Source organism: Orcinus orca, chromosome 8 (assembly GCF_937001465.1).
Source record: "Orcinus orca chromosome 8, mOrcOrc1.1, whole genome shotgun sequence".
Lineage (NCBI taxonomy): Eukaryota > Metazoa > Chordata > Mammalia > Artiodactyla > Delphinidae > Orcinus > Orcinus orca.
In genome coordinates, this window is record NC_064566.1 from 10,604,048 (window position 1) to 10,888,486 (window position 284,439).

At 41.9% G+C, this 284,439-nt stretch overlaps 8 protein-coding genes, 2 long non-coding RNA genes, 1 other non-coding gene and 2 pseudogenes across 30 annotated transcripts; 5 read left to right on the forward strand and 8 right to left on the reverse strand.

The window, feature by feature from the left end:
* Positions 1 to 274: 274 nt before the first annotated feature.
* MS4A2 (membrane spanning 4-domains A2) lies at positions 275 to 10,300 on the reverse strand. Its single transcript, XM_004264167.4, has 7 exons — positions 10,147 to 10,300; positions 8,654 to 8,777; positions 7,983 to 8,117; positions 6,125 to 6,181; positions 5,443 to 5,598; positions 4,984 to 5,082; positions 275 to 4,115 (listed from the first exon to the last, which is right to left on the reverse strand). The coding sequence occupies exons 1-7, from the start codon at positions 10,206 to 10,208 to the stop codon at positions 4,017 to 4,019; spliced, it is 732 nt and encodes a 243-aa protein (XP_004264215.1). The 5' UTR covers positions 10,209 to 10,300; the 3' UTR covers positions 275 to 4,016.
* A 5,577-nt stretch (positions 10,301 to 15,877) lies between these two features.
* Positions 15,878 to 24,552, reverse strand: LOC125965216 (uncharacterized). The gene is made up of 2 exons (XR_007478867.1): positions 24,222 to 24,552; positions 15,878 to 17,587 (listed from the first exon to the last, which is right to left on the reverse strand). It is a non-coding gene; the product is annotated as an uncharacterized LOC125965216 (long non-coding RNA).
* Positions 24,553 to 34,397: 9,845 nt separating this feature from the next.
* Positions 34,398 to 45,399, reverse strand: LOC101274077 (oocyte-secreted protein 2). Its single transcript, XM_004264440.3, has 4 exons — positions 44,878 to 45,399; positions 39,340 to 39,518; positions 38,201 to 38,304; positions 34,398 to 36,477 (listed from the first exon to the last, which is right to left on the reverse strand). Exons 1-4 carry the CDS (start codon positions 44,951 to 44,953, stop codon positions 36,273 to 36,275), a joined length of 564 nt encoding a protein of 187 aa, XP_004264488.2. The 5' UTR covers positions 44,954 to 45,399; the 3' UTR covers positions 34,398 to 36,272.
* A 22,408-nt stretch (positions 45,400 to 67,807) lies between these two features.
* On the reverse strand, positions 67,808 to 216,165 carry STX3 (syntaxin 3). Of its 20 annotated transcripts, XR_007478862.1 has the most exons (13): positions 215,759 to 216,162; positions 198,911 to 198,994; positions 188,318 to 188,417; positions 187,657 to 187,731; positions 186,460 to 186,527; positions 182,513 to 182,621; positions 181,357 to 181,430; positions 181,092 to 181,226; positions 179,208 to 179,318; positions 177,582 to 177,695; positions 175,330 to 175,722; positions 173,176 to 173,273; positions 170,931 to 172,645 (listed from the first exon to the last, which is right to left on the reverse strand). XR_007478862.1 is itself a non-coding variant. In XM_033413536.2 (11 exons), exons 1-10 carry the CDS (start codon positions 215,786 to 215,788, stop codon positions 177,612 to 177,614), a joined length of 870 nt encoding a protein of 289 aa, XP_033269427.1. In that variant the 5' UTR covers positions 215,789 to 216,165; the 3' UTR covers positions 170,931 to 173,273; positions 177,582 to 177,611. The 20 variants fall into 20 exon arrangements, 16 of the variants coding, with proteins under 16 accessions (XP_033269454.1, XP_033269427.1, XP_049569726.1 ...); XR_007478863.1 differs by lacking the exon at positions 175,330 to 175,722 and having other exon boundaries at positions 215,759 to 216,165; XR_004479226.2 differs by having other exon boundaries at positions 170,931 to 173,273.
* Positions 89,835 to 114,453, reverse strand: OOSP3 (oocyte secreted protein family member 3). Its single transcript, XM_049714410.1, has 6 exons — positions 114,445 to 114,453; positions 106,358 to 106,454; positions 98,850 to 99,025; positions 92,826 to 92,832; positions 90,386 to 90,564; positions 89,835 to 89,909 (listed from the first exon to the last, which is right to left on the reverse strand). The coding sequence occupies exons 1-6, from the start codon at positions 114,451 to 114,453 to the stop codon at positions 89,835 to 89,837; spliced, it is 543 nt and encodes a 180-aa protein (XP_049570367.1).
* TCN1 (transcobalamin 1) lies at positions 115,867 to 129,250 on the forward strand. The gene is made up of 9 exons (XM_004264439.4): positions 115,867 to 116,048; positions 118,620 to 118,799; positions 119,822 to 119,962; positions 121,328 to 121,483; positions 122,853 to 123,040; positions 125,177 to 125,363; positions 126,659 to 126,845; positions 128,733 to 128,851; positions 129,024 to 129,250. Exons 1-9 carry the CDS (start codon positions 115,937 to 115,939, stop codon positions 129,083 to 129,085), a joined length of 1,332 nt encoding a protein of 443 aa, XP_004264487.2. The 5' UTR covers positions 115,867 to 115,936; the 3' UTR covers positions 129,086 to 129,250.
* On the forward strand, positions 141,300 to 156,357 carry CBLIF (cobalamin binding intrinsic factor). The gene is made up of 9 exons (XM_004264166.4): positions 141,300 to 141,417; positions 142,115 to 142,291; positions 143,035 to 143,148; positions 143,564 to 143,704; positions 145,621 to 145,802; positions 149,837 to 150,014; positions 151,388 to 151,589; positions 153,737 to 153,855; positions 156,135 to 156,357. The coding sequence occupies exons 1-9, from the start codon at positions 141,339 to 141,341 to the stop codon at positions 156,194 to 156,196; spliced, it is 1,254 nt and encodes a 417-aa protein (XP_004264214.1). The 5' UTR covers positions 141,300 to 141,338; the 3' UTR covers positions 156,197 to 156,357.
* On the forward strand, positions 166,697 to 170,664 carry MRPL16 (mitochondrial ribosomal protein L16). The gene is made up of 4 exons (XM_004264165.4): positions 166,697 to 166,886; positions 167,244 to 167,309; positions 168,987 to 169,135; positions 169,982 to 170,664. The coding sequence occupies exons 1-4, from the start codon at positions 166,832 to 166,834 to the stop codon at positions 170,465 to 170,467; spliced, it is 756 nt and encodes a 251-aa protein (XP_004264213.2). The 5' UTR covers positions 166,697 to 166,831; the 3' UTR covers positions 170,468 to 170,664.
* Positions 202,514 to 215,013, reverse strand: LOC125965215 (uncharacterized). Its single transcript, XR_007478866.1, has 2 exons — positions 214,225 to 215,013; positions 202,514 to 203,115 (listed from the first exon to the last, which is right to left on the reverse strand). It is a non-coding gene; the product is annotated as an uncharacterized LOC125965215 (long non-coding RNA).
* Positions 216,166 to 218,512: 2,347 nt separating the features above from the next.
* LOC101273588 (olfactory receptor 10V1-like) lies at positions 218,513 to 227,021 on the reverse strand (annotated as a pseudogene).
* Positions 227,022 to 242,015: 14,994 nt separating this feature from the next.
* On the reverse strand, positions 242,016 to 243,428 carry LOC101273334 (olfactory receptor 10V1-like; annotated as a pseudogene).
* A 14,296-nt stretch (positions 243,429 to 257,724) lies between these two features.
* On the forward strand, positions 257,725 to 259,204 carry LOC101273073 (olfactory receptor 10V1). The gene has a single exon (XM_012537046.3). It carries the CDS (start codon positions 257,818 to 257,820, stop codon positions 258,517 to 258,519), a length of 702 nt encoding a protein of 233 aa, XP_012392500.3. The 5' UTR covers positions 257,725 to 257,817; the 3' UTR covers positions 258,520 to 259,204.
* A 2,371-nt stretch (positions 259,205 to 261,575) lies between these two features.
* On the forward strand, positions 261,576 to 261,681 carry LOC117199047 (U6 spliceosomal RNA). The gene has a single exon (XR_004480234.2). It is a non-coding gene; the product is annotated as a U6 spliceosomal RNA (small nuclear RNA).
* The last annotated feature ends 22,758 nt before the right edge of the window (positions 261,682 to 284,439 follow it).

A 284,439-nucleotide genomic window follows, 5' to 3' on the forward strand; every position in this document is an offset into this window, starting at 1 on the left:
ATCAGAGTCAGGGCTAACTTGTAAAATGTGACTTACGGTCCAGGTTCCTTTCAACTTTATCCTACCATTTATTGACGAGATGGCTGATGATTCTTTTTACAATCTCTTTTCTGTCTATGGGGCTGTTTATAGATTATCCCATTTGATAAAGCATTGTTTAAAAGGAGGACTCCAGAAACTGTTCTTGGTTCTTAGCATCACTGAATTGATGCTTTGATTCCCAATTATCCTTGATCAGTCCCCCACCCTCATGTACACACACACAGAGAAGAAATCAAGTTAAATGATTCTGATTTATTGAACAAATACCAGTGATTGAGGATACATCAAGGAGGTCATAAGTATACTAACAATACACGATAATACATTGGGGTAAAGTGATTATGAAGCAGGATCTTATGGCTGGATGAATATGTGTGCATGAGGCAGTCTTCATGGAGAAGATAACCTTTAGGTTGACATTTTTAAAAAGATAATTTGGGGCACTATCTATGTGAAGAGCATGCTGTTTGTGTCCTCAGTGTGTGCCTGAAGTGAGCATGGGATAGAAAGCAGGCAGGGGCAGAACAATCATCAGAATGATCTTGAGGCAAAAAATGTGTGATGTATATAGAAATACAGTCAAAGATGTGGTTAAAACATTAATTGAGTCGGGGAAAGAATGGTGTAAAATATTACACAGTATGAAGATAGACTGGATTCACTTCTAGAGGTCCTGGTGGGCCAGGTTTAGGAGTTTGGATTCGAGTACATATGCCATGAAAGGGATGTGATTGTAGATGATCAAGTATGGTGATACAGCTGTGCAGTGAAAGGGTATATTTTTATGCTGCTGTCAAGTTTGGAGAAGCAAAATTTTAATTTCAGAAAAATGAAAGTAGAAAACCTAGGGTCCTGAGGTCAGAAAAACATGACAATTCACTTAAGTCATTGGTTGTGTGGTTAGGTGATCACTTTCATAATCTGGGGAAATTAACATCTACTTATCACTTTTTAATTTTGGCATCCCAAATAAATTAAATGTACTTAATTATTTTAGTAATTAATCTGTGAATACTACCCCCAGCTGATTTTCTTCAGTCCCTCCACAGGACTCTTTTACATAGGCTAAAGGTATGAACTACTCTTTCCTTCTCTTAAAAATAAAAATAACAACAACAAAATCATTTGGCTCAACTTAACTTTTCTTCGTTATCTTCTATTCACAGTCTCCTCTCTTTATGTCTTACATCACATATACCACCATGCTCTCTCTCTAAATACCTCTGCAAATATTTTATTCATTCACTCATCACCATAACCCTGTTTTGAATTTCTCTGCACCTTTTGCATTCATTCACTGCTATTTCTTTGCCCAGTTTCTACATCTTAACTGGATTTGATTTATCACTGTAGACTTTTCTCTTACCCAAGTCAGCAGATACCGTCTCTGATGATTATTCATTCTCTGTTGTCTAACCTCTCTCTACTTTGGGCTACCTGCTATCTACCGTTTCACAGTGCATTTTTCTGCCTAATTCCCTTATATTCTACCTTAGATATTTTCTCTCCTTTTCCCCTCTGATTACAGGCATGTACAGGTTAACTTTGCTTTGCTTTTATCTCAAAATAATTCTCTTAGAATGTTAATCTGCTTCATTTAATAATGCTCTCTCTTATAACAACACTAAATCTCTATTACCAAATTCCATCTTTACCAGCACTCTACACTGGATACCGCCAGGCACTCTTTAGTTGCATTTGTCTTTGGTCTGCTAAAAATGACAGTCTAAAACTGAACCTAATCTGGGTCTGTCTGTACTCCTCACTTATTAATTCATATTTCTCACTTCCTATCATTTCTTTCAGCATTACCCGTTGTTCTCTGATCAACTTAAACACATAATGTGTTAATCAACCAGTTGCTTCTCTAACTTTATCCTTTAATTCAACTTGTTAGCAAGAAGACCAAATACTCTTTCTCTCCATGTTTTAGACACAATCATTTCTCTCCATTTCCACTGACTTCATTTTAGCTCATGTCTTCATTCATTTATTCTTCTTTCAAGTTCTTCATTAAGTGATCTCTCCATTACGGTTTCCATCTCCAGATACTGAGTAACTTAATAAAACTCCCTGCTGCTTATTCATCAATCTGCAAACACTACTGAACAATATTGTGTCCGTGAATGTGTTGGTGATTCATGCAACATACAGATTTTTATGAGACTTTTTGCCTTTGAAAAAATATATTATCATTGAGGGGACATAAAATATTTGCATACAGAAGGTTTAATATAGAGTATAAGAGGTGTGTGTATTCGATTCGAAAAACTTATCTTCTAGAGAGAGGAGCAATCAACTAGAAAAACTTAAAGAATCAGGTGAGATTTAAGATAAGCATTACAGAAAGAAGAAATTCAAGCAAGCACAAAAGGGAAGGCAGAACATTTGAAGCTAGGATGTTGACATGAGGGGGTCAAGCACAAAGCATATTAAAGAGAAAGTGAAGTGGGTTTAGAAAGTGGAGACTTTAGGACAGGTTATGGTTACCAGCGGGGAAGGGTGGGGGAGAAGTATAGATTGGGAGTTTGGGATTGACCTGTACACACTGCTATATTTAAAATAGATAACCAACAAGGACCTATTGTAAATAATAATAATAATAACATATGGAGGACACAATTATTTCAAAGGTAATGACATACTTTTTTCCATATAGAATGGGTTAAATTTTTGTTGTCCTTTAACACAGCTGATTTCATTGAGCAAATGTGGCTTTGTTTTCACTGACTACTCTTGACATATTTGGCTCTTAGGATTAAATTTTTGTTTAAAAAAAGAGTGGAGCCTTTCAGATCAAATGGACTTAAATTTTATATCATTAGCGAGTACTAAGATTTGTAGATTGCTTTATGTATATAAGAATTAATTTATTAATAATTTCTTTCTCTTCTAGAGCACTTTTAATTTATACTGTGTGTGTGTGTGTGTGTGTGTGTGTGTGTGTTTCCACACACACTTTTAGCACTGGCAGGTAAATTATTCCTAATATGTTAATTTTACTGATGAGAAAACCCAGATTAAGTAAAAGGTTAAATGATTTGCCACAACTCACTCAACTAATAAGCAATAGGCCTGGGATTCCAGTGCAGACTCCCTGCGCTTTATAAGATCAGTGATCCTTCTAACATACCACGTTGTTTTGTCCATATAAGACCAAACACAAGCAGGAAGCAGCCATTGCTAACCTGATGCGGCTGCACCAAAATGTTTCATACATACCTGAAGAATCTCTGTTCAAACCGCCATCTGACTGTCCTCCTAACTCTATTCCTAATATATGTCAATTTGGTCTTCTTATCACCTCCAAATTCCCTTCAGAATCATTTCTTTCTCCTTTTCTACCCTACCTCTGTCTTGACCTGGTGATATACCCTCCCTGAATATTCACCCCTACACTCCATAAATTCACACTGAGTACCCACTATGGATAAAATACTGGGATACACAAAGTGAGAGAGACAGACGTGAAAAACTTTACTTAGTTGGTTCTCAGTTTATGTTTGCTGAGTGGACTTTGCCCTCAAGGTGCTTATAATCCCGTAGGGGTGGGGGGCATCTATCACATACATCTGCAGCTCTTGTAAACTCTAAAAGGGGCTAAGAGACAAATATTACCAAACTGTTAAGTTTAACTCAACGCTCAACCAGCCTTCCTCTTGTTTTCTCTATTTGCACAGTTCTAGGCACAGAGTAAATGCTTATTTTTCTTGTTTTCTGTTGACGTCCCAGAAGGGATGGGTGTGAAACAGCCACAGAAAACAAGAAAAATAGGAGTCTTTCGTATTTACAAATGGAGGGGGATTTAAGTGAATGGAAACAACAAAAATAGAATTTTGTCATCTGGAGAATAAGTCATAATGTAAAGTTGGCAGGTCACAGAAAGAATTGAAAGTTTGCCAGGAGTCCCTTAAACAAAGATCTTGGCTTCCTAGATCCTTTGCTATGATCAGAATGTTCTGGACTCATGATTCTTACGAATCAGTGGGAGAAGTTGCCTCCCCTCCATCTTCCAACTCACTGTAAATTGGTGCATAGATGTTTACTTCTTCATAAAGACGATCTTCTGGAATCTGATGAGGGAAAAAATCATTCAGTATCAATCACCAAGAATTTCCTGCCACGAGAAGACTTTCTTAAGAGGCATATCTCATCTCCTTTTGCCTTTCTGAATGTGACCATCTGCCATTACACTGTAATTAGTACCTCCGTCTCTAACAAACCAAGCCAGATTGTCTGGCCAAGTGGGCTCAGAAGAAATCGTCAGTCATTGAGAAGTTGCTGAGATGATTCTGTGTCTGAACTTTGGTATATCTCTTGTCTTATCTCTGGAGGAAAGAGATCAGAAAAGGCAGCCAGACTTGAATGCTTCAGGCAAGTGGACAGATGGAGAGAGCATGTTTTATCTGGAAGATCTGAGTAAATGTATGTGCATCAGGTATTGGTAATTCTTTTTCATACATCAAAGGTGTAAAATGCGTAAGACAAGTGGAAATGCAGTTGGTAGTCATGGATTAGGGAGGAGACAAGCTTGAGGTTTCAGAGCAAGTGGGAAGGTGAAAGCCAAGAAAAAAAGAGAGCAGGAACAAATAGAACAGAACTATTCTGGGAAAGCAAATGAGCCCAGATACCTGAGTGTCTCCACCACTTGCTACCTGTATATTCATCTCTCATGCTCATCAACTTCAAAGCATCTGCATTTTCTAAAATGATGAAGATCCGATTTTCCTAAACTTCTCAGTCACAGGAATATACCGTGAGATTTGTGAGTGGAAAACTTGATTCAAAACTTGAGATTTGGAAATCAAAGTGCTGAAACTTGGAGAAATGGAATGCTGAAACTGGAAGAAATGTTGCAGGAAACCCAGGCCATACTTTTAAGCAACAAAGCTCGAATTCTTTATCTTATTGTTTAGGATTTAATCTCAGGCCTCCGCCTACCTTATTTCCTTCAATTACTTCTCCAATCCCATAGACGGTGAGTGACACAGCACTGCAAAACCCCAGAATGGTGAGAAACAGGATCATTGCCACAATTTCCTGTTGAATAACAACCAACAACAACCAGAAAGACAAGTAGAGTGACAAGGTAGGTGTCCCAGAAGTACATTCCCTTACAGCAACCCTTGTTTTCATGACCGCCCACCCTCAAGACCAGTTCCTATAAGATGACACGTGGGAAAACCAGGAGATGGTTACTCAAAGCAGATGACTCCACCCTTGCAGAATTCAGCTGGGGGGGCAGGGGAAGGAGGCCGGCACATCTCTGGGTATGAGCCTCCAGAACACTGCATTATGTGATTGAGGTTGCAAGAAAGGATTGTGTTCATGGAAAGGAAGAGAAGGCGTCTTACTGAGATTAAGACCCAGAATCTTAGTCTTCCCACAAGAAATACATACAGCGGAAACAGAAGCCACAAAGCAGATGTCGTTCTCATAAATATCCCGGCAACGGTAGATATAAGCTGAGCTCTTCTTTAGGTTAATGATCAGGATGATGATTCCTATTCCTCCAGCTATGCTGCTGACAGTGTTCGCTCCCAGACTTCCTCGTATCTGATGACAAAGAACAACATTTAGACTTGGTCCTGCACCTGCCACAGTATTCGATAAACCTGTCTGCATTTCAGGGCTGGATATATCCAATAAACTCTGCATTTACTTAAAATATAGGTGAAAAAGGGAAATCTTGAAAATGTACTTGTGTAATAAGGACCTATAACTTTCTTGCTAGGACTGCATTCAGGAAAAGCCAGTGGATACTCATAGCCTCTCCTCAAATAGACTCCTTCATTGGAAACGAGTCATTTATTTGATCATAGGACTAGAGTATGAGGACAGAGAAGGTGTGAGGTTATTTTTTCAACAAGTGTCAGAGTAGTTACATTTATTGTTTTTAAATGATACAATTGGTATTTTAATGCTTTTATTTTTAGTGATTACATTAAATACAAAGTAGATTGGAAAAATATCACATATCCACATTTGCTCATAAGAGATGACGACGTACCTTTTTCAAGACTCTCAACATTAGATTTTTCTTACCTTCTCAAGGATGGACAAAGACAGAATGCAAACTCACCAGATATGGTGCATGTTTCCTTTCAGACATAACTGACACAAATCCAGAAATAGCAAACTGTTCAAAAGGGAGGAGGAAAAAAAAAAGAGCACAGTGAGTCTCTGTTCTTCTCTGTGTCCCTTTCACCCCCGTCCTCCAAATAGAAGGTAAAGTTGTGGGTATTCTATAAAGCTCTCCTTTACTTTTAAATTTTATTATTTTATTTTTTATTTCCTATAGAGAGCTTCTCAAAATTAAATGTACATATGAATTATATGAGAGTCTTGTTAAAATGCAAATTCTTACTCAGTAAGTCCTAGATGAGGCCTGAGATTCTTTATTTCTAGCAGGATCCCAGGTGATGCCAACCCTGACAGTCCATGGGTTACTATTAAATATCGTAAGTTCCAGCAGCCCTGGTACGTGATTATAACACTACTCTAATTTTTTGGTAATCATTTGCTTTCATGAGCAACTTGTGTGTTATAGTTGGTCAACTCCTTTGGGCCAGAAACGTGTGTCTGTCTCCAGAGTCTGCCATGTATCGTACAGACATATAGTCATTACGAGAATGCATACGGTGAAAGGTCTAGTGAAGATATCAACCAATAGCACAAATTAAAGACAAAATTCCAAAGATTCAGATTGTATGATGAGTTGAGACATCTAATAAGCTGTTTGAAGTGAAGAGACAGTAAGGAAGTTTCAAATAAAATATGGCAAAGGTCCAAGGAGAGTCTTGAACGAGTGACCAGAGACCTAAGTATTTGGCAGAGTGCCAAGCCAATGTGATTAGGGTTAAAATAATATATCCTTGTGAATGAAGTGTTGATCCAGAAAACAGCATGGATTGATTGAAAGTAATTATGCAAATGCAAGAAGCCAGACAGTAGACAGAACATGGTGTATAGCTCCGTTTATATAAAACTCTAGGGGATGCAAACTAATCTGTAGTGACAGAAACAAGTGATCGCCTAAGGATGGGAAGATAGGGGCCGAGGAAGGGAAGGGTTACCAAGGGAGACAAGGAAACTTCTGGCAGTTATGAGTATGTTCATTATATGGACGTGGTAAGGTTTTCACGTGTGTCTACATGTGTCAAAATTTATCAAATTGTACACCTTAAAATGTGCCATTTATGGCATGTCAGTTAGACTTCAATAAAGCTGTATGTTTTGGTGAGCTCATTCAGCCATCTAGTTTCTAAATAGTACAATGACTAAAAAGGATGCACTGAGAAAGCACCTAAAAGAGTTTCTAAGGGGCTTCCCTGGTGGCGCAGCGGTTGAGAGTCCGCCTGCCGATGCAGGGGACAGGGGTTCGTGCCCCGGTCCAGGAAAATCCCACATGCCGCGGAGCGGCTGGGCCCGTGGGCCATGGCCTCTGAGCCTGCGCGTCCGGAGCCTGTGCTCCGCAACGGGAGAGGCCACAACAGTGAGAGGCCCGCGTACCACAAAAAAAAAAAAAGAGTTTCTAGGGCACAGTAGAAGTTCCTCAGATGTCAGTCTTGTTCTCCTCACCTCAGCAATCTCTTCCCCCCTCCCTTCACTAAGATAACTTTATTGATGGACAGTGTTAGGGAAATTTTTCTGAAGTTGAGTTCTGAAAGTTTAGTTTCAATTTTTATTAGCTAAATGCCTCTTGGGTAATATGTTTAACTTTTATGAATCCCAGGTTTCTCATCTGATAAACGTGTGTTAGCATATTCAACCCAAAGTGCTTCGTAAACTGCAAATATGTATGTATATTTACATATCTACATATTAGAATATATTCATATATTCTAAATACTAGAATAAACAATTGGTCAGATCTGATCTAAATAAAAGAAAAGCCATGTACAGTGTTATTTCAGAGACAATTGTAGACATATACTCACAAATACTGTTCCCCAGAATGGGTAGCCTGCTTTAAATGATGAAAAAAATTCTTCTTTAAATTCTGAATTATTGAACACGGAGCAGACGATTATTCCAAAATAAAAGCATATCAAACTAATCAGAATTTGTGTTACCTGTAGAAAAATGCATAAGTTTTGTGAAATAAGAAGACGTTTTCCTAAGATTACATCAATTTCCTTATAATCAAGGCAAAATGTAAGAAATTGCTTTGGTGTCTTAGGCAGTCCTGAGAAAGTATCCAAATGCAATATTTTCCACTATCATCTGGCCACTCGAAGGATTTATGTAGGCATGACTTAAGGCAGGAATAGCCAGTACATTTCTCCTGTGTCTTTATTTACATTCTCATGGTAGACATCAATAATGGCTCTTTCCATCTAAGAGAAGATGAAGATTCTAAATCCTTCACAGGATGATATTAATCACCTGGCAACTGACCAGAGTTGACAGATCCTATTTGCTATTCTTATCCGGGTCTTCATGAGGAAATGCTTCTTTTTACCCAACAGGGTGCGGTAAGTGTCAAGTTTTCGTCTACCAGGTATTTCACTCCTCTTGAGTCTGAGTGGGGAAACTATGTGGATGCCAACAAATACACTTCCTTAGAGCCAGTCTTTACTCTGGTTGTGATTAGAGGAGGCTCACTCACCCCCAGGAATTCCAGCTCCTTCTTCAAAAGAGTCAGCCACGTTTGGCGTGGTGGGGATAGGGCAGCTTTCTCCAGTAAGTTCTTATCATGGAGAGATACTACTGAAAGTTCAATTTCAGGCACACTATGAAGTTTAAACAGAAATGCAGCCATGAGAAAATTCTCTAACTCGCTGTGCAAAGCTCTCAACTGACAGGGGCATTGTGCTTGTTTATGTTTCAAAACAATCCTGCAATGAAAATCTTCACTGTAAAGTACAAGAAATTCTGAGGCTCAGAGGGTCCAAGTTAGTGGCCAAGATTACTGTCTCATCAATGATTAGATGGAACAAAAGGGAAAAAAAAACAAAAACAAAAAAGCCCCAGGCCAAGTCTTATTCTTTTTTTTTTTTTTTTGCGCTGCGCGGGCCTCTCACTGTTGTGGTCTCTCCCGTTGCGGAGCACAGGCTCCGGACACGCAGGCTCAGCGGCCATGGCTCACGGGCGCAGCTGCTCCGCGGCATGTGGGATCTTCCCAGACCGGGGCACGAACCCACGTCCCCTGCATCGGCAGGCAGACCCTCAACCACTGCGCCACCAGGGAAGCCCCCAAGTTTTATTCTTAATCTAGAATTATTACCAGGTTCTTTCTCATTAATCTGTATTGATGCGTACAACTAAAAACAATCCAACAGACATGTTTACCTATGCATCTCTCAGTCTTTTTAACATAGAAATGTATCTGCAAATATTTTGTCAATGACACACTCAATTTCATGTGCATAAGGGAATGGTTTTGAAGGATTTGTTGATCTCTATTCCTGTTTTCATCCTCAGAGGAAGCTAACTGGAAATACTGTGTCTTCAGAGTCTACTCAATATTTTGCAATGATATTCAATCCAATATTGATTCCCAAAGCTCTGTCTTTAGTTTCTCCTAAAACCTTTAAGAAGAAAGTCTTAACATGTGTTAATTTTGGGTGTTCGAAGGACAACTAGACTATGCACATCTCCACCAGATTTCACTCTGGGAACATTTCCCCTCTAAACAGTGGGGCAGGATCCCACAGCTTGAGATTCACAAAGACTAACCAGAAAGAAGCCCGAGGTCATTTCGAAAACCTTCTGTCCCTTAACACACATCAGACACATAGGCAAGAGATCTCTACTGATAGTATGGGCTGGCCAAAAAGTTCATTCGATTTTTTTCCCATAACGTCGTACAGAAAATTGGCCAAACCAACACAAACTCCCCTACCCCATACCCAGAATATGCACCTCTTTTGTTAGAAAACTTAAGTTGTTCCCAATTTAAAAGCTAAGTGAAAACCTTCTTCCCCATCAACCAGAGAGAACTAGTGAAAAAGTATAGCAAATAACTTCTTTATACCCTGTATTTTAGTTAAACCTGATGGGTCCATGCCTATGTTCATGATTTGGCATCTCCCCAGCACTGTGACTATCTCTGGTTCACTAAATGACTGGAAATAGAAGAAAATAATAACCTGTACCTACCTGGTGGGCTCTTGTGGGTTTGGGAGAGCAAGATCTGTTCTTCTCCCAATTTCTGTGTCCATTTTTTCATTAACTGAGCTATACGGTTGTGAAGAGCAGTGTTACAATGAGCCTTGGTGGGGTCCCTCTCACAGAGTCTCCGGATGGTCAGTTAAGATGGGTTGACTCATGACACTGATAACTATCTTCATGCTTAAGACATTGGTCAGAAAGATAATCTTCCTGGCTAAGATCAATAGGGCTTTTCTTGTTATAAGGAAGAGCAGAATTGAGTGGGCTACTGAATAGGGATGAGAGTGAAATGGGGAAATTTGAGACTCCTGGAAGATAATTCTGCCTGAAACCAGCAGGATTTACAGAACCTAAAAATGAGTCGGTTTAGTGGGGACTGAGAAGGTGAGAGAGAACCGCAGGACATAAAGAGATTGGCTTCTCTCCTGGTGCTTTCTCTGCTTGTGACCTGGTTCAGCCATTCCTACGCCAGAAGTTCTCCAATTGTCCTTGGAAGACTTGGCTTCACACGTAATCTAAGGCTGAAGCACAGTTTGCAAGTATGAGTGTGTCTTAGTCTCTGAATCTCTGGATTTGTCCTTGACTTCAATATTTATTGTCTTTCTCCTTCTTCCTGTCTTTTGGACAGTGCTTATATATGGCTGTTTGTAGCAGATGGTCTCAGAAACTGGACAGGCAGAGTTCTAAGGCCTGGGAACCATTCCTGATAGTGTGAAAGCTAAGAAGTTTTCACACTGAAGACTCCGTTGTCTACTAAAAGGTTAGGTTGACTCTCTGCTGCCTTGGTTTTTGTGATGGCAAGGATGGGCCTATGGAAACACTGAGGAGCATGAACTTCATAACAAATTCTATGAGTAGATCTAAGCAGCCTTGGCCTCAGCAGTATGCCTAAATTAGGGTCGGAGCTAAACTGACGTGCTTATTTTAATAGCAAATCTAGCTAGACCATAGCAAAATGAATATACAGGTGAGATTCACAGAGTTGGGACTCTTTTATTTCAGTTTGATTATAGACATAATCTTGAATGGCTCTTCATTAAACTATAAAGATACTACAAAGTTTACCTCTGTGCATCTGTACTGTCTCTCTGGTTTGTGATACAAATTTCTTCTCTTTTTCCAAGAAACGTAAGATGTTTGTGTGAACAGGGGACACTAAAACATACATTAGCACACCTTTCATAACAAAAATGTATTAACCCACATGCCGTCCTCCCACTGTGTCTTCCAGAATCGGTGGACCTGACCAGTATGTTGTTGGAGTTAATGAAACTCATTCACTTACACATTCCTCCAAAAGGGACTTAATGCTTCATGTCAGGCACTGCTCTTATCTCTGAGCCTGCAGAGATGAACACCATGGTCCCCGCCTTTGTCTGGCTCACCATCTGGCAGAGTAGAACAAAGATAAATAATATATTACCAACATGTCAGAGGCTGCTGGAACACACAGGAGGATGTACAGTTCAACCTCTTAGAGGGTATGTAGAAGTCAAGTAAGAGATTCCCAGAGAAAGTTCACATTTCAGCCAAGACTTCAGATGGTAACCTCAGGAGTTTTCGTTCATTTGCCTCTCCCTCAGTGGAATTAACACCACATCTGCTAAAACAGGGCCTGAAAAAATGCCTGTTTGTGGTGTTTTCTGGGAGTAGTCTATAATAGTTCATTATGTTTGCAGAGAATAATTAGAAATTAAACTTGAGTTGTAGACAGGGGACATTGAGGATGGTCTTTGGTGTTTGGACACAATGCTATTTTGTGAGAATTTTCAACAGAAACTTGCAGCATGCAAATCTGTAACTGAGATGTATCTCGTGATCTTCAACTTGTTTCATATCTCAGTTTTCACCAGCATCTTCTTCTTACCCCCTTCTGAGATGCTTATCATCTCTGTGCCCTCACTTTTGGTCCTTATAGACATACTCTTTCATCTTTCACAATAGTAAACATTGAAGCCTACGACAAAATGTCTTTTTTTTTTTTTGGTGGGGGCAATATTATCAAGATGAGTTTTAACCATGCCTCTGACTGAAAGGAAGAGATAATGGCACTAACACTTCCCTCCCACAGCTTATATTTCCTCTTGTTGACAGCACATCTGTCCATGCTTTTCACCCAGTCATCATCTGGCTTCCTCTTTCACAAGCAAAGTTTCTTCTCTCAGATATACACTGGGTTTACTTCCCCAAACTCAAAAGAAATTTGCTTTGAGATCCCATCTGAACAATTGTTTTCTCAAACTGAATGCTCAATTCACTTAAACGTGCACGAATTTACATGTTGCAAATTGAAAGTTGCTATGTCTTCGAGGTATTTTCTGATACTCCCAAAGGAATTCCAGTCTCTCTCTCTCTCTCTCTCTCTCTCTCTCTCTCTCTCTCTCTCTCATTTCTACATCCCAGAGCCAAGTATGGCTTCAATAAATATGGTTCACAGGTGAGAGAGGCTGAGACTGATACAAGCTCCCAGTGTTCCGTGGGAAACGTGGTTATTAAAATGAAGGAAATGAGAAAATATTGTTTATGAAACAAGATGAGTGTTTCTAAAAGGCCTAGAGCTGAGTTCAAACTTGAAGAGAAAACCTCTGTCTCTTCATTTATATGACTTCGGAAATATTCATGTAGACTATCCAAGGGCTTAAAATCTTTTTGATCTCTTTCTAAAATTGGAGTTGAACTGCTGTCTCAGCCTCTAGGCCACTTAACTGCCAAGGTCCAGCCCATGTTAATTCCTTATTAGCTCACACTCCTTCTATTCTCCAAAATGACACTTTTCAACAAGGAAAATTATAGGTGTGAACTGTGTTTGTCCACTTGTGACGAAGAACATCTGCTCAGAGAGGAAAATGATGAGACCTCTAGCATCACAGACAAGGTGTGGACATCAACTGTTCTATTCTTTATTACGGATCACTAGCATGTTAGCTTTCTTAAACCCATTCTTCCTTTCTACCTATCCTTCTCACATAATTATATCTGAATGTTTGCTCAAATTCATTTTTACTATTTTCAGTATTATTTCACAACTTTTAGTGACTTCCTATTCTTTATTGGCTTATTTTCTAAACATAATTTCATCTTCTAATACCTTACACATGTTGCATAAAGTGGCTATCCGTCCTCATTTTGCTAACCCTGGAGAGTGATGTATCACACGTTTCTTTTCCTGGAGTCCCCTGTGTCACCTCATGCTTCAATCTGGACTGGTTGCCAGTAAACATGCCACTCAGGAATGATCCTAGGACTTCCCATTGCCCTGTTTTATACTGGATTTCCTATTTCCTGACCCCACCTTTGAAGCCAAATCCAGCCTCTGTACCCCGACACGGAATTAAATCTCAGAGACAGAGTTTTGGGTGAAGTAGCAAAGAACAGCTTTATTGCTTTGCCAGGCAGAGGAGGCAACAGCCGGCTAAGGCTCTCAAAACTGTGTGTTCCAACCTGGAGGGGGGTAGTGAGGAGTTTTATCGTAATGGTTCAAAGAGGGTGTGATCAGCCTGTGGACGTTCTTCTGATTGGATGGTGGGGAGGTAAGTGGGAGTCAACATCATCAACCTTCTGGTTCCAACCCATCTGGGGTCTCCGAGCTAGTGGGCAGCACACTGTTAACTTCTACCACCTAGTGGGGGTTTCAGTATCTGCAAAACAGCTCAAAGATATTGTTGTGTGTGTGTGTGTGTGTGTGTGTGTGTGTGTGTGTGTGTGTGTGTGTGTCCCTTGAGGGGAATCAGGACCCTGCCCCAAGGCTGCACTGTTGTTTCTCTTGACTGTTCCTCCCTTGTCCTGCATCCCCTCCCTTCTAATTAACAGCTGTTTGAACCTGCCCAGCTGGAACTCAGGGAAGGTCTTGGACGCTGAATGAAGTCTATTTCCTAATCAAAGAAATGGGGGACACAGAAAGGCTTTTGTGCTCAGAAGCCCCACAGGGTCCTGTTCCATACCACCTTTTACTCTTTCTTAGTATGCTATTGCATGTTGATAGAATATATTGCCTGGTCACATGCTGAGAAACAGTATCTGGGTGGGGTTTTTTTGTTTGTTTTTTTTGTTTTTTTTTTTGCGGTACACGGGCCTGTGACTGTTATGGCCTCTCCCGTTGCGGAGCACAGGCTCAGCGGCCATGGCTCACGGGCCCAGCCGCTCCACGGCATGTGGGATCTTCCCGGACCGGGGCACAAATCCGTGTCCTCTGCATCGGCAGGCAGACTCTCAACCACTGCGCCACCAGGGAAGCCCTGGGTGATATTTTTGAGTCTTTGTTGGCCTGAACATTTCCTTTCTTTAATACCCTTAGACTTAATTGAATTCTAAAGACATATAGAGTTTGAACCAGAAAATGTTTTTTACCCAGAATCATTCACTCCATTTTCTTCCAGCATCTAGATTTCATTTTGAGAATTTCACCCTAATTTTTAATTCCAGATATTTGTATGTGCCATGCATTTTCTCTCTGAAAACTTTTATAATGCCTTTTAATCCATAGAGGTAAGACATACCTAATGTTAAGATTTACTGTAAATCTTATGCATTAATTTTACTGGATGGCCAGTAACCATTTTCAAACTAGAGAGCCATGTGCTTTGTTTTAAAAAATGTTCCCATGGCAGTGAAATAAGTCAAAGACAAATACTGTATGATACCACTTACATGTGGAATCTACAAACTACAACAAATTAGTGAATAAAACAAAAAAGAAGCAGACACAGATGTAGACAACAAACTAGTGGCTACCAGTATGGGGAGGGGGGCAATGCAGTGGGGGGAGAGTGGAAGGTACAAACTACTGGGTGTAAGACAGGCTCAAGAATGTATTGTACACCATGGGAAATACAGCCAATATTTTGTAATAACTGTAAGTAACCTTTAAAAATTTTATAAAATATTTAAAACTTTTAAAAAATAAATTTATTTCTTAATTTAATTTTAAAAAGAAACAATTGGAAAAAAATTCCCATGTTTTCTTTTTGGATAAGTTCCTCATAAACTTTTGTTTAATTTTTGTGAACATCTTATTAGGGAGATGGCAGGCATCCAGAATTTGCCTCTTCCATGTTCTTCTTGCATTCAGAATATACCCGTCCATCCCAATAGCCTTAATTTGTTTCAGGACTAAGTCCAAAGTCTCATCTAAATATCCTCAGAATCAGATATGGTTGAGACAATTCATTCTGAGGCAAATGCCTAAATTAATGACTCAAATTCTTCTTTAATCAGTATCAAATTGTTGCCATTTACATAACCCCTTATTTGGTTGGGGTTTTATTTTAAACACTTGACTAAATGCATTATCGTTCAATGAAAATAGGAACAAAATAATTCTACAACTTATAATTTTATTTCTGAATTTTTAGCACAATGACAAAGCACATGGTAGGAACACTGTATTTATTGAATGAGTTAATGAATGAGTGATAACCAAACATGGATCAATCAATCACTTCTCCCATGTCCCCAGCTTACTGGTAAACTTGGAGGAAAATGCCTGGACTCAGTACACAAATTACAGATTGTAAACTCCAAGGTCTTCTCAAACTGCTAATTCATCAGAGACAATAGGTCTTCATAGAGATTTTTCAGAGGATTCTCTTTGGAGAAAGGTTCACCAGGAGCATTCAAAGAGCAATAAAAAATGTTATATTTTTTAAATATCAAGGCATCATTCTCTGTCTCTCTCAGTGACCCCTTAAGTGTTCCAGTTGCTCGCTTTAGCATTCTCTGATTTTATTTTTTCCTCTGTATTTTTTTAGCTCTTACATTTTTGTCACAATCAGATTATGAGTAATGTATTTTTTTTTCTTTCTGAGATATTTCTAAAATATCCCCTCCCTAAGCAATGTCAAAATATTGATTTCAGGATTCCAACTATTCTAAACCACACTATACTGCTTCCCTGTCCGCAGCCTACCCAAGATAAAACCTGGGCTTGACAGAAGGACTTTGGTAAGACTCAATGAAGGAAAGATAAGTAGAAGCACATTGCAACCTATAAAATAATCATTTTAAAAATTGGAGTTTTAGGGCTTCCCTGGTGGCGCAGTGGTTGAGAGTCCGCCTGCCGATGCAGGGGACACGGGTTCGTGCCCCGGTCCGGGAAGATCCCACATGCCGCGGAGCGGCTGGGCCCGTGAGCCATGGCCCCTGAGCCTGTGCGTCCGGAGCCTGTGCTCCGCAGCGGGAGAGGCCACAACAGTGAGAGGCTCACGTACCGCAAAAAAAAAAAAGAAAAGAAAAGGATCTAGGAAAGGAGATTGAGAAGGAGGAAAGAAGAAGACAGGAGGAAAAGCGGCTAATCAAGTTTTCCTGGAATCCAAGTGAAGAAATTATTGGAAGGAGGAGCGAGAGACCAGTGCTGCTAATGGGTCAATTAGATGAAGACTGAGAATTGAGCTCTGTGTTACCAACGTGGAAGTGTTCAGTGATCTTAAAGGGAGCAGTTACAGAAGTGTGATGGGGAAGAAAATGAAGCCTTATTGCAGTGGGTTTAGTTGAAACTGGGTAGATAGGAATTGGAGATAGAGTGTAGAGCATTCCTTTAAGGAGTTTAGCTACAGGAGGGAAAATGAATTGTGACTGTAGCTTGCAGCAGAAAATAAGGTCAAGATTTTTTTTTTTCTTAGCAGTTATTGGATGCTTATGGGCTGATTAAAAAGATCTAGTAGGAAGAGAATTGGAGTGATGCACTTGCATGGAGAAAAAGAAACAGAATCTAGTATTCCAGAAGGGGTGGGGGTTTGAAGAAAATCATAGAGGAATCACCTACGGTAAGAGGTTAGAATGAAAAAAATATATCGGTACAGATCTGGCCCATGAAGTAGTTATAGTGGGGGTCTGAAATATCTCCTCCAATGGCTTGAGTTTCTCGGAATAGGAAGCAAGGGAATCAACAGAGAGTAGAGATGAGAAAAAAGGCATTGGCATTTGAGGATAGAGTAGAAATGTGAATGAGCTAGAAAAGTAGTATAAATGGGCAGGTGGTTGAGTGGGAACACGTAATAGAGACTTACTAAGTGTTTAATGAGCACTAAAAATATAGACTACTTAGCTTTCAGCTGTGAAACTAATGGCAGGAGAGTGCCCCCTCAAAATAATTAGAATTAGTTAACTTTAAGAACACACAAATATCAAAAAGCCTTTTTCTAAGCTTCAGATTCACCAGATAATCGTAGTAATCATCCCAGTAATCATATTCACAATCTATATGACTTTCTGAAGATCTACCACCTGAATGCCTTAGGAAAAGAAAATTAATTTTCTTGCACATTAAATGACACTCAGGGTCTCAGCTGGATTCACCAACCTCAACTCTCTTACTGTTAATGGATGACTTATTTCTACTCCTGTGACCATAGAAAAAGAAGAACTTCCACTTACCAGTGTTTTTATGGGTTTTTTTCCCAACTACGACAGATAAGGTTCCTGAAACAATAAACTGCTTGAAAATAGGAAGTGAAGCAGATAAAGGAATGTTAAGTCTCAACCATCTTTTCTTGATCTTTCCTTGGTTAGCAGATACCTAGCGGTACTTGTACAAACTTCCTTTTCAAATTCACATTCTAGAACACAAAATTATACTTGACTTTGCTCATCATTTTATACAAATAAAATTTTAAATGAGTCTAAATTTTGAATAAATGTATAAGATTTTCATTTTGTTTTGTTCTTGGCCTTTTACAGGTTTATATGGGTGTGCATACTTTATCATATAATAAACACACATATTCAATGTAATTAATTATCGTTATGCTTATGTTTATATTAAAAGTAAATAATATTTATTTACATACATAAGCATATTGAATACCATTCTCATATTCTCACCCAAGCTCCAGATATGGGTTTGATTTATTGGACTAGGTGTTCTAAAAGACCTTTTATACATCTAAGTATCTCTCTGGACATATCCACTAATTTTTTTTGCAAGTTATTTAAAACTTCGTTTTTTTTAAATTTTTGAATTTTATTTTATTTTTTTTATACAGCAGGTTTTTATTAGTCATCAGTTTTATACACATCAGTGTATACATGTCAATCCCAATCACCCAATTCATCACACCACCACCACCACCACCCCCTGCCACTTTTCCTCCTTGGTGTCCATACGCTAGTTCTCTACATCTGTGTCTCACTTTCTGCCCTGCAAACCGGTTCATCTACCATTTTTCTAGGTTCCACATATATGTGTTAATATACGATATTTGTTTTTCTCTTTCTGACTTACTTCACTCTGTATGACAGTCTCTAGATCCATCCACGTATCAACAAATGACCCAATTTCGTTCCTTTCTATGGCTGAGTAATAGTCCATTGTATATATGTACCACATCTTCTTTATCCATTCGTCTGTCAGTGGGCATGTAGGTTGCTTCCATGACCTGGCTATTGTAAATAGTGCTGCAATGAACATTGGGGTGCATATGTCTTTTGGAATTATGGTTTTCTCTGGGTATATGCCCAGTAGTGGGATTGCTGGATCAGGTGGTAATTTTATTTTTAGTTTTTTAAGGAACCCCCGTACTGTTCTCCATAGTGGCTGTATCAATTTACATTCCCACCAACAGTGCAAGAGGGTTCCCTTTTCTCCACACCCTCTCCAGCATTTGTTGTTTGTAGATTTTCTGATGACGCCTGTTCTAACTGCTGAGAGGTGGTACCTCACTGTAGTTTTGATTTTCATTTCTCTAATAATTAGTGATGTTGAGCAGTTTTTCATGTGCTTCTTGGCCATCTGTATGTCTTCTTTGGAAAATGTCTACTTAGGTCTTCTGCCCATATTTGAATTGGGTTGTTTGCTTTTTAATATTGAGGTGCATGAGCTGTTTATATATTTTGGAGATTAATTCTTTGTCCATTGATTTCTTTGCAAATATTTTCTCCCATTCTGAAGGTTGTCTTTTCGTCTTGTTTATGGTTTCCTTTGCTGTGCAAAAGCTTTGAAGTTTCATTAGGTCCCATTTGTTTATATTTGTTTTTATTTCCATTACTCTAGGAGGTGGATCAAAAAAGATCTTGCTGTGATTTATGTCAAAGAGTGTTCTTCTTATGTTTTCCTCTAAGAGTTTTATAGTGTCCGGTCTTACAATTTGGTTTCTAATCCATTTTGAGTTTATTTTTGTGTATGGTGTTAGGGAGTGTTCTAATTTCATTCTTTTACATGCAGCTGTCCAGTTTTCCCATCACCACTTACTGAAGAGACTGTCTTTTCTCCATTGTATATCTTTGCCTCCTTTGTCATAGATTAGTTGACCATAGGTGCGTGGGTTTATCTCTGGGCTTTCTATCCTGTTCCATTGATCTATATTTCTGTTTTTGTGCCAGTACTATAGTGTCTTGATTACTGTAGCTTTGTAGTATAGTCTGAAGTCACAGAGTCTGATTCCTCCAGCTCCATTTATTTCCCTCAAGACTGCTTTGGCTATTCAGGGTTTTTTGTGTCTCCATACAAATTTTAAGATTTTCTGTTCTAGTTCCGTAAAAAATGCCATTGGTAATTTGATAGGGATTGCATTGAATCTGTAGATTGCTTTAGGTAGTATAGTCATGTTTACAATATTGATTCTTCCAATCCAAGAACATGGTATATCTCTCCATCTGTTGGTATCATCTTTAATTTCTTTCATCAGTGTCTTTTAGTTTTCTGCATACAGGTCTTTTGTCTCCCTAGGTAGGTTTATTCTTAGGTACTTTAGTCTTTGTGTTGCCATGGTAAATGGGAGCGTTTCCTTAATTTCTCTTTCAGAATTTTCATCATTAGTGTATAGGAATAAAGAGTTTCCTGTGCATTAATTTTGTATCCTGCAACTTTACCAAATTCATTGATTAGCTCTAGTAGTTTTCTGGTGGCATCTTTAGGATTCTCTGTGTATAGCATCATGTTTTCTGCAAACAGTGACAGTTTTAATTCTTCTTTTCTGATTTGGATTCCTCTTATTTCTTTTTCTTCCTTGATTGCCATGGCTAGGACTTCCAAAACTATGTTGAATAATAGTGGTGAGAGTGGACATCCTTGTCTTGTTCCTGATCTTAGAGGAAATGCTTTCAGTTTTTCCCCATTGAGAATGATGTTTGCTATGGGTTTGTCATATATGGCCTTTATTATGTTGAGGTAGGTTCCCTCTATGCCCACTTTCTGGAGATTTTTTTTATCATAAATGGGTGTTGAATTTTGTCAAAAGCTTTTTCTGCATCTATTGAGATGATCATATGGTTTTTCTTCTTCAATTTGTTAATATGGTGTATCACATTGACTGATTTGCGTATATTGAAGAATCCTTGCATCCCCGGGATAAATCCCACTTGATCATGGTGTATGATCCTTCTAATGTGTTGTTGGGTTCTGTTTGCTAGTATTTTGTTGAGAATTTTTGCATCTATATTCATTCAAGTGATATTGGTCTGTAATTTTTCTTTTTTTGTAGTATCTTTGTCTGGTTTTGGTATAAGGGTGATGGTGGCCTCATACAATGAGTTTGGGAGTGTTCCTTCCTCTGCAATTATTTAGAAGAGTTTGAGAAGGATGGGTGTTAGCTCTTCTCTAAATGTTTGATAGCATTCACCTGTGAAGCCATCTGGTCCTGGACTTCTGTTTGTTGGAAGATTTTTCATCTCAATTTCATTACTTGTGATTGGTCTGTTCATATTTTCTATTTCTTCTTGGTTCAGTCTTGGTAGGTTATACCTTTCTAAGATTTTGTCCATTTCTTCCAGGTTGTCCAATTTATTGGCATAGAGTTGCTTGTAGTAGTCTCTTAGGATGCTTTGTATTTCTATGGTGTCGGTTGTAACTTCTCCTTTTTCATTTCTAATTTTATCAATTTGAGTCCTCTCTCTTTTTTTTTTGATGAGTCTGGCTAATGGATTATCAATTTTGTATATCTTCTCAAAGAACCAGCTCGTAGTTTTACTGATCTTTGCTATTGTTTTCTTTGTTTCTATTTCATTTATTTCTGCTCTAATCTTTATGATTTCTTTCCTTCTGCTAACTTTGGGTTTTGTTTGTTCTTCTTTCTCTAGTTCCTTTAAGTGTGAGGTTAGATTGTTTATTTGAGATTTTTCTTGTTTCTTGAGGTAGGCTTGCATAGCTATAAACTTCCCTCTTAGAACTGCTTTTGCTGCAACCCATAGGTTTTGAATCGTCATGTTTTCATTGTCATTTGTCTCTAGGTATTTTTGATTTCCTCTTTGATTTCTTCAGTGATCTCTTGGTTACTTAGTAATGTATTGTTTAGCCTCCATGTGTTTGTGTTTTTTACCTCTTTTTCCTGTAATTCATTTCTAATCTCATAGCGTTGTGGTCAGAAAAGATGCTTGATATGATTTCAATTTTCTTAAATTTACTGAGGCTTGATTTGTGACCCAAGATGTGATCTATCCTGGAGAATGTTCCGTGCGCACTTGAGAAGAAAGTGTAACCTTCTGTTTTTGGATGGAATGTCCTATAAATATCAATTACATCTATCTGGTCTACTGTGTCATTTAAAGCTTGTGTTTCCTTATTAATTTTCTGTTTGGATGATATGTCCATTGGTGTAAGTGAGGTGTTAAAGTCCCCCACTATTATTGTGTTATTGTTGATTTCCTCTTTTAGAGCTGTTAGCAGTTGCCTTATGTATTGAGGTGCTTCTATGTTGGGTATATATATATTTATAATTGTTATATCTTCTTCTTGGATCGATCCCTTGATCATTATGTAGTGTCCTTCCTTGTCTCTTGTAACATTCTTTATTTTAAAGTCTATTTTATCTGATATGAGTATTGCTATTCCAGCTTTCTTTTGATTTCCATTTGCATGGGATAACTTTTTCCATCCCCTCACTTTCAGTCTGTATGTGTCCCTATGTCTGAAGTGGGTCTCTTGTAGACAGCATATATATGGGTCTTTTTCTTGTATCCATTCAGCAAGCCTGTGTCTTTTGCTTGGTGCATTTAATCCATTGACGTTTCAGGTAATTATCAATATGTATGTTCCTATGGCCATTTTCTTAATTGTTTTGGGTTTGTTTTTGTTAGGTCTTCTTTCTTCTCTTGTGTTTCCCACTTAGAGAAATTCCTTTGGCATTTGTTGTAGAGCTGGTTTGGTGGTGATGAATTCTCTTAGATTTTGCTTGTCTGTAAAGGTTTTGATTTCTCCATCAAATCTGAATGAGATCCTTGCTGGGTTAGAGTAATCTTGGTTGTACGTTCTTCCCTTTCATCACTTTAAGTATATCATGCCACTCCCTTCTGGCTTGTAGAGTTTCTGCTGAGAAATCAGCTGTTAACCTTATGGTTTTTCCCTTGCTGCTTTCAATAATTTTTCTTTGTCTTTAAATTTTGCCAGTTTGATTACTGTGTGTCTCGGCATGTTTCTCCTTGGGTTTATCCTGTATGGGACTCTGTGCTTCCTGGACTTGAGTGGCTATTTCCTTTCCCTTGTTAGGGAAGTTTTCGACTATAATCTCTTCAAATATTTTCTCGGGTCCTTTCTCTCTCTCTTCTCCTTCTGGGACCCCTATAATGCGAATGTTGTTGCGTTTAATGTTGCCCCAGAGGTCTCTTAGGCTGTCTTCATTTCTTTTCATTCTTTTTTCTTTATTCTGTTCCGCAGCAGTGAATTCCACCATTCTGTCTTCCAGGTCACTTATCCATTCTTCTGCCTCAGTTATTGTTATTGATTCCTTCTAGTGTAGTTTTCATTTCAGTTATTGTATTGTTCATCTCGTTTGTTTGTTCTTTAATTCTTCTAGGTCTTTGTTCAACATTTCTTGCATCTTCTCAATCTTTGCCTCCATTCGTTTTCCAAGGTCCTGGATCACCTTCACTATCATTATTCTGAATTCTTTTTCTGGAGGGTTGCCTATCTCCACTTCATTTAGTTGTTTTTCTGGGGTTTTATCTTGTTCCTTCATCTGGTACATAGCCCTCTGCCTTTTCATCTTGTCTATCTTTCTGTGAATGTGGTTTTTGTTCCACAGGCTGCAGGATTGTAATTCTTCTTGCTTCTGCTGTCTGCCCTCTGGTGGATGCGGCTCTCTAAGGGTGCAAACTTGTGCAAGTTTCTTGATGGGAGGGACTGGTGGTGGGTAGAGCTGGGTGTTGCTCTGGTGGGCAGAGCTCAGTAAAACTTTAATCCGCTTGACTGCTGATGGGTGGGGCTGGGTTCCCTCCCTGTTGGTTGTTTGGCCTGAGGCGACCCAACACTGGAGCCTACCTGGGCTCTTTGGTGGGGCTAATGGCAGACTCTGAGAGGGCTCACACCATGAGTACTTCCCAGAACTTCTGCTGCCAGTGTCCTTGTCCCCACGGTGAGCCACATACACCCCCCGCCTCTGCAGTAGACCCTCCAACACTAGCAGGTAGGTCTGGTGCAGTCTCCTATGGGGTCACTGCTCCTTCCCCTGGGTCCCGATGCACACACTACTTTGTGTGTGCCCTCCAAGAGTGGAGTCTCTGTTTTCCCCAGTCCTGTTGACATCCTGCAATCAAATACCACTAGCCTTCAAGGTCTGATTCTCTAGGAATTCCTCCTCCCATTGCTGGACCCCCAGGTTGGGAAGCCTGATGTGGGGCTCAGAACTTTCTCTCCAGTGGGTGGACATCTGTGGTATAAGTGTTCTCCAGTCTGTGAGTCACCCACCCAGCAGTTATGGGATTTGATTTTACTGTGATTGAGCCCCTCTTACCATTTCATTGTGGTTTCTCCTTTCTCTTTGGATGTGGGGTATCTTTTTTGGTGAGTTCCAGTGTCCTCCTGTCTTTGATTGTCCAGCAGCTAGTTGTGATTCTGGTTTTCTTGCAAGAGGGAATGAGAGCACGTCCTTCTCCTCCGCCCTCTTGGTTCAGTATACATATCCACTAATTTCTAATTTATTATTTTGACCTGCTATTAGTTCCATGACTCTAATTTTGATAAATGGAACTCTCTACATGTTCATGGCTCTCTCAAAACTTCATTCTACTTTTTAATTCATAAGTCTCACAATCGTTTACCAAGCCACCCCTAAAATTTGAGAGAAAATTTGCCAAAATACATTTCTAGCAGTGGTATCTAAGAAATTACCTACGGTCAGTGAAATTTGAATACTCACAGATATAGCGCTCCATATCTGATAGCCTGTATAAACGATCAAGAAAAATATGTAATTGGATGGATGGGGCAGGTTTTGTAAGGAACCCATAAAAACACCCAGAGACAGAATTATTGCTCCATTCAGGATCTGGATAGCCTGTAAGAAGCAAAAAAAGAGAATGCATAAATGGTCCGATACTAGTGTACATTGAGAAGAGACCATTTTATTTATGTATTTTTCTTTGCCTTTATGGTTTTATTACAGGATGTTGACTATAGTTCCCTGTGTTGTACAGTGGGACCTTGTTGTTTATCCATTCTATATATGATAGTTTGTATCTGCTAATCCCAAACTCCCAATCCAACCCGCCCCTACCGCCCTCCCCCTTGGCAACCACAAATCTATTCTCTAAGTCTGTGAGTCTGTTTCTCTTTCGTAGATAAGTTCATTTGTGTCATGTTTTAGATTCTACATATAAGTGATATCATATGGTATTTGGAGAAGAGATCATTTTAATTTTCCTCAGAAAGGAGATATCAGTGCTTGAAATAGTCAAAAAAACGAAGCCTAAATTAACTGGGCAAAAGCCTACTCTGGGAGGTTTCTGTTCCCTGGATTCCCACCGATTCCAGTGGCAACATTTCATCCTCCCCTTTCCCCCCTACTTCTGCTCATTCTCACAAACTCCTTTCAGAAAGTGGCAGGAGAGTGAAGGAGTTACGGCTGATAACGTAGACTGGGTGGAACTGTCTTCCCAGCATACTTTGGGGCCATAATATGATGAAGACCATTCTCCAGTGTTGATAGGATGTCTCCCACGGTGAGATTATGCCTCTGAACTTCTACTCCTCAGGTCTAAAATATGCCCCAGTCTTTTCTTAAAGGAACAGCATTATTGATTCAGTGATGAGTAACTCGAGACGTATTCTTTAAGGTCCAATATTTTTTAAGTCATTATATTATATAGTACTATATGGAAGATACCTTTCTGGATAGCAATACAGCACAATGGAAAAAGTTTAAGAACCATGGAGGAGCCAGTTGCAAATCCAAATCTGACCAGTTACTAGTTAGTTGTATGACCTAGTAGTGGGGATCTCAGTTTTCACATGTGTAAAATGGAAATAATTTTAATTTCATATTAACATTGCAAAGTCCAGGCTGAAAAACTATCCCTTGGGAAATAGGTATATATTTTAGATAGAATATCTAATATGCTAAAAGGTATGTAATGTGGGGAGCATTGCTCCTTCATCATCAGAGAATTACTTGGTTCTGTCTCCAGCTTCTTTCCTCACCACTCCCTAGCTCAGAGCTCAGTCCAGCCTTTTTTTCTTTCAATCCTCCCAAACTCTCAGAAGTCTTGAATCTTCATCAGTACTATTCCCATCTCCCTGAAACACATTTCCCCTCAAGCTCCACCTGAATAATTTCTGCTTTTCGTCCAGCCTGAATCTCAGCGCACAGGTCATACTTTGATAAAGGAAGACTTTTTTGATCCTGGCCAAGTCTGGATGAAGCACCCCTTTTAGACACTCTCAGAATTTTCCCTTGTCATACACTTATCAGTCTGAGCCTCAACTGACTGGATACTTAACTGTATCTCTCTGTCTTCTCAGCGTTGAAATACCAGTCTGTCATGGGGTGGGCACTCAGTTAGTACACGTCAAGTAAATAATAAATAAACTTTTGGTCCAGCCTGATGTAGTCACGTCTTATGGATGAGAATAGAAAATATGTTTGCAAGGATTGGAACCCCTCATACAGAGAAACTCCAGAGCAGTTCTGGAGGGAGAAAATCTATTCTAAGCCCTTTTTTTTTTAATTGAAGTATAGTTGATTTACAATGTTGTGTTAGTTTCATGTGAACAGCAAAGTGAGTCAGTTATATACACGTATACAACTATTTTTTTCAGATTCTTTTCCCTTATAGGTTATTACAAAATATTCAGTAGAGTTCCCTGTGCTATACAATAGGTCCTTGTTGGTTAGCTATTTATTCTAACCACATTATTTAGTCTGACTTTCTAAAATAACCATAAATATCAGGGAGAATTTTCAGCCTCCAGGTAAAATCAACTGTGTTCTACAATTTGGTCAATTTAGCTTTCTTTCTTTTTTTTTTTTTTTAAATGAGAGAAGTGTGGGTTTCCTAAGAACCCCTCAGGCAAGTTCACCCATCTGGCTTTTAGCGTGTTTCAGACATTGTTCTAAGTGTTACTCACGTTCACCAATTTACCTCTCACAATATCCATATGAAAGGGGCTACTGTTATGATCCTTTCATTTTACAGACAAGGAAGCTGAACATCAGAGGAGTTAAGTACCTTGCCCAAGGCCACACAGCCAGAAATTTGAGGAGCTAGGGATCAGAAACTGTAATCCGGCTCGAGTATCATTTCTGTCCCTCTGAGCTTGTGCAGAAATTCACTCACCAAATCCCACACCTCAGGTATATGAAGACCATACCTCATCACTAGAGCTGGCGGCCAAATTTGGGCGCAGCCATTTGGATTTAATATATCTAAGGGGGGTGTATCTGTGTATCCATGCCCACATTCTCCAAAGCAATAACTACGTAATTATGTCTAGCATTTTTTTACTATGGCATCAGAGTAACATCAAATTCTAAGGAGAAGCCATCCTCATACTAAATGTTCCAAATCTCTAGTCAACAACCAAACAAAAAAGTCTGCAGACATTCTCAGTGGCCCACGAGGTGGCACCTTTGACAGACAATAAGGAAAGGGGGCTTTCTGTGAAGAGAGAATCTCGAGGATTTATCTTGGAGGCTTCAGGCATTGGCCAAATTCTATCCTCTCAAACCCATTTGGTTGCAAGCAGGAGCCACTCAGTAAGGATCACTTATGGTGTCTTTTCTGGAAGACAGCAGCCTCTTTTGGCTCAGGCTTGATGTATCTTTGCCTTAGAGGCGTCAGTGAAAATGTTTTCTTGGTGGCCTGCAGAGCGTGCTAACCACATCTGGGTCTGCGGCCTCTCGAGTTCACTGTGCTCTCCCAAAGGTTGAGTGTCGATTAGGAAACTGGTGTCAGGAGTAACTGTCTTCTGGCTTTGAGATGTTGCTTAATACATTGTTAGGACAAGAAATACAAGCGGAAATATGGGGAGATGGGTGGGAAAGGGTTGAGGAATGGAGGTAGTTATTTGCGCGGTAAGAAGAGACAAAGTCGGATTATAAGAGTAGCGTCTGGAGGAGGGAGGGTGGTTAGGTTCATTATCGCATTCAATTCACACAGTCTTAGAAAGGCTAATTAATTCGCCAACAACATAAAGATGATGCAAATTGTAGTTTAAATGCATTTAATGATTACTACGTACGAGTCACCATTGTAAATGCTTCCCATGTATTCACTCCTTTCTTTCTCGTAATACCTAGCTCTTCTAGGTATAACCATTAACCCAATTTTATATAGAAAGTATGGCATAGAAATGTTAACCAGCTTTCCCAACATCACACGGTAAACAGTCAAGCTGCGTGCAAAACTCAGGTTCTGGGTCAGGTGAAGTGACAGTCAGGCCTGTTCCCCCAGTGGGACTTTAATTACGCCTCCTTTCGCTTTCAGAAGTGTCGCTGTTTAGAAGATAAATGGTACAGTCATCCTAAATAAATAAGGTCCTGAAATAGGTGATGGAAAAATCAGAGGAAAGAGGCAGGGAGTAAGGAAGGAGATAACAGGTGAAGATTCAAACCACAATCCTTAGAGAGGTCCCAGGCAGGACCTGAGGGGGAGGCCTAGAACTGGGGCGCAGTCCCTGATCCGCATGTCAGGTTGGGAAAGTCTATGAGAAAAAGAAGAGTGTTCACAGCAAACTAGGCGAAGTTCTAGTTCTAGAAACTGGAGCATAAGTGGAGACTTGGTCACAGGAAAGAGAAAGAAGGCCAGATGCCATAACCGAGAGCCAGCTTGGGAAGGGGGATTGTGAAGTCTGGGGCACCGAATATAAAGCGAGCAGGGGCCCAGCGACCAAGAAAACATAACGTACAGGAGCTCTGTGAACAGGGCTGGCAGCGGAGCCTGGAGCAGGGCCTCTGAAGGAACTATCTGGGAGTGAAAGAAGGGACTGAATACAGAGAAGACCAAATGGAAATCATAAAGAAATAGCTAAAACGATGGCAGGAAAACTATGACCCTCCCCGCCTCGTGTTAGCCAGAGCCATTACAAATAGAATATTGAAGAAGAAAGGAAGGGCAAAAAGTGCTGAAAGGGAAGGAAAGGAAGAAATATGAGGAAGTAAATCCCCCAAAAGCAGTTCCTTTCAACATACTTGTTTAAATCTAGAGCTGTAGAAAGAAAGAGCTTAGAAAGGAAGTTGCTTAAATAAGGCTTCAGTTATCTCATTTGTAAATTTCAGATCCTAGACCCCACCTCAGGGAACAGTATCAAGGTTAAAGACAGAATGCACGTTGAGGTCTTAGCAACTACGGTCTTCACGTGAACTCAAAATAAATAAATGAAAATGAGAAGCTTCTTCAGTTCTTTAGAGAGAGAATGATTATGAGAAAGTGCTTCCAAAAGAAGATTCGTAGGGATTTCTTCCACTTGCGTGCAATATCCCCTAATTACAAGAGGAAATGTTTTCAAGGAGGCGGGCTAGCTTTTGGTGCTGAAATATCATAATAAATAATCAAGTTCAAAATTTGAGTTGCTGATTTCCAAAAGGAAAAAATAAATCTTTATGTGAGTGGAGTCAACGTTCTAGCTGTTCATTCACAAGGGACCCATCAGACAATTTGAAAACTGATGTATTTCTCAAGACTTACTTGTCTTAATCCAGTTACTAAATAGCAATGCTTGCATTGTTGGTTTTACCCCTATACCCACGCATGCTGACATATACACATACTTACTAAAATTATGCTCTTCTAAGGTAATACCTTTATATGTCTTAATAAGTATATAAACTCTAGTTGAGAAAAAACCATCAGCCCTAGCATATTTTTTATGTCAGGTTCATTGAAATATAATTTACATGCAGTAGATTTCCTCCTTTTTCAAGTGTACAGTCCTGTGAGTTTTGACTGATGTATAAAGAAATGTAGGGCTTCCCTGGTGGTGCAGTGGTTGGGAGTGCGCCTGCCCATGCTAGGGGACACGGGTTCGTGCCCCGGTCCGGGAAGATCCCACATGCCACGGAGCAGCTGGGCCCGTGAGCCATGGCCGCTGAGCCTGCGCGTCCAGAGCCTGTGCTCCGCAATGGGAGAGGCCACAACAGTGAGGCCCGCGTACCGCAAAAAAAAAAAAAAAAGAAATGTAAACAGAACCATAATCAAGCTAAGAGCCACTACCAATTCTTGGAATGTTGAACTTTTCTTTTTTTTTTTTTTTTTTGCTTTATAATTGAACTCTAACTCCACGATGTCACTAAAACTTACTTCCGAAGAAAAAGAATTCCTACTCTCACCTGTCCCGCTCTCCACTTCTCAAGGAAAACAGGTGTTTTCGAGAAGAAAATAAATCAGCATTTAAGCATATGTATGACTTAATACTAACTCTTTGATGAGTTTTAATTATACCAAGACAGGCTTTGCCTCTAGCAAAACTGCAAGCAATGTGTTGATTACTTGTGTGATTATATTGGGTTTTGTAAGTGTTCTTGGTGTTTATTCCTTAATCACTTACATATAATGAAACAGACAATGAACATATAAACAAAGGCTGATACTTCTATGGAGAATCTGGCCAAGCTACCACCTACAAACTTACACAGAATATTTAACAACAGAGACATTCTTGCAATTTTATTCATTGTTTATTTCCATTAAGAACTGGAAATGATTTATGTGACACCTTAACCAAAATAATTATGTTGAAGCTCTGAAATCTTTGCATATTTGATTTTTAACCCTACCAGCTCTCATCATTTATTGCCCAACTCACAGGAGCCAACAAGACATTTTATATGCATTTTCTTTTCCTGGGTGATGGTGGAAGCATTAGGGGATAGGAAGGTTTCATAAAATATCTGTAGATTGAAATATTGAGCTCCTACTGCCTGGGAGGTTGTTAAGACTCATGGCTGACTTTACCTGAGTGAGAAATAAACTTGTGTCCTTTTAAGCCACTGATATTCGAGGCAGTATTATTGTAGCAGAACCTAATCAACACTGTTTGATGCAGGTGAAGAAACAGGTTTATGCTGCTTTATACAACTGGCACAATGAGACTCAAATCTGAGCTCATTTACTCCTAGATTCCAGCTGTTCCAACACAGTCAAGTTACCCTAAACTATTATTCAAGAACAGGCCAAAGACCATCATTTCCTCAACTTAAAAGAAAAAAGCACACAAGTTTCCGTGAGAAAATAAGAAAAGAAAAAAGCAGTGTGTGGAAGGGAGAGGAACAAAGGGCGTACTCATATATTTTTGAATTAATTATAAAACTGAAGACTTAATTTAAATTCTTATATAGTTTCCATATATTTGAATGAGAGTGAAAAACATTAAATTTAATTCAGTCAAAAAGTAGATCCCATAGTCATATCCCACCCCTTGCTTTCATTTTCTCAAATGCTTTTTAAGGTGGTCTTTGATTAATTATCTAGTTACCTTGACATCTCAGCTTATCATGGGCAATGTCCTAGCCTCAATCTTCTCAATTTTAGTAAAATTATTACTATCCATACAATTGCCTGAGCCAGACACCAGGGTGTCATGCTTGATCGTGATTTATTTCTTACCCTACTTTAAATCCATTTGGAAATTCTTTCTTCCATCTCCAAAGCATATAGAAAATTGGTCTACATATTTTCTATCTTCTCTACCACAAGCTCCGGCCATGATAACATCATCACTTGCCTTAATGTCAAATTAAATTCTTACAATGCCTCCTAATTACTGCTCTAATCCGTGTTCATAGGGTAATGAGTGATTTTAAAATATAAATCAAATCATGTCTCTCCCTGCTTACAATGCCTGCAATAGCTTCTCATTTCACTGAGATAAAAACTATATATTCCTTCTGGTGGCCTTAAGAGGTTCCCCGTAATGATATAAGTTTTTGTGGACATGGACATTCTCTTTCTTCTTTTGGTAAATGATTAATAAATTCGTTAAAAGATAATGCATAAAGCCCAGTCACAATTAATGGGTACTTTTAGTTTTTGTGAAGGTAAAGTTAGAAGTTGTAAAATTAAAAGTTAACAAAATTTAAGAGTAATTAATGTTTAACCACTGATGTGTTTTCCTCTTAAATAAATTATATTTATATAAATTATATTCCCTGTTGTACTCTCTGAGGAAGAGAGGGAAACTAAACTGAACTCTGATTGAACCCCATGAAACTGACATTTTTATCCATCAAAATAAGCACTTCCAAATGTTTTAAAGTAATACATACAAATAATACAGAGAAAAGAGAAATAACTGAATTCATGATATTTAAGGAAGATGGGAGAGTTTGTGAAATGAAAAATGGGGCTGGAGTTGTTCTAGCTTCTATTATTAAATGTTCACATGAATTTAAGACAAACTGCTTCCCCTTTCTAAGCCTACCTGACATTGCCTATGTAATGGAGTGGCAGGATGAGGGCTCAGGGCCACCCTGCACACTCTTCATATTTTAGCACAAGAATATTGAAGAAACTTGTTACCTCACGCCCAATCATTTCCTTTGCCTTGAGCAATCACTCACCCTACTCTATATCCTCCCAAATCTGTTGGCATAAAGTAATTTTAGTTCCAGATTCAGAAAAAAGCACTCTCTGTCCATAGCTAAACTTCTTAAGTTTTATTGAGGGCTGTGGAGCTGCTTTAATAGCAATTGTTTTCTAGAAACTAAAGTTCAGCAACTTAAAGCGATGGAGGCAGTAGAGTGGAGTGGTTAATGGCAGACAGATCTGGATCCACATCACCCAGTTTTGTCTTTTTTTTTCCAGCTTTTTTAGAGGTATAATTGACAAATACAAATTATATATATTTAAGATGTACAATGTGATGTTTTGATATACTTATCCATTGGGAAATGATTACCATGATCAAGCTAATTACATCTATCATCTCACATAGTTAACATTTTGTGTGTGTATGTGTTGAGACTATATAAGATCTATTAGCAAATTTCAAGTGTACATTATTATTTATCATAGTCACCATGCTGTACATTAGGTCTCCAGGCTTTACTTATCTTATAACTGAAAATCACACTTTGACCAACATCTCTCCATTTCTTCCACTCCGCCCCCCAACCCTGACCACCACCCTTCTACTCTGTTTCCATGAGTTCAACTATTTTAGAGTCCACATCTAAGTGAGATCATGCAGCACTTTTCTGACTCTGTCTGGCTTTCTTCACTTAGCATATTATGCTTCAGGTTCATCCATGTTGTCACAGATGGCAGGATTTCCTTCTTTTTATGGCTGAATAATATTCCACTTTCTAAAGATGTAGATATATAGATATATCACATCTTTATCCATTCATCCACTGATGGACAGTTAGGTTGTTTCCATATCTTGACTCTTGTGAATAATGCTGCAATAAACTTGGAAGTGCAGATATGTCTTTGATATCCTGTTTTCATTTCCTTTGGTTATATATCTGGAAGTGGGATTGTTGGCTCATATGGTAATTCTATTTTTAATTATTTGAGGAACATTCATACTGTTTTCCATAGTGGCTGAAGCAATTTACATTCCTTCCAATATTGTACTACGGTTCCCTTTTCTCCACAGCCTACTCAACACTTGTCTTCTTGAGGATAGCCATTCTAACAGGTGTAAGGTGATAGCTCATTATGATTTTGATTTGCATTTCCCTGATTAGTGATGTTGAACACCTTTTCATGAACCTGTTGGCCATTTGTATGTCTTCTTTGGAGAAAAGTCTGTTCAGATTCTTTGCCCATTTTTATATCTGGTTATTTGGGGTTTTTTGCCATTGAGTTGCAGGAGTTCCTTAGATCTTTTGGATGTTAATCCCTTATCAGATGTATGGTTTTTGCAAATACAGTCTCGCATTCTGTAGTTTGCCTTTTCATCTTGTGGTTTCCTTTACTGTGCAGAAGCTTTTTAGTTTGATGTAGTCTCACTTGTTTACTTTTACTTTTGTTGCCTGTACATACAGTGCTGTAAGCAAAAAATCGTTGCCAAAACCAATGTCGTGGGGCTTTCTGCCTGTTTTCTTCTAGAGTTTTAAAGTTTCAGGTCTTCTGTTTAAGTCTTTAATCCATTTGGAGTTGATTTTTGTATATAGTGTAAGGTAAGAATCCAATTTCTTTCTTTTTTTTTTTTGTATGTGGGAATCCAGTTTTCCCAACATCATTTACTGAAGAGACAATTCTTTCCCCATTGTATATTTTAGGCATCTTTATTTTTTTATTTTTATTTTTTTTTAGTAATTTATTTTTGGCTGTGTTGGGTCTTCGTTTCTGTGCAAGGGCTTTCTCTAGTTGTGGCAAGTGGGGGCCACTCTTCATCGCGGTGCGCGGGCCTCTGACTATCGCGGCCTCTCTGGTTGCGGAGCACAGGCTCCAGACGCGCAGGCTCAGTAGTTGTGGCTCACGGGCCTAGTTGCTCTGCGGCACATGGGATCCTCCCAGATCAGGGCTCGAACCCGTGTCCCCTGCATTAGCAGGCAGATTCTCAACCACTGAGCCACCAGGGAAGCCCCTTGGCATCTTTATTGAATATTAGTTAAAGGTATATATGTGGGTTTATACCTGGACTCTCTATTCTGTTCCATTGTTCTTTGTATCCATTTTTATTCTAGTACCATAATGTGTTGATTACCTTAGCTTTGTAATAAAATTTGAAATCAGGACGTGTGATGCCTCCAGCTTTGTTTTTCTTTCTCAAGATTAGCTTAGGCTCTGCAGTCTTTTGTTGTTCCATACAAATTTTGGATTTTTTTTAGGATTGTTTTTTCTTCTTTCTGTGAAAAATACCATTGGGATTTTGATAGGGATTGCATTGAATCTATAGATCACTTTAGGGGTAGGGACATTTTGACAATTCCAATACATGAACATGAGATATTGTTTCATTTATTTGTATCTTCTTCAATTTCTTTCATCCATGTCCTATACTTTTCAGTATACAGATCTTTTCCCTCCTTGGTTAAATTTATTCCTAAGTATTTTATTTATTTTGCTACTATTGTAAATGCAATTTTCTTAATTTCTTTTTCAGATAGTTCATTTTTAGTGTACAGAAACAACTAGTTTTTGTGTGTTGATTTTGTATTCTGCAACTCTACTGAATTTGTTATTAGTTCTAACAGTTCTTTGATGGAATCTTTAGGGTTTTACATATGTTACATCATGTCATCTGCAAACAGAGACAATTTTACTTCTTCCTTTCTGATGGATGCCTTTTGTTTTTCTTGCCTAATTACTCCGGCTAGGACTCTCAGTATTATATTGGACAGAAGTGGTTAGATCTGACAAAATTCAACAATCTTTCAAGATAAAAACTCAACAATTAGGTATAGAAGGAATGCACCTTCACACAAGCGACAAGCCCACAGTGAACATCATAGACAACGGTTGAAAAGCTGAAAGCTTTCTCTCTAAGATTAGGAACAGATCACCAATAGAGGCCAGTTGTGTGTTGCAGGCAAATTATTTAATCTATGTTTGTTTTCTTATCTGTGAAATTGGAATAGTAATACATAAGTCTTTGGGTTATTAGGATTAAGTAAATTGTTGCAACATGCTTGAAACATTGCCTGACACACATTAAGCCTTACAAAACGATTACCTCTTCGTTGTATATACATATATACCAAAGACAGATGCCCATTATGACAATTTAAATTCATGTAGACAACTTTAAGAAGCATTTTATTGGCAATAAGATAGCAGCACTTTAAATTTTAAAAAAACTAAAAAAAAAATATGTTGGCAAAATTTATTTCCAAAAGGACATAGCATCCAAAATGTACATTCGATAAGCAAGTGACACACAGGGAACTTTACTCAATACTCTGTAATGACCTATATGGGAAAAGAATCTAAAAAAGAGTGGATATATGTATATGTATAACTGATTCACTTTGCTGTACAGCAGAAAGTAACAAAACATTGTAAATCAACTCTACTCCAATAAAAAGTAAATAAAAATTAAAAAATAAAAAAAATTAAAAGTTTTTATTGAATAACAAATGGCACACTTCAATTTTCATAATTGTTGTAAGAACTTTCCCCCAAATCAGGGTGCTCTTTGGTGTATTACATGGGTAGACTCCCCCCTTTAGGGAAAAGAGGATAGCATAATAGCTGGTGATAAGTGACCATCCAGTAGATTGCTCTAAAGTGACAGGATGATTCCATGTCGACCTCTTCAGTTAATTATTTCAAGTGTGAAAGAATCACATCAGAGATAAAGGAAACCCTGACCTCTAATTCCAGTTAAGGAAGTGGTTACTTAGGTTCTAGACTATAAATCTGATTTCCTTTTTTTTTTCCGTACGCGGGCGTCTCACTGCTGCGGCCTCTCCCGTTGCGGAGCACAGGCTCCGGACGCGCAGGCTCAGCGGCCATGGCTCACGGGCCCAGCCGCTCCGCGGCACGTGGGATCCTCCCGGACCGGGGCACGAACCCGCGTCCCCTGCATCAGCAGGCGGACTCTCAACCACTGCGCCACCAGGGAAGCCCCTAATTTCCTTCTTTAATAATCAAATATGAAGTATATTCAATTACTTTTAAGACTCAACTTTACTAATTAATTAGGAAAACCCACACAAGTTAAACTATCTTCATTATAAAAGGACTTTGGCTTTCCTGGGAGTTAGTATGTTAAATTTTAGTCTCTAGCACATTTACATACCTATCTCTATTTTTCTATTCTTCAAAAAACTGTATTTAGAAAATATTTATTGGAGGTTTGTATCAATTAAATCCTGTTGTCATTGAAGACCTATTTCTGAATCTACTCTGTAGAACTAAAAATAAAATTTAATGGGTAATAGGATTATCTGATAGTCAACATTAAATTAATAAGACATATCCCTAATAAATAAAAGTATCTAAAAATTCACCTTCACTGAATCAGGACCTTCACTGAATTAGGGGTTTTAGGGATCAGATACCTAAAGAAAGGTTTATAGCAATTATTTTTGTATAAAACCATTGTTTTTCCAACAAAATTCATGAGCCCAATTTCCAAGTTTCAATTTCTCTGTAAATATGGAGTCAGTTTGACTAGAATTTAATAATCCTAACTCTTCTGCTGTTGTCTCAAAATCAGGAATAAAGGGACTGGGATCCAATTTTATTTCATTATCTGTAGAAACTGGTGTAAGCCACACTGATTTCCTGAAGAGAAGAGAAACAAAAAGCAGATAGGGTTGGCATGCTTGTTACCAGGTCTTTCTGAATCTAAATTTGGGGCCAAGCTATTTTATTTTTTACCACTGTTAAACATCATGATCATTTTCAATATGGTTATTTAGGGGTACCTGCACCCTCTGGATAATAGATGATTTGTAATACTTGTCTTAGTAGAGTACCAAAGCACCCAGTAAAACAGACTTAGACAAATGGATCCTAAGAACAGTAAAAGTTGTCAAAAGCTTAATTACTGGTGACAGAGGTGTGTTGTGTGTGTGTGTTTGTGTGTGTGTGTGTGTGTACAGCAGTAAAGCTCATGGACCAAAAACTTAATCATATACCTTTGTTGGCCTAGTCTTCATTTTTAAGAAAGATAGCTGCAAATAATATAATAATATTACAATCAAAATAGAAATGCCTTAGTTATCACTCTTAATCTGGTAGCCTATGGAGAAGCAATAGCCCCAGGGGATTAGGTTAGAACTTTTTACATTACTCTAAGCACTGGCCAGTATATAGGAATGAAAGTGTATGTGTGAGTGAGTATGTGTGTGTGTGTGTGTGTGTGTGTGTGTGTGTGTGTGTGTGTATGTGTCTCTGTGTGTATCTCTGTGTGTGTGTATGTGAGTATGTGTGTGTGTATGTGTGTGTGTGTGTACACAGAATCAACTGTTAATTTCTATTTAGGGGTCAGCTACTCCCCAGAATATCACTGAGTCTCTCAGCCTTGGTCTTTCCTTAAAATAAGTTGAAGGGAAGGTCAAGAGTATTCAACAATGTGGTTGTACTTGATGCCACTGAATTATTCCCTTAAAAATGGTAAATTTTCTCTTATGTATATTTTACAACAATTAAAAATACCAATTCTCCCTCACCCCCCAAAAAGGGACTCTGATGATGTTAAAAGATACTGCACATTGGCTCTGAGCTCAAAATTCTTTTTTCATGTCAGCTATTTCCATATATTAAACAGGGATAAAATTTTTCCTTGTGGTTTTCAGGTGGTTTCTAAGATTTTTCACTCCGATTTATAACACTCAGGGTAAATATTTCAGTGTCATGGTAGAAGTGTATCAGGATATACTATTCCACTTGGTGTCACAGTTCATGTGGAGTCCTTTTGGGATTCAGCTTCTCGGTTCCACAGAACTGCAAACAAACTGCATTTAATGATAGGCTGATAAGCCTGTCCTTTCCTGTATGTCCATGAATTAGTATTAAAATGAAGCCTTTCCTTTCCTGTATGTCCATGAGTTAGTATTAAAATGAAGCCTTTCCTTTCCTGTATGTCCATGAGTTAGTATTAAAATGAAGAATTGGTTTTCTCTTAACTTTTTAGTCATTTACTCTAACATGGAATTGAACCATAAAATATATTAGAAAAAGAGTATTACGAAGGAGAAAACACTGAAAGGTAATATCATGTTTGATTCTTCCACTTACTAAGGTGACTGAGGATTTGCTTTAAAGTTCAGTTACTGTAAAATAACCTAGTGACACAAGATTATATAATGTTTTTATTCTAAAATGAATATTTTAAAATTAAAAAGTACTCAACATATTTTTAAATGCTAATTTGGTGTTCATTTGGACTTATGCTTATGAGCGAGTCATGTTATAGTCTCTAACATCTACACTTCTGTAGAAGCACATGGTAAGTAAAGGTGAAACTAACATATTCAGAAGGAGTATGGTCTATTGGACTCACCTAGAGGCAGAACATTCCACAGGGATTTTCTGATGGTCACAATGTATATTCCTAGGGTTAAAGTACACCTCTGTTTGAAAAAGGAGAGTATCCTCTGAAACAACCTAGGAGAGCACAAAGGTTAAGTAGAAGATATTTCTAGTAACAAAGGGGGCATGTACACATTTGAATAGGAAGTAGAAAACATTCAAGGTCTCAGAAATGGCTACTGTCACTTTCAGGTACATACAAAGATCTGACAACCCACTGGGACAGAAGAGGAGTGTTATCTGTAAGAGTGAACTTAAAGTACCTGGAAAAAAATCTTAGCAGTACATAGGAGCAAACTGAAACTGTCACTCAGAGCTATGTTTATCATGCGTTAACAAAAGGTTTTCAGTAGTTCTTCTGAGAAAGATCATTTGGAGATCAAATAACAGAGTGGTTTAAAACATAAGCTTTGGAGGGGAATCCTCCTGTTTGGGCATCTAAACTACCACCAACTGGCTGTGCATCCCTGGGCAAATTATTAAAGCACCTTCTGAAGTTCTAGCTCCCTCATTTCTAAAATAAAGACAACATCTAATTCATAGGTGACAGTTTTAAATAGGCATTGACCCCAAATACTTTTATAGTATAAATATAAATTGTTTAAATTTGGGGATCTATGAAAAGATAACACCCCAAGATAACAACACAGTTTTAAGATTTGTGCCTGGCAAAATAACTGACAGAGATTTTATTCCAGTAAAAATCTAGTCCCCACAGAGGCACACATCCTGAAAGATGTGTTGAATATATAATACCTTCCCAGAATTGGTGACCTCTCACATTAGGAACATTGAATGGAATTTAAAACTATCTCCTGAGCTTTAGTGAAATACGACAGAAGCCTAAAGACAACTTAAAATCAGTTCACTAACGAGTCTGGAAATCTGTGCTTTAAGTCTTATGCACAAAGAGGGCTCAATATTCAGTGACCGAGTATGGAACTGTATTGTCGTCTATCCATAAATTACTCTAACTAGAAGCAAAATTTGTTCTTAAACAACAAAAAACACCAGGACAATAATTTTAGCACCAGGCATAAAATTGGGAAAAAATATCTAGGTTTGTTTTTCGGTTTTGTTTTTTTTTTAACAGATAATCATTATTCTTACCTTTGTCCTGATCCCACAGTCATGCACAGGGTATATAAAGTCATAGGCATATGTTTGTATCCGAGTCACAGGGCAGCCCGATCCCAGATATAATTCATCAGCAAATATATACAAATTGCTGCTGTTTGCACATGGGCTTACAGAGACCATCAGCCAGTCCATAGAACAACTTATTTTCACTGCAGAAAGAATCATGAGAAAAGGTCAGATGTGTATTTATCTTAAGCGGGAGCTCAAAGAACATCCAGCTACACCCTTTGTGATAAAAGATGTTCCTTTCTCTGGCAAAGGTTATCACAGCTTAAAGAACAGCATATGGGGGTTTTCATATTACCACTACTTTCCAAAATATCTGCATAATTATAGCCTCAAATAAGTAAATTTCAGTTCTTTCACAGGGAAAAAATTCAATACACAAGAACATCATTATCTTTTAGCCCCCTGCCTCCTCTTAAAGAAATTAGATTCCAAAGAGCGTGATATAGTTAGGACTACACAGAAGGGACAGAAGTAAATTGCAGTACATTAGAAGAGTGATGTATTCTCTGTAATACTTTTCAAAGAGGGAAAAGGAGGAAAGTTGGTATGGTAGAATTCATATCTAGAGCAACCAGAACCAGAAACAATCATAGCCACAAGAGGAAATAGTCTGAAGAGAGAAAATCTACTGTCTGGGATGGAAGTTTTATGAAAATTTTAACGTAAAACCCATTCTGTCCTTTACACTGAGCATCTTCAGTAAGTCATAATAGTCACTATTTCTAATTGAGTCATTTTCCCTTTGGAAATGAAGTGTACTGGATTCTGACTTAGTGTGCTAGACAGTCATTAACCAGAGGTTCTCAGGGGATGACCAGAGTTAAATTTCATAGGTCCTTCTGTTGTTCAGAAGGAAAGTAAAGATTTATTAGCTTTAGTATTTAAAGATGCATGATAAGTAGTCGGGGGGGGGGGGGGTTGTGGAACCTAATAAACTAGATGGTAAAACTTCCAAATTGGAGAAGAACAAAATAGAATGAAGGACAAAAATAAGCAAATTTCAAACAACATAGAAGGAGGCAAAAAAGGAAAAGGTAAAAAGACAAAAAAACAAATCAAAAAAGACAAAAGCAGTAAGATGGTTGCAATAAATTACAAAGTATAGGACTCCCCTGGTGGTGCAGTCTTTAAGAATCCGCCTGCCAATGCAGGGGACACGGGTTCAAGCCCTGGTCTGGGAGGATCCTACATGCAGCGGAGCAATTAAGCCCGTGTGCCACAACTACTGAGCCTGCGCTCGAGAGCCAGCGAACCACAGCTACTGGAGCCCGCGTGCCTAGAGCCCGTGCTCCACAGCAAGAGAAGCCCCAGCAATGAGAAGTCCGTGCACCACAGCAAAAAGTAGCCCCCGCTCGCCGCAGCTAGAGGGGGCCCGTGCACAGCAATGAAGACCCAACGCAGCCAAAAATAAATAAAATCTAAATAAATAAATTACAAGTATACTAGCAATAATAATGTAAATGAACAAATGTTCAAATGTAAATGAAACATATTGTTAAAAAAAATGAACAAAATACTCCAGGCCAAATCACCAACAGAAGAATGATGAAATAAATTGAAATGCATTTATATAATCAAATTCCATACAACGTGGAAAATAAATTATAGTTATACCTATAGACATATAAATCTAAAAATTATGAGAAAGAAGTCACAATATACACCTTATATATCTATTGACACAAATGAGAAATAAACACTTTTCAAAAGCTTTTTTTCCAAGCAAACAGACTATTCTTAGATATCCAGTATATATCCTACATTTATTAAGGTATTAGAATCATAACCCAAAACATGATTCTTGACCTCATCTGATACAGCCTCCTCGTGTTTTACAAAAGCTAGAGTAACAGGGTTTAAAGCTTATCTTATTTTGACATTAATATAAGCAACGGTAATACAACCTATCATCAAAGCTAGAATACATACTTTGAACGTGGATTTTATTTCTTAATTTTCTTTATATTCCCAGTGAAACAGAACACAGATACATATATATATTTGAATCACAGCCCTTGCCGATGGTAGTACCCGCACGCAGGACTTCTAGATGAACAGAAATTGCAGAATTTCTACTTTAAGAAAGGAAGGACAGGAGAGTGACAGCCTGGCTGGTAATCTCCCCTTTAGGAAGACAGAGTTCTTGCTGCTGGCCGGACGGGGTTTGAATTCTGCAGACACACCTTTATTAGCTTAAAAGAAACTGGTAGACTGCAATACAATATATTCATGAGTCAGTGGAGGCCACCAAAAGCAAAGATTTACAGTCAGCTTGAATATAAGTTCTGCCAATTAGACTGATTGTATTTGGAGCCTCAGATCAAGATGTAAACCGGGCTGAAATGGTTAAGTTCACTCCAGGGGGCAATTCTACCGGGTAACTGGAACTTAAGCTACAATGGGTTGGGTTGACATTTAAGACAAATTTCCTAGACTCTCATTGGTCTCCTTAGTTACTACATATGTTCTGAATATAGCCACAACCAAAGCATTTGCACATCAATTCTCTTTGGAACCTAACAAAACCCAGAAAGTAAACAAAGGTAGTATCCTCTTGTTCCACAAATAAGTAGTTCAGTCACTGCCGAAGTCTGATCAATGCCTCCAGTCCCCCACCAGCATGTCTTTAAAGGCAGAAGGAAAAAATGAAACAGCAAAGCAGCAATAGGAGTTTGACTCAGGTACGATGATAACTAGTTATTATCTCCTACAGGAAGAATATAAGGTGAGGAGTAAATCGGTAAGGGGTTCCAAGTCTAAAGCCTTACTTAACAGCTGCATTTACAGGATATCTGGTGAATGAGTATGTGGTCAGAAAAATTATTAGGAGGCAAGATTTTCTTCCTAATGCAATTTAGATAACTTGTCACTGATGCCAGTCTTGATAGTACATTATGTGCCAAACATTATAATTGGAGTTTATATCTCATCTAAAAATTAATTATTGGTACATGTGCTCTAAGACACAAATCATAATAATTGACTTTGACCGTATACTCTTCACAGATTTACTTAGTAAACTCTTCCTCTATGGTAACTATAGAAATGCTAAGATAATTTTTCCACAGCAAGAACTCATTAAATTCTTTCCCTATAGATGAATCTTAGTTTAGGAATTGACAACAGGTGGTCATTGGAAGAAATAAACAAGTGTCTTTTAAAATGACCATCTGATATATGTAGCTGAAAGAAACAAAGACACGAATATGAAAAGCTACGTGCACCTCAATGTTCACGGTAGCATTATTTACAATTGCCAGAATAAGGAAGCAACCTAAGCATCCATCAGCAGATGAATGGATACAGAAGATGTGGGGTATATATATATATATATATATACACACAGTAGAACACCACTCAGCCAGAAAAAAGAATGAAATCTTGCCATTTGCAGCAACATGGATGGACTTGGAGGGCACTATGCTAAGTGAGATAAGTCAGACAGAGAAAGACAAATACTGCATGATATCACTTATGTGGAAGCCAAAAAATACAATGGACTATAGTGAGTATAACAAAAAAGAAACAGACCCACAGATATAGAGAACAAGTTAGTGATTACTGGTGGGGAGGGGGGCATATAGGGGTGAGCAAGTGGAAGGTACAAACTATTGGGTGTAAGATAGGCTACAAGGATGTATTGTACAATATGGGGAATACAGCCAACATTTTGTAATAACTATAAATGGAGTATAACCTTTTAAAATTATAAAAAAATAAAACTTTTAAAAATAACCATCTGCCATCAGTAGTTTAGTATCTCAAACTTCTCACAAATAAGCCTAACGTGACTGTAAGTCAGCTGGTCATGTGTCAGATAGTCATTTACTGTCTTCTTTTCTATGTGACAGTGCTCATGTACATATCCATTGCAAAGTAGTAAAGTAAGATCACACAGCGAAAATAGCTAGTCATTCAAATCTTGACGAGGAAAGTTCCCAAACCAGTCACAGAGACCTAGTAGGCCTTGGAGGACATCCAGGATTCTCTTAAACACTTTGGAAAATCTGAATCCTCCCAGCACGAAGAAATAGTTCTACGATTAATGAGCGAGATACCTCCAGCACATTTGAGCCTGGAAGTTCTTGGTTTTTAAGGATAAATCATCAAGAAAGAAAGAAAATACAGGGAGATGTTTAAGAAAAAAGTAGGCTTTGGAGAAGGCAGGTGTTCTACATCAGTGATTGTAACCTCCAGATCACCTCTCTCCACGTGTTCAAAATATTGTTCTAACATCAGCTAGATAAGATTACCAGGGAAATCCTTCCTAAATGAATAAAGGTTCCAACAACTGGATTAAGATAGATTCAAAAGGGTAAGTGGATATGGACATACAGGAAGCCCATGCTTCTGGCTTCACTACTTTTTGTTCATACTAGTTTTAGGGTCAAGTTTCAGTTTGACATTCTGAGCTTGTGTCTCAAGTAGCTGAGAAATTGTTTGAGAAAAAGCCTGAGGAACATGCACAGCTGTGCGTACACTAACTGCGGTAGAACCTTCCTTACACCCAAGCATCATGTACCATAGCCAGGCCTGAACACCCTACTCCCCCCTCCCAGATAACTGGAATTCTTCTCCGACTCACAGGTCACTGCCCTTTCTCCACATGTATGGAATTAAATGATTGAAATCACTGAAATGCCAATAATTAACTGCCGCAGGGTGAGCTGCAGTAACCTAGGCATTCTGAAAGATTCATCTTAGGTAAAATGGAAAGATCAGAAACTAAATGTGGTTCTTGTTCAGAAAGGGCTTATAGGCCAAATGGGTAAGAAATTCACATATCATTTCCCCAAAAAAGACCCCACTTCAAGCAGAAGGAAACAGGAACGTCAAGTGACTTTTAAAAAAACTTAGAGAACACAAAAAGTAATATTGAAATGCTGCCTTAGACTAGTTGAAATTTAGTCTGGGCTTGAAGCTGGGAAGCATCTGGATAACACAAAAAAAGTGGAGAATACTCCAGGTATCATAGAAAAGATATTGAATCAATTTATAGACAGACCAGACACTGATTTAGCTTTATCTTATTGGCTTTGCAGAACTGCTGATGAATTTAACATGAGTGAAGGCCAGATAGAATTTTAAAAAGAACAAAAGAGCAGTATCATCATCAAGGGGAAATACGAAGGGCCTGGAAGGAGGAAGGTCAGTAAAGATACAATCAAATATCTTACAATACCACCAAGTACTGGTAATTGGCAGTGAGTTCAAAAGGGCAGCCTAAGACAGAGAGCCGAGGACTATTTCTGAAGAATCTCTACAAATGAGGATTCAGATAGAAGATCATAACATAGAAGAAAGAAACATCTCAGACATTTAGGCAGAAAGTTAAAATGTGTCCTCGATATAAAGACTCAAGTCCAGTTGGCCTGAAAGTCCTTCTTTTCTAGCAAATGGTAAGATCAGATCTCTATAGGGGGTAGAGCACCTGCTTGGAAGGATGAATAGCAGTCATTCTGAGGAACCCTGCAAGGAAGCATTCTCTAATTCATTTACCGTTGATGTTCTCAGCGCAAGGCCAAATCAAGGCAGCAAGGAGAATCAAGATTTCTGAAGCCATAGAGACCTCCATGTGAGCACACCCCCAGCCCAGGACTCCTTGGGACACAGGAAGCGGTTACAGCTTAAGTGATTTTATAATGGCATCCCATGCTCAGCTGCCTTCATTTTGCTACTTAGTTAGATCCCCCACGGGGTGGTTTCCACAGTGTCAACCAGCTAAAACCTGAGGCTCTCCTGATTACCCCAACCCCGATGCTCAAAGAGGCCCATCAGGTGAAAAGTGCTAATTGATGACTGTGTGTGCCTGAGGCCTGTTAAAATCATCTGAGAAGCTGGCAAGGCACACACTTCCAAAAACACTAAAGCATAGAAAACTCTTTTCACTAGGTAATTTTCAGGTGTCATCTAATATGCTGAATAACCTAAATCGTACATATTTGAAATCAAAAGACTATTATTTCTTAATTTCTACGGGTTTGGCTGTGGAAGAATCAGCAGCAGAGATGATAAAGTGACTTGAATCCCTGAGACAGAGACCTAAAGAAAAACCATCTTTCTTGACCTCAAGAAAATCCACAAATTCATCTCTGTTAATTCTTCCATAAATTGTTCTAGTTACTCTAGTCGGGTCAAGCCTTGAAATTATTTGCTTATAACACAAGATATACACACACACAATATCATAAGGGTAAATATATATATATATATTTGTCCTCATGTCTTATATACATATGTATATATAATTTTATATATAATCAACATAAATTCATTTTAATAGTTGGAATAAAAGTTCCAGCTAAAGGTTTTTCTTGTTTTTGCTAAAATGTCAATCGTGACATTTTTAGTTTTAAAGTGAACTTGGAAATCAAGTCTCACAGTAAATAAACTTCAAAGAATCAGAGTCGAAGGCCTATCGTTGTTTTTAGTGACATCTGAATGATATTTTCAATGTTACAATCTGCTTTGAAATAAGCACGTGCACAGGGCTTCTTCCCTACATGTCACAAAAAGGACTTTCGTTTCCAACATCACGTCCTCTAACGGAGAGTGAAACCCCAGAGCGGGGACTCACACAGTTCCTGCATCTGGAAGGCCTGGAGAACCCAGTCACCAACTACAAAGACAAAAGAGAGCTGAAGAAAGACAAAGATAAGTCCACATTATTATTTTGTCTTTCATTTTCTTTTTTTAAAAAACTTTCTCCTGATGCTATTAACATTTCTTTCATCTAAAATTCATAAACTTTACATTTAACTTTCAAATCATTCCAATATAGGCATCTAATATTTTTTTCCTAAAGGCACCTGTGTCTACTAGTTAAGAGCTTAATTAGAACCATAGACTAATTTCTCCACTCTCAGTTTATATAAATTTGGGAAAGTTAAGGCTCACGTTCATACTCTGTAAAAAGGAGATAATGATACTACCTACCTTATAAGTTTGTTTTGAATATTAAAAGAGATAAAGGTAAACAGTCTAGCCAAAATTAATAGCGTACAAAAAAAACATATAACACATGACTGTTTTCCTCAAACTTGAGCACAGTTAATTCCAGGGTTTTATGCAGTGTTCCTGGGACTACTCAAAGCCACAGAATGAGCAAAGTCCATTTTTCTGAAATTCCAATTTTAATTCCAAATTTTGTTGTGAAAGGATAATGGAATTTCAATATAACTTTAATGTAAAATGGATAGAGATAAGGCAGAGATAATATATAAATCTTATTTTTAAGCAATTTCTAACTTAGAGAAATGTTGCAAATATACATAACTTATTTTTTCCTGAACATTTTGGGAATAATTTGCTAATACGATACTCCCTCATTCCTAAATATTTTAGAGTATGTTTCCTGCAAATAAGGACATTCTCCCACTGCAATGATTCTCAATACGTTGTCCTTGGATGCTGTGGGCCCACAGGATCAAAACTATTTTCATAATAATGCTAAGACATAATATGCCCTTTTCACCATGTTGACCTTTGCACAGATGTATAAAAACAATGGGGGTCAAACCACTGCCTAAGCAAGAAAGGCAGCGCCACCAAGCTGTGTTAGTCAACGTTGTATTCTTCACCCCCACATACTCACAGTAGAAGCCAGTTTCACTTAAGAATCAAAGCAGTAGGGCTTCCCTGGTGGTGCAGTGGTTGAGAGTCCGCCTGCCGATGTAGGGGACACGGGTTCGTGCCCCGGTCCGCGAAGGTCCCACATGCCGTGGAATAGCTGGGCCCATGAGCCATGGCCGCTGAGCCTGCGCGTCCGGAGCCTGTGCTCCGCGACGGGAGAGACCCCAATAGTGAGAGGCGCGTGTACCGCAAAAAAAAAAAAAAATCAAAGCAGTAAAAATCATTCATTTTATTAAATGTTGATTGACCCTTGAGTACATGTCTTTTTAATATTCTGCATTATAAAATGGAAAGTATGAACGAAGCACTTCTGCTGTGTATCAAAGCGTGGAGATTATGCAATTATTGTTTGATTTGTGAGCTGAACACAACCTTTTTTCATAGAACATCATATTTACCTGCAAGAACGACTGTCAGACAAACATTGACTATTTGCACTTGGGTTTTTGACAGATATTTTTAAAAACAGAATGAAATATTGGCTGTCACTTCAAAGAAAACAACTGACAGTTTTCGTATCCAGAAATAAAATTCAAGTTTACAAGCAAAATTTAGAAAACCTGCATTCCCCACATTCAGAGTGCAACTGTGAGTTTTCTTTTTTGTATTGCATAATGAAACATGTTAACATTTGGAAGTTCTGCGTAACTGAGTGAACCAATATTTTCCAAATAACCAATGCATACTGTGATACAAGCATGCGTGTGTAAACGTTTCATTCAAAATACAAGAAAGATCAATGGACTTTAATATAACTGAGTATGAAATGTTCATTGATATATTTTCTGTTTCCACACTGCAACTAACCTTGAAGAACTACCTTTTGTAGAGAATTAGTGGTATCAAACAACAGCCACAATTATTTGAAGAGTATTAAAATACTCCTCCCTTTTCCAAATACATATTTGTGTGAGGCAAAGTTCTTTTCACATACTTTAACCAAAGTAACATATCACAAAGCCTTAATGTAGAAGGACATATGAGAATCTAGCGGTCTTCTATTAAACTGGACTGGAGACTTGCAAACATGTAAAACAATGTTCCTCTTCCATTTTTTGTGAAAATAATTATTTTTTATAAAATGCTTATTACTTATGTTAACACATGACAGGTTTATTGCAGCTATTTAATAAAGATTTAAAATTTTTACTTTAATTTTTAATATGGTAATTTGCATAGAGTAAACCCACATAAACAAATTTCTTTGGAATTCTCAATATCTTAAAGACTATTTGGTGTCAGAGGTCCTGACACCAAAAGTTTGAGTATCATCAAAATCAAAAACTTAATATTAACATCTTTCAAATTTCTCCAGTTGTCTCATTAATGGCCTTTATAGCAAAAAATAATGATAAAATAAAACCCAGTTCAGGCTCACATGTTGTGGTGCACGTAGCTGTCATATCTCTTTATTCTCCAACGTTTCTTCAATCTTTCCTTGATTTTTCATGACCTCGACATTTGTATGTTGTGCATCGCACGCAATTTGTGTTTGATATTTCTTCACCATTAGGTTTGCAGGATTATCACAGCAGTGGCGTCCGGTTCTTACTGCATCCTACCAAGTGGTACTCAACTTCAGTTTTTCCCATTACTGATGATGCAAATTTGGTCGCTTGATGAAGGTACTTTCGTCCAGGCTTCTTTACTGTAAAGTTCCTCCTTCTCACTTTGTAATTGATTTATATTTTATGGGGAGATACTCTGAAACTGTAAATATCCTGTTCCTCATTAATCTTTCAACTTACTTGCTTATATTAGTATACACTTGTGATTTCCTATTTTATTATGTAGATTATAACTCATTACTATCATTATTTACATTTATGCTCAAATTATTTCAGATTTGACCAGGAGGAGCCCCTTGAAATAGTTCCAATATAATTTTGACATTTCTGCAGCATTCTTTGAGCACTTTCCCCATTTTTCGCACCAAAAGTTGTTCCCGGTTTAACTTGTACTTCTCCTGCCCCAGCCCTGGTGCTGGCTGTTACTCCATGGAACTCTGGTTTAAGTAGAACATGGTATTTAGGAACTGAGATGTGTGTGCTAGGTGTGAGCATTGTTACGGAGGGTCACTATTCCCATGGCCTGTCTGTGGATAAAACTACAAAAACAGACGTATGTTTATACGAATGCTTAGGGAGACACCTGCTCAGGTGGGGATGATTGGCGTCTCTGGCGTTTGAAGCTAATGCTCAACACTCGAGCTCCACGCAGTAGCAACAGGAGGTGGCTATGAAGTTATCACAGGACTAGGGGAAATCATCTTGGGGATCTTATGAAGAACTTATGCCGTGTGGCTGACGGGGTCTTGGTGCTCCAGCCGGGTGTCAGGCCTGAGCCTCTGGGGTGGGAGAGGAGAGTTCAGGACATTGCACCACCAGAGTCCTCCCAGCTCCACGTAATATCAATCGGCGAGAGTTCTCCCAGAGATCTCCATCTCAACGCTAAGACCCAGCTCCGCCCAACGGCCAGCAGACTCCAGCGCTGGTTGCCCCATGCCAAACAGCTAGCAAGATAGGAACACAGCCCCACCCATTAGCAGAGAGGCTGCCTAAAATCATACTAAATTCACAGACACCCCAAAACATGCCACCGGACGCGGCCCTGCCCACCAGAAAGACAAGATCCAGCCCCACCCACCAGAACACAGACGCCAGTCCCCTCCACCAGGAAGCCTACACAGCCCGCTGAACCAACCTCACCCACTGGGGGCAGACACCAAAAACAACAGGAACTACGAACCTGCAGCCTGCGAAAAGGAGACCCCAAACACAGTAAGTTAAACAAAATAAGAAGAGAAACACACAGCAGATGAAGGAGCAAGGTATGTACATGCTTAGATTTACATGATTTCTATATCTGTTTCTATAACTTGAAAACCATGAGTTCAAATTCACATCTCCTATTTGAATTCAAACCTATATGGTTCATTTCAGGTTTTTTTCTATATTTTGTTCTATATTTTTAATTCCCTTCTCTAATAGTGAGAAGTCTGACTTCCATTATCTTTAATAAATGAGCTTTTCAGAATGTTTGAATGTGTGTAGATAAATAGATAGATAGATGCCTTTGTAGAATTCACACCAAACTGTTGAGAGAGTTTTATCTAGGGGAGAAAAATAGAGGAATTTGAAGGTAAAGAGTAATTTTTTACCATATCTTATCACTTACATGTGGAAGCTAAAACATGACACAAATGAACTCCTTTACAAAACAGAAACGGACTCACAGACACAGAAAACAAACTCACGTAGCAAGTGGGCTGGGAATACTAACAAGCTTGGCACATCAATTCAGGGCAACATCATGTAATTCCAAAGCTCACCTTGAAGTTTGCATTGCATTTTGTCATTCCTTTTATTTTTTTAATTAAAAACGTTTTTTTACTTGAAGTATAGTTGATTTTCAATGTTGTGTTAGCTTATTCCCAGCCCAGTTGCTATATAAACAATGTTACCTCCTGTCTTGTGATTCTGGTATTATTAACTAAAAATGTGTGGGCTGTCTTGAATGGATTATAATAAAGGAAAAAATGACCTATATAAAAAAAGAAACTCATGGGTACCAGAGGGGAAAGGGGGTTTGGGGGAGGGATAAATTAGGAGTTTGGGATTAGCAGATACAAACTACTATATATAATATAGATAAACAACAAGGTCCTACTGTAGAGCATAGGGAACTAGACTAATGTCTTCTAATAATTCATGAGGGGAGAGAATATGAAAAAGAATATGTACATACATGTATAACTGAATCACTTTGCTGTACACCAGAAACTAACACAACACTGTAAATCAACTATACTTCCATAAAAAGAAGAGTGATTTTATATCTTGTTTTGTATATTTCTTCATTGTTTGCATGTTTTACAATAAGGATGTGGTTGTGTCATATTTGTGAAAACATATTTTTATTTCAAAAAAAGACAAAAACATTTTAGGCAATAAAGATAGTTTTAACAAACCCCCCCAAAAATAAATGAAATTTTCAGATCAAAATCTCTGTATGAAACAATCTACTATCACCCCCCATCCCCACCATGTATAAACTATACTCCCCTCACTCAGGCCCCAACACTGCCCCCCCATGCTGTGACCATCCCTCCCCATGTGGATAACCTCTTCACATCCCACCAGTGCTCTGAAACCCAAGGTTATGTTGCCCCTCCAAGCAAATGTCCTTTTCACTCAACTAGGAAGTGGCTTGAGTTTTACAACCCTGAACCAAGCCCCTTCACCTATACCCCTGTGTGAACACTATCGTAATACCAGTGGAGCTTCAACCCCCAACTTGGGGTCACAGAAGTTACTTCAAACTCCCGGCACAGAGGCCTGCCTTGCTCAAACCTATCTATTGGCATTTGGACTAATTTGTGAGGAAGGAAAGAGAAGAGAAAGGAATCACCTAGGACTTGGTGTTAGGTCTCATAGAGTAATAGTAAAGAAGCTGGTCTATGTATTAAGGGCCGGGGGAGGAGGCATATAATAGAGCAGTTAAAACCTGAATAGGAGAAAAATATCAAATAAACACAAATATGATATAGGGTTGGGAGCATATGATGGATATATTGACTCACCCTCTGGAGCAGCTAAATTTGCTTATGGAAAATGAGCACACATGATTTAAGATTTGTTCAAGTGTATCCACAGTTATGCAGCTCTGAGGGTTATCAGAAGGAGGAAGTCCTTAGCTTTTAGTTTTAATCAGTCAAGATGATGTGAAAGCCTGGGGAATGATGCTATAGCACTGGTTTTAATGATGTCAAAGGTGCAATCTCTCTATAGATTCCTAGGGGGGGAAAAAAGCCATCTTGAACACATTCACTGATGTTCTTCTTTGCAGAATTAAAACATTCTATCGAGTTGGCCAAAAAGTTCATTAGGCTTATGGAAAAACCCGAACAAACTTTTTGGCCAACCCAGGTGGAGAAAATGCACCAGTGGTGATATTAATATTAACTCCAATAGTAGAAGGTAGGCATACTGGAGCAAACTAAGGTTCCTTCTTAAATAGATAAAAATAATTGTGAAAACAACTTCCTTTGGAGGGTGTTCAGTAGACTGGCACTGTTCAAATGCTTTAAATGAATTATCTTATTCCAGCTTCACTGTATCCCTGTGAGGGAGGGATGTTAGCATATGGTTCAGCTTAAGTACAGAAACCTCAAGTATCTCACTCAAAGAAATTCGGCAAATAAATGGCAGAGAAATCTCGATCTGTACAGAGCCTGAGTGTGTGTGGAGGCTAAGTCATCAGAATCCAATCAAATGCAGCTGTTCATTCTCTTGACTATTTGTTCCAATCTTCAATCACCATAACCAGAGTTAAGAAAGCCAATGTCTTCTCAGTCCTGAAGCCCAGAAATCTCTCCCAGAAATCTCTCCCAGAAATCTCTAAGCAACTAATTCCTAGTTTGGTTAAATTCAGTAACATACATTGTATGACAAGCATGGGACTAAGTATTAGAAGAAAGATGACGACAAAAGAGAATCTACCAAAATTTAAGATGCCTCTGACTTGTTCATAAAATATGAAAATAATATATTGGGATCAGCATGTTAGGGGGTCAGAAGGGAAGGTCAAGATGGCATCCACGCAATGATAAAACCATGAATCTGATTGGAAACACGTAGAACTAGCTACCAGTTGACAATCAGGGTAAAGCCCATTTCGGAAAGCCATAAAGGGAACTACTTACACGATTTTTTTTTAATTTTATTTATTTATGTATTTATGGCTGTGTTGAGTCTTCGTTTCTGTGCGAGGGCTTTCTTTAGTTGTGGCAAGCAGGGGCCACTCTTCATCGCGGTGCGCAGGCCTCTCACTATCACGGCCTCTCTTGTTGCGGAGCACAGGCTCCAGACGCGCAGGCTCAGTATTTGTGGCTCACGGCCCTAGTCGCTCCGCGGCATGTGGGATCTTCCCAGACCAGGGCTCGAACCCGTGTCCCCTGCATCGGCAGGCAGCTTCTCAACCACTGCGCCACCAGGGAAGCCCTACACAATTTTTTTAAAAGGCCATCATACCACTTAAATCACAACTGCTCTTCTGTATTCTCTCTTATTCATACCTGGTTATAGACCCCATGCAGACCAAATCAAAGAAATAAGGAGGAGCATTTGCTAACAGCACAGAGGCCCTCATCTCCTCTGATGCAGGGTAAGGCCCATTAAGTAAACAGGAAAATGCAATAGACTTGCCACACACAGCTGACACATCACTAGTGCAGCTTGAATGGTTCTTTCCTCGAGAGTGCTGTATTTTCTCCTAATCATTGTATTCCTGGAGATCGCAGGTTCTGATTAAATGAAAAGTGCAGGTAAACAGTGTCCAGAGAACCAAGTCTTCTCTGCATCTATGGAGGCATCTGTGGGCCTATTCGATAACACTTCCCCCACCATTGTTTTTCAAGTTTCAAACCTGCAGAAAAGTTGAAAGCATTTACAATGAATACCAATATAGCATTTACTTAGATTCACCAATTGTTAATATGTTGCTGTATTTGCTCTCTTATATCCTGTGTGTATGATTTTGTATATTTACATTTATAATTCTTCTGAACAGTTGCAAGTATGGTATTCTTAAATACTTGAACCTGAATCTCCTAAGAACAAGGATACTCAGCTACACAATACAACATAATTATTACAGTCAAGAAATTAAATATTGATACTACTGTCTAATATGTATTCTAGGGCTTCCCTGGTGGCGCAGTGGTTGAGAGTCCGCCTGCCGATGCAGGGGACACGGGTTCGTGCCCCGGTCCGGGAAGATCCCACATGCCGCGGAGCGGCTGGGCCCGTGAGCCATGGCAGCTGGACCTGCGCGTCCGGAGCCTGTGCTTGGCAACGGGAGAGGCCGCAACAGTGAGAGGCCCGTGTACCGCAAAAAAAAAAAAAAAAAAAAAATAGCACCCAACAGCCCATTTTTAAAAAGAAAAAGAAAATTCTGTAGTTTGAGCAGTAAGTATACAATTTCTTATAAACCAATTGGAATTACACAGAACTAGAAAGTTTGCTAAGCACAGATTCTTTCAGGCAACAGCTTTTGAGCAAAAAATGCTGTTTAGCCCTTGCTAATGACAATAATCCCATTTACTGAACATTTACTATGTGCCAACCACAAGTTTACAAGAAGTTCAGGCATTTTAATCGTCATTATCAACCCTAGGCATGAGTCACTAATATCACCCCTATTTAATCTTTGAGAAAATTGGTCACAGGCATGTTAAATGAGTTGCTAATGTCACACAGCTGGCAAGCCCTAGATTTAATTATAGGTAGAATGACTCGAAAACCACTGTTTTACATCACTATCCTCTGCCGTTCTTTGTTAGTAAGCTCTTGTCTCTCAGCTTCCCACCTGACTGATGTAGTCTTTTGAGTAAAAGGAATAGGACTTTATTAGCTCTTTGGAAACCTATTAATAAACTTTGAGACATGTCCGTAATTATTAGCCCACGGCGAAGGATGAGGGGCGGTGAGGGGCGGAGGGTGTTGAACAGAACAGGATAATGTGTTATTCTTTTTTTAATTAATTTATTTTTTAATTTTTGGCTGCCTTGGGTCTTCATTGCTGTGTGCGGGCTTTCTCTAGTTGCGGCGAGCGTTGCGGTGCGCAGCCTTCTCATTGCGGTGGGTTCTATTGTTGCAGAGCACAGGCTCCAGGAGCGTGGGCTTCAGTAGTTGTGGCACATGGCCTCAGTAGTTGTGGCACATGGCCTCAGTAGTTGTGGCTTGCGGGCTCCAGAGCGCAGGCTCAGTTGTTGTGGTGCACGGGCTTAGTTGCTCGCGGCATGTGGGATCTTCCCAGACCAGGACTCGAACCCATGTCCCCTGCATCGGCAGGCGGACTCTCAACCGCTGCGCCACCAGGGACCGTTTTTATGGCCCACACAACTACTCCCTTCCGAGGAATGTGACTCCTCCGTTCCCCTATGAACTGTAGAAGCTGTGCTCTTGGACATCCAGCAGCACCACAGAAGTAACCCAGTTTAACAATGTCATGTGGCATTTTATTTTTATATATTTACATATTTTTAATTGGTTTTAATCGATTATAACCATAATGCCTTTGAGAAAGGCCATTTGTGTTTTTAACTTTCAAAGTGGCCACAAGTCCATGAATAAAACTTGACATACTTTACGGTATATCTGTATTTATTGGATTTCTCGTGTAGCATTCTAAGCTGCTGGGCTGAGTTACCAGAAAGGTGGGAGCTGGGGGAAAGGTTATTACCAACATTGTTCTCAATAGCTATTTGGCACCCAGGTGTTGAAAACTGGTGCTAGTTGCCTGCAGGAATATGGCCAGTAAGCTTGCTTGGAAGACAGTGAATAGAAATTGAAATCCACTAGAAGCAGAAAGAGCTCAGAAGCATGAGTGAACTGGATGTCTACTTAGATCCCCCCACCAAATTATTCTATAATACAAGCTCAGAGGGTTGGATTTTGTCTCTGTCCATGTGTTCCTCCAACAGTCACTTGGTCATACTATGACACATCCCCCAATACAAGCAATATCAACAACCCTCCCATTCTTGGTCCCAAAGATTGTGTCAAGTGGCTATTTGCACAGAATATTCTGAAAATTATGATCATGTCTACTGACGCCTTTTCAAAGTTTACTTCTGTCAAGATGTATCACCTTTTAAAATTTCAAAGCCATGTTACCATCAGAGGAATCTCAATCGTATGCTCTGTGGTAATGATTCAAACACAAGTCACTTTCTTTGGTATAACATGGTGGAGAAGGGAAAATATCCCGATACAGGACAGAGTTTTTCCAAAGTCCAAACTGCCCATTGAGCTTCTGGTCATGGACCTGGATGAGTTCTTAACTGCTTAGTCAACCCTGCCCTTGTAAGCCCCACATATTTTCTGTGCAGACATTACTAATAATAGATGTTTTCAATTTGCATGTCTAATTGGCCTGATTTCAAGCCAAGAAAACCCACTCTCTGAAGCTATAGTGGTCCAAGCCCAGGTCCTTTCCACTGTCATTTCTACAAGAAGCAGCTTAGTTTCTCGGTGAGGGTACAGGGCACCTTGATCTCAGTCTGCCTAGGGCAAGACCAAGACTCTGAAAACTTCCCTACATAGGGCTCAGGTATTAAGAAACTGGCCAGCTGAGTCTGCATCTGTAACATTGGCAACACACCTAAAGAGACCCCCACCTAACCCTGCCTGTGTTGCCAGTGCCAGAGTTCCTGATACTTGACCAGCTAACTGTGCAACTCCCCTTTCCACCTTTTCTTCTAATGATCTTTTATTTTTAGTGCTCTTAGCAATGTTTTAGTAAACAAAGCCATTCAGGGAGCAGTCCAAACCCCCCCAAAGCTGCAGAAATCATGTATACAAGCCAAGATTCCAAAATAAACCTCCTCCCACCAAAAAATGTGTAGGGATGAATGAAGAGACAGATACAAAAATCATATTTTCTAGCACATGCATATTTGAAGAGGCCCACTGCAAGACTATCCCACACTGTCAGTTGACTTCAGCCTAGAAGTCAATTCTCTACAAAACTGTACTTGAAATAGAATCATCAGTGATTTGGTACTTTAGTTACACTGCCACAATACCATTCATTCAGTTAACCAGTATATACTGAGGGTTTACTATGAGCAAAATATTGTTTCATGCCTAAAGAATACATGAATTTTAAAAACAAAAATCTCTTCCCTTTTTGACCTTATACCCTAATAAGAAAAAACAAACAAAATAGAGAGGTAAAGTATATCGTATGTGTTTAGTGCTAAGAAGGAAAAATAAAAAAGGAAGAGGGATATGAAATATTAATGTATGTGAAATTTTAGATGGGGTGGGGGGAAAAGCACACATTTCACATTGGACTCAAAAGGTAGTCATTAAATACATTAGAAGAGTCGCCCATGGTGGAGGAGGGATTGATGGATTAACTCAGTTAAATCAAGAGAGGTCTTGCATTGGCCAATGATAACAACGTGTGCTTAACTTGACCCTTGAAATCTTTTGGGAGTGTAACTCTACCTAGTTTGATTTTGTCTAAAGTGGGAAGTAGATGAAGCTACTTTCCCAGATGGATAGCGGACTTCAAACCTGAAAGATTAACTCTAACAGCAAATAATTAGTATCTCAGCATTTCGACCAGAAGGCTTGGCATTCCTAAAATCATCCCACATGGGCAGCCCCCTACAAAGTAAAGTGGCCCTTGAACCTTATCATGCATCAGGATCACCTGGGGAGCCTGTTAAAAACACTGAATATTGGGCTTCCACTCCCAGGGTGGGACTAAGAATTTGCATTTCTAACAAGTTCCCAGGTGGTGCTGAGGCTGCTACCCTGGGGACCCCACTTTGGGAACCACCCTGTAACAGTACTGAAGGTTAGCCTGTGGACAACACCCTCCCTGGTACTTCAAAAGTCCTAAAGATGACTCACAAAATGCTTCCATTTGGTTTGACACAATAACGTCCTGCACTTCGTACCTCAGGAGGGTGGAGTTATCAGTGTGTCAAGGGCTTTCTCTTTGTTCTCCAGAGCAATGGGTCATCGTATGCATCTAAGTGTGTTATTAGGTATAAACCCACTTCAGGCGTCCCAGCTCCTCTCAACTTCTGACCACCCAAGGTGTTCTTAACCTGTGACCTAGCATAATGAAGGCCCTTGTGGAGTGACCTTCTACTTGTTTCTCTGACGTAGACATGTTCTGGGGAAGTGCCAGGAATGAGTGGACTTTGGCTAATAGTAGTTTGAAAGGGTGGTGTCTTGATGACCATGAGACATTGGGCTTCCAGGCTAAGTCTGATTGTTCTTTCCTAAAAGCTGAGAATGGGTGGTTCCAGTTAGCCCTAGATATTATCTTCTCGTTGGTTCCAGTCAGCATTGTTGAATAACTGATGAGCTCACACTGTTATCTCTTCTCTCAAAAATATAGTCTGAGGCTTCTCACATTTAACCGGTCTCTCCTCTTATCTCCCATTTGCTCTCATTAAGTCATCCTTGTCCTATCTGTCCTCCCTTCCCACTCATGGTTCATGCATTCACCCCTTCTCACTAAATTACATTAGTTCACGTTATCAACTAGTCTCCCTTATCTAACTGCCTCTTCTCCCATCGAGAACAATACTATGTAAGTTTTCTTAGCTCCTCCTTAGTCCAATCCTTCCTTTAAATCCAGAGCTTCCTACAGGGAAAAAAAAAAAAGATATCTGGTCTAATATTACTCTGGGTGTATTCGTGAGGGTATTTCTGGATGAGAGTAACATTTGAATCTGTAAACCGAGTAAAGGAGATTGTCGGCCTAAGGTGGGTGGGCCTCATCCCGTCAGCTGAAGGCCTGAATAGAACAAAAAGGCTGAATGAGGGCGTGCCTTCTGCCTGATTGCCTCTGAGCTGGGATATTGGTTTTTCCTGCCTTTAGACTCAGGCTGAAACATTGGTTCTTTCTGGATCTCGAGCCTGCAGGCCTTTGGATTAGAGCTACATTATCAGTTCTCCTGTGTCCCCAGCTTGCCAGCTAAAGATCTTGGGGCTTCTCAGCCTCCACAATCACATGTTATGAATTTGAGCCAATTCCTTACAAAAAATACATACATGCATCCTGTTGGTTCTGTTTCTTTGGAGAAACACATAGCTTTATAAACTTTGCTCAGTGCTAATATTCAAATGATACATTTTACTCACCTTACTAATCGTTAGTACCTATAATAATAAAATACTACATTTTAGGAGGTTTTGCTTATAAAGAGTAAAGGCTCTCCCCAGGCTGCCCAAAGTGACGGATTATTGTAGACACCTGACGGGCTTCAGTTATATTAACACAAGGCAATTGGCCCTCTCACAACTTCCTGTTTCCTGAACGGATGTTGCCGTGGGGTCTGGCCAGATGGAGGTTTTTCTGGTACTGCATCTCCTTTCTTCTCTGATTTGGGCTTGCTCTGGAGAACAGCCAGGTATTTACAGAGTAATAGGAGACTTGGTGGGTAACGGATGATCAGTAATGAGGCTGCGTCTTTGACTTTCCAAATCCGGACATTTCAATTAGCTGCTACATTGCTAATAGCTAAGGGCCTACACTAGATGATCTGCTTTGGATGGTTGAGGTGGGAAGGCCCTGTTTCCCCACCTGCCTTCACCCCGGCACCTTCCTTTTTCCCATAATATCCCTTTCCCCTTTAAGGATAGCTCATTGGGTTGGTTAATTAGATTGAAGACGTTTCCATGTATCTGAGATGGACGTAGGTTATCTTGGCTTCAGCCGTGGAGAGTGATGCTTGGGAACAAACCTTGAGGAAACACCGTTCACAGTGTATGTATGTGTAGCAAAGATTTGCCTTTCTCTGTCTGACTGACTTCACTCTGCATGATAATCTCCAGGTCCATCTATGTTGCTGAAAATGGCCTTATTTCATTCTCGGTTTGCTACATTCTCACAACACTGTCCTTTCTGTTTTGGCAAGTTGCCAACCAGGGCCTCTGCACTAAATCTCACTGCCCGGAATAACGAGTGATTTAATGTTCAAGTCACCCCCTTCCTCTCTGTGTAAAGGGCGAATACCTAGTCTACCCACCATATACGAGCCAAAAAGGGAGAATGGACAGGCCAGTTGTGTTTCTTTGTTTTGGTTTGGTTTTTTTTGCGGTCCACGGGCCTCTCTCACTGCTGTGGCCTCTCCCGTTACGGAGCACAGGCTCCGGACGCGCAGGCCCAGCGGCCATGGCTCACGGGCCCAGCCGCTCCGCGGCATGTGGGATCCTCCCGGACCGGGGCACGAACCCGTGTCCCCTGCATCGGCAGGCGGACTCTCAACCACTGCGTCACCAGGGAAGCCCTCTTTGTTTTTTTTTTAACATCTTTATTGGAGTATAATTGCTTTGCAATGGTGTGTTAGTTTCTGCTTTATAACAGTGAATCAGCTATACATATACATATATCACCATATCTCCTCCGTCTTGCGTCTCCCTCCCGCCCTCCCTACCCCACCCGTCTAGGTGGTCTCAAAGCACCGAGCTGATCTCCCTGTGCTATGTGGCTGCTTCCCACTAGCTATCTATTTTACATTTGGTAGTGTATATATGTCAATGCCACTCTCTCACTTCGTCCCAGCTTACCTTTCCCACTCCCCGTGTCCTCAAGTCCATTCTCAACGTCTGCGTCTTAATTCCTGTCCTGCCCCAAGTTCTTCAGAGCCATTTTTTTTTTTAAGATTCCATATATGTGTGTTAGCATACGGTATTTGTTTTTCTCTTTCTGACTTACTTCACTCTGTATGACAGACTCTAGGTCCATCCACCTCACCACAAATAACTCAGTTTCGTTTCTTTTCATAGGCCAGTTGTTTTATGTGGAGTCACGTTCACAATTGTAGGACTGAGACTCTCTAGTGATTGGAAATTGCCAGCAGCTAAAGATGGCTTTGGGACTGTGAACAGTTTACCCCTAAAGGCTAGTCAGTCCCACCATAGGTAACCTTCCAGTAGTTCTATGCCTGCCTATTTTTTTTTAATTTTTAATTTTATATATTTTTTACATTTTGACCACACTGTGTGGCATGAGGGATCTTAGTTCCCCCACCAGGGATGGAACCCGTGCCCCCTGTGGTGGAAGCTCAGAGCCTTAACCACTGGACTGCCAGGGAAGTCCCTGCCTGCCTATTTAAAAGAGCAGATAATTCCTTCTCAGATTTTCCAATTTATCCTCTAATTTACCAGCTGTCCCAAATTACTCTGGGGTTTAACTGCTAGGTCCTATATTTCACCACCTTGTTTCTTGGCCTTTAGCAAACTTTAATGTTTCAGTTATAAATATTATCTCTTTGATTGTCTTTTGACTGGCAGGGTATAATATATCTTGAAACCACTGGTTCTCTTTGATCCTTTAGAAGCTCATCTAGAAGACTTCATCTTTGGGCCCTTCTCTTCATCACAAGTCCAAGTTTTACTTCTGTTTAGTTCTCCTAAAACACAGCCCAGTGATCAGGGGGGGCTCTGTGCCTGCTTCTCACTTTCTCAGCAACAGGCAAGTATCATTCATATATTCAATCAACAAATGTGTATTGAGCAGTTATTGTATTGGCTTATTCTTGGCTCTAAGCATTACAACAATGAACAAAACAGACCAAGTCTCCATCCTCATGGAGCTTATATTCTCATGCAAAGAGGACAAAATTTTAAAGAAAATAATTACTGGTCTTCCCTGGTGGCGCAGTGGTTGGGGGTCCGCCTGCCGATGCAGGGGACGTGGGTTCGTGCCCCGGTCCGGGCGGATCCCACATGCCGCGGAGCGGCTGGGCCCGTGCGCCTTGGCCGCTGAGCCTGCACGTCCGGAGCCTGTGCTCCGCAGCGAGAGAGGCCACGACAGTGAGAGACGCGCGTACCGCAAAAAAAAAAAAAAAAAAAAAAAAAAAAGACATGAAAATAATTACTAGGTCACAGTTAGTAGTAAGAGAAAATGAAGTATTGAAAAATTGCACTGGGTTAAGCTATGATCACTAGATTTCTATCCTAGCTTTGTTAATTTTGGTCAAATGACTGTATTGCTTGAGAAAATACCAAGACTAAACAGGGATACCAAGATTAGAGCAAAGATTTTGCTTTCCAGGAATTGAAGTCAGGAATAAAGGTAGTAATTATATTAGTAATTGTCCATAATTACTAATATAAATGTCCTAAGGGAGATGGTCTTCCACTTAGAACTGAAAAATAGGCATCTAAGATCTCGTTTGGGCTAATTCTCGTCCACACACAGGATCACTTGGATACTTCTTGGAGATGGGAGGACATGTGAGTGTTCTAAAGGTAGGACTAGGAAAATCACCTCGAAAATTTGTTTTTCTCTACCAATGAGGGTGTCTTTTATTGTTAACTGGCCCTGAGCTTTCCTGAAGTGGGACCACTGTATTATCTGACACTTTCTCTTTTCTTCCTCCCAATGGTACATGTACGATGCAGCCCCTCTTTGTTCTTGGCCAGGGTTAAGTCAACTGCATTTGATAATGGTCTACCTGTGGCTCCTGATGAAGTGTTTCTGGGAGATTGATGTCCTGTAACCTCCGTGTATCAAAGATTTTATGAGTTTCAATACGATCCCACTGATTGCAATATCAGGAATGAGGTAATTAGATATTCTCCTAATTAACTAAATCATCTCAGAGACGTTCAGGCTGACAAACTGCGTGCCATGGGGGTTTTATTAGTTTTTTTAGTAATAACAAGCTAAACTGATTTTGCCAAATGTCATAACAAGGCCATGGGCAGTGAAGGAAGGTAGGAATGAACAGTAGCCACTTGCCAATCAGTTGTACCTCCCTCTAGAGGATGCAAACCTAAATGAGACATGGAATTTGTCCTAATTTTAGAAAAGAACAGGCTTGTTTTTTTCTTCTCTATACCAGGGGTCAGCAAATTACAGGCTGCAGGCCTGATCTGGCCCACCATCTACGTTTATGTGGTCCATGAGCTAAGAAAAGATTTTTTAATGTTTAAATGATTGAAAAATAACAAAAGAAGAATAATGCTTTGTGATAGGTAAAAAGTATTTAAAATGCAAATTTCAGTGTGCCTAAATTTGGTTTTATTGGAACACAGCCATGTTCATTCATTCATGCATTTACTAATTGTCTGTGGCTATTTTGACACCATAAGGGCAGAGTTGAGTAGCTGGAACAGAGGACTCATGGCCCACAAAGCCAAGAGTGTACTATCTAGCCCCTTACAAAACTCTGCCCATCCCTGCTCTGTAGTGTAAAAACTAACCAAATAGCTTCACATCCCTCTAAATTTTTATAGTCTTAAGCAGCAGCCAGTCCCTCCTGGCTGTAGGCAAATGGAGGAAGAGTGGGAGTGGTTGACACATCTGATGCCTCAAACGACTGCCTGACCACTTCCTGACACCTTGGCTCCCATCAGAGCTTCTGGTGCCCCTCCCTGGTTTGGAAGTCAGGATGGGTAGATCAAGGGCATCAGTCTGAGGAGGGATGTGGATAGTTTGAAAGCCTCATAGGTCAGTCCGATGCCTTGTGTTCACATGTCATCAATCTCATAACACCCAACCTCCCGTGAGAAACCCCGAGGGAAGAGTCATTTCCTTTCACTTTTCTCCCCTCAAAAACTAAGAAACAAAGATTTAGTGTCTTTTTAAAACAAATTTTAATAGTATCTTCAAGTTCCTGTAAAAAATATATATATTAGGATGTTGATGAGAATGAATGGCAGGGCCAGATAAGCTAATAAGAGAGTTTCAATTATGTTAAATAATATTGAGAATAAACAAAGAAAATATCCCCAAATATTCACTGTGGCAGTCTCCAGATGATGAGATGAAACCTCCATATGGTGTGTACTACATTTTTCACATTTCCTTAAAACACGTTATTTTGGAAGACCATATAAACCTATTTAAAGTATTCTTTATAATTAGACATCTCTCACTCATCTAATATTCAGTATGTTCAGTATTTTAAGGACTCCTAGAATCTAAAAAGTTTGTCAAGAGAAGTTATAAACTTTTTCCTGATAATAATAAATAACGACTTTGAAGCAATATTATTCAAACTCAACCAGCAAGTACTCTCGCCTCGTATGAACCATACCCAAACCAGATGTTAATTCTTCTGCCACTTAGACAACGGTCCTCTGTCTCACTGGGAAGATAACTTTCAGTGTGGGTGTGCCCACTTTTAAGAGATGTTGACTGAACCACTAATTCCTAACAGAATCTTGAAGTCAACTTACACATTCCCTTTGTCTCATCAGGTCCTCCCAGAAGATCATCTCCTTTTTGTATCTAAAATCATCTTTAAGTCCAAGTTCTCAGATCTTGAAGCTTCAATCCCTGTGGTCTGTGCTGTGCCTCAGTGAGTCTAGGATGCCAAACTGATGCCATATCCTCTCAATTGCCTTAGGCTCTTGGAGGAGAGGAGAGCTGAGAGATTAAGTTACTATGACAGGGTTAACCAAAGCCTCCTGAGACCCTTTCTCTCTTGATGTCAAATTATTCTGTGTTCTTCATCTCCCAGCTCTGCTACTTATGACCAGTGTGACTTTGAGGAAGTTACTTAATAACTCTGGGCCTCAGTCTCCCCATCTTTAAAGTGGAAGTAATACTGTCTATTTCACAGAGTTGTGGTGAGGATTAAATGAGAGAATGCACGTAAAGAGGTTAGAACAGTGCTTGGCTCATAAAACACTTGCAGGACATAGTAGCTGGTGTATCATTCCATCAGTTAATTCTCTTCGATGTGGTAGAAAGCTGTGTGTAATACCAGCAGGTCTAACTTCACCATATATCTAGTAGCTCTTAGACTAAGAAATCGCTTTGTTGCAATTATGTGCAGTGTCCATATTACAAATTATACTTCTTATCTCTTAGCCAAGAATAATTGGGAATATTAGGTGTTCTGATTAAATCAACAAGGGGCTGAGGGTAGACTGATTACTATGAATTTATAGGCAAAGTAGAGTTTACTAGAATACCAGATTTAACTAGTTAAAAGTGAAATATTTTAACTTCATTATCCACGGGATGGGGCTCTTATTGGCTCATTTAGACATTACCTTTTTTTTTTTTTCGCGGTACGCGGGCCTCTCACTGTGGTGGCTTCTCCCGTTGCGGAGCACAGGCTCCGGACGTGCAGGCTCAGTGGCCATGGCTCATGGGCCCAGCCGCTCCGCGGCATGCAGGATCTTCCCAGACCGGGGCACGAACCCGTGTCCCCCGCATCGGCAGGCGGACTCTCAACCACTGCGCCACCAGGGAAGTCCTAGACATTACCTTTTACAGATGGTCTAAGATCATCGAATTTTAAGTTAATGACTTCTGATCAGCCAATAGTAAATCTGGTGGTATATTTGGGAGGGACTTCTTTTATATAAAGCTTACTAGGTTCAGCTGTTAAACCAATAACTCAGTTTCTATAATAAAGACAGGATGAGAACATATCGTAATGGTACGAAAGCAGGGAAAATGAGGAGTGAGCGCTTGGCTTCAGGTTCTGAGCCTCAGTCACCAGGACTTGCCAAGATCTTAAACCCATTCCTCTTTCTTTGTCTTCTTTTCTCTTTCTGTAGCCATTCAGCTGCTATAAGAATAATTATAGGAAATGATGCAAATAAACAAGGTGGCGCCTCAAAAAGATCAGGAATAGCAAATTTATACTTTGGAAATACAGTCAACTGCCAGGTTAAGGTGAGGTTAGTTAAAGTACATAGATTAATGCTGTTCAAGGATATTTTATAACAGAAAACGAGCTTTTTACAAGGAAACTGTGTAAACACCTGTGCTTCCAGTTAGGGAAAGGCTGGTTAGGGCACCCCTAGATTACTAGAGGTGTAGATCTTATGGGCAACCCCTTGTCTGTCTGGCATTAATTGGCATATTAACTGGTATTAGCCACATGACTCAGATTATCCCTCAGGAACCGTGGAGGGTGAGGCAATAAGTGAAACATTTTTACCAAAATCAATATCAATAGATTAAAGAGAAATGTTTGTTTTGTTTTGTTTTGTTTTGTTTGCTGTATGCGGGCCTCTCACTGTTGTGGCCTCTCCCGTTGCGGAGCACAGGCTCCGGACGCGCAGGCTCAGCGGCCATGGCTCACGGGCCCAGCCGCTCCGCGGCATGTGGGATCTTCCCAGACCGGGGCACGAACCCGCGTCCCCTGCATCGGCAGGCGGACTCCCAACCACTGCGCCACCAGGGAAGCCCGAGAGAAATGTTTTAAAATACCAAAACCATAGAACATGGACTTGGGTAAGGTAGATAGTCCATGAGAGCATGCACTCAGAAATACCGTAAACTCAGACTCTGTCCTGAAAGGATTACATGCCTATCTGCCCAGGAGTATATTTCCTAAATTGTATGGATTTTCCTTCCTACACAGCTGAGAAGGAAAATTCTGAATACATACAGACACATTTATTATAAACTTTGGATGTTTATATACTAGAGAGATGGTAAGCACTTTTAAAAATTTGAGATGTGTTATAGATGCTATATTAAACATGTTACATATCTCTGATATATTTCATAGTTAAGAGAAGCAAAAATATTTGTATCCCTCGACATAAATAACTCCTATATTAATTTTCTTAGGACATGATCCCAAACACTACCTCTTTCTTAACCTGCCCTCTCCCTCCCTCCCTGTGACTTAGGGACAGACACTAGGTCCTCTGAGACAGAAGGTAGAGAACTCCACTAGCAGATTCTGATTCCTTTCTTCTGTTTGCAGAACAACTACCTTAATGTGCAGCTTTACCCCTTGAAAAAATCACACAGCTCATCTTTCTCCACCTGAGAATTTTGAAGCTGACTCAACCCTCGGTAGCACCACTGCACATGAGAAGCTGGATTTCTGTCTAAGGATCCCGTTCGTTATCTTACATTTTTAAATGCTTTAGATAATTTGATTTTAAATGGAATGCCCCTTTGTTGTTTTATGATCCCTTATTAAGTAGGGTCTGCCTCTCTCTTTAACCTCATAAGGAATTATAATAAAATGCATTTTCTCCTAATAGGTTATGTATTATTTCTTAACGAACTGTGCTAGGGTGCCTCATCATATGTAAAACTTGTTATATGCAGGCTTATGTTTTCATTGGTTGTTTAGTACCTGTAGTTAAAGGTTAATCCTAGTTATGCTGAATAACATAGCCTAGAAATCCAACTAATTTATTTAGGACTGGTTAGAATAAATTAAAGAACTGCTGGAAATAAATGAAGTTAGTGCTGTGGGTAAAAATTTCCTATTTCAGCCCACACTATTTATTTCCAAAACGATAAAAGAAATGGAAGACACCTAGAAATATTCTCATTTTACTGACAGGGCTTCTGATAGGCAATATGGAGAAGGGCTTAGTCCTAGATTAACAAAGCAGGTGGTAATTGCCAGGCCAAAAATGAGGGTGCTTTGGGCTTCCCTGGTGGCGCAGTGGTTGAGAGTTCGCCTGCTGATGCAGGGGACACGGGTTCATGCCCCGGTCCGGGAAGATCCCACATGCCACGGAGCGGCTGGGCCCGTGAGCCGTGGCTGCTGAGCCTGCGCGTCCGGAGCCTGTGCTCCGCAGCGGGAGAGGCCGCAACAGTGAGAGGCCGCGTACCGCAAAAAAAAAAAAAAAAAAAAAAAAGAGGCTGCTTTGATTACTAGTCCAACACCGCCACCAAGTCCAAAATTAAATTAAAATCTTTTCAGTGTTCTCTGAACAGAACTTGTCCTGAATCAGGGGTATGCCTCTTCTTAGGTAATATTTGTAACTATTTCTAGAAGTGACCTGTTAATGATAACATAAACATCTCATCACACCCATTCTCCAGGTGCCACCAAATATTTTCACTACCTATGATCTTAAAAATGTAATAAACAGAAACCTCAATTAAATAGAGTTGGGAGACCCGGAAGGCGGAGCTCTCACGCCCTGGGATGATAAAAGCACAACAGGAAGAAGAAACAATCCTCTTCTTTCCTGGCAGGGACTCAGCCAGTGAAAAGCCATGGAGCCTTTTTCCTCCCTGTTAAAGTGTTCTCCTGCCCTTGCTGTGCCAGGACTTGCACGTGGCTCGCCATGGTTCCAGACCCCAGATTGCAACTCTCTGCTAGTCCCAAATAAACCCATCTTTGCTGGAGGAATAGCTGGCAGTCTATTTGTTTTGGGTCAACATATCTAAATACTATAGACCAGCATAGAAGAAAAAAAAGATTTTTTAGGCAGTGAATGTAATAACAGAGTCAAATATCCCAGAGCAGAACAAATATTAGTCTCATACTACATTGGTTAGCTGGGGCTTTCATGACAAAACACCGTAGACTGGGTGGCTTAAATACAGAAATTTATTTTCTCACAATTCTAAGAAGCTAGAAGCCTGAGATCAAGGTGTGGGCAGGGTTGGTTTCTCCTGAGGCCTCTCTCCTTGGCTTGTAGATGGCCATCTTCTCTCTGTGTCTTCACACGTGGACCTCTGTGTGTATGTGTCCCTGTCCTAATTTCCTCTTCTTATAAGGACACCAGACATAAAGGATTAGGTCCCAATCCTAACAACCTCAGATAACCTTAATCAGCTCTTTAAAGACTCTATTTCCAAATACAGTCACATTCTGATCTACTGGGGGTTAGGACTTCAATATGCAATTTTGGAGGAACACCATTCAGGCCATAAGAATTCACCCTCTGGTCCCCCCAAAACCATGTCCTTCTCACATGCAAACTACAGTCACCCCATCCCAACATCCCCCCAAATCTTAACCCATTCCAACATCAACTCTTAAGACCAAAATATTAACTAAACATCATCTAAATCAAGTATAGGCGAGACTTGAGGTATGATTCATCCTGGGGCAAAATTCCTCTCCAGCTGTGATCCTGTGAACCCAGACAAGTTATCTGCTTCCAAAATACAAGGTAGAGCAAGCATAGGATAGACATTGCCATTCCAAAAGGGAGAAGCTGGAAAAGAGAAATTGGAAAGCAAGTCCAAAACCCAGCAGGGCAAATTTCATTAGATTTTAAGGCTCAAGAATAATCTTCTTTGGCTCCGTGCTCTGCACTCCAGGCCCACAGGGGCAGCGGCCCCAGCCCTTTGGCCCTGGGCCCTGTGGGCCTGTGGTGGCAGTGTCAGCCCTGCCAAACTCCAAACCACCTTCAGAGTTACTCTCTTCCTTTCCTTGAAGGATAATGCATGTTCAGAGCTGACAGCTCTATTGCCCTATGCTGTAGAATCCCAGAATTCTGACATCAAAGTGTCAGAAATATTGTCTTTTTCCTGGAAGCCTCTTCCCTTGGCTTGTGTATTATCATCTTCTCTGTGTCTCCATACATGGTCTTCTCTCTGTGCATGTCTACACCCTAATCTCCTTTTCTTTACAGATGCCAGTCATACTGGATTAAGGCCAATTCACATGACCTCATTTTATATTAGTTATCTCTTTAAAGACCCTATCTCCATAAAATCACACTTTGAGATACTAGGGGTTAGGACTTCAATACATGAATTCGGGGGGTGGCAGAATTCAGCCCATAACGCACACTTAGGTTTGTCACATAACTCCAAGACAACTGCAGGGAAGACTAGGAGATGCAGCTGTCCTGTATGCCCAACAAGAACAAATGAGATTAATAAGTATATGACTAGTCTCTATCAAAGTAGGAGAGATAAAATGTTAAATATTTTATAAGACAAAATAAGATAAGGATTGACTATCTTTTGAATTATCCATAATATGACAGAGTAGGTTTTAACTATCTATTAGCACACCAATTTGAAAAGACAATCACATGGGTATACACACACACACACACATACACACACACACACACACAATGGAATATTACTCAGCCATAAAAAAGAATGAAATAAAGCTATCTGCAGCAACATGGATGGACCTAGAGATTATCATACTAAATAAGCCAGACAGAGGACAAATATCATATGATATCACTTATATGTGGAATTTTTTAAAAAAGATAACATGAACTTATTTACAAAAGAGAATAGACTCATAGACATGGAAAACAAACTTATGGTTTCCAAAGAGGAAAAGGAGGGAAGAGGGATAAATTAGGAGTTTGGGATTAACATATATACACCACTATATATAAAACAGATAACCAACAGGAACCTACTGTATAGCACAGGGAACTATACTCAATATTTTGTAATAACCTATAAGGGAAAAGAATCTGAAAAAGAATATATATATATATATATACACACACACACACACACATGTAGATACACATATACATATATATGTATCTGAATCACTGTGCTGTACACCTGAAACTAACACAACATAAATCAGCTATACTTCATTAAAAAAAATCACATCCAATTTTATCCATGGGTTTGATATAATGTGTCTTAAATTTTTTAAATATTTTCAATTAAAACATTAAATAAAAATAATCAGCATCAGAAACCGATAATTTTTTGACCATTTGAATTCAGAGCATTCTATCCTGGTCAAATTTCTCCATTCGTGATGCCAAGCTTCACCCTTAATATAAATATGCATAAGATAAGGAAAGACAGAAACGGGGTTGGCAAACTACAGCCCACGAGTAAAATTTTCCTGAAACACAGCCACGTTCATTCATTTACTTAAACTGCTTTTCACTATAACATCAGAGTTGAGTTGCTGTGAAAGAAACCACAAAGCCTAAAATTCTTATTACCTGGCCCTTTCCAGAAAAAGTTTGCTGACCCCTTGTCTTGATGAAGGAAGTGTTACTAAGCCAGTGTTTCAATGTTTCCTTTTGGTTGGCACTCCAGTTTTTATTACCCGTGCCATCAAAGAATACCACTTGGGTTGGGCAAGACCAACCCAAGTGATATTTTATATTTGTAAAATAAAAGGACACTGAGAACTCATGTTTCTTCTCTGGAAGATCAGTGTTTGGAAAGAGTATAAATGGCAGTTGAGACTCTGGAAATTAAATGCACTGAAATTATTGCTGCATGAACTCCCCCTGGAAAGTCTTTGTGTACTCTCACGCATAGAAATATTCCAATATGAAGACTGCTGATGGAGATGAAATCCATTGATGGAAATGAGACTCCGTGAGCTACCTTAGCACAGTGGTTAAGAAAATAGATTCTGGAAACAGACTACTAGATTTTCATTTCTATGGACTCTTACTATCTGTGTGACATTATGTAAGCTACCTAAACTGTGTACAAATCAACGCAAAATGGGACTATAAGAGTACCTCTCTCATAGGCTTATTGGAAGCACTAAATATGTTAATACAAATACATAATTAGAAAAGTATCTGGCACATAGTGAATGCTTAATATTAGCTATAATTATAATTGAATTTATTTTTTGTTTTTTTCTCTTATCTACTGTTTCGTTCTACTATGTGCTGTAATTGTGAATCTCAGGAGACAGAACGCTGTTGACCATACTCTTTAGCATGGCCACCTAGCATCATTCATCTATGTAAAGACCTTCTTATTATTTTTGTCCTTAATGCAGCATCGCCAATTCCATATCCTACTATATATTGGTCACACTTAAAAATATTTACTATATATCCTTCCATACTACTTTCCAAAATTTTTAACATATGTACAAATGTGAAAAATATATTTTAATGTATATTTCTAAATAGTTTGGTGCACTATATCTTACGGTTTTCTCTTGCATTTTTCATTTACCTTTCTGTGTTTGAGCTACATGCATGCTTTTAAATCAAATCAAATGTATTCCTCTTTACTGCTGCATGGTATTCCCTACTATTATTTCCCACCTCACTGGGGTCCAGCAACTGTGATCTTTCCATTTTCTCAAGCACCCAAAACACCCTCTGTATTAGTGTCCTATGGCTACATATCACCATAAATTTGGCAACATAAAGCAATACCACTCATTACCTTACAGTTCTGTAGGTCATAAGTCCAAGCAGGATCAACTGGGTTCTCCGTTTAGGTTCCCATGAGGCCAAAATCAACATGTCAGCCAGGCTGAGCTTTTATTTGCAGGATCTGGGTTTGAATCTGCTTCCAGCCTCATTCAGGATGTTGACTGAATTCAGTTCCTTGCGGTTATAGACCTGAGGTCCCTTTTCCTTGCTGACTCTCAACCAGGTGTTTCTCAGCTCCTGAAAGCTGCCTGTGTGTCCTCTCACCTGGCCCCCTCCAGCTTCAGACCAGCAAGAGGCCTGATCCTCCTCACATTCCCAAATCTCTCTGATGACTGCTGCCACCAGCTAGAGAAAACTCTCTGCCTTTAAAGGGCCTGTGTGATTCGATTAGCCCCACCCAGATAATCTCCATTTTGATTAACTCAAAGTCAACTGAAAAAAAATCCCCTTCTGCCTATAAAGTAACATAATTACAGGAATGACATTTCAGCATATTCACAGCTTCTACCACACTAACAGAGGAGGAGTTACACAAGAGAGTGGGCCGTTACAAGCCTCCACAACTCCCTAAACCCGAAGCAAGAGCTCTATGACAATGTAACGGTACTTTCACAGGCCTAAAGATGACAAGTTCTAGAAACCCTCAAATGGTACATTTTGCTTACGTGTCCCACTAATCTGCAATTTTGAGCATAAAATACCAAACTTTAGGAGGTTGAGCTAATAGGACATTCTCTAATGCTGTCCAAAATGTGGTTAACTACCAACCTCTGAGCATGGCTTCGGCTGCCATAACTCAGGAAGCAGCCGGCCCCTCACAACTTCCTGTTTCCTGAATGGGCTTTGGCTCAGGGTCTGACCAAATGAAGGGCTTCCTCCTACTAGGGTGGCTGCTCCTCCTTGTTTCTGAGATGTCGACTAGTTCTATAGGCCAGAAATGTATGACAATAGAATTTCTGGATCTGTAAGTATCATGCAGCCATGAATATTATATACTATTGTTTTGTACATCTTTGTTCACTATTGCTTTCGATATTTTATTGTATGATCATGCCACAAATTAAGTGTCCAGTCTTTGCTGAAGGACATTTAACTTGCCACCAGTTGCTAGTTTTCATAATGTTGCTCTTTACATCCTTGTACACAGCTCCTCCTGCGTATGTATGAGTGTTCCTGGGTCTTCTAGGGTGCAGTTCCAAGGGAGTGGAAATGCTAGGGTGCATGAGCGTGTATATGTGCACACACACAGAGTATGCAATTCTACTATTTCCTAGATAGTTAGCAATTCCTCAATACAGTTATTGTACTTGTTTATCCTCCCTCTAGAGTTTCTCCACACCCTCACCAACACTTGGTTTCAGGAAACAATATTTGCCAGTCTGGAAGGGGAAAAGGGTGCTTCTGGATTTTAATTAACTGTGTCATGATTACTAATGAGATTGCTTTTTATCACATTTCCTCTTTTGTATACTCCCTGTTGATGGCTTTTGTCCACTCCCTGTTGATGGCGTTTGTCCATTTTGTATCAGAATTTGTTTTATTTTTCGTTTTATATTGGAGTATGGTTGATTAACAATGTTGTGATAGTTTCAGGTGTACAACAAAGGGATTCTGTTATACATACACATACATCTATCCTTTTTCAAATTCTTTTCCCATTTACATTATTATAGCATATTGAACAGAATTTGTTTTTCAATTGATTTGCATGACATTCTCTATACATTCTGGATACTAATCCTTGTGGATTTGCAAAGTATTATGTTATTTCTTAACAGTGTTTACGGCAACTTTGGGAACAGAAATGTTTAATTATTTTGTATTGTGGTAAAAAAAACTTAACATGAGATCTACCCTCTTAAAAAGTGTACCATACAATATTGTTAGCTATAGGCACAATGTTGTACAACAGAGCCCTAGAACTCACTCATCTTGCCTAACTGAAACTTTGTACCTGTTAAATAAAAACTCCTCATTTCCCCTCCCCCAGTCCTGGCAACCACCATTTAACTGTCTGCTTCTATGAGTTTGAATCTTTTAGTTAAACATATATAATAACTCTCTCTTTTTTGTGTATCTATTATATATTTTTGGTTTCTGGGTACCATGAGGTTAATATAAAGCAACCTATATACATATACGTGATTATTTTAAGTTGCTGATCGCTTAATTTTAAATGCATTTTAACAACCCTTCATTTTTACCACCCTCTCCTCATGATGACTGTTTTTGACATCATACCTTACATTTTTTTGTTTTGTGCATCCCTTAACTCCTTATTGCAGACATCATTTTACTACTTTTGTCTTTTAACCTTCCTTTGTACATGGTTGACTTACTACCTGTATTGTATATTTACCTTTCCTGATGAGCTTTTTCCTTTCATAATTTTCATGTTTCTAGTCGTGGCCTTTTCTTTTTTGCTTAGAGAAGTCCTTTTAATATTTCTTATAAAGCTGGTTTGGTGATGCTGAACTCTTTTAGCTTTTGCTTGTCTGTAAATCTGAATGAGAGCCTTGCTGGGTAGAGTATTCTTGGTTGTAGGCGTTTCCCTTTCATCACTTTAACTATATCATGCCACTCCTTTCTGGCTGGCAGAGTTTCTGCTGAAAATTCAGCTGACAGCCTAGTGGGAGTTCCCTTGTATGTGACTTGTTGTTTCTCCCTTGCTGGTTTTAATATTCTCTTGTCTTTAATTTTTGCCATTTAATTACAATGTGTCTTGGTGTGGACCTCTTTTGATTAATCCTGTTTGGGACTCTCTGTGCTCTCTGGACTTGGGTGACTGTTTGCTTTGCCAGGTTAGGGAAGTTTTCAGCTATTATGTCTTCAAATACATTCTCAGACCTTTTCCTCTTTCTCGTCCTTCTGGGACCCCTATAATGTGAATGTTAGGATGTTTGATGTTGGCCCAGAGGTCTCTTAAACTGTCCTCCCTTCTTTTCATTCTATGTTCTGTTCCGCATCAGTGATTTCCACTACTGTCTTCCAGCTTGCTGGTCTGTTCCTCTGTATCGTTTAATCTCCTGTTGATTCCTTCTAGGGTATTTTTCATTTCAGTTATTGTATTCTTCATCTCTTTGTGTCTTCTTAAATTTCATAACTCTTCATTAAAAACTTCTCACTCTCACTCTGTTCACCCAGTCTTCTCCCGAGTTCCCTGAGCATCTTTATGGTCATTACCTTGAACTCTTTATCCGTTAGATTGCCTATCTCCATTTCACTTAGTTCTTCTTTGGGGGTTTTATCTTGCTCCTTCATTTGGAACGTGTTCATCTATCTCCTCATTTTGCCTAATTTGCAGTTTTTATTTTTATGTATATGGTAGGTTGATTACATTTCCCAGCCTTGGAGAAGTGGCCCTTTGTAGGCGATGTCCTATGTGTCCCAGCAGTGCACTGCCCCCTGGTCACCAGAGCTATATCCTCTAGGGATTCCCCACCCCCGCCCCCCGTCATGCAGGCTGTGTGGGTCCTTCTGATGTGGTGGGCTATGAGTGATCTTGTAGGCATGGCTGGTCCCAGGTCTGATTGGTTGCCTGGAGGCTGCCAGTTGCTGGTTGGCTGAGCTAGGTCATGAGAAGTCTGGCTGTGAAAATCTGGGGGTCTCTGGGGTAGTGCTGGCTCGCTGGTGGGCAGAGCCAGGTTCTGGGTTGAGTGGTTATGGGGCCAGAATTCCCAGATCTAGTGTCAGCCTCCTGGTGGGTGAGGCCAGTTCCTGACACAGCCGGCTGCAGGGTTGAGGGTGTCCTGAAGCTTGTGTCAGCCCACTAGTGAGTAGGGCTGAGATCCAGCAGGTCCCCAGACTGGTGCTGCCTACTGGTGGGCAGAGCTGTGTCCCAGACTCTCTGGCTGTAGGGCCCTGGGATATCCAGTCTAGTGCCTGCGTACTGGGCCAGGTCCTGGGCTCTGTGGTGGACAGAGCCATGCCCAGGGATGGCTGTGGGTTCAGGGGTCTTAAGGCAGCCTGCCTACTAGTGGATGGGGCTGTGTCCCCACCCAGCTAGTTGCTTAGTCTGAGGCATTCCAGTATTGGTGCCTACAGGCTGGTGGGCAGGGCTGGGCAGTCCTGAGGCTAATAAGCTAGAGGGAAGATTACAAAATGGTCCCTGCCAGCACCCGTGTCCATGTGATAGAACAAGCTTCAAAAAATGGCTGCCACCAGCGCCGATGTCCCCAGGGTGAGCTCCAGTTGCCTCCTGCCTCTCTAGGAGCCTCTCCAAGATCAGCAGGTGAGTCTGACCCAGGCTCCTTTCAAATTACTGCTCTACCCTGGGTCCCAGAAGGTGTGAGATCTCGTGAAAGCCCTTTAAAAGTGGAGTCTTTGTTTCCCACAGCCTCTGGGTCTCCTAAAATCAAGCCCCACTGGCCTTCAAACCCAAGTGTTCTGGGGGGCTTGTCCTCCCAGTGCAGGACCCCCAGGTTGGGGAGCCTGATGTGGGGCTTAGACCCCTTGCTCCTTGGGGAGAACTCTGAAATTGTAAAATTATCCTCTTGTTTGTGGGTTGCCCATTCAGGGATATGGGTCTTGACTATACCATATCCTCCCCCAACCACACCTGTTTTGTTGTGGTTCCTTCTTTATATTTCTAGTTGTAGAGGATCTTTTCCGGTAGATTCCAGTCTTTCTCATCAATAGTTGCTCTATAAATAGTTGTCATTTTTGGTGTGCCCATGAGAGGAGGTGAACTCAGGGTCTTCCCGCTGTGCCATCTTGACTCAGCTCCTCAGGAGTGTCCGTTTTTATTGAAGAGTAACTCCTCTGAAAGGAAAGGGAGAAAGAATCGATCAGGCGAAGTCATCAGACAAAGACTGAGACGTGACTGTCTCTGTGCCAGTCCAACAAGGGATTCTAAAAATTGCCCTTTAGAGGAGTCCCAGGTTGGGCGGCAATGGCTAGACCTTTGTTCCAATCTTGCTGAGGCATGGGTTGGAACCCCCAAGAGAAGAGTATGATCTCTGCCCAAAGGCTAAAGGAGCAATGGAGTTAACAGCTGGAGGCTGTTCTGGGATGGGCAATGCATCTTTCCTTGAAAGGAAATACGAGCAGCACATCTGTGGGTGCCACAAATAACAAACTGGTTCAACCCGAAGAACAGTCCATAAACAAAGATATCTAAATAGATCTAAAGGCATGTATTTCCTTTTTCTCCCATTTTATCCAAAAAGGAGTTTCTAAAAATTGCCTTTGATTTGGTACTCAAAGAAAAATTTAACAGGCTAGGCCAAAAGAGAGGGTAAAGAGATTGATTCTGCAAGATGGCTGAGGTAAGGAAACTTACAAGTAGCATTTCTTAACATTGCTCAATGGTCATGAAGCTTTCTTTAAGTACCCTGTTTCTAAAGTACTTCCAGAACAGAAATTATATTTTTTAATTGTTTGTATTGGGACACTAACTGGGGTCATTTTAAATAAGAGTTTAACCCCTAAAACTTTGTCTAGAATTTTATAACCCAAACTAAGGTAAAATATCTTTCAATTCCAACATCAGTCGATACCTGGATCCTAAAAATAATATTATTAAGAGTACAGAATGGTGGTTTTGAGTGTGCAGGTAACCCACAGTAAAGGGTAACCCAGAAGACTCCTAAGGTTAGGATTCAAAGACTTCCTAAAAGAACTAAATGCCTGCATAACAATGTGTTTTGAAGATTGAAATTGTCAAGTATCCATAACCATCCGTAACAGCACGCATATAATACTATAAATGAATCATTGTCTGAAAGACAGAGTCTGAAAGATAGAACATTCTGTCTCAAGATCTATACACAAACATTTACTCTTCTTTTCTTAGAAACAATGAACATAGGATCTGTGCTCTGTGTTTTTGTCTTTTCAGGAATCTGACTATGTACCATTGGATCATTCCCCTGTGCGCCCTCTCTTCCATGAGAGAGAAATCTGGCCATCCGCTTGCATACTCTATGCAAGTTCCTATGCATACTGAGGAACGCTATTCCTATAGCTGCTTAAGAATTGTGCATCAAATAGGCATCCAAACTTAGTAGTTTTCAGAAAGCTGTGATTCGTTATGCTATAAGCCATCACTCACTTTAAAAAATAACTTACTTCTAGTCAAAGAGGAAATTAAAGGTATCTAGAGACAGGGACTTCCTTGGCGGTCTAGTGGTTAAGACTCCATGCTTCCACTGCAGGGGCACGGGTTCAGTCCCTGGTTGGGGAACTAAGATCCTGCATGCCACGTGGCACAGCCAAAAAGAAAAGAACCTAGAGACAAATGAAAACGAAAACATGACAATCCAAAATCCATGGGAGGATGCAGCAAAGCAGTTCTATGAGGTAAGTTTATAGTGATACAGTCTTACCTCAGGACACAAGAAAAATCTCACATAAACAACCTAACATTAGACCTAAAGCAACTAGAGAAAGAACAAACAAAACCCAAAGTTAGTGGAAGGAAAGAAATTGCGAAGACCAGAACAGAAATTAATGAAAGGTACAATCTCCCAAGACTGAACTAGGAAGAAATAGAAAATATGAACAGACCAATTACAAGTACTGAAATTGAATCTGTGATTTAAAAACTCCCAACAAACAAAAGTCTGGGACCAGATGGCTTCATAGGCGAATTCCATCAAATATTTAGAGAAGAGTTAACATCTATCCTTCTGAAACTATTCCAAAAGTTGCAGAGGAAGGAATACTTCTGAACTCATTCTATGAGGCCACCATCACCCTGATACCAAAACCAGACAAAGATACTACAAAAAAAGCAAATTATAGGCCAATATCACTGATGAACACAGATGCAAAAATCCTCAACAAAGTACTAGCAAACTGAATCCAACAATTCATTAAAAGGGTCATAAACCATGAACAAGTGGGATTTATCCCAGGGATGCAAGGACTTTTTAATATCCACCAATCAGTCAGTGTGATACACCACATTAACAAATTGAAGAATAAAAGCCGTATGATTACCTAAATAGATGCAGAAAAAGCTTTTGATAAAATTCAACATCCATTTATGACAAAAACTCTCCAGAAAGTGGGCATAGAGGAAACATACCTCAACATAATAAAGGCCATATATGACAAACCCACAGTTAATACCACACTCAATGGTAAAAAGCTGAAAGCCTTTCCTCTAAGATCAGGAACAAGACAAGGATGTCCACTCTCACCACTTGTCTTGGAAGTCCTAGCCAAGACATGGAAGTAACCTAAATATCAATCGACAGATGAATGGATAAAGAAGATGTGGTAGGGGCTTCCCTGGTGGCGCAGTGGTTGGGAGTCCGCCTGCCAATGCACGGGACACGGGTTCATGCCCCGGTCCGGGAAGATCCCACATGCCGCGGAACGGCTAGGCCCGTGAGCCATGGCCGCTGAGCCTGTGCTCTGCAACAGGAGAGGCCACAACAGTGAGAGACCCGCGTACTGGAAAAAAAAAAAGAGATATGGTACATATATACAATGGAATATTACTCAGCCATAAAAAAGAATGAACTAATGCCATTTGCAACAACAGGAATGGACCTAGAGATTATCATACTAAGTGAGATAAACCAGAGAAAGACAAATATCATATGATATCACTTATATGTGGAATCTAAGATACAAATGAACTTATATACAAAACAGAAATAGACCCACAGACATAGAAAACAAAGTTATGTTTACCAAAGGTGAAAGGGGCTGGGAATAGCAATAGATTAGGAGTTTGGGATTAACATATACACACTACTATATATAAAATAGATCACCAACAAGGACCTACTGTACAGCACAGGGAACTGTACTCAATATTTTATAATAACCTATAAAGGAAAAGAATTTGAAAAAATTATATATATATATATATATATACACATATATATGTGTGTGTGTGTGTGTGTGTGTAATTGAATCACTTTGCTCTACACCTAAAACTAACACAACATTGTAAATCAACTACAATTAGAAAAACAAAACTAAAGAGCTATACAATCTATGCTCTCATACACCATCTGTGGCTGAACTGTGGTATTTTCTGAAATTCTACATTTAATAAGAGGCTGCCAACAGTTAAACCGGAAACTAACTGATTTGTGGGACTCACTAGGAAGACTTACATATCCAACAAAACTCAAAAGTCTGTGTTTGGTTCCTTGGAATGTACTGCAGGACAGTTAAAAAGTGTCTATCTGCAGACACCTGATAGAACACAGAAATTTAAATGGAAGTTATTTCATATGTCATGAGAAGGTTTGCACATTTAAACTAAGAAGTTGATAACATATGAGTGCTGTCTGAAATGACCTTCATGGCTGTTGACTCTCATTTACCTTTCAACACACTGGGGAAAAAACTATCTTCATCTTAAAGGGTCTAGGAAGTTCTATTCACTCAATGAAGCAGAAGTTATTGGATTCAGAAGATACATATGTAAGTTATACAGAGTTTTAAATAGAGCAAGAAAACAATGTTAGTTAACCAAAAAGGATTACTTTAGAACACTAAAGTTACCACATTTTTCAAACAATTTAGCTGGTAATAGATGTCCTCACCATTTTGGGACATTATTGCATGATTAAGGGTATTATTGTAGCTACTCATAACTTATATAAATGATTTGGGACACTGTCTAGTAATGTAAACATCTCATTATTATGATGAAAATGTATCAAGTCCAAAACACTCCTCTGCAAACACTAAGTGGTAATAATAGTACAGTTGTACAAAAACACTTCCCAAGAATAAGTTTAGAATGGAAATTAGATATTATAAAATGCTATGAAGAAGGACCCCAAAAAAGGTTAAGCTCAGAGATGCAAGATGAACACTGCCACAATACAGTTGGTCCTAAGTCAAACTATTGTTTGAATTTAGTATTTTGGGGTGACCTGGAAAAAGGCAATAGTAATACCAAAAGTCTTACTACAAGTATTTATTGTGCTTTAAATTTCTGACGTTTCTCCATTTCTGTTCACCAACACATCCATCTTCTCTTATTTTGTGGGGATAAAAATAAGTCTTTATTGAAGTATGAGATCTGCAGCAAGATTGTTTCCTGCCCTCATCCCACCTATAGTGAGGCTATGGCTAGAAGTGCCTGGGGCACCACGTGGGGCCACTGAGAGCTTCCCGCAGACATCTCCCCTTTCAGAACCAACGTCATGGCTGGCCCACTATTGTGGGTTTTCTTAGGATTGCAAGATGCCCTCAGCAATAACCATCAGGAAAGTTTGAAGGACAAGGGTTCTTACTCACAGGTCCTGGAGGGTACACAGCCTATCTAGGGCCACACGATGAGGTCACAGGTAGAAAGGGAGCCCGGGCCTGGGGTTCTGCTTTTATTGGGGTCCAGGGTTGGGGACCTAGGTTTTTGCAGACACACCCTTTACTGATGAGTTTATAACATTAGGAGTAGGAATTAAAGAGGCCAAATGGTCAGTTACCTAAGTCAATGAGAGATGGGGCCTGACTCTATCTGGTGATGTGTTTTTTTTAAATAGCCATCTTTGAAGTGGATGCATCGGCAACCAAAAGCTTAAGTCAGGCACTTGCATCATAGTCCAGAAAACCATCAGGAGTTTATACTACAAAGATATACATTATATAATGTAGAGCTATAGCCTATGTAAGCTAAGTGGGTGAAACAAAGCCAAAAGAAGAGTATTTCATGACACATGAAAATTAGGTGAAATTCAAAGTTCAGTGTCCATAAAAAAAAAAGTGTTATTGGAACACAGACATGCTCATTCATTTGCATACTGTCTATTGCTACTTTTGAGCTACAATGACAGAATAGTTGCAATAGATATCATGGTTTACAAGGCATGGCTCACAAAACCTAAAATATTTGCTATCTGCCCCTTTCCAGAAAAAGTTTGCCAACCCAACTAGAGTGTCCTGGGTAGAGGATACCCCAAGTACACAAATGAAAAGGGGAAACTCACTCTTCGTCTCCTACTTTTAGTAAATGCCCTCATTCTTAGTAGAAAACCTACTTTTCCCTCATTCTGCATTGTTTGAAAGCAAAATTAGTCGCATGGCACCTTATTACAAAGACAAATTCGGAACAAGTATTTGGACTTTATAAAAGCAAAAAGACAAATATGTGAGAAATGCATCCTACTCTTACCTGAATCTCAATCTCACAAGCCATGACAGGGTAAAACCAAACCAAAACGAAACGAAACAAAAAAACCTACCTCAACTCAGTCTGCCAACTCATGGGTCACTGGACCCCAATATCATTCATTGCCTTATACACATTTTTGAGATTCAGTCTCCTCTTCCATAACTAAGAAATCAAAGTAAAAGAAGTCCCATTCTATCCCTGTTGAAATAGAAAAATATCATGTTGCAATTCTGATCCCCTTCCCCAAAAGTACTCAGGGAAACTCAGCACAGCCAGGTGACAAGAATTAAGAAATATTCCAGGGCTTCCCTGGGGGCGCAGTGGTTGAGAGACTGCCTGCCGATGCAGGGAACACGGGTTCGTGCCCCGGTCCGGGAAGATCCCACGTGCCACGGAGCGGCTGGGCCCGTAAGCCATGGCCGCTGAGCCTGCGCGTCCAGAGCCTGTGCTCCGCAACGGGAGGGGCCACAACAGTGAGAGGCCCGCGTACAGCAAAAAAAAAAAAAATTCCAGTAAAGATGAGTGATCCCTACCCATCGGCACACAATTCTTATTCCTCACACTCTTACTTCTTTTCATCCGTTAAACCCTCCCACTTCCACCAAAAAATTGTACCCTGGAAAAAAGATTCCTTCCGCCTTTTCTGTATCCATGGCTGGAAAGTCCATACAGTGGATGCTCAGTACATGTTTGCTGAAGTGATGAAGTGGTACCCAGGATAGCACAGCCTAGCATCAGAACTGAGACTAACACCGGGATTGTTGGCTTCGTTCAACCTGAGCCCTTGTTTGGCTCCCTCTCTGACTTGTCCAGGATTGTGTTATCTGTTTGCCTACTTGACGTGGCCACCTGTCCAGAATTCATCTTTCTGTGCAAACTGTTCATCATTAAGTGGCATCATAATCCACCTGACTACCCAGGCCCCAAATCCTAGACATTATCTTTGATCCCTCTATTTCCTTTACTCCTTCACCCTCCATATCTAGTCCACCAACAGCTCCTGGTCATTGTGCTTTTCAAAAAGATCCCAAGTCTGTCCACCTGTGTGGCCACAATGACTTCCTCTTTGTCCTTGTTTGGTGCCACGCTCTCTTCCACATCAGGGCTTTTGCATTTTGTGTTCCCTTAGCCTGGAGTGCCCCTTCACTGGAGCACTGGTGGCTGGCATGCTCTCATCCTTTCTCAGCTTGGACGTCACCCCCTTAGGAGGCCATCCCAGAGCATGCTGCTTCTAAGCCCTGCCCTTCCCCACCCAGTTTCCATTTTTACCCACCACTATCACTTTAAACCACTTGCTGCAATATGAAATGATCAATTATTTGTTATTGTCTATCTTCTATGCCAGAAAGTCAGCTCCATGAGTTCAGTGGCCTTGTGTTTCCTGCCAACTGCATATCTCCAGGGACCTAAAGCAGGGTCTGGCATTGAACAAGTGCTCAAACATTGTTCATTAATATGTGGGAAAGAGAAGTTTGACAGGAAAGGAAAAATCACCCGTTTGTTTCCCCGTGTTCAGAGAAGAGAAATAAAAGGCATACAATATCACTTTCAAGAAAAGGAAAAAAGAAAAAAAGATTTTCTTGTATAGTGAGTTGGTTCTTGAAGATGAAAATATCTGCTGGGAGAAAAGACAGCCTCTCATGCTAGACTGAAAATACCTCAAGGCTCAGACCTTTGCTTTAGACTCTAGATCTTCATTCTCTGCCCCGCTCCCCTGCAGCATAGACTAGGACCCTCCCCTGCCCCCTCCACAAATACACAGGCACACACACAGGTGATCTTGGAGAGACAGCAGTGAGAAGTCCCAAAGAGAGATCTCAGTTCCCTGCCCAGGAATTCAACCTGGGCAGCCTGGATGAAAACCAGGACTCCTAGCCACTAGACCACCAGGGGCTAGAGGCTAGAAGCAAAGTTCCCCTGGCTCTTACCCCCATTGAAAGCAAGAGTGTTTCAAGGAGGCAAAAACTGTAAAAACAGGTACAAAGTTTATTATTAGAGACACAGCATAACATATGGGAGAGCACACAGAGAAACAGTTTGTCTAAGTCAGAAGCAAGGCAGAAAGGATACGGGCGTCCTCTCTGATGAGGAGTGCAGTCCTTCCGGGTCTTTGTTTACATTTGGCCAATTACCTTGTTTCCCTTTCACACCTGACCTGTCCTAGGACTCTCCCCAACATATTAGCAAAATGTGCAACGTTTTGCTAAGATGGATCCCACTGCAGAGGCCTATGGGTGCATGTCCACACTTATTATGGGGTGGCACCCCCTCCCCTTTTGTTCCCCAAGGAGCCTTGCTGTGCGTATGCAGACAGGGAAGTTTTCCTTGACCTCAGGAGTGGTCATCTTATCTCTTTATTCCAGTCAGAGCTCAGCTTCTGCCACTACCTTTGTCCTTGGAGTGTCTGGGTGAGAACAAAGCTTCAATTTTGCTCCACTCAACAAACACCAGCTGTCCAGCCCAGAGGCCCATCTATCTCCTACCTCACAGGGAAGAAAAATAAATACTGACTTCTCTGGGGACTTCACAACCAAACCAGACATCGTGAGCTGCCTTCCCTGCAGGTGGCACTGTTGCATAGGTTTAGAAGGAGCCATGAGGGCCTTTTGGAGAAGAAAGAAGTCAGGGTGAACTTCCATTCGCTCATTTAACAAATCTTTGAGCATCTGTTCCAGTTGTTCCCTTGAATCTAAGATTCTTCCAACTTTAGATACACCATTATGTTATGGACCACTAAGATCAAAGAAGCTACCAATTAATCTGACACATTTCGTTACTTAATCTTAGAATCATTCTATGCAAATTAAAAGAGCTCTGTGGACATTTTAAATCATATCACTCACATGCTACAGACAAAAGCAAATGTAAACAAAGTAGCTGGTGAAAGTAAATCCTAAAATATTTTCATCATGAGTCTGTGCCTTCCAAATCGCTTCCTGGCTCAGAATCATCAGTCCCTGTTTTCTCACATAATTATCATGCTTTGAGCCATCACAAGCACTGATAATGCAATATCTCTTAAAAGAATGCTCCACTCTTATCTCCAGAATTGCCTGTCCATCCGTAACCCCAGTTTCTCAAGTTTTCATGCTGACCCTCTCTGATCCTACCAGGTGGTGTCAACAGAAAATTTCAGATCAAATTCTTCATGTGCAAGTGATCACAGCTACAGCACACCTATCCACCAGCCAACTGTAATGTCATTGATTATAAAGCCTCTAAAATTTGGATGTCTTATTATATGAAAAAAAAAATGTGCTTGTTAGAATGAATGAAATATGTTATATGCCAGGTTCTGTTCTAGGCACTGGAGATACAGAAGTGGGGGAAGGAATCTCCTGGAGCTGATACTATAACGAAGGGATACAGAGAATATGAAATAAATAAGTAAAATATGTATCATATTAGATGGTGATAAACACTACAAAAGGTTTAGAGCTGTACATGGGATAAAATTTCAAATAATTTTCTCAGTCAAGGAAGGCCTCACTGTATAACTGAATCACTTTACTGTAGACCAGAAACTAACACAACATTGTAAATCAACTATATGTCAACAAAAATTTATAAAAAAAATAAATAAAACTTCATAGCACAAAAACAAAAGGCCTCACTGAGAAAGTAACATTTAAGCAGAGACCTGAAGTTGTCAGGTGAGCCAGCCATAGAGGAATAGGGGGCAGTGAGAATTCTAGGCAGATCATCAAGGTGCCAAGGTCCTAAGGCAGGAGCATGCCTGGCCTATTCAACGAATGACAAGGAGGTCAAACAGCTAAAACAGAGTGAGGGCAGACGTAGCAGGTGTGTGGTTGCCAAGGGAGAGGGGAGCAGGGGAGGGTTGGATTGGGAGTTTGGGATTAGCAGATGCAAACCATTATATACAGGATGGATAAACAACAAGGTCCTATTGCATAGCATAGGGAACTATAGTCAATATACTGTAATAAGCCATAATGGAAAAGAGTACGAAAAAGTATACGTATGTATAGCTGAATCACTTTGCTGTGCGGCAGAAATGAACACAACATTGTAAATGCCTCAACAAAATAAATTTTTTAAAAATAGAGGAGGATGGGTTAGCCTGGTAGGAGCTGAGTGCTGGCACGCCCTAGCCCTCTTCCCTGGAATATAATAAAACCAGACTGCAGAGTGCTTCCTGGGCCATAATTAAGACTGGAGCTTTTATGGTGAATCAGAATGGATGAATAGGCAGGGCACAGAGGTTTTTTAGGGCAATGAAATTATTCTGTGTAATACTTTAATGGTGGATACATGCCCAAACCCATAAATGTACGAGAGTGAACATTAAGGTAAACTACAGACTTCGGGTGCGTATGATGAATCTACGTTGACACATCAACTGCAACAGAAGTGCTACTCTGGTGCGGGATGTTGATAATGGGAGGCTGTGTCTGGGGGGGTGGGGGCAGGGGTATATGGGAAATTCCTGTCCCTTCCTCTCAATTTTGCTGTGAACCTAAAACTGCTTTTAAAAAATTAAATCTTTTTTTAAAAAATAAGAATACATATTATCCCTCTCTATTAGTAGTATTTAAAAAAACACCTTTACACATATTTTTTCCTCCCATTCTCTTATTTTTGTGCATGTGATAAGAACACTTAACCTAAGATCTATCCTCTTCGCAAAAGTTTAAACGTACAGTATTGTTAACCACAGGCACTATGGTGTACAGTAGATCTCTAGGACTTATATAGCATGGGGATAACTGGATATCCACACGCAAGAGAATAAAATTGGACCCCTATGGTACACCATTCACAAAAATCAACTCAAAATGGATTAAAGACTTAAATATAAGACCTGAAACTGGAAAACTCCTAGAAGAAAACATAGAGAAAATCTTCTTGACATTGGCCTTGGCAATGATTTCTTGGATATGACACTGAAAGCACAAGTAGCAAAAGCAAAAATAGACAAATGGGACCACATCATACTAAAAAGCTTCTGCACAGCAAAGGAAACATCAACAAAGTGAAAAGGCAACCTATGGAATGGGAGAAAATATTTGCAAACCACATATCTGATAAAGGGTTAACGTCCAAAATAGCTTAAATAAATAAATAACCTGATTTTAAAATGGCCAAAGGACTTGAATAGGTATTTCTCAAAAGAAGACATACAAATAACCAACACATATATGAAAAAGTGCTCAATATCACTAATCAGGGAGATGCAAAACCACAGTGAGATATCACCTCACATCCGTTAGGGTGGCTATTATCATAAATGAAATATAACAAGTGATGGCAAGAATGTGGAGAAAAAGGAACCCTTGTGCACTGTTGGGAGGAATATAAATTGGTGCAGCCACTATGGAAAACAGTAGGAAGAGTCTTCAAAAAATTAAAATAGAACTGACATAGGATCCAGCAATCCCATTCTGGGTATATATCTAAAGGAAATGAAAACAGCATCTCAAAGAGATATCTGTCCTCTCATGTTCACTGAGGCACCACCCACAATAGCCAAGGTATGGAAGCAACCTAAATGTCCATCAGTGGATGAACGGATAAAGAAACTATTATATTTACATACAATGTGATATTATTCATCTTTTAAAAATAAGGAAATCCTGTCATTTGCAACTTCATGGATGAACCTGGAGTACATTATGCTAAGTGGAAGAAGCCAGACACAGAAGAACAAAGAAATACCTGATCCCACTTATATGAAGAATCTAATAACCTAAGTAATGAAACTCACAGGAGAAGGTATCATGGTGGTTACCAGGGACTGAGGCAGAAAGGAGATGCCTTAGTCATCTAACAAGGAGATGTCGGTCAAAGGGCGTAAAGTTTCCCATTGGCCTTTGTTGTTAGGAGCAAATACTCCTGTCAAAACCGCCACGCTGAAGGCCCATCACTGGCAATCATTCAATTAAATCACCATCAACCCAATATATCTCACCTATTTGGCAACAGCCCAGACCTAGTAAACATCAAGGGACTAAGGAAAAGCAGCTCTCTCAACCACACAGAGGCCGCCTTCTTGATAATGAACGCTCCCAGCAAGGACTGTTCAGGAAACAGAAGGTGAAGGTTTAGGAAGCCTCGCGAGATTTTAGGCCTGTGCCTGTGCTCAGGTGCAAAGAGTTATCCACCAAAGGAAAACGTTTACAGCACTATCACTCAGCCTCCTGAAAGGAACATTTTTATGACGGCTCTGGTACTCAAAAGTGTACGTAGGTCTCATACAGTTAAACAGCTCTTTTCCATGTTCGTGGACCTGGGGAATCTCTGAAATTCCTGAGAGTCTGTCCTACAGGTCAAGTGGCTTATAGGGGCCTTTGTGGGATCAGTTTAGGGATGCCACGAAGCTTTGTCTTAACTGATGGGGTTCTTTGATTACGTACTCGAAGTCATTATTTCAGATTTAAGGTGAGTTCTCCAAAAATATTTTGTTAAAATGCATCTATCTCCCTCTGGGGCACTGAGAGGAGCAGCTACAACAGACTTGAAGGCTTTTATCCATCTAGACAGGCAAGTTGAAGGGGATTCAAACCTAGAGGACCATCCTAGCCTGCTATGGAAATAAGCTTGGTGGAATCCCACCCTCCAAAGTGAGTTCTTAATTAGCCTCAGATCAATTGAAAGTACTGTCAAATAAGAAATCCAAAACTCATTAGAAAAAAATTATCCATTTACCTTGTTCCTAGAATCCAAGAATGAAAATTAAACTCATCCTATTGACCTTGGAGAAAGGTAAAGAAATATTCTTACTACAGCTGTTCCCAATAGGCCTGCAGTGTAGTCAAGCTTTGTATTCTGTCTCGTTGTTGACCCAATGGTGGTCATTTCCACCATGGCTACTAAACCTTTCTTAAAGGACTTAAGCTACCAACAGTAAAGGATTATTATGTTTCTACTGAATTGAAAATATGACGTGTCCACAATTCAGAAAACCGCTAAACAGTAGAACAGTACTGCCTGCATCTGTCAATATTAACAACATCTGTGGAAGATTAGCATATAAAAGACACCATTCAGGTCTGGCTTTGCTTCTTGAAAATGGCAATTCCACCTCTTAGGCTTTGTTCTCTGATTTGAAAAGTGAACTTGATAAAGAACACCTTGTAAAAGTGCACACACACAAGCCAATGTTATTCGGGCTCTATATTCAAGGTGTAATTTATAAGAAAAAAGAACTTTTCAAACAACTGGAAAATTAAAGGATATAACATTTATATGCCCACCACTCAGCTGTAACAGATTTTAACATTTTTATGTTTGTTTCAGATATATTTTAGAAATAAAACATTACAATGTTTTATTGTTTTAATGTTAGCCGTTCCACACCAGCACCATGTGCCCCTACTTAACACAATTCTCCTTCCCTCTCCTGAGATAGTGACCATGATTCCCATGCATGGTTTTACACTTTTATTAAATGAGTATATATATATAGGTAGCGTTCGTTTTACAAATATAGCACATTTGCATATTTTTAAAGCTTTACAAGTGAGGTCATGCTAAAAATATTCTGCAACTCATCTCTAAGAGTATTAAACTGACAGACCTATGGCTTATTCATTGTATCTGCTACATAGGACTTAAAGTTTGAACATATGTTGTTCTCAAAGTTTTCCATAAATTCATTCATTTAGTCATTAAAACAGTCCTAGGAGGTAGATATTATTTTCCTCCCATTATACAGATGATTAAGTGATACATGGAGGAATTAAATAACCTGCCCCGAGTCACACAGCTATTAAGTGGCATGTAATCTGCATAGGATCAGACTCCGAGATAAGGGTTCAAAGCTCAAGATTGGTTCAAACGGAGCACAGTAATACAATAGCTAATATTGAGGAGGGTTCCTGGTGGGCAGGTGTGCTTAATTAAGTGACAGGTGGAACCACGCACCTTTCTGAAAGTTCTTTATCAACTCTATCTTTTCCAGCTTCATCTTAACTCACCATAAGAAGTCAAACTAAAAGAATTTGAATGCGTTACCAGACAAACTACCAGTACCTCTGTCAGTGGTTTACTGGATGCTACTAACAGCTGTGTGGGTGACAATGACCCTTCCACACCAGCCTCCCAGCTGAGGCCCTGTTTTGAGGTTAATTATTCAGACATCAAGAAGTATAGCCACAAAGACACAGCATGTTTTATTTGTAGAATCATCTCTCCATAAAAATTATGTATTTATATATATCTTATCATAAGAGAATATGCAACGGCTACATTGCCTCTTATTTATAAGAAACACTTTTTAAAAACATATAAAGCATTAGGCACTACCTGAACCCTAACTTCTAGATGACCTCTCAGGACGTGGCACAGAAAAGTTCCAAAATCTATATTGATGGGTTTTAAAATTAAAGAATGCTATCGTAACAGAGTTATCAAGATTGCCACAGAATAATCTAGAACAGAACCACATTTGCACTCTCATGAACTAAAGAATGAGGCATTTTAAGTGGAAGTGACTGATGGGATGGCTTTGCCAGCAGAATAAAAAGACAGGGAGTTAATAAACAGCTGCAATGTAGTTGCTGACACACTCAGTACAGAGAACACACTGACTAACACTCTGCCACTGAATATTGAGCATCTACTATGTGCCGGTCGTCAGAGGGAATGGTTGAGGAGATTGAGACACTTGACAATTTTTATCCCAGTAAAAGCTATTTAAAGTGAATGGTTTGCTTATCAGATTATGTTTAAACCAGACTGGAGATTTAATGAATCTGACATGATAACTGGGGTGAGGGAAGATTTATCAATAAGACCAGAACATATATAAACACATGGAAATAGCATTTTTTTTCCCAAACATGATTGTAATTAATGTAAGACATCACGTAGACACCATTTAAAACAAAAACAAAACCAAAAACACTAATTAGGAGAGCTTTGGGCTTTTTCTTTCCTTATATCAACCCCAGCACCTGCTGCCTGTTCTAAGGATCCTCACCGAGGAGTGTTGCAAGTATGGAATCCAAGGCAATTCAAACAGGTAAGGGTTGGTTAAGTTCCAGGAAGAACAAGAACTGGTAGAGGGAATATCATTTTTGAACTTTGTAAGATGGTTGTTGATAGTGCTTGGAGTGGCATCCAAAAATGGTGAGCTACAAGTTTTAAAGAAGAGAAAATCTGCACGTCAGGTTACATTTAAAAATAAACCATCGAGGGCTTCCCTGGTGGCGCAGTGGTTGAGAGTCCGCCTGCCGATGCAGGGGACACGGGTTCGTGCCCCGGTCCGGGAAGATCCCACATGCTGCAGAGCGGCTGGGCGCGTGAGCCATGGCCGCTAAGCCTGAGCATCCGGAGACTGTGCTCCGCAACGGGAGAGGCCACAGCAGTGAGAGGCCCGCGTACCGCAAAAAAATAAAAAAATAAACCATCGAGTCTCATTTTGGCTTGATTCATTGCTGTCCACCCTACTTTAATAGTCATAGGTTCAAGACCACCACCATGCTGCCCCTACTGGATTTTTAAAAAATTTTATTGAAGTGTAGTTGACTTACAATATTATATTAGTTTTAGGTGTACAATCTATTAAAAATTGCATATTTTTCTAGATTATACTCCATAAAAAGTTGTTATGAAATATTGACTATTTCCCTGTGCTGCGCATTATATCCTCGTAAATTACATTATACCTTGTAGTTTGTACCTCTTAATCCCCTTCACCTATGTTGCCCCTCCTCCCACTCCCTCCCCTTTGGTAACCACTAGTTTGTTCTCTGTCTTCGTGAGTCTGTTTTATGTTTGTTGTATTTTGCAGAGTCCACCCATCAACAGATGAAGGGACAAAGAAGATGTGGTATATGTATACAATGGAATATTAGGCATAAAAAAGAATGAAATTTTGACATTTGTGACAACGTTGATTTTGGGGGAGGAGGAGTGGGAATAACACTATTAAGAATTCCACCTCCGCCTCCCAATGACCCGCTATTGAAGAATCTATTCCCCAATATAGAGAATGTTAGCTCTGATAGCCTTATGAAGAAGTTATCCAAAGACAGCTCTCACTAGCATAAAGTAAGAGTCCTAGATCTTTTAAATTTTCCACTCATAAAATACTAGAACAGTAAAAGGGTTATTTCATTGATCCTTAAAATATAAAAAAAAAAAGTTTAGGGGGGGCCTACCTGGTGGCGCAGTGGTTGAGAGCCTGCCTGCCGATGCAGGGGACACGGGTTCGTGCCCCGGTCCAGGAAGATCCCACATGCCGCGGAGCGGCTGGGCCCATGAGCCATGGCCGCTGAGCCTGCGCGTCTGGAGCCTGTGCTCCGCAATGGGAGAGGCCGCAGCAGTGAGAGGCCCGCGTACCGCAAAAAAAAACAACAAAAAAAGTTGAGGACTTTTTCCCAAAAGCCATAGGGTCATGGTATCTATATTAAACAAGCACCCGAATTCCCTTTTAGAAAAAAACCTTTTTCAATCCAATTATGTGCATTCGGGTGTACAGGATTTATCTAAGTTACCAAAATTGGAAAACATTAGGTCTTGTATAGAATAAAGAATTATAAACTGAAGTCAGGATTTAATTTCTTCTAAATGTTTGGCCTTAAAGAGTGGACAATGAGGGCTTCCCTGGTGGTGCAGTGGTTGAGAGTCCACCTGCCGATGCAGGGGACACGAGCTCGTGCCCCGGTCCGGGAAGATCCCACATGCCGTGGAGCGGCTGGGCCCGTGAGTCATGGCCGCTGAGCCTGCGCATCCCGAGCCTGTGCTCCGCGACGGGAGAGGCCACAACAGTGAGAGGCCCGCGTACCGCAAAAAAAAAAAAAAGGTCTTTTTTGTCCCATTAGGTTTTCTCCAGGGGAGTGATTTTTTATTCAGTTCTCTGTTGTAACATAATGCAGAAAGAGGTCACTGGGAAAATTCCTTTAAGGTGTATTGTTTTCAGGTGCGTGTCACAGGCCAGCTGGTTCTCATTTTACTTTCTATGAACTACTTGTTAAAAGTAAAATGTTTATAGCACAGGGAGATCAGCTCAGTGCTTTGTGACCACCTAGAGGGGTGGGGTAGGGAGGGTGGGAGGGAGATGCAAGAGGGAGGCAGGCAGACTCTCAACCACTGCGCCACCAGGGAAGCCCAAAAAAGACCTTTTTAATTGAAGTATACCATCTCACACAGAAGTTTTAATGAAATTGGAACAAGAAACAGATCAATTCAAGATGTAAGATCTTTACATTAAAGTCTCTTCCCATGGATTCTGAAGAGACTGTTTCCACAAAGACCACTAAGAAAATTCCAGCTCAGGCTCTGGACCATCAGTGCCACCAGTTAGCATTTCTGGAGACTGAAATTGTGAAATTGAAATGATGAATGGCCAGGCTAGAAACAAAGGCTACAGCTTCTATTTAATAATTTTACTCCAGAGATTTGGCTTTCAACATTACCACAGTGCTAGAAAGATTACAGAGAAGCACTTTTATGTAAAGCCATGATTGGAGTTTTGTGTCTTCTGACTACGTGCTTATTGGGGAGACATTCAAAAACACTGTGTTATGGCAAAATAAAAATTTCCATAATCCTAACACAGGGACAACCTCTGTAAACACATTTAGGTGTATAATTTTGCTGTTACTCATTTTTAAATTGTCATACTGGATTACCATTTTTCAACCTGTTAATTTATACAATAAATATTCTCATGTAAATAAAATATTTCCAAGGACATTTCATAGGCCTATAACATTCAGTAACGTGTTGCTATTAAATGTGTTATTTCAGTCAAAATTCTATTAACTGGGGCTTCCCTGATGGCACAGTGGTTGAGAGTCTGCCTGCCGATGCAGGGGACACGGGTTCGTGCCCCGGTCCGGGAAGATCCCACATGCCGCGGAGCGGCTGGGCCTGTGAGCCTGTGCGTCTGGAGCCTGTGCTCCGCAGCGGGAGAGGCCACAACAGTGAGAGGCCCGCGTACCACAAAAAAAAAAAAAAAATTCTATCAATTGTATATAAAGTATGGAAAATGGATACTGTGTGCTCCTTATTTCTCTTATTAATTAAAAATGTATTCAATAGTAAGTTCCAGTATAGCAGAATAAAGATCACCAAAAATTCACTTCTCCAAAAGGGCACCCTCCCTACACTGTTGGTGGGAATGTAAATTGGTGCAGCCACTACGGAGAACAGTATGGAGGTTCCTTTAAAAACTAAAAATAGAGTTACCATATCATCCAGGATTCCCACTCCTAGGCTTATGTCCAGAGAAAACTCTAATTCAAAAAGATACATGCACCCCAATGTTCATAGCAGCACTGGTTACAGTAGCCAAGACATGGAAGCAACCTAAATGTCCACCAACAGATGAATGGATAAAGAAGATGGGGTATATACACACAGTGGAATATTACTCAGCCATAAAAAGGAATGAAGCATTGCCATTTACAGCAACATGGATAGACCTAGGGATTATCATACTAAGTGAAGTAAGTCAGACAGAGAAACACAAATATCATACGGTATCACTTAATGTGTGAAGTTTACAAAATGATACAGATGAACTTGTTTACAAAACATAAATAGACCCACAGACATACAAAACAAATTTATGGTTGCCAGAGTGGGAAAAGGTGGGGTAATGGATAAATTAGGAGTTTGGGATTAGCAGACACAAACTACCATATGCAAAATGGATAAAAAACAAGGTCCAGCTGTACAGTACAGGGAACTAGATTCAATATCTTGTAATAACTACAATGGAAAAGAATCTGAAAAGAATATATATATATATAACGGAATCCCTTTGCTGTACATCAGAAACTAACAACACTGTAAATCAATTATATTTCAATTAAAATAAAAAAACACAAAAATTCACTTTTCTAAAAAATAAAAGACAAAAAAACTGGCAGAAACTGTCAAATTTAACTTTCTCACAATTCTGGAAATTAACCTAAGGCTTGCAACCATCCAAGGAGCATGTATTCAAGACTAACGGTGGAATCTCAGTAAGAACAATGAGCTCTGTGACATTCTAAGTTCTATGCCAATTCCTATCTCCCCAACTCCATAGTAGCCATGAAAACCAACAGCCTAGCAGAACCCAAAGAACACAGAACAGTCTGGGGCTCCCTAAAATCCCATCCCCAGAGAACTGTCATTACTGGAGCTCTCTGGAAGGTTTCCTGAAATCCTGGTCTTAATTTGACTTAACTCAAAATATGCTCAATTTGAATAGACCTAGATCAAGTAAGCAGATTGAATTAATAATTAAACACTACCCACAAAGAAAAAATCCAAGCCTACATGGCTTCACTGGTGAATTCTACCAAACATTTAAAGAATTAATACCAATGCTTCACAAACTCTCCCGAGAAATAGAAGAGGACAAAACTGCTCAACTCATTCTATGAAGCCAGTATTACCCTGATACCAAAACCAGACATCAGAAAAAGAACTACAGACCGATATACTGTATGAATGTAGATATGAAATTCCTTAATAAAATACTAGAAAAGTGACACATAGACAAATGGAAAACAATAGGGAGAGCCCAGAAGTAAACTATTACATATTATAGTCAATTAATTTATGACAAGCCAAGAATCCACATTAGGGAAAGTAGAGTCTCTTCAATAAATAGTATTGGGAAAACTGGACAGCCATATGCAAAAGAATGAACCTGGACCACTATATTACACCACATATAAAAATTAACCCAAAGTGGATCAAAGACTTGAACATAAGATCTGAAACCATAAAACTCCTAGAGGAAAACATAGGCAATATATTTCTTGACACTGGTCTTGGCAATGTTTTTTTTGTTTTGTTTTGGATCTGACTCCAAAAGCAAAGGCAACAAAAGTAAGAATAAACAAGTGAACTACATCAAACTAAAAAACTTCTGCACAGCAAAGGAAGTCATCAATAAAATTAAAAGGCAACCTACTGAATGGGAGAAAGTATTTGTAAATCATGTATCTTATTAGGGGTTAATATCCAAAATATGTAAAGAACTCATACAATTCAATTAAAAAAATCCAATTTTTAAAAACAGGCAGAAGATCTGAATAGACATTTTTCCAAAGACAACATGCAGATGGCCACCAAGTACATGAAAAAATGCTCAATCATCAGGGAAATGCAAATCAAAACCACAATGAGATATCATCTCACACCTGTTAAAATGGCTATTATCAAAAAGGCAAGAAATAACAAGTGTCAGCGAGGATGTGAAGAAAAGGGAACAACTGTGCACTGTTGGTGGGAATGTAAACTGGTGCAACCACTATGGAAATCAGTATGGAAGTTCCTCAAAAAAATTAAAAATAGAATTACCATATGATCCAGAAATTCCACTTCTGGGTACTTATATGAAGAAAATGAAAACACCAATTCGAAAAAATGTCTGCACCCCACCATGTTCACTGTAGCATTGTTTACAATAGCCAAGACATGGAAACAACCTAAGTGTCTACTGATGAATGAATGGATAAAGAAAATATATACACACACATACACACACACACACAAATGGAATATTATTCCAGGATAAAAAATAAAATCTCACCATTCACGACAACATGGATGGACCTTGAGGACATTATGCTAAGTGAGATAAGTCAGATAGAGAAAGACAAATACTGCATGATCTCACTTATATATGGAAAGTATACATAACATACTTAAAAAGCAAAAACAAACAAACAAACAAAAAAACCCAAGCTCACACAGAGAACAGACTGGTCAGACTGGTGATTACCAGAGGCAGGGATTGGGGGTGGGCAAAATGGGCGAAGAGGGTCAAAAGGTACAAACTTCCGGTTACAAAATCAATAAGTGATGGAGATGTAATGTACAACATAGTGACTCTAGTTAATAATACTGTATTGCATATTTTCAGTATACTTTTAAGTATATCTTGAAAGTTCTCATCACAAAAAAATGAAAGTTTGAAGCTACGTGTGGTGATACATATTAACTAGACTTATCATGGTGATCATTCTGTAATACATATATAAATATTGAATCATTATGTTGTACACCTGAAACTAATGTAATGTTATATGTCAATTATACCTCAATAAAAATTTTTAAAAAGAAAAGAAATTCATCCAATAAGTACATTAAAAGATACGCAATATCATTAATCACCAGGGAAATGCAAATCAAAACTACAATGATACCATTTCACACCCCTTGAGGTTACCAGAATCCAAAAGACAGAAAATAGCAAGTATTGGCAAGGATGTGGAAAAATTGGACCCTCATACACTGCATGTAAAATGCAACAGTCACTTTGGGAAAGTCTGGCAGTTCCTCAAAAATGTAGCGTTACCACGTGACCCCGCAATTTAACTTCTACATATTTACCCAAGATAATTCAAAACTTGTGCACAAATGTGCATAGCAGCACTATTCATAATAGCCAGAAAGTGGAAACAACCCACGTGTGGTATATCCATACAATGAACTATTATTCAGCAATGAAAAGGAACTAAGTATTGATATATACAATATGGATAAACTTTGAATACATGCTAAGTGAAAGAATTCAGTCACAGAAGGCTACACATTACATGATTCCATTTATATGCAATGTCGAGAATATGCTAATTTATAGAAAGAGAAGTTAGATTAGTGGTTTCCAGGAGCTGGGGGAAAGCAGACCGGGGAGTGACTGCTAATGGATATGAGGTGCCTTTTGGGGGTGATTAAAATATTCTGGAATTACATAGTGATGATGATTGTACATCTTTGTAAATATACTAAAACCACTATATTGTACACTTTAAAATTTTTTAAATAAACTATTCTTCCCTACTCCATGACGGGTAGTTAAACCAAGTGATAAAGCCCTGCTTTTTTTTTTTTTTTTAATGCTAACTAATGGAATTCTAGATGCTACCCTTTGATGGAAAATCTTCATAATAAATAAAAGTGAACCTGAGAAAGAAATGAAGTCACCAAGGAAGAGATCCTTTGTACCATATAACTTGTTCAAAGAATCTGACTTGGTAAGGTGTTAAATCGAAATCCCCCTCCCCCACCCCTCCACCCAGTCCTGGAACTTGAGAATTTTCAAAACCATAAACCAAATTGTTCCACACATACAAATCTATCCTTGAACGTATAATTTCAAAAGGGTCTTGTAATACTGAAAACTTTAAAAATGGTTTCCATGCCCTAAGAAAATAACCTTTAAAGAAATCTGTAGCTCTGATGGATTGTTTCATTTCATAGTTTTCTGTCCCTGTAATAACATTGTAGTTGATCTCTCTGCATCGCTCTTACTATCTCTTATTTAATTCTATAAACTTTGTAAAGCCATGCTATCAATCTTTTAGCCTTTGTTGTTTTTTCCCTTATGCCCATAATAAGTCATGCTTTGAAATATGAGAAAGGTACATGAAGGCAAAAGAAATTAGAAATATGCGTACTTCAAAAAAGTTGAATTAGCAAGTTTTGTGGATGTAAAGTAGTAAACTGAAGGAAACTGGAATTGTTTATATCACTCACAAACCACACACCTCTCAATAGATAGTTGAGTTATTCTCCATATAGTGTTTCTCTACATACATATTTTTTTAGTTCATGTTGTAAAACCACTGCATGTTAAGTGCAAAGTCCACTTTTTCTTCCTCCACCAAAGGTCAATGTTGAATTGCCTGAAAGTTCCTGTCAGAAAATCCAGGTTCATTCCCGCTCTCCCGCTCCTTAGTTCTATTACCTTAGACAAGTTACCTAGACTTGACTTCACTCTAGCTATATAACCACAAAGAAAAATGAAAAACAGAGGAGGTTGTACCACCAAGGATCAAAAAATTACAACCTTAGCCAATAACTCCAAGGAGTATATTTGAAAGGGCAATTATAGACCAAACTCATTCACGGACAGAGATGTAAAAATTATCAAAGTACTAGCAAATTCACCTCTCGTCAAACATTCTCAGATCTCTCCTTCTGAATCCCCCTAGTGCTTTCTATCTCTGACAAACATTGCAATCCACAATTTTCCATTGCCTCCTTCTTCCAAAGAAGGATGTAAATCTCAATTTACCAGTATCTAAGCTTCAGTCCTTCCTCTGTTGGACAGCTCCATGACTTGGGGTAAATTGTTAGCCTTTTTAGCCTCAGTTACTTAACATGAAAACTGGGAATGATACGTTCTTTTCAGTGTTTCTAGACTTTAGGAGATCTAAGGACCAAAGATGTATGAGTGGTTGAAAAGTCATAATAAAATATATAGCAATGTATTCTCCCCAATGGGCCATGAGCTTTTCAAGGCCAATTCCTGGGCCCCATTGGTCTTTCTATTCTAAAAGTATCAAACTCAAGTGTCATAAAAATGAGCAGGTTCTTCACCTTTGGCTTTGACCTTGACTCCACCCATCTTGCACCAGCTAAGCACAGCAGCCACTGCAAGGTAAGATGGGAGGCGTAGTTTGTTATTGTGAAATGGTCACAGCTCTTACCTCTTTCTGAATCCCACACTCAATGACAAGATAATTAAACTCATACCCCTTCTCAGTTAGGCTGGTGACAGGACAGCCAGTTCTCAGAGACACTTCATCAGAATGCAAGAGGCGGCCTTGACCAAGGAGAGTCAGTGGAACAACAGTCCAGAATGTAGAAGTACACCCTATGGACACTGTTGAAAGAATCCAAAAAAGAAAGATTCAGATAGAAATTTTTGTCCTAGAGGACACTGAAAGAAAATGTGAGCTTCTTATTAAAATATATATATAGATACATGTATATATTTATCTATGTATATGTATATATACCCCTTAGAACACCCTTGACATATGCAGTGTGATTGTTCAGATAAATTCATAACAGTTGTGAGTGAAAATTAACCTCAGGTCAGACTTGCAGGCTTATCTGGAGACATCCTCCATCTCCTTCACACAGTGCCATTTCCTTAAAAACTACAGACTTAAGCTAAACGTGGGATGCTATCTCTGCTTCACTTGCTGTGTGGGATTGGCCCCAGACTGGAGGAGCCTCAAGCTGGTCTGACGGCCTTGGGTCTACATGACAAAACCAGCGTAAATGATGGGTGGGACACGAAAACAGCAGCTTCTCTGTAGCCTCTGGCCCTCCTCTAAAGCAGCCAAACACACCTTTTGTTGGTGAAGAGACAAAGGAAACCATATATTCGAGCAATATATGGTTCTGCCAATGTAATGAAGATCTGTACCTGCTGTGTCTCCTGCCCTGTATCCTTCTATAAAGCAAAATGAAGATAGTCTTAGATTAAAGCCTATTGGCGGCTGGTGAGTCTGACTGTGAAATCGAATCATCCACAGCCGTGGGCCCTCATTAATTCTACTACAAGGAATATATCCTAAGGAAGTTTTTAGATAGAGATGTAAAGGCATTCTTACAAATAAAGCTATCCATCACTATATTTTCATGATAAGGAAATACTAGAAATAAAAAAATGTTTAAAGTACTACATAGAAAGTAAACTTATCTAGTGACTTTTTTAATAAAGAAAGAGATATATAGTTTAGGTGAGAAACAATGACTGTAAAGTAAGCCACAGGTCTGACACATGGACAAAGTAAGTGGGTTGCAAATAAAACAACAGATATTACCAAAAAAAAAAAAAAAGAAAAGAAAAAAATCCCACTAACTCAAAAAGATACATGGACCCCAATGTTCATAGCAGCATTATTTACAATTGCCAAGTCATGGAAGCAACCTAAATGTCCATCAACAGACATGGTGTGTGTGTCTGTGTGTGTACACACATATACATATATACAATGGAATACTACTCAGCCATAAAAAAAGAATGAAATCTTGCCATTTGCAGCAACATGGATGGACTTGGAGGACATTATGCTAAGTGAGATAAGTCAGACAGAGAAAGATAAACACTGTATGATCTCACTTATATGTGGAATCTAAAAATATAACAAACTAGTGAATATAACAAAAAGAAGCAGACTCACAGGTAAAGAACAAACTAGCAGTTACTGGGGGTGGGTGAATTATAGGGGTGGGAGAGTGGGAGGTATAAACTATTGGGTGTAAAGTAAGCTCAAGATTGTATTAAACAACACAGGGAATGTAGCCAATATTTTATAATAACTGATTAAATGGAAAGTAACCTTTAAAATAGTATAAAAGATTTTTAAGCAGATATAAAAGATAACTTTATGACTTAGGAAAAATAAATGAGGAGAGAAAAATGAAGACCTTTGTTTCCACACCTCGATTTAGAAGTAACACACAAACACTCAAATAGAGTTACAGATGTAGAAAACAAAATTATGGTTCCCAGGGGGTAAGGGGCTGGGGGGGATAAATTGGGAGATTGGGATTGACATACACACACTACTATATATAAACTAGATAATAAGGACCTGCTGTATATCACAAGGAACACTACTCAATACTCTGTAATAAACTATATGGGAAAAGAATCTAAAAAAGAGTGGATACATGTATATGTATAACTGATTCACTTTGCTGTGCACCTGAAACTAACACAACATTGTAAATCAACTATACTCCAATAAAAATTTTTTAAATAAATAAATAAATAAAAACAAGGGGACAGGGGATGACCAGAGATAGGGGGCTGGGTAATGAGTAGATCAGAATGGGACATGGAAAAGAAAGCTGAAACTTCAAGCAGGGAAATCTTTTCCCCAAGGCAGGGTGAATGAGGTGGAGAGCTGTGCAGTGGAAAATACCTACATCTAAAAGGAAACATAAAAAATAGATCTTGACATCCACCAGAGGGCAGACAGCAGAAGCAAGAAGAACTACAATCCTGCAGCCTGCAGAAAAAAAACCACATTCACAGATAGACAAGATGAAAAAGCAGAGGGCTATGTACCAGATGAACGAACAAGATAAAACCCCAGAAAAACAACTAAATGAAGTGGAGATAGGCAACCTTCCAGAAAAAGAATTCAGAATAATGATAGTGAAGATGATCCAGGACCTCAGAAAAAGAATGGAGACAAAGATCGAGAAGATGCAAGAAATGTGTAACAAAGACCTAGAAGAATTAAAGAACAAACAAACAGAGATGAACAGTACAATAACTGAAATGAAAACTACACTAGAAGGAATCAATAGCAGAATAACTGACACAGAAGAATGGATAAGTGACCTGGAAGACAGAATGCTGGAATTCACTGCCACGGAACAGAATAAAGAAAAAAGAATGAAAAGCAATGAAGATAGCCTAAGAGACATCTGGGGCAACATTAAACACAACAACATTCGCATTATAGGGGTCCCAGAAGGAGAAGAGAGAGAGAAAGGACCCGAGAAAATATTTGAAGACATTATAGTCGAAAACTCTCTAACATGGGAAAGGAAATAGCCACCCAAGTCCAGGAAGTGCAGTGAGTCCCATACAGGTTAAACCCAAGGAGAAACATGCCGAGACACATAGTAATCAAATTGGCAAATATTAAAGACAAAGAAAAATTATTGAAAGCAGCTAGGGAAAAATGACAAATAACATACAAGGGAACTCCCATAAGGTTAACAGCTGACTTCTCAGCAGAAACTCTACAAGCCAGAAGGGTGTGGCATGATATACTTAAAGTGATGAAAGGGAGGAACCTACAGCCAAGATTACTCTACCTGGCAAGGATCTCATTTAGATTTGATGGAGAAATCAAAAGCTTTACAGACAAGCAAAAGCTAAGAGAATTCAGCACCACCAAACCAGCTGTACAACAAATACTAAAGGAACTTCTCTAAGTGGGAAACACAAGAGAAGAAAAGGACATACAAAAACAAACCCAAAACAATTAAAAAAGTGGTCATAGGAAATACATATAGATAATTACTCTAAACATGAATGGATTAAATGCTCCAACCAAAAGACACAGGCTTGCTGAATGGATACAAAAACAAGACCCATATATATGCAGTCTACAAGAGACCCACTTCAGACCAAGGGACACATACAGACTGAAAGTGAGGGGATGGAAAAAGATATTCCATGCAAATGGAAATCAAAAGAAAACTGGAGTAGCAATACTCGTATCAGATAAAATAAATTTAAAATAAAGAATGTTACAAGAGACAAGGAAGGACACTACATAATGACCAAGGGATCAATCCAAGAAGAAGATATAACAATTATAAATATATATGCACCCAACATAGGAGCACCTCAATACATAAGGCAACTTTTCCCAATGGACAGATCATCCAAAATGAAAATAAATAAGGAAACAGAAGCTTTAAATGACACAATAGACCAGATAGATTTCATTGATATTTATAGGACATTCCACCCAAAAACAGCAGATTACACTTTCTTCTCAAGTGCGCACGGAACATTCTCCAGGATAGATCACATCTTGGGTCACAAATCAAGCCTCAGTAAATTTAAGAAAATAGAAATCATATAAAAAATATATTCTGACCACAGCGCTATGAGATTAGAAATGAATTACAGGGAAAAGAACGTAAAAAACACAAACACATGGAGGCCAACACATGGAGGTTACTAAATAACCCAGATCACTGAAGATATCAAAGAGGAAATCAAAAAATACCTAGAGACAAATGACAATGAAAATACGATGATCCAAAACCTATGGGATGCAGCAAAAGCAGTTCTAAGAGGGAAGTTTATAGAAATACAATCCTACCTCAAGAATAAGAAAAAATCCCAAATAAAAAATCTAAGCTTACACCTAAAGGAACTAGAGAAAGAAAAAACAAAACCCAAAATTAGCAGAAGGAAAGAAATCATAAAGATCAGAGCAGAAATAAATGAAACAGAAACAAAGAAAACAATAGCAAAGATCAATAAAACTAAAAGCTGGTTCTTTGAGAAGATAACCAAAATTGATAAACCATTAGCCAGACTCATCAAGCAAAAGAGGGAGAAGACTCAAATCAATAAAATCAGAAATGAAAAAGGAGAACTTACAACAGACACCGCAGAAATACAAAGCATCCTAAGAGACTGCTACAAGCAACTCTATGCCAATAAAATGGACAACCTCGAAGAAATGGACAAATGCTTAGCAAGGTATAACCTTCCAAGACTGAACCAGGAAGAAATAGAAAATATGAAGAGACCAATCACAAGTAATGAAATTGAAACTGTGATGAAAAATCTTCCAGTAAACAAAAGTCCAGGACCAGATGGCTTCACAGGCGAATTCTATCAAACATTTAGAGAAGAGCTAACATCCATCATTCTCAAACTCTTCCAAAAAACTGCAGAAGAAGGAACACTTCCAAACTCATTCTATGAGGCCACCAACACCCTTATACCAAAATCAGACAAAGATACTAAAAGAAAATTACAAACAAAAGAAAATTACAGACCAATATCACTGATGAATATAGATGCAAAAATCCTCAACAAAATACTAGCAAACAGAATCCAACAACACATTAAAAGGATAATACACCATGATCCAGTGGGATTTATCCCAAGGATGCAAGGATTCTTCAATATACGCAAATCAATCAATGTGATCCACCATATTAACAAATTGAAGAAGAAAAACCATATGATCCTCTCAATAGATGCAGAAAAAGCTTTTGACAAAATTCAACACCATTTATGATAAAAACTCTCCAGAAAGTGGGCATAGAGGGAACCTACCTCAACATAATAAAGGCCATATACAACAAACCCACAGCAAACATCATTCTCAATGGTGAAAAACTGATAGCATTTCCTCTAAGATCAGGAGTAAGACAAGGATGTCCACTCTCACCGCTATTATTCAACATAGTTTTAGAAGTCCTAGCCACGGCAATCAGAGAAAAAAAAAGAAATAAAAGGAATACAAATCGGAAAAGAAGAAGTAAAACAGTCACTGTTTGCAGATGACACGATACCATACATAAAGAATCCTAAAGATGCCACCAGAAAACTATTAGAGCTAATCAATGAATTTGGTAACGTACCAGGATACAAAATTAATGCACAGAAATCTCTTGCATTCCTATACACTAATGATGAAAAATCTGAAAAAGAAATTAAGGAAACACTCCCATTTACCATTGCAACAGAAAGAATAAAATACCAAGGAATAAACCTACCTAGGGAGACAAAAGACCTGTATGCAGAAAATGATAAGACACTGATGAAAGAAATTAAAGATAATACCAAGAGATGGAGAGATATACCATGCTCTTGGATTGGAAGAATCAGTATTGTGAAAATGACTATACTACCCAAAGCAATCTACAGATTCAATGCAATCCTTATCAAATTACCAATGGCATTTTTTACAAAACTAGAACAGAAAATCTTAAAATTTGTATGGAGACACACAAGACCCCGAATAGCCAAAGCAGTCTTGAGGGAACAAAATGGAGCTGGAGGAATCAGACTCCCTGACTTCAGACTACACTACAAAGCTACAGTAATCAAGACAAGATGGTACTGGCACAAAAACAGAAATATAGATCAATTGAACAGGATAGAAAGCCCAGAGATAAACCCACGCACCTATGGTCAACTAATCTATGACAAAGGAGGCAAGGATATACAATGAAGAAAAGACAGTCTCTTCGATAAGTGGTGCTGGGAAAACTGGACAGCTACATGTAAAAGAATGAAATTAGAACACTCCCTAACACCATACACAAAAATAAACTCAAAATGGATTAGAGACCTAAGTGTAAGACCAGGCACTATTAAACTCTTAAAGGAAAACATAGGAAGAACACTCTGACATAAATCACAGCAAGATATTTTTTGATCTATCTCCTAGAGTAATGGAAATAAAAACAAAAATAAACAAATGGGACCTAATGAAACTTCAAAGCTTTTGCACAGCAAAGGAAACCATAAACAAGACGAAAAGACAACCCTCAGAATGGGAGAAAATATTTGCCAATGAATCAATGGACAAAGGATTAATATCCAAATATATAAATAGTTCATGCAGCTCAATATTAAAGAAACAAAGAAGCCAATCCAAAAATGGGCAGAAGACCTAAACAGACATTTCTCCAAAGAAGACATACAGATGGCCAAGAAGCACACGAAAAGCTGCTCAAAATCACTAATTACTAGAGAAATGTAAATCAAAACTACAATGAGGTACCACCTCACAGCAGTTAGAATGGGCTTCATCAGAAAATCTACAAACAACAAATGCTGGAGAGGGTGTACAGTAAAGGGAACCCTCTTCCACTTTTGGTGGCAATATAAATTGATACAGCCACTATGGAGAACAGTATGGAGGTTCCTTAAAAAACTAAAAATAAAATTACCATCTGATATAGCAATCCCATTACTGGGCATATACCCAGAGAAAACCATAATTCAAAAAGACACATGCACCCCAATGTTCATTACAGCACTATTTACAATAGCCAGGTCATGGAAGCAACCTACATGCCCATCGACAGACGAATGGATAAAGATGTGATACATATATACAATGGAATATTACTCAGCCATAGAAAGGAACGAAATTGGGTCATTTGTTGAGACGTGGATGGATCTAGAGACTGTCATACAGAGTGAAGTAAGTCAGAAAGAGAAAAACAAATATCGTATATTAACACATATATGTGGAACCTAGAAAAATGGTACAGATGAACTGGTTTGCAGGGCAGAAATTGAGACACAGATGTAGAGAACAAAGGTACGGACACCAAGGCGGGAAAGCCACGGTGGGTCGGGGTGGGGGTGGGGGTGGGCTGAATTGGCCGATTGGGATTGACATGTATACACTGATGTTTATAAAACTGATGACTAATAAGAACCTGCTGTATAAAAGTAAATAAATAAAATTCAAAAATTAAGAAAAAAATAGCTCTTCTCCCAAGCATGAGGATAAACTAGATAAATCACTTGCTTTGGGAGGGTGCGGAGGTAGAGGGCAAACGAGAGGAAGCAACACCACTACAGAAGTCAGGAAAATAAAATGGCAAATCACTTCTACTCAAAACAGCACACAGCAAAAGACCCAGCAACCTCTACACCTTCAGCAAAACATGAGGGCTGCTCTAGTACCTGACTCTTCCTCAGAAAACGCCGAAATTATGCAGAGAAGTAAAGATGATCGTAACCCCACAGAAGCCTTCACGATGTCAGCTCCCAACCAAAGACCCTGGAAAACCACAGGAAATCGGTAGCACCTGGCCTGTTTTGAATACTTTTATAGCCAATGCCACACCCAGCTGACTGCATTTACAAGTCACTTTGTGCTGATTGATTTTATTTTCCAGGAATATGGATTGTTTTTGCTGATTCAAATTGCTTAATATCTGGAAAATAAGGAAAGCACAAAGAACGAAATTAAACTCTTTATAAAAGCCACCATGTTTTATATTCAGAGAAAGACTTCTTTCTACCACCTGAAACTTGACATTCTCCTGATCACTCCAGTACAGAAATCAGGAATGCAAAGAAAGTACCACCACAAACCTTTGAGAATGTGACTTCTCCAGGCCCTCTGAAGTTCCTGGGAGAAGATGATCAGAGTGTCAATGTGTGTTTATTGAATTTTTGGGGAATGACATTTAGGGAGATATTTTAAGCCAGTAGTTTTCCAACCTTAGCAGGATCAGAATCACCTGCAGGGCTTGTTAAAACACAGATTGCTAGGTTGTGCCCCAGATTCTAATTCGAGGCTGCCATGGGGCCTAAGAATGTGTTTCTGCAAGTTCCAGGTGATGCTGATGTGCCGGTCCCAGGACCACACTTTGAGAACCACTGACTCAGATAATATTACTTTAGAGAACCACATAGTTCAATGGCTCACAAACTTTAGGTTAATTATCAAAATTATCAGGAGGGTTATTTAAAAATGTAGATGTTGGGCTTCCCTGGTGGCGCAGTGGTTGAGAGTCCGCCTGCCGATGCAGGGGACACGGGTTCGTGCCCCGGTCCGGGAAGATCCCACATGCCACGGAGCGGCTAGGCCCGTGAGCCACGGCCACTGAGCCTGTGCGTCCGGAGCCTGTGCTCCGCAACGGGAGAGGCCACAACAGTGAGAGGCCCACATACAGCGAAAAAAAAAAAAAAAGTAGATGTCTTAGTTCCACTCCAGTCCAATGGGATCTAATTGTAGCTGAAAGCTTTAGAGTACATCTGAATCACTGCAGGTTCTTCTGAAAAAATGTACATTTCTAGAGTCTAAACCAGAGGGACAAGGCCCAGGAATCTGCATTTTAACAATTGCCCCAGGTGATTCGTGGAGGCTCATACTTTGAGAAACCTGGAGCAGAGGTCCTCAGGACTACTGATGAGGGAGGGATGGAGGGAGGCCTCCAGTTCTCCTTCAGTGATTTCCATTTCATTTTCATCTGTTTTACATTAGAGCCTTTTTTTTTAACCACCACCGTTATAAATCCTCTATGTCCTTTGAAGTGTAAGATCTTAATATTAAATTAGAAACTAGATGTGACTAGAGGTTGCTCCATAAATGTCATCTTTGATACACCAATGAGGAATAAAAAAGTCGGATTCCAAATCCTACTTCCCTTCATATATTCTCCTGGTATTTCCAACACCTATATAATATAAATGCTATAAATGTAAAACAAATGTTTTATAAATTTATAAAATTATACATTTACAAATGTAACACATTTATGTTATTTGTGCTAGTAGTTGTGCTCTTTTGAGGATGTGGAATGATCTAAAAGAAAACAGAGAGACCAGTCCAACCAGCATGATACTGGACCTAATTCCAGAATTGGCAATCTGAACAAAAAGCCTTTCCATAAGAGGGAAGAAAAACCTTCACCCAAGGCAGCACTTCCCTCCTCCCAACTGTAGCTTCTTCTAGACATCCACACATTATAATAGGAAAAAGGGGGTGGGATAAATCAGCATGCCACCAGGCCATTTTGTACCACCTCCAGATCTGGGAAGGACGGACCTCTGCTCACGACTCAGGCTCTAGAGGGCTTCACTCTGGCCTTCTCCACTGTGCCCTTCGCCTGAGGGAGAAGATGTGTTGGATCAAGAGGACAAGCCACCCAGAGCCCAAACCTCCAGAATTTTCTACCCAAATGGCCCTCATTTCACACCCAAGGCCCACATGAGTCTCTCCCCTGAGTCTGTCCTCCCTGGTGTGGGTACACCTTGGCCCAGTGGGTGGCCAAAAGGTAGCTGCCTACTAGAAATATGACCAGAACTTGGACACGTCATTTGTAGTGTCCACACCCATGCTCTCCGTGTGTGTGGGGCCCCTCACAACACAGATTGGAGTGGGATTGGGAAGAGAGGAGAAATTGGGCCACAGGCTATGGGTGGGAGAGTAAAGTGGAGTGGAGATAGATGGTGGCTCTCACCACATTGCAATGTTCCAACACAGAACTCTGAGGACTCTGAAAATTCCAAATTAAAATCTGCCTTTCTATCTCATTATGAAAGTTGGTTCGTCAAAATAGGAGGTCAGAACATATCTTGTTTAACAGTTTCTTTGATTGATTTATAAGTTTTATAAGATATCTGGAACATGTGCCTCCACTTGTACCCTTGCTCCTGTCCCCATATATGCTGGATAGGAACGGACCTGGGCCATTTGGGCTCAGCTCAGAGTAGCTGGTCCTGGGCCATATCTACTGACCTCCTTGGAAGCTCTTAGGACCTTGTCTAGCTCAGCCAATGACCGTGAAGGACCTGGATTTTACTAGACGTCTTGGTTCACCCCTCAATGTTCACCTCTAGTAAATCAAGCAAATAAATGGAATTACATAAGTCGTGTTTAACAGCATGTACAGAGGCGAAACAAAAGGAGTACAGATTATCTCATAGTGTATTTACCTGATTAGATAAAGAAATACTGAATAATAGATGACTCTAATGTACTTAATACTTGGGTGACCTTGACTCCAGACCCTAGATGCTTAAATCCTGAATTCTCTCTCAGTCTTGCTGGAAACCTCCTCGATCTTCTACTTTTATTTTCTAGTTTGTTCCTATGTAAACTTCTAACATTTATCGCAGTGTGATTATAGGCCAATACATGTTATTAATTTATTATTTGGTTTAAGCACCTGGGGCGGTTCCTTTCAGCAAATATTTGACAACCTCTCATGCAGCAGGCATTCTGCATGGTGCAGTAGGAGATACAATGGTGAACAAGGAAGATTGAGCCTTGCCTTTGAGGAGCTCACTGTCTGGCAGGGAAACAAACACAGTTAAGAAATATTGATAATTCTGCAAATAACTAATTGCAATTTCTCGTATGTGCTACAAAGGAAAGTACAGAGTGCCAAGGGTGTAGATAACAGAGGAACATAACCAAGTCTGGAGGTGCTACGAGAGTGTCCCTGAGGAAGTACAGCTCCCCTTAACCACAAGGGATGCCTGAAACAGAGGATAGTACCAAACCCTATATATACTGTTTTCCCTATACGTACATAGCTATAATAAAGTTTAATTTATAAATTAGGCACAATAAGAGATTAAGAACAATAACTAGTAATAAAATAGAACAATTATAACAACATACTATAATAAATGGTAGGTGAATGTGGTCTCTCTCTCCCAGGATACCTTATTGTAAGAATGTAATGCCTTTTCCATTTTAAGGAAGCACTTTTCATGCACTGTGGCCTTCCCTTTTGCAGTTTGAGGTGGCTAGGTAGACTTGATCCTGGGTGAAGCCTACTGGGCCTCAATAGTTTGATCATGAATCTGTATCCAACCTCACTGGTGCTGGTAGAGCAGAGTAGACATCGCTGGCAGGAGATTGGAGGGTGGGAGAAAAGGAGGATCTAGGGTATTTCTCCCCCTTAATCTCTCCTCATGAGACATCTCCAGTGAGGGTACCCCTGCCAGGCAGCACTACCTTCCACAGTTCCATGGCTTCCGTTGGCCCCTCCAAGTCTAGGGTAGTGACAGTCTGCAGTTGCTAAACTCTGGGGTGCCTCATCTTCTCCTATTTACTCTTTCAGCTCTTCTAAAACCCCTCGTTATTAGCAGAAAATGAGATATTAATAATCTGTGGCATGTGGTGGCATCACACTACTTAATTTGCCACCCGTTGCTTCTTACAGTGATGAGCCAGTTGAAGGCAAGATTTTTGAAGGTCGGTTAGCTTCTGCAGTTGGCTGTGAGAGCGACAGGAATGATTTAGGAGAATATGGGGTGAGACGGCTACTTCTGACGTCATGGACCGGCTTACAGGAATAACATTTGAAGTTCAAGATCTTAAGTTCTCTGTTTGACTTATGTTCAGAAAACCAGAGAACTTCTATACAAGCCTGACAAGATGTCATTATTTCTTATACCCACAGGCCAGAGGAGGCTGAGAATTAATGCCAAGAGCTAACTGTACAGCTTGCAGAATTATAATGCAAGTATAGCTTACAGCCCACCAAAGTCTCTGTTGCAAGGATTTGATCATTGACTAGGAAGGAGTGGGACCCTAAGAATCAAGATAGGTATTTTGAATATACTTGAAAGGACCCGAGAATCTTAATCATCTAATCAATTTGAAACTTTCTTGTTAAAAGAATTAGCTTCTCCTATCCTGGCTGAACAGCCTAGGCTTCCTTTGCTTAAAGACCCTATAATAATCTAATTTGCGGCAGTTTTCCTGCAAGGATACGGCTGTTCTCCTTAAAGCCTAGACCTATGACCACTCATTGTCTCTGGAACCATCACTAGGGTTAGATCCCACTATGCCCCAGGAAGACAAGTACAAAGTTTGATCCAACAGGAGACAGCTTAAACACAAAAATAATTACGAGATCTTTCTAATTTACATTTGCAGAAACCTAGGAAAGATATTTGGAATTGGATTCTTGGCATATTAGATCAAAGAAAACAATATAATGTTGGATCATGAGAAATATTAATGTAGATGCAGTTATCAGAGACTATGAATTGTGCTAACTTTAGCTATAGGAAGTGACCCCAACATTTTACTTGGTTGAAAGCTGGACTTAATAGTGACCTACATTAGGAAGGATGAGAGGCCAGAAATGCACTGTCAAATGCTTAAGGAGATGGGAATGTTGAAGAGAATTTATATCATGTGCAACCCACTCACCTAGCCTCTCTCTTCCTTGGGAAAGTCCAGAGAATACTCTCCTAACTATGACATTAAGAAATGAACTAGTGATGGGAAATGGATGAGAATGATAGTGAGAGACTTGACCATTGAAATTATCTCAGTCAGTCTGATGTGATCCTAAATTAGCCAAGATTAGATGACACTACTTAACCATCAAAGATAAGGTTGGAGCAATTACTATAACTGGTAAGAGAACCAGAGTGACAATAGAAGTGTTTTGACTGATAGACATCAGCTAATGAATAATGAGGTAGCTAGAAATGAAATAGATGGTCAGCTTACAAAAGTATTGCTTGAACTATATAACTGGAAAAAATTCTAAGTATCACATGTCAGTTATCGACTGCTGTGTAACTAATCACTCCAAAACCTAGTAGATTAAAAATCATTTTCTCACAAATCTATGGGTCATCAATTTAGGCTGGATTTAGCTGGATAGTTATTCTATTAATTTTGCCTGGGGTTATTCATGTTATTTTATTCATCTGGTGGCTAAACTAGTGCAAAATGATCTAGAATCACCTCACTCCTTGGCGGGGGTTGGCAGGCTGACAGCTAGACTGTCTCAGTTCTCCACAATACGGCCCTTCCATCAGGCTAGCTCATGTTCATACACACGGTGGGTCTCCAGATTCACACAACAGAACGCAGTGCAAAAGCAACTTTCAACCTTCCACTTTCATCATATTTGCTAACTTCCTATGGACCCAAGTAAGTCGCATGACCAAGCCCAAAGTCAAGTCTAGGATTAAGGAGATCTCCTGTATGGAAATATAAATTTTACAGACGTTAGTATACAGGTGTCACATAAAGCCTTGAGATTTAACGAGATCCAGGAACTGAACCCTAGAATATTACAACTTTTAGAAAATCAGGCAGTTACGAGGAACCAGCAAGAGAAAACGAAAAAAGGATCACTCAGAAAGGCAGGAAAAAAACTCCATAGGGCTTCCCTGGTGGCGCAGTGGTTGAGAGACCGCCTGCCGATGCAGGGGACGCGGGTTCGTGCCCCGGTCCGGGAAGATCCCACATGCCGCGGAGCATCTGGGCCCGTGAGCCATGGCCGCTGAGCCTGAGCGTCCGGAGCCTGCGCTCTGCAACGGGAGAGGCCACAACAGTGAGAGGCCCGCGTACCGCAAAAACAAAAACTCCATAAAAGGATGGTGTTCCAGCCAAGTAAAGTAAGTATTTGAGAAGAAAAGAGCAATCAATCATCAGGTGAGGTAAATGAGAATTTTAAATTCACAATGAAAGCAGCAGTGTGGAAGGGACTTTTGATCTCGATAAGACCAGTTTTAGCGAAAGGGTGAGGGTATTCAAGTCTAAATAGAATAGTTTTAAGCCAGAAATGAGAAAACAGTTTTTAGCTGCAGGACATTGCTTCTGATATAATAACTAGGAAAATATGACACATTTTTTTATTTTTCTCATTTTTATTGGAGTATAGTTGATTTACAATGTTGTGTTAGTTTCAGGTGTACAGCAAAGTGAATCAGCTATACATATACATATATCCAGTCTTTTTTTAGGTTCTTTTCCCATATAGGTCATTACAGAGTATTGAATAGAGTTTCCTGTGCTATACAGTAGATCATTATTCGTTATCTATTTTATATATAGTAGTGTGTATATGTCAATCCCTAACTCCCAATTTATCCCTCCCCCCTCTTAGATTGGAAAACTGTGGAAGTAATGCAGACTGAATGAATTAGAGGTAGTAGAATGTGACCAATAAACAGATCTGTCGACTGTAATGGACAACAGAGGTAAACCCATCAGTGATCAACATATCAACATTAGCAGAGGAAAAAAATGGAGGAAAAGATGTCATAATTAAGCCCATAGCTAAGGTGATATATTCTCTTTTTTCCCAACTTTATTGAGATATAAATGACAAAAATTGTATATATATTAAGGTGAACAACAAGATGATTTGATATACATATATATTATGAAATGATCACCATAATCAAGCTAATTACCATTTCCATCATCTCACATAATACCATTTTTTTGTATGTGGGGGGAGAACACATAAGATCTACTCTTAGCAAATTTCAAGCATACAATACAGTATTATTAACTATAGGCACTATGCTGTACATTAGGTCCCCAGAATATATTCATCTTATAGCTGAAAGTTTGTACCCTTTGTCCAACATTTCCCTTTTTCCCCCAATCCCCAACCCCTGGCAACCACCATTCTACCATCTGCTACTATGACTTCGACTTCTTTTAGGTGCCACATATAAGTGATATCATACAGTATTTGTCTTTCTCTAATTTATTTCATTTAGCATAATGCCTTCAAGGTCCATCCATTTAGTGACAAATAGTAGGATTTCCTTCTTTCTCATGACTGAATAATATCACATTGTATATATATACCACGTTTTCTTTATCCATTCATCAGTTGACGGACACTTAGATTGATGCCATAATCCTGGCTGTTGGCAACAACGCTGCTAAGAATGTAGGAGTACAGATATCTCTGAGATACTGTAACTGTGCTTGTTTTTCAACCAAAGAATGGTTAATAGTTAAAGCTCAGGGGTTTGGTGGACTGGTTCCTGTTTCACTTTGAGTTTTTTGCTCTGTTTCTGCCTTTGTTCTTGTTTTTACAGAAATATATGACCACTGACCCATAGAACAGATATGCTGATCTGGACAATGTAATGACCACACTCAAGTTCTAATATCAGCAAGGTACTTCGTGATTAGTGTACACATCTCCGAAAACAGAAGAGCAGCCTACCCCCAGCAAGTAGCCTGCAGCCGTTTCCTGCTTCCCTTCTTATATAAATCCTGGCTAACACTTGAAGAGTTGGGAGTTGGTTCTTTCAGGCAGTAGTCCACTTTCTCCCCAGGTTGTCGGTTTCCTTAAAATAAAGCTACTTTTCCTTTACCCAACACTTGTTTCTCAGTGTTGGTTTCTTCAGCAACAAGCAACAGAAACTGAGTTCCATCACAATACAGATTTCACTTCCTTTGGATATATGCCCAGAATTGAGATTGCTGAATCAAAAAATAGTTCTGTTTTTAACTTCTTAAGAAAATGCCATACCGTTTTCATGATGACTGTACCAATTTACATTCCCACCAACATGGCACAGGGGTTCCCTTTCCTTCAAATCCTCACCAACACTTGTTACCTCTTTTCTTTTTGACAACAGCCATCCTAACAGGCGTGAGGTGACATCTCACTGTGGTTTTGATTTGCATTTCCCTGACGATAGTGATGTTGAGCACCTTTGCATGTACTTACTGGCCATTTGTGTATCTTCTTTGAAAAATATCTGTTCAGGTCCTTTGCCCATATTCCAGTGGGATTATTTGGGTTTTTTGCTATTGATCTGTAGGAGTTCCTTATATATTTTAGATGTTAATACCTTATCAGGTATATGGTATCTAATAAATTTTTTTTTCCCATTCCCTAGGCTGCCTCTTTATTTTGTTGATGGTTTCCTTTGCTATGCAGAAGCTTTTCAGTTTGATATAGTCCCGTTTGTTATTTTTGCTTTTGCTGTTTATGCTCTCAGTTGCATATACAAAAAAAATCATTGCCAAGACAAATGTCAAGGAGCTTCCTCCCTATGTTTTCTGTACATGTCTGTTAGGTCTACTTATTAGTTTCATTCGGTGGTGTCACGTTTGCCTGCTTCTTTGTGAACACAAGTCTGTTTCCTCTGGTTTGCTTTCTCTATACAGTCCTCCTTGATGGCTCCACTGGCGTTTTACAACCTCCTACCTGGAACCCATAGTTTCCACATAGGAACTTTTGTCCACGGATGGCTGCTAAGGTTACTATTGCTGTGGGGTTATATATGAGAGACCTCCTATTCCACCATCTTGCTGACCCAGAGCAAACATTGTAAAGCCAAACAGAGTATTCTCTAATAGTTTTTGGAAGAACTATGATAGACAACATTTCCTACATGTAGCATGTAGCATCCTTCCTGGCATACCCCCAAATCCACATTTGATGTATATCTCTATGGTTTTCCTCCTGGGCTAGAAAACTCTCAGGGCATCTATCTTAGGAAAAAAATCATAGGTCAAAAACCACTATGCTTAAAATAAAAAATAATAATAAAAAAAACCCACTATGCCAAAGACCTTCCCATATGCCAGGCTCCCCCATCCTGCCTGTTCCAACTTCAGACTTACAACTTCTACTTCCATTTTTATATGTTGTAAGCCCTTGCCCCCATCAAATCCAATCTCTCAGGAGACATAAATAAAATACAACCAAAGTGGAATGGGAAAGAGAGAACATTACTGACAACAGTCATTCACATAATTTATTCTCATTGGGCTGAAGGCAAGTAGAGAATATGAATCCTAAAGTTTGGGGATAGGAAACAAAGAAAAATTATTTCCTCATTCTCCCTGACTATACTTTCAAGTCTTCTTCTTGGTTTATTACGTTATTTGGACAACCACACTTGACCACACCTCCTGACATTACTCAATATTTGCTTGAGTGAAAGAGACTGAGGCAAACTGAAGGAGCAGCTCTCATTACCCTCTGTCCATCACCCAGCAAACAGCCAGCCATGTCCTCACCATTCCTGTACACTGTTGGAGAGATGAGACCATCACACCAGCTGTGCCTACTGGGGTTGCTATTGTTTTCTCTTATTCCAAGTCAACTATGCCAGATCTGTGGTGAGTATGGTTTGACCTAAATTGCTCTAGCATGATAGTCTGAAGACTATTGACAGGGAGCTTTGTGTAGAGTTACCTGAGAAAAGACCCTATTCCAATTCTGTATGCCGTTGGACTCTATGAGTAACGTGAAGGGTGGCAGGAGATGGTGAGGAAAGTTCCACAATGTACGTTGTTTTAAGAGGGATCATAGATTCAACATTAACTTGCCTAACTCTTCTTCCTATGCTAAGAGCCTTTCTACCACAACAGACCTGCCCAGTAGCTGTCTATTCTTGTTCATTTTCAGTGATAGAAAACTCATGACCCAGAAATTATTCAAGATCATGGAAAGGTGTCTTTTGATTCTGAGATGCAATCTGTTTTTCCGAAGTTCAGCCTATGGGTTTTAGGTTAACTCCTTGTTTAACTATGAAGAAAAAAATAATGTTAATAATCTCTTTCAAATAACGAAGACTGTTCTCTTGTCATTATTGAGTTCAGATATTCCAAGCTACACATCTTCTTCTTTTCAACTCTTCCCCACAGGACGTGGGTAGAAACCCATCATCTCTCCTCTGCATGTAGGCTCCAGAGAGTATGTGATTCTATTTCAAAAATACTAACTAAGAGAAAGAAAAACTGGGTTCAGGTATAGTCTGACCCCTTAATAGCCAAATGATCCAATGTTTCTGAATTTTTTTAGCTTCGTCTATAAATGGAGGATAATCAGGGAAAGGTGTTGAAGCAGGTGATTTCTTAAAGTCCGGTATAGCTCACAGGTGCATGATTTCTCTATTATAAGTCTTTACCCTGGAATTGAGCTTCAAACCAGTCCAAAGATGGTGCCACAATGTGGTGTCAGCTGCGGCTACATCTTCCTGGTCTCTACAGCCCACAGGAAGCAATCCATCGCACAGCAGAAACACTAAAGTTCCGAATCTGCCAGCTCTAATTGTTCTTCCTGGCCTGTCATTTCTTCTGTTGTATCCTAAGAACAGGGGGTCTCCATGGAGGCTTTGGAGTTTCATTCATTGTACAAAATAATTAACTTTGTTTTTGTGGTTAAGGAAGCTGATTTGAGCTGTTGACCAGGAACTAAAAAGTCTATTTCAGTGCCAGAAAATCCGCTGAACTGGATGCTTCCATAAAATCTCAGAGGCGACTCACAGTTGTCCAGTTGTGCCTGTAACAAACCATGACCTTCTACAATCACTCCACTCAGATCTTCCCGACTCTCTCTTTTAAAGTGAAGAAAGGTGGGCAAGGAAAATAACATTTCCTGGACTCTCTAAGTATGTGATCCTTAGAAACTCGAGTTGAGCTAGAGGTAATAATATGTACAGTATTTTATAGTTTACTTAGTGGGGGTTTTTTGGTCCAATATCCATGGAGTAGGTGTTACTATCCACCATTTCAACTGAAGTCAAGAAAGTTACATAACTTGGGGCTGCCCTGGCGGCGCAGTGGTTAAGAATCCTCCTGCCAATGCAGGGGGCACAGGTTCGAGCCCTGGTCTGGGAAGACCCCACATGCCGCGGAGCAACTAAGCCCGTGCGCCACAACTACTGAAGCCCGTGCGCCTAGAGCCCGTGCTCCACAACAAGAGAAGCCACCGCAGTGAGAAGCCCGTGCACCGCAACAAAGAGTAGCCCCCACTCGCCGCAACTAGAGAAAGCCCGCGTGCAGAAACGAAGACCCAACACAACCAAAAATAAATAAATTAAAAAAAAACAAAAGAAAGTTACGTAACTTACCCCCAGTTATAAGTTAAGGAGCAAAGAATCCAGCCAAGGCCTGCCTGAACTCAGGGTTCGTATTCTTCTCACGATTCCACAAACCCATGAGATAATCTGGAGATGGGTAGGATTTTCTTAAGATTACGGTCAAAGAATATTTAGAAATGTTTTCAGTGATAGTTAACTCTTCTTATTCTCCAGTTCCTGGGGGGTCCGGATTCTCCTTTTATTTCCACAATGTAATGGGACTCCCTCCATCCTTGCCCCTGGGATTTGGACACGTCTTAGGCTAAAACCAGAAGGTTTTCCAAAGGGTCCATGATGCTGAATAACGATCTTGATGCCTGGCCAGTTGGGCAATCAGACAATGCAGCTTTGGGCTCAATCACCAATGACACGTAGAATTTTTGCCTTCTTTCTCTTCTCTCTTCTTCCCTTCAGCATTAACCCAAGTGAATTAGAAGAAGATGGAGAAGGAACCAACTGACTCTAGAAAGTAGATTGGGCTAGGCTCCAATTACCAAGGTCTCTTTAAGGATACCCTCTCTAGGCCTCAAATTAGGTAACGGTACTAGATCTACCAGGCAGGACTTATATTCTGCCAGGACACAATGGTAAGGCTGAATAGTTGTTAAAATAGTTACCACTTCCATGCTGGTTGGCAAAAAAAGTAATACCTGGCAGAGCGGGGCTCCAGACCCACCTTTGTATTGTTACAGCAACACTGCCAGCGACTACTGGAAGGGTCTATGCCTGTGCCACATCTGTTCCTAAATCTTTTAATATCATCCCTGTTCCTAGCCCTAATATTTCACGAGTGTGTGTTTCTTATTTCCTCCTTCCCTTGCCACAGAGGTAAGCAGAGGAAACTGCTCCTATCTAAATCCTCTAGTAAACACAATGGTAAATGCAAACTATACCAAAGGAATCCAAAGTGCCAACATCCTGTTGACCTTCAGACTTGTTCAGATTCAGAACCAAAGGCTAGAACAACAGCTGACTCAACAAATTCAAGAAGATATAGAAAAAAGAGGTGAGTGCCTATATTCCCCGGAAGAGTTAGGAAAAGACTTACCTATCTATAAAGATGATCTCCAGGGAGTTCTAAAAATTGTGTGTCCAAAACATCCCTGATACATCAATCTTAGCTGTAGAAAACTTGAGGTGAACAGGGGTAGATATAAAATGTAGTACACTTGAAACTTATTTAATGTTATAAACCAATGTTACCTAAATTTTAAAAAAATCTAACACAAGTATGTAGTGGGGTTTTTTTTTGATAAAGTTCACATGAAATTCAAAAAAAAATTGAGATGACACAAAGGTACCTCAAAAGATCAATCCCCTGCCACTTACTCTAGAGCTAGGCCTTCCTTCTTTGAGCCCTGAAAATCATATTCCTTCAAGAAGTTACAAGGAAAAGCAAAAGAAATTATAGACTCTCATCCATTAAGACTGTTATATGATATAGTTGAGTTCATGACCAGAAAGGGTGTGGACCACAACCAAGAAATCTGACAGTAGAGAGGCAACCACAGAGCAACAGAGATGTGGACTGGTTTGAGACCAGATTCCACTTTGAGCCTTTCTTTTCAATATCGAGCTTTAGCTTTCTAATGAGTATAAGGGGGAAATACACCGCCCCCACCTACCTAACAATATTATTGTGAGAATTAGGAGCAGCCTGAGAGTTTGGACGCTCTCTAAGGCAGAACATACAAGTCAATTATTCCTATCCAGGAAAGACGGCACCCACAAGGAGAGAAAATCCCAAGGCTTTATTATTTATCTATTTTTATTCTTTGTTCATTTTTATAAGGATTACATGATTCCAAAAAGAACCCATAATTTCACGGGAAAGATTAAGATCTCGCTTGCATTTATACAGTACTGCTAGACAAGGCTCTGTTTTGGGGATAAAGAAGAGAACAACAAAATATTAGTAAAGAGTAGAACAGGAGAAAGGAGTGACAGCAATATAAGTCTCCAGGAAGACAGGAGGCCAAAAAAATTATAAGCATGTACCTTGTTTAACTTGAATACTTTTCTTTTCAGAGCCAGAGATAACCTCAGGAGAGCTGGCCTTGGCTATCCTGGCTTTGGGAGCGTGTAAAAACTCTAGTGAAGTGTTTATACCTGATGCTTATCTGGTTAGCAAACTAGGAGAGAAATTCAAAGCAGAAATTGAGAATATGGGTGAGAATCAAATGTTCAGAGACCCTGGACATCCTTGTCTTTTCCTCTACTGATTCAGAACTGTATGAAGTTTCCCCCTATTTTTTCCATCTCCTCTTCACTTCATTCATCCCACTATTCCTTTAGAAGATCACTTGCCCTTCTTCCTTCTTTCAACATGCATCTTGAGTTTTCTTTTCCAATATGTTCAACTGAACATTGACCTTACGTAGGATGATGAATGCACACACCAACACACAAACATACAGGTCACAGTTCTCTAGTCCTCCAGAAGCTTGGCATTTAGACAAATTACACCAGAAATAGCTGAGCAATACGAGACACTGTGTCATAAGTATCAAAGCATATACATATGATTCTATAATATTACAAGGGCTAAAGATGGCAAAAAGTACTTTATCACTGGGAAAGATAGGTTGACCATCACAGCTGCTAGTGAGGAACATTTGTGCATTCTAGTCCTAACTATGTAACCACCTGAACATCAGGATAGTATTTTTTTTTAATTTTTATTGGAGTAGAGTTGCCTTACGATGTTGTGTTAGTTTCAGGTGTACAGCACAGTGAATCAGTCATACATGTACATGTATCCACTCTGTTTTAGATTTTTTCCCTCATAGGTCATTACAGAGTATTGCCCTGTGTTATACAGTAGGTTCTTACTAGTTACCTATTTTATATATAGTGGTGTGTATATGTCAGTCCCAATCTCCCAATTTATCCCTCCCCCCCTTATTCCTTGGTAGCCATAAGTTTGTTTTCTACATCTGTGACTCTACTTCTGTTTTGTAAAAAAGTTCATTTGTACCCTTTTTTTAGATTCCACATATAAGCGATATCATATGACATTTGTCTTTCTATGTCTGACTTACTTCACTCAGTATGACAATCTCTAGGTCCATCCATGTTGCTGCAAATGGCATTATTTTGTTCTTTTTATGGCTGAGTAATATTCCATTATATACATGTACCACATCTTTATCCATTCCTCCATTGATGGACATTTATGTTGCTTCCATGTCCTGGCTATTGTAAATAGTGCTGCAGTGAACATTGGGGAGCATGTATCTTTTCAAATTATGTTTTTTTCTGGATATATGCCTAGAAGTGGGATTGCCGGGAGTATTTTTTATACCTTTAGTGCTGAATCTCCTCAGTTATAAAATGAAACGAGTTGAGTTGAATTTGGTGGCCCTTAAGAACCTTTAAATTTCTCAACTTCGCTGATTCTATGAGCAATATCTCCCCTCTGTTATTCACCTCTCTTTAAATGTAAAGAAATGGAGATAAAGTAAGTAGAAATGTTTAAAATGTACTATTCCGGTACCACTTCCGTGACTAAGGTATTTCTTTTCTCTCTGCCAGAAACACACAGTGACAATCCGCTGACCAACTATTACCAGCTCAGCCTGGCCCTCCTGGCCTTGTGTCTGTCCAACGGCAACTACTCAACCACCAACGTTATTCCTTACTTCACTCCTGAAAATAAAAACTATTATTTTGGTGGCCAGTTCTCAGTAGGTGAGTCATTTAAACCCAATTCCCTTGGTTTCAAGGACATAGCCACCAATAGGCCTTGCTCTTTGAATTTTTCTACCAGTAGGTACCTGAATTTTTTCTATCCTCTTTACCCTAGTCTCCTCAGAAGAGAATTTTTGTTTAGAAGAATGGATATTGAGTAGTATTTAAGCCTCTTTATGGAAGTGCAGTATAGTAGAAAGATGTGGTTCCTACTCACACTTCTGAGTAACCAACAGATGTTAACTCTTGACTTTAATTTTCCCATCTTTAAAATGAGGATAGATCATGAGACTCTTCAGATAAGACATCTTAGGAAGTATAAATATTAGAGAAAGGGAATGCGGTGGAATTCATTTATCTCAACCCTGCACCTTTCTCTCATCTATTGGGACCATTTGGATGTGTGGGATTACTTCCAAATAATAGATTTGGAAGTAATCTTTCTTCCAAAGAATAATAGATTTGGAAGTAATCTTCTCATCTATTGGGACCATTTGGATGTGTGGGATTACTTCATAATAATGGAACCTCTCTAGTGGTCAGGCCCAATAGTTTGATCAATAAAGTGCGTATCCACCATGGAGAAGGACCAGACATTTCCCACTGGATCCGCTTACACATCCAAAAAGAAGTCCCCTTAAGACAAGTAGTGTTGTTGCCCTAGGGGCCCAGATCCACAAGCTCATTTTTCTCCAAGAAGTTCAAAGAGAACCACCATTCAGTGTCTCAGGATAGTAAGGAGAAAGTGAGCTTCTTATACTCCTTCTTCTATGAGAGAGGGAAGGCAACGTGCCTAAAGAACATAGAGGAAACCAAGTAACGAGCCAGGAAAAAAAGACCTTATCCTCCATCCTTCCAATCTCTTGCCTCCTCCTCCCCATTAAGAAGGTTTACTGAGTAAACTGCTCTCAAGCGCTATTTCTTAATCAGTCTAATGGAAACCTTGGAACTTTACAAAGACATATTTGTTTGGAGTATTATCCTGGGTTTTCTCAATTTCTTTGCCAATATGGCTAAAAGATAAAAAAGGATGAGAACAACCAGTATGTAAAAGCAGACCATTCGTGTGTTTGCACCTACAAATCCATATGTGTTTCTATGACCAAGATGTGAGTTTCTGAGTACAAGGTACATGGCTATTCAACATAAGGAAAGAATCTTGCAATATTTGAGAGGCTAGTGCCAGAGGGATGACTGCTGTACCTTGAAATTCTTATCTCCCATCATTAACGAGCATAACCAACCATCCCAGTTTGGCCAGATTTGTCCTGTTGTTAGTACTGAAAGTCCCACATACCAGGAAACTACTCAGTCCAGGGTGAACCAGGATGATTAGTCACCCTATCACCGGTGTTTTGCTTCCTGACAGATACTGGAGCAATGGCTGTTCTTGCTCTAACCTGTGTGAAGAGGACAATAGAAAAGGAGGAGATTGAAGCAGATATAAAGGATTTAAACAAAACCAATGTTTATATAACATCCCTGGTAAATAAGATTCTGTCTGCAGAAAATGATGGTCTCTTTGGAAATATATTTAGCACAGGAGAAGCTATGCAGGTAAGTCAGAGCGTAAACCAGGAGACGGGGAAGGGATTCATGGAGAAAAGCAACATCTTCATCCTCCCTTACTGGCCTCCTAAAGACTTATTATCCATTCTGTTTCCTATACTGACTTTGATCTTACTCATGTGATTCCCCTCCCCTGCCTGAAATGTATTCTCCTCTCCTTTACCTTTCCATATCCGATGCTTCTATGAAGCTCTTCCTGGCTCCATTTAAGAAATTCTACAGCCTGCTACAATCTATCTTGTTGTTTATCACATGCAGTTTCACACTTTACCATATACCGTTGTTTGGCGTTTCACCTTACCTCCCAAATTAGGTTACTGGCATGGAAATAATAAGTGGTAGTGGAATCTGGTAGTTATTGACATTAAGTCATTAATGCACAACCACCCAGTGAAGAAAGAATTATTATCTCTATTTCCTAGGAAGTAATAATAATGAGCGTGAATCATGGAGTACCGGTAACTTGCCTAATAGTACAAAGCCAAAGAGCAATGCAGATCGTGATAGGACTGAAATAATTGGTTTCAAAACTCATACTCAATGCCAACACTATCTTGTATATGTTCCTTGAAGACTGAGAATTTATTCCTGCATTTACTCACTGATCTACTCAACTCTAAGGGGTAGATACAAGAGGAGATGAAGAAAGGTTTATAGAAAAAAAAAAAAGATTTCACCGAGTCTTTGGTATGAATTTGGGTCTGCTAGGCTGGCTCAGGGTGAGAGGACTTTCAAAGGGAGAGAAGAAGCAAGGACAAAGGACAAAGGTACAAAAGAACATTCCATATTTTAGGAAGATCAAAAGGTTCAGCACAAGGTGCTTGGGAAAATTACAAGACGGGGCTGATGATGTAAGCAAGGGTCCAATCATACAGAGTGTTCATATTGTTGTTACTGTTCACACTTGATAAGTTTGAAATTAATATAAAACCGTGGTTTCCCATTCTGGCTGCACATTTGAATCACCTGGAGGAGCTTTTATAAAATACTAATGTTTACACCCCAAACCAACCAGTTAATACAGAAATTTAGGGGTGGAACATGGGCTTTGGTCTTGTTTAAAAACCCTACAGGTGGTATTCATTCACAGCAGGACCAAGAGCTGCTTACCTACCACAGTTTATAAGAGAAGATAAAATATGATGAGTTTTTTTTTTAATATCCCACAAATGCTGGTTGACTACTTGGTTATCTTTAAGAGTCTTCAAGAAAAAATGAAAAGGAGAACTGTCCTTCCTTGAGAAACCACAGAGCAACATCTTCAAGTTTAGTCCATTTTAGCCCTTGACTTACTCTAATACCCTCTTAATTTTTCCTACCCTGTAATTCTTCCCCTTCAGTCCAGTTTATATCTGCTGCCTGGATAGTTTCTGTTCAAGAACCTGTTAGACTTCCCACTGTCAAGCAAATGATGGCAGACACCGCACCGTGAAATTCAAGGGTCTACCAATCTGGTCCCAACCTCCTTCTCCGGGCTGTCCTTCCACAATTGCCCTGAGTGTTCCCTCTACACCAGTTCTCCTAAGCCAGGAGGAATCCTCTGGGGATTTTACTAAAATGCATATAACTCTCATCATAGCCAGGCCAGGCTCTGGCCATTCCTACTTTATCCCCTATGGTCAGGTTGTTGCCTCCTCATGTCACCTACTGAAATGCCATCATACCACCAAGTCTATTCAAGTACTGCCTTCTCCACCAAGCCTTTCCTCAGTCTCACTAAATGTTTATGAGCTCTTCCTCTTTGGAAAGGCCATGCCGCTAGATGCTTCTCTTAGGGCATTCATCTTAGGGACTCCTTTACAAGAATCTGTTCACACTATTTATGGATTGCCTCCTATATGACAAGTACTGTTTCAGCATCAGTGGTACAAGAGTAAATACGGTAGAGAAAGTCTGTTCTCACTGACGCTATGAGAGTTTGTGTGATTTAACAATTTCCACCTCCCCACCCAAACTAGCTTATAAGCTTCTTGATGGCGGGAAAGGTATTTTAGTGGTCTAAGGTGGTTCCTATGTAGTCAATGTCCAATAAAGATTTACTAAGTTAGTTAGATGCAGGCTTTCCCGTTATGTGAAGTTTCTCTCATTTATTCCCATTCTCTCTCTCTCTCCCTCTCACGTTAGGCTCTGTTTGTCTCATCAAACTATTACAAACATAAACGGAATTGCCAAGAAACTCTGCACACAGTACTTCACGACATCCTTCAGGGAGCATTCCATCTGCCAATTGCTGCAGCCCAGATCTTACCTGCCCTGATGGGAAAGACCTACTTGGATGTCAACAAAAACTCTTCTTGTGCCTGCAGTCCAGGTATAGCACTAATGAGCAAACTGTTTTGCCTTTCAGCATAACACCCAAAGTGTGTGAGACTTAGGTTTCCTCAGGGACCAAAAGTGACCAGTTAAACCTCTAAAGCGTAACAGTTCCCAGATAGAACTCAGTCCTCCATATGTGATCATAACCACCTGAGGATTTGTCCTTAACAGAGTAGTAGAGGCTGTTCTTGGTTCAAACACTGATGAACAAGGTAGAGTTTATTAAAGGACGTCTATCTCCGAAGGGATGTTTTCTGACTGCTGGATACAGAGATTTTCTGAGCATCATTCCCATCCTAAAAAGTATGGTGTCTCTGACTTTTCATTATGCTCAATGAGTGGTCCCTCAGAGACATAAGACATCAATGTGGAAAGAATATGGCAGTATTATAAGAAAATTGCAGCATGAATCATTAATCAAACAACTGATTTTGCAACAAGGTACGAAAAAAGAAGACTTTTCCTTCTATCTATCTTGTTCATTTCTGGTTCAGGCACATGTAGGTTTAGGGATCTTAGACAAAATGTTTAACTTCTAAGCTTCAGTTTTCTACTATAAGAAATGCAAATGATAATAGTATGTAACATAGGTATTTGTAAGGACTGAAGGAGAAAATCCATGTAAAATGATTAGTACAGTGCCTGGCACATAATGTTTTCAATAAAGGTTAGGAAATAAAAAGGCTAGGGATTGGGAAAAAATAGGGGAAGGGCACTAAGAGATACAAACTTCCTGTTGTCAAATAAATAATTCATGGGAATATAAAGTACAGCATAGAGAATATAGTCAATAATATTGTAATAACTTTGTATGGTGACAGATGGTTACTAGACTTTCCATGGTGATCAATTCGTAATGAATATACATGTTGAATCATTGTTTTACACCTGAAACTGACATAATATTGTATGTCAACTATACTTCAATAAAAAAATTAAAAGGCAAAAAAAAAAAGGGGGTGGGAAGCATTACTGTATGCTGCACCAAAGCAAAAAAAAAAACAGGAGCCTCTGTGGGAAATGGGAGGTGGGGTAATTGAATTGCTGAGACAGCTGGAAGCTGACGCAGGCACAAGCCCGCACGAGCCGGTGAGTAGTGTGTGGTTTTAATTTGTGCTTTAGTCATATGAGAGATCTGCCCCGTGACTGCTGACCCTCACTCCTTGCACAAACCTTCCTCTGCATAAAGGGAAGGAATCGTTGCATAGGGCTTGGATAGGTGTGCAGACTCTAACCTCATTTTTTATTATTCCTTATAATAATTCTTCTCTGCCTTTCTGTCTCTGCCAGATAAATTCAAAATCTCCACAGATGAGCCTGTACCTGTGACACCTACTATCTCACCCTCCAATATTTCAGTCAATTACTCTGTGCAAATCAATGAAATTTTCAATTCCACCAAAGTCACCGTGAGAAAGGGTTCTGTCTTCCTCGATGTGATGATGGCAGCTGAGAAACAAAATAAGGCTGCATTTTGGTATGTCTGTACATAACCTAAGGTTAAGGAATTTAATGGGATTATGACTCAGCAAGAATACATCTGCACCTGAATACAATGTACATTTAAAACACCTCCCAGTGAGTACTTTTGCTGTTCACCAACATCGCATGGCCGGGGTTAAAAAAAGGGAGGTGAAATTTTTCCTCCTCTAGCATGTAGCAAGTATTAAATTATTGCTCACTGAATAGATAAATAAGTACCAGGGATCCCTCTTCTGTCAGTTAAACTCCTTCAATAAATAGAACCTCTTAAGTCAGACATTTTGTGTCTGGAACAGTGGTTCTTAACTATTTTTGAATCACTGACCCCTTTGAAAGTCAGATGAGTGGGATTCTCATCCCAGAAAAAGGAATATACACACAAAATGTGTCATTCTTAAAAAATTTTTATTTTATATTGGAGTATAGTTGATTAACAATGATGTGTTAGTTACAGGTGTACAGCAAAGTGATTCAGTTATACCCATAAAAGTGTCCATTCTTTTAAATTGTTTTCCCATTTAGGTTATTATAGAATATTGAGCTGAGTTCCCTGTGCTATACAGTAGGTCTCTCTTGGTTATCTATTTTAAATATAGTAGTGTGTACATGTCAATCCCAAACTCCCAATCTATCCCCCACCCCCGCTACCCTTTACCCTTTACCCCTGGTAACCGTAAGTTAATCCTCTAAGTCTGTGAGTGCAAAACTTGTCATTTATGTTTTTTTTACATGTGCGGTTTTTTTAAATTAATTAATTAATTAATTTTTTTTTTTGGCTGCGTTGGGTCTTCATTTCTGCATGCAGGCTTTCTCTAGTTGCGTCAGGTGGGGGCTTCTCTTCGTTGCAGCGTGCTGGCTTCTCATTGCAGTGGCTTCTCTTGTTGCGGAGCATGGGCTCTAGGTGCGCGGGCTTCAGCAGTTGTGGCATGTAGGCTCAGTAGTTGTGGCTCGTGGGCTCTAGAGCACAGGCTCGGTAGTTGTGACACACCGGCTTAGTTGCTCCGCGGCATGTGGGATCTTCCCGGACCAGGGCTTGAACCTGTGTCCCCTGCATTGGCAGGCAGATTCTTAACCACTGCACCAGCAGGGAAGTCCCCAAAACTTATTATTTAAATCAGAGGTCTTACAAATGCCTCCCCCACCTTTCAGGAGGTTCATGGACTCCTAGATTAAGGTTCCCTGACCTAGAGAGTTCAAATATTAAAATTAAGATATTGACTCTGCCTCTGAAAAATATGGCTTATTTGGCTCCTTAAACCTAACTGACAATAGCTTATTGTATTTAATAACATGCTGTAAGATGCGACAGAGAAAATCGTATATATATGAAAATTATGTCTATGTGTATATATATAACTATAAAGCCTGCTTTCAAGTGTTCCCAGGAAGGTAGAGAAATGTGAATAAAGAATGTGAAAAAGACATTGACTATGTCACTTTTTAATAGACAGGTATGAATTACTAAATTATCCTTTCCTGTTCCTCTTTCCTCAGTGCCTCTAGGACAACCAATTAACACTTTCTTGTACTGCTTTAGTGTCTTCATCAGTTACTGTCTTGGGTAGAAGATTTGAAATTGTTGATGGCAAAGTGTCTACTATGGCAGGAAGGAGGGCCAGAAACCAGGGGAATCATTTCTCTAATTTTGCATGGATTGTAGGAGGGCCTGCATCAGAATGACCTGGAATGTTTATAGAATGTGCAGATTCCTGGTCCCAGCCCAGACCGACAGAATCAAGGTATCTGGGGATAGGGCCAGGAGATCTGCATACTCTGAAGCATCTTCAAGCGATTCTTAGGTGTGTTAAAGTTTGAGAAATGCCCATGGAGAGTTGCCTTCGACCATTCTAAGTTCCTGGAACCCATTCACCATCCCCCACAGTTTCGAAACGGAGGACAGCCCATGGGGGCCCTACATCACCACTGTTCAGAACATAAGCGCCAACAATAATGACAGAACCTACTGGCAACTTCTGAGCAATGGCCAACCGCTGAGCCAAGGTAAGGGAGAGTACGACAAACAACGCTACAGAGTGAGATGCCCAAAGCATTCAGGTGTGAGGGTGTAAGCTTTGGCGGGGAACGTGCCAAGGAGCTGGGAGAGCCATATCCATTATCTGATGATTTGGTGGTCAAATCATTTGACCCACTTCTCCTTCTTCTTCCTTTTCAGGACCTGGGAGTTATGTTGTCAAAAATGGAGAATATTTGGAGGTTCGTTGGAGCACATACTAATAAACCCAAACCATCCTCAGCTGGGTCTAACCCTTTTGTAGTGAGATTCCATGTGGAAATTGATCTTACACCTTCCTTTTCACTTATCTCGACCCCAATAGCATAGTCAATAACCTCTAATTCTCTCTTCGCATGTTCAATAAAAGATCAACAGCTATACAAAAAGAGCGTGTTCTAATAATTTCATAGCAAAAGGGAATTACTATTAGAGAGAAGAACTACCTCAGGAGGAAACAAAGTGAAAGAGATTAGACCCACTTGTCTAATAAACTGAGTTCTACTCAAGGTTCCCCTGCTAACTATCTGGGTGACCTTGGGCAACTGGGGAAAATGGAGATAAAGTTCTGGGTCTAATGGTGCAGCAGCAACCAATGAGATCAAGGAGAAAGTTCATAGGGAGACTGAGCTCTCTGAGACCCAGATGCAAGGGAGGAACTGAGTGGACATATTGGCTTCATACAGGCAGTGGGTAGAGAGAAAAATATTGCCATGGAGAAAGGGTGAAATGTGAAGCTTACACATAAAAGTCAGTCCACAAAGTTTGAGGAACACTTTCATTCCCTCTTCCAGCTGCCTCCCCTGGGTCCCACTTGTTCTCCCACATTTATTTTCCTTTCATTTCACCATAAAAATCACCCTTATAGTCATATCATCAAAATACACATGTAAAAAAAAAATGACTCCAATGTTCATTTCAGCAGAATTCACTTTAAAGAAAAAGTTGAATCATGTCTTAGCATGAGCTGGGTTACACCCCTTACTGAGTACCTGAGCTATGTGCACATTCAGTCAGGAACCAGAAGTGCCTTTAAGAAGCCGGAGGACAAAAGGTGCTTCAGATAAAGCATAAAGTAATCCATTTAAAATAACCTCCAAAAGGAAGAGCCCTTTAGGTAGAATTAGTTAACTTATTTCAAAAATGTCTTCCTCATTGCTCCTTGTGTTTTCATGATACTCTTCTCTTCTCCCCCTCCACCAGTAACCCTGATTCCTACACACAGTAACCCTCTTCCTACACACTGCTTTCTGGCACTGATCTTCAACTCTCAGGTTCAGCTCTGCCCTGGCCTTCATTAACCGCGTGTGACAGATGCCTTCACAACTACACAGCAAGGGATTCCATCCTCTTGGGTCTGTGTCACATCTTGAAAGCTAAATTAGAGACAGGGGGGTCTCCATGGTGCTGTGAGCATGCAGTACCAGCTGTCAGATCTATTTGTAGACTCTACAATCTATGTGAAATTGAAGGATAATGGTTTAGGTCACAAATATGCAAACTATTAGGACTGGCATTGCTGTCCAGCACAGTGTGACCATACAGTTTATCATCCAACCATAACTCTGTTAAGAGTGAAAGTGAACATTATTAATAATTATACTCAGAAAAAAAAACAGATTAAAAACTGGGACTATCCTGGGAAAACCAGAACATATGGTCAATGTTGTCCATAAAGGAAGCTCAAGCAAAAAATGTAAACACAGGGGCTTCCCTGGTGGCGCAGTGGTTGAGAGTCCGCCTGCCGATGCAGGGGACACGGGTTCGTGCCCCGGTCCGGGAAGATCCCACATGCCACGGAGCGGCTGGGCCCGTGAACCATGGCCGCTGACCCTGCGCGTCCAGAGCCTGTGCTCCGCAACGGGAGAGGCCACAACGGTGAGAGGCCCACGTATCGCAAAAAAAAAAAAAAAAAATATATATATATATATATATATATATATATATATATATATATATAAAAACACAAATATGTCAAAATAACAGGAAATATTGCCCCTGAAATAACCAATGAAACTGAATCTCAATGTAACAAAGTTGGAATGGGTCTCTCCAACATCCCTAACTCTCTCTCAATGATTCTAGCTCATTGTCTGTAATATTCAGTCAATACCAGTAAAGCACCCAATTTATGTTAGACCTATTTTCCCAAATGTGGTACAAGAAATTAAACTCATTGGTATACCAACATGGAGTCAAGTAACATGCCATCACAACATTAAAGTCATTTTCTTTTCAATTCTCATTTAATTCTGATTGGATTAAATATCAAACCTCACTTTATGCCACTATGTTTTCCAACACTCCCCTCTAGCACTGCTAACCTGCGTTTCTGATGGAGAAAGATGAGTTTCTCCCAGCCCATGGTCTTTAAGTAGAAGGTAGTAACACTGTTGTCTGATAGGAATGCCTTCAATCTCTGAAACAGACATGAAGGTCAATGGAATAACGTTTCTTTAGCATTCCACTAACATTGGCCAGTGAAACCTAGCTCTGGCCACACTTGCATTCTGAGAAGATCCTATGGCTTGAGATTATGTCAGAACCTAGACTGAGGCTGAGGGGAGAAACTTACACCTACAAAGAAGTAATCAACACAAATAAACATTTCAGATGTCCAGAGAGAATCGCAGTGCTTTGATACCAGAAAATGAGGCACAGGAAAAAACAAACAAGGAAATAAATCAATAAGTCCAGTCAAGAGTTAACCAAAGACTATCAAAACATATGCTTTAAGAAACTATAGAGGAGATTGGTTCAAGATGGCAGAGTAGAAGGACGTGCTCTCACTCCCTCTTTCAAGAACACCGGAATCACAATTAACTGCTGAACAATCATCGACAGGAAGACACTGGAACTCACCAAAAAAGATACCCCACATCCAAAGATAAAGGAGAAGCTGCAATGAGATGGTAGGAGGGGCGCAATCACAATAAAATCAAATCCCACAACTGTTGGGTGGGTGACTCACAAACTAGAGAACAGTTATACCACAGAAGTCCACCCACTGGAGTGAAGGTTCTGAGTCCCATGTCAGGCTTCCGAACCTGGGGGTCCGGCAACGGGAGGAGGAATTCCTAGAGAATCAGACTTTGAAGGCTAGCGGGATTTGACTGCAGGACTTTGACAGGACTGGGGGAAACAGACTCCACTCTTGGAAGGCACACACAAAGTAGTGTGCGCATCAGGACCCAGGGGAAAGAGCAGTGACCCCGTAGGAGACTGAACCAGACCTACCTGCTAGTGTTGGAGGGTCTTCTGCAGAGGCGGGGGGTGGCTGTGCCTCACCATAAGGACAAGGACACTGGCAGCAGAAGTTCTGGGAAGTACTCCTTGGCGTGAGCCCTCCCAGAGTCCGCCATTAGCTCCACTAAAGAGCCCAGCTAGACTCCAGTGTTGGGTCGCCTCAGGCCAAACAACCAACAGGGAGGGAACCCAGCCCCACCCATCAGCAGACAAGTGTATTAAAGTTTTACTGAGCTCTGCCCACCAGAGCAACAGCCACCTCTACCCACCACCAGTCCCACCCATCAGGAAACTTCCACAACCCTCTTAGATAGTCTCATCCACCAGAGGGCACACAGCAGAAGCAAGAAGAACTACAATCCTGCAGCCTGTGGAACAAAAACCACAATCACAGAAAGATAGACAAGATGAAAAAGCAGAGGGCTATGTACCAGATGAAGGAACAAGATAAAACCCCAGAAAAACAACTAAATGAAGTGGAGATAGGCAACCTTCCAGAAAAACAGTTCAGAATAATGACAGTGAAGATGATCCAGGACCTCAGAAAAAGAATGGAGGCAAAGATCGAGAAGATGCAAGAAATGTTTAAAAAGGACCTAGAAGAATTAAAGAACAAACAAACGAGATGAACAATACAATAACTGAAATGAAAACTACACTAGAAGGAATCAATAGCAGAATAACTGAGGCAGAAGAATGGATAAGTGACCTAGAAGACAGAATGGTGGAATTCATTGCTGCGGAACAGACTAAAGAAAAAATAATGAAAAGAAATGAAGACAGACTAAGAGACCGCTGGGACAACATTAAATGCAACAACATTCACATTATAGGGGTCCCAGAAGGAGAAGAGAGAGAGAAAGGACCTGAGAAAATATTTGAAGAGATTATAGTCGAAAACTTCCCTAACATGGGAAAGGAAATAGCCACGCAAGTCCAGGAAGCACAGAGAGTCCCATACAGGATAAACCCAAGGAGAAACACGCTGAGACACATAGTAATCAAATTGGCAAAAATTAAAGACAAAGAAAAATTATTGAAACCAGCAAGGGAAAAACGACAAATAACATACAAGAGAACTCCCATAACGTTAACAGCTGACTTCTCAGCAGAAACTCTACAAGCCAGAAGGGCATGGCATGATATACTTAAAGTGATGAAACGGAAGAACCTACAGCCAAGATTACTCTACCCAGCAAGGATCTCATTCAGATTCAATGAAGAAACCAAAAGCTTTACAGACAAGCAAAAGCTAAGAGAATTCAACTACACCAAACCAGCTCTACGACAAATGCTAAAGGAACTTCTCTAAGTGGGAAACACAAAAGAAGAAAAGGACCTACAAAAACTAACACAAAACAACTAAGAAAATGGTCATAGGAATATACATATCGATAATTATCTTAAACGTGAATGGATTAAATGCTCCAACCAAACGACACAGGCTTGCTGAATGGATACAAAAACAAGACCCATATATATATGCTGTCTACAAGAGACCCACTTCAGACCTAGGGACACATACAGACTAAAAGTGAGGGGATGGAAAAAGATATTCCATGCAAATGGAAATCAAAAGAAAGCTGGAGTAGCAATACCCATATCAGATAAAATAGACTTTAAAATAAAGAATGTTACAAGAGACAAGGAAGGACATAACATAATGATCAAGGGATCGATCCAAGAAGAAGATATAACAATTATAAATATATATATACCCAACATAGGAGCACCTCAATACATAAGGCAACTGCTAACAGCTCTAAAAGAGGAAACTGACAATAACACAATAATAGTGGGGGACTTTAACACCTCACTTACACCAATGGACATATCATCCAAACAGAAAATTAATAAGGAAACACAAGCTTTAAATGACACAATAGACCAGATAGATGTAATTGATATTTATAGGACATTCCATCCCAAAGCAGCAGATTACACTTTCTTCTCAAGTGTGCACGGAACATTCTCTAGGATAAGATCATATCTTGGGTCACAAATCAAGCCTCAGTAAATTTAAGAAAACTGGAATCATATCAAGCATCTTTTCTGACCACAACGCTATGAGATTAGAAACGAATTGCAGGGGAAAAAAACGTAAAAAAACACAAACACATGGAGGCTAAACAATACGTTACTAAATAACCAAGAGATCACTGAAGAAATCAAAGAGGAAATCAAAAAATACCTAGAGACAAATGACAATGAAAACACGACGATCCAAAACCTACGGGATGCGGCAAAAGCAGTTCTGACAGAGAAGTTTATAGACATACAAGCCTACCTCAAGAAACAAGAAAAATCTCAAATAAACAATCTAACCTTACACCTAAAGGAATTAGAGAAAGAAGAACAAACAAAATCCAAAGTTAGCAGAAGGAAAGAAATCATAAAGATCAGAGCAGAAATAAATGAAATAGAAACAAAGAAAACAATAGCAAAGATCAATAAAACTAAAAGCTGGTTCTTTGAGAAGATATACAAAATTGATAAACCATTAGCCAGACTCAACAAGCAGAAGAGGAAGAAGACTCAAATCAATAAAATCAGAAATGAAAATGGAGAAGTTACAACAGACACTGCAGAAATACAAAGCATCCTAAGAGACTACTACAAGCAACTCTATGCCAATAAATTGGACAACCTGGAAGAAATGGACAAATTCTTAGAAAGGTATAACCTTCCAAGACTGAACCAGGAAGAAATAGAAAATATGAAGAGACCAATCACAAGTAATGAAATTGAGACGAAAAATCTTCCAACAAACAGAAGTCCAGGACCAGATGGCTTCACAGATGAATTCTATCAAACATTTAGAGAAGAGCTAACACCCATCCTTCTCAAACTCTTCCAAAAAATTGCAGAGGAAAGAACACTCTCAAACTCATTGTATGAGGCCACCAACACCCTGATACCAAAATCAGACAAAGATACTAAAAGAAAATTACAAACAAAAGAAAATTACAGACCAATATCACTGATGAATATAGATGCAAAAATCCTCAACAAAATACCAGCAAACAGAATCCAACCACACATTAAAAGGATCATACACCATGATCACGTGGGATTTATCCCAGGGATGCAAGAATTCTTCAATATACACAAATCAATCAATGTGACACACCATATTAACAAATTGAAGAAGAAAAACCATATGATCCTCTCAATAGATGCAGAAAAAGCTTTTGACAAAATTCAACACCCATTTATGATAAAAACTCTCCAGAAAGTGGGCATACAGGGAAACTACCTCAACATAACAAAGGCCATATATGACAAACCCACAGCAAACATCATTCTCAATGGTGAAAAACTGATAGCATTTCCTCTAAGATCAGGAGCAAGACAAGGATGTCCACTCTCACCACCATTATTCAACATAGTTTTGGAAGTCCTAGCCACGGCAATCAGAGAAAAAAAGAAATAAAAGGAATACAAATCGGAAAAGAAGACGTAAAGCTGTCACTGTTTGCAGATGACATGATACTATACATAAAGAATCCTAATGATGCCACCCGAAAACTACTACAGCTAATCAATGAATTTGGTAAAGTAGCAGGATACAAAATTAATGCACAGAAATCTCTTGCATTCCTATACACTAATGATGAAAAATCTGAAAAAGAAATTAAGGAAACACTCCCATTTACCATTGCAACAGAAAGAATAAAATACCGAGGAATAAACCTACCTAGGGAGACAAAAGACCTGTATGCAGAAAATGATAAGACACTGATGAAAGAAATTAAAGATAATACCAAGAGATGGAGAGATATACCATGTTCTTGGATTCGAAGAATCAACATTGTGAAAATGACTATACTACCCAAAGCAATCTACAGATTCAATGCAATCCTTATCAAATTACCAATGGCATTTTTTACAAAACTAGAACAGAAAATCTTAAAATTTGTATGGAGACACAAAAAACCCCGAATAGCCAAAGCAGTCTTGAGGGAAATAAATGGAGCTGGAGGAATCAGACTCCCTGACTTCAGACTACACTACAAAGCTACAGTAATCAAGACAAGATGGTACTGGCACAAAAACAGAAATATAGATCAATGGAACAGGATAGAAAGCCCAGAGATAAACCCACGCACCTATGGTCAACTAATCTATGACAAAGGAGGCAAGGATACACAATGGAGAAAAGACAGTCTCTTCAGTAAGTGATGCTGGGAAAACTGGACAGCTACATGTAAAAGAATGAAATTAGAACACTCCCTAACACCATACAAAAAAATAAACTCAAAATGGATTAGAGACCTAAATGTAAGACCGGGCACTATAAAACTCTGAGAGGAAAACATAGGAAGAACACTCTTTGACATAAATCACAGCAAGATATTTTTTGATCTATCTCCTAGAGTAATGGAATAAAAACAAAAATGAACAAATGGGACGTAATGAAACTTCAAAGCTTTTGCACAGCAAAGGAAACCATAAACAAGACGAAAAGACAACCCTCAGAATGGGAGAAAATATTTGCCAATGAATCAATGGACAAAGGGTTAATCTCCAAAATATATAAACATCTCATGCAGCTCAATAGTAAAAAAACAAACAACCCAATCCAAAAATGGGCAGAAGACCTAAACAGACATTTCTCCAAAGAAGACATACAGATGGCCAAGAAGCACATGAAAAGCTGCTCAACATCAGTAATTATTAGAGAAATGCAAATCAAAACTACAATGAGGTATCACCTCACACCAGTTAGAATGGCATCATCAGAAAATCTACAAACAACAAATGCTGGAGAGGTTGTGGACAAGAGGGAACCCTCTTGCACTGCTGGTGGGAATGTAAATTGATACAGCCATTATGGAGAACAGTACGGTGGTTCCTTAAAAAACTAAAAATAGAATTACCATATGACCCAGCAATCCCACTACTGGGCATATACCCAGAGAAAACCATAATTCAAAAAGACACATGCACCCCAATGTTCATTGCAGCACTGTTTACAATAGCCAGGTCATGGAAGTAACCTAAATGTCCATAGACAGACGAATGGATAAAGAAGATGTGGTACATATATACAATGGAATATTACTCAGCCATAAAAAGGAACTAAACTGGGTCATTTGTAGAGACGTGGATGCATCTAGAGACTGTCATACAGAGAGAAGTAAGTCAGAAAGAGAAAAACAAATATCGTATATTAACGCATCTATGTGGAACCTAGAAAATGGTACAGCTGAACCGGTTTGCAGAGCAGAAATTGAGATACAGAAGTAGAGAAAACACATATGGACACCAAGGGGGGAAAGCGGCGGGGGTGGGGGGTGGTAGTGGGATGAATTGGGAGATTGGGATTGACATGTATACACTGATGTGCATAAAATGGATGACTAATAAGAACCTGCTGTATAAAAAAATAAACTAAATTTAAAAAAAAGAAAGTATAGCCTCTGGGGTTCCTGTTCTGAACGTTATTTGCTAATAGAAACAACTGTGTCAACATTAGTCTTGAAGCAATACCGTGGCTGTAACGTAATTTACAAGAAAGTATGTGTTCAAAGAGCAGGCACACCAGGTGTGCATGGGTTATCTCAGGACTGTTACAAGCAGGCTCTGGAACCCAAGGTCAGCACCATGCTGGTTCCTAATCCTGTATTAGATTCTTGCTGCTGCTCTAACAAATTACCACAAATGTACTGGCTTAAAACAAAGACAGATATATTCTCCTACACTTCTGGCCGTCAGCAGTCTGAACTGGGACTCACTGGGCTAAAATCAAAGTGTTGAAAGGGCTGTGTTCTTCAAGAGCTTCTAGGGGGAGAATTCATTTCCTTGTGTGTTTCAGCTTCTGGAGGAATCCTGCGCTCCTAAGCTCATGGCCCCGCCGCCTTCAAGGCCAGCAATTGTATCATGCTGACCTCTGCTTCCTTCATCACATCTCCTTCTCTGACTCTGAGTCTCCTGCCTCCCTCTTTCACTTATGGACTCCTGTGATTATATTGGGTCCATCGAGATAACCTACAATAGTCTTCCTATTTTAAAGTCATTTTAATAATGACCTTAATTCCCTTTGTTATCGACCAGGGTTTTTGGACTCCTTAGTCAGTAGAAATTGATCAGAGGCCAGACAAGAAATTCAGGCAAGGCTTTATTGGGACCCCTGCCACAGCAGGGGGCAGCAAGAACAAGTATCATGTTTCCTTGCTAGCTCACTCCCCGAGCAGGAACAAGCTGGTTCCTTACATGGGGGTGAAGGTAGGGATGTGTCCGGGGCTCGGGCCTGGGGGGTGGCTAGGTGGTCTGCCCACCCCTTTGGCGGTATTGTGCACAGGAGGTACCCTGCTTTTGCTCCCAGCTCTTCAGAGGTGCCAGTTGAGCTTGTTTGGTCTTTTTGTATTTTTTGTCCAGAATTTGCCCCAACTGCACATTCATGAAGTTATTTTTAGACCCTTATAGTTTCTTTGTATTTTGCTGCTCAGGGAGACGTTTGTCCAGGTTCAAGCGTTGCAGCACAGCACAAAGGGTCCCAGGTCCCAGCCTGTCTCACCTTTACCATGTAACTCAGCATATTCACAGATTCCAGAGATTAGGATATGGACGTCTTGGAGGTGGGGGGATTATTCTACTCCTTCATATGGCATACAAGGCTCTCTACCATGCAGACCAAAATTGTCTTTCTGGCTTCATCCCCCACCAAAGGCTGTGTATTAGTGATATATGGCTATATAACAAGTCACCCTAAAGCTTAATGGCTTAAAACAACAACACGTATTATCTCACAGTTTCTATGGGGGAGGAATCCAGGGACAGGTTACCTGGGTCCTCTAGCTCATGGTCTTTCATGAGGCTACTACAATCAAGATATCGGCTGGGGCTGCTTACATCTCAAAGCTCAACTGAGGAAGGATCTGCCTTCAAGCTCATTCTCGTGACCCTTGGCGGGATTCTTTCCTCCCTGGCTGTGGGATAGAAGCTGCTCTCAGTTCTTTGCTGCACCGGCCCCTCCATAAGGCATCTTACAGCGCGGCAGCTGCTTCATCAGAGCAAAAAGCAAGAAGAGCCAGAGGGACTGCGAGCAAGACGGAGCCGGTCTACTGCAACCTCATCCCGTCACTTTTGCTGTATTGTATTTATTAGCGGCAAGGCCAGCTCACACGCGAGAGAAGGGGATTAATTACATAAGAGCATGAATGCCAGGAGGTGGGAACATGGGTCGATGTTAGAAGCTGTCTAGCACACCCCAATACGTATCCTGCGTCCTCACCTATGAAACCACCAAATTAGTCCAAGAAAGAAAAAAAAATGCTTTTTTTAATCACCCATGCTATATATTTGTTCATTAATTCACTCATTCAAAAAGTATTCATTTGATAATGCCACTTGCAGCAACATGGATGGACCTAGAGATTATCACACTAAATGAAGTAAGTCAGACAGAGAAAGACAAATATCATAAGATACTTACATGTGGAATCTAAAATATGATACAAATGAACTTATTTACAACGCAGAAACAGACTCACGGACATAGAAACCAAACTATGGTTACCAAAGGGGAAAGGGGGTGGGGGAGTGATAAATTAGGATTTGGGGATTAGCAGATACAAACTACTATATATAAAATAGATAAACAACAAGGTCCTACTGTATAGCACAGGGAACTATATTCAATATCCTGTAGTAAACAAAATGGAAAAGAATATGAAAAAGAATATATAACTGAATCACTCTGCTGTACACCAGAAACTAAAAAATGAAATGAAATAAATAAAATGAAATGAAATAAAAAAATAAATAATTTTTAAAGTATTCATTTGATTCCTACTGTGAGCTGGGTAGTGTCTCAAGTACCTGGGACAAAGCAGTGTACAAAATAGATTAAGCTCCTGCCCCTTTGGAGCAGACATGCTAGTGGGGAAGGAGACATACAGTAAGTGAACTACACATAGAGTATGACAGAGGGTGAGGCGCTAGAGCAGGTAAGGGGCACGGTGGGTGGCAGGGAGGTGAGGCTGTCTCATATGTAATGGTCTGGAAGGCTTCTCTAAAAGCTGACCTTTGAGCAGAGACATGGAAGAAGTGAGGGAGCCACCATGAGAGTATTTGGAGTAAGGATTTCCCAGGCAGAGAGCACAGCAAGAGCAAAGGTGGCTGATGGGTTCAAGGAACAAGAAGTGCTGCTGGAACAGAGTGAACAAAGGAGAGAGTGGGTGGAGGTGAAGTCCAGAAGGAAACCAGATGCCAGATCTTACAGGGCCTGGAGGTCGTTAAAAGGAATTTGAATTTTTTTTTGCTTTTTCATCATATGGTATATTTTCTCAATTTTATCGGAGTATAAGTTGATTTACAATGTTGTGTCAGTCTAAGCTGGGAGTCACTGTGAGAATGGCCTCCTAAAAGGAGCTACTTAAAATGCGGTGGTTAGAAAAAAAACTAGCCCCCTCCTTCGTAATCTCATTACTTCCAGTTCTCTGTGTGAGGGGGAGATATACTTTGCTTTATTATACAGCTACAATTCTAAAAACATTTTTTAATATATACATATTACTTAATATAGTTCATTGAGCTCACGTTTTGCAATTACTTACTTTCAAAGATAATATCTGAAAGCCCAGGGTGTTTGAGACTGCTTTCATCCCCAGATAAGGAAAGAGAAATCAAACAAAACCATTTATGGCCCATTGCTTTCCCAACATCAAACAACTTCAAAGAGCCTAGGCTGGAACCCAGGTCACGTCAATTTAATTCATTGCATAAAGCCAGACCTCACCTGGCTGATGCTCGCCTGAGAGCCAAGAGGGCTCATTGTAAAGCAAGTGCCTCAGACTGTGAGGTGCTGCCTTAGGGATCCCCCAAACCCCAATGAAGTGGTTGCCGAGAGGCGGTCTGGGTGCGCAAAGGCTTAGGAGAAGGTCTCTGTTACATTCGCACGTTAGCCAGCCTGCCAGGATTTTAGTAAAGGACACTTGGTCATCGCTGCCTTCACCACATGTAAGCCCTGAGTGTCTCCTATGACTGTGCGGCCTACATGTGACCTTCAGGCACCTTGGAGGCTCTATCGTAGGTAAACTTAGATAAGCAAGTGGATAGTTTTATCTCGGAGAGTGCAGTCAGCATAAGTGGTTAGGAGTGTCTGGAGGATGGGGGAGGAGAGCAGACTGTTTTACAAAGAGAAGCATATATAAGAAAGAGTAGAGAAATACTCTACTTGCAAACACTGGGACTTGTGAACAGGAGACGTGGACAGGAGACAGTGGGATGACCCGGGTCACCCTCCAACTCCTGACCCTTCTCTGGGCTATGACTGGGACCAGCACCCAGACCCGAAGCTCATGCTGTGAGTAGAGCATTTTTTCCAAGGTCAGGGAAGCAGTTACCCTGGGGATAGGCAGAAACCTCAGACACTGAAGTCTGCTCATGAGACAGTGCCTGGAAACAGGGATCACTCTAGGAGTTCCAAAGCGGGTGAGTCAGGGTGTGAGTGTGTGTGGTTCATCTTTCCTGACTTAACAGCATAAGTTCTTTGAGAGGCAAGTCTATGCATTTTACTTTAAGAGAAATTGAAATATCATTGCAGGAATGATGGTTGATGATACAGAGAAAGGTCTTCAGTGGCTGTTCTGACCAGGTACCACTATTAGTGAGAACGTTGGGTACCCGCTGAGGATAGGTCATATCCCAAATCTTTCATATTTTTCATGTAAGAGGGAGAAAAAAATGGATGCAAGGAAATCAGTGACTTCTAGGAACATGCTAGAAATAGCATGAAACGTCTGTGAGCCATAGTGCTCGATGTTACCAAGTGAATAATCACTTTCTTAAAGATAAAGGCTATTTGGGAAGATGTAGGGACTAATTGGCCTCCAAGGAAAAAGCCCAGTGTTTTCTCCATGGCTCTTTAATAATCACCCCAAAGGGAGCATCCCTGAGGATACCAAGGCTAATCCTGTCTTCTCCTAAGAGACACAGGAAACATGTTTCTGAGAAGAGGGAATGAGGATGAGGGGTTTGGTAAACGGCTTTGTCCCTTGCAGCTGTTCCCTTAGCAGAGCAGCCCTTGGTTAATGGCATCCAAGTGCTCATGGAGAGCTCCGTGGTCAACTCTGCCTTCCCAAACCCCAGCATCCTTATTGCCATGAACCTGGCCGGAGCCTACAACTTGGAGGCCCAGAAGAACCTGACTTTCAAGCTCATGGACAGTGACACAGCTGGTGAGAAGCCAGGGCCCCTCTGCCCGCTCCCTGAATCTCCATCCCCAGGGTCCACCTCCATGTCCCCCCACCCCAGTGCTACCTGTGATGGTACCTGAATCACCCGAACACCTTTCCCTGCATCCCTGGAAGGACTCATGTGTGAAGTCAGGGCATTCACACAGGAGGGCAGCAAAGCAGAAAGAGCTCTAGATTAAATGTAAAAGAGCGGATTTCCAGGTCTGGCTCTGCCACTTACTAATTCTGTGACCTTGAACTAGTCACAGATCCCCATCAACCACTCGGTCGTCATTTGCGAAATGCAAATAATTCTAATAACAATAACACTAATAGCAATAACAACAATAACAATAATAATAAAATCTCTGTTCTGCCTACCTCACAGGAGTTGCCTTCAGGTTCAAATTAGATAAACTTGAGTAAAGTTAAAATTATCTTGTAACTATACATTTTTTTAATATATGAATTTGTATGGGTATTCTTGCTGCTTTTCTAAACAGATACCAGGAATTCCTGATGGGGTTGTCAAGTCACATAGAGGCCACTAGATTAATGGCCTATTTAATGTTTGTCCATACTTCTTCAATGTTTTTCCATACTTCTTTCCTTGAGAAAGATCAAAAAACTAATCACATTATTTAAAAAATCGAAATGATCTGGAAACAAGCAGAGAGCTCAGCCTGGCCCCTGGTGCTCTCCCCTGAGAACGCCTTTGTTTAACTATATTGTTCTCTCTTCCACAGACCTTACCGTTGGTCAGCTTGCCCTCACCATTATGGCCCTCACCTCCTCCTGCCACAACCCTGGGAACAAAGTATCGATTCTACAGAGACAAATGGAGAACTGGGCACCTTCCAGTAAGACCTCATCAGAAGGGAGGGGGAAGTGAGGCAAATGGCTTTTCCTGAGAATTTTAAATCTATAAAGAAAAAGGAAGGGAGAGTGGAAGTTTAGGCAAGAGACACAAAGTACCTCTGATGATCCCACAAGTGAGATCTCCACTTCCAATCCAATGAACTAGAAAAGACCACTATCCCAGGCAAACAGTTCTATGCCATCATTGAGGACAGCAGCATCCCTCTTATTCTGTTCTCACGCCAGATGACAGTCTTATTCTGAGACACATGGAAGTTATCTCTTGCCATATGGTATCTTTCCTTTTGGACAGGTTTTCTGGCAATGTATCTTTAAAAGGTTTAGCTTTTCCTTTTTCACAAATATCTTCTTTACAGTGAACGTGAGTCTTATGAAGGCCCTCTATCCCTTTCCAAGGCCTCAATATCCCTGCTTCATCCTTCTATGGGCCCAGCCTGGCGATCTTGGCGCTGTGCCAGAAACACCCGGCGACGACCTTACCCGTAGCAGCCCACTTTGCCAAGAGCCTGCTGGCCAATTCCTCTCCCTTCGACGTGGGTGAGTCGGTTACCACTTTCACACAGTGCCCCGAGCTGGGAACATCAAGGTCACTGAAGGGTAGAGCTGGAGGGAAAGTGGGAGGGGGGGAGCTTTCCATGGAAGAGGAGCTGAGGACCGTGAAAATGCCTGGAGATGAGAGATACTGGGCAAATATTTGTTGGACATGTGAATTAACGTATAAATGAAAGAGAGAAAATAAAACAGAAACCAGGACAATACTTGCCACGTCTGACAGTTACAGACAAATCAGAATCTCCACTGAGAACAATAAATACGTCATCCAAGGCAGGAGTTGCTCCCAGACGAGTGATTAAATTATCAAATCAGTGTCGGACTCAGTCCCGCCCTGAACCTCCTCTTTAGTCGCTGCTGATGCTTCCACACTCTATTCTTCTCGATGCTCCTCCTTACTACATCCAAATATTCTTTTCTTTTTTTTGGCTGTGTTGGGTCTCTGTTGCTGTTCGTGGGCTTTCTCTAGTTGCAGCGAGCGGGGCTGGAGCATGGGCTCTAGGTGCGTGGGCTTCGGTAGTTGCAGCACGCGGGCTTCAGTAGTTGTGGCTCGCGGGCTCTAGAGTGCAGGCTCGGTAGTTGTGGCTCGCGGGCTCTAGAGTGCAGGCTCAGTAGTTGTGGCACACGGGCTTCGTTGCTCCGCGGCATGTGGGATCTTTCCGGACCAGGGCTCGAACCCGTGTCCCCTGCATTGGCAGGCGGATTCTTAACCACTGCCCCACCAGGGAAGTCCCCAGATATTCTCTTTAACTAAACAGCTACCCTCTGAACACTAAACCCATAATGCTCCCCTTCAAGGATGCACTGGAACCATCTTATTCCTTCATCCTGCAAGCACGTGGCTGCTTATGAATGGAAGCTCTATCCTCTACCACACCATGTCCTTCTTCTGCACATAACGATCCCTTCTCTGTATGATGCCCTCTGTGGGGGGCACTGTTATGTCCCTCATTGGTGGTCATCTTTTCTCCTCTACCACTATCTAAGCAACAGGATTATCTCAGGTTTTCACCCCTTATACGTGCCGCATCAGCAACCTCTCTCTTTTCAGGCTTTAGCAGACCAGCACACAGGTAGGTATTTACTCAAGTACCCTCCCCATGGGTCAAACACACACTGGCCTCTGTTTCCCATCTGGGACCTCATGCATTGCTGGGGCCTCTCTGCCAGTTCAGGAAATTGGGGCTTCTTTGCCAACATTTTCATCCTTAATGAGGTGATGAAATTTTGGGTGGAGATTAGGGTGGGGAGGGAAAGATCGATGAAAAAAATGCCATCTGGCAAGTCTTTGATTTCTTCTGGTCTCATCATGCCAGAGTTTTTGCCCATTCAGTTCACACATAATAAGAATGAAATAATGAAAAAAGCCCTTGTGCTGGGTACTATGGGAGATGAAAATCCCCGCCCCCCGCCATCTGAGAACTCACAGGGCACAGTTAACAGCAGACAGTGCTGAGATTGCAAAACAGGTACAAACAACAAATGCTAAAGGAATCCAGAAAAGAGACTACACTTGTTGTAGTGTAGTCTCTTTTCTGGATTGACAGAGAGGACTTCAGTGAGAGGTGGTGATGGCTGGACCTTCACCAACTGCTGACATCTTGAAAGATAAACATTGGGACAAGAGAAGTGGGATTGAAAATGTTGCTAGTCGACTTTCATTCAAAGCATGAGCTGTGGAGTCATACACATCTGCATTCAGGTGTGTGGCCTTGGGCAGTTACCTAACCTCTCTGAGCCTCCATTTCCTTGTCCCCTAAATGGGGATAATTATAGGTCCTATTTCACAGATTGTCCTGAAGGGTAAAGGAGATGATGAACCTGAACACAATAAGCACACAACTGTCAGCTGTTCATATTGTGGTGGTGGTGGTTGTCTTATCCCGTGCTGTGATTCTCAGACACAGGAGCAGTGGTGACCTTGGCTCTGACCTGTATGTACAACAAGATCCCCATAGGTTCAGAGGAAGGTTACAGAGCCCTGTTCAGCCAGGTACTAAAGAACACTGTGGAGAATATCAGCATGAGGATCCTAGACAACGGCATCATCGGAAACATCTACAGCACTGGCCTTGCCATGCAGGTAAATGCGTCACTGATGCCCTTCGCTGGGTCCATGTCCCTAAGCCTGGATTGTAGGACCAAGAGACCAGGCTTCTGGTAGTATCTCTGTGGAGGACCAGCTACTGTGACTAGAGGTAGATTCCTTACGGCAGCTGTGCCTCAGTTTCTCTACTGGTGAAATACAGGTACGTGTTAATTCATCCCTACCTCACAGGTAAAGTATAAAATCAAATATGCATGAACTCTTTTCCCTTCCATGGGAAAAAGAAAGAAATAAATAAATCCAAGAAATGTATTGGTTTATTATGAATAATGATCAGTTTGTTCATAATAATTATAGACAATTGAAAGTTTGGTGTATTAGAAAATAACGATATTCAAGGAGGTCCTCAAAAAATATTGAATCTTCTGATTCCATGCTGCCAATCAAGTGTTCTTTTATCAGATCTTTACCTTGATCCAAGAAAAGGTGGGATTGTATTCAAAATGATTAATGAAAATAATCTAAAACTGCCTGGACATCTAATCTTTGTCAAGGTCTTTTACTATCTCAGTCTCAGTTCAACCTCACAAAGATCCCTAATATATGTCAGCGCCAGATGTGTCTGGTCATCAAGTCTATGCTCAGTCCTATGCTTCTGTAGTATAGAGTCTCAGGCTTGGATTCTATAAGATGCTGCTTTGTATAGCTCCAAATACAACCACACACACACACACACACACACACACACACACCTCCCCTTCCGTTGATTACGGCAACATCTTCCCCTGGAAAACACACCAATAATAATGGGGAGAGAGAACCAACTAGAATCAAAAATTAAAGGGTCATCTGTGGCCAAATCCTGTAGTCCAAACTAAGAAATTTATGCTCCAGAGTCTCAAAGTGCCCCATGGGATTAATAGAAAAACTACATCATGACCTTCCCAACTTGGAAATCCCAAGAAACAGAGAATCGTAATATCATGCTTAGTGAATTAAATCAAGCAAAGAAAGATAAATGCTGCATGATATCACCTATATACAAACTTGTGGTTACCGAAGAGGAGAGGGAAGGCGGGAGGGACAAATTAGGGGTATGGAACTAACAGGTACAAACTACTAGGTATAAAATAGATAAGCAACAAGGATATACTGTATAGCACAGAGAATTATAGCCATTATCTTGTAATAATCTATAATGGAGTATAATCTGCAAAAATACTGAATCACTATACCATATGCCTGAAACTAAAATAATATTGTAAATCAACTATACATCAATAAAAAATAAAGAAACAGAACCATGGAGTTACAATGCCCACCCTAAACCTAATTTAGCTCTGAACTAGTGCAGGGGGTTGGAGACTGGTCTGATATTCTATACATTAAAAATTAGTGACGTAATGTACAGCGTGGTGACTATTGTTAATAATACTGTGTTATATATTTGAAAGTTACTGAGAGTAAATCTTAAAAGTTCTCATCACAATATAAAAAATGTGAAACTGTGTGGTGATGAATGTTAACTAGACTTACTATGATCATTTGACAATATATACAAATACCAAATCATTTGTTACTACACCTGAAACAAAGATAATGTTATATGTCAATTACATCTCAATTTTTAAAATATTTTTTAAAATTAAGATTAAAAAATGAGCAAAGGGCCTAAATAGACTAGAAATTAGTTCACGTTAAACATAAGAGTAAATACGAAGTCCCCACTCCAATGCGCTATAGGACCAACTAATGAAAACAAAGTCAGTTTCTACGTCATGTCGTGGCCAATAAAATTTTGTCAGAGAGCAAAACACTGTTTGTTTTTATGGCTGAATCATACAAAAGCTTTCCCAGGCCTCAGGTCTAGAAAGCTTTGTGGGGGAACAAAGGAAGTCTTGAAGAAATCTAAGGCAAGTTTTATTCGTGACTCACTTAAAATAACCTTGCTCACCTTAGAGCCAGACGGAGAAGTGTTTGCTTTTGCTAATTTGGTTTGTGCATTCTATCTGGGATTTTAGCACCTGCAGAGTACACCGTGAAAAGCTGTACCTGGGAATTAAAGTTTTTCCTTGGAAAAAGGCAGGACCTCACCCATATCCAGATAGCAAAGGCCACATGGATTACTTGTCAGTTAGGATACATAACCTCTCCCTACCCGCCTTATACCAGAGTTTACCCAGGCAGCCCGAGGTCTGAAATCACCAGATATCTACTATATAAACTTTTTCTAATCTCAAATGTTCTGGTGTCAAAAACAAAGGGTTTCTAAGGCTGTAACAACTTGGGTTTGCATTCCAGATTGGCCACCATCTTGGGCAAATATTGAATTTCCTGGAATTTCATTTTCCCCATGATAGCAAAGGTATAAAAAAAGTCACAGGCACAATGTGGCATTTAATAATTATTTGTGATCTCTCCCAGTGGAAGAGACGTGATGTTTAGCTTCCTTTGCAGCCTTCACTCACCCTCTGCCAGCTGTCAGTGCCCTTCAAGTGACCTAGGCCACCCACATTGTTTCCCAGAGGCATTTCCTCCTCTTTCTTCCATAAATATTCCAACACTTTCAAGGTTCCTCTGACAAGAACCTAACTTGGGGACATAAAACTTCTTCATGCGAAGTTATTACTGACTTCTAACTGGCTAATGCATTACTCCTTTCTAAAGAGTTGGTGTTGTGATGTTTTATCCCAAGGGGATACATCTCACTTAGTGGGATTTGGGATATGAATATGGCAAGTGGACAAGATACAGATACGATTGCTGGGAAAGCCTGACTGATGCCCTTTAACCAAACTGTCCTGTAAAGGGGCCTCTGGGAAGAGCCATTGTCATGGTTATGGAGGTTAACAGAGCCTGTCAAAACTGCCTAGTTGCTCACAGTACTGCCTCTAGCTCACAGCCATTTCTGGTTCCCCTCCCTTCACCCATTTCCCATTCAAAGCTTCAAGTGAATGGGTCATCAGCAACCCCAGACCATTAACATGCTGTGGTGGATGAGTCAGCACAACTGTAAAGGCAGGGAGGTGCTAAGGACAGCTTCCGCAACACACCATTACAAAATGCTTTTGCATAGCATCCCATCTGAACCTCCAATGACTGCCCCAAAGGTAGGCAGGAGCTATGATTTCTATTTTACCCGTGAGACAGAAAACTCAGCAAAGTAGAGTGACTTGCTTGGTGTATTCATCAAGACTCATTTTGCAAATAACAGAAACCCAAATAATTTTTGCTTAAGAAAAACAAATGGACATTTACTATTTCACAGAAACTGGGGGATCCAGGGCTCGATTAGGTGATTTCAGGATTAATCAGAATAAAGGGCTCAAATCACATCAGGGATCACTCTTTCATCATCTCTCAGCCATGGTTTTTCTCATTCTCTCCTGCTGTATGGCTTCTTCAGAGTGGCTGAGAAAGATGGTCACCAGCACCTCCATGATTACTAACCCTAGCAAGGGGGAAGAAATGTTTCTCTCTCCCAATGTCTGTGTATCATGGAAGGACTCTGATTCGTGCATGTGTCCATCAATCACTGTCACCAAGAGGATAGTACTCTACGATTAGCCCAGCCCATGAGTCCACCCTTGTGGCCAGGATCGTGGAGCCTCTAGCTGACAGTACTGACATGATCAAAGAATGGGGGAAGAGTCCACCAAAGGGTGTGTAGAACAACAAAAAACAAGAGAAGTCTACTACCGTTAGATGGCCAGGTTGTCCTACAATAAAGCTTCCCCAGGAGCTTGCTTTGCCAGCTCTCATCCTCCTCCTACATGCAAGAACTGTTAGTAAATACTGCAGCCCTAATAGCACTCCCTGAAACTGAGTGTAGCTCAGATATTTATTGTGTGACTGCTACGTGACAGACACTGAACTAAGCAGTGGGGACACAGCCGTGAATAAGACAGATGTTGTCCTGAACCTCGTGCAGCTTCGGTTTTGGACTCTGGTTGATCACAAAGATTAGTGATCAAGTCTGTCCCTTATAAGGTTAATAAAGGCCAACTCTCAGCTATACCTAATCTGTCTCTCTCTCTCTACCCACCCTCCCACCCCCACCCCGGCCCCAGGCTCTCTCCGTGACACCTGAACCACCTAAGAAGGAGTGGAACTGCCAGCAGACCATGGATTCTGTACTGGATGAGATGAAGGAGGGGAAATTCCACAACCCCATGTCCATTGCCCAAATTCTCCCTTCCCTAAAAGGCAAGACATACCTAGATGTGCCCTACGTGTCTTGCAGCCCTGGTAAGAACTCTTTAACATCTGTCTCTCCCTATAAAGTGGCAACTTATGCCAGGAATGATACGTGGACCAATTTTAAGTGGCATAAGGTCTTGTTATATACATGACTGCCATGTAGGCAGGGCCAGTTCCCAAGAGTTGTGTGTTAGCACACAGCCATGCTGTCCTGCCCTCAGAATTCTGCTCCCACATCCACTTCATTCGACACACATTTACTGAGCACCTACTACAGGTAAATCATTTTGTTGGATGCTTGTGGAGAGAGAAGATCCATGGTCCTAACAGTCAAATAACATATGACTTCATTCATTCATTTGACAAATGCACCAAACACTAGGCAATATCTTATCATATCTGCTCTTTACAAAGTCAGGAGATGGTATGTAGACAAAAACTACAATATTTGGAAGAATGAAATAAGTAGTAAACAGAAATAGAAGCCATATACAGTGCAAAAGCAAAGAAAGTATGACCAATCATTGAGTTTGGGAACCTTAGGAGAAGAACAGAGATGACATTTCAGCCAAGACTTGGAGATATAAAAATGTGCTCACAGCACACCAAAGGGATGGGGTGGAAATCTGGCACGTTACCTTTTTATTTGAAATATCTTTATTTTATCCATTTACAAATATAATACAGAGATACTTAAAATTCAAACATGGCAGAAATATACATCTAGAAAGTAGAGTCCTGCAAAAAAATTTATCACCCCAGAGTCTTTGGTATAGATTCCTCCAACTCTTCTTTCTAATCAAATACTAACATAAAGTATGATTCATCTTATGTTGCATGGACTTCCTGAGATAAGCAGAGATAAGTAAGCTCCTTGTCTATCTCAGTACAGAATCTATAGAGACCACAATTAAGCAACCTGACCACAATCATACCAAACATAGCCACATTCACTAACTCCTTAGGCTGCTTCCCAAAGATTTCCCAACTTGAACAAGGTGGCCATGGAGTCCTTCCTAGGATTCTGCACTAGGTGCCCAGGTATTTTGTTAAATGGCCTGAAACTTACTACCTTTGCTTCCAGATTCTTCGGGCTAACAAAAAACCCCAAGAGAACAGTGAGCACCATGTAAAATACATGACTTAGGGCTCACAACCCTCCCTTCAGTTGACAAATCCTTTTAACAAAATAAACGTTCGTTATTAAGCTAGCTGTCAGTTCTTCAGCTACGATCACTTCTCTAGGATGGAAATGAGAGCTTCACAGGTCACACCAGTTCTTCAGAACAATCCACAGAGGACACAAAACCACTGTCATCTCTTGAAATGTGTTCTGGGATAAGCTGCCAATAACAGAGATTTCGTACCTATACTACAAACCCCATCATCTTTAACAAATTTGGCCTCTTTGCTCTTCCCAGGTCATGAGGTGCAACCAACTCTGCCCAGCCATCCTAGCCGTGTTCCCACCTCAGCATCCAATATCACCGTCAAGTACACCATAAATAACCAACTGAGGGGTGTGGAGCTTCTCTTCAATGAGACCATCAATGTTAGTGTAAAAGGAGGATCAGTGCTACTTGTTGTCCTAGAGGAAGCACAGCACAAAAACCCCACATTCAAGTGAGTGTTACAAGTGACATTCACCATTCCTCCCAAGCCCAGCCTGAACTCCCATTCTCTCTCTTCCTCCTTCATTTTCTTGCTTTTTTGCCTTCTGATCATGTAACAGATCTTTATTTAATAGCCCCCTGAGGAGCCTGCGATCTAGTAACTAGGCAAGGCTCTCATAAAAATTAAATCACTCAAGTCAATATAAGATGGAGTTTTTAAAACAGGAGTTCAAAGGAGAGAGAGCACAGTGTGGATTAGAAGAGTCAAGGAAGGCTGGTGGCTTTGGACCACATTCAAAGAATAGGTACCATACAGGAAGATAGGGAAGGATGGTATTCTGGGAAGAGGGGGATGGTGAGGACAAAGCATTCGAGACAGGACTGAGCAAGGAATTTAGGGTCAATGAGTAGACCAGCTTGACGAGACAAGAGAATACAGGACTGAATTAAATGAATGATGTCTGGAAGGATACATTGGGTGATATCGTAGAAAGCCTGAAATACCAGGCTAAGGAATTCGGACTTCATGTTGCAGAGAAGCATTGAAAGTTTTTGAGTAAGAAAAGTCATGTTGTAAAATGTTCATTGGTTTGGGGAATGAGTGACAAGGAGGAAAGCTACGGCGTGACTACAGAAATGAAGCTGTAAACTGATGAGGACTTCATCTAGGAGACATGTACTCATACCAAGGAAGATGCCCCAGGGCTCATGAGTGACTGCATGTGGGGGTCAAGAGCAAGACGCTTCAAAACTATTGGTAGGAGTGTCAGGAAGAAAGCATGTCCTTCAGAGAAAAACCTAATTCCGTTAGATGATTAACTGTTGGCATTCAAAACAGAAACATTAGGAAGCTTTTGGAGGTATAAAGGAAGTCCTAGAAAAAGAGGTCAGGACAAGCAAAAGAGACTGGGTAGTCATCTGATAGAGTTGACGACTGAAGTTAGGGACAGTGTAGTAGGTGGCAGATACAATGCTTCCAATAAACCATGAGACAGATATAATTATTCCCATTTTACAGACAGAACCACGTAGGCCCAAAATGGTTAAGTAATATTCTGAAGATCACATAACATGCAAACTATAGGAATTGAGATCTGAACCCAGATTTGACTGACTCTTATGCTCTTTCTACTACCCAGTTGGGAAAGGGAAAAATATAGAAATAAATCACAAAGGAGAACATTAAACTTTGGGGAATGTTTATGGTTTGCAAAACGAGGGAACAGTAGAGAAATATGGAGAAGCCTAAGCTATAGGAGGAGGAGGGGGAAGATGCCAGGTCATGGAAAGGAAGAGAGGAGATACTTTCAAAGAAAAGATGGCCCAATCCAAATTCTGCAGAGAGCTGTCCAGGAGAAAGACTGACAAAGGCCAAGGAATAGATGAGTGACGTGGGATCTATTCTCCAGGGTTAGGATAAGTACACGTGTCTGCTGCCCACAGACCAGCTCCATCACCTCCCTAACTTCTGTAGAACAGGTCAAGATAAAGATCGCATTTCGAGAATACTTAATTTTCCAACAACCTGCTAATGTACTTTACTTCTTCACTAAGCTCAGCTTTAATTTTACCTGATTTAACTTTTCTTAACTATAAATGTAATAAATACACATAGGAGAAATTTTGAGGGGGGGGAAGCATAAAGAAGAAAACAAAACATCTATAGTCTATCTATAATATAATCACTGTTGGTATTTTTTATAATTTTATAGGTATTTTCTCCATGCATATTACAAATAGTTGTGATCCATAATTAACGAGATAGATAGATATTTCTGATACAATGTGTATCCCACATTTTCACTTAATATTATTGCATAAGCATTTTCCCATTTCACTGAAAAATATGATTTTCTTAACTGCAAAAGAGTCAATCTTGGATATTCATTCCATCTCTCACCTAATTTTTTTGCCCATTGTTGGACATTTACATTTAAAAAATCTGCTTAATGATAGGTTTTTTAAAAATCTGTTCATTTTATTTTTATTTAATTCCAAGTGAAGTAATTTTATGTTCATTAGTCATGTGCGTTTTCTCTTTGAAACATGATTTTTTCTGATCTTTAAAGCATTTAGAAGGTCTCTGTCCCTTCATCTTAACTTCTTATTGCCTGACTTAAAGTGAGGTATTAATCGTATATGATTTTATTCTTACAGATTTGAAACCACAATGACATCCTGGGGACTTGTGGTCTCTTCTATTAACAATATCGCTGAAAATGTTACTCACAAGACGTATTGGCAGTTCCTGAGCGGCAAAACACCTTTAAATGAAGGTGAGAGAAGAAAAGGAATGTGGGCATTTTCTCCATCGTTTGAAGGCTAATTCTTTCATTTCCATATTTAATTTAATCGATAAATAATTGTGAGATTCTATGTATATACAATAATTGTACATATAGCTGTTACACACGTTATGTACATATGCAGATATATTATGAATATATATACAGTGCTGATAGATAGACAGATGGATAGATAGAAAGATGGGTAGCTCTCTAAAAAAGCTTTTGAAAAAAAATCAAGAATCCTAACTCCACCCCAAGCCAGTGGGAAAATGTCCAGTGAACAAGAAAAGTGGATTGACCTAAAGTAGTAAGAGCTAAAGAAGGAAAAAGCAGATGTGAGAAAGATTGTTTTTTTAAGTGTGTGATCTAAGAAGATGGCCACTTTGGGGTTAAAAAATTAAACACGTATGTGTAAAGCAAAAGAACAGTGAAGTCATAGCCAGTGGGAAATAAATGAGAGGGATAAGATAACATCTATTAATGTAGTAATGTTATCTGATTTCATACATCAACTCTGTAGGCATTAGTGACTCTTTTTACAACAAAAAAAAACTAAGTCTCGCAAACAAAAAAAGGGACTTGCCCAAAGCATCCATGTAGTATGTGATAGAGCAGATAATCAAGGCCACAGCTTCACTCAAAATCCATTCTTCGCCTTCTTTTGTTGTAGTGTTGTTAAAAATCACCAGAAAGAAGAATGTTTGTGTGGGGAAAGTGGGAAGAATAAAACTCAGACTTCAGCAAAACCTTAACAATCTTTAAAATGTTTGCGCAAATACTAAAACATCCTGCAGCTTAAAAAGAGTACTGGTCGGGCTTCCCTGGTGGCGCAGTGGTTGAGAGTCCGCCTGCCGATGCAGGGGATACGGGTTCGTGCCCTGGTCCGGGAGGATCCCACATGCTGCGGAGCGGCTGGGCCCGTGAGCCATGGCCGCTGGGCCTGCGCATCTGGAGCCTGTGCTCCGCGACGGGAAAGGCCACAACAGTGAGAGGCCCGCGTATAGAAAAAAAAAAAAAAAAAAAAGAGTACTGGTCTATGGTTTTGTCGAAGCACGATGTTACCTAGTTAACCTGATGTTCATTGTCACCCTTCTTTGTCAAGATGCTTCATTATCCAAGATTACAATGAGAGAGACGTTTTTCCAGGAGCCTACCATGGATTTGACAAAAAAATCTGGCCAGTCAGAATTTGTGGAATTGTAGCACAGCATTTAAGAAAGATCTTAGAGTCACATAAACCTTGGTTAGAATCCCTTTCTCTCTGTCTCTGTCTCTCTTTTTTTTTTTTTTTGCCACACCATACAGCTTGCAGGATCTTAGTTCCCTGACCAGGGATCAAACCTGGGCCCAGCAGTAAAAGCGCTGAGTCCTAACCACTGCACCACCAGGGAATTCCTGAAGCCCCTTCTCTTATTTTCTAGCTACACTAGGCAAATAATGAATCTTCTCTGAGGCACAGTGCCCACAGCTATAATATGGAAAGAGCAGTAACCATTTCTTAGGTTATTGTGAGGATTAGAAATAATGTGTTTGAAATGAGTAAATTCAGTGCCTTTTGCATGGTATCTGTTCAAAAATGCTAATCACTATCGTTATTAATTCTCTTACCACCTTCATCTCAAGAATTGCCCTGGGAACGCAGATCAGGCTAATTCTCATGTCTGCCAGTTACTTTTCTTCTCTGGGGAAAAGCAAGTCCTCTGAGATCCAAAAAGATCTGGGCCTGGAATTGTCATGCTTTCTGATGCCTCGCTACTTCAGAGTGAATCATCGATTATGTCACCATCTGTGCTTCCTGCCCAGAAAGACGAGAATTCTCAACCCATTGCCCTTCCTCACTTCTTACAAAATCTTCTAAACGGAACATGAGTTCCCGCCTTGAATGCTCTAAATTTGGCTTACATAAGCCCTTTTAATAGAAATTACTTTCTTGCATACTTATTATGTGTCAGATACTGCATGAGGCATTTGGCAATCATTATTTCTAATCCTGAAAATAATTCTTCAGCATAAATACTAGTAGTACAATAGTGTATATGAGGGAAGGAGGCTGGCACAATCTAAGGGGCTTGGCCAAAGACGTGCTCCACATGGCAACTGAGAGCCTGGAAACAAGGACCCCTGAATCTCAGTTCCATGCTCCCTTCATACTAATCAACTCTATGGCGATTTTGTCTCTCTAACCAATTTGATGGGCTGGTCCCGTGGGAGAGTGGTGTGGTTATGGGCACCGTGGGCACCTCGTGTTGTTCTCTGCTTGTTTCCAGGAGTTGCTGACTACATACCCTTCAACTGCGAGCACATCACAGCCAACTTCACACAGTACTAAGGAGGAGAAGGACTGAGCTTCTATCAAACGTCCCCGGAGGACGGCTGGCATTTTTTTTTCACCTCATTTCAAATCTGTGCAAAAAAGTCGGTATTTACAAGGCTACCATATTCCTGGTTAAAACATGGAAACCACAATGTAAAATAAATGATGCAAACTTCACTGGAGTTTCAACATCTGTGACCCATGAAAGCAAAAGTCCGGCTTCTCAAGACAATGACCCCCAGTCATCATTTAAACCTAGGGTGAGGGGGGAAAAGGGGGCGTCTCGCTGATATTCTGGAAGGTCATTCTGACCTTTTTGATTAATTAACCAACACACTCTTTTATTCTATAAAGGAAAGGATGTATCTTTAAAACTTCTATTTTGGGCTTCCCTGGTGGTGCAGTGGTTGAGAGTCCGCCTGCCGATGCAGGGGACACGGGTTCGTGCCCCAGTCCGGGAAGATCCCACATGCCGCGGAGCGGCTGGGCCCGTGGGCCGTGGCTGCTGAGCCTGCGCGTCCGGGGCCTGTGCTCCGCAACGGGAGAGGCCACAACAGTGAGAGGCCCGCGTACCGCAAAAAAAAAAAAAAAAAAAAAAAACTTCTATTTTTATTTCTTATACCAAGTACTCCTTTTCAAATCACCTAGTGTAAACATATATATGTACACACATTCATCCATACATAAAGTGACCAAAATTATTTCATATGAAGCTCCCAGATGGTTCAGAACTAGGTAAATCATGTTATCAATATATCACAAACTTCTATTTCCAATATTTGTTCTGCGTAAATCACATTTCAAATATATTTTATATAATTTATCTATGTATTTAATATATTAATATGAACATAATGTGTATTTAATATTAATTTAACATATAATATGTTTTATATATTAAATGTAGATATATAACTGTGTCCCATAAATAATACATATAACATTTTAGGTATAATATATAGATCTATAATCTCACCCTGTCCTACATATGTATATAAATACTGAAGGTACAGATCTTTGGGAGAAAAATTTAAGACAATCAACTGGTAAATTCTGCTTGTTGGAGTCAACACTGGAACAAACTTTCTAGAGAAGAATATGAACATTTGTAACAAAAGACATAAGATGTACACTTTGATCCCCAAAAGTCCTAATTCTGAAATTTATAGAAAGGGGGAAATCATAAGAGGACACAGATATATATAAGAATCTAAATGTCAGCTGGGACAATTAGAGAAAAAAACTTAGATATGCAGCCTCAATACAGTTCCTAAAACTGAAGCCCAGAAGTGGACAGACTTCACGGCCCCATCACAGGCCTCCCCTCCTGGCATCCCAGAGCAAGAACCTGCTCTCTGGTGACGATCTGGCTCCCGGGAGAAAGAGGCATGAACCACACAGGCCCAGATCCTCACACCCATCACAGCTATCAGGTAAGTCACTGTATGCCCGAAAAAGACCAGGACTGCTACAATGGTAGAAACCCTCAGGGAGCGGTGAATAAGTGCTCTCTCATAACATATCATAATGTTTGTAATATGGAAAACATGGAAACAATGGGTATGTCCCAAAACAGAGCAATGCATAGGTAAACCCTGGTGGGTCTGTACGATGGGATTCTTATAAGTCACTAAAATTCATCTTGAAGGTAAATACTTGATGACATGAAAAGACGTTCATGCAGAGCCAAGTGAAGAAATCAGACTACACAGCATCGCAATATCACCCGTCCCATGGTGGGACAGTGGTTACCTCTGCAGGATAGAATGATTAGTGATTGATGTCTTTTTGTTTATTTGTTTCTCTGGTTTCTAAGTTTTCTCCGTTCAACACATAATAATTGAGCGATGGAAATGGGGGGAAATTATTTTAAACAAAGATGACTTTTCCTCCTTTAACAAAAAATTGGGCAACCAAAGGAAGGTGTGTGTGTGTGTGTATTCCGCACCCAGTGTTTGCTATAATGATAGAAATTGAAGGAAAAAGAGGGGCATGAAAGACTAGGGGGAATCTCAGGCTGGTTTCATGTATGAAAACCTCGTTTTAACTACCTACCTAGTTATTAACTGTGTTCATCTGTATTGGCAGGGGTGGGGGACAGGGGAGTGAGGTTGACAATGGGTCTGCTATGAGAAGTTGCAATTCCCCTTTGAGGAAGCACCTTAATTAAATGTAGTCTGTGTGGGTTCATTTTTGCGTAATCTGTAATGCCCCAGACTGCATTCCGTTGTTTCAGTGACTAAAATAACTGCTTTTGTGACCTCTAGTGGTCATGGCTGGTAAAGGATAAGCCTCCTTTAGGGAGTGGTCAGTTATGCATAACCACTTTTGTGAAGATGCAGGAGAAAGAGGAAGGAAGATTGCTACCAAATACTTTTCCCCTCTTTAAAAATAGTATGGAATTAACAAAGTGGATATAGAGGGAACATACCTCTACATGATAAAGGCAAGCCTACGGCCAACATCTTACTCAAGCATGAAAAGCTGACAGCATTTCCTCCAAGATCAGGAACAAGACAAGGATGCTTATTCTTGCCACTTTTATTTAACATAGTATTGGAAGTTCTAGTCACAGCAGTCAGACAAAGAAAAAAGAAATAAAAGGAATCCAAATTGGAAAGGAATAAATAAAACTATCACTGTTTGCAGATGACATGATACTACACATAGAAAATTCAAGACATTACCAAATAACTAGAGCTAATAAATGAATTCAATAAAGTTGCAGGATACTAATATAAAGAAATGTCATGTTTCTATATACTAACAACAAACTATCAGAACAATTAAGAAAACAATTCCACTTATAATTGCATCAAAAAGGATAAAATAAGAATAAATCTAACCAAAGAGGGAAAATACTTGTACTCAGAAAACTATAAGACACTGATCACAGAACTAGAACAAATTCTAAAATTTGTATGGAAACACAAAAGACCCTGAAGGGCCAAAGCAATCTGAGAAAGAAGAACAAAGTTGGAGGCATCACACTCCCTGATTTCAAACTACACTTCAAAGCTACAGTAATCTAAACAGTATGGTACTGGCACAAAAAATAGATCAAAGGAACAGAATAGTGGATCCAGAAATAAACCACACTTATATGGTCAATTAAGCTACAATGAAGGAGACAAGAATATATGATGGGGAAAAGACAGCCCCTTTAATAAATAAACTGAACAGCTATGTGCAAAAGAATTAAACGAGACTACTTCCTCACACCATATACAAAAACTCAAAATGGATTAAAGTTGTAAATGTAAGACCTGAAACCATAAAACTCCTAGAAGGAAACAGAGGCAGTAAGCTCTTTGACATCAACCTTAGCAGTATTTTTCTGGATATGTCTCCTTAGGCAAGAGAAACAAAAGCAAAAATTTTTAAAATGGGACTACATCAAACCAGAAAGCTTTTGTACAGCAAAGGAAACTATCAATCAAGTGAAAAGGCAGCCTACCAAGTGTAAGAAGATATTTGCAAATGATGTATCTGATAAAAGATTAATATCCAAAATACACAAAGAACTCATACAACTCAACATGAAAAAAAGAAAAAACACCTGATTTTAAAATGGGCAGAGGACCTGAATAGACATTTTTTTCCAAAGAAAACATACAGAAACCAACAGGTACATGAAAAGATGCTCAATATTGTTAATCAGCAAATCAAAACCACAATGAGATACAACCTCACACCTGTCAGAATGGCTATCATCAAAAAGACAACAAATAACAAGTGTTGGCAAGGATGTGGAGAAATTAGAACCCTCGTGCACTGTTGGTAGGATTGTAAATTGATGCAGCCACTATGAAAAACCGTATGGAGCCTCCTTTAAAGATTTAAATAGAACTGCCACACGATCCAGCAATTTCACTTCTGAGTATTGACCTGATGAAGATATAAAAAAACATAATTCAAAAAGATATAAACACTGCAATGTTTATTGTAGCACTATTTACAACAGCCAAGGTATGGAAGCAACCTAAGTGTCTATCAATAGAAATCTTACCATTTGTGACAATCTAGATGGATCTAGAGGGTATTGTGCTAAGTGAAATGAGTCAGACAAAGACAAATATCGCATGATCTCACTTATATGTGGAATCTAAGATGAAACAAACAAACAAAACAAAATGAAAACAGATTCACAGATACAGAGAACAAACAGGTGATTGCCAGAAGGGGAGCAGTGAAATAGGTGAAGGGGGTTAAGAGGTACGAACCTCAGTTATATAATAAATAAGTTAAGGGAATATATAGCATAAGGAATGTGGTCAATAATATCGTAATAACATTTTATGGGTCCAGACAGTTACAAGACTTATCTTGTGGGGAACATTTCATAATGTATGCAAATGTCAAGTCATTACGTAGTACACCTGAAACTAACATAATATTGTATGTCAACTACATTTCAATTAAAACAAGTTTTAAAAGGTACAAATGAACTTATCTACAAAACAGAAACAGAGTCACAGATGTAGAAAACAAACTTATGGTTACCAGGGAGTAAGGGTGGGGAGGGATAAATTGGAAGATTGGGATTGACATATACACACTATAGATATAAAATAGATAACTAATACGGACTTGCTGTACAGCACAGGGAACTCTACTCAATACTCTGTAATGGCCTATATGGGAAAAGAATCTAAAAAAGAGTGGATACATGTATATGTATAACTGGTTAACTTTACCATACACCTGAAACTAACACAACATTGCAAATCACCTATACTCCAATAAAAATTTTTTTAAAAACCAAAAATATTCCAAAACAACTGACTACAATTAAATTTCACAAGTAAATGATTCTTGTTCCTTTGGGTCTGGGTTTGCCAATCAGCTTTCACACAGTTGCCTGCTTCTGGAACCAAGTCCTTGACTTTGTTTGCAGGTACACTCTTTAGAGTTGTCTCAGCAATGCCAGCTTTAAGCTCTGGAACATATGGTAATAAATCAATTTCCTGAAATACCATTAAATACATAACTAACTAAATAAATTTTTAATAAAAAATAAAATAAAAACAATATGCAACTGTACTTGCCTTTAACCAGCTATCTGAATGACTTGTAGCAAGTTCATGATTGAGGATAACATGCTGATGAGGAGGTAGAACTAAATACTTGACTCCTCTAGCCCCTCCCAGCTGAGAGCCTGTAGTTCTCTGAAATAGCAAAAGCCTTGAGTCTTGCTCAGAAGTGCAAATGATTCTGAGATTGAAATGAACACACACACACAAAAATATGAAGAACAAGAATTCTGGCCAAGGAAATAAAAATGGAAAGGGAGAGAAAACGGAACTTAACAAAAAGTTTTAAATTTTATCTTGAAGATCAAACATGCAAAACGTGCCATAATGTTTTTTGCAAAGTAAAGTGCGAAAATGGAGACCTTGACAAGACATATATAAAAATGTGTAATAAAGTAACAATGATTGAAAGAGTGTATCACTGGTTTCAGAACAGAGAGAACATGAGAAGGGAATAAAATGTCAAACGGAATCAAAAAAATTATGTGGGAATTTAGTACATTATAAAGTCACATATTAAATGAGGATTTTCAACTTGGAAAAGAATTATGTTAGATCCCTGCCTCTGGCCCTTATAAGCATATGCTCAGAGTCAAAAACTCTTAAGAAAATTACTGTCAGATTTTACTGCTTAAAAAAAAACATAATGGGGAATTCCCTGGCGGTCCAGTGGTCAGACTCCTCGCTTTCACTGCCAAGGGCCCAAGTTCAATCCCTGGTCAGGGAACTAAGATCCCGCGAGCTGCGCGGCACGGCCAAAAAAAAAAAAAAAAAAAAAAATCATAATGGTCATGCCTCAAAAAGAAAATTAAAGGACATACTGAAAAATGAAAAAAAAAATCAAAACATATACAACTGAAGAGGAGTTAATGTACTTATACATAACAGGCAGTTCTGAATCGAAAAAAAAATGAACAGTATGATTGAAAAGTACACAAGCAAGCAAATCACACATACAGTAAAACAAACAGACAAAAACATATGAAACCAAAGAGATGAGAAAAAGTTCAGCACTGCTAGTTATTTTTAAAAATTTTTATTGCTAGTTATTGCAAACTAAGGAACTTCCCTGGTGGTCCAGTGGTTAAGACTCCGTGCTTCCAATGCAGGGACTGTGGGTTTGCTCCCTGGTCTGGGAGTTAAGATCCCACATGTTGTTTGGCCAAAAAAATAAAAACAAAAAAGCAAACTAAGTATAACCAGATGTAAGTTAGATCACTAAGTAGAACTCAGAGAAGGCTATCAGAAATCAACTTTAGTTTACCCTTCTACTATTTATCCAAACCAACTCTGTAAGGCTGGGGTTTTTTTGCAGTTTCTCATTACTCTCTGATATTAAAAAAAAAAGTTGTGTTGTCACTTCTAGCCACAGAGAACGTATTGATTTCAGTAACTAAAATGTCCAAAACTGTGTAAACTCTGAATTGCATTTGGAGGTAAAGCTGCTCCCCGCTCCCAGCTCAGCCCAACGCCAGATAGAAAGTGGTGAAAACAAAAATGGAGGCAAGGGAAGAGGGCTCTTATCTCCTCACTTCTGCGCATTTACCAATCACTTAAGACCTTTTCTGCCGCTGACCCCTCACCTCTGACCCCTTTGGGATGGCTTACCGTCATGGTACCTGTTATGAGTTGACTTGTATCCTCCTCTCCCCTGAAAAAAACATAAGTTGAAGTCCTAACCCCCAGCACCTCAAAATGTGGCCTTATTTGGAGAAAGGATCTTTACTGAGGCAATCAAGTTATAGTGAGATAATTAAGGTGGGCCCTAATCCAATAAGACTAGCGTTCTTATAAAAAGGGGGAATTTGGACACATGACAGACAAACATAGAGGGAAAACGGTATGAAGAGACACAGGGAGAAGACGGCCATCTAACAGCCAAGCAGAGATCCTTCCCCACATCCCTCAGAAGAAACCAACCCTGCTGACACCTTGATTTCACACTTCAAGCCTCCAGAACTGTGAGGCAATAAAATTCTATTGTTTAAGCCACCCAGTCTGGGGTACTTCGTTACAGCACCCAACAGTACTGACTCGGGTCCGGGTATAGTTTCAAGTATACTCTTCCTCTTATGGTGCTTTATGGAGTCTTCAGAGGACACACACACACACACACACACACACACACACACACACACACACACACACACACACACACACACACACACACACACACACACACACACACACACACACACACACACACACACACACACACACACACACACACACACACACACACACACACACACACTAACCCTAACTGCTGAGGACATCTCAGTTCCCTTGACGCAGGCAAATTCATCTCTGCTAAACGGTTGGCTGTTTGCATATAATTCTTCTCACAGGCCCTGGACATCCATCATTACACCTCTTCCACCTTCTTTCTCCTTGTCTCTCCATGGGGTCCCGTTGGACAGGATATAAGAAAACCGTAAACCCACACACTGCACTGGGGTCCGCATCTGGTCAACAGGATATTCACACCTTTGACCTGCCATCAATAGTAGTGTGGCTACTTCTCTCTACTCTGATGTCACAGGCTGCTTTGATCAGCCTCCAAACGTAGACTTTCCCGAGCCCGTGTCAACACCAACCCCCTTCAAACTGCAGAGGCCTCATACCAAGCTCTCTGCGTGGTCCTGAAGTGTCTCTCACTAGGCTGGATGGGTCACCTCATCCCTAACCATTGGAGAGGGGAAGTGAAACTCACAGTATGTCAGCTCTGTCCAAAGAAATCTTTATTCTCATTGCCAGTTTCCACTTCCTTTCTTGATTTTTCCAGTGCTTTTTACAGGCTGAAGGAGAGTGGGTAGCTAAGAAGAGCAAAGCCACTTCTAACCAGCTCCTTGGTAAGTCCAGCCTAGGAGGCCCAGCTCCTCACTTTGGAATACGGGGATTACCACATACCTTGGGCCCTCAGGCAAAACTAAGTCAGAAGCAATTCTGCTTTAAAACCCTGTTATAAACATAACACTGGATGTGGTTTTTCACCTTTCATATTGGCAAAGCTCTAAAAGAACGTTCATATCCTTCCTCAGAAGGGGTGTATACAAAGTCACGCTGATACATTGTTGGTGAAGGCCCGTTTCACGCAATTTGATGAGGTAAAATGATTTTAAATGAACATCCCTTTGATCCAGTGATTTTTCTTTGGAATTTGCTCAAAAGAAATACCAAAACAGTACCCAAATGGTCTGTATAAGGATGTTTATTACAGCATGGTCTATAATAACAGACTTGTAAATAACTTGACTAAGCCACAATAGGGAATCATTTATTATGGTGAAAAAATTCATAGGAATACCATGGATCTAGTCCGTAAACGCCAAGACAAAAGCATGAACAGTAGTCGGCATTGTCCCTCTTCTTGGCCAAACAATTAGGACTAGATCCATTCTTCGTGCCTGTTGACTTACTCCCTGAGAAATGCTGGAAATAGCTCTCCTGTAAAACTCTATTAACTCCCCAAGTTGGGACTGACTCTAATTTAGCTGGAAAGCTCTGGAATATGTGTAGACACATTCATTTTTCTCATGGCAGTAAGGTGTGTATGTGTATGTGTGTGTGTGTCTGTGTGTGCCATTTAAGTCAACAACCGGACCTGGGACTGGGCTACAAGTTTCTGTTATCTCTGGATGTTTAAATAAGATGATTAAAAACTGAGGTGTTAATTTTTATACAGGTGGGAAAAATATACATCCCAGTGAGTACTGGCTTGTATAGTCCAGAGACAATGCCTTGTACCTATACTCTACTTTTTAAATTTTCAAAGTGCTCATAGAGCACTGATTCCCAAACATGATTGGGCATTAGAATCACTCGTGGGGCTAGTTCACAATAGGACTTCCTGAACCCCACCTTTAGAGTTTCTTAGTAAGTGGGGACCAGATATTTACATTTTTAACAGAGGCCTCAGGAAAGTTCAAAGACCAACTTTTGGGAGATGTTAGCAAATGCATTCCAATAAAAGTAAGTTCATCAAGGTTCTTAATCCTACTTTGCATCATACTGTGTAGCAAATCGTGTAATCCCTGAACCTCAGTCTCCTACAAATAACAGCCATAGAACTATCAGAAGAGAAGAAAAATCGAAGGGAAAAATGATTTTCTGTGATCAGGGAAGACCTCAGGTCCATCCTTCGATTTTTCACAGCCCTTTATTTAAACTTCTCATATCTCAACGTTAGCTAATTGTATTCTCATCATATCATCCCTACATAAATATAAATTCATAAAGGGTCACCGATTTTTCATATTTGTATCCTCCATTGTACTTAACACAACTCTTACAAAGAAAAATAGACATTACGGTACTCCTTAAATGTAGAATTTTGAGTTAATTTTTAGTTCTTTTAAAATAAGCAATGAGGTAGAAATTTTAGGGCACCAGAAGACTTAGAGACCAATCAAAGAGTGATTGTACGGCAGCTTTATTCTCCATCCAAACAATCTTATACAATATTCAGCTTGAGATTTTTAAATACCTGAGTACATCTGAATCTCCCACTTTCGGTGGAAGGGAGAGGGGAGCACAGAAGGGCTGCCCAGAATCTGACACGGGCTGAGGGAGCGGGGGCAGTTGAACCTTTTAAAACTGCTCTTGGGACAGAAATGATTGGCTGTAATAAAATTCACTAACTCTTTTGATACAGAGTCAGTGTGCAAATAATCAAGAAGTACATAAAACTGTGGACAGGGAGAGTTCTTCCAGTAGCTTTGCGAGATTACAGGTTTTATTTGTTGCCATTTACGATATTAATCCTTGGAGAAAGACCACGCACAGATTTAGCATGATTTAAATACAACAGACATCTGCCTCAATTGGTAATCCCATCGGTATCCTAGAAGCTTGGAAAGAGACACTCTCTCTTTCTAAATATTAAAAAGCATCATGCCCATAAAAATGAGTTGCCCAACATTCTCCCAGAAGAATTATACCTTTTTTCATTTTAACTTGATATCGAGTCATATTGTCCGTTCACTGGGGTCTGTGGAGTCACACCGACTGTGCTCAAATACTGATTGTACTGTTTTCCTGCTGTGTGACCCTAGGAAAGTTAAATCCTTTGACCTTCGAGATGGAATCTGCAAAGTGGGTGCAATGACTTACTTATCGCACGGATTCGTTGGGAGGACTAGACGCAAGGATGAGGTACTCACCGCCCGACACCGTACAAGAGCCCAGTAAATGTTAAGACAGTGATGAGTCCTTCGCTTTTTTCTAACGTCTTGCGGGAGAGAAGGGGGCTAGAGACGCGGCGTAACGTAGTGAATTGTAAGGAACCAACTTGCCATACGAACCCAGGCTTTCTCAGCATGGTACGGCGGGGAGAGAACCCCCTGCCCTGCCGCCCTCATCTCCGGAGAGACCCCAGAAAGAACGCGGGGCGGGACCCGCACACACCAGACCGGAACCCACGTTCCGAGGCTCCGGTTTCTTCCGCTTCCACCCGCCCTCACTGCAGGGGGGACCGGCGCGAACGCAACTTCCGGCCCGACCAGGTGGGAGCCGGAGCCGGTTCCGGCGTGTCTGGAGAGTGCCGCGTTCCGTGCCCGCGTCGAAGTGTTCGCTGCGGTCGCCGTGGGGAGCCCGACGCGACCGCACGCGCGTGACCATGTGGCGGCTGCTGGCTCGCGCCCGCGCGCCCGTCCTGCGGGCGCGTTTGTTAGGTCAGAAATCCCCTGATCCCTCCAGGCCTTGCCTCTCTCCACACCCCTCCCCCGCATCGGGTATCTCGCACGGTCCCAAGACTCTGCGCACGGTTGCGGAAGCGCGGGGAAGGGGCTGCCCTTTGCTGCCGCCCCTCCCGCCATAAGATTCGTGCAAAAGGGTCAACAGCGTTTGTGCAACCTGGGGATCGGCGCCCAGAGTCCCCGGCTTGTCCTTTGGGGGCGGGGGGCAGTGCCTGTGAGCCCCTTTAGTCGAACCCACGTCCCAAACCCACAGGACACCTCTGTCAGGAGCATATTTGGCCCAGAGTGTACCAAGCCCTGGCCTTCGTCGTTTAACTTGATCTGTCTTTGTAGATTCTTGGGCAGCGCCGCCCGCCAGCGCTGGCCTAAAGACGCTGCTCCCGGTGCCCACTTTTGAAGGTGAGAGCTTATCCGTTTTCCTGTTTGTAAGCCTTTTCTGTGATGGAACCCAGCAGAGGATAGGTAAAGAGTAGGCGTGTTCTTGTGCCCCCTATCCCCATTCACCCATTCAGTAATTATGTATTGAAGACATACTGTATGCCAGGCAGTGTTCTAAACGCTAGAGAGAAATCGAAGAACAAGAGACTCAAAAAGACTCCTGCTTTTAGGGAGCCAACCTGTCATGGGATATCTCCCATATGGCCTACCACTGGTGCGTGGCCCACAGCTGCCCACTCAGCTAAACCTAACTGGCCTCAATTGAGACTTTTGATGTTTTCTCCAAATGAGGTTACACTTGTGCAGTCAGTAACAATATTATGTGAGAAGCATTAATTTGTTAATATAAACAATTAAGGTAAGCCACAATTTGGTATATCTAACTTACCTTTTTTTTTTTTTAATATATTGGAAATCTCAAAAAAAATGAAAGCGGCCTTGACCTCTGAGGGCCTTATCTTCTACACATAATTGAGAAACTACTACATGCACTGGAGTACATATGGCCGTGGAGGCAAGAGAAAGCATTACTAAGTTTCTGTGTAGCTACATATAGAAATGGCAGGGGGCAGTTTCTGTAGCCCTTAGAGTCTCCTGTTTTATATTGGACTCCATCACAGAGCCATGCTTGTTTTACTGTAGAAACACTTTAGATGACTTACAAGTTAATTTTTTTTTTCCATATTGTCAAAACGTCAGACATGATAAAGACGTAGCATGTCTGGCCCCTCACCCAGCAACCACATTGTAGTACAGGCCTCAGCATGAAAAGCCCCTGTATGTATAAAGGAAAGAGCACTGATCAAAGGAGTACTGGGTTGTAAGTTTCCCAGCAAGAATGGGCAGAGCAGGAGAACTTAAGTATTTTGATGTACAATATAGTATCCTTTCCACTGCCTCTTATCAGAGAGGCAGTGTGGTATTTTTTCTTAAGTGACATAGTGTCTAGCTTTTCTGTTTTGACTGGATGACCCGAACCAAATTATAAAATGTCTCTAGGCCTGAAGTTCCTCTTCTATAAAATGGATTAAAAATACCACCTGCCTAATGTTCTGTTTCCTGATGTGGATGTTATGTGGGTGTGTCTGTGTGTTCACTTTGTGGTAATTCACATTTTTTTATGGGGCCCTTTGATACATGTGTGTTAAACTTTTAAAGGTTTAAAAATATTAAAAAGGAAGCCCTAAAAGATACCAAGGCTATCAAGTTGTTTTAAAGATTAAATGAGATAATGCATGTAAAGCACTCAGCTCAATTCCAGCACTTAGTAAACATTCACACACACACACAAATGTTACCTAGTGTTATTTTGTGACACTCTCATATCTTTGTACCTTCTCTAACAGTCCCTTTTTCAGTGTTAGGTACAGAGTAGGCATTTTAAAAAAGCATTTTGGTTTGAAGGTTAAAACTCTGCTCTTAAAAGGTTCAAAAACATTTGCATCAACCACTGTCGTAATCAGAAGATTCCAGTGTCAGCGAAAAGCATCCACAAGATAAACCTCACACACTTCTGGAATTGTTGTTGAGTGGTAACTTTAAGACTTTGACCTGATTGTTATAAATCTTTCTAGGAAGAAAATGAATCCTTTGAGATGTGTGGTTTGACTTACTCTTGGTTGTCTGTGCTCCTTTTAGATGTTTCCATTCCTGAAAAGCCCAAGCTTAGATTTGTTGAAAGGGTACCACTTGTGCCAAAAGTGAGAAGAGAGCCTAAAAACCTGAGTGACATAAGGGGACCTTCCACTGAAGCCACTGAGTTCACTGAAGGCAGTTTTGCGATCTTGGTGAGTCCAGCGTCAAGCGGCTATAGGACGGAAGCCAGGGATTAAAATAGACTCCTTGAGTTCATTCTCGTCTCTTCCTCCACAGGTTTTACTAGAACTGCCACTAGTTGCTCTTTAAACTGATGAGCAGGACCCAGTAAGCATTAGTCATAAATGTTTTTTGTTTTACGTAGAGTGAAAATCATGTAAAAGCAGAAGGAAGAGGGTACCTAACTTACCCCATAGTTAGACCATGAGATTTTCTCAAGCCTCTGGTCAAAATAAAACTATCCATGTTTTAGTACATGGGACAGATGTTTCCTTACTCATCAAGTAGCTTCCGTGAAGACTTGACGTCAGTACCTACACACATGGCTATGGACAAGGATTTAGTTCCCATCAGGCAGCCAGAGTGATGTTTTAACGTCCGATTCCCACAGCCTGCACGATCAGCCCCTGCCAGCCTCTCAGAACGCAGTCTGTTCCCCATTCCTCTCTCTACTCCGGCCACACTGGCTTCTGCCCAGACTCACCAAGCCACCTGCTGTGCCAAAGCCTTCGCATGTGCCGTTCCTCTGCCTGGAACACTCATCTGTTTCCCCTTGGCTGGTTCGTTCCATTCTGGCCTCAGCTATAAAGGTCACCTCCTCAAAGAGGTCTTCCCTGGCTATCCGTTGAAGCGGGTCCACCCTTGTTCCCATTTATTACTGTACCCTAGGCTTTTCCTCCATGGTACTTACTAGAACTTATATTTTTACTTTCATGTGTATCATTGAAGCCACAGTTACCATAAAAGAAGAGACATAATAGATCCCATGAAGGATACCTAAATCCCCGTATGTTTCTAATTCTTCCATTTACTTTTAGGCACTGGGTGGCGGTTACCTCCACTGGGGGCATTTTGAAATGATGCGCCTGACAATCAACCGGTCTATGGACCCCAAGAACATGTTTGCCTTATGGCGAGTACCAGCCCCTTTCAAGCCCATCACCCGCAAGAGTATGGGACAGCGCATGGGGGGCGGCAAAGGTGCCATCGACCACTACGTGACCCCTGTGAAGGCTGGCCGCCTCATAGTAGAGATGGGCGGGCGTTGTGAATTCCAAGAGGTACGGGGTTTCCTCAACCAGGTTGCCCACAAGTTGCCCTTCCCCGCGAAGGCCGTGAGCTGTGAGACTCTAGAGAAGATGTGGAAAGATCGAGAAGAACGAGAACGGAACAACCAAAACCCCTGGACCTTTGAGCGCATTGTCACTGCCAACATGCTGGGGATACGGAAAGTGCTGAGCCCCTACGACCTGACCCATAAGGGGCGATACTGGGGCAAGTTCTACATGCCTGAGCGTGTGTAGTGAGGATTGTAAGCAGGAAACAGACACAGGCTGTTTATTCCCCTCAGCCAGTCCTTCAAGTCTTTGGGTAGCTCTGATGTCATAACCAAGGAGCAGCATATGAGTAGATGCTTTCTGAAAAGCTGTACGACATCTGTCAGGTTTTTTAAGTGCACTGTATTTATATTAAATAAAGTTTGAGCATCACCTCAAGATGATGTAACTTCTCACTGGTCACTAATTCCCTTAAATGATTAAGAACCAGGCCTGACTGACTGTTAGGAGCTCTGATTCTCCCCGGCTATAAGATAAATGTCTTCAAGGCTGAAGCAAACGTTTGCATCTCCCACCTCTGATTCAAGTCAGACTTAATGTCTGTACTGCCTTTTATATGTACACACTTAAGGAGCTAGTTTCTATGACATTTTACTAGTTACAGACTTTTAGTGTTTTTGGAAAAGCAAAGAAAACAATAGTACATAGGTTAATTGATTCAACGTATTTATTTACGCCCAGCTACCCATCTTCTCTCAATCTTAGAAGGGGGGATGTTGGACAATACGGCAACAGACATACCCTTGCCTTTTACCAAAAGGAACTGATAGAAACAAAACCTGAATTGTGTGGTCTTTCCTAGGCCTGAAACCCTCTGGGGATGGGGGGTATTTGGCTCTATATCTGTGTCCCTACAGGTCCTAGCACAGTGCAGGTGCCACACAGCACTCACATCTTACTGTTGAATGAACAAGGGCCCTGGGTGATTCAAACCCCATGGTTCCAGCTCCCTGTTTGCCTTTAACAAAATTCATCTATTTTTTCAGAGCTAGCCAGCAATGGTTTCTATCCTGTATTCAAACCAAAGGAAATACAGATTGATAGGAAAAATATTAAACCATTTGCTTTGAAAGTGGGCAGAAAACAGCACACTGACTAAAATGTCAATTTTTTAAATCCCACTTTCTTAAAAAGTAAGACCTCCGGCAAAGAAAATAATTTACTTTCAAAAGTACAAATTAAGCAGTTGTGTGGTCCTTGAGAATTGTATACCGTGATTTTTTAATATATTTTTAGTGAACCTCTTGTACTATAACTAATCACTAAGTTGCATTAGAACACCCCTGAACCTTGAATTGGGGACAGTGTTTGGAACAGTTTCTTGTACACAAGTTGCTGGCCAACAAAGCCAGTTTCAGCTGGCAACGTGAATCAGAAGGGGTGTGAGTGACAGCCTCGTTTTTCTGACCTAACTTTGTCACCTCTTCTTTGTTAGGGTTCACAGAGCATGGTATTCGTGACTGTTGGGTGTTCAATCACAGCATAACGTGTTTCTTTTGGGGTCCACGTGTAATTACTGAACCACAATCCTGGGGCCAGCCATCTGTGCAAAGTAAGAGGCCGTTGACGGAACTCTTATCACCACCTCCCGTAAAAAAAGGACTTTAAAGCGTATGTTGTGAAAGGGGCCTGCTCTGCTTCTGCGTGGGTGGATCACCATTCCCAGGCATTTCTAAACGGCCTGTGACACAGACCATTTCCCACTGATGCCTTAAAGCGTTTAAGAGACAAGTCCAAGGACTCGGCCATAGCAGAAATCAGAGCTTAATTTCAGATAAAGTCAACAGATTCTTGAGCAGCTGTAAGCGGCAGGCACTGTGCTAAGCACTGGGGACACAGCAGCGAGGGAGATAGTCTGGGGCCTATCGTTAGACAATCACCTCGGAGAATGTTGGACCCTGAAGAAGGAAGGAGACAGAGCGTTGGTCAAAGGTGAGACCTAGAACTGGAAGAGCAGAAGTAACAAGTGCCCTGGTCCTGACTGACTCCCGGCAGTTAAAATCAGGTCCTGATGAGCGGGTGTGCTTCAGCCATAACGTCAGCGTGGGCTCTGGCTCCAAGTTTATTTCCTAAACAGGTACCTATGCTTTCTCCTCTACCCTGCAGTCTCCTCCTTTAACCATCCTCCTAACCTGCTACGCAGTGCTGTACTCCCTGTTCCTTCACCCCTGCCTGCCACCCAAGTCCATATTTTTGTAAACCTCCTTTTGCGTAACTTCTAACTGCTAGGTGGTTGAGGTCCTGGGTCCTAAGAGGTTTCACAATGGAAAGAAGAGCTTTGGAGGAATCTGCAGCGGAGAAGCGGTGGCACCACAGAGGTGGAAGAAGAATTGAAAATGCCAGGTGAGGATCCATCTGTGAGGACTGAAGGGGATAACAAAAACGGAGGGAAAAAAACCATAGATTATATGGCAAAACGTGTGGGGCTAGGATCACCAAGCCTGTCTACAGGGGTAAGGGACTACTCACAAGGCTGCCAAAACCTGTCCTAACCTCATAAGGGGAAAATTTTATTGATATTTACTTTGGGCTCCCTGTGTGGCCCTCTTCCAAAGAGTTCAGGGTGCTTCTAATGCAATAATGAATTCTTTCTCCTCTGCCGTTCCCACATGCCAATGCCCAGATTTCACTACAGGAAATCAACACCCTTATGCAAAGCATTCTGAACAAAACACTCTGCTACCAGACCTGCGTACGGGACAGACTGCCACCTTCTGTCTCCCCATCTACCTATTCCCTACCAACTCCCTCTTCACGCATTTTTCTTGGTTTTCTCCAACCTTCATCCCAGCCCCCAGTCCCACACAGATTAAGGCACCTGGTGACAACCAAAGCCCTCAGGACACAAGCGTCTCCAGCGAAAACAGGCCTGACCCTCCCCACAGATGGCTCACCTGTTTTGTTTTGTGTTTTTTCAGGCAAATATGCCCCCAATAGTAGAAGCTAAGATGATCGCAAGGATGACACAGCAGATCATGATCATGATCTTCTTCTGCTCATCCAGACAAGGAAAGAAAAGCACGTGAGAAACAGTGTCACTGCAGAGAGGGTTCCAGAGGACGGGAGACGAGGGTGGGTCTGGGCATGGGAGCAGATGTGAAGGCAAAGGGAGATGGATCTGGCTTCTAGAACCCAGGGTACTAAGAGAAATGTTACTTCTCGGTGAGAGATGCAAAAATCAGATCAACAGCGAGCTCAGAGGATGTTTCCTATGTTGTTCTACCTTCCAGCTGCCATCGTATCAGATTTACGCCACTTCCCCCCAGAGCCAGATACTCTCAGTGAGTCAGCTGAAGTCTTCTGCGGGGGGGGGGATTCCCTTGAAATCTAAGACTGAAATACAGTTACACTGCACTCTGTGAGAGTTCAACCATTTTCAAAAATTAGAACTTTTGATCCATCTGATGTAGCACATGGTTAGAAAAAATGTTAACCCCTTTCCGAAACCTAAACAAAAGCCACCACATGGTGGCAGCCACCAAGTGTTTTACAGGGACGTCGAGCCAGAACTGCGTCACAATCAAATAAAGTCATTTATTCTTAAATTAGCAATAAAATAATCAAGTTTACATTTTAAAAAAAAGTACAAAGAAAGAACAAAAATCCCTTCACTTGTGTTCCGAACTATAAGCCCCAGGCCTCAATCTCAGGAGAGCAAAGATCTGTCTGTGATTGAAGCTTGTCTGCCCTCGTTGCCGGAGCCAGGCCTGTTGGACATCACAGCCATAGGCAAGAGGGCGTCCCCTTGGCTCTGTCCAAGTGCCGGGCAATGATTAGGAGTAATCATTCCTTTGCAGAGGAAGCCAATGGACCATGCCTGGGTTAGGGTGCTCGCCCTGTCCTAGAAGGCATTAAAGTCAAAGGTTAAATATCAATCCGGGAGGCTGGCAGAGACCAGCAGGGGATCTAAGGGGCTCACACTGGCTCAGCACGGTCACTACACTTAAACATTTCCTGGCTTTTCTTTGCTCCATGACAAGTGGGGGCGACAAAGCATCTATGAAGCTCATTAATCTGGGAGCAGGAACAGCTGCTGAGTAGACCCCGGCCTCCCCGAGCTGACTCCGCCCTGGAGACAGGACGTCCCAAAGGTCACATGAACGGTACCAGATTGCTGTGGGACGTTCTCAGGACAAGCCTAGCCCAGGCAGCAAGTGGGGAGAGGTGTCGAGCTCGTCCCACCTTCTGTCTGCTAAAAACCTAATGGGGATCAAGTTAGTCCTCGCCCCAACCATCTGTGATTCTCTGAGCGCTTGTGCAGAAAACAGCAGGTTTCCCGATGATGTGGGAAGATCACATTTCTACTATGATTCATTTGCAGGTAAGCAAATGTCTCTTACCTAATTTTTAGCCTAGCTCAAGTTATTTTTTTGAGGTTATAATAACCTCATTTCCAGTTTCCTACTTCCTGAGAGACACATACATATATGTACATACATCTCACACACACGATTATAAAAATACACTTGGAACACGTGAAATGACTGAATGCTCATACTCGCCCCAGCCTGACACATTCCCAGAGCCTGAGACTCAAGCACCTCATCCCTGGCCTCATTTTAGGGCCTGGTTATTCGGGGCCTCAAGGCAATGGCTTCGCAAAGCATCACTCTAACAGTAAACAGCCAGTTCCCAAGACTGAGACACGGAAACAGTTACTGCATATACCCCAGCCTTTACAGATGGTAACCTCAGACGACTGCCTCGTGGCAGCGCCTCCTTGAGTCAACATGCGGGAGTACAACATAGACAGAGATCGAGTTGGCCATCGAGCGGAACACACTAAGAGCTTAATTTGAGGCTGAATTTCAAACAAGAAGTCAGCTTCCAAGACCAGAACGACCTCTGCCAGTCCCTCCTACTTTCAGGACAGGGAGGACGAGCCACGAGGACTGGGATCCTGCCAGGTAGAAGACGCAGGTCCAAGCCTTACTGTTGCCCAACTTGGAAGAATCCCCTTGCTTTGTTAAAGATATCCCCCCCGCCCCCCCAAAAATACACTGCGATTTTGGGGAGAAGAACACTCCATGAGGTAGAAAATACAGCACCTTGGGGAGGTCTCAGGTAGGTTCTCCAAGGTGCGGGGCATAATTTGACACATCAGAGGGGAGAAGGAGAAGCTGGGGCAGTTCCTACAGTCCAGGAGAAGGTGCTTCAGAGTTGGTGGGGCAGGAGAAGATTCTGAGGGCTGCATCAGTAGTTTAGATTTCTCCTGGGCTAGACTGTTTGCTGGGTCAGGTCCAAGGGTGGTTACAAGAAAACAAGGGAACAGGTCCCACTCTCTCTCAGGAAGGCCATTCACACTCCGTTCCCATCTGAAGACAAGGGCGGCCACATCAGGCTGGGGTGAAATGGGCTCTACAAGAGGCAGGGGGAGGAGGAGCTGGTCAGCGCCCAGGGTGGCGGCGGAGAACAGTAAGACTCGGCCACAAGCCACACACCTAGAAGGTGGAGAGGAGAGATCAGAAACAGCTGCAGAGAGAGAACAATGGAAAACTCAGCACAAACCCACGACAGGGCCTGGAATTAAATACCCCCCGTACAAGAAACAAAAAGCCCTGTTACATGAGGCAAAAAAATAGGAAAATCCCTGGGCCTTTTACAGCCCTTCCCAGGGCCTGTCGCGTCACCGTGGAAGGACTTATGGGAAGAGAGGCACCACCGCTGGTGCAGAACACCTGTTCTGTCTGTGGGGCTCCCATCAACACCTTTCGAATACAAGTTTCAGAAGCTTGCTGGCACTAGAATCATCTTCTCCTTAGTCCCCCTATCCCCCACTAACCTTAGGAGGCAGAAAGGCACAGTGAAAAAAGATGCAGAAAAGTTCAGGCGTCACACCTGCTCTGCCTTGCAAGCTGTGTGGGCTTTGGACAAGTTCCTAATTTCACTGAGCTTCACAAAGCTTCCCCAATGAAGATGGGGTGATGATGTTATCCTAGAGCACAACTGGGGAGCATAAACATATTCAGAAAAATAATACTTAAGAGGTCACAGAAGTCTTCACAGTGCCAATAACTAGATGATTCTTGTCATGCTACTGCTGTACACATGAAACCTTGATTCAGTGGTCAGTTCTATTCTTTTTACCAGATTTTAAAGAAATTAATATCCTGAATTTTAAAGTTGCTATTGGGACTTCCCTGGTGATCCAGTGGTTAAGAATGAAGCCTGGAAGGCGCAGTGGTTGAGAGTCCACCTGCCGATGCAGGGGACACGGGTTCATGCCCCAGTCCGGGGAGATCCCACATGCCGCAGAGCGGCTGGGCCCGTGGGCCATGGCCGCTGAGCCTGCGCGTCTGGAGCCTGTGCTCCGCAACGGGAGAGGCCACAACAGTGAGAGGCCCACGTACAGCAAAAAAAAAAAAAAAAAGAATCCGCCTTCCAATGCAGGTTCAATCCCTGGTCAGGGAACTAAGATCCCACATGCCACAGAGCAACTAAGCCCACACACTCTAGAGCCCACGCACCGCAACTACTGAGCCCACACGCCACAATGGAAGTTCCCCCATGGCACAACGAAGATCCCACATGCCACAACTAAGACCTGACACAGCCAAATAAATATTTGTTTTTAAAGTTGCTATCCTCTAAGGTTTTCTAGACTTTGCAGATGATGATAAATGGCCACCTTGTTTTACAAAGAGAAGCTAGGTCCACTATTAGCTGTGTGTTCAAACTTGCCCCTGTTACCTAACTTCTCTAAGCCTGAGCATCTTCATCTGTAAAATAGGGATGATAATAGCACCTGTCTCATATGGGCGACGTGAGGACTCGGTGATGCATGTGTAAGGTGTTTATTTAGTACATTGTCTGATACAACCCAGCCCTCAAAAATGGTAGCTACTCTTATCATTCGAGATCCAACCAGTCAACCACAAACAAAACCCTGCAGACCCAAATCCCGATTCAAAGCTTCATTTACACTGAAAAGGATACGGAAGGCAAAGCCCAAGATACCTGAAAGCCAGTACTAACTCACAAGACAAACCCCAGATCGCAGACATAGACTGCACCCAACTGAGGAGGAGCAGGCTTTCTGGGGAAGGGAGTGAAAATGAGGGGCGGACAAGGGCGGGGACAGAGCCACAGACTAGGAACGAACGGAGACCCAACCCCTGCATGCAGCCAGGACCCGAGAATAGCAAGTTACATAGATGAAAGAACGCACAGGTACTGAAGTCTTAGAGCGCTCGGTGTGTCCGAGGACAACCACAGGGCGAAGAAGCAGAATTTTAAATCCCAGGCTCATTTCTCAAGAGGGAGCCAATCCAGAGTCCCCGAGTACCTTCCATTTACTTACATTTCAGGGCAGCAGCCTCCCGGGCCGCCCTTACTTCAGCCCAACGGAAAGTCCAATAACCAACGCTAAAATGCCCAGCAACACAACCACTACCACAATGATAATTATCAATTTCTGGAGAGAGGGATAAGAGAAATAAAAACAAGTCATTATTACAAACAACCAGAAAACCATAGTAAGTCATCCAAAACCCAACCCCTCTGCCTCTACATAGGAAGCATCTTATCAATCCAAATAAATGAAATAAAAAGCCACCATCTCTACATAAAGACACTCTATTAGGATATTTTGTTTCTTAAATTACTTCTGCACTAGCAATGCCAGCAGATGGAAATAGGGAGTTTCCATCAGCTCTCAGCTCACACGGCAGCCTTCGTATGTGCACAGATAGAAGGGCAACCATAATGGGGTCTCCAAGCAGCAACAGGCCAAGATATAAGTGACTCATTTGTTCCTTTTCAAGAAGGAGTATAGAAACATTTTTGACATAGTCCTAATTACAAACATCTGTCCATCTCTCCCCCAAAGTACATTCCCACCTGTCAAACCCAGTACAGTGACTGGGGATCAGAAAGTATGGTTACGGTCCTGTTGCAAACCAGCCTGGATTCATCATGTAAAATAACTTCCCAGCTCCCTAGATACCTGCCCAAGCAATAGGTAAAGTTGGAAGAAAAAGAAAGACTTGAAGAACAAAAGTATCAGAGCCCAAGAGAAACAGAAAAGAGCAGGCTAAAAAGCAAAAACCACCAGAGCTAGCCACCACAGTCACTAGGCAGAGAAGCTTAGAAGTCCTCAGGTGACAGGGGCACCAGAACTAGAGGTGGGGGGCGGGCAGTGGAGACAGGATGGAAAGAGCTTGATTGAAAGCTGAATTTGAATCCTGGTTCCTATGCTTCCTAGGTGGCCTGAAGCCAATTACTTAACCTCTGATTCTCAACTGTTTCATCTATAAAGGAGAAATAACAGGTGCTCCCAAGATACAAGATAATGTTCACATAGCCATCAGCACACCACTGGGTTCATGATAGAGAAAAAGAAACCAAGTGGGGCGGGGCTTGGGCTACCGGAGTGGAAGGCAATGAAGGGAGGTTTCTCAGGAGCACGAGTCAAGTGTAACGGCTGAAGGGATCCCGAGCTCTGTCCAGGGCATTGGCAGCAACACCTGGGCAGTGATGCCGAGCTGCCTGCAAATGGGGGTTCTCGGGTAGAGAGCACGTGAGCCAGATCCATGCGAGGCACCCCTGGGAAGGAAGGGCAGCTATTCTCTAGGGGAAGCTGAGGTAGGCTTTTGGATGAGGCCAAGACGGAGGGAAGGCACGGGCTCAAGGACATGGGTGGGGGCGACCAGAGGGAGGAGAAGCCGGTAGGTCCAGCTGGGACTAAGGGCTCACCCTCCGAGCTTCACTCTGATACTTGACAGCCTTTTTGGTATCTGCCACGGCCCGCTCCACGAAGCCCACTGACTGGTCCATGTTGTTCTCAATACGATCAATCATGGCTCCCTTTCCACGGACGCAAGAGGTGGGTCCAGCAGAAAGAGGGACGGGGAGAGGGAGGAGAGAAAGAGCGAGAGACGGCGCGCACGGTGGATTCTCTTCTCCGAAGGCAGCAGGAGAGGCTCACCTTCCGGGCCTGACCCTGGTACTTCACGGCTCTTTTTGTTTCCTCCCGAGCCTTCTCCACGTGGTCCACCGTGTGCATGACATTCAACTCTATGTTATCTAACATCTCACCCTGCAAAGGACAGACGCTAGTCACACCCAGGAAAGCCACCCCAGGACAGTCCTAGCTCACATGAGAAAGGGGTTCTCTTTCTTTTCAGCACCAAGAAGAGCATCTGGAAACTTCAACATGCAGCCTTCTGTGGGGCAAACTTGTACAACTTCCCCGTGATTACCTATGGTTCCCCAGGCCTTGGTGGCTGTCACTCATTCCAGAAACATTCACTCAGTTACTTCTCTGTGACAAGCACTGCACTGGGCACCTGGAGCACACTGTCTAGATGCCTGGGATATTCTGAAGGATCCCGCCACTTTTTTTTTTTTTTTTAAGTATGTGAAGAGAGAAGCCAAGATATTGGGTTGGCCAAAGAGTTCGTTTGGGTTTTTCTATAACATCTCACGGAAAAACCCAAACCAACTTTTTGGCCAACCCAATACATCTATCTCATGTTCTTAGGGCGTCGCCAGGATGCTGGCTTCTTCCTGGTCATTCAGACCTGAACCAAGTTCATTCGGCCTGAACTGAGTTCATTCACTACTATAGAATAGTGCCCAGCACACGTCAGGTGCTCAATAGATAGCTGAGGTGGGAACAGTTGCTTTCTCTAAGGTACTCCCAGGTCCTGTAAGTGACAGACATTGGTTTTACCTAAGTTATCTGGTTAAGAGACAGCAGTCTCTTAAAAAGATTCCCAACCTTTGCCCGGCTATTACTTCCTGACCAGAAGTTTGGTCTCTCCAGTTGAGTTCTGTGCATCTTAGGATGGGAATTCCCTTCACCCACCTAGACCTTCCTCAACCCAACCCATGGCGTTATGGCAGTCTCTACACAGAGAACAGAACTTACCATCACTTGAATCTCAAACCAGTTCCTCGGCAAGGCAGTGTGGGGAGAAAACAGAAGGGTAGGGATGGAGGGGCAGGAGAAATGGTCTCAACGGCTGCAAGGGGGTGGAAGAAAGGCCCCCGAGCCCAGAGCAGGAAACTGATGTCAAAACCAGCCGAGTGGTGCTCGGGCTTCAGTTAGGTTTCCTTCTACAGAGGAAGCAGTTTTCAATCCTCTCCAGGTGGCAGAGCCACTGGGAGTTCATGGTAATAGTGGCACCAAACCATGACACAGTGGCGAATTTAACTGCATCGTAAGAACCAGGAGACGTGTGACTCTGTGACACTGATACCATATGCTGGGGACAGAGCCATCCACCCCTGAGCAAGCTTACCCGGGACAAAACAGACTCTCAAGCTAAGCACTGTGAGAGTTCCCAGTTTTTCTGTAAATACCACTTCGCTGTCCCTTCAATCATTCTGTTGTCTGCTCCTGTTCCTTAGCAAAAACTGTCAACATTTTTGGAAAAACACACATACAGAAGAAAAAACAAAAATGGAAAAATACAAAAACCTCTGTGAAGCCTAACTTTTCACCATAAACGGGGGAAAAGGCCCCATGTTTTCAGTGTCACCAGTGAAACAGTTCCTATCAGGATATTGTCTTAAGGCATCACCATTAAGAGCCCATATCTCTAATTTAAAAAAGACAACGGTCCTGAGGCTGGAGGGAACCAGGTACTTGACAGAGCACATCAAACCCCGTATTAATTAGAAATGACCTCCAGGCCGAAGTAACAGGCATGAATGACGAGGCTGCGACTGCCCAAAATGTCAGCATCTACTACGCAATTTCCCAACGATTCTCCCACCCCACCCGGCTTTCCAGGAGTCCCGTCTCGCCCTTCTCGGGAAGCCCCGGGCTTCCTCTCCTCCCTGCCCACGCGGCACCCACTGTTACCTGGTTCTCCACCAGCATGGCGATGTCCACGAACATGTCGTGAAGCTCCTTGATGCTGCTCTCCAGCCTCACGATGTCCTTGTGCCTTCCCTCGATCTCACTGAGGGCTTGCTTGGAAATCTGAGAGTCGATGATCTAGGCCAGGCCGCACAAGAGACCGACCGTCTGCCGTCACGCCCGCCGCAGCCTCACCACACCCCTGCGGGGCTCCCGCCGCCCCGCCCTCCCGGCCTCTGCAGCCCAGCCCGCCCCCACCATCACTCACCCCCGAGGTGAAGATGGCAGGGTTCCCACTCTCCAGCATCTCCTCCAGCTCCCCATCTGTTGTCTTCCTGCCGGCTTTACAACAAAAGGAGGAGAGCATCAAACATAAGATCAACGCTCACCATTTCAAAAGTTCCCTGAAAGGGCTTCCCTGGTGGCACAGTGGTTGAGAGTCTGCCTGCTGATGCAGAGGACACGGGTTCGTGCCCCAGTCCGGGAAGATCCCACATGCCGCGGAGTGGCTGGGCCCGTGAGCCATGGCCGCTGAGCCTGCGCATCCGGAGCCTGTGCTCCGCAACGGGAGAGGCCACAACAGTGAGAGGCCCACGTACCGCGAGAAAAAAAAAAAAGTTCCCTGAAAATGGGAATACAGTAAGTTCACTCTGAAGACCATGGCCTTACAAGCCTCCTGACGCTCCTTTCTCCGGATTTCTCCCCTAATCCAATCCGTCCTCAACATTATCAACAGTTACCTTCCTGAAGCCCATGTCTGATGACATTCCTTTCCAGCTCAGAATGTCTCCTGGCCCCCTTCACTCCACCACGGAGTCCACGGTCCTCAGAACAAGGGGCCAGTTCCTGGGTGAGCCCTCCCTCCATCCGCCTTAACCTCACCCTGCTCCACCCAAATGCGCCCTGTTCCCAGGCCCTGGACGGCCTCTCCCTCCTGAACACGCGTGCTTTGTTCTGCCTGCGCCCTCGTTCATTCAGTTCCTGCGCTCAAAGCACTTTCCGCCCTGTGGGGCCCTGCAGTCCGGTTTCTGATTCCTAAAGGGCGTGGCTGTAGTAACTTCTTTATTCCTCATGGCAACTAGCACCATTCTCTGCTGTCAAACAGGCAGCAAAAGATGTCATGAGCCCCAAGGGGTGCAGCTGTGTAGCAAGTGCTTCTTTCCATGGAGGCAGAAACGCTGCCTCCCACGGCAGTCAAACGACTCGGGCCTGGTAACTCCGAGCCATCTTTCAGCCTAAGACGCAACATCCAGGATGCACCAGTGCTGTGAAGCCTGTCCCCAGCTTGGGCACAAAAGAGAAGGCAGAAGCCACCAGCGGGGCTGCTGCTCCCTCTCCCCTGGGAGAGGGGAGGACACGACTGGGAACGGACAAGCACGTGGCAGGAAGGGTGAAGGGGCACAGGCCAAACTTCAAACACGCACTGATCTCGAGCTGCCGCTGGATTCGCCCTTTGCTGCGTTCACGGAAGTCCACCTGGGCCTCGTTGTATTTGGTCATCACCTCCACAAACTTCCGGGAGAGGACGGAGTGCTGTGGGAGCAAGGTCAAATGCTGTGAGTCCCCAGGAGGCGAGGGAGGGGAAGGTCCACAACTCTTACAGAACCCCAGCCCCTACGCAGCCTCATCTACAGCAGCACTGGTCCTGGAACCGGAGGACCAGGGACAACTCGTGGTGGGAATGTAAATGGGCACAGTCACTGGAAAACAGTATGGAGGTTTCTCAAAAAACTAAAAACAGAACTACCATATGACCCAACAATTCCACTCCTGGGTATATATCAAAAAAACCCAAAACATTAATTTGCAAAGATACATGCACCCCAATGTTCACGGCAGCGTTATTTACAATTGCCAAGCAACCTAAGTGTCCATCGACAGATGAATGGGTAAAGAAAATGTGGTATAGAATCTACAATGGAATACTACTCAGCCATAAAAAAAAAGAATGAAATATTGCCGTTTGCAATGGACAGACTTGGAGGGCATTATGCTAAGTGAAATAAGACAGACAGAGAGAGGCAGATGCTGTGGGATCTCACTTATACGTGGGATCTACAAATACAGCAAAGTAGTGGGCATAACAGAAAGGCAACAGGCTCACAGGCAACGAGAAGGAGCTAGTGGGCATAACAGAAAGGCAACAGGCTCACAGGCAACGAGAAGGAGCTAGTGGGCATAACAGAAAGGCAACAGGCTCACAGGCAACGAGAAGGAGCTAGTGGGCATAACAGAAAGGCAACAGGCTCACAGGCAACGAGAAGGAGCTAGTGGGCATAACAGAAAGGCAACAGGCTCACAGGCAACGAGAAGGAGCTAGTGGGCATAACAGAAAGGCAACAGGCTCACAGGCAACGAGAAGGAGCTAGTGGGCATAACAGAAAGGCAACAGGCTCACAGGTAACGAGAAGGAGCTAGTGGGCATAACAGAAAGGCAACAGGCTCACAGGCAACGAGAAGGAGCTAGTGGGCATAACAGAAAGGCAACAGGCTCACAGGTAACGAGAAGGAGCTAGTGGGCATAACAGAAAGGCAACAGGCTCACAGGTAACGAGAAGGAGCTAGTGGGCATAACAGAAAGGAAACAGGCTCACAGGTAACGAGAAGGAGCTAGTGGACATAACAGAAAGGAAACAGGCTCACAGATATGGAGAACAAACTAGTGGACATAACAGAAAGGAAACAGGCTCACAGGTAACGAGAACAAACTAGTGGACATAACAGAAAGGCAACAGGCTCACAGGTAACAAGAAGGAGCTAGTGGACATAACAGAAAGGCAACAGGCTCACAGGTAACGAGAAGGAGCTAGTGGTTACCAGTGGGGCAGGGAGGGCAATATCGGGGTGAGGGAGTGAGAGGTACAAACTACTGGGTGTAAGACAGGCTCGAGGATGTACTGTGCAACACGGGGAATACAGCCCGCATTTGGTCATAACTGTAAATGGAAAGTAACCTTTCAAAATTGTATAAAAACGAAAACAGAACAGAACAAAAAACAAAGACCAGGTGCAGGACTCAGTTTTTTGGTTTCCTAACTTTACACCATTGGAAAAGTCGGCTGACCTTTCCAAAGCACGTTTTCAGTATCTATTAACCTGTCTTGCTGAACTCCTAGAGTAATTGTGAGGCCAAAGGAGATACCCTGTGAATCTCAAGAGGCCCTGTTTTCTAAAGCTGCCGGACTCCCTCCTACCTCCAAAGATCCTTGGGTTGTTACTCAAACTGACCTCCCCAACGTTTCTTGCTTCTAACTCAGTGCCTTCAAGTCAACGGCCCTGGTGCCTCAACTCAAATCTTTATCATTTTTTTTCCTTACTCACCTCTCAGCATCAAGCCCTACTGGTTTTTCCTTTGCAAAATCACCAATATCTATGCTTTTTTCAAACCAACTACCAGACAAATTCAGACCAAAATCATTGCAAAACCCAACTAGAGACCCACCTGCCTCTTGCCTCTTTCCCACTCTGACCCAGTTTTCAAATGGTTCCCATATTATCCTCCTAACAAACTGCAACCCAAAGTAAGTGCACACAGGCTACTCAGTCAGCTCCAAACTCCCTGGACTGCAGCCAAAGGCCTCTGGAATACGGTGCTATGTTCTCTACCAAAAACTCAACGTCCACTATCCCATGACAAACGTTTTTCTCTAGACAGGCTGCTCTCTTCACGTCTGCCCCTCACACCCACCCCCACCCCCGCTGCTACCAACCCACCCAGGCACCCACACACACCACTCCTGCCCCCATGCCTCTAAGGAGAACCTCTCCCCGAGCCTGTCCATGTTGGCATCTTGCCCACCAAGGCCCAGCCTCCTCTGGCCACCCCAGTCTTTCCCGAGATCGTCTGATGCTGGGAGCACGTGCATTTGATCCGGTCTTCATACGCGTTCTCCTGTGGGTCTTATGTCATAGTTTCCTTGTGCTCCTTGAGCACCGTGCCAGTTCAACAACAAGGATCATATCTTTGATGACCACCAAACACCCTGACTCCAAACTGGACAACTAATGACCAACAGTTTTCAGAGAGAAGACTTCAGTTTCCTCACCTGTAAACCAGAGGCTCACTAAACCCTCAGCAGTGCTCTGAGAGCCTCAGGCACCTCCTTAGAGGACAGTGTGAGAGGGGCCACCAGCTGGACTCGGCCCTGTCCCCCACTTCAACCTGAGCAGCTCCCCTCCATCAGTTCCTCAAATTGAGTTCCAGACAGTGGTTGTTGGTTGTTTTTTGTTTTAAAGGCTCCACAGCTAGAAAAGGGAACCCTCCTACACTGTTGGTGGGAATGTAAATTGGGCAGCCACTATGGAGAATAGTATGAAGGTTCCTTAAAAAACTAAAAATAGGGTTACCATATGATCCAGCAATCCCACTCCCCAGCATATATCTGGAAAAGATAAAAACTCTAATTCGAAAAGATACAGGCACCCCAACATTCATAGCAGCACTATTTACAATAGCCCAACACATGGAAGCAACCTAAATGTCCATCAACAGAGGAATGGATAAAGAAGATGTGGTACTATATACAATGGAATACTACTCAGCCATAAAAAAGAATGAACTAATGCCATTTGCAGCAACATGGATGGACCTAGAGATTATCATACTAAGTGAAGTAAGTCAGACAGAGAAAGACAAACGTATCACTTATATGTGGAATCTAAAAAATAATACAAATGAATTTATTTACAAAACAGAAGCACAGACATGACTCACAGACATAGAAAACAAACTTATGCTTACCAAAGGGGGAAGGGTGGAGAATAAATGAGGAATATGTGATTAACAGATATACACTACTATATATAAAATAGATACACAACAAGGATTTACTGTATCACACAGGGAACTATATTCGATATCCTATAATAACCTATAATGCAAAAGAATCTGAAAAAGAAGCATATATATATGCAAAACCAAATCACTTTGCTGTACACCTAAAACCAACACAGTATTGTAAATCAACTATACTTCAATAAAGATTTTAAAAAGGGACTGATCTGGTGGCACAGTGGTTAAGAATCCTCCTACCAATGCAGGGGACATGGGTTCAAGCCCTGGTCCAGGAAGATCCCACATGCCGTGGAGCAACTAAGCCCGTGAGCCACAACTACTGGAGCCCGCACACCTAGAGCCCATGCTCCACAACAAGAGAAGCCACTGCAATGAGAAGCCCGTGCACCACAACGAAGAGTAGCCCCCGCTCGCCACAACTAGAGAAAGCCCACGTGCAGTAACAAAGACCCAATGCAGCCAAATATAAATAAATGTATTAAAAAAAATTTTTTTTTAATTAAAAAGACTCCACAGCTAAGAAAAAAAAAATTAAAAGATTGGACTAGATGGCTGTTAGACCAGGGAAAATCTCACCTGGGATTTCCGAATCCGAAGGTCTGCTGACGACCGGACCTCGTCTTCTTCAATACACCTCTCCATGCCTGGATGGGAGAGGAGGTTATTCTAGCAACGCATCTGCTGCTCTCCTCCAAGAAGCACACTGTGCAGTGCGGCCTCCTCTCTCTTTCTCACACACCCGGCCCAGGAGACGTAACAGCAGGTAGGTCCAGTCTCAAAAGGTCAGCTCACACCTGAGCCATGGGACACGCGTTCCACGACCTTTACTACTGCCGGGTCTTCTTCCTTGGATACCTCTCGGCACAGTGGTTAACAGCATGAGTCTCTGTCACTAAGAGACTCGTACTCAAATCCTTGCCACTTAGTAGCCATGTAACTTTGGAAAAGCCACTTAACCTCTCTTAGTGTTCCTGTGCTCTCGTCTGTAAAATGGAATAAACAGCAGTGCCCCCCTAGCAGCACCAACGTGAAAATTCAATGAGAATGCACACAGAGGCCTTGGCACACGATCACGGCTATGACTGGAAGCTGCCACTAATGACTTCCACCTCCACCCGCATGAAAACAGGCAGCACAGGCTGTTTGGGGGGAAGAAATGATAAATTAGGCGAGCGATGCTGCGTGCACTCTCAGACCAACAGCATGCCTTGTCAGCAAGTACAGTGCGGCAAGAATGCAGATGGTAGCCGTGGAACTAAGGAACCTTCTGCGCCCCCAGAGGAGCTGAATCTACGACAGTGGCTTCACTGAACAATGCCCTAAATTGAGGGGCGGGCACGGGGGTGAAGGGAGGGTGATACGTGGCCCCCAAGAAATGTCTCCAGACTCTATGATCCATCTGGCATCCATACATCACTAACATCACTGCTCAAATGGACGTAGGTGCTGGGGAAGGAAATGGGACCAGGAAGAGAGAAAGCGAGGGACTAAAGCTAAGGGACCAAGTCGCCCAAATACCCAGTAGCTGAAAGCACACTTTCATTCCCATCTCCGAACTTCAGTTCTGGACTCTCTCAACCACAGTCATGACTCGAGAGCAGGTAAACTGTCTGGGGCTCTAATAGGTCATTCCAGGCACAGTGCCCAGACCACAAGCAAAGACGGCAAGGGTGGTGTCACTCCCGCCAGGAAGAGTTCCGGTCCAGGAGAGCTGGACCCCGGACGTGAGACGGATGGTGGGAGTGCCGCCGGCTCCCTTTGTTCCTTTCTTACTCTTCAGTTTGTTCCGGACATTGTTGGCCCTTTTCTTGATCTCAGTCGTGAGCTGCTCCAGGTCATCCTTGGTTTCTGGATAAACAAATGCAGGCAGAGTCAGTTAGAAGAGACTGAGAGCTTAGTCAACTACAACAATCAACAGAGGAGGTGGGGAGCTTTCTCAGGTGCCCACTGCCCACAGCAGTATGTATCCTGGTGGGCTCTCAAGACATCTGTCATTAGAATCACAGAAAGCTTATTTTTAAAAGGCATTTTTTTCCTGGCATCCTACCCCAGAACTACAGAATAAAAACACCTCGTGGAAAAATAGGGGGGTACTGGGGAAGCATTTCAGGCAGAGGAAATAGCACAGGGGCAGTGGTGGGTGGGACAGAGATGAGGTATGTCGGCAGCTGTAAGAGCCGTTGCCAGTCATGAGAGGGACTAGCTGGGAAGGAGAGGAGAGTTTGGCTAAATGGGTTGGACCATGAAGAGAAGAGGTAACAGCAGCAGAGCAGTGACCAGGAGAGGGTAGAGGAGGACGGGAGATGACATGGCACATATGTTAGTGGAAGGTAATACACCCCCTCCCCTGCTGCTCACAGAGGGAGGAAACCAAGGCCCAGCCCCAGTGGCCAAGGGTCACCGTTGGGTGATTCAGCCCTGAGTCAACACTCACTTGGCTCTGGAATGGGTGCAGACAGAATGACACTGTAGAGCTTCTTAGCTTCCTCCACGTGCTCTGAGATCTTGTCAATGTTGAGTCGAGTTTCCTCGATCTATAATTAGAAAGATGATAGCCTTTGTCATCAAGAGGAAGAATATAGCCATGACTGAGATGAAAACAGAGCTCCCTGCCCACCTTCTGGGTTTGTGGAATAAGATGGTGACAGGAAATGTCTTCTGAGGACCAGTGAGCCCAGTGAGTACCCTTTCCATAGTCAGAGAAACGAACGTAAACAGAGCAGTCATTGAAGACCCGTCCTCATTGCTCCCTGAGAGGAATACGTTTACTCACCTTGGATGGGAAGATCCCGGCCAGAGTCAAGGAGGGCCAGGACAACTCCCGAGGAATAATCAGAGTGAAGGGTCAAGAAACCTTACCAGGCAGATCCCCAGCTCCTCCAAAAGTGGAGCCGCAGAAAGTGAGGACAGGAGAGAGGGAAAAAGGAAAGAAAGAAAGGGAAAGGGAGAGAACGAACCTGGAGAGTGAGAAACACAGAGAGAAGAATGAGAGGAAGAGAAAGACAGAAACAGAGATGAAGAAGAGAGAAAGAGAGAGAGAGACGAAGCAATGACCATCTCAGGACATGCTGAGCTTCTCTTGGACATGTGTTCTGGGGAAACGCCTCTTACTAGCTGATCGCCTTAGACGATCAAGACCCAGGAGCTCAAGCCGTGGACAATTTCTGCCCATTTCTGAGGTTCCTAACTGTACAAGGTGTGTATCAGAAAGTACTTCTAGCCACGCCTCATTCCCAGGTGGAACACCGTCCCAGGACGCTGCTGCCTGAGCATTTCAGTTCAGCCTCGGCTCCCTCTTCAAAGGCACCGGCTGTCCCGGCACCACGGCCTCTGCTGCGGTACCAGTGCATACGCAGGGAGCAGCACATGCCAGAGAGACCTCAAAACCCACCACATCTACCTGCCTCACTTCCACAATGAGGGGCACATCAACACGGCCACAGTCAACAAACAGAAATCTTGTAAAATGCCAAAGAGTAGGATCTTAACACCTGAGATACAACGAAAATACAACTCAATATGCAGCTTCCGGCAGCCCTTCCTTCTGGTGAATAATTCACTTAAAGAAAAAAAAACAACAACAACCCTGATCACAGCTCTCCAAATTACAAAGAAATAAAACTTTAGTGCTCTACCCCTCAAATTAGTAATTTTGACAGTGGAGCGGGGATTTGACCCTCTACAAATATGGGTTGGCCAAAAAGTTCCTTTGGGTTTTTCCCATAAGACGTTACAGAAAACTCGAACGAACTTTTGGGCCAACCCGATATATTGGCTTTGATGCACCACAGTTTGAGAATGGAATTACTTGCTTAAAGATACAGAATAAACAAAACAAAACAAAAGACCAAACAAACAGAAAAACCAAAAAGAAAGATACAGAATACATTTTCAGTCTAATAATATCATCAGTGTAAATACAAATACGTAGCTACCCACACATTTGGGAAGCATTTTCACAGCTGGCAAAACAATCCATGGCACTGCATTCAGACCATGATTGAAATGAGGAAACTAAGTTTAAAGAGGTCATAGGTCACAGGGTTGGTGGTAGGCACAGCACTCAAACAGCGCTCTCCAGAGTCCGACTGGGGTGCTTTTTCCATGAGAGCTAAGACAATGTTTTCGGCTTCTTCATACTGCTTCACTTTCAGCAGCAGCCCAAGACTACCCAGCTATCAAAAAGGCCTGTGTTATCACCTGTGAACGCTGGTGGCTCTAGGGGTGCAACCACCTCAGACTCAGGGCCTCGGGGGACCCAAGAAATTGCCACCTTACCCTTCCCTCTCTCTTCATCTCTCCCATCAAACACTGGCTCCTCTTGCAACTCCTAAAGTGTCAGCGCATCACACCACGTTTCCATGTCCATCACGTGACTGTCATGCCAGAGCTATTACATGGTATAAAACAGGACTGAGGGGCTTCCCTGGTGGCGCAGTGGTTGAGAGTCCGCCTGCCGATGCAGGGGACACGGGTTCGTGCCCCGGTCCGGGAAGATCCCACATGCCGCGGAGCGGCTGGGCCCGTGAGCCATGGCCGCTGAGCCTGCGCGTCCGGAGCCTGTGCTCCGCAACGGGAGAGGCCACAACAGTGAGAGGCCCGCGTACCACAAAAAAAAAAAAAAAAAAAACAGGACTGAGAAAAAAGACTTTCTAGAATAACATGTCCTCGCCATTTTAAAATGAATTTTAACAACGGAACGAATCACCCTCTTGTAAGAAGCCAGAGGCCTAAGGTTTTGCATGTTCAAACGACTGGATGTCTTAGAAAATAGCTCCCGGAATATCACTTCATCAAGTGAAGAGCATCCCGCCCCAAAGCTGGGTCAGTGGTAGGGAGACGAGGCAGGAAGTTTTTAGGATGAGACTGTTGGACCCCAAGCTTAGAGTCGCTCCAGGCACTTGGAGACCAGATGGTAAATGGGCCTCCGGGCTCCGTCCTCAACCTGCCCGCAGAACTTTCCAGGCCTGGGGCCTCCACCGCCTCCAGTCATCCTCCACCCACGGCAGCTGCTCTCTTCCCTCTGTCCTCAACCACCTCACCATTTGGAGGTATTTCAGGGCCTCTGAGTTAGTAATCTAGGAATTTAGTCAGTTCACCAAATAACCTCAGGAGCCCTTCAGGACTTCAGGATGGGCAACTGGCCGATCACAGAGCTTTTTTTTTTTTTAAACTTTGTGTCTCTGTTTTTTCTTGGAAGTGTTAGTTTTTCTCGAAGGTGACTTTCAGAGTATTTCATGGTAGCAGGTAGACATGCAATTAATTTCCTTTTGTGCATTTGCCAGACAACCAAAGATCGGGGCGGGGGGGACAGGGCTGGCAGGAAATCTGCCAGGGCTGCATCTAAAAGTTCAAGTGCTATTTGCCTGTGTGTTTGTTTGGGGTTGTTTTAAACAGACTGACATTACTCTGCACAATAATATATTTAAGAACTAAACCCGATTTAACATACACCTGTCCCAGAAACAAGGCCCTTCACTGGATGTCTGTGAAGTCACCATCACTCTCTGCTTTTTACGCACGACAGCACTGCGGCTCAAAGAAATTGAGGAAGTCAATAAAGGCCGTAACTGCAGGAAGAGGCAAAACCGAGGTTTGAACCAAGGCAACTGTTAAATCCAAACCCTGTCTCCTGAACCAGGTGAAGGTGCAAGAATCGCCTACGGGAAGCTCTCTGTCTTCTCTCCCAGGTCCGTGTGTGTTCAGCCTGTGTCATGTGAATGTGTGTGACCCACTCACCAGTTCTGTGAGACTGGCTCAATTACCCTTGACTCACATCATGTGCCTTATTTCTTTGTTCTCCAACCAAGGCTCCCTGTAGAGAGCTTTTTACACAAGGAGAGCTCAAGCAACTCAGTCAAGCTGCTGACTGAGGGAACCAATCTGCAAGTTTTTGTTTTTTTTATCGCCATGCTAAATTTGCAGCTAATACATCCCCAATGCCCACTTATTTTTTGTTACTTTTTAAAATGTATTTTCCAACGATTTGTCAGTAATGGGGCAATCTAGATAGCACAGTTTAAGAAAATAAGTTAGAATCATACCAGGTTCACATTCTGGCTCCGCCCCTTAGCAGTTTTTTTGACCTTGAACAAGCCACTTACCCTCTCTGAGGCCCAGTTCTCTCATCCGTGAGACGAGGATTATCATATTTCCCACTTCCTAGAGTTTGTGTGGGCATTAAATGAGATAAGATATGTCAAAGGCTTAACATAAAGTACACGCTCAATAAACGTCACATGGTGATAAAGACAAAAATAGCCAGCAACTATTGCACATTTATTGTGTGCAGGTACTACGCTGAGCCTTTACGAGCAATGTCTCATCTAATCCTCACAGCAGTGCTAATGTTAACAACATGTTCTGTGATGTCAGTAGCCACCCAAGGAAATCCAGTAAGGACAGCAAGTCAACCACTCTTCACATTGGGTGTCTGCCTCATGGAACCAACTATAATTACCACAGTATATAGGCTGCCCTCTGTATCCTCAAGTTCTGCATCCATGGATTCAACCAACCCCGGATCGAAAATACTCAGGGAAAAAAAAAAAATTCCAGAAAGTTCGAAAAAGCAAACCTCAAATTTACCACACCAGCAACTATTTAACATAGCCTTTACATTGTCTTTATAACTATTTACATAGCACTTACATTGTATTAGGTATCATAAGTAATCTAGAGATGATTTAAAGTATACAGGTGTGTGTAGATGATATGCAAATACTATGCCATTTTATATGAGACTTGAGCGTCCACAGACTTGGTATCCACGGGGGTCCTGGAACCAATTCCCCCCACCCCCGCAGACACCGAGGAAGGACCGTACTAATCACCATCATCTAACTAAAAGGAGGGAGTTATTTTCAAGGCATGGAGGGCCTCTTCCCTCTGGACCTAATTAGCCAGTGGAATCTAATCCAATGTAATGTAATGTGATGTAATCTAATCTAAAAGCAGAGAAAGTACTACTTTGGAGACTGGCACATGCCGTGGGGTAAGGTATAAGGCTTTGTCTCTTCTCCCTAAAATGTCTCTGCCTCCCTTAAATTCCCAGGTGCCTGGTACCTCTTAAGTTAGGCATTAAATCTTACATATTTATTTATTGAAAACTTATTATATGTCACCTTTTGAAGGTGACAAAAGTAATGGGGTCGTAAGGGTCAAATAAATGACTCCCGCTTCGCACAATTCATATACCTTTACTTTTCTCCCCAAATAGCAAAATCCGAAACAGTCCTTGTGTTAGAAGGTCTCGGTGAAGTCCTCCCTGACTTGTTTGCCGCTTTGCTTTGGAAAACGAACACTGACGAGGGACAGAGAAAGGTCTCAGTCAGCCAAGCCACAGAAGGCAAGTCCCTCAAGGGGTTTTAGCAAGACTGAGCGTAGTATGTCAACTCTCCTTTTACGAATGAAAAGAAAGATGATCTCAGAGCTCTACTGACCAGTGAAAAGTAGCAGTCTTGGACAATCACCTCAAATCAATTAAGTGTATCTGGGCTTTGCATCACTCAAAGTAGGGTCAGGAAAAGAAAAACCTATCTAGTTATTTTAGCCGAAGTAATTGGGTAGGTTGGGTAGTTTTCCTCCCTCATGAAAAGGACTTCTGAGCTTTTCTAGCTGCCCACTGGAAAATACAGGGAAATCTAGACACAGAGATGCAAGAGCTGAGAAGCCAAACAGAGGATGGTGAGGCCCTCTGGAAATGAGCAACAGCTGGCTGGAGGGACGAAGAAGGAAGGCAGGGTCACCAGGGCCCCTCTGATGGGAGCCAGATGATGGTGGAGTCAACCGGCAGAACAGGACCACGGAGGAGGGTCTATGGAGGGAAAGTTGAGGCCGTGGAGGAGATACATCTGGGAGGAAAACCGAAGCTTCATCCCCCGACCTTGACTCTTCTGCGGTGCCTCCCCTGGGTCAAACACACCAAAAGCCAGTTGGCAAGGGAACCTGGGCAATGAGTACCTTGCAATACAGAGCAGAGTACAGGGAGGGCAGGGAACAGACCGGAGGGTAAACAGGCAAATGACCGGCAAGGGCTTCCTGCCTGCCTATGGAAAGAGCCCAGAGACGCAGAACCTACCAGCTCACCTAGTCATCCAAAGATGCTACTTCAAGAACGAGTTGGAGAGCATTTAACCTGCTAGATTCAACTTAATGCCTAGATTTCCAAGTTACATCCACTTTGAGGATCTTCGTTTTAACAAAGATCACAAGACTGTTCACCTCTCATTTCCGCTAACCAGCCACTGCTCCACCCGTCTCGTTCCCCTCAGATGCCTGGACCCCCATCACTATGCCAAGCACATGGTGTCCCTCAGCAGAAGTTTGTTCAATGGATAGATACATGAATATAAGTAACTCCAGGGGTAAGCTTGCTTCATACACCACTGCCGAATTGCCTCATACACCTTTCTTAAGCACATCCAAGAAAGAAAACTTTATAATAGCATTTTCTGAAATCTATTCATTCATTTTGCTGACCGAAGTTACATGTCACAAAGGGTTCTATGAAAAAAATAAGTGTTGAGATAGGTAAGTTAACCAGGTTTCTTTATTATAGGACTTCTTAGAATCTTTAATAAGTTCGTGTGCATTTTCAATCTCCATGGGAGGAAAAGAGTATGAAGTGTTTCTCAAACATGTTTGATCACAGAAATCTTTCTGCATCTCATACTGCCATCCAAATAGCCATCCCCACCTGCCCCTGCCCTTTCTTGTTAACAGAACTCTGATTTTGTTTGGGCAGCAGTGTTGCCAGCCCCAGAGGATGAATCATGATCGGTTCTATGGCCATCCTGACAAGCCTGCCCCTTTGCTAAGTTCTCACTTTCCTGGTCTCCATGCTAGAAAAGAGTGGCCATGACCATGTGATCCACTGCTGGCCAAAGAGCCCCAGGGGAAGTCAGCGCGGAGGGTTTGGGTAGTTTTCCTCCCTGATCAAAGGATTTCTGAACTTTTCTAGCTCCTGCTCTCCCCTGCCTGCGATGCTGGTGTAGGATGATGGCATATGGAGCTGTGACTCTGGCGGTTTTAAAACATGGCACAAATTCTTCAATCTCCTCATTGAGGGGTGGTATCTCTGTACTGCTCTCTTGAATCTGGCGGGCTTGTGACTGCTTCGACAACAGAGTACGATACGAGCGATGGGCTGTATGACCTGCACAGCTACAATGCTTGTCTTGGAGCCCTAAGCCTCCTCCACCAAACCGATGACCCTGAGCTGGTCATGCTGAGGAGCCCGTGACACAGAAAGAGGTCAAGTACAGGTGCTCCTTTGACTCACCCTACTTCAGGCACCAGATGCTTGAATTAAGAAGTCTCTGAGGGGCTTCCCTGGTGGCGCAGTGGTTGAGAGTCCGCCTGCCAATGCAGGGGACGCGGGTTCGTGCCCCGGCCCGGGAGGATCCCACATGCCGCAGAGCGGCTGGGCTCGTGAGCCATGGCCGCTGAGCCTGCGCTCCGCAACGGGAGAGGCCACAGCAGTGAGAGGCCTGCGTACCGCAAAAAAAAAAAAAAAAAAAAAAAAAAAAGAAGTCTCTGAGATTCCAGGGACTTCCCTGGTGGTCCAGTGGCTAAGACTCTGTGCTCCCAGTGCAGGGGGCCCGGGTGCGATCCCTGGTCAGGGAACTAGTTCCCACATGCCACAACCAAGAGTTGGCATGTTGCAACTAAGAGTCTGCAACCCGCAACTAAAAGATCCCACGTGCTGCAACTAAGACCCAGCACAGCCAAACAAATAAATAGATAAACAAATATTTAAAAAAAAAAAAAGTCTCTGAGATTCCAGACTCTGGTTATTCAAGGCCCCAGAAACTGTGTCGCAAAAATAACCCACCTCCGGGAGCTCCCTGGTGGTCTGGTGGTGAAGAGATTCAGCACTTTCACTGCTGGGGCCTGTGTTCAGTCTCTGGATGGAGAACTGAGAGATCCCACAAGTCGCGAGGGCACAGCCCCCGCCCTCCCCCCCCACAAAAAAACCCCACCTTCACTGGGCCCTGTCTGAATCCCTAATCCACAGAAGCCATCAGAATTACAAAGTGGTTGCTTCACCCCACTAACTGGTAAGGTGGCTTGTTACACAGCAGGCCGACTCCATCTCTCAGTCTTGCCCTCTCAGGCAGGTTCTGTTTCCTCTAAAACTCTGCACTCTCTGCCGACTGAACAAAGAGACCAAGGAAAATACAGACAGCTGCAAATTAGACAAAAAATCGAAGGTTTATCATTTACTAGACCCTGGCTTTTTAACAGCCAAGGAGGCCTCAACACCCAAGGGTCAACTCTTTTCTATAATAACCGGGAGGCTGGAGAAACCACTTGAGTTTTACGGGGCAAAGCATATTTTGAAAACATCCTGATCTTGCGACTTCATCTGTACCTTGCAAATGCCTCTCACCAAGCTGTGATTCACACCATCAGTCCTCAGCAAATAACCAGGGGTGACCTACCGGCTGAAAGCAGTCCAAAAGGTACCTTTTATCACAAGAGTGCATCCCCAAGAAATCTACACAGCTGTCAATGTATCCTGCAGGAGGTACTGGGTGTATTCCTTAGACACATGTAGAGGGAAACCTTTTCATTTCCCCAAATCCCTATTATCTGGAACGCACTTTAACCCACCTTCAAGGATATTTCCAGACCACATTCTCTAAAGTAAACTTTGTGGTCTATTTATTCACAAATACACTGGGAAACCGAATGCTGATGAGAACTAAAATTTACTGAAGACATACTTACTGTAGGTCAGGCACCGTGCGGGTACCTCCGTATACTTGCTCATTTTATGTTTATAACAACCAGCAGGTAATACCGCTAGGCCTGTTTTAGAGGAAACTGGGGTTTAGAGCAGCTAAACCACTTTTCCAAAGCTATACCACTGTAATGGGCAGAGCTGAAATTTAGACCGGGATCCGTGGGGAGCCAGAGCCTGCACAACCTCTTTCCATGACGGGCTCCCTCCTGCCTCTGCCCCACGTCAATACTGATCCTCCCTGTGCTCTATCTACATGAGTCCAGAGGCAGGTAACATTTCCCTAAGCCCTCTCTAAGCACTTTCTGAGTGCTGGCTCCTTTCATCCCCAACAGATCTGTCTGGTGAACATTTTCCTCCCCATTTCACAGTTAAACCCACAGAGACTTAGAGAAAAGTTAAGGCGTGTGCCCAAGATCACACAGTTAGTGGCAGGTAGGGAACTATGTCCAAAAAGTCATGCTCTTTCCACCCCACCACGCGGTCCCCTTCTCCACCCTAAATACGATAGGGCTTTTTTATTTCCCAAATGATAGAAAAGCATTTAACTAAGAGAAAGCAATAAGAAAAGCAACAGCCCTCGAGACCTTGTTAAGTCGCCCCAAATAACTGCCATCCATCTGGCGCGGTTCTGTTCAGATGATGCTTTCCAGATGTACAATCTTCATGTGATCTCATGTGATCCTCACAACAGCCTTGAAAGGTTAAGTACTGCCATTCCCAGTTTCCAGAGCAGGAATCAAAACCCAGCCGGGTTAAGGAACCTGACCAAGGTTAACTGCTATTAAAGGCCTGAGGATAGACTCTGACCAGGTCTTGGAGGCCAAGGCCCACCATCTTCCCACCTCACAAGGAGTACTGCCTCTCGGGGCCCCTCTTACGGGTTCAGAAAAGAGGTAGGGCACCGTTAATGGAGAAGAATCCTTATCCTAGGAAAGAAGTGAATGTAACTGGTTCTCTACGGCAAGACCAGAGGAATGAGCTACAATGATGTCATGCATCTCCTTAAGTCCACCCCCAGCACTGAACAGAAAGACCTTTTCCTTCCACAGTCCACACCTAGAACAATACTGGACTCACAAAACTCAAGCATTGTTTGATCTGACTATGACTCCTCCACCAAAGAGATGGACCCACCCATGGAGAGGGTGGGGATCTGTGCAGTATTCACAGCCAACTTCCCAATCAGGTCAGCACACACTCAAGTTCGCTCTGAAACCTGCTTGTGACTCTCACAGATGAACTGGCATAAGCCATCACGTCCCGCTCCGCTCCACTTAGGAAAGAACTAGAGGGTGGCTTTTCCAGATGACAGGAAGCACCCACACCTCCCCTGCAAGAAGAATATGACGCCTTTTTATATATGCAATAAAAAGCCTAAATAAAGAAACCATAACATGGTGGCAGGAACTTCAGTGCCGGAACTTCTTGTGGCTTGGTTTGGTTTTATTGAAACACATGTACGTCAGATGCTACGTGGAATGTTTTAGAAACACTAACCCATTTGATCCTCCTAATAGCCCCATGGGGAATTACATTATCAATCCCAATGTACAGATAAGGAAACCAAGCCTGTTAAGGAAACGTTCACAAGATCAACAGCTGTCAGAAGCGGGCTGAGGTTTGAACCCACATTTCCCTGGCTTCAAAGGCTGTGTTTCTGTCCATGATACACAACGCCCCCCAACGCCCCACCCAAGCTTCCCATCACTGTCTACCACAGCACCTTCCAACAGGACCCTCTACATCAAAGACTATGTGAATCTGTACACACGGGGACACCCATGTTTGCCTCTGCTGAATTTCGAAAAACATAAACTGGTGGTTTCTTGGTTTCTCAGTTATCACCAGAGGAGTCAAAGGGATTGAATTTTTGGAAACAACAATTCTGATCTACCCGAATCACAGGCCTAAAAATGTAATGAAATGCATTTTTTTCCCCCCACACTTGTGGCTGGGCCCCCAGCGTTGGTTCTGTATTTAAACTATGTAATTCAGGCAAGAAAGGATATCATTAAAATGTTGTCATGTAGCGTAAGACCTTAAAAGCATCTCTTTAATATATATAATTTACCTTCTCCTGACTTTCTTGGTAAGATTAAAAATCCTCCCAAGTACTGAAGAAACTCTCCGTGTAACTTCTTGGTGTGTTCATTCCACCCCAGCAAAAGACTGACTTTCCTCTGCTACCCTTGAAAGATCTGGGGGGTTTTATTCTTTACTAAGGAAGTTGTGTTTCCTTATGTCCATTCAGAAAAAAAATACCGGAAGGGCACCTACCTCAGAAAAGAACTCGTCCATGAAAGCTGTGTTGTCAATAGCAATCTCGACCTCATCGGCATCATCATCCTGTGTCAGCTGCTTCTGTGAGAGACAAAAAGGAGGGTGAGACCAAAAGCACCAGAAATAACAAACAGCACTGAATGCTCCCTAAAGACTGGGAGCTGTATCTGTAGTGAACATTTTACATACATAATCTCCTTTAAAACTCAGAACAGCTCTGTGATGTATCAAACTCTGATGTCACACTGTCTAAGTTTAAATCCTAGCTCCATACTTACTGATACTTTACAGGGGGATGAGGGGAAGAAGGGAGCAAGTTACTAAACTCGCTGTGCCTAGGTTTCCTTATCTGTAAAGTGCTAATAAGAACACCACTTACGTCATAGGTTCGTTTACAAGATAAATGAGCTAATGAATATAAAACACTTTGGCACAGTGCCTGGCATACTGTAACTACTCAGTAAATATTATGTTTTGGTGGTGGTGGTATTGGTGATGTTACTATAACTCACTCCAGTTGGAGAACGTAAAACAGAGAGGTTAAGTAACTTGGCCGAAGTCACACAGCTAAAATGTTGGAGACAGGCAGATTCTAGCCCATCCTTTGGATTTGGACCATATGTTCCTAAACTCTTCTCCACAACGTTCAGATGCATGACCTACTGTACCGGGGATCTGTATTAAGACAGTCCCAATTCCTCCAAAGCACTAGCTTCAAATCATCACAGAAGGAGCACACATTTTCCTGTTTTCAGAAACCACCTACTGCAAAGGAAACAGCGCTGTGTGCTGTTCCCTGTCAGAGCTCATGTTTATGGGGAAAAGGAAGCTCTCTCGGCAGTCCCCAGCAACCCCCGGGGACCCCGGCTTTCATAATCTCATTCAGCTACCTCTACAAAAGCACAAAATGGCTATCTAAAGGAAGTGCTTCCATTCCCACCCAGCTAAAGGGCCGCGGCGGCTTCTGCATCCTTCCCAGATGCTCCTCCCAGACGACTGCTGCATTACACACAGCCCACCTCTAAGCAAGGAAGACCTGGTTGTTGGGAGTGGAGGTGGGGAGGGGGTGAACCCCTCGACACCTGCTTCTCCACACCCTTCAGTGGCCTTTGGCCTCCTTAGCCAAGACATGTCACTCTCAACATGGGAACTCCACTAGCAAGGAGAGCCACCAGGGGCCTCTTTCCTTCCCCTGCTACCATCCCCCAGACCTGCTACAGCAGATGGAGTTACTGGGAATTCCCACGGAAATTTGGGACTCTCCAGCCATCTGGGGAGCCTCTTCTGACCGGATCCTCTGTAATCTCATTCTCTGGCTTGTCTGCAACCATCAGCAACCCAAAGTTAATAGTCACATTCAAAGGAACTGAATTTGAGGACATTGCTACAGCCCCCAACAATCACCTTCCTAAAACTTAGGACTGATCCCGTCCTTTTGCCACTTAAAGTCGTTCAGTGATAGTTCTCAGGATTGCAAGTCCCAGGATTGCAAGTCCCAAAGCCTAACAGAGCATACAGGGCCCTTTAAGATCCAGTCCCGCCCACGTTTCTCCCTCTACGATGCATCTCTGGACCAGGTGCTTGGAAACTCCTAGCACTTCCTGGACACACCATTCTTTCATATTGCTGAACTGTCACACAAGGACTTCTTCCTGAAATGCATTTGTCCAGCTGGCAAAATTTTATTGAGCCTTTAAAACTCAATCTCGAACAAACTCCTCCCTGATCTGACACTCCCCGACCCCCCATGCAAACTTGAAAACCTCCCTGAGCTCCCAGTGCATTTTGTGCAAACCTTCCACAGCATCAATCCCAGCCCTCTATTAATTATCCCTTCACTTATCTATCCTTCCCCACCGACTGTAAACTCCTGGAGGGTCAGGGTTGCCTTATGTACCCACTGGAGAAGATACTTTGAGTGTGTGCCTGCCCAGAACACCTCCCTTTGTGAAGATAACCCCGACCTTCCCCACATGATTCTGGGAAGGTTATCAATCACCACCCAAGCTCCCTGAGGATTCTGAACTGTGAAGTGAACAGAGCCGAGTCAACCTATAGCAGCACCCAACAGAGATACCTGCTTGGTTCCCAGGGCTACCCTTGTTTCTGTCCTCCCTAACCCACCCCATGGCTTAGAGCTAGTTCTATAGATCTTCCCCAGTATTCTTTCAATGAGTCCAATAGTATTCTTGTAATGCTGTTTTTTGTTCATTTAGCCAGAACCGGTTTCTGTCACTTGTAATTAAAATTACTTGTACTTGGGAATTCTCTGGTGGTCCAGTGGTTAGGACTCTGCTCTTTCACTGCTGAGGGCCTGGGTTTGATCCCTGCTCGGGGAACTAATATCCCACAAGCCATGGGGAGTGGCCCAAAAAAATAAATAAGTAAAATAAAATTACTTGTACTTGTCATTAATTAACTTATTCCGCATGTATACTGAGCACTTACCATACGCTATATATGTAACGGAAACTTAATCAATTCTAGTTGAATAAATAACCCCTACCAGAGACCGGCAGCCTGGATCCACCCAGCAGTTTCTAAAGTGTGGGATAAAATGCTCCTTTTATCAACTATCATCAATACTTGGGCCTCTCAGCAGCCTCCAGAGAGCTCCATCTCCCAAAAAGGATCTCGGAGATCCTCACTAGAAAATAGGAACCTGGTCTCCCTCCAGGAAGGTGAGTTAACAAGCATTTGTTAAGTTTCCTCTCTTTGGAGGTCTTGTAGAGACCCCCACTGAGGGGATATATCCCATGTATGTGTGTGTATAGACACACATGAGGGTGTCAACTCAGTTTTCTTCAAATAGGTACACGTGCTATGGAAATGGGATGAGGCTGCCGTCGTGGGATGGACTAAGGGAAGGTTTTGGAAGCTGGGAACACGTGTGTCCTGAAGCATGGGACACAGGCCCCTAGCCCTCCATCATAACATGCACTTTTGAGACCCCTGGAATTTGTACAGGGATTCCCCACCCAAGACGGCCACATGTTGGCTTTGAACAGGCTCTAACAGGGCAGCCTGGGCCACCTCCAGTGAGAGGACATGTGAACTGGGAAAAAAGAAGTCTTGGGTCACCCACCACCGAGGTCCAAAACCTGTTATTACCAATAACTGGCTGTGAGACCTCTGTCAAGTCCCTCACTGACCTGAGCTTACCTGTAAATGGTAATAACACCATACACTCTATGACTTTTACGAGGCTTGGAAGAGTTCACACGTGGAAAGCTTCTAGCACAACACAGGGCACACAGCAGTGCCTAATAAGTGTCAGTTTCCCCATCACCTAGTTGTAAAGACGTGATGTCTAAAGTGTGTGTTCTCCTCCGCGGAAAGTGCTCACACAAAGGCTTAGTCGAGAAGATCGATTCTGCAGCATCAGGACCACCAGGGTTCTATAACTGGCTTCCCTTCATGCTAGTCATTGAGCCTTAAATACTGGGCTCAACATCTCTGAGCTTCAATTTCCTTACCTACAAAACAGGAACAAAAGTGTCCACCAGGGCTCTTGTGAGGATTAAGTAAGATAATAATTTTAAGTTCCTTACACAATGAATAGCACATGATAACATCTCAATAAAACAACAGTACATAAGATCCAGCAAAGTCATCTTCTCTATAGCTTTAATCTGGATCGAAGTACCCGTAAACAGGAAAGAAAAATAAAAAACGATATAGAACTTTTAGAGCTGAATGCAACCCTACATATTTCGATCATCAAATTCTCTCACTTAAGAGATGGGTAAACCAAGGCCCAAGACCACATAATGAGCTACTGGAGCAGCCAGGAATAGAACCCAGGTTTCTTGATTCCCATCTTCCTGTGCAGAGTTTTTCCCACCGTAGCGTGCTGCCTCCAAAATATAAAATAGCGATGGCAACGAAAGCAACAGAGTTTAGTCCAGATCAGAAAATTCCAGAAAGAGGCCATCATCCCAGGTGATCTGAGTCGCGTGACGCTGGACCCAGGCTTCTCCGGAAGGGGATCTACCAGATCCCAGGGCAAGGGTCCTTCCCCTCTGACACATCCGTGCTCTTACAGACAGAGAGGCCTCAGGGACCCCAAGGGCAAGGAAAGCACATGGTGCACTTTATCTTCAGCCCACATGACTGGGCACAGCCAAGAAGAGAACTTTGGCATCTTTATCAAAGCATCAAGGCATGTGATAATAGGACCGTCAGAGTAGCTGCAACATCAGCTGCAGTAAAGAAACGTACATGAGAACCACAAGCCCCACCACCCACTTCCTCTCCCCCGACCTCCTGCTGCCTCTCCTGCCAAGACATGGGAGATACCACCAATGACTCAGGCAGCACTGAGCTCGAATCTGGGCTCCATCCCCTGCCCCCCACCCCTCAATGCACCCCAAAACTCAGTGAGGACAGCCAGGGCTATGACTCTCTCTCTGGACACAGTGGACAGAGTTCAGGGGCCCAGGACTCAACCTGCAATTCCTCTCACTCAACCTCACTGCCTTTCTCTCAAGGGCCTTCTCTGTCATCCTTAGTCTGTTCAACTGTGGGTCCCTCTTCATCAGCTCCTTTAATAAAAACAGTTACCACCTGCAGAGCCCCTAGGAGGTGCTAGGTGGCCGCCACACTCTGGCTGCTTCAGGTACGCTGTGTCAATGAACCCCTCCTAAATTCTGTCATTGAGAACCTGCGGGGCAGAGAAGTTCTCATTTATTCATGGCCTCCCAGCTACTGATGTGCAGAGTCGGGGCTCACGCTTTGGTTGTTGGTCCTGAGCCCTTGTTAATTCCACTGCACCCCACTCACAGCAGCCCAGCCCTGCAGAAAGTGGGGCTGAGAGAAAGGCGCTGGGGGCCTTGGGGACAGCACTTGTCTCCACTAAGCCTTGGTTCTCTCACCAAGTAAGGAGCTTAGCTTTCCAATGAGGCTTTGTGGAACCCCAGGAGACCTCCAGGGTGCCTCAGAAGCCACGCCGGGAGGGACTTGCCTGGTGGCACAGTAGTTAAGAATCTGCCTGCCAATGGAGGGGACACAGGTTTGAGCCCTGGTCCGGGAAGATCCCACATGCTGTGGCGCAACTAAGCCGTGTGCCACAACTACTGAGCCTGCACTCTTAGCCCACGAGCCACAACTGCTGGAGCCCATGTGCTGCAACTACTGAAGCCCGTGCACCTAGAGCCCGTACTCTGCAACAAGACAAGCCACCGCAATGAGAAGCCTGTGCAGCGCAATGAAGAGTAGCCCCTGCTCGCCACAACTAGAGAAAGCCCGCGCACAGCAAAGAAGACCCAATGCAGCCAAAAATAAATAAATAAATGTATTAAAAAAAAAAGAAGAAGAAGAAGAAACCACCGGGGGAAGTCAAGCAGGTTGGCCCGCACCCCCTCTTCAATCCGCATAGCTTCATTTTCATCTGCTTTTTACACTGAGGTTGAATATAAGATTTCATTTTCAGAACGAGGCCTCTTACCAAGAGAAAAAGGAAAGAAGGGAGGGAGGGAGGGAGGGAGGAAAATAGGAAGGGAGAAAGAAGGAAGCAAGCTTAGCTAGCTGGAAAACCACCAAAGTAAATGAATGGATGCCTTCTAAAGAAAAGGGAAAGAAGAGGGGGTCCCCTCTCTCCTTTACAAGTTAAAACACGGCGGCAACGTACGTTTAAATCATCAGCAATTCCTTAAAGATCATTACAAATCAGAGCGGCAAGATAGAAGGAACAAAGAAAGAGACCAAAAAAAACGCCATCCCAAATGAAGAGGTCACCGTTCACTGGCTCTCCGATGCCCTCCCTGCCTCAGGTGTCAGACCCCAGAAAGACGAGAGGGTCCCCGGACAAGAGGGGAGACCCAGGAGCCCTCAGGAAAGTTTTGGGGCGAAGGAAATAACAACAGAAAGGATGGGACCAGCAGTCTGGACTAGGAAGGAGCATCTGGTCCTGACTTCCCCTTGTGGGGTATTAAAGGACAGTGGCCGGTGGGAACAGGTGAGCACAGATTCCCGCACCTCCTTCTCTGAACATGTAAATAGCTCTTTGCTTGGGGCTATAAACTCTTCTTTATAAACCCAGATCTTCACCCAATAAATCCGATTCAAAGAGACAAGGACACGTGATTTTTCTTGTCCCTGCAGCCTACTTCGCCCACCAGCCTCCTTCCAGGATGAGGGCCTGTGGATTCCCAAAGACAAGTACCACCACGTCCAAGGATTCCAAACACACACTCATGCCCTTGCACCCTCGGCCCAACATCGGGTTTTTCCAGTCTCTCTTCTCTAATTAAAAGAGCCAGGGGCTTCCCTGGTGGCGCAGTGGTCGAGAGTCCTCCTGCCGATGCATGGGGCGCGGGTTCGTGCCCCGGTCCGGGAAGATCCCACGTGCCGCGGAGCGGCTGGGCCTGCGCGTCCGGAGCCTGTGCTCCGCAACGGGAGAGGCCACAACGGTGAGAGGCCCGCGTACCGCAAAAAAAAAAAAAAAAAAAAAGAGCCAGAAATTCTGAGGAAGTGTCAGCTCTGAATAGGCACTCAGTGTTCTCTATCCCCCATCTGAGAGTCAGAGGGACTTTCTCCTATGCCCCTTCTCCCTCCTACACTGTGGTCTCTTCCAGCAAAACCCTCCCAGAGGGAACGCTTCCCCTTTCCACCGACTGCCTCTCCCCTAACACCTGCGATAGAGGAAATCAAGCGATAACGGTACCCTGGGTGAGCCTCGCACTTTTACTTTCAAGATGATGCTCTGGCTGAACAGCCTGAGCCAAGAATTGGCCCCATTTGGAGATGAAGACACTGAGGAATAAACCCAAGGCCAGTGAGTCGCGGGACAACTGAACAAGAGGCAAGTCCCTGACGGCCCTGCTCCACGCGTTCTGCCATAACAATGATACCACCAGATAATACGTGTATTTTGTTGCAGGACTCTTGTGGTTTCACACGTATTATTTAATTCTCACGGCAACCTTATGAGAGACAAATAGGACCTTCCCCATTGACAGCTGAGACAACTACTTAATTAGATTAAATAACTTGTCCCAGGTGATTCAGCTAATAAGTGGCAGAGTTAGGACTCAAAAGCAGGTGTGGGAGCCAAGAGCCCCAGTTCTTACCCTCTACACTCTATTTGAAGATGCCCTTCCCATGCTGGATCAGAAACACGCCCTCACTTATTTCAGGGGATGCTGCAATGTCAGTACAACTAAATTGATCTAATCTATACGCATGAATGAAAAAGATAGCAGTGCATATAATCCCATGAATGTGCAGGTATGTGGAGCTATATCTGACTGCCTGAGTTGAAAACCCAGCTCTGCCACGCAGTTACCTGTGTGACCTTAAACAAGTGACTTAACCTCTCTGAGACTCGGTTTCCTTGTTTGTAGCATGAATAATCTGCTCATAGAACTGTTGTGAGGATTAAATTAGTGAATGCATGTGAAGTGTTTAGAGCAATGCTGGGTACATATTAAACTCCCAAGACCATGCCATGCAGACAGTTTTCTCTAAAAAGTGTTTCCGCAAAAGATGCGACTCTAATGCCAATTCTCAGAAGGTGGCAGCAGGACCCTTAGAATGAGCTAAATTGTAGTTCATTTATTTGAATGAAGTCATTTCTCTACTATACGGATTTAAAGAAATAAACCTCCTCCTGAATTTTGCTTTTGCGACATTCTCACAAATTTTGACCTTTACTACTCTCATTATCATTCATTTCTAAATAGTTTGTCATTTCCATTTTGGCTTCTTTTGAACCCAAGTGTTATTTTATTTTTTAATTTTTTTGCGGTACACGGGCCTCTCACTGTTGTGGCCTCTCCCGTTGCGGAGCACAGGCTCCGGACACGCAGGCTCAGCGGCCATGGCTCACGGGCCCAGCCGCTCTGTGGCATGTGGGATCTTCCAGGACCGGGGCACGAACCCGCGTCTCCTGCATCGGCAGGCGGACTCTCAACCACTGCGCCACCAGGGAAGCCCCCAAGTGTTATTTTAAAGGGTGGTTTTAAATTTCCAAAGTGGGTAAACCTGGGGAGGACTGTGATTGTATTGTTAATTTCTAATTGTATTATATCAACATCAGGGAGCATGGCCTATATGGCTTAACATTTTGTGGAATTTGACATTTTATTTATGTCTTAATACATGGTATTTTTTAATCTTCTATGTGTGCTTGAAAAGATCTTGCATTCCATTTGTTGGATACAAAAATCATCAAAGTTTCATCCCCACATGCCATGTTAATTCCTCTGCTTTTGTTTCTCAGGACCTGAGCTAGGTCTAGAGAAGGAGCAAGGAAAAGGGATGGAAGTTCATCTAAAGAGAGGAAGGAGGAAAAACAAAACAAAAATGCCCTGCAGGCAGATGTTGTCTATACTGATGAGTAATCTGTGGCTAGGGAGGTTAATTCATCCAGAATCACAGGGCTAGTAAGGAACAAAGCCAGGGCTGGAACCCTGCTTGGTCCAACCCAGTGTTCACAGTGGGTTTTTTTTTTTTTTTTTTTTTTGCATTACGCAGGTCTCTCACTGTTGTGGCCTCTCCCGTTGCGGAGCTGTGCTCAGGACGCGCAGGCTCAGCAGCCATGGCTCACAGGCCCAGCTGTTCCGCGGCATGTGGGATCTTCCCAGACCGGGGCACGAACCCGTGTCCTCTGCATCCGCAGGCGGACTCTCAACCACTGCGCCACCAGGGAAGCCCCGCAGTGGGTTATTTTAAAGAAGGATCTTGGGGTCTCATAACCAACCACCTCGCCTACTACGTTCTCCTTCTCACTCACTACAAGGTCCCATCCACAATAACAGGTCCATCTGTCCATCTACTCGGCCAACACTATTTATTGAACATCTATCATTTCCCAAGCAATAGTACAGAACGCTGGAGAAACAGACCAAACTCAGCACCCCCTGCCCTTCGGGACCTCATGGTCTCAAATGGGAGGCAGACAGGCACACAGGTCATTGCAAGGCCACGTGGTAAATGATGACAGCACTTAGCACAAGGAATTGTACACCCAGGAGAAGGTGGGGCACACCACGTCACCTGAATTCAAGGCGGAGCCCAGGGAAGGGGGAGGTATTAGAAAACGGATGCAAAGGTGACTTCTCGGGGAAATTTTGAAGGTTGCATGGATGTACGCAAAGGATACCTACAGGAAGTCCATCTGGGGTGAGAAGACCACACCTCTTCCTGCTTTCCCTCTCACCCCAGGAGCATTCAAGGAGATTCAAAGGTTACCCTCTTCTGCTTCCTCCCCTACCATAGCCTTCTCCACTTTTTCCTGACTTCCGCCCCCTCCTCCCACCCCCCACTGCCCCCTCAGCACCCCACAGTATCCAGTTGCCAAGGATACAAGAAGGAGGAAGGAGCTCAGTGTCTTCTCTAGTCCATCCTCAGCCTCTGTCCCACAAGCCCCTCGCCCTAAGGATCCTCCCAGAGCACTTCACTAATAGTCATAATACCTAACAGTTACTGAGCGCCGCCTGGGATGAGGATTCTAAGATATGCGCCTTTTATTTATTTACCAAGGCATTTAATCTCTACAAGAATCTTCTGGGGGACTTCCCTGGTGGCGCAGTGGTGGAGAGTCCGCCTGCCGATGCAGGGGTGACGGGTTCGTGCCCCAGCTCGGGAGGATCCCGCAGGCCGCAGAGCGGCTGGGCCCGTGAGCCATGGCCGCTGAGCCTGCGCGTCCGGAGCCTGTGCTCCGCAACGGCCCGCATACCGCAAAAAAAAAAAAAAAAAAAAAAAAAAGAATCTTCTGGGGACCCTCCCCACCTTACAGCTGAGAAAACTATAAAGCATAAAGATGCGAGCAACCTCCCCAAGACCATGCAGACAGAGCATGAGGAGAGCCCAGGCAGTTTGCTGCAGAGCCCTTGGTCTCCACCACCATGGAGTGATGCCTCTTAACAGCAAAGCCCACCCACAGCTGTAGCCCGCAGCCCCCCTCCACCCCCGCCCCCCCCCCCGCAAACATCCAAAGAACTAAAACACAGATGCTGTACCAAAGAGGTCGTGAAAAACGAGGAAAGACTGAGAAACTGTCACAGCTCAGAGGACGCTGAAGAAACATGACAGCTCAATGAAATGCATTATCTTGGGTGGGATCCTAGATCAGAAAAAGGGACATCCATGGGAAAACAAGTACAATCTAAATAAAGTCTAGAGTTTAGTGACTAGCAATGTACCAAGGTCAGTCTCTCAGTTTCAACAAAGGTACCATCATAACTTGAGATATTAACAATGGAGGAAACCCAGCAGACAGGAACTCTCTGTACTATCCTTGTAACCTTTCTGTAAATCTAAAATTAGTCTAGAATAAAACGTTTAGTTCTAAAAAAAGCAATCTTGCTGCTGTACCGCGTTGCCCTGACCCAGGCAGCTAAACATACCCAGATAGTATACGCTCTACTAATCTCTTTGGGTGGGGGCTGAACCTTACTCACGTCTCCAGATGGAGACAGGAGAATGTTGCCATGGACACGGCCCAATGCCAGAAAACAGGCTGACCTAACAGGGGAGACAGTGATGAGGGGAGGAAGCTACAAAGGGGCCTAATGTAAAAGGCTGGAGGTAAGGCCCCTCGGGACTACAGAATCTCCCAGCAAGTTCATTTGTAGAATATCCCCGTTCATCCACTGGGCAGCAAGGTTTACAGCTTTCTGAGCTGTGGGCTGGGAAGTGAAAACACAGGGGAAATGAGGCATGTGTGGTCTGGGCTCTGAGAGAGGAGGATTTAACATAACATTACGTGGCTGCTTTCACGTAGCGACAAAAATAAAGATTTGTGGAAGCCCAGGGAAGGCCTGGTGAATGCCAGATCTGGAAGCTTCCTTGTAGCGACATTGGAACTGAGCCTTGAGGGACATATAAGATTTTCCAGGGCAAGAACGAGGTTGCTAGATTTTCACCGTGGTATCCACATCTTCTCCTTCACGGTCTTTCTGAAAAGGGGCAACCCTCCGTGAGGTGTTGGGCTGGGGTACAGCTAGGAGCCTTGGAACTCATCCATCCTCATCCCGGAGGACAGAACAGTGACCCCTGGCTTCGTTAGCAAATTCATGGGTTCCCTGAGTAAACGCCGCACTTCAAGCAGATAAAGTTGCACCAACCCAGAGGGGACGGAAAGTCCTAGTGATGAATCCGGGGTGTGTAAGGGCCAAGGTGCTGTTGATCAGTCAGTCAATGGACAAGTGTTTACTAGGGGACTACCATGCAGAGTGCTGGCCCTGGGACCCCAGAAGAACGTCCCATCAGCCACCGCATCAGGGGCATACAGTACAGTTGGGGAGATGATTATATACAGCGTAGGGTGATATAAATAAGCAAGACAGACTTGTTCAATTCTTGATCTCACCACTTCCCAGCTGGGGAATCTCAATCTAATCTGAACCTCAATTCCCTTAGTTGTAAAATGGCAATAATATATAACACCATCTTGCCTTGTGGGGTTCAGAGGATTAGAGACAAGGTGTTTAAGGCACCGAACACAAGTCCTGTCCGACGGTAAGTAGCAGCTCAATAAATGATCATTGTTACTGCAGTTGATACGGTGACACCAACAATAGAGCCATCGATCTTAAAGACAACGGGACCTAGGAGGCGAAAGAGTCCAACCCATAAGACACAGATGGAAGGTGGTTTCAAGCCCACTTCATGGTAAGAAAAAACCCCGCTGACTTAACAGGAGTATCAATATTCCACTGCAAAGCAACATGCAGCCCATGAGGGCTGCCGGCAGGAGGGGGCATATTCTAGGCGGGGTTTAGGGAGCGTTACCTGTAAAGTGAGTTTTGGAAGATGGGCAGGAATTTTGACAAAAGGGGAAAGGAGCCCTGAAGGGAGAGCAAACAACATGAACGATTGTTTCTTCCCAGGCTCTCGCCAGCACTCCCACCCCCGGCCTCCCTGCTCCCCTCCCAGGAATAAAAATAACACTAATCCCCGGCTCTCGGCCAAGCATTTTCTCTCTGGCTTCTGGCTGATGGGTCTGTAATCCCTACTCAATCCCTATCACTCTCATCTCAGCCCTGCTCATGGCAGAACAGCTCTCCCAGGGGATGCATCCTGCCAGGGAGAGGGAGGAAGTGAGGAAGGAACCACGGACCAGTTAGCCATCTTATCACCAAAGGATGGCATCTCAATGGACAGTCTCCAGGCAGGGTGTTACAACCTGGCCGTGACCCAAAGCACCTGGCACATAGTAGGGGCTCATTAAATAGTCTTGGAAGGAATTAAGCTCTAAAGGGGACGTACAGCTCCACGTTTCTGATGGTTATACTATAACCGTGCTCCTGAGGAACTCAAATGGGGGAACTTCAAATGGGGAAGGAGGCCAAGCCACTTAAGATGCGGCAAGACACAAGGCAGAACAGAAAGAGCGAAGAGGTCAGTCTGGTCCTTAGGGCCTCAGGTGGTTGATTTCATTAGCGCGTCCTTATTGGCGCTGGCTGTGGAGGAACCAGCAAACCCCAAGATGTTTCCAGGTCTCTACAGGTCAATCTCTACAGGGATCCAAAGTCCCTGCCCTCCATCCCACACATCACTGCTTCTCTAGAGCATTATCCACCTTTGAAGTTGGGGGTTCTCTTTTCATGGAATATACCCCTTTGTTTTCCCGATATGACCATGTATTCTTTCAGACCAGGACTTTGTATAAGAACTCTGCCTAGAATTCCCTGGCGGTCCAGCGGTTAGGACTTGGTGCTTTCACTGCCGTGGCCCGGGTTCGATCCCTGGTCAGGGAGCTAAGATCCCACAAGCCATGCGGCGTGGCCAAAAAAATTAAATGACTCTGCCTAGCAGGATGCCCAGCAGGACGCTAGGCACGCAGAGGTCAAAAAGCACCGATCGTGTTGTCTGTGTGAAGCACTCGCCAACGGGAGAACGGTGAGAAAATCCAGGATCCTTGCCTTTCTTCTCAGGAGACTCCCCATGCCTCTGAAGGAATTAGATTTCAGCCTTAACACGGACTTGAACAGGAGCGTCGCTTCTTCTGGGAGGAGCCCCCAGGCCCTAGTGCCCTGTCCCCAGGGGCTGGCCAATAGGGTCTTCCTGCGGCTGCTTCTGTCCCAAGGATGGGACACTGTGTCTGTTTCTTGTGTGTCTCCCTAGCTGACTGTGACCTCCCTAAGGCCCAGGAGTATGTGTTCATTACCATCCCCATCCCCAGCACCTATCAGAGGGCTTAGGACACAGTAGGCGCTTGGTTTTTTTGTTTGGGGTGTTTTTTTTTTTTTTTTGGCTGCGTTGGGTCTTCATTGCTGCGCACCGGCTTTCTCCAGTCGCAGCGAGCGGGAGTCACTCCTTGTTGCGGTGCACGGGCTGCTCATTGCAGTGGCTTCTCTTGTTGCAGAGCACGGGCTCTAGGTGCACGGGCTTCAGTAGTTGCGGCACGCGGGCTCAGTAGTTGTGGCTCGCAGGCTCAGTAGTTGTGGCACAGGGGCTTAGTTGCTCCGCAGCATGTGGGATCTTCCCAGACCAGGGCTCAAACCCGTGTCCCCTGCACTGGCGGGCGGATTCTTAACCACTGCGCCACCAGGGAAGTCCCTCCGTAAACATTTGCTGAATGAAAAGAGGGCCAGGTAAGAGGTTCCTACATGGGAATTGTCTGGACTCAGCGGATCCAAAGTTCAGCTGGTGAGAAACCAGGAGGAAACGCCTTGTGAGACAGGCTGGGTGTAGGCACCGCACATTCCTGGCAAGCCTGTCTGATGTCCCTGAAAGGGCAGGCTGCTGGGATGGCCAGCCAGGAGAGGCCATGCAAGAGATAAGATGAGCCAGGGCTTGTGACTGTAGCCTCAGGAAGGGGTGCCCTTCAGTGTGGATGCTGCTCCCAGCAGGTCAAGTTTGGGGAACTCGAATTTACTGTGGTGGGTGATTATCACGGATAATCTCGTTTCACCCTCAGTGACCCTATAGGGAGGGTACGATGACCCACTTTAGAGGAGCAACTCTGAGACCTCAGTCCTATGGACTTCAGAGCCTCCCAGTGCTTGGGACAGGCTCACAATGAAGCATCTCTAGAAACACACATCCTCAGAGTTGATGGAGGCCTTGAATCTCCTCATGTGCTTCCCCTCCCCTCCAAGAACACTCAGATTCCTACAACATGCCACATCCCAACAAGCTTCTTGCCTCCCTCCCATGTCCTGCCAGCCCAGCCCATCCTCGGGCAGCTCTGACTACCAAAAACGCTTCCTACAGAGCCCTCATGTCTGCCCATCAGCCTCACTTCTTCACTCTTCACGTCTTCTCCTCCTATCTACCCGGAGCAGAGCTAATCCCCTGAACGTGACAGCTCTCCAGCTATCTGGAGACAGTTTACGGCGTGGCCTCCCCCAGAGTTTAGAAAGAGCCCCACAGCAGAGGTTGCACCAGCGCTCAGGGTGAAATTGGTTTCATGCAGTTAGCAAACGTTGATAAAAGGAATCAGAGAGACAAGATGGTTATCTTGTTGCTGGGGGTGGGGGGTGGGGGCGGCGGGGGTGTCTCTCTCCCAGGGGAAGGAGGGGCTGGTTAGCGGACGTGGGCCAGAAGCCAAAAGCCATCTAAGCCTTAACAACAAACAGTCTTCAAGAAAAACGTTAATATTGCCAGAAGGGGCTTCCGAGATCAGCCAAACTCCTTGCTTTCCAAAGGGGGATTGGAGGAGCAGAGAGGTAAAGTGACACCAAGGAACACAGCTCTTAAAGGGCAAAGCCACAATCGGAATCCTTTGAACCCACAGCCAGGGCCTCTTGCAGTGTTACCACCCATCCCCCTGCTCCACAAGGCTGGAACAGCACCTGTGATGTCAGAACAGCACTGCCATCATAACGGCGCCGTCTACAATCTCACTTCCACCACATCCCCAAGAGGGAAAGGGAGAAACACAGCATTAGCTCCATTTTACAGAAGGTAACAGTGAGGATTGGAAAAGCAAAGGGACTTGCTTGGGTTCCTCGGCAAAGTGAATTTATACTTGGAACTCAAAGCTCAGTTAAGGCTCTGTGCTGTTTGTTGGCAATGGCCGTTGAAAGGGCCATGGGAGGGACTTCCCTGGCGGTCCAGTGGTTAGGACTCCACGCTCTCACTGCCAGGAGCACAGGTTCCATCCCTGGTCGGGGAACTAAGACCCCGCAAGCCGGACATGTAGGGAAGGGCGCCACCTCCGCCTGCCGTCCAGTTCTGCATTGTTTTGGGACTGCCTGCTGCGCGCTCCAGGAAGATCTCTAAAACCACACTCTTCTTCCCTTTCTGCCGCCCCAGGGCAAGAGGGGTCAGCAGCCTGGGTTCCTCCCCCGGCTGAGCCCTCACCAGCTCTGTGACCTGCGGGGGTCCCTCCTTCCCAGTCTGAGCTCTAGTTTCCTCACCTTTAAAAACAAAGGCAATCAATTCTGCCCTGACAGTAAACGGGATGTTATGAGGCTCAGATGACAATGAGCAAGTAGGAGGCTGGGAGGCTCACTCCCACCATCGGTGGCTGCCCCTTGGCCTCTGTCACTTCCCCATCACCCCGGCCTCCTCCGCAGCTCTACGACCTAGAGCAGGTGAGAGGGTCAAGAAGGTCTCAGCCAAGACAACGGAGGAGAAAGAAGAATAACTGTGACATCAGCCCAGAAGCCCCTCACACTTGTACGACGCTTTATTTTTCCGAAGAGCTTTCGCAGTGACGAGCCTAAGATTTACCATTGCTTAGTCCTGTATGTGCCAGGCGCCGTACAGAGGGCTCTGCACGCTCTCTTGGGTTTAGTCCTCACAACTACCCATTTGAAAGATGACATAACTTCGGCTCCAGGGTTAGGTACGGGATGGCTGGTAAGTAGTGGAGCCAGGAGGCAAACCCAGTTCTATCCAGTCCCCTGTTCCCCAACCTTCAATGTGCTCATGATCACCCGGGGAGATTTATGAATAATCAGATTCTGATTCCATAGGTCCAGACTGAGGCCTAAGCTTCTGCGCTTCTGACAAGCTCCCAAGTAGATGGACTACCTTGTATCACGGGCTACGTTTTAAATTCCCTTAAGACAGAGCCTGAGTCACCCAATCCCCGGGGCTTAGCACTGGGCCTGCCCCACAGAATACACTCAATAATTATTTGTTCAATGAATCAATGAATGTTGGACTTAACCCATGCTTTAACACTTCTCTATACTAAGCCCCATTATATCATTTGATCTCATAACAAATCTCTAAGGCATATCAATCTCCCTTTGACAGATAAGGAAACAGGCTCAAAAGAGTTCGTAGCCTAAGGTTTTACATCTTTTGTGCAGCAGAGCCGGAAACGATCTACCTTCAGATCCTTGGCCCTGACCACAGCTGTCCCAAGGATGGGGGTGGGCGTGGGAGGGGGGAAATTAATAATTACAGACAGCTGGGTGGTGAAGAGCTTTTTTTCCCTCCCCCCATCCAGGCACGTGACCAGCTCACAGCTCGGGAGGTCACCCACTAGAGCTGCTCTCCGGGGGCGAGGGCAGTTGTCTCAGCGTCCCCCAGGAGAGGAACGAGGAGGAGCGTGGGAGGAGGTGGGTCCTGGGCACAGTGCCAGGCAGCATGGGGCAGGTGGTGAGTGACCCTTGACCTCACAGAGAGCCCCGCTGGACCCAAGCACCCACCACCTCCCGCGGATCCCATCTCTAGACTGATGCTGTCCAGCTTGGTGGGGGGGGGGGGGGCGGAGACTAGAGGCATCCAGGGAAATTGCAGCCTAGCGATGAATCACCGGCACATGACCCTAGAGAGGAGGGGTGGGTGCGTCTGGGGCTTGGGGAGGACAGGCCTTGCGCCCGCCCCGCACTCCCCCCGCCCAGCCTCGATGTGGGGGAGCGAGGGAAGAACCTCTCCCGCGCAGCTCCACCCCCGCAGCCCCCGGCCCGCCCGGTTCCCGGGTGCGGCGGGACTCACGGCCTTCAACTGCTCCAGCCGGTCCTTCATCCTGGTGCCCAGGCGCCCGGAGGCAGGTGAGCGCGTCCCAGGTGAGCGGCCGGAAGTGGCGGCCGGGCCCGGCCAGGACGGAGGAGCAGGCGGAGGCGGGCGGCGGCCGCGGGCGAGAAGGAGCGTCCGAGGCCACTGGAGGCTCCGCCGCGCCGCCCTCTCCGGCCCAGCCGGCGCCGCGTACTCCAAATCCGGCTCCCCGGCCGGCGCCGGCGCGCAGCGCTGATCCGCCCAGCGGACCCGCCCCTTACCTGGGCCGCGCCCCGCGCTCCTCCTTAAAGGGCCAGTGCCCCGCCGCCGCCCGGCCACGCTCCACGCCTCTCACTCCACCTCCCGTAGCTCCGGGTCCCCCGATGGAGCAGCAATGGGAGATCCCGCCGCGAGTGGGTCTGTCTGACCTCAATTCCAGCCTTTCCATTCAACAGCCATTCACTACCTGTGCCGGGCTCTGTGCTAGGATCCAGCCCTCAACAGACTGATTCATTGCTAGGCGGCGCCAACATCCCGTACACGAGGAACTCTAAGACAACGTGATTCGTGCCGTAACAGGTGGGAGAGAGAGAGCAATTAATTCTGCCTGGAGGAAGGGCATTCCGAGTAAAGGAATGCTCACGGTCCGGGGGACTGCGTGCTGGAGCTGAAAGAGTGTGTTCCTCGTGGAAATAACTGGAGGTGAGGCGGGGTGGAGAAGGCTGGGACGAAGAATTTGGATTTTATGATGTTGGCAATGGGGATCCTTAAGAGAAATGCAAGCAGTTCAATGATGAAATCAGAACACCTGCCACTAACAAAGTGTATACCTTTGGCAAGTTATTGTTTCTCTAGGGGACTCCGTTTCTGTATCTATAAATCAGAGATATTACCCACTTCCCAGTTTGCTGTGGGGCCGTGTTGACAGAGGAGGAATGACTGATTCGTCACCTGTGGAGCAGAGCTGTAAGAGGAGGATGTGTGTATTGGAAAGCTTAAGCTTTCCTACCTGATCCCCTAGGTGAGTAGTACCTGATCCCACTTTCTGAAAAGTGGGCGGTTTCTTCGCACTGCCCCTCCGTCTTTCTCCCCTCCCCGGCCCCACACCTCCACCCTCTCTTCCCTCTTCCCTATTTATCTTCCTTCTTGGGAACAGATGACATATCCAGCAGATATGGAGTGGAGCTCAATAAATAGGACTGACAGGCCTAAGATTCAATCCTCAAATCAGGGAAAGAATCGGAGCTATGCATCCAGATTAAAGGGCTGTAGGACTTCCCTGGTGGTGCAGTGGTTAAGAATCCGCCTGCCAGTGCAGGGGACACAGGTTCGAGCCCTGGTCTGGGAAGACCCCATATGCCACGGAGCAGCTAAGCCCGTGCGCCACAACTACTGAGCCTGCGCTCTAGAGCCCTCGCGCTACAACTACTTAAGACCACAACGAGGGAAGCAGCCACCGCAATGAGAAGCCCGTGCACCACAACGAAGAGTAGCCCCCACCCACCGCAACTCGAGAAAGCCCGCGCGCAGCAACGAAGACCCAACGCAGCCAAAATTAAATAAATAAATATTTTTTAAAAGGGCTGTAAATATTTTCGTAATTCTAACAGAACTTTCCCCTGTTCTGCAATCTTAGCGCTTGCTCCGTGCTGGCTTCATCCCCTCCCATGAAGATATGGTCTGTAATCCTCGCTCTAGTCCTGCACACTTCCTTCTACCCCAGGCGCTCGCTAGGTGAATTAATTTCCAGTCTTTGGTAAAGGGAAGGCTTCTGCGCCTCCTGGTGGTCAGAAATGGAAACGGTAAGCTAATCAGAAATCGCATTCCACCTCCCTTCCTTAACAAATTTTTGTCAATGGGGATAGCTAAGTTTCCGCGCTTCAGGAAAAGAGAGTCTTCTGAGGAGACAGATATGTGAACAACTCTTTACATTAGACGTCTGAAAAGGACCACAGGAAATGATCAAGGATGGCCATTCAGCCTCTGCCTGAATGCATTTTAATTTTTTCAGTTTTTTCAAACACTCAAGCATCTTCTCTCGTTGAACAGTTTCCAACTGTTGTTTAAAAGTGTTTTGTTATATGAAACAAAAATTTTCCTTCCTATAACTTCCACCACTGTTTCTTGCTCTTCGCCTTTGTCCAAACATTTAAGAAATTTAATCTGTCCTTCACAAGACAGGCTTTCCATGAAGGGACAGTAGCTGCGGAGCCACAGAACGATTGCTGACACACAGCCAGGAGGACTGAGTTCTAGACACAGTTTCTGCCACAAAACAGCTATCACTTGACATCGCACAATCTATCCTCTCATCTGTGAGGTAAGGAGGCTGATCAAAACTAGTGATTCTCGAACTTTTCCAGATCAAGAACATCATACGTTCTTTATTTTCATTTGTGGATATCTTGTTTTGAATGATTCCATATCCCTTAGAAAATACATTTACTAGGTAATCAGAATTTGGTTTCCTCAAACTCATAGATACAGAGAACAGACGATTGCCAGAGATGGGGGGCGGGGAGCAAAATGGGTGAAGGGAGTCGAAAGGTACAAACTTCAAATTATAAAAAAAGTAAGTCCTGGGGATGTAATGTACAGTATGGTGACTATAGTTAATAATACTGTATTGTATATCTGGAGTTGCTAACAGAATAGATCCTAAAAGTTCTTATCAAGGGTCCTCTCTGCTATTGTCAAACTTGTTTTTATAAACTCCTATTTTATATTTTATTTTGGTATATCAATCTTGAGTACTTTATTGTCAGGTCTTCATTGGTAACCCCCTTCCCTATGACAGTACAGTGTGTACTCAATTTTGGAGCATGGAAAATACATGTACTTGTTTTGTACCTGTAGTTTGGTTATATAATTGACATCTTTGGGCTTTGGGCTTTCCAAAATTTTAAGGCTGTAATGAGGAGTCACATCTACAATCATCAATATATTCTCTACAGTTCTCTGCAATGAATATGCTCCCTTAATTAAATCATGATGCTGGAAAAAAAAAAAGTTCTTATCAAAACAAAAACAAAGTTGTGGGCTTCCCTGTTGGCGCAGTGGTTGAGAGTCCGCCTGCCGATGCAGGGGACGCGGGTTCGTGCCCCGGTCCGGGAAGATCCCACATGCCATGGAGCGGCTGGGCCCGTGAGCCATGGCCGCTGAGCCTGCGCGTCCGGAGCCTGTGCTCCGCAACGGGAGAGGCCACAATGGTGAGAGCCCCGCGTACCGCTAAAATAAAAAAACAAAACAAAGTTGTAACTATGTGAGGTGATGGCTATACTGTGGTGATCATTTTGGGATTAACATACACACACTACTATATAGAAGATAGATAACCAACAAGGACCTACTGTATAGCACAGGGAACTCTATATTCAGTGGTAACCTATATGGGAAAAGAATCTGAAAAGGAATGGGCATATGTATATGTATAACTGAATTACTTTGCTGTACACCTGAAACTAACACATTATAAATCAACTATACATGAATAAAATTTTTTAAAAAATCATTATGTTGCACACCTTAGACTAATGCAATGTTATATGTCAATATATATTTCAATAAAACTAGGAAACAAAAAAGAAATTTGGTTTCCTAGGAGAGGATATTTCCATGAAGGGAAAAAAAAAAAATGACCTTTTGGTTAGCCTATGTGGCCATAACAGAAATGACCATTTGATTTTCCTTAACGTTTTTACACATTGAAAACAGCATAAAGAGCGCTCTTAACTGCACGTGGAGTCCAGGAACCCAGGAAGGGAAGCATCCGTAGAGTTCGCTTCTTATGACATTCTATTCGAAGGGAGTTGTCACAGATTTCAAGCCTTTTTTTAAAAACTCCTATTAGGTATGAACCCTATTTTGTTCATTTTCTATTAATATTTGCTCTTCCTTGACAGGCAGAAGTCTGGATTGCAGCAGCTCGTTGTGTAAAATAAACTGAAGAAAGTCAAGTTACTGAGGGACAAGGGACCTGGGTGAGGAGAGGCCATGGGCTGGTGAGGAAGACTGACATTGAGCCCAAGTGGACTGTAAGGTCTCCACGTATGGACAGTGACTTAAGGTCCCAGGCTTAGTAGGATCCCCCTCCTCTCTGATGTATTTTTATTTTTCTGCTCTACCAGGGTGCTTGGTTTCCCACCATGTCTAGTGTGTAGCTGTTTCCCCACTAAACAAATATAGCAAGATTAAATCAAGTGTTTGCATTTTGGCTATAGAGAAGTCAGCCAACACTTAATTTCACCTTTACAAACAAACCAAAAAGAGGATCCTGGGGTTTGGGGCTCCGCTTCCCTCTCTCTTTCCTCTAAGCCTGTTTCTCTCCCACTGGAAAATAAACACTGAGCCTTACACCATCTTGACCCTCAGGGCCTGCTGAGGAACAGGTGAGACCACTTTCTGGCGATTGTACCTGGAGGCAGTGTCCCTAGGGTGCGGTGTTCAATAGAAAGAGATAAAGGAGCTAGAAAATTGAAGGGGAAGGTCCTTTCTGTTCCCCACAGCAATTCTTCCCCACTGCAGGGAGGATGGAGAATACACTTCCTGACTTGTAGTTTTCACCCCCTTACAGTTTGTATTAGTTATCTATTGCCGCATAACAAATTGCCCTAAAACAGCTTGAAACGACATTACCCTCTGGTTTCTGTGATTCAGGAATCCAGGTGCAGTTTCGCTGGGTGCCTCTGCCTTGCTGCAATTAAGGTGTTGGCTGGAGGCTGCGTCTCATCTCATGGCTTGACTGGGAAAGGCTCTGCTTCCAAAGTCACTCACGTGGTTGCCAGCAGGATTCAGTTCTTCAAGGGCTGTACTTCACCCCGTGGGCCTCTGCATAGGGCAGCTCACAACATGGCAGCTGAATTCCATCAGCCCAAGCAGGTGAGAGGGATAGAGAAAGAGAGAGAAAAGCCAAAGTGTTTTTGTAACCTAGTCTCGGCTGTGACATCACTTTTGCCCTACTGTATCGATTAAAAGAGAAGCCCTAGGTTCAGCCCACACTCAAGGCCAGGAGATTACACAAGGGGGGGAAGACCGAGAGCCATCTCAGCCGCTGCCTAGAACACAATTCAAATCCCAAATTCGTGCCACAGTTATGCTCTTTCACCTTAGAGCTCTCTTCTCCCCTGTATCTGAACTGGACAACTCTGACCCATTCTAGGATCAAGTGTCCCTCAAACATGCTTCCCTGACAGCCTGGACTTCAAGATAGCCCTACCACACTGTGTAACCTGGTCTAGTTCCTGTACCTTCTATGAGCTCCGCGAGGCCAGCAGCCTTGTCTCTCCTTTTCACTAATGTGAACCCAGACCCCAGCCTCGGCCCCAAAACCTCCTTGTAGGCGCTCAGTTAGGGTTTTTACCAAATTAATTAAGTGAAGCTTCTTGTCATATGGCTCCATTATGTCTTTCTTCTGATTAAGATTCATCAGTGGCTCCTTATTACAAGATTAGGGAGTCCAGACTCTTCTTAGAATGGCATTCAAGCCCTTGCGCAGTCTGGCCCCAGCCCAAGGTACTGTCACTCCCTGACACACACAGCCCCACCTTCAGCTTCCTCAAACACCCACCTCTTCTCTGCATCGAATATGCCCAGGATTTCCCACCCATCTCTGCCTGATTTGTCCTTTTTCCATTTCATGTCTGACAAATCCCTACTCCTCCTCCAAGACCGAGGCCTCCAGTTCACGTCTCCCTGGTCCTCTGCCCTCCCGCCCCAAACAGTACTTGTTCAGATCTATTTTAAAAGCAGGGCTTCCCTGGTGGCGCAGTGGTTGAGAGTCCGCCTGCCGATGCAGGGGACACGGGTTCGTGCCCGGGTCCGGGAAGATCCCACATGCCATGGAGTGGCTGGGCCCGTGAGCCATGGCCGCTGAGCTCTGCGCATCCAGAGCCTGTGCTCTGCAACGGGAGAGGCCACAGCAGTGAGAGGCCCGCGTATCGCAAAAAAAAAAGCAAACCCTGGGTTGTCTTATACCTCGTTGCTTACATATCTGTTGAGAGCAATGACCAGGTATTATATTATTCACCTTCCAGGGGTACTGTGAGGTAGGTGCACTGCAATTATTTGGAGGATAAATCAAAGAATAGTCGACTACTATTCTTATGTAGTGTGTGACTACACACACACACACACACACACACACACACACACACTCACACACACACACACTCCCTAGGGATTCTCCTCTCCTCTCCCTAAGGAGGAAAGACAATCCTTCCTGGATCTTAAAACTAAATGCAATTGCAACTCCCTGTGCCACTGAACTGTGTGTTTAAAACAATGTATTTTAAAGACACAGAGGACAGACTTGTGGTTGCCAGGGGCGAGGGGGGTGGGTGGGGAAGGGATGAAGTGGGAGTTCGGAATTAGCAGATGCAAAATATTGTATATAGAATGGATAAATAACAAGGTCCTACTGTATAGCACAGGGAACTATATTCGATATCCTGTAATAAACCATAATGGAAAAGAATATGAAGGATGTATATATATATATAACTGAATCACTTTGCTATACATTAGAAATTAATACCACATTGTAAATCAACTATACTTCAATAAAGTAAATTTTTAAAAAATAATGTGCTTTGTTTATAAAGATGTTTTATATCATGTTGTTCAGATGTTTCCCTAACACGAATCTCCCTATACCACATACCTATGCCTATGATTTAACAATATAAATAATTTGCACCATATTCATTTGTTTTTATGTTTATACAAACTCCTCAATCCCTGGAGCCCTTAAGCACGTAGTTCTCCGAGGAGCCTGGTAAGGTAAGTGGGAAGACTCAGTGAGGAAACCTTGAGCAGAGAAGCCTGCTGTTACTTCTGAGCTGCAGAAGACGTGCTTGCTTCTTACAACACCTGTGAAACACCTATCAAGAGTAACAGGATAAACATAGGGAAACCTTAGGTGAAAGGAATTGAACACTTATGTCTTTAAACTTCTGGTACTTAAAAAAATGAGCCATCTAGTGCATTTCTCCATGTCGATGTTTGAATAACCATGCTGCCTCTTTTATTATCCTTTTACAGTTTGGGTTTTTTTTTTCCCTTGGAGATCTCACAATAACTCGGGGAGACAGAGTAGATAGTATTGTCCCCATTTTATTATGCAACTGAATTGTCAGAAAAATGAAGCGATTTTCCCAAGCTCTTATTGGACAGTCATAGCATGTTGGGAGAGTGGTTTTGTGCCCAGGCTTTGGGGACCACGCTGCCCAGGTCAAATCTCAGTTTTATGTTTACTGGCTGTGTGACCTTGAACAAGTTACTTAGCCTCCCTGTGTCTCAGTTTCCTTATATGTAAGCAGAGATAATAATCGCAGGCATTTCATGGGTTATTATGATGATAAATGGGTTGGTATATGGCAATCATTAATTCCCTTATTCAATCACTGGAAAAGAAGCCTGCTAACTCATAACTGCACTGTTTTCTCAAAGAGCGTGGGGAATTGAGAAGTGCCTGGAACATTTCAATCACTAGTGAAATCGCCCTCTTTTTATCCAGTCAGCCTTAGCCACGGCAGCATTTTCCACAGTAGATTCAACAAGATAAAATATTTCCAAGAGATTCCAAGGAATAAAAGAGTTTGGTGGTGACAATTTAGGAAACATGCAACATGCATCCCTCATCTTGGAGTGTCATGACTGCACGTTTGCACAGTACAGGCACTGAATAAACCTTCAGTAAACCACGAGTTTTATTTTAATCAGCACAGTATTCTTCACATTTGTTTGACTGTATAATGTTCATTTCCTCCAAACACCTATTATCCAACAGGATTGGTGTGCTACAGATAATAACACTGACCTAGTAGATTATCCAACAGGATTGGTGTCCTACAGATAATAACACTGACCTGGTAGAACACTGCAGTAGAACATAGGAGGAGCAGCAAGCCACTGTAAGTGAACCAGAGAAGATGCTTTTGGGTCCTCGTCTTTCAAAAGAGTAAGATGACATTTCAGCTTCATGTAATATGACTTCTGGTCATGGTTTCTGCCCTGTAGGCCTGTGATACATGTCAGAAAAAATAAAAGAAAAATGTCATGGCACACGTGTTATGCTTTTCCAGGTAGGGAAACAGAGGTTGTTTCCCTACATAGCTGATTCCCTTGTTTTTGTGCCCCCACAGTTCTCTCCTCCAGAAATGCCCTTCCTACCCCTCTGCGTACCTGCAGACCTGAAGACCTGGCGTGGTGCCGCGCATGTGCCACCTTCCCCATCAAACTAACCTGGATTCCCTTCGCTGACCCTCCTTTGGTGGCTCATAGCATTGCATCACTTGGCCCTTGGTGTAATCGTGGTGTATGTTCTCATATACTGCTGGACTTTTAACTTCCTTCCGGGCAGAAGCTGCCTCTTACTTACCTTTCCATTTCCTGTTCCACCTACCACAGGTGGGAGCATAGTACACAGTAGAGTTCAATAAATCATTGCTTACTGTCTCTTTCAATGTTGCTGAATAAATAAATCCCTCAGTGATCAACAGGTAGAAGAATGAGTGAGCTTCCTCTACCTTACAAAAAGAGAGTAAAGCATCTGTGTTCTGCCACCGTTGCCTGGAGACAAATGATCGTTATCAGAATGATTATCATTCTAAGACTGCTCGGAACCGTATGAATGAGTCCTTTCACCTCCTCAGTGTATCCAGTCAGTGTTTGTCTTCACAGAATTAGCTCTGTTTTACCTGAATCCAGATTTGAACCAACACTGCCTCTTTTCTACACCAAGGGGCTTAGTGAACAAAGCAATTTTTCCGTATTATGCATACTTAGCACAATACATACACTAGTATTAGTCCATTTGGGCTGCTGTGACACAATACCACAGACTGGGTGGCTTTATAAACAACAGAAATTTATTTCTCACAATTTTGGATGCTAGGAGTCTAAGATTAGGGTACCAGCATGGTTGGGTAAAGGCCCTTTTCCAGGTCACAGACTTCTCATTGTATCCTCACATGGTGGAAGGAGCTAGGGAGCTCTAAGGGGTCTCTTTTATAAGAGCACTAATGCCATTCATGAGGACTCTACCCTCATGACCTAAGCACTTCCCAAAGGCCCCGTCTTTTAACGTCATCACACTGGGCATTAGTAGTTCAACATGTGAATTTGGAAGGAACACAAATATTCAGACCATATCAACTAGGGGTAGGCAGAAAGGGAGAATAGGAGATAAATGTGTATGTGTGTGTGTGTGTGTGTGTGTGTGTGTGTGTGTGTGCAAGAGAGCGAGAATGAGAGAAGAAAGGGACAGAGAGTGGGGAAGAGAACAAACGGATAAAGGGAGAGGGATTTGGAAGCAGACTAATAGAGTCAGAGATTGAGATGGAGACAGATTAGCTCCAGGTATAAAGTTAAATAAAGAGAAACTAACAAAACTTTAAAACTTTAGTGCTTTCCCTGTCACTTTTCCCTGGAAGATAATTTAGGATGAAAGAGAAATAACTCAAGGCGGCACAAGCTCAGCATTTACATCATGGGAATCATGATTGCGATGGTCCTGGTTTGATCTGCCTCTTATTCTTGGTTCTGCCCCTGCCCGCACGTGCAACGCTAAGAACCTGAGAACTGCATCTGGAGAGAAGTCCAAAGCAGAGCACAGACTTTTCCCTTGATGCTGAGGATAGTGATAATGATGTACACTGCCACCTCTCCCTCTAAAAGTCACAAAGTAGGGACTTCCCTGCTGGTCCAGCGATTAAGACTCCCGTGCTTCCAATGCAGGGGGTGCAGGTTCAATCCTTGGTTGGGGAAATAAGACCCCACATGCCCTGCGGCAAAATAATAATAATAATAAATGGAAGTCACAAAGCATTTCCACTTAATATATCTTTTGATCGTCATAACTATCCCAGAATTTAGGTCTTGTGGGCATTTGAATCCCTATTTTAGAGATGAGGAGTCTAAGAATGAGAAAAGGAAAATGCCGTTTCAAAAACTGGGCTTCCCTGGTGGCACAGTGGTTGAGAGTCCGCCTGCCAATGCAGGGGACACGGGTTCGTGCCCTGGTCCAGGAAGATCCCGCATGCCGTGGAGCGGCTGGGCCCGTGAGCCATGGCCGCTGAGCCTGCACGTCCGCAGCCTGTGCTCCGCAATGGGAGAGGCCACAACTGTGAGAGGCCCGCATACCACAAAAAAAAAGAAAAAATATGACTAGGAAGAAGTAACAGTGTCAAACCGATGACCGCTTAGGCCCTGTCTCCCATCTTTCAGAGAGCTACCCATTTGTCTCTACCCAGCAGTGTTACAGAGGAACATCCAGGGTGTTTGTTGTGTTTAGGATGACAGGAACCTCATCAATGCTCTCTTCAAAGCATACTTAAGCTCTCTGTTCTTCATGCTGGAGATCAAGCGGTTCAGCATAGGGGTGATGAATGTGTAAACCACGTACACTACTGGCCCCTCTCTGGAGAGTAGCTGGAGCTGGGGCACAGGCGGCTGAAGCTCGCACCTCCATATTGAAGCAGAACCATAGTCAGGCGGGAGGAGAAGGTTGAGAAGGCCGTGCGCTTCCCCTCCACAGAGCGGGTCTTCAGGATGCAGCCACGATGAAGACATAGGACAGGGTGACAAGCAGGAAGGGGATGGTGAGGACAGAGACACCAACCACGAACAGAGTGGCCTCGTGGACCCGGGTATCTGCACAGCCCAGTCTCATCACAGGAAGGACATCACAATAGAACACACTGACTTCTTCGCTCCTGCAGAAGGGGAGTTGGAAGATGAGCACAGTCAGCTGCATGGCCAAGATGAACCCCAACACCAGACAGCCCAGGGCCAGTCGGGCACGAAATCACCAGCTCATCACGAGGGTGTAACGCAAAGGGTGGCAGATGGCCACGGACCTGTCATGGGCCATGACGGCCAGCGGAATGCAGTCAGTGCTGCCCAGGAATATGAAGAAGAACGTCTGGGCACCACAGCCAGGCACGGAGATGAGGGTTTTCTCCATGGACAGGATGCTTGTCAGAGTCAGAGGGGCGATGGTGGAAGAGTAGCAGATCTCCAGAGCTTCCACGTTGGCCAGGAAGAAGCACGTGGGGGTGCGGAGAGAACGGTCAATCCAGATGATGAGAGAAATGGAGAGGTTGCCGCTGATGCTGACCAGGTACGTAATCAGGAAGGTCACGAAAATCAGCATCTGTACCTCGGTGAGTTTGGAGCAGGGGTGGAAGTGGAAGTGAATCATTCCAGTCTGGTATGCATCCTCCACGTAGTCAATGCATCGGGCCTGCTGATGGCACAGGCGCTGCCCCCTGAGGATAGATAAGTGTCAGGACACAGGGCTTCTGCTGGACGACCCATTCAGCTCCTGGCCTCTCCCTTCCTCCCTCAACTAAAACCATCTTTACCTCCAAATTCAGCAGCTTACTTCTACAACAGCTTTTTTGTTGTTGTAATCACCCAGAAGTAGCTCCCCACTGAAATCTTTCTTTTTTTAATTGTGGTAAAATATACATTACGTAATATTTATCATTTTAACCATGTGTAAGTGTAGAATTCAGTGACATTAAATACATTCACAATGTTGTATAAACATCACCCCCATCTATACCCAAAACTTTTCTATCATCCCCAACAAAAACTCCACCCAATAAACTAAGGATCTCCTCCACGATCTCCTCCTCCCAGCTCCTAGCAACCGCAATCCTACTTTGTCTCAGTGAATTTGCCTATTCTACGTACCTCATGTAAGTGCAATCATATAGTAGTTGTCCTTCGGTGTCTGGCTTATCTCACTAAGCATAATGTTTTCAAGGTCCATCCATGTGGTAGCTTATATCAAAATTATGTTCCTTTTTGGGCTTCCCTGGTGGCGCAGTGGTTGAGAGTCCGCCTGCCGATGCAGGGGACGCGGGTTCGTGCCCCGGTCCGGGAAGATCCCACATGCCGCGGAGCGGCTGGGCCCGTGAGCCATGGCCGCTGAGCCTGCGCGTCCGGAGCCTGCGCTCCGCCACGGGAGAGGCCACAACAGTGAGAGGCCCGCGTACCATGTTCCTTTTCATGCCTGAATAATATCCCATCATATGTGTGTATGCCACATTTTGCTATCCATTCATCTGTTCATGGACGCTTGGATTGTTTCCACCTTTTGGCTATTGTGAATAATGCTGCTGTGAAAATTGGTGTATGAATATCTGCTCAAGTCAGCAATGAAATGTTAACCCACAGTATACTATTCCTAGACCACAAATCTCTACGCCCTCAATCCCTTGTCTGGTTGTCATTGACCAACAGTATGACCTTGAACAACTTGCTGAAGCTTTCTGCTTCAATCTCTTCATCTGTGAAGACGATATAGGACACAGCAGGTAGGATTGCTATGAGGAGTACATGTGTCTGGCCCCTAGGAAACTCCCCATAAATGTTAGCAATCATCATTAATACTATTCTTCTTCCACCTTTTCAAGACCACCTTTGATGCCTCCAGTTCCCCCAAATAAGCTTCCTTTGGGCTTTCCTCCGTGCCCCATCCAACCAAGATCTATGGTCCATCTCTTTCATCAGTCTTTTACCAATACTGTCACTGTCTTTGATTCCTTTTGATCTTCTGCCAACCCTGTTACCTTCTGTAATATCCAGCATCTTCGTTCCAGGCTGAACATGACTAAAGAAGATCACAAAATTCTGCTGACTGGTGCCACGGTAGGGATAGAGAGGTATTATCAACCCCAGTGCTGTCCCCAAGGCTCTCAGTCAGCTGCTCCTTCGGGTCCCAAGACCGGGGCAAATTTCCCTGGTCTCTTTAAGACCTCTCTTCTGCTACCTCCTCTCTCACCAACAGTAATGACCGAGGCTCCAACTTCACTGGAAAAAAGAACAGAAGCTACCTGGAGGCAACCCATCATCATGCTCACCAGCTCTAGACCCACAACACTCTCCCTCCATATACCTAGTAGCAAATCCCCATATGCCTCTCTAGAAGTGTCCCCTCTCCTCTGCAAAGCTAGTGGTCTCAGTCCCTCCTGCTTCCTCTGTGATCTTGCTTCACAATCATTCAGTCTGTCTCCAGTATCTGCCTCTGCTCCACCTCTACAGCAACTTTACCTCTCATGGCAAAAAGCAACTTCCCTTCATCTTATATCATCCTCTAAAGGCTCCTTGTCTCCTTTGCATTTCAACCATTTCCTATTCTTTCTTTAGCACAGTCTGGTTCCGGTCTTACACCCAGAGACCACTCTAATGAAGGTCACCAATGACTTCCAAATTGCTGAATCCAGTGGCTATGTTTTGACTTGATCTCTGTTGCACTGGAAGCTCCCTTTTCCTAGAAATTCCTCACCCAAGGACTCTGTGATGCTATTCTACCCAAACCTTTTTTTCCCACCTCTCTGGACACTATGTTTCCATCACTTTTGGAGACTGCTCTTCCTCTTAGTGATATGCAAAGGGAAGGTTTTGTTGGTTAATCTAGGTCTACCCCCCAAGATCCACTCTCCACCCTGCTCTGCTGCCTGGGAGGCTGGTCACTAAGGACTGAATCATCTGAGCTCACTCACCCTGTGGCTTCTGGTTGGATGTGGCCAATGAAGGTACTTGAAAGAAAATAAAGAGTAGCACAAAGTTACGTAGGGTATTTATCCCTCTCCCCATACACACACCACTACCCCCTTCTCCCTCTACCATGACGGTTCTATGACCACAGCTCTTGTTGCGTGGCCCATCTTCCATGGCTCCAGTTTTTGCTGGGCTCCAGTAACAGTGTTCTCTCACCTTGTCACTTCAGGCCCAAGGATACAAACAGTTTCCTACCATTGCTAGCCCTGAGTGCCTCACCGTCCCTTATAGCGTAACAAGGAAAAATAAATCTAAGTCTATATTGGATTTTTTCTTTTCATTTAACCTTTGTTTTCTATTGTTTTTGCTACAAGTCAATCACTAAATTGTTGCCTATATGCTTAAAGTATACATAATGGCCCATCTCTGGGAACCCTGCCTCCCATGCCTGAGCTTAAGCTAAAATACCTTTGTTTAGCTCACAGGAAACATCCTGACCAGGCCCACCCATGAATGACTGCAGGAAAGAAGAAATTAACACCTTCTTGGGAACCTGGCTGGAACCAGGAAATATTTGCAACAATTTATTGCCTTTTTTACTTTATCTCCTCATCTTCCCCTCTTTGTTCTATAGAAGAAACTAGCATCCAAACCCTAGCAAGATGGTTCTTTGGGACATGAGTCCACCATCTTCTCAGTCTGCTGGCTTTCTGAATAAAGTCACTGTTCCTTGCCCCAACAACTCGTCTCTCGACTTATTGTCCTGTCTTGCGGTGAACAGTCCGAGTTTGGACTTGGTAACAGTAAGTGCCCTTAATTCTGCCCTCACTTCTATAAATGGTCCCAAAATTAAATGCCAAGCCCTGTCCGTATGACTAGCATAGAGAACATTTTAACAGATGATTGTTGAATGCATAAAGGAAAAGAATCTTATATTTTAATTTATTTTAGAATCTCTTTATCCAGTTTTCTTTCTGCTGCCCATGATCGGTAGGAAAGAATTTCAGGGCAAGTTTACATGGTATCCAAAACAACATACCCTGACTACACACACACCCCAACACATCATATCTGCTGTAGAAACAAAAACTGACACTTGGCCTTGCGTCCAATGATTAAGTGTCAATACTTCACATGCCACAGTAAGTGGGGTGGCGGGGGGGATACTTTGCACCCTGAGTTAAACCAAAACTAACAGGATCACCTGACTGGTTTTGTTCCCCCCACCAAAGAATGTATTTTTGCTTACTTTTGCTGTGCTGATGTCTGAAGATATAGTACAACCTTTATGAGTATGATAATCATGTAAGGACATTGTTGTTTTCCACCACAAACAGAATAACGCAACCTTAGTATTCTTGCTGATTTGCAATTTTTTCTTTTGAATATTTGTTGTTTTTTTATTCTGGCAGGCCGGTGGTTTTAAAGTCTGGCTCCCTGCATGTTTTGCAAGTTTTTCTTTCCTTTTCTAAGTGCTTCTGCCTCTGTACTGTCATCTGTTGGGCACAGCCTTGTGTGGGGTAAGAGGGTTGGAAGATGGGTGGAATCATAGTGGGAAATTTTTCACTTGGAAGTTTCTAAGACTCTTGTTCCTTGAGAATTTTAATTCCTTTTCTAGGAGCAGCATTGGAGCACACACCTGCCTGCCTCTCTTCCTACTTTGGGTAAAGACCACCAACACACCCTCTATCCCAAACAATCTTCGTGAATTAGACATGAAGGGACAAGTCGGGCACAAGAAAGAGAACTATTATCTATAACCAGGGATCTCACCACTCCTTTAATGATGTGTTTGCCTCTGTGATCACTTGTGTATCTCTGTCCCCTCCATGAATCTCAACTCCATGAGGGCAGGGACTGATTGGATTCTGTTCTTCACTAATACCCAGGACCTAGCACAATACTAGGTACCATGTAACTCTGTATTGACATGAACACTGGAGAGCTACTGAGGTTCTATCAATGTCAACGACTGCTACCCAGTACTTCTGAAGTAGAAGTAATAATCTTCAGTTTAGTACTCTGATGCTAAAAGAGCATATCCCCTCTAGAAAGAAAATCAGCGATTTTCAAGAAATTATATGTGTTGAATCACTACCCTCACATTGAAGGATCTGTCCCGAGGTAATAGTCTGGAATATGGAGCCAAATACATAAAGATACGTGCAGTGTGCTGTGATAATAATCTTTATAAGGAAACAAAACAAATACTTAACAAGAGGTGACATTCTAGTCACTTGAGGTGTATTAATATGATGAACTGTCGTATCGACATTAAAATTGTTATAATTATAAGGTTTAATACAGTGAGAAAGTGCTTACAATATAATGTTAAATGAAGAAAATGAAAAGGCAACATTGCATGCGGAACATGACACCAATTCTGCTACCAGTCTAAAAGGAAACAATAAACTCTCAATGGTGTTTTAGAGAAAAATGAGAGATGACTATTTTCTTCATGCTTTTCTCCATTTGTCAAACTTTTTGTGAAGAATATGTGTTTATTTTTAACATTACAAATGTTATTGCTTTTTTAAATTCCCATTTGAAAGGCAAGGACACTGAAGTACATAACATACCCCTAGTTATACAACCAGGAATTGTCAGAAGGAGGATTAATACCTAAATATAGCCACAAAATCTGCATACTTGCCAATGATGTTGTCCAAGATGGTTCTAAATCTAGTTATTTATTTATGTGTTTGTTCATTTCCAGACATACCACAACCTTGACTTGGGCTGAGTTTGTTGTTAAGTAGTTAACCTTCCTTCCTTCCTTCCTTCCTACCTTCCTTTCTTCCTTTCTTCTTCCTTCCCTTTCTTTTCCATCCCTTCCCTTTTCTTTCTTCCTACTTGCCTTTCCCTCTCTCTTTTTTTTCTTTACCCTCATCTCTTTTTAAAGTTAACCTTTCAGATTTAGCTCATCATTCTAGCCCATTGAGATCTTATGGAGAATTACAATTCTTTACTCCAACAAATAATCCATTTCTCCCCATTGTCATCTACAAATTTAATGAACATGCTTCCCAAAGCTATAACTGTGCATTAGACCATAGCTCAAGGAAGCCACATCCCTCAAGCATACTGCCCTTAATATCCCTCAAAATTTTCTTAAAAATATCAGTCAGTTTTCAAATCAGTTTAAAAATACAAGGCTCTCTGTGTGGAATATCTCTGGAACACTTAAAAACTACAGTGAATTCCACTGCAACAAACAATCACATTGTTTATACAATGGATGTTCAACATACCTGGGATAAAGACTCACCTGACTTCTCCATGCATTCCCCACACCCTCACCCAGACACATACATTTCTCTCTTAATGAACACATATAAGTCATGCTACTTCTCTGTGAGAGCTACACAATTCGTTTCCCTTTTTGCCTTAGCTGCTAGGAAGCCCAAAACTAAGTTTTATATTCAATCGCTTAGCATTTCTCAGCCCCAATATCTTCATTTCTATTTAACTTTTGTCTTTTTTTTTTTTTTTTTTTTTTTTTTGCGGTACGCATGCCTCTCACTGTTGTGGCCTCTCCCGTTGCAGAGCACAGGCTCCGGACGCGCAGGCTCAGCGGCCATGGCTCACGGGCCCAGCCGCTCCGCGGCATGTGGGATCTTCCCGGACCGGGGCATGAACCCTTGTCCCCTGCATCGGCAGGTGGACTCTCAACCACTGCACCACCAGGGAAGCCCAATTTAACTTTTGTCTTTTATACTGCCTTTTATAAGTTGATCTTGATCTCATTGTAGCTAGGGTTTTACTGTAAGGCACTCTATTTTTAGGAGCATTCAAAGAATAATAAATATATTATACAAATAAAAAATTATTCTTGCCTTTTGTGTCTTCATCCAAGGCACTGATGAGTCAGTGAGAAATCTCTCCCCTCTTCACTCCCAAGTTTACTCCTCCTCTGGGGTCTTCTCAATGGGATAAAAATAACAATACTCTGAGTTTTGGTTGTGGTTAAACGTTCTCTTCCACCATCTGCTTTGTCCTGCCTTTGCTATTGCACAATTCCTTGCTATGTGAATCAGGAAACGCCAGACCTCTTCTTACCCAGGAACTATAAACCCTCAGTAACACTGCATCCTCTTGGATGAGTCTCTTTTGTGGCACCAGCACTGCCTCCAAAGGCATGGCATTCTTCACACAGACAGCCCTTCCTTTTCCGTAAAGATCTTTGCATACTCATCTACCTTCTCCCCTCACTGAGTGTAATTAATAGGACTGTTCGTGCATTCACTTATTTGACAAGAATTTATCTAGCAGCTACTATCAACTAGGCATTGGGTGTGTAACTTGAAAACTGAGCAGATTACACTATGTTTTCTGGGTGTCCCAACAAAGCATGTAGTCCTCTTTGAACAACTCTCTCATACCCATCTCAGACAACCTAGGAGATGGGACACATTTCTGTCTCTCTAGGGAGAGACAGAGTTTCCTTCTCTCACCCTCAGCAGTGGAGTGTCTTTTGAAGACTCGTTTGTTGTTAGTATATTTGACATCAACAGTGTCACCTCATTAGCTCCAGGAGGTTTAACTAACATTCTAATTCATTTGTATCTCCACACGGGGAAGCCCCTCACAGGATCAGGAAAGCCCAAGGTCAGTAGGGTTCATTGGTTCATTCCCCAGGCTCTAGACCACAAAACAACTCAATCAGCCTGGTCTTCCCTTACCCTCCTTACCTTCTGCCTAGAGAGGCTGGCAGCCACATCCTTCCCTGAGGCTGAGTGAAGCCCAAGGTGGAATCCTCTTCTTAATACCTTGGGAACCGTTGAGACTGAATCTCTGAGAAACTACCCAGAGAACTGAGGAAAGCGCACATCTAGATACTGTTAATCCCTCCCTGCTGCTACATCTCAAGGGAAGAACGTGGGACTTTGGGATTTGCAGAGTCAGAATTCTGGGTTCTTTCTCAACTCTCACCCCTTCTCATCTCATTTCTGGAGAATTCCCTGCCTACTTTGGTTCAACCAAGCCCCAAGAGGCTATCTTAGCTTTTAAGTTGACCATACCCTGTAGGTCAATATTTGAACACAAACAGGAATTGTTTAGGGATGTGATATTCTAAACTGATCTAATTGCTGCTAGACTTAGCTATATTTCAATTATTGCCTAAATTTTTACTCTCCAAGTTTGAGGTAGTTTAGAAAGACATACAGTTTGTTTGTTTTTTTAATTTATTTATTTTATTTATTCATTTTTGGCTGCATTGGGTCTTTGTTGCTGCACGCGGGCTTTCTCTAGTTGCGGCGAGCGGGGGCTACTCTTCGTGTGGTGTGTGATCTTCTCATTGCGGTGGCCTCTCTTGTCGCAGAGCGTGGGCTCTAGGCGTGCGGGCTTCAGTAGTTGTGGCACACAAGCTCAGTAGTTGTGGTGCACGGGATTAGTTGCTCCGTGGCATGTGGGATCTTCCCGAACCAGGGCTCGAACCCGCGTCCCCTGCATTGATTGGCAGGCGGATTCTTAACCACTGCGCCACCAGGGAAGTCCAAGACATACAGCTTTAATTTATTCAATTAGAGGTTAATTTTGTGTACCTAGACAAATTCTACAGATCCTTCAAAACTCAGCCAAGTGTCACCTGTTATGTGAAGCCTTATTCTGATACACACACCTTCCCCCACACTCCTCCAAAAACGAAGAATTACTCCCTGCTCCATGCTCCATGGTGGCTTTGTGCCCACCCCAATTATAGCATTTATCACTCTGCACTGTGTTTACACACTCATTTTTCAACCTCTACTAGGATAGGTCCTCAATGGGAGTGACTAGTTCAACTCAGTTCAATTGCATCTCATCACTTAGTGTGGAGCTAAGCACCTAATGGATGTCTAGTATTCATTGATTGCAGAATGTTATAGCACTGGGCATTCCTTTATTTATTCACCAATATCATCCAAGACCCTATCACACTCCCTATACATTATGTGTTTTATACCAGCGGCCGCTAGTGATTTTGGTCAAGGCCATTATAAAATGTAGAAACAAAATTTTTTCAAAGTTTGGCCATTCAAGAACAACCTTCATGATTTATGTTTTATCTAACTTATTAGTATAATTTACTTAATGTTTTTCTTCACTTAAATTCAGCTCACTCACTTTTAAAAAAAAAATTTTGGCTGCATTGGGTCTTCCTTGCGGTGCGCAGGCTTATCACTGCAGTGGCTTCTCTTGTTGCGGAGCATGGGCTCTAGGCACGCGGGCTTCAGTAGTTGTGGCGCATGGGCTCAGTAGTTGTGGCTCACAGGCTCTAGAGCACAGGCTCACTGGTTGTGGCACACGGGCTTAGCTGCTTTGCAGCATGTGGGATCTTCCCAGACCAGGGCTCGAACCCATATCCCCTGCGTTGGCAGGCAGATTCCTAACCGCTGCGACACCAGGGAAGTCCCTCACTCACTTTTTTTTTAATGTAACAATATCATTGTACTGGCTATATTTTTTATCCCTCCCTTTTAAACAAATACAAAAAAATGTTTAAATGCTCATGTATGTATCACCGAAAACTTTCATCTCAAGGACAAGTAGCTCTGAAAACTCTGGAAATATTGTTGAAATGAAGGCCTACAGGTGTATGTGTGTGAGAGAGAGAGAGAGATTGAGAGAGAGAGAGGAGAGAGAGAGAGAAGAGAGAGAGAGAAAGAGAGAGAACTTGGCAGAAGTTTGTCAAAGCAATCTTGAAAGAAAAATGCAAAACAATTCCAGAAGACACAACCACCAGCCACTTGAAAGTCTAGTTGTGTGTATACTGAGCTGGGACGTATTTTAGCAAGTATCAGTGGTCCACTCAGAGGAGAACAAACAAAGCCACTCTGTTGCTCTGGAGCAGAGGCTGCAAGCTGCTGGCCCACACGCTGCACACAGGCGGTGGATGGCTTTTCAGATGCTTTGCGTTCAGCAGTTTTGTTACACTGCTCAACACTTCAGAATGCTATATAACAGAACAGCTGCCATGCTGGAGCTGGAACTCACTTTATATGGAGTCTAGACCCTTTCCACTGTAGCCAGAGCCACAGTCATCTCTGAGTGACACCGCAGGCCGTATCTGGCAGTCTACGTTTTTTTTTTTTTTTTTTTTTTTTTTTTTTGCGGTACGCGGGCCTCTCACCGCTGCGGCCCCTCCCGTTGCGGAGCACAGGCTCCGGACGCGCAGGCTCAGCGGCCATGGCCCATGGGCCCAGCCGCTCCGCGGCATGTGGGATCCTCCCGGACCGGGGCACGAACCCGTGTCCCCTGCATCGGCAGGTGGACTCTCAACCACTGCGCCACCAGGGAAGCCCCCGGCAGTCTACGTTTTAATTCTAGCCACACAAAAAATTTTTAACCTTTCTTCTTTAAGTTCTCCATTTTTGCCTCCCAGTTCCATTTCTCCCTCTCTCCATTTCTTTTGCCTTTCTTTCTCTTCTTTTTTTCCTAGTCCCCTGTGATTTTCTATTTGCTGAATTTAATGTGCCTATACCTTACAGGTGCTAAGTAATTATTCATTTTTAAAAGGCTGTAGGGAGAAAAATCTACTGACCCTGAAACCATGCCCCATAGGGTTAACAGAAATTGGTGACTCACAGAAATTCTTGAACTTGTCTTAAAGCTTGCTAAAAACCCCTCTGCCTGGTACCTGCCTTCACTGAGCAAGTTCACCTGAATTATTTTGCTGCAAATTGCATACCCTCCAAGCTTCACATGCCCTAAACAGTAAGATGTTTGCCCTAGGTACTTGGAGTCAGCTGTGTGTAGTTCTACTTCTAGCTGGCTGAGACTGGTTGGAACCACTGACCCTAAAACTGGGCCTGTGCAGGTGTCTAATGACCTTCTAACATCACAAGGCCAAAAACTCCACCCTCAGATCATGCTTAACACCACCATTTTGAACACACATTCCATGAAGAAGCATGTAACTCAGATATGCCTGCGCAGAACACCAATTACCTCACCTTTTCCCTACCTCAAATCACCTTTCCCCATGTCTAAGACCACCTTGGTTCTTTTTTTTTTTTTTCTTGGCTGTGTTGGGTCTTCATTGCTGCACGCGGGCTTTCTCTAGTTGCGGCGAGCGAGGGCTACTCTTCGATGTGGTGAGCGGGCTTCTCATTGCCGTGCTTCTCTTGTTGTGGAGCACGGGCTCTAGGTGCTTGGGCTTCAGTAGTTGTGGCATGCAGGCTCAGTAGTTGTGGCTCGCGGGCTCTAGAGTGCAGGCTCAGTAGTTGTGGCACACGGGCTTAGTTGCTCCGCGGCATGTGGGATCTTCCCGGATCAGGGCTCGAACCCGTGTCCCCTGCATTGGCAGGCAGATTCCTAACTACTGCACTACCAGGGAAGTCTACCTTGGTTCTTTATCCCATAAATATCTCAGGCCCCTGGCCTTCAGGGAGATGGAGCTGAGACTGGTTTTTCTGTCTCATCTCCTTTCTTGGCTGTCTTGTGACTAAACCTATTCTTTGCTGCAAATCTTGGCATCTCAGTGTTTTGGCTTGCTGCATGCCAAGCAAACAACGTGGTTTGGTAACAACTCCTTAGTGACACTAGCTTTTAGTCATCTTCTGATCCTTCTTCTAGAATCAGACTCCACGGAGTTTAGAAGAGAAAATGACTGCACCCAGTGAGGCCACGAAGCTATTTCTTTGACCAATGCATCATTTTCTCCCAGGATGCTCTCTCCATGTTCCCCACTGGTTCACTGAGTCTTTCCAGCTGTTACCGAACCAAAATTTGGGTCCGCTCGCCCAGTAAAGCCAATCTACTGATAACTCAGATATGCAGTAAAGCCAATCTACCGACACCAGGTTGTGGTGAAGGAAAGTGCAATGCTTATTGTAAGGCGCCATACAAGGAGTCCAGGACAGCTAATGCTCAAAAAGCCAAACTCCCCGATTGGTTTCAGCAAAGCCATTTTAAAGGCAAGGTGAGGGAGGGGAGTCCCAGGGTATGTGATCAGCTCGTGCACAGTTCTCTGATGGGTTGATGGTGAGGTAACAAGGCAGTGTCACAGGGGTTAAACATTATCAGTCCACGAAGACATGAGGCTACGTGCTCATGGTCATCAAGTAGTTAATTTCTTCCATTTGGTGGTGGTTTTAGCGTCTGTAAAAAACTCAGGAAATGTGCATCAGATACTATGATCTAGGTACTTCAGAAAGGAGCTAAAGCAGAGGATATGGGGGAGAGGTCTGCCCTGGGAAGGCCCCCTAGGGTCCTGCTCAGGTACACAGCTGACCCCAACATTCAAACTGGTTCTTCCAAATGCAATTGAAAACCACAGTGGACACAGTTGACAGGTATGTGCAGTGTCTCTGTGGGCTGAAGGGGGCCAGTGAAACTTGCTGTTTCTCAGTGAGGCCTTGACCTTTATCCTGACCCACATCTCACCTCTCCAGGAAGAAGAAGCAGAGACAGGCTCCAGCAAATGCTGTGTGGCCCCAAAGATCTTTTTTTTTTCTAAGAGGAAAGATCAATAGTGGCGAGGTCTGAATGTCACTACAAAAAAATCATTTCTTCTATTTGTTCTTGAAGTTTTAGTTCCCAGGTCAAACTTACCTGGATAACGATCAAATCTTAAAATATATCTGAAAGGATTTGTGTTTGGTAATGCGAAGAGGGTGTGGGTCTAAATGGCTGCATTTTCAGTTTGCTCACCTGTTTTACTTCCTCACAGCCTGGTTTCTGTTACAACAGACTCATTTCATCAAGACCCTGCTTGAGTAAAACACTGTTTGCGAAAGCACTTCCTGAAAGACATGCTTACCAATCAGGTTCTAATAGTTTTAGGTTTATTCCCTAAACTAAAATCAAGTTGGAACATCAGAGAGCTGTATTCTTCTGTTGACTGTGATCATTCCTTCCAGAACTGCGTTAAGTGACTTGAACATCAGTGTCACTCCATCAGTTTACATTGAGAATTAGCCCTAGAAAATTCATTTCAAATTTACTCTATGTTATACTGGTTAAGGTCACAGGCTCTGGAATGAAACTGTGCCAGCACTTACTGCCTGTGTGATCTTGGGAAGATGACTTAACCTCTCAGAACTTCAGCTCTTTATGTGTAAAATGGGGATAATAATGGTACCTGTCTCCTAAGACTTTGTGGAATTCAAGTAAGTTAATGTGTACCAAGCACCTAAAACAATATCTGGCTCATACTTCAGGGCTCAATAAATGATAGCTAGTGTTATTATTATAATTGTTGGTATGTTGTTAAATGTGCTGTATTCTCTTTTGAAAAGCAGTAAGAAAAGATTCTTTTACATCTGAGATTTAACCCCAAAAAAGTGTTCAATTTCTCCCTATGTCTAGAAATTATATGACCTTCGAAGCTCTCAAATTTAATTGTATTTTATTTTTTACTTGGGCTACTAGGGAGCTCAGATACCTGTAGGTGACCACTATTATAAACTGCAGAGAAGCACATGGTTTACATTTCTTTTTTGTTTGTTTGTTTGTTTTTGTTTTTAGTTTTCACTGTGTTGGGTCTTTGTTGCTGTGTGCAGGCTTTCTCTAGTTGCGGCGAGCAGGGGCCACTCTTCGTTGCAGTGCGTGGACTTTTCACTGTTGTGGCTTCTAGGCGCGCAGGCTTCAGTAGTTGTGGCGCATGGGCTTAGCTGCTCCGCAGCATGCGGGATCCTCCCAGGCCAGGGCTTGAACCCGTGTTCCCTGCATTGGCAGGCGGACTCCCAACCACTGCACCATCAGGGAAGCCCATGGTTTACATTTCTGCATAGAAATCTTACTACTATATTCTTCCTGAATTTTGCCTTCACCCTGATCTACTTGACTATGTGGGCGTTTTGTGTTTTGTTTTGTTTTTGTTTTTTTTATTTTTGGCTGTGCTGGGTGTTTGTAGCTGCACGTGGGCTTTCTCTAGTTGAGACAAGCAGGAGCTACTCTCCGTTGCGGTGCACGGGCTTCTCATTGCGGTGGCTTCTCTTGTTGCAGAGCACGAGCTCTTGGCGCTCCGGCTTCAGTAGTTGCAGCATGTCGGCTCAGTTGTTGTGGCGCACTGGCTTAGTTGCTCCACCACATGTGGGATCTTCCCGGACCAGGGATCAAACCCGTGTCCCCTGCATTGGCAGGCAGATTTTTAACCACTGGACCACGAGGGAAGTCCTGACAATGTGTTTTTAACTTTTGTATTCAATGTATTTCTAAGCCACTTCACATCTTTTGTATAAGGATATTGGGAATAGAATAAATTAAAAATAATTAGAGAAATAACTTAATTTCAACAAATACCATTGTTATCAATAAAATATTTATTGACTCTCCACACTAGCACTATTCAAAGTTCTGCATGCTCCTGTACTTTTTTTTTTTTTTTTTTTGCAGTACGCAGGCCTCTCACTGTTGTGGCCTCTCCCGTTGCAGAGCACAGGCTCCGGACGCGCAGGCTCAGCGGCCATGGCTCACGGGCCCAGCCACTCCGCGGCACGTGGGATCTTCCCGGACCGGGGCACGAACCCGTGTCCCCTGCATCGGCAGGCGGACTCTCAACCACTGCGCCACCAGGGAAGCCCACTCCTGTACTTCTTAATGTTGCTGCCTGGCCAAGGGTCCCAAGAATTCTTGTCATCAGGTTTTCATACTCTTTTTCCCCTTTCTTGTGTGTAGCACAATCAGATATGGAATAGGGTGGCTTTTATCATCTATTGCATTTGCAACATCAAGAAAAGAATGGGGTTCTTTTCCTTTTCTCTTTGAGGATGGCATCTCGTAAGTATCTTTCCCTGCTCTCAGTCCTCCTTCTGGTCCACTCCACCAATTTCCACGACAGCTCTGCTCATTGGCTATTGTTGTTTTGGGATTCTCCTGCAAGGATCACAGGAGCCAGTCTCCTGCCATGAGAAGCAGATGACTCTACTGAGATAGGCTGGGACCTGGGACCCTTTACCAGAGTGCTCGCCCCTGGACAAACATCTCCTTGAGCAACAGAATACAAAGAAACTATAAGGAACTAAAAATAACTGCAAGCATGCACAGCTGGGGCAATTATGAACAATAGGATACAAAAAGGCCACAAACCAACTGCCACTTCTGAGGTGCTGGGAGCAAAAGCAGGGTATTGCGCATGCTCCATGGGCACGGCACTGCCAAGTGGGTGGGCAGACCTCCTAAGCTACACCTCCTGCCCAACCCACGGACCTGCCCCCACTTGTTACCGCATTTAAGGACCCAAGCAGCTCCTTTCTGGAGCAAACAAGGGCACCTGTTACTTATTTTCTTTCCCTCACACTGCAGCACAAGCCCCAATAAAGACTTGCCTGAAATTCTCGTCTGGCCTCTTATCAATTTCTATTGATTAAAGAGTACAAGGGGGGCTTTCCTGGTGGTGCGGTGGTTGAGAATCTGCCTGCCAACACAGGGGACGTGGGTTCGAGCTCTGGTCTGGGAAGATCCCACATGCTGTGGAGCAACTAGTCCCATGAGCCACAACTACTGAGCCTGTGCGTCTGGAGCCTGTGCTCTGCAACAGGAGAGGCCACGATAGTGAGAGGCCCGCGCACCGCGATGAAGAGTGGCCCCCGCTTGCCACAACTAGAGAAAGCCCTCACCCAGAAATGAAAACCCAACACAGCCAAAAAAAAAAAAACAAAAATAAATAAATGGGGGGTTTAAAAAAAAAAAAGAGTACAAGGGCCTGGGTCAGTAACACTACTGTTACAAAGAAGAACAAACCTGACTCCATATTGAATCTATTCCTTTAGCTCTAAACTTTGTGCTCTGTTGCCTGTGCTTAGTCATGCTGGCTCTGCACCTTTGTAAGAGAATGTTACCTATAGCCTGAAATGTGCATGATGGCCCATTCTCAAAACATCTGCTTTATCAACTGCTGTTATCATCTTATCCTTCCATTCAATCATTCTCTCCTTCACTGACATTCCTGTGCTAGTCCTTATTCTAAGCACTATGGTGAGAGAGGAGGCTGGTTTTGTAGGCAATCTAATGTTCATGATTGGAATCTAATACAAAGTGGATGAATTAGTACTGATTAGCATTTCACAGGCAAGACAGCCATGGGACAGTCATCTCTCCACTCCCTCCTTTTTCCTTTTGAGCTTCCTGTCCTTCAGATCATGTCCCTACTTCTGATTTGAGGAATGTTTTTTCTAGGAAGGAATATTTCTGGCTCCCTGATCAAGTACGTTCTTGCCATAGTCTCCTCACTGCATTAGTCACTTCTTGATTCCTTATGCTATAGACCAAGGGGTTCAGCACTGGTGAGAAAAGGTTGTAGACAACAGACACTGCCTGGCCCTCTTCTGGGGAGTAGCTGGAGCTGGGACACAGGTAGATAAGGGTACAACACACATACTGCAGGAGAACCACCATGAGGTGGGAGGAACTAGTGGAGAAGGCCCGGCGCCTTCCCTGGGCTGAATCCATCCTCACGATGGTGGCCACAATGCAGCCATAGGAGAGGCAGATAAGGAGCAAGGGAATGGCCACAGCGGCCACACTGATGGCACAGAGAGCTGCCTCATGCCTGTGGGTGTCTGCACAGGCCAGGCGCATAACGGCAGGCGTGTCACAGAAGAAGTGATAGATTTCATTGTGGCCACGGAATGAAAGGTGTCTGATCAGAATGGTCAAAGGCAGCACCAACAGGAATCCCAGACCTAAAGAACCTAAAGTCATCTGCCCACAGAGCTGCCAACTCATGATGAGGTTGTAATGCAATGGATGACAGACTTCCACGTACCTGCCATAGGCCATGACAGCAAGAAAGACAGTCAGATTCCCCGAGAAGGATGGAGAAGAACATCTGGGCTCCACAGCCAGGGAGAGAGATAAGCATCCTCCCCATGGAAAGGACGCCAGCCAGAGTCAAGGGAGCAATGTTGGTGGAGTTGCCGGTCTCCAGCATGGCCAGTGCAAAGGGGAAGAAGTACACTGGGGTATGGAGGGAGTGTTCTCACCAGACTGTGAGCCCAGTGGTGACATTTCCAATGAGGCTTCCTGGGTACAACAGCAAGAAGGCCATGAATATGAGGGCCACCACTACCTGGTCTGTTGAGAAGGGGTGGAAGTGGAAATGGACCGCTCCCGTCTGGTCGTGCTCTTCCATTAGCCCTGGTACCAGGAAGGACATCATGGGCAAAGTGATCCTCCTGTGTCCTCGAGCTTGCTTGTGTTAGAAACACAGTTTGCAGTCATTGATTCCTTACCTTCATTGCTTCTTTTAGAGTTCAGTTAAGGTGATCTTGCCTCCTGCACTGCTTAATCTACTAGCTGTGTGACGTTGGAGAAGTTATGGACATCAGGGTTCTCCTTTTAAACATGGGAAGGGTGTGACACACACCTCGGAGAGGTGGTGTCTGAGAGTGCCATGCCCCATGCCAGCCATGCAATAGAACGGTTCTCAACAGGGTTTCCTTCCAATTGCATTTTTTCCTTGATCTCCGTTCCTCTTTTTTTTTTTAAAGCAAACCTTCCTGAACATTCTCATGCCTCTTCATTACTATGATTGTCCAATCACCCCCAGGACACCTTAAAAGTACATATTTGTACAAAGAGCATATGATTCTCATATCCACCCTAAAAGGCTGGCAACACAGGTGTTTCCTTTACCTGTTTTACAAAGGTGGAAACCAGAAGCCCAGATAAGTTAAACAGCTCACACTGCTATCCTCCCCATTCCCAAACTCACAATTTTGGTATCATATTTTTTGTTTTTGTTTTTTTTCTTAAACTTTGAACAATCCAATTTTGTTCTGTTTTGTTTTACCAAATACTAACCCTACTCTTGTTTTACCTTCTTTCTCATATCTGCCTTCATTTGCATTATTACGGTGTCCACCCTAAATAAGGCTTTCATCCCCTCATGTTTAGTTCACTGCCCACCAACCCAACTTATCATACTTTTAGATTAACCTCTCTTAAACACTTTTAAAATCATATTACTCTACTCTGACCCTAAACTTAAAAAGCAAAGGAACCTCAAATTTATTAGTCAATCATACCTCGATAAAACTGAAGAAAAAATAATAAAGGAATCTCTTATTCTTGTGATATTACATACAATTATCACAAAATAATTTTATAAGTGAAACTAGCATAACTTACCTGGGGTATAACTTCAGGAAATCCCTCAATGACCAAAATCCACCGTCCCATCTCACCCACCACACCTTTGTTCTAAATCGCTCAGTCCTTATGCATGACTCTTAAATTTTCTTTTAATTTCCTGCAAGGTAGACTTGCACATATGCAAACATACTTTCTTGTGTTTATGGATTACCTTTTCAATGATATTCAAACAGCCGAAGGTAGCATCCTACGGAAGGGTCTTTGCATTGATCTTTTCAGGGGGATTCTCAGAGAGGCTGGGCCATGCCAAAAACACTTTCCTGCTAAAATAGAGGGGCAGGGCCAAAAACATATGCAAATTAGAACGTTCAACCACCATTGTTTTTTTGGTGTAACAAGTGAACCAAGTTTTACCGTTGTGTTTTCTTTTGGTTTAGTTGTTAACAATGATCCCCAGCGCTGGCAACGTTGTGGACAAATGAGCATCACCAAGCTCGCTGGTGGAGAGGTGAGAGGTTCAACATTTTAGGAAAATAATAATATTTTTAAATGCTCATGTTTTGTCAAAATATTGACAGTTTTCCAAGGTGAGTAATGCATACCTAAGTATTCATAGTACTATCCTCTTAATTTGTGTAGATTTGAAATTTGCCAAATAAAAAATTAGCATTTGAGTTTAGTTATCACACTTTGGGAGTCTAAAATTAGAAATTAATGTGAAATTAGAATGACAATGGCAACAACAAAAACCTTTATATACAAGGTAAAAATCATAGCATAATTTTAATAGGGAATAATGAAGACAACTTAATACGGAATGCTAGATTCAGTTGATGAAATACTATGCAATTGTTTAAAGTTATATTTATAAAGACAATGTAATAACCTGAAGATATCTGTGATATAATACTAAACAGAAAATGAGATTTTGAAAATGAGGATCACCTCACTGTAGAAAGAATGCACTCTGAGTAATGAGCCTGAAAAGTGTTTTTCCTGTTCTATATTTTCTAATATTCTTTAATAAACATCAATGCTCTTATCATTTTAATTAATTGCAAACTTATAACATGACAAAAGGAGAAACAAGCAGTGTCGTCCTCAAACTGTGGAGTACAATCTTTTGCAAATTTTTAAAGCAAAGTAAACAATTTATACAGAAATTAAGAAAAAAGTTTGTCTAACCACAACTGGTCACTATATTTTCAATAAGAAAAGTGTCATTCCATGAATGCACATTTCATCCTTCATTCAGGTAACTTATCATCAATCACCCCTGGAATGGAACTGAAGGAAGTTTATTTTTCTAGCCAGGCTGCTTTCCCGGAATGCCTACTGCAGAACAATCCCTGTGCATCAGCTGTTCTATGGAAACATCTGAACCAAAGCCATCATGGCCAGAAGCACCAAGCACTTCAAAGGAAAGTGCTGATTTGGAAGCTTGAAACTGGCTCTTTCACACTTGGTACATGGTCAACACATTCCTTTCGCTCTACCCTGTTCACTCTTGAGTTATTTGTGTGTATGCCTGTCTCCCTGGCTGCACAATACACTATTAGCATCTTTGACGGCAGCTTCTATATTTCGTTTGCCTTAACACACATACTCACACATAATTTGCATATAGTAAATGCAACTCAATTTTTTAAAATAATGAAGCCAACTTGACAAAGCCTAGTATCCTGAGTCACAGCAGGGAAAACTGTAAAACAAAATAAAACTAAAATGCCAGCTAACGGGTATTGAGTGCCCCTTAACGTCCACTGCATTGCAAATAATAATGACTGACATTTATTGGGTGTCAGGGACTATTCCAAGCACTTTATGCCAATTAACTCATTTGCACCTCAAAATAAACTTATGAGGTAGGAGCCATTCTGGTCCTTATTTTACAGATGAGAAAAACCAAAGCACAGACTCCAACCCTGGCCAAATACTGCAGACTGTACACACTTAACCACTACTCCGTGTTGGCTTGCCATGAACATGTCCTCATAGTTGTCTCCTTTGCAGGTTTCAGCTTTGTATATATGGACTTGGGGAAGAATAATGATTTGCTATATTCTGTCTAGAGGAGACAGTACATCATCTCCTAGTTGGGAATCTTTTAAAAAAAATTAGACACTTAATATTCCGACTGCTGGGAATTAATTCTAAAGAAGTCAAAGGGATGAAAAAGGTATTCATATAAAGCTATTTCTAGTAGTATTGTTTCTGTATCTAAAAGAAAGAAGCAGATCACACAACATATAGGGAACAAAAATATCTAACTGTTCTACAGTCATTCAATAATACAGTGTATGAATTCAGTGCATTAAAAGGCCTTCACTAAGAAAAGAATGCAGAAGTAGGGGTGAAAACCTTAATGAGGAGGTAAGAGACCCATACACTGAAAACTATAAAACGTTGATGAAAGAAATTAACTATGACACAAATAAATGAAATGATAACCCATGTTCATGAACTGGAAGAATTAATATTTTCAAGATGTCTGTGCTGCTCAAACTTATCTATAGATGCATGCAATTCCTATCAAGATTCCAATGGCATTTTTCACAGAAGTAGCAAAAATAATCCTAGAACTCAAATGGAAGGAACCAGAAAAGATCCCAGAGCAAAAGCCATCTTGAACAGTAAGAACAAAGCTGGAGATATCACACTTCCTGATTTTTTTTTTTTTTAAAGAAGATGTCGGGGGTAGGAGTTTAGTAATTTATTTATTTATTTTTGCTGTGTTGGGTCTTCGTTTCTGTGCGAGCGCTTTCTCTAGTTGCGGCAAGCGGGGGCCAGTCTTCACTGCGTTGCGCGGGCCTCTCACTATCGCGGCCTCTCTTGTTGCGGAGCACGGGCTCCAGACGCGCAGGCTCAGTAGTGGTGGCTCACGGGCCCAGTTGCTCCGCGGCATGTGGGATCCTCCCAGACCAGGGCTCGAACCCGTGTCCCCCGCATTAGCGGGCAGATTCTCAACCACTGCGCCACCAGGGAAGCCCCTACACTTCCTGCTTTTTAATTATGATACAAAGGTGTAGAAATTAAAATAGTATGGTACTGGCACAAAAACAGACACATTGACCAACGGAACATATATACTTTAGTCAGCCTAATAAAGAAGGAAGTCCTGCCGTTGGTGACAGCAAGCATGAAGCTGGAGGAGATGATGCTAAGTGAAATAAGGTAGACAGAAAAATAAGTGGTGACATCACTTACATGTGGAAACTAAGAAAAGCTGAACTCATAGAAACAGAGAGTACAAGTGTGGCTACCCAGGGTCAGGGAGTAGGGGGAATAGGGAGATGCTGGCCCAAGGGTATAAGCTTTCAGGTATAAGATGAATAAATTCCAGAGACCTAATGTACAACGGGATGACTAAATTGAACAATAATGCATTGTATACTTGAAATTTTCCAAGCGAGTAGATATTGTGCTCTCAACACACACAAAGAAACAACGATATGAGATGAAAGTTATACTAATTAGCTTGATCGTGGTAATCGTTTCACAATGTATAACAAAATGTCACATTGTACACCTTAAATACGTACAAATTTTATTTGTCAATTATACCTCAACAAAGCCGAAAAATAAAATAATGAGCATAAGTCTCTGTATTGGAAGGAAGGTTGAATAATTGGTAGCTCTTCAACATTCTCTGCACCATGTGAATTTTACAGTGTTTTCTCCATAAACCCCACAATAATCCTTTTAAAGCTAATACAGTGCTATGTAACATAATGAATACTGCACATGCATTATCTCATTCAATCTCCACAACTTCTCTATGAGAGGGGAACATCACTCTCATTGCCACTTTACAGATAAGGTCACCAAGGCTTTGACCATGTGATTAATGTACCCAAGGGCACACATATAGTCAGTGGCTGAGCCCAGGTTTGCGTCCGAGTCTGTCTGAATTAGAACTACTCTTTTAACCATTCTTATGTATTACCTCCAAACCCCAAGTTTTGAAAATTACTATCTGCCTAACTCTATCTTTTAAACAAACAAAAAACAAAGAGTAGTAGTAATAATAATGATACATGTATAGGGCTTCCCTGGTGGCGCAGTGGTTGAGAGTCCGCCTGCCGATGCAGGGGACATGGGTTTGTGCCCCGGTCTGGGAGGATCCCACATGCCGCGGAGCGGCTGGGCCCGTGAGCCATGGCCACTGAGGCTGCACGTCCGGAGTCTGTGCTCCGCAATAGGAGAGGCCACAACAGTGAGAGGCCCGTGTACCGCAAAAAAAAAAAAAAAAAAAAAAAAGATACATGTATAGATGTATCCCAAGAAAATGTATGACATATGCTAGGGCTTTTTAAATATTAAAATTACCTTGAAAACTCCATTAATAACCTTGAAGGCCCTTTGAGATATGGATAGCTAATATATGGTCACCCACTACATGACCTCTAAAATCCCTTCTAGTTCTATGATTTCATGAAAAACCTTTAAAAAAAAATTTTTTTTTAAATAAAAAAAGAAGCTCTCGATGGTCCCCATTTCTCCAAGGGACACTGAAAGAAAACCATCTCTTCAGGTGCTTTACATGAAATTGAACGAAGCATTAGTTTCATCAATGTCAAGTAAAATTTTTTTTGGCTGCGTTGGGTCTTTGTTGTTGTGGCGAGCAGGGGCTACTCTTTGTCGTGGTGCACAGGCTTCTCATTGCAACGGCTTCTCTTGTTGCAGAGCACGGGCTCTAGGGCACGCGTGCTTCAGTAGTTGTGGCTCACGGGATTAGTTGCTCCGCAGCATATGGGATCTTCCCCAAGCAGGGATCAAACCTGTGTCCCTGCATTGGCAGGCAGATTTTTAACCACTGCACCACCAAGAAAGTCCCAAATGTCAAGTAAATTGAGAGACCACCGTCAGGATTTGAATGGTTCAATACAGAACACCCAAGTAGTTGGTGGGTGAAAAGTTCTGGCTTTGATATGTTAAATGTGGGATACTTACTAGGATCCAAATAGTGATGTCAGCTAGTCAGTGGATATACTAGTCTGGAGTTCAGGGACAAAGTTAGGCTGCAAATAACATATCTGAGAGTTATCAGCCTGTTTTTGTATTTAAAGACAAACAACTGAACTGGATTACCTACCAAAAAAATGTAAATAGAAAAGAGGGCCTGGGGCCAAGATCCAGCCTGAGTGGGAGTTAGGGCAAGTATTGAAGCCAGCAAAGTAGACTAAGAAGGAATATCAGAGATATGAGAGTAAAGTCAAGAGGAATTAATTTCCCAGAAGCAAAGAGAAAAAGGGGATATTGCAGAATATGGAAAAGAACAAAAAAACAATGAATAATGCCGCATGTGGAAATTTTCTTTTTTGAATGTTATTTCAAGGTAAATCAAGTGAAAATAGTGATTTTTCTTTTCCTCAACTGACCTCATCACTGAGTTCATCAACAAGTGACTAAAGAATAATCCTTAGGGAAGCTGCACCAAATGGAATAACGGAATATAGGAACACTGAATTTAATCTTGTTGTTTCATGCTTCCCAAGCAGACCTTCCCGAGTCATCTCAGGGGACCAAGAGTGTCACTTTAGCCAGCTTAGTTATTATGAATGTCATTATTTGATGATCATTTCAAATCCAAATATCAAGGGAACTTCAAAGGTAAGTTCCAGGCTACAGAGATATAAGTATAGCCGGATGTTACCTTATACAAAGAAGCAGCAGGATAGACCATACTCTCGGTCCCAGAATTGATCAGATAAGGAATCAGATCTAGTTTGAGAAGAGCTTTAACACAGTGCCCTGAATCAGTGAGATACGTGAATCTAGAAGTGGTAAGCATGCCAGCCCACAGATCTTCTGAGGACAGACCACTGGGGTCCTCAGCATTTAGCAAGGGACCCATGTAAGTCTGCAATGGCTTGCAGTCCACATGAGTACATGAAAAGGTAAGAATCTCCTTCCAGACTCCAGATTTTAGAAGATTAGGAAAATCCCTAGCGTGTAACCAGGACAAGGCTTGCTGTGGGCATTGGCCAAGGAACAGAAGCTAAGTATGGAGTGGAGCTTTTCCCAGAAAGAGTCAAAGTTCAGTTTTGACTCAGAACCAGTGTCCTATACTAGACAGTTTAAGGAGAATTCAAGAATGCATACTGTGAAATCCATGTTCTTCAAAATGATTGACGGCAAGAAGGAGGCTCTGTCCAAAATAGTCAAGGGATCATGCTCTAGATCAGATTGAGTCCGAAACTAACTGGCCTTGAAATATAATGTCAGTACTTTCAAGGTTTCTCCAGTTTAAAAATACATCTGTCATCCCAAATGTCAATAGAAGCTGAAGAATTAGAGAATATCTACTTCTGGTATAAAAGGAATGGCTAGAAGGTTTCTTCTCATTAAGAATCCCCCATATGCTCCGGTACATACAAAATTAAATTTGATTTTCTCCTGTTAAAAAAAAAAAAGAATCCCCTGTATGCATTAAAAAATAATTCTAATTACATGCAACTTTTCAAAAACCATTTTTGGAAAAGAGAGATACGCCTGCACTTTCCTAACACGTTGTCCTTCTACAACAGCCCTTAGCTGAATTTGACTTGTATTATTTTTATTACTTTATTTCTCATTCAGTTTTGGCCTCTTTGTGTATTGACACCTCCTCTCGTTCTCTACACTTTTCCCTCTTCTCCTAGAAACTAGAGCTATGCCTTACATAGAGGACGGTCTTAATAAATTTTTTTTTAAGATTTATTAGAATAAATATTGATTAAATGAGTAGTTGGTGAGAGAGGACGAAAAGAAGGAGCAAAAAGGAAAGAGAGAGAGATTACAGATCAGGGCACTGAGCACAGACTTTGTAAGGATCTGAGAAAGGCTGGTGGTGTGTCACTTTACAGTGAAATAGCTTGTAGATAAAGGACAATTAGAATGAAAGGATTTGTCTCTCTAGGACACCTATCAGTCAGCCTTACACGTAGTACATTGTTCAGTGAGATACAATTTATTTTTCTGATAGAAGCTTAGACTTGCTTCTGACTGACCTAGGAATTGTGTCACTTCGCCATTTACTAGCTGGGCAAGTTGGTTAAACCTTTAAGCCTGAGTTTCTTCATCTGAAAAAAATACAGACAATAAAGGTACATGTTGCATAGGACTGAAGGACCCCTTAAGTGAAAGGATGCCTGTAAAATGATTAGCATGGTGCACAGTACCCAATAAATGTTACCTATTATTATGCAGTAGGAGAATAATAACTTTGTGTTGAGTGTCTGAATATGTCATTTGATATACTCAAATTATGCTTGTAAAAGTGTTATGCTGAAAAGTATTATGTGGGATTGCCTATATGCTACCATTATTGACTTTCAGAAGCAAATTCTATATGACTCAACCTATTAACAGTAAAGGGAATGATCCAGCAACCCCACTCCTGGGCATATACTTGGACAAAACTATAATTCAAAAAGATACATGCACCCCCATGTTCATAGCAGCACTATTCACAATAGCCAAGACATGGAAACAACCTAAGTGTCCATCAATAGATGAATGGATAAAAAAGATGTGGTACATATATACAATGGAACACTACTCAGCCATTAAAAAGAACAAAATAATGCCATTTAAATACCATATGATATCACTTATATGTGGAATCTAAATGAACATATTTATGAAACAGACTCACAGACATAGAGATCAGACTTGTGGTTGCCAAGGGAGATGGGGGGGAGGGATGAACTGGGAGTCTGGAATTAGCAGATGCAAACTATTATATATAGAGTGGATAAACAACAAGGTCCTACTGTGTAGCACAGGGAACTATATCCAATCTCCTGGGATAAGCCATAATGGAAAAGAATATTTTAAAAGACTGTATATATATATATGTGTGTGTATAACTGAGTCACTTTGCTGTACAGCAGAGATTGGCACAGCATGGTAAATCAACTATACTTCAATTTAAAAAAAAAAGGAAAAAATAAAAATGAAGTAAAATAAATTTTTTAAAAAATTGTAAAGGGACACGACTTTGGCTCTTCTTTCCAGATGCTGCTGCCAGAAAATACTCTTAGAGTCTCTTCCAGAAAGTAAAAATACTCTCTTCAGACATAATTTCTTCAGATTTACCGACATATGTAAAATTCGTATTTTATTTTATGAATTAATTTTATGAATATTTATGAATTCATAAATTCACATATAAAATTCATTTATATGAACATATAGAAAATGTTATTCAAAGATGTCTTGTAAAAATAAATATATCCATCTGATGTTGGAATCTTCCAGCTGCTATGAGTAACTTCAGGAGAAACAAATATCTGTGCTCCAAGCAGGGCTTTTGTCCCCTGAATGATAGTTGGAATATTATCCTCCCTTCCCTGTTTATCCCACAGTCAAAACTCCCAAATTAAGATTTCATTTTCCTCTTCAGGTGAGTCCAAATTTGTGCTAACAGGTATAACATAAATTTCAATTAGGCCATGCAGATAAACCTAAAGTCAGGACATTTTATATAAACTATCTTTTAACTGTAACAACTCATTTATAAGTAGATGAAACAGTGCTCATCCTTCATTCTACTTAAAGAGGGATTCTGCAATATAAGGTGACACAGGAAACTAGTAGTGGAACCAGATGTAATACAAAATTTCTCCCAGAAAATGTTAGATAGACCGGCCAGGCATTCTGTCCACGCAGCCATGTAAATCTTTTTCAGTCTCAGGATAGATCATGAAGGAATCAATGAATCAATGTACTTTACTGAACAGTTAATATGTGCCAGACATTCCCATAGGTTCTTTTATGGACAGTGTTTCATTTGCACATCATGACAATCTTGTAAAGTAGTGAGGTGTTATTCTGAGCAAATGGGGTCTTAGAGCAAACGAGCTAGCAAGATCACAAAATTAATAAGTAGCAAAGCTGGGATCCTAATACACATCATTCAATTCCAACATAGCCTACCTTCTACCATCTTGCTTGGAATCATCATCTCCCCCAAATTTGTATGCTCTTTTTAATGAATGCATTCTCCTAAAATCTGGTTGTATAATCAAAGAGAGAGTTTACTGACTTAGGTAAAAGATCACCTTTTCACTACTTTTTTCCCCTTGTTATTAAATGTTGTCTACAATTTAAATCGAGAGAAACTGACAAGAGAGGATGGAAGGTGTTGCAAACAGAACAAGAATAAGGGAAAATCTGGCTGACAGTCTTGTCCCTCTGACTCCATGAAGTAGACGGCATCTCAATCCTCTTTGTATCCTCTACAGTACCTTGTATATTTAAATGATGAATTAAAAAATGACCTACCGGGGCAACCTTGAACAAGTCAGGCAATCTCTTTGGAAGAGATGGATCATATAACCTGGCAGAGCTCCGATTCTGTGGGTATGTGTGATCTTTTATGGCCACTAGTCAACTTGTACAGGGTTTACGTGAAGGATGAAGAACTCATGAAGCTTTGTTCTTGGTCACATGATTGTAAACAGTCTCAAGAGATGATAAACAATCTTTCCAAAGACTAGTTATCCCCTGGGAGTTTTCTCTAGGCATATCTATCTTAGAAAGTGTTGACTACTACTTTAGTTGTGTTCTTTGGAATAATAAAGGAGGAGGTATTCCAAGTCAAGGTTTTATATTTGGGAAGTTTGGGGAATTATATTTTCCACTGAGTAATAGCCAATCTAGGGTCTAAATCAGTACTTTTAGATCGTTTCTACTTAGGTAATCTAATTAGCACGAGAGACAATTTACATTCCTAAGGTCTTGGTGATCAGCTACCAAGAAATCTCTCGGAAATCTTATGTTTTTATTTCCCAAATTCATGCAGATCTTTTTTCTATGCATACTATCTCCACGTTTTTATGTTTTTATATCCAAAAATTTTCACATTAAAATTGACTTTTTTAAAAAGCTGTGCTCTGTTGATGCTAGGACTTCACTTTGTTCTAGACACAGCTCTGTACCTTCTAGATTCTAGACTCTATACATTCTAGTCTAGGAAGCACAACATGGATCCCAATAACCGCGACTATCCCTCCAGATTTACATAAAGAATGAAGTAAGCAAAGCACTCAGTTATTTGTTCGCATGATGCCCAACATTTGGTTCAATATTTGGCATCATTTAAAACAAATATGTTCCAGACCGTCTTTAAAAACTGTGTCTAGTTAGTTTCTTCTTTGCAATAACAAAAGCAATTCATATAATCTAAAGTTGAGATAGCTTCCAGATAAAACATAACTTACAGCTTTATCTTGTCACAATGAAGAGACCACAATGAGTGAGAAATTTTCTTTTTAAATAAATTTATCCATTTATTTATTTTTGGCTGTGTTGGGTCTTCGTTGCTGCGCACAGGCTTTCTCTAGTTGCGGCGAGCGGGGGCTACACTTCGTTGCGGTGCACGGGCTTCTCACTGCGGTGGCTTCTCTTGTTACGGAGCATGGGGCTCTAGGCGCACCAGCTACAGTAGTTGTGGCTCTCGGGCTCTAGAGCGCAGGCTCAGTAGTTGTGGCACATGGGCTTAGTTGCTCCTCGGCATGTGGGATCTTCCTGGACCAAGGCTTGAACCAGTGTCCCCTGCATTGGAAGGCGGATTCTTAACCACTGTGCCACCAGGGAAGCCCCCATTGTTTTTTGTTTTTGTTTTTGTTTTTTGCCCCCATTGTTTTTAACCAAACACTTTCCCTCTGCTCCTTATGAGAGAAAGAAGGGAGATTTTTTTGGTTGCATTGGCAAGGGCAGTATTTACTAGATGAACCACAGTCTAAATTATAATTATGCTTCTCTTGTCTGGAAATACTGTAATCAAACATTTTTGGTCTCTGATCTTAGGTGCTCTTTTTCCAATTGACCATCCAGAGTTCTACCTATGGCTGAACTATAACCAATCAAATAACAAAACCACTTAGGAGATATAAAGTATAGGGGAGGCAGTGTAGTATAAATAAAGATTAAGGACAAAAGCTCTATAGACAAACTTTCAAATCCCAGCTCTCCCATTTCCAACTTGTGACTTCAAAGCACCTTTTTGTTTGTTTGTTTGTTTTTGTGGTACACGGGCCTCTCACTGCTGTGGCCTCTCCCGTTGCAGAGCACAGGCTCCGGACGCGCAGGCTCAGCGGTCATGGCTCACGGGCCCAGCCGCTCCATGGCATGTGGGATCTTCCCGGACCGGGGCACGAACCCGTGTCCCCTGCATCGGCAGGCGGACTCTCAACCACTGCGCCACCAGGGAAGCCCCAAAGCACTTTTTAACTTTTTTTTAATCCTGTATGTCTTCATCTGTAGAATGGGTATGATAATAGTACATGCCTACTAAAGTGGTTTAATGGATGAAGTAAGCTAACCCGTTTAAGTACGTTCACTTTGCCTAACACTTAACATGGAATAAATGATAATTTGTCATAAGACAGAGCCCTCGTCCTCCAGGAACCTAGAATATAATTTGGGACAGAACATACAGATACAGTAAAGACAGTATGTTAGCTCTAAAATCATAACATGATGAGTGACATAGAATTTCAGAGAAAGGAGAGAGAGATTTAAACTGGAGTGGCCTAGGAAGACTTTGCAAAAGAAGAACATAACCTAGAATTTTAAAAGTGGGCAGGATTTGAATCAGACAACAGAGAGAAGACTTCTAGCTAGAAGGAAAATAGAATTATATGAAGCAGAAAGGAGAATGAGGGATAAGAAGCCAATGAGTAGACCATACGGTATATAACAGGGATAATTGAGGGCCATAGTGGGATTAGCCTAAAAAAGTCTGATCCAGGGCTTCCCTGGTGGCACAGTGGTTGAGAGTCCGCCTGCCGATGCAGGGGACACGGGTTCGTGCCCCGGTCCGGAAAGATCCCACATGCCGCGGAGCGGCTGGGCCCGTGAGCCACGGCCGCTAGGCCTGCGCGTCCGGAGCCTGTGCTCCGCAACGGGAGAGGCTGCAACAGTGAGAGCCCCACGTACCACCAAAAAAAAAAAAAAAAAAGTCTGATCCAGGAGACACTGGAATAATCAGCAGAGGAGTGAGAAAGCTGTCATTTAATACATAGGAAGGCCTTGAAAAATTTTAAGCAGATGAATAATATGATAATGGAGAGCAGGATGTATTATAGAGAGAAAAGAAGGGAAATGGAAGATTAGATGGGAGGTAATCACAAGAATCCAAATGTAAGGTAACAATGGATAGAACTAACAGGGCAGTGGGAAGGGACCAAAGTAATAGATATGAGAACTTTTGAAAATTTTTATTTTATATTGAAGCATAGTTGATGAACAATGTTGTGTTAGTTTCAGGTGTACAGCAAAGTGATTCAGTTAAACATATACATGTATCTATTCTTTTTCAAATTCTTTTCCCATTTAGATTATTACAGAATGTTGAGCAGCGTTCCCTGTGCTATACAGTAGGTCCTTGTTGGTTATCTATTTTATATATAGCAGTGTGTACATGTCCATCCCAAACTCCTAATTTATCCCTCCTTCCCCACCCTTCCCCCCCGGTAACCATAAGTTCATTCTCTAAGTCTGTTTCTGTTTTGTAAACAGGTTCATTTGTATTATTATTTTTTTTAGATTCCACATATGAATAATATTATATAATGTTTGTTTTTTGATATGAGAAAAATTTGAAGGACCAACTATCAGTATTTAGGGACAAATGAATACTGGTATTTATTGGATAAAGGAGAGGAAGCAAAATGAATCAATAAAGTCTCTAGGTTTTGAGCTAAATTACAGAGCTTGTGATGCAATATCACAATGTAGCTCTAACACAATTTTCTTCAAACTACGACACACAGCTATTTATACATTCCTAAAATTTCCCATTTCAAGTTTCCCATAATGAATTGATACCCTATTTTATCTATTTTGTTTTTGTTTGTTTGTTTTTGCGGTACGCGGGCCTCTCACTGTTGTGGCCTCTCCCGTCGCGGAGCACAGGCTCCAGATGCGCGGGCTCAGCGGCCATGGCTCACGGGCCCAGCCGCTCCGCGGCACGTGGGATCTTCCCGGACCGGGGCACGAACCCGCGTCCCCTGCATCGGCAGGCGGACTGTCAACCACTGCGCCACCAGGGAAGCCCTTTTATCTATTTTGTACCTTTGAACTTTAAATTGACTTTATTCATTAATTCATTCAGCAAATACTTCTTGGAAAACTTTCTCTATCAGGTACTATGCTAGGCACTGGAATTAAAGCAAAGATCATCAAAATCCCCACCACTGAGGATTTCTCAGTCTTCAGTACTGGAGGGTAAAGGTGGCAAATGTACACATGATAATGTTCCATGATCTGCTTTGAAATGAAAGTGTGCACATAATTGCCAAAGTACTTCCATGAATGGAAACGTTGGGAAAGCATCGTATTAAATGAGAGGTACCTAGAGACGGTGTCATCTTTCCTTTTCGTAGGTCCAATGCCATACCCATGGAAGAAATAAATAAAACTGTTTGATACAATCAAACAACTGTTTGATACAAAAAACTGCAAAGATACTATTCTTCTTTCGTCCATTCTCAGCTGACCCAAAGGTACAGGTGGTGATTTCTGTGGCTTTCCTGGTGATGTACCTGACCAGCCTCAGTGGAAATGCCATCATTGCAGTTACTGCCCAGATCAACCACTCTCTCCACGCCCCCATGTACTTTTTCCTGGCTAACTTGGCAGTTCTGGAAATCTTCTATACATCCTCCATCACCCCACTGGCCTTGGAAAACCTTCTTTCAATGGGCAAAACTCCTGTTTCTATCACTGGATGTGGCACCCAAATGTTTTTCTTTGTCTTCTTGGGTGGGGTTGATCGTGTCCTGCTTGCAGTCATGGCTTATGACCGGTTTATAGCAATCTGCTACCCTCTACGATACACCCTCATCATGAGCTGGCCCTTGTGTGTGGAGTTGATGGTAGGATCCCTGGTACTGGGGTTCCTGCTGTCGCTGCCACTGACTATTTTAATCTTCCATCTCCCATTCTGCAACAACAGCGAAATCTACCACTTCTACTGTGACATGCCTGCCGTCGTGCGCCTGGCTTGTGCAGACACACACGTTCACCAAACTATCATCAGCTTCATCGTCCTAAGCATCCCCCTCTCAGTAACCTCCATCTCCTACATCTTCATCGTGGAAGCTCTTTTACAGATCCAGTCAGCAGAAGGGCACCACCGAGCCTTCCCCAACCTGCTCTTCTCACATCTTAGTGGTCCTCCTGCAGTATGGCTGCACCAGCTTTATATACTTGTCCCCCAGTTCCAGCTACTCTCCTGAGATGGACCCGGTGGTGTCTGTGGTCTACACTTCTCTCACTCCCATTTTAAACCCCTTGATCTATAGTATGAGGAACAAGGAATTGAAAGATGCCCTAAGGAGGGCACTAAGCGCGTTTTAGGTAGGATGGTTCTACGACTTATTTAAATCAGGACACTTCTGAGAATGAAATGGGATGCAGTTAATAATTATGCTGGGATGATATACATGAGCCAGGACTGTCCTCAACAAACTGAGACATAGTATTCTAGAAGAATAATGAATGCACCGGAGGAAATGAATACTACTAATTGAAATAAAGCTTTATCACATAGGGTAACATGATGTCCTGGGCATGGATGGAGGACCTTCAGCATTTATTTATTGGACCTCTACTGCGTCCTAGGTACTTTATGTGGGTTATTTCACTCAGCCTATAATAAGTATAATTGTCTTCATTTTTAGAAAAGAAAACTAAAGTAGCTAACAAAAGACATACCCAGGATGAGAACACGAGTATTCGGAAATCTAAAGACTAAGCTGTCTTCACACAATGACACTCCCCTTGTTCTAAGCTCGCTCTGCCAGTAAGAATATACGTTACCTCGTGCAAGTTTCTCCATCTCTCTAGGCTTCAGTTTCCTTATTTCTGAAGTGGCAGAGATGTGTTCCTTCCAAGGTCATAACATTATGTTCTAAATATTGGCCCAGCAGACCCTGAATGGGAAAAAAAAAAAAAAAAAGAGGCTTTGCCGTTAGCCAAAGGAAGGAGGAATTTTTTTTACATTTCCTGTTTTGTTAACCAAAATGAAAACTCATGATTCTGTTCATAACGTTTAAAGAGCACCCCCGTAATAAAAAGCATAGTAATAATGGAGGAAATGTTCTTTAATTTAATAAGTGAAAATATAGGAGAGGAAGAAAGTGGGCATCATTGAATTTGGATTCCTTGAGGATCTCTTCTATCTCAGAGAGTGTTCCAGACTCTGCTTGAGCTTCCAAGGAGAGAGATCATTAACTTGTAAGACACTCCATTCCTCGCTGGACAACTCCAGTTATTAAAGTACTGTACCTTACCTTGAGCTAAAGTCTATCTACAAACAACTTCCTCCCACTGATCCTGTTTTTCCTCCCTAAGAGCTCTCTTCTACATGACAGCTCTTCACATGTGTTAGGATCGATTGTGCATCTTCTATAAGTCTTCAGTCCTCTTTTCTCTAGAGCAAGTACTCCATCAACTTTTCCTCCAGGATATTACATTTTTTTAAATTTTATTTTATTTATTTTTTTATACAGCAGTTTCTTATTAGTTATCTATTTTATACATGTCAGTGTATACATGTCAGTCCCAATCTCCCAATTCATCCCACCACCACCACCCCTCCCACCACTTCCCCCCCTTGGTGTCCATACGTTTGTTCTCTGCATCTGTGTCTCTATTTCTGCCCTGCAAACCGGTTCATTTGTACCATTTTCCAGGAGATTATATTTGAACCCTCTCATCATACAAGTCACCTTCTAGATTTTCCCTAGCTCCATATTCTTCTACGAATTTTCAGAAATAAACAAAATACACTGGGAATATTTTGTTCTGGGGAACTGCTACTTTTACCTGTGAACTATATTTCTATTAATTCATCTTGATCCTTTTAGTCTCATAAATATGGTATCAAATATAGTTTTCATATGTCTTTCAATGCTGCCTTCTCATAATTTATTTTACTAACATACATGGAGGACTTTTCATTTAACACTGATATATTGTGTTTTTATTAGTTTTGGCCAAGTGACTAAACTGACAAGTCATCTTCAGGATTTATTTTATTCTTCATAATCTTGTGTCATGGTCAAAACTGCATTCATTTCCTTTGTCTAAGTCATTAACAAATATCTAAAATAGGACAGGATGAATGCAGCATCTATGGTAGTCCTCCTCTGTGACAACTGTTGTCCAACTAGATAGAAACCTGCTCAGTTAACACCATCTGTGGTACACTGTCACAATTATGATCCCCACCCCCTGTTGACCCCATCATCCTGTATCCATGTTTTTAGGTGACCCCTGTCACCCATGGATATGTGACTTGTTTTGTTGCAGGCAGAGGTTTTACCCTTACCCTTTGGTGCCTGTCCTCTCTTGCTGCCCTTAGACTGACATGTGAAGAAACCAGGCCTAGAATGACATCTTGTAGAACACAAATTGGATGTCAAGTTGAGGCTCCCTAGACCAATTCCAGTCAATCCACCAGATGCCTGCAGCCACATTAGTGACCCCAGTAAGACCAGCAGAAGAACTGCCCAGTTGAGCTAGGCCAAAATGCTGACCCACAGAAACCTGGGCAAATAAAATCATTGATATTTTAAGCCCTTAAGTTTGGAGTGGTTTCTTTTGCAGCAAAAAAATAACCAATTCGCCATCCAATCTATATAATAGACCATCTCTCCAAGAAGGATATCATAGGAAATGTATCAAATCCTTCCATACAATCAAAATACACTGTAGCACTTATATAAACTTAACCATTTAGAAGCCTTATTTTTAAAGTGAGGTGCATTTGTCTTCAGTAACTTCCTATGGGCTCTTAGTCATCACCAGGTTTTTCAAATGCTTACAAGTTATCTGCCCAATCATGCACTTCCAGAATTTTACTAGAGATTGGCATTGAGATAGCTATTTTATCGTTTGGAAACCCACTAGTAAAATAAGTCAGAAAGAGAAAGACAAATATTATATGTTATCACTTACACATGGAATATAAAAATAAAACAAACTAGTGAATATATCAAAAAAGAAACAGACTCACAGATATAGAGAACAAACTAGTGGTTACCAGTGGGGAGAGGGAAGAAGCAGGGGCAAGATAGGAGTAGGGGATTAGGAGGTACAGACTACTATGTATAAATTAAATAAGCTACAAGGATATATTGTACAGCACAGGGAATATAGCCAATATCTTATAATAACTAGAGTATAATCTATAAAAATTGTGACTCAATGTTGTACACCTGAAACTTAAATAATATTGTAAATCAACTATATCTCAATTTTTTTTAACTAAAGGAAAAAAGAGAAATGAGCGCTCCTTTTGCAGCACATATACTAACATTGGAATGATACTGAAAAGGTTAGCATGGTCCTTGTGCAAGGATCCCACGCAAATTTGTGAAGTGTTCTATATTTTTAAAAACAAAAAAGCAAACTCATAGGTACAGAGAACACATGGGTGGTTGTCAGAGGTGGGTGGGGCGGGGAGAGAGGAGGCAAAATGGGTGAAGGGAGGGGTCAAAAGCTACAAAATTCCAGTTCCAAAACTAAATAAGTCCTAGGGATGTAATGTACAGCATGGTGAGTATAGTTAATAATACTGAATTGTACATTTACAAGTTACTAAGAGAGTAGAACTTAAAAGTTCTCATCATGAGAAAAAGAAATTTGTAACTATGTGTGGTGACATATTAACTAGACTTGTTGTGATGATCATTTTACAATATATACAAATATTGAATCATTATGTCTTATACCTGAAACTAATATAATATGTCGATTATATCTCTATAATAAATAAAGAAAATTAAAAATAAAAGAAATGTGCATGAGAGCAATGTGGACAGCAGATAACCAGCTAGGCTGTGTGTATGCATGTGCGTGTGAATATTCTCCATGTGTTTGACTTGTATGGGACAATTTTCTGATCTGTATTTTGCCAGTCCAATTAGACAGCCTACCTACCCAGGGGTATGGTACTAGATGGTCTTTGACTTTTGCAGTCGATGTACAACTTGTGGAGGCAACTTGGCCTGTACATAATCTGTTCCAACCACCATCTGGTGAGTGTTCACAAACTTCAGAACCTAAAAGGATTTAGACTTCCTAGACTCCCTAACAACTTAGGATGTTATTTAATTTCCACCACTCAGATGCAATCCCTCAAGACATGAATTAAAACTGAGTAACCTGGAGGAAGAAGTGCCCTGAGCATGAGGCTTCCACTTTTGCTGCTGGGAGTCTAGCAGTTGAGATGTGGTTCTGGAGCCAAAAATTCCATCAATGGGGACTCCTTGATTACCCAGACTCTTTCAGATAAATGTCATGTTTCCTCTGCGTGTCCAGTTCTGTGCTACAAAGTCTTTCCTAGAGTCCCAGCCTAGAGCCTCCTTCTCCATCCCTTTCAATGATTTGGTAAGCACACATCTCACTACATCCAATCTTTTCTGTTTAAAATACAGAGGATTGTTAAAACCTAAACAATATACCTCCACGCTTTCCTATTAGATACCTTGTAAAGATATGTATTTTTTATTGAGCTATTTAGTCCAGCAACATGTCATCTAAAAAGGCTTTCCTGACCACGCTTCCCATGCCAGAACAAGTGACCACACTCTCCCCCATGCTCCCTCTGTACCTTGAGTATAACTCCATCACAGCATCTGTAACATTGTAGTGCTCATGTACACTCTGACCTCTTTGGAGAAAGTAACTATTTCTGTTAGCTTGGTGTCTAGAGATTTCAAAAACACCAAATTAAGCCATTAATCGTTAATTCACAGTCATTCTTTCAGGGCAAGTTCACCTCCACCATAAAGCCTTACCTGACTCTTATTATCCCTCTGTTCTCAACTATGATAACATCACTTTCAAGGGACAGTCTCACATTGGACTTCATTATTAGGGAAACATTCCTGGCCTGTGTGTTTTATCTCCCAAGTCAGATGCTGACCTCATTGATTCCAGAGACCCTGCCTAATATATCTTCAAATATCTCATAAATTTGCCACAATGAATGGGTGACACTCAAAAAGAAAATCATCTGGAGAAGTACAGGTTAAATAACCTAACGGAAGAAACTGAACACACCAATCAAAGCACAGAAATACTCCAAAGACTAACACAGACTATATAAAATACTGTCTTTCTTAGTTATCCACCACTACTCTTTATTAAACATGTAGGAAGATGCGCTATGCTCAGGGTCTAACATCCAACTCTTCTTTTGTGTCTGTCTTTCAAGATTCCCAGCCTTTTTGTCATCCTTGCTTTCAGTGATCCCAGGATGGGGAAAGCCCCCAGCTGTACACAGAAAGAGACTTTCTTTATCCTTAGTAGCTAGGTGCTTGTGGTTCAGTGACAACCTTTCGATAGAGAAAGGCTGAGTCTCCTAGAAGTAACTTCCTAGCAATGTACATTACCAACCTATTTACACATCTTCCAAGATGAAACTCCAGGCAATATCATGTTATTCACACTTCACGGGATGCTTGGGGATATTATTGTTTTTATTATTGAAAGAATGGAACTAGGGAAGGAAGGGAGGAAGTAATGAAGGAAGGGGGGGAGGGAAGAAGAAAAGAAAGAGAGAAAGAAAGGTGGGAGAGAGGGAGGGAGGGAAGATGAAATAGAGCCCAGGTCAAAGGCACTTTCTCTACTACCTCTCTTTAGAGAAAGCATAAAGTATATTCTATTTATAATGTAATGTAATGAGTTAGTTCTGCTCCAGTTGCAATGATCCTCTGAGTCTTGGTTACAACAATCAATAATTCCTTCCTTCATTCATTCAGTGGGTATTTGCTGAGTATCTACTATGTGTGGCAACCTGGAACATACTGGGAATGCAGCAGTGAATGAACAGAGAAGATCTTTGCTCTATTGAGTTTACAGACTAATGGGAGAGACATAGAGTAAACAAAGTAAATAATTACATTTCAAGATGGAATCTCTGTAAATGGTTGCTCAGTTGAATTAAGGTGAAGGATTGCATAAGATGCTATTAAAAGGAGTTGGGTTTTTGAGCACAAACCACCTGTTCTCCTTGCTTGGCCCTGCAATAAACCTGTCTCTGCTCAAAAAAACAAAGAAAAAGAAAAGATGCTATCAAGAAACAGGCCTGGGCTTCCCTGGTGGCGCAGTGGTTGAGAGTCTGCCTGCCGATGCAGGGGACACGGGTTCGTGCCTCGGTCCGGGAAGATCCCACATGCCGCGGAGCGGCTGGGCCCGTGAGCCATGGCCGATGAGCCTGCGCGACCGGAGCCTGTGCTCCGCAACGGGCGAGACCACAACAGTGAGAGGCCCGCGTACTTCAAAAAAAAAAAAAAAAAAGAAACAGGCCTATATGTGATGCTTCATTGTGAGTTCTGGGAGGAAGCAGTGGCTCTAAATTTTAACCAGGATCCCCTGGTATATAGAGAAGTAAGGAAATGAAAGATGCAATGACAACAGTCTTTGCCTACTGTACATTTTTGTGTCAATTTGCTAATAAATTAAATGCTGGTGTTAAAACAACAAAAAAGATAATTATAGACTGTGATAATTGCCATAAAGGCAATCAACATGGTAACACAATAGGAAATAAATGACTGAGGAATATCTATTTTAGATAAGAATGAGTATGTACACACTGTACTCAGTTTCCCCTATTGGTAATATGACTAAAGTATATTTGTCATAACTAATTAACCAATATTGACACATTCTTATGAATTAAAGTTCTTACTTTATTCAGATTACTTTATTTTTAACCTAATATCCTTTTTCCATTCAAGGATCCCATCCAGGATACCACATAACATTCAGCTGTCATGTCTCTTTAGGTTCTTGGCTGTGAGTTTCTTAGACTTTCCTTGTTTTTAATAACCTTGACAGTTTTGAGAAGTTCTGGTCAGGTATTTTGTAGAGTGTCCTTCAAATTGAATTTGTCTGACAGTTAGACAAGGGGTTATGAGTTTGGGGTAGAAAGACACGGAGGTAAAGCATCATTCTCATCACATCATGTCAAGGGTACATACTGAAAACATGACTTCACTGTTGACGTTGACTTTGATCACCTGACAGAGGTAGTGTTTGTCAGGTTCTCTAGTGTAAACTTACCCTTTTTTCTCCCTTTCCAAATTGTATTTTTTGGAAGGAAGTCACCACTTAAGTTCACACTTAAGGAATAGGGAGTTATTCTCCCCCAAATTGAGAGGGAAGTATCTACTACTTGGAATTCTACTGTATGGGAGATTTGTCTATTCTCCCCCTTTAATTTTATTCAATTATGTATTTGTATCAGCAACTAATTATGAATATTTATTTTGTCCTTTAGGTCATAATCCATGTCCTGCTTTATATTTTTACACTGTGAATATTTTTATTTATTACAGGTAAGAATAGGGGGACGATAAAAGAAAGGAAGGAATGGAGAAATGGGGAATGGTAGGAAGCAAGAAAAGAGATGAATAATAATGAAGAGACTTCATGGCTCTGTCTTTTGAGCATACATCCATTTCAGAGAAGAGATGCAGGTCAAAAATTAGACTAAGTGTTCAGGCACTGAGTTCCTCCCCCTCTCTTCTGATCTCATCCCATATCCAACATCAGATATAGTATGAGATCTTGAGACCTAACTGTGGGAAAAGGCATGCTCCTCTCTTTAAGGATCTTATAGTCCAGAGTGGGTAACAAACATGATAACAAACGACCATGATTTGATGCAACAAAGGCTAAACTGAAACATGCATGAAGTACTGTGAGAGGCATGGTGGGGAGTGAATTACAGTCTGGGGTAACCAAGCAAGCCTTCACAGAAGATGTGGCATTGGAGCAGCTGAGGAAGGATGAGCTGGAGTTTACTAGGAAAACAATTGGAGAAGCACACTCCGGAGAGAGAGATTGACATTTGGACTGCCGTGAGGAACTAACAGAATTGCTTATTTTACCATTAGGGGAAAAAGTATATTTATTTTCCCAAGGCCTCAAGATTACAAGGAATGAAATAATCAGGATACTAGGGCTTTGTAAGACATGAGAAAGAGGGAAAAGAATATAAACTGTACAGTCTTATAAATGAGTTGTGTCAGTGCATGAAACAAGAAAATATCTCTGAACTATTGGCCCCAATATTTGAGAACTGGCATACTTTATTTAGATGTGTGCTAAATCTTTGTTTCCAGTTGTTATCAGAGTTCTCTTTGTTAGAGTTAATTTAATACAAATTCAATTTTATTCTTGAGTCGGATAATTATGCCTTATGGTGACACAGTGCCATCAGAGAATTATTATAACATGCCCACATATATATCCCTAAAGGTTCTAACTCCATTTAATAAGCCTCAGGGTAATGAATCCAGGGAGTGGATAATCACTGAACTGAAGCCCTGGTCTCCTGACAAATCTCCTGCTCCAATGTCAACCTTCAAAACTCCAGCTTCCATTTCTGGTTCTTGTCCAGGTTTTGAAACTAATTATTTCTTTTATTTACTGTTTTTTTTTAACACCCATGGCCTTTGGTTATTCCCTTTACCAGCTTCATTCATTAAAATGAGTGAAAACAGGCAATGCTATACTTTCAGATGACTCACCCCTGATCATCAAAGTAGAGACTTTGCATGTGTACAGTACTTTTCCATAAGCAAGGTTCTTCCAAGAATATTATCATTTCTATCCTCTTAACAGAATCCCTATGAAACGGACATTATAATACACATTTGTCAAATTGAGAAATGGAGCATCAAGACACTTAAGGGATTAGTCCAAGGTCACCCAGCTAGTAAGAGACAGGAGTAGAATACCAACTTAAATGTTCTGATTCAGTCCAGCTCACAATGAAGGCAGCATACAAGTTCCCAAAATGATGTTTCAGTATATTGTGTGGTTCTAAATATGAAACTCGATGATCTACTCTGTCATCTACATTATGAAAACTTGGATTCCACATTTTAATTCATCCATTTCCTCTCAACAGAATTGCGCAGATTTGCATGAATATCAATCAACCCAGCAGACAGTAAAAAAATCAACCTAATTACTGTAAGCAAATGCTGACATTTTGCCATCAGTTGTCTGTCATGGATAGAGGACCCTTTCAGATCATCTAACCCAACCTCCTAATTTTTACAAAAAAAAGAAAAAGTGGAAAGGACTCTCAGGATGTTACAAGACTAGTTAATGACAACACCAGACCTAGAACCCAAGCCAACCCGGTCATCAGCCCAGTACTCTTTCCAACTGATCACATGAAACAAAAGAACAAGACAATTTCCCACAGCCTGCTGTCTAAAACATGCTATCATGGTTATCAACCTTCAGATTCTAGCTCAGAAATTGGTCTCAGAAATAATAATAATATCTTACAATTGTATGGCAAGTTTCCATTTACAAAATGTTTTCACGTGCACTTGATCCTCAAGACCAAAATGTTCCTAGTTTGCTATTATATTATCCTCATTTGGCAAATGGGGAGTACACCTAGGTTCTGTGAGTTTGAGTGACTTGCCCAAGGTCTTCTGATGGCAAGTATATGCTCTTTCTAGTTTTTTATGCTTTCTTTCCAGTAAACTAGTAATAGGAATATTAGGGAAGATTGCATATCCAAATAGGTAAGTTGCCTTGCCCAGGAATTTAAGTTTATGTCTCAATTTGAATTTGGCATCATTATTTTCATTATAAATATAATCCATAATTATTAAAGAAAGTGTTTAAGGGGATAAAAATGAAAAGTTCTTAAAAATCACATTTATTCCCACTACTAAAGAAAAACTGTTATTAACATTTTGTTAAATTTCCATTTGATCTCTTGTTTAGCATGTTTTTAATGTACCTGTAGTCATACATTATCCTCTTTCACTCAAAGTTATATTCATTTCCTATGTCATTACAGACCTATTGTAGACATAGTTTTTGATAACTAAGATTCTATCATGTTCTTAAGAAATTATTTGTTCAAGGGATTATGGCTAATGCTTTTTTAAAAAAAATTACCTCTTAGAGATAGATCCTAAAGTATGTGGTACCTAGGAGTTAAAATAGCCCAACTAGGGGAGTGAATGGAAATATAGATGAAAGAAGGGAAGCCAGGAGTTGATGACTGCTGAAGCTGAGTGATGGGCACCCAGGGATTCATTGAACTCTTCTTGCCACTTGGGTATTTTGACATTACCCACAATAAAAAGGTTTTTTTAAAGGGTATTTTACCATGTTGCAGGGAAAAGTGGGGGCATCAGAGGATGGTAATGTCCCGGGTCTCAGGCGAGTCCTGGGACGGCCACCAGGTGTGGATTCTTGGCTTTGCACAGGAAAGAATTCAAGAGTGAGCCATAGTAAAGTGAAAGCAGGTTTATTTAGAGAGCTGTAGATTCCACAGACAGAATGTGGTCCATCTCAGAATGTGAGAGCGGCCCTGGAAGAAACACACTCCCCATACAGGGTGTGGGCCATTTCAGAAGGTGAGAGGCCCCGAAATATGGTGTAGTTAGTTTTTATGGGCTAAGTAAGTTTGTAGGCTAATGAGTAGAAGGAGATTATTCCAACTATTTTGGGGAAGGGGTGGAGATTTCCAGGAACTGAGTCACCACCTACTTTTTGGCCTTTTATGGTCAGCCTCGGAACTGTCACGACGCCTGTGGGTGTGTCATTTAGCATATGCTGATGTATTACAATGAGCATATAATGAGGCTCAAGGTCTAGTGGAAGTCGACTTGTCTGCCATCTTGGACCTAGTTGGTTCTAACCAGTTTATGTTTTGTCCTCAATGGCCATGTCATCCTTTTAAGGATTGTGCCCTGCCCCCTTTCTGTCTCAAGCATGTGATTGTAAAAGTGTGTTGTAGATTTAGATTATCATTCTCAATTCATCACTCTCTCCCTCTGCCACATAGCCTGGCTGTACCCTAGAGGAGGCAGAGTAAATTGGCGGGCTCCATCGACGTCGGTCTTGGTTGTGTGACTCTCTCTGACCAATGGAATGTTAGCACACATGATGGAGCACAGATTTCAGACATGCTTGCTTGATTTGACTAACCCCTTACCTTCCTGTATCACAATGAGGAAACCATGCCCCAGGAAGCATGACCCTTCAGTTTGGTCCCAAAACAAGACATGTGCAGAAGACCTAAACACAATCTGAAGCCTGAAGCCAAGTCTATCCAACCTTCACCCTGAAGCAGAGCTGCCTAAGCTGGTACACAATCACCTGCACAATTTTTTTAAGTAGATAAATAAATTCATGCTTATAAGTCACTAGGTTTGGGATTGGTTTGCTATACAACATCTTTGCAGCAATCGCTGATTAACACAGAGTCAAACCATTCTCCCCAAACTAAACATTTTAGCTATTTCCAGTTTTTTAATAATACAAATAGTGTACATGTTTTCGTACATAAAATTGCTCCACTTTTTCTGATCATTAAGTTCAGATATGCTGTTATGATGCTGTTTATGTGGGTAGGTTGAGAAAGTTTTATTTGTGAATATTTTTCTAAAAAGGAAAAATATGAAAAGAATTAGAACAAACTCATGCTTTGTTTCTTAATGTCAGAAAGATTGTAAATATAATTTTGTTTTCTTTCTTGACATTCAAAAAGATTCTTTCCTCTTTCTCATGGAACTTGATAAAACTAGCTCATCTGTAATGTTTCTCAAGTTCTGTCTCTTTCTTCCCACATTCCAAGAACAAAAAAAGTACAGAGGCCTGATTGTGTAGTAGCAGCATCCCATGTTGATGTGGGTGGGCTTCACTGCAAATAAAAGGGCCCTTTTGTTTGATTTTCTAGAGACTGATCGATCTTAATGGATATATGTCATATGTTCCGTTTACAAACACTGGAACTGAATCAGTGAATCCCACCTAGATCCATTTTCCACCTGGAAAATTCAGGAATATGTGGCTAACTGCTAAATGGGCCAAAAGGTATTACAGTATCTATGGGCAACGGGACCCAGTGTCCAATGTTGCAACAACTTGTGAATAATTCTTTGGAGAGAAACTCTGTGACCTCCTCTGAGTCATCACTCTGCTGAGAACTCTAATTGTTCTCATGAAAATTCCAACTATGTTTTGTTACTGTATCTAAAATAAGGAGGGAGTAGAGTAGGGAGAGGGGAAGGAGAAGAGAGAAGGGAAAGAGGAAGAGGAAGGGGAAGGAGATAAGGAGGAGTTGTTCCTGGAGGTCAGGGAAATTATATATATTCTTTCAATACTTAATGCAATAGTTGCTAGAGAAGAAGGAGAAGGAAGAAAATGAGGAGTGAAGATGGGGGGGAGGGGGAGGAGATGAAGGAAAAAAAGGCAAAGTTGAAGAAGGAGCTGTTCCTGGACGTTAGAGTTAGGGTTAGGGACCAAACTGTGCGTGTGCGTGTGCATAATATCGAACACATAATTGCTAGACAAAAATGTTAAATCACAGAGGAGTCTGTCTGGCTTCTCACTCTTCCAATTAATAATATGCACCTGGAACCAAGTTGGTTCCTCTGCAATGCTACTTTACAACGGCGATGCTCAAAGCGCAGTTCCCAAGGCCAGGAGCGTCCACATCACCTGGAAACCTGTTACAAAGGCAAATTCTCAGGCCCTTCCTCAGACCTACTTAATCAGAAACTGGAGAAGGTGCGGTCCAGCAACCTGAGTTTTAACAAGCCTTCCATGTGATTCTGATACCTAATAAAGTTTAAGATCCACTGCTCTAGAAAGTAGCCCAGCTGGGACATGATCAACATTCACAGCTATCCCCCAATTTTTACCATCCATTCTCCATCCTCATTCTCTTCCGGGAGACTAGGGTTGGCATGGTTACTATCACCACAAGCGTCAGTAATTTCTCTGGTTATTAGAGTCAAAGTGTGGGAAATTCTCTTACCACCACTACCCCTTTACATTGTGGTTTCAATGTCAGTTCCATTTTCAGCAATAAGTGATATTTCAAAACAAAAATGCGATATTCAGATACGCTCCACATGTGTTCCACACAGTGGCCAATCTGGCACCTGAAAAGCGATTTATCTGTTAGTTCAGTTCTCAAAGTCTTTAGTATGCTGTTTGGAATCATTTCCACTAGTATGTGGCTCAGGGGTGAGCCCAGGAGTTCATAAACAACCTTATCAGGTCATTTTCCTAAGTTCCTCCCTCTCCAAAATCTCCTTGGTATTTTCCAGTTCCTGAAGGTTCTCCTATTTGGGTCAGAAAGCTGAGGCTTTATTTACCCTACGCTGAAGGGAGTTTCCCTCGACAGCACCCAAGTCTGAGTCCAAGCAGCAGGAAGACGGGAGAGAAGAAATCGACAGGGGTTCACCTACCTTCTAGGACAACAGGTCCTTTGATTGGAGAAGAAAGTACCCTCCCTCGGAGTTCCAGGTGCCTTTGGTTCCCGCTGCTGCCATTGTCACCACCAGTAGGTCCCTTCTCACTCTTCAAGTCTGCACCAGATGGTTTCTCTTGGAGCCCTGTCTATCCTTGTCAAAACCCACTTCTGGGTTTCAGGCTGCCTTGAGTCCAGGCCAAGGAATACCGGAGAGGGAACAAAATGCGATAAACCAGCCACCAGTTGAGTAGTACTTTTTTTTTTTTTGCGGTACGTGGGCCTCTCACAGTTGTGGCCTCTCCCGTTGCGGAGCACAGGCTCCGGACGCGCAAGCTCAGCGGCTATGGCTCACGGGCCTAGCCACTCCGAGGCATGTGGGATCTTCCTGGCCCGGGGCACGAACACACGTCCCCTGCAGCGGCAGGAGGACTCTCAACCACTGCGCCACCAGGGAAGCCCAAGTTAGGTAGTACTTAATTCTGGTCTTCTTCCCCAAACTGCCTGCGACTGTTTGCTTTTCAGAGTCCCCAAATGGCTGCTCCTTGCATTTTGTCCAAGTTTTATATCCACATTCGGTGGGAGGGATGGGGTAGATGATGCTTACTTTATTTTGCCCAGAACCAGAACCAATCTAGATATTCCTTTTTTATTGAACTAAAGCTATCTCTCCATAATTTCTTATTTTTAGTTTTTGTTTTACATCCTGGCGTCTCACAAAATAAAGCTTACTTTCCCCCCGCTCAAATCCCTATATCTTCAAGTTTCCTCTTCTCAAAGCTAAAATTAAAAGTGTAATGGTTTTATAAAACTTAGATTTCTTATTTTAGGGTAAATAAAGTCGAACCACAGATGGACTTGGTAGGTACAACTTGTGGGGTATCCAACTTCATTTGCTTTTTTGATCTCCATTTGAAATTGAAAAGTAGACATTGCACAAAGTTTCTTTTCTATCATAAGATATATCAGGATTGGCAGAACTCTTGCATCTGGAGATAACCTTTGTCCCCCACGACCCGGCCACTGCAAATCTGCTCCTTATCTTGGTTTCAAGATGAACCCCGAGACCATCCACTGTGGTCTCAGTCTTACTCCACATAAGTTCTGCAGCAGCTCTGGTCTCTGGTTCCTGGTCTTCTGGAGAAAAAGATAGTTTGCATTCTTTATGGATTTTGGCAACTCTCTATTGACCTTATATTGACTTTTCTCTCTATTGAAAGCTTCAGTGGCTCTGAGCTCGAGAAAATCCAGTTCAGAACCCTGACTTGTTCAATTTGCCTGAAACATATGTACTAACCGGTTTCTTTTTTTTAAGTTGTTCTAATTTTTACAGTAATTTGACATGTTCATCTTTGGCTCTTCTGCAGCATCTACACCTAACCTGCCTAGGTTTTCTCTTGTTTATTATGCTCTCACTAAGTGATGCCATTTTCCCATGAAGTTTACTTCTGTTAAAATCTCTCCTCTCACTAAGAGCAGTCCCCAATTTTTTCTGTTTCAAAGTTCTGCTCCTTTGCGGGACAGTTCCTCTAGGTTCCTGTTTATTATCTCCACTTCTCAGGTCAGTTGCCTGCTTAAATGCTCATATATCATCTAGCACAAAGAAGAGACTCAAAAATATTTGTTGAACAAAAATCTACTGTGAGTCTCATGAATGATGAAGGCTTTCCAGTCTAAAGTAGTTCTTCCCATATCATTAGACCTTCTTTGATGTCTCATTATTTATATGCCCATGAAGATTGATTTAAATTAAGTCAACAAATATCCATTAACTACATGTGTAGAATTTTAAAAAAAAGCTCACCATTGTGTTTGATTTTAGTCAGACATGTAGTCTAATAATTTTTAAGTACATAATATTATCTATAATATGAGACAGAATGCCATAAGGAAGGTTTATATAAGTTTAAAGAAAAGCCTGTTCCTGATTATGCTATTAGGACAGACTTTATGGAGAAAATGGAACAGGATAGAAAGCCCAGAGATAAACCCACACACATATGGTCACCTTATCTTTGATAAAGGAGGCAGGAATGTACAGTGGAGAAAGGACAGCCTCTTCAATAAGTGGTGCTGGGAAAACTGGACAGCTACATGTAAAAGTATGGGATTAGAACACTCCCTAACACCATACACAAAAATAAGCTCAAAATGGATTAAAGACCTAAATGTGAGACCAGACAGTATAAAACTCCTAGAGGAAAACACAGGGAGAACTCTCTCTGACATAAATCGCAGTAATATCTTTTCTGATCCATCTCTCAGAATAATGGAAATAAAAACAAAAATGAATAAACGGGACCTAATTAAACTCAAAAGCTTTTGCACAGCAAAGCAAAGCATAAAAAACAAAACGAAAAGACAGCTCACAGATTGGGAGAAAATATTTGCAAATGATGTGACTGACAAGGGATTAGTCTCCAAAATTTACAAACAGCTCATGAGGCTTAATATCATCAAAACAAACAACCAAATCAAAAAATGGGCAGAAGACCTAAACAGACATTTAACCAAAGAAGACATGCAGATGGCCAAGAGGTCCATGAAAAGATGTTCAACATCGCTAATTATTAGAGAAATGCAAATCAAAACTATAGTGAGATATCACCTCACACCAGTCAAAATGGCTATCATCAAAAAATCCACAAACAATAAATGCTGGAGAGGGTGTGGAGAGAAGGGAACCCTCCTACACTGTTGGTGGGAATGTAAACTGGTACAGCCACTATGGAGAACAGTCTGGAGGTTCCTTAAAAAACTAAAAATAGAGCTACCCTCTGACCCTTCAATCCCACTTCTGAGCATATATCCGGAGAAAAACATGGTCTGAAAGGATACATGCAAACCAATGTTCATTGCAGCACTGTTTACAATGGCCAAAATGTGGAAGCAACCTTAATGTCCATCAATAGAGGAACGGATAAAGAAGATGTGGTATATATGTACAATTGACTATTACTCAGCCATTAAAAGGAATGAAATAATGTCATTTGCAGCAACATGGATGGACCTAGAGATTGTCATACTGTGGAAAGTAAGTCAGACAGAGAAAGAGAAATATTGTATGATATCCCTTATATGCAGAAGCTAAAAAGAAATGATACAAATGAACTTATTTACAAAACAGAAACAGGCTCACAGACTTAGAGAACGAACTTACGGTTACCAGGGGGTAAGGGTGGGGGGAAGGGATAGTTAGGGAGTTTAGGATTGACATGTACACACTGCTGTATTTAAAATGGATAACCAACAAGGACCTACTCTATAGCACAAGGAACTCTGCTCAATGTTATGTGGCAGCCTGGATGGGAGTGGAGTTTGGGGGAGAATGGTTACATGTATATGTATGGCTGAGTTGCTTTGCTGTGCACCTGAAACTTTCACAACATTGTTAATTGGCTATATTCCAATATAAAATAAAAAGTTTAAAAAAAAATAAAGTTCCCCAAATGAGTTCATTGTGTGGCAAAAAAAAGAAAGAAAGAAAGAAAGAAATAGCTTCTGGGGAAGAAGAACTACAATCCTGCAGCCTGTGAAACAAAAACCAAATTCACAGAAAGATACACAAGATGAAAAGGCAGACAGCTATGTACCAGATGAAGGAACAAGATAAAACCCCAGGAAAACAACTAAATGAAGTGGAGATAGGCAACCTTCCAGAAACAGAATTCAGAATACTAATAGTGAAGATGATCTAGGACCTCAGAAAAAGAATGGAGGCAAAGATCGAGACGATGCAAGAAATGTTGAACAAAGACCTAGAAGAATTAAAGAACAAACAGAGATGAACAATACAATAACTGAAATGAAAACTACACTAGAAGGAATCAATAGCAGAATACCTGACACAGAAGAATGGATAAGTGACCTGGAAGACGGAATGGTGGAATTCATTGCTGTGGAACAGAAAAAAGAAAAATGAATGAAAAGCAATGAAGACAGCCTAAGAGACCTCTGGGACAACATTAAATGCAACAACATTCACATTATAGGGGTCCCAGAAGAAGAAGAGAGAGAGAAAGGACCAGAGAAAATATTTGAAGAGATTATAGCCGGAAACTTCCCTAACATGGGAAAGGAAATAGCCACCCAAGTCCAGGAAGTGCAGTGAGTCCCATACAGGTTAAACACAAGGAGAAACATGCTGAGACACATAGTAATCAAATTAGCAAAAATTAAAGACAAAGAAAAATTATTGAAAGCAGCAAGGGAAAAATGACAACATACAAGGGAACTCCCATAAGGTTAACAGCTGACTTCTCAGCAGAAACTCAACAAGTCAGAAGGGTGTGGCATGATATACTTAAAATGATGAAAGGGAAGAGCCTACAACCAAGACTACTCTACTCAGCAAGGATCTCATTCAGATTCGAAGGAGAAATCAAAAGCTTTACAGGCAAGCAAAAGCTAAGAGAATTCAGCACCACCAAACCAGCTCTACAACAAATGCTAAAGGAACTTCTCTAAGTGGGAAAAACAAGAGAAGAAAAGGACCTACAAAAACAAACCCAAAACAATTAGGAAAATGGTCATACGAACATACATATCGATAATTACCTTAAACGTGAATGGATTAAATGCTCCAACCAAGAGACACAGGCTCACTGAATGGATACCAAAAAAAAGACCCATATATATGCTGTCTACAGGAGACCCACTTCAGACCTAGGGACACATACAGACTGAAAGTGAGGGGATGGAAAAAGATATTCCATGCAAATGGAAATCAAAACAAAGCTGAAGTAGCAAAACTCATATCAGATAAAACAGACTTTAAAATAAAGAATGTTACAAGAGGGAGCTTCCCTGGTGGCGCAGTGGTTGAGAGTCTGCCTGCCGATGCAGGGGACATGGGTTCGTGCCCCGGTCCGGGAAGATCCCACATGCTGTGGAGCGGCTGGGCCCGTGAGCCATGGCTGCTGAGCCTGTGTGTTCGGAGCCTGTGCTCCGCAACGGGAGAGGCCGCAACAGTGAGAGGCCCACATACCTCAAAAAAAAAAAAAAAGAATGTTACAAGAGACAAGGAAGGACACTACATAATGATCAAGGGATCAATCAAAGAAGAAGATATAACAATTATAAATATATATGCCCCCAACATAGGAGTTACTCAATACATAAGGCAACTGCTAACAGCTATAAAAGAGGAAATCGACGGCAACACAATAATAGTGGGGGACTTTAACACCTCAATTACACCAATGGACAGATCATCCAAAATGAAAATAAATAAGGAAACACAAGCTTTAAATGACACAATAGACCAGATAGATTTCATTGACATTTATAGGACATTCCATCCAAAAATAGCAGATTACACTTTCTTCTCAAGTGCGCACGGAACATTCTCCAGGATAGATCACATCTTGGGTCACAAATCAAGCCTCAGTAAATTTAAGAAAATTGAAATCATATAAAAAATATTTTCTGACCACAGCGCTATGAGATTAGAAATGAATTACAGGGAAAAAAACGTAAAAAACACAAACACATGGAGGCTAAACAATACGTTACTAAATAACTAAGAGATCACTGAAGAAATCAAAGCGGAAATCAAAAAATACCTAGAGGCAAATGACAATGAAAACATGATGATCCAAAACCTATGGGATGCAGCAAAAGCAGTTCTAAGAGGGAAGCTTATAGCTACACAAGCCTACTTCAAGAAACAAGGAAAATCTCAAATAAACAATGTAATCTTATGCCTGAAGGAACTAGAGAAAGAAGAACAAACGAAACCCAAAGTTAGCAGAAGGAAAGAAATCATAAAGATCAGAGCAGAAATAAATGAAATAGAAACAAAGAAAACAATAGCAAAGATCAATAAAACCAAAAGCTGATTCTTTGAGAAGATAACCAAAATTGATAAACCATTAGCCAGACTCATCAAGCAAAAGAGGGAGAGGACTCAAATCAATAAAATTACAAATGAAAAAGGAGACGTTACAACAGATACCACAGAAATACAAAGCATCCTAAGAGACTACTACAAGCAACACTATGCCAATAAAATGGACAACCTGGAAGAAATGGACAAATTCTTAGAAAGGTATAACCTACCAAGACTGAACCAAGAAGAAATAGAAAATATAAACAGACCAATCACAAGTAATTGAAACTGTGACTTAAAATATTCCAACAAACAGAAGTCCAGGACCAGATGGCTTTACAGGTGAATTCTATCAAACATTTAGAGAAGAGCTAACACCCATCCTTCTCAAACTCTTACAAAAAATTGCAGAGGAAGGAACACTCCCAAACTCATTCTATGAGGCCACCATCACCCTTATACCAAAACCAGACAAAGATACTACAAAAAAAGAAAATTACAGACCAATATCACTCATGAATATAGATGCAAAAATCCTCAACAAAATACTAGCAAACAGAATCCAACAACACATTAAAAGGATCATACACCATGATCAAGTGGGATTTATCCCAGGGATACAAGGATTCTTCAATATACACAAATCAATCAATGTGACACACCATATTAACAAATTGAAGAAGAAAAACCATATGATCATCTAAATAGATGCAGAAAAAGCTTTTGACAAAATTCAACACCCATTTATGATAAAAACTCTCCAGAAAGTGGGCATAGAGGGAACCTACCTCAACATAATAAAGGCAATATATGACAAACCCACAGCAAACATCATTCTCAATGGGGAAAAACTGAAAGCATTTCCTCTAAGATCAGGAACAAGAAAAGGATGTCCACTCTCACCACTATTATTCAACATAATTTTGGAAGTCCTAGCCATGGCAATCAGAGAAGAAAAAGAAATAAGAGGAATCCAAATCAGAAAAGAAGAATTAAAACTGTCACTGTTTGCAGAAAACATGATGCTATACACAGAGAATCCTAAAGATGCCACCAGAAAACTACTAGAGTTATTCAATGAATTTGGTAAAGTTGCAGGATACAAAATTAATGCACAGGAAACTCTTTATTCCTATACACTAATGATGAAAATTCTGAAAGAGAAATTAAGGAAACACTCCCATTTACCATTGCAACACAAAGAATAAAATACCGAGGAATAAACCTACCTAGGGAGACAAAAGACCTGTATGCAGAAAACGATAAGACACTGATGAAAGAAATTAAAGATGATACCAACAGATGGAGAGATATACCATATCCTTGGATTGGAAGAATCAATATTGTGAAAATGACTATACTACCCAAAGCAATATACAGATTCAATGCAATCCCTATCAAATTACCAATGGCATTTTTAATGGAACTAGAACAAAAAAATCTTAAAATTTGTATGGAGACACAAAAGACCCCGAATAGCCAAAGCAGTCTTGAGGGAAAAAAAAAGGAGCTGGAGGAATCAGATTCCCTGACTTCAGACTATACTACAGAGCTACAGTAATCAAGACAATATGGTACTGGCACAAAAACAGAAACATAGATCAATGGAAAAAGATAGAAAGCCCAGAGATAAACCCATGCACCTATGGTCAACTAATCTATGACAAAGGAGGCAAGGATATACAATGGAGAAAAGACAGTCTCTTCAATAAGTGGTGCTGGGAAAACTGGACAGCTACATGTAAAAGAATGAAATTAGAACACTCCCTAACACCAAACAGAAAAATAAACTCAAAATGGATTAGACACCTAAATGTAAGACCAGACACTATAAAACTCTTAGAGAAAAACATAGGCAGAAAACTCTTTGACATAAATCACACCAACATCTTTATTGATCCACCTCTTAGAGTAATGGAAATAAAAACAAAAGTAAACAAATGGGACCTAATGAAACTTCAAAGCTTTTGCACAGCAAAGGAAACCATAAACAAGACCAAAAGACAACTCTCAGAATGGGAGAAAATATTTGCAAATGAATCAATGGACAAAGGATTAATCTCCAAAATATATAAACAGCTCATGCAGCTCAATATTAAAGAAACAAACAACGCAATCCAAAAATGGGCAGAAGACCTAAATAGACATTTCTCCAAAGAAGAAATACAGATGGCCAAGAAGCACATGAAAAGTTGCTCAACATCACTAATCATTAGAGAAATGCAAATCAAAACTACAATGAGGTACCACCTCACACCAGTTAGAATGGGCATCATCAGAAAATCTACAAACAGCAAATGCTGGAGAGGGTGTGGAGAAAAGGGAACCCTCTTGCACCGTTGGTGGGAATGTAAATTGATACAGCCACTGTGGAGAACAGTATGAAGGTTCCCTAAAAAACTAAAAATAGAATTGCCATATGATCCAGCAATCCCACCCCTGGGCATATACCCAGAGAAAACCATAATTCAAAAAGACACATGCACCCCAATGTTCATTGCAGCACTATTTACAATAGTCAGGTCATGGAAGCAACTTAAATGCCCATCGACAGACGAATTGATAAAGAAGATGTGGTACATATATACAATGGAATATTACTCAGACATAAAAAGGAACGAAACTGGCTCATTTGTAGACACGTGGATGGATCTAGAGACTGTCATACCGAGTGAAGTAAGTCAGAAAGAGAAAAACAAATATCGTATATTAACGCATATATGTGGAACCTAGAAAAATGGTACAGATGAACCAGTTTGCAGGGCAGAAGTTGAGACAGAGATGTAGAGAACAAATGTATAGTCACAAAGGGGGAAAGCCGTGGTGGGGTAGGGATGGTGGTGTGATGAATTGGGAGATTGGGATTGACATGTATACACTGATGTGTATAAAATTGATGACTAATAAGAAATGTATAAAAAAGTAAATAAAATAAAAATTAAAAAAAAAAAGTGTGGGAAACATAGCCAGGGCTCAGATACGCGTGCTGGTGTAGAGTCAGATGATTCCAGGGAGAAGTAACATGGGTACTGGGGTTTGTAGGCACAAGCAGAATCTGAAATAAGTTTAGAAGGGAATATTCAAGGTTTTTTACATCTTGCTCTTAAAAATATATTCATTTTTTGAGAAATTGAAGAAGTTTTCTTGTCTTTTTCCATTAATATTCAAAATAAGATTATATTTATATATTTTTTTATATATAGGCCATGAATTTAAACTGCAGTGAGTTAGCTGTCTTTTTTGATAAACTGAATAATCGGTTGTAACTTGTCTGGTGTTCTGTTAATTTGGTGTGAAGACAGTCTTCTGTTCTTTCATTTACAGGGTCCCTTTAATTTTGTGGCTTCCCTGGAAGTAATTCTTTTTTTTTTTTTTTTTTGCTAAAAGGTAACAGAGTTACAAATGCAAAACATTTATTTAATTTGTTTAGATTTACTAAACCATGCCCATTCTCTAGGCCTTTGGGGGCATGATCTAGATAAGAACATATGGCATAATTTATTATTTTCTCAACTCTAGTTATGTGGTAAAGCATTGTTTAACTGTCAATGAGAAAATCTCATATTGCTCTCCTTGGAAAAGTGATTTTTTGGATAATGTTCAATTAAATTTAATAAAGGAACATTTTATTTTCTTTAAAAGAAAATCTAGAAACAATAAATGCTAGAAAGGGTGTGGTGAAAAGCAAACCCTCCTGCACTGTTGGTGGGAATGTAAACTGATAGAACCACTATGGAGAACAGTATGGAGGTTCCTTAAAAAACTAAAAATAGAACTACCATATGACACAGCAATCCCACTACTGGGCATATACCCTGAGAGAACCATAATTCAAAAAGATATATGTAAAACAATGTTCATTGCAGCACTATTTACAATAGTCAGGACATGGAAGCAACCTAAATGTCCATCAACAGATGGCACATATATACAATGGAATATTACTCAGCCATAAAAAGAAACAAATCTTAGTTATTTGTAGTGAGGTGGATGGTCCGTCATACAGAGTGAAGTAAGTCAGAATGAGAAAAACAAATACCGTATGCTAACACATATATACGGAATCTAAAAAAAAAAAAAGGTACTGATAAACCTAGTGGCAGCGCAGGAATAAAGACAAAGACATAGAGAATGGACTTGAGGACACGAGGTGGTGGGGCAGGGGGAAGGTGGGGGGAAGTGAGAATAGTATCGACACATATACACTACTGAATGTAAAATAGATAGCGAGTGGGAAGCAGCTGCATAGCACAGGGAGATCAGCTCGGTGCTCTGGGATGACCTGGAGGGGTGGGATAGGGAGGGTGGGAGGGAGGCTCAAGAGGGAGGGGATATGGGGACATACGTACGCATATGACTGATTCACTTTGTTGTACAACAGAAACTAACACAGTATTGTGAAGCAATTATACTCCAATAAAGATCTAAAAAAAAAAAAAAAAGTAAACCCAAAAAAGAAAAGGAAAGTAGTATTTGGAGAATTAATGGAAAGAAACAAAGTATCACTGGTTCAAAACATTTTCATTGATATCCTATCTTCCTTGATGCTACCATTAAACTTTTATTTGTAATTAAAAATAGCAATTTTTAATTACTTAATATTTATTCCTAGTTTTTTTCCATCTCCATGTGAATAAAAGTATTCCATATTACGTGCAAAAAAAAAAAAAAAAAAAAAGGAAATAGTTTCTGGGAATTCCCTGGCAGTCCAGTGGTTAGGACCTGGTGCTTTCACTGCTGAGGACCTGGGTTCAATCCCTGGTCAGGGAACTAAGATACCACAAGCTGCACGGCCAAAAATAATCACTATCATCATCATCATCATCCCTTTCCCAGATTGTGTAAATGATGAGGGGAATAGTTCCCAATGCCCCAAGCCTCGCTCTGCAATGCTCAGAGAGTCAAAAAGAAATAAGGGGAGCAATGACACTGTAAGCTCCCCCTTCTCTTACCAGTTCAGTAATAGACAAATGTGCAACAAAACTGGCTTTCTGCTTTTATCTTCCAATGCCATGATCTACCCCAACAAACCATCATATTTCCTCACCTCTAACTGACAGCCAAACACATACTCATACAGGAGAGATGTCCCTGCAACCTGTTCTTACTGTCAAGGCCTGGTCAGCACAGAGCTGCCCCTTCTGGGATCCATGGCAGGAGTGGGGGGCCTGCATGTTCTCTTACTCATTCTTTTTTTTTTTAATTTCATTAATAGCTTTTTAATATGATTTATTTATTTATTTATTTATTTTATTTATTTATTTTTGGCTGTGTTGGGTCTCTGTTGCTGCGCGGACTTCTTCTAGTTGAGGCAAGAGGGGTCTACTCTTCGTTGCAGTGCGCGGGCTTCCCATTGCGGTGGCTTTTCTTGTTGCAGAGCATGGGCTCTAGGGTGCGCAGGCTTTAGTAGTTGTGGCATGCGGGCTCAGTAGTTGTGGCTCACGGGCTCTAGAGTGCAGGCTCAGTAGCTGTGGCGCACGGGCTTAGTTGCTCCATGGCATGTGGGATCTTCCCAGACTAGGACTCAAACCCGTGTCCCCTGCATTGGCAGGCGGATTCTTAACCACTGCACCACCAGGGAAGCCCTCTTACTCCTTCTTGATTCTCCTTTTAATAGCCCTTCATAGTTTCACCTAGTAAATCTTTTTTCACCTTTAAATAAATAGTATAGGGATGTCCCTGGCAGTCCAATGGTTAAGACTCCGCACTTCCACTGTAGGGGCATGGGTTCCCTCCCTGGTTTGGGAACTAAGATCCCACATGCCCCACAGTGCAGCCAAAAAAAAAAAAAAAAGTATACAAAACAAACACTTAAACTTTAAAATGTTTTCTCATTATACTATCAAAAATCATTTTGGACACCCCCAGTGGTTACCACATACCACATGTGGTAGGCTGAAAAATGGTCCCCCAAGTCCTAATCCCCAGAAACTGTATGTTACTTTATATGGTAAAAGGGACTTTGCAGATGAGATTAAGGGTCCTGAGATGAGGAGATTATCCTGGATTATGCAGTTGCCCCCACTGTTATCACAGATTATTTATAAGGAGGAAGGAGGGTGGGAGAGAAAAATGTGACAACAGAAGGAGGGTGAGAGAGGGAGAGTTTGGGAGATGCTATGCCGCTGGCTTTGAAGATGGAGGATGAGGCCATAAGCCAAGGAATGCAAGCAACCTCTAGAAACTAAAAAAAGGAAGAAAACAGATTCTCGCCTAGTGCTTCCAGAAGGAACACAGTACTACAACCCATTTTATTTATTTATTTATTTATTTTTTTTTTATTTTTTATTTTTTTTTGCGGTACGCGGGCCTCTCCCGTTGCGGAGCACAGGCTCCGGACGCACAGGCTCAGCAGCCATGGCTCGCGGGCCCAGCCGCTCCACAGCATGTGGGATCTTCCCGGACCGAGGCACGAACCCGTGTCCCCTGCATCGGCAGGCGGACTCTCAACCACTGCGCCACCAGGGAAGCCCTACAACCCATTTTAGACTCTGACCTCCACAACTATAAGAGAATAAATTTGTGTTGTTTTAACCCACTAAGTTTGTGGTAATTTGTTACAGTAGCAATAGTAAACTAATATACTACCATTCAGCACTTAACTCATACCTAATAAACTACCCCCGTCCTGCTCAAGACACTTTACATAACAGATTCTTAACTTTTTACATAATAGACTCTAAAATATATTATTAGCCGTTGGAGGCTGTCATTGAAAGGACATGATCAGGACTTCCCTGGTGGTCCAGTGGTAAAGAATCCACCTTCCAATGCAGGGGATGAGGGTTCAATCCCTGGTCGGGGAACTAAGATCCCACATGCCGAGGGGAAACTAACTCCATATGCTACAACTACTGAGCTCGCGCACCTCAACAAGAGAGCCCGCCGCAAACTACAAAGCCCATGTGCCCTGGAGCCCACGCCATAACTAGAGAGAGAAAACCCACACGCCACAATGAAAGACCCCGCATGCCTCAGTGAAGATCCCAAGGGCCACAACTAAGACCCGAGACAGTCAAAAGAAAAAAAAAGAAAGAAAAGATAAATAAATAAATAATTAAAAAAGAC

What these genes read in the sequence shown, in the direction of transcription:
- MS4A2 (XM_004264167.4), bottom strand. Translation starts at nt 10,208, where the DNA reads ATGGACACAGAAATTGGGAGAAGAACAGATCTTGCTCTCCCAAACCCA. An exon ending in AGGAGCTGGAATTCCTGGGG is followed by an intron (nt 8,118 to 8,653) that starts GTGAGTGAGCCT and finishes ATTTTTCTACAG; the next exon opens with GTAACACAAATTCTGATTAG. An exon ending in TTGTGGCTTCTGTTTCCGCT is followed by an intron (nt 5,083 to 5,442) that starts GTATGTATTTCT and finishes GTTATTCAACAG; the next exon opens with GAAATTGTGGCAATGATCCT.
- LOC101274077 (XM_004264440.3), bottom strand. Translation starts at nt 44,953, where the DNA reads ATGGAGGTCTCTATGGCTTCAGAAATCTTGATTCTCCTTGCTGCCTTG. An exon ending in ACTGTGGGATCAGGACAAAG is followed by an intron (nt 38,305 to 39,339) that starts GTAAGAATAATG and finishes GTGCTCTCCTAG; the next exon opens with GTTGTTTCAGAGGATACTCT. An exon ending in GTGGAATGTTCTGCCTCTAG is followed by an intron (nt 36,478 to 38,200) that starts GTGAGTCCAATA and finishes TCTTCTCTTCAG; the next exon opens with GAAATCAGTGTGGCTTACAC.
- OOSP3 (XM_049714410.1), bottom strand. An exon ending in GTTTTCTGAGGAAGAGTCAG is followed by an intron (nt 99,026 to 106,357) that starts GTACTAGAGCAG and finishes TTCTTTCAACAG; the next exon opens with TGTCCATAGGGTGTACTTCT. An exon ending in CATACTTGCAACACTCCTCG is followed by an intron (nt 89,910 to 90,385) that starts GTGAGGATCCTT and finishes CTGCTGGCAAAG; the next exon opens with CCATCCCATCAGTCACTTCC.
- TCN1 (XM_004264439.4), top strand. Translation starts at nt 115,937, where the DNA reads ATGTCCTCACCATTCCTGTACACTGTTGGAGAGATGAGACCATCACAC. An exon ending in GCACAGGAGAAGCTATGCAG is followed by an intron (nt 123,041 to 125,176) that starts GTAAGTCAGAGC and finishes CTCTCACGTTAG; the next exon opens with GCTCTGTTTGTCTCATCAAA. An exon ending in TTCTTGTGCCTGCAGTCCAG is followed by an intron (nt 125,364 to 126,658) that starts GTATAGCACTAA and finishes TGTCTCTGCCAG; the next exon opens with ATAAATTCAAAATCTCCACA.
- CBLIF (XM_004264166.4), top strand. Translation starts at nt 141,339, where the DNA reads ATGACCCGGGTCACCCTCCAACTCCTGACCCTTCTCTGGGCTATGACT. An exon ending in CTACGTGTCTTGCAGCCCTG is followed by an intron (nt 150,015 to 151,387) that starts GTAAGAACTCTT and finishes TGCTCTTCCCAG; the next exon opens with GTCATGAGGTGCAACCAACT. An exon ending in CACAAAAACCCCACATTCAA is followed by an intron (nt 151,590 to 153,736) that starts GTGAGTGTTACA and finishes TTATTCTTACAG; the next exon opens with ATTTGAAACCACAATGACAT.
- MRPL16 (XM_004264165.4), top strand. Translation starts at nt 166,832, where the DNA reads ATGTGGCGGCTGCTGGCTCGCGCCCGCGCGCCCGTCCTGCGGGCGCGT. An exon ending in CCCGGTGCCCACTTTTGAAG is followed by an intron (nt 167,310 to 168,986) that starts GTGAGAGCTTAT and finishes TGCTCCTTTTAG; the next exon opens with ATGTTTCCATTCCTGAAAAG. An exon ending in AAGGCAGTTTTGCGATCTTG is followed by an intron (nt 169,136 to 169,981) that starts GTGAGTCCAGCG and finishes ATTTACTTTTAG; the next exon opens with GCACTGGGTGGCGGTTACCT.
- STX3 (XM_033413536.2), bottom strand. Translation starts at nt 215,788, where the DNA reads ATGAAGGACCGGCTGGAGCAGTTGAAGGCC. An exon ending in TTCGGATTCGGAAATCCCAG is followed by an intron (nt 182,622 to 186,459) that starts GTGAGATTTTCC and finishes TTGCTCCCACAG; the next exon opens with CACTCCGTCCTCTCCCGGAA. An exon ending in CCATGCTGGTGGAGAACCAG is followed by an intron (nt 179,319 to 181,091) that starts GTAACAGTGGGT and finishes TGTCCTTTGCAG; the next exon opens with GGTGAGATGTTAGATAACAT.
- LOC101273073 (XM_012537046.3), top strand. Translation starts at nt 257,818, where the DNA reads ATGTACCTGACCAGCCTCAGTGGAAATGCCATCATTGCAGTTACTGCC.